This window comes from Equus przewalskii, chromosome 3 (assembly GCF_037783145.1).
Source record: "Equus przewalskii isolate Varuska chromosome 3, EquPr2, whole genome shotgun sequence".
Taxonomy (NCBI): domain Eukaryota; kingdom Metazoa; phylum Chordata; class Mammalia; order Perissodactyla; family Equidae; genus Equus; species Equus przewalskii.
The window spans coordinates 87,866,729-88,068,592 of NC_091833.1; the positions used below are offsets into that span (position 1 = coordinate 87,866,729).

At 38.1% G+C, this 201,864-nt stretch overlaps 2 protein-coding genes across 6 annotated transcripts; one reads left to right on the top strand and one right to left on the bottom strand.

Annotated features, from left to right (window-relative positions):
• The first annotated feature begins 10,090 nt into the window (after positions 1–10,090).
• RFC1 (replication factor C subunit 1) lies at positions 10,091–89,971 on the top strand. 4 transcript variants are annotated; one of them, XM_070615132.1, is made up of 26 exons: positions 10,200–10,339; positions 19,297–19,383; positions 23,619–23,747; positions 29,695–29,770; positions 31,354–31,476; positions 46,412–46,644; positions 47,495–47,572; positions 48,741–48,818; positions 49,984–50,071; positions 51,217–51,479; positions 53,862–53,969; positions 64,832–65,011; positions 66,157–66,261; positions 69,946–70,345; positions 71,973–72,085; positions 73,450–73,564; positions 75,124–75,215; positions 75,408–75,545; positions 75,686–75,781; positions 75,904–76,002; positions 77,647–77,801; positions 77,928–78,045; positions 79,938–80,083; positions 82,952–83,165; positions 84,570–84,761; positions 88,591–89,971. In XM_070615132.1, exons 6-26 carry the CDS (start codon positions 46,501–46,503, stop codon positions 88,672–88,674), a joined length of 3,006 nt encoding a protein of 1,001 aa, XP_070471233.1. In that variant the 5' UTR covers positions 10,200–10,339; positions 19,297–19,383; positions 23,619–23,747; positions 29,695–29,770; positions 31,354–31,476; positions 46,412–46,500; the 3' UTR covers positions 88,675–89,971. The 4 variants fall into 4 exon arrangements, with proteins under 4 accessions (XP_070471230.1, XP_070471231.1, XP_070471233.1 ...); XM_070615133.1 differs by having other exon boundaries at positions 71,976–72,085; XM_070615129.1 differs by lacking the exon at positions 19,297–19,383 and having other exon boundaries at positions 10,091–10,339.
• A 1,539-nt stretch (positions 89,972–91,510) lies between these two features.
• WDR19 (WD repeat domain 19) lies at positions 91,511–183,745 on the bottom strand. 2 transcript variants are annotated; one of them, XM_008520684.2, is made up of 37 exons: positions 183,489–183,745; positions 180,718–180,809; positions 180,344–180,409; positions 177,551–177,676; positions 173,393–173,508; positions 169,714–169,829; positions 165,576–165,656; positions 164,301–164,413; positions 163,850–164,023; positions 155,681–155,751; positions 155,045–155,217; positions 154,842–154,956; positions 153,870–153,976; positions 153,011–153,133; positions 142,543–142,692; positions 138,245–138,392; positions 137,913–138,117; positions 135,497–135,656; positions 135,180–135,290; positions 133,001–133,110; positions 129,522–129,579; positions 127,250–127,390; positions 127,087–127,169; positions 126,526–126,609; positions 124,879–125,025; positions 124,431–124,555; positions 122,368–122,480; positions 120,530–120,598; positions 113,277–113,354; positions 111,852–111,948; positions 109,963–110,087; positions 107,177–107,258; positions 105,254–105,404; positions 103,403–103,526; positions 102,547–102,623; positions 102,092–102,216; positions 91,511–91,839 (listed from the first exon to the last, which is right to left on the bottom strand). In XM_008520684.2, the coding sequence occupies exons 1-36, from the start codon at positions 183,492–183,494 to the stop codon at positions 102,105–102,107; spliced, it is 4,029 nt and encodes a 1,342-aa protein (XP_008518906.1). In that variant the 5' UTR covers positions 183,495–183,745; the 3' UTR covers positions 91,511–91,839; positions 102,092–102,104. The 2 variants fall into 2 exon arrangements, with proteins under 2 accessions (XP_008518906.1, XP_070471229.1); XM_070615128.1 differs by lacking the exon at positions 169,714–169,829 and having other exon boundaries at positions 183,489–183,530.
• Between the last annotated feature and the right edge of the window lie 18,119 nt (positions 183,746–201,864).

Here is a 201,864-nt window from a genome sequence, read left to right on the forward strand (position 1 = left end):
TGCAAATATTTTCTTACAACAATTTGTCTTTTAACTCTTTTTAAAAATAGTTTTATTGAGATATAATTCCAATACCATACAATTCACCCACTAAAAGTATACAATTCAATGTTTTTTAGTATATTCAGAGTTGTGCAACCATCACCACAATCAATTTTGGAACATTATTTAACTCTGGTTTTTGTTTTTTTGGCTTTTTTTTTTGCTTGAGGAATATTGTCCCTGAGCTAACATGTGTGCCAATCTTCCTCTATTTTGTATGTGGGACGCCACTACAGCATAGCTTAAAGCAATGGTGTGTAGGTCCACACCCAAGATCCCAACCTGTGAACCCATGGCTGCTGACGCAGAGCACATGAACTTTACCACTGTGCCACCGGGCCAGCCCCTTTAACTCTGTCTTAATGTATTTACGTGTGCAAAAGGTTTTCATTTTTGTGCAAACAAATTTATTATTCATTTCCTTTAGTGTTTCTGGACTAGGAAAGCAGTCCCCATTCTAAAATTATAAAGATATCCTCTTATATTTTCTTTTTAGTACTTCTACAGTTTTGTTTTTCATCTGTGTTCTTTTTAAAATTAATTTTTGTTTTTATTAAAGTATTTATTACCCCAGTCCCTTTTCCACTTCCAGCTCTTTAGCTGTTCTAGAATTTGTACATCTCCGCATTTATTCTTTGCATAGTATTCAGGTACTACTACCTTTCAATTCATTAATGTTAGACTATCTATTGATTTTCTATTATCAGAGATAAAGACTTAGGTCTCTTATATCACCATTTCCTGTTGGTAAAAAAAATTACTTTTTTTGTTAAATTGATATTTAGGGTTTGCATTATTTTTAAATAAATGTTATTCATTGCTGAATATTGTTGTGAACTGTGATTGTGTTCTGTCTCTTTGTTTTTCTTGTAGTTTAATAATGGCCTTGTTTCTTCATTTGCTTAGTTGTCTTTTATCTATTGCTAAGTCTTCTCACAACTGCCAGTAGCTCTCAGTACAATTTTCTACAAGATCAACCTCCTCTGTTATCAGTTTCAAACTTTTTTCTTGGAGTCAAGACTCTTGGAGACCTTTGTTCCCCTCTCTAGTGATGCCCTGGGCCTGCTCCTTTCTGTCTATTTGTCATTTTGGGACTTCTCTTTGTTGACATCTTCAGAATTCCTTTACTTTCTTCTGATTTGGATTCCATAATATGAATCTCATTCTTTCACTTTTTTGGTTTACTCCCTCCTTGTCATGGAGTGTATCCCCCAGTAGCTTTGTCCAGTGGCATAGTGAGGACAGCCCTTGCCATGCCCGTCTCCTGAGTGACACTGCTGCTGTCTGGACCACTTGCCCTCTATGCCTGGTGGACAGCTGCCACATGGGGTTTCCCCTCCCTTTTTTCCTGTGCTAGATCGCCTGTTTTCTGTATCCCATTGACTTCCTCTTCTTTGTTTACTCCTTCATTTTGGTGAAGCACATTTTCCAGTAGTTTCCCAAAAAAAGTTACAGGGGGAATACATGTTTTGGGGGAGGGGGAATGACATGTCTTTTTTCCCCACATATTTGTTTGGTTGTTTGGCTGGGTTTGGAGTTCCAGCTTGGGGATCACTTCCATATAAACATTTGAAGGGAGACAGGTGATGCTTCCTGTGGTGGTAGAGGCTGATGGACTACCCCTGGCATCACGAGTGTTTGCAGCAGCCAGCTCCATGTTCCCCGGACTGTCTCCAAATTCATAAGTGTGGGGGCTGTGGCAGTGGCAGTGGTAGTTACAGCAGCAACAGCAGTGGCAGTTTCCAAGTGTGACCTTAAAGCCAAAAGTCTAGTGATGGTGTCTGGCTTCATTTCTTCAGCCCCTCCCCCTTCCAACATATTAAGTACCAAATTCCCTGTAGAAAAACAAAAAAGCAAACAAAAAATCTTTTCTGAATGAAATACCCAGAGTGACTTTTGTTTCCTACACTGAAGGCCAACAGATACAATGTTCCCCTTTGTGATTATGTCTATATACATTATACTGTATATACACAGCTGTTCTATATTCTGAATTGGTAATTATTTGGAATCTAACTCTAGTTTTTTGTCATTTCTGCTGACTCTCATTCATGGTGCTGGTGCTTGGTCATTTTTGATTGTGAGTAGAGATGTTGCAGTGGTGAAGGGGTGATCCATACAGTTATTAGAGGGGAGAGCACTCCAGGTAGATAGTGGGGAGTGGGGGAAAAGTCCTTGAAGCAGAAGAATATTTTGCACTTTTAAGAAATAATGAAGAGGTTGGCGTGGCTGGAGTGGATGATTGAGAGTAGTAGGCAGTGAAGTACCAAGAGGTAATGGAAACAGATGGTGCAGAGGCATAGGCAGGAATTTGTCTTATACTCTTATTGAGAAGAGGAGCACTGGAGAGTTTTCAGCAGACAGTCACATGATCTAACTTATATTTGAAAAGAATCACTCTGGATGCTGTGTTCAGAGTGTACTGTAAGGGAAACAAAAGCAGAATTAGTGTGATCAGTCAAGAGATGAGAACCAGGGTAGAGATGGTGGTACCTCGGAACTGCATGGTAGTGGTAGACATAGTGAGATTTGTTGGATTCTGGTTATATTTTGAAGGTAGAGCCAAAAGAATTTGCTGATGGCTTGGATATGAGTGTGTGTGTGTGTGTGAGAGAGAAAGAAAGTCAAGGATTACCTCAAAATTTTTGGCCTGAGCAAAGGTACAGATTGCAGTGCTATCACTAGAGATGCAGATTTGTGAGAGAAGATCAGGAGTTTAGTTTGGGACACATTAACTTTGATGGTATTGGACAGTCAAGTGGAGATGTGAAGTTGGAAAACGGATATACAAGTCTGAAGTTGATAGGAAAAGTCAGCAGTAGATAGAAATTTGGAAGTGTCAGTATTCAGATAGTATATAAAACTATGAGATTGGATGAAATCACTAGACAATGAGTATAGAAATGAGCCCTAGGACAGTCAAGTATTAAGAGGACAGAAAAATCAGCAGCAATGAACACAACTGTCTCAGGGGTTGAAGAAGGAAGAAAACTAGTAGACTACAGATGTCCTAGAAACCAAGTGAAGAAAGCATTCCATCAAGAAATACTTCTCGTGGAGAAATGTTTTATTGAAATCATAGAGATTTAAGTTCCAGGTTATTGATAATTTATTAATTATACCTTCAAGGTATTTTTTAGCAAAGATCCTTCTTAAAAATTTCATTAAACTGGGGCCGGCCTGGTTGCACAGTGGTTTAGTTCACACGTTCCGCTTTGGCGGCCTGGGGTTCACCGGTTGAGATCCCAGGTGTGGACATGGCACCGCTTGTCAAGCCATGCTGTGGCAGGTGTCCCATATATAAAGTAGAGGAAGATGGACATGGATGTTAGCTCAGGGCCAGGCTTCCTTAGCAAAAAGAGGAGGATTGGCGGCAGATGTTAGCTCAGGCCTAATCTTCATCAAAAAAAAAAAAAAAAAAAAATTCATTAAACTTCACAGCCATGTTATACATTATTTAGATATAAATACAAGTTTTCTGACTTCTTTGCTCATCACTATTTCTTTCATCCCAAGCCTGACATCTCAAACTTAACATGTCCAAAAAACAAATTCTTGTTTCCTGTCTCCGGTCCTATTTGTTCAATAGCACAACCATCCACCTTGTGGTCATCTTTTTTTTTAAACTTAAAAAAAAGCTATAAAAAAGTTGCAAAAACAGCACAGAGAGCTCACACATATCCTCCACTCAGTTTTGCTTTACGTTAACTTACATAATCATCTACAGTGATCAAAACCAGGATATTATGCCATGCTACTATTTACTAAAGCAGGAATCTTATTCAAATTTTACCCATTTTCCTCCTAATGTCCTTTTTCTGTTGAGGATCTCACACTGCATTTAGTTACTGTGTATTTTTAGCCCTCTCCAATCTGTGACAGTTCCTCCACTTTTCCTTGTCTTTCATGACTTTGTTGATGAATTCTGGTTAGTTATTTCCTAGAATGTCTCTCAATTTTGGCTTGTCTGATGTTTTTTCATGATCAGATTTAGATTATGCACGCATGGTAGAACAAGGGAAAAGAGGTGAAATTCAACTATAGTAGTGAGTTTCAACATATAGTAATGTTAAGTTTTGCAAATCACACTCTGACCCTAAAACAAACATTTTCTAAAAAATGTCTAGGGAATCTCAAGTATTAGTGATATGCTGTATTTACTTTACCAATTACAGTGCTTACCACCATCACAGAGCCAATGATGATATTTATATAAAGGCATCAAACTAGGTATGGTATTTTAAAATGTACAGTCCAAAGCACTTGACCTTATTTGTCTTAAAGCAAGGTTAACACTTGCTATACAACTGGCAGTCTAAATTGATATGTTTAATAGCATTGCTTGTATCCTTTTTGTGGCAATGAACCAAATTTTATCTGAGTCAGATTTTTGGTGTATATTTTGTGGTAGATGTTAATTTATTGCAATTCCTTTTTTCACGTGTATTTTCTATTCTGACTTGTGTTCATTCATAAGATTTTTTTTTACCTCTAATAGACACGACTCTGTCTATCACTGATTATATTCAATTATATTTAAACTGATTGTCAAGAAAGATGACCTGTGAGATTTCTATGCAAGTTTGAAAAATTTTTTATTGCAAATACTGTTGAAATATGAATGAGGATTTTAGGTATATCTTATAGAAGCTCAGATTCTCAAGAGTTTTAAAGGCCTATAATATCTGGGTGTGTGGTCATTCTTACTACAACAGCAGTTCTCAAATAAACTGATGGTAGTTTCCTTTACTTGCTATGCATCACATTATTTCTATGAAACAACAACAACAATAATTCTGGAATAACTTTGATTTGTAGGACTTGGAGAATGAAAGATTATCCTAATCATAAAATCTACTATCACTACAAAATACACATTCCTGCTGCTCTGTTTATAAACACTCTTAAAATTGCCAATGAATATTTTAGGGAATTAATCCACAATTTGAGATGCATTATTATATAATCAGACGTGTATGTCCACAGTAAAGTTATATACTTTTTGTTAAATTTACTATTTTAAATGTAAATGTTTCTTCTAACCCAAGTGAAGAAACTGATTTACTTGGGAGAAACTTTTTATTATTTGTAGGATATAACAATCATCAAGCAAGTTTATATAAATTTAGATTACTCAAGCATAATCATATTAAGAAGGTTAACTGGATATCATTCCAGAATTAAGATAAATGACATAGGTAGTAGAATATGAGCACTTTAATGGTGACAGATTATGACTTAATGATCATGTTCATAAATGGATTATAAGGTCAACATCACTGGTCTGAATCTGCAGTCATCAGGAACATAGAAAAGCACAAGCTGCCTAATGGACTGTTTTCTATAAGGAAAATGTTCCAATAAACCCTGACAAAGCAGGACATGCTAATATTTATCCAGAGGGCAGAAAGTCACATTTGTTGTTGACAGTGAAAATTCGATTGATTTCTGTTGATTTATAAAAGTCTATGTGAAAGACAATATAACTATTGTGCTCCCGAGTGACTCTAAGTAGAGAGTTATTCCTGTCACACAGATAAGTTAATTAAGGCCGAAGCATTAACACAGAGAATTTATATTGACCTTAGCAGTTGTTTTCCATTTACACACGGTAGTAGTTAGATCATAAAGGATGACCAAAATTCAAATCATGCACCTTCTAACTAATATGCAGGTTTTAGTCATTTCAGGAGGGCAATGATTTAATTCTTTGTGTATGTTAAGAAAAGAGAGCCAATTATTATACACATAATCCAACTATTAATAAAGATCTTAATGTCAATATGCTAACTTTTGGGGAAAAGAGTTCTTCATGGAATGTAAACAATTTTTCCACCAGTGATATACAGATCCCTAAGTGGGGGAGGGAAAGCGATCACTCACTTAGAACAAATTGGCTTTGTTGACAAAGTTTTACCTGAAGCTCTTTCTTTTAAGGAGTAAGACAAGGCCAGTGAGCATCAAGTGATCTGATCCAATATATAACATATCCCTTAAAAACGTATCTTCTCTGGGGGCTGGCCCCGTGGCCGAGTGGTTAAGTTCGCACTCTCCGCTGCAGGCGGCCTAGTGTTTCGTTGGATCGAATCCTGGGCGCGGACGTGGCACTGCTCATCAAACCACCTCAGCATCCTACATGCCACAACTAGAAGGACCCACAACGAAGAATATACAACTATGTACCGGAGGTCTTTGGGGAGAAAAAGGAAAAAAGTAAAATCTTAAAAAAAAGAAAAATGTGTCTTCTCTGTGTTAGGTCTCAAATCATTATTAAAAGAAAACAATTTTTAAAAAATATTTAGATTTTTTAATAGTTGCCCTAAATTCTGGAAACCAAGTGCTTATGCAATTGCTGTATTATCCGTTATCAATGTCATTTACAAATGAATTATTAGTCTTACTGATTCATCACATGGTTTGAGAAATACTTATACTAAGAAAACTGAATTAGGGACGGTCCCCGTGGCCAAGTGGTGAAGTTCACGCGCTCTGCTTTGGCGGCCCAGTTCGGATCCTGGGCGTAGACATTGCACCGCTCATCAGGCCATGCTGAGGCAGCGTCCCACATAGCATAACTAGAGGCACTCACAACTAGAGTATACAACTATGTACTGGGGAGCTTTGGGGAGGAGGAGGAGGAGAAGAAGGAGAAGAAGGAGAAGGAAAAGGCCAATTTATGACTAAGGAGAGCGTGAGGAAAAATTTTGATGAAAATACTTTTAAGAAAACACGCAAAGATCTTTGTTAGCTAATGTCTTATATCACCAATAAATGACTTTTCTGTGCGTCTCTTAAAAAGTACTTAAAAATCAGCACAACTAGAAGGACCTACAACTAGAATATACAACTATGTCGTGGGGGACTTTGGGGAGAAGAGAAAAAAATTTAAAAATCAGCAGCCCTAGTTTGTTGTATTCTTTGTGTATCTTCAACTTCCTGGAGATGCAGTATTACAATCTTTCAGTTAATACTAAGACACGGAAGTAGTTATGACCTATTATCATTCTATTCTCATTGTCAAAGAAAGGCCACATAGAGATAGAAGATGCACACAGGCTGGGCTTTTGCCTGGAACAAATTGACACTAGACATTATTATAGAATAGTCCCCAATATGGGTTAAAATCCCGATGCAGTGCTATGTAGAAACAAACTTAATAAGAGACTCCGCTGCTCCCCTACAGACAAGTTAAAAAAAATCATATTTGGTAATCCTTTTAGCTCTCTTAAGATTTCCCTGCCATGGAAAACAAAATGAGTATCATATTTTGCCATAAAACACATAGTAACCTTCTTTTTCCTTTATGGTCATAAAATACAAAGTGTAAGAGTGATGGGATCACAGCAGTCTTTTGGTTCAAAATCTTATAAAGCCTTCCCATTACACTTAGAATAAAATTAACCCTTCTTGCTAGGGCCTAAGGCTCTATATGATCTCTCCCCTCACCTCTGCCCAAACTTATCTCTTATCACTTCCATTGTTAACTCTGCACCAGTCATGAAACTGGCTTTCTTGCTATTCCTGAATATGTTTAACGCATAATCATATCAGGGCCTTTATACTGCCTGCCCCCTTCTCCACATTCGTGTCTCAGCTCAATGTCCCCTTCTTAGAGGTCTTTTTGATGACTTATTTAAAATACGTCCACACCCTCCTGCCCAGTTATCCTCTATCTCAATATGCTGCTTTATTTTCTTTATAGCACTTACCCTTACCTGAAAGTACAGAATTTATTTTTGTCTGCTTATTCATTTTTCTCTTTTCCTCAAATGCATAAACTTCAGGGAAGCTGGAACTGTCTGTCTTATTTACTATTTATTATTTACTATTTACTTATTTACTAGCATGCACATAAAAAAGTTCTGACACACAGTAGAGCTCAATAAATAAATGTTTGTTGAATTATGCATCAATAAAAATCACCACAGTGGAGAAAATAAGTATGAATATTCTGTTCATGTTTATTTTTGTTTACACTTTGGGTTCTTTACAATATTTCTGTTCTGGTTATCTATTACTTTATAACAAACTACCCCAAAACTGAGTACTTTAAAAGAACAATCATTTTATTATGCTCACACTACTGTGGGTCACAGAATTTAGGCAAGCCTTGACTAGGTGATTTTTCTGCTTTATGTAGTGTTGACTGGGGTCACTAGTGGAATTCCACCAGCAGCTGGTATAGTGGGTCCAAGATGGCTTCACTTACAAGCCCGGTACCCGGTGGAGATGGCTGTGAGCCTAGGCTCAGCTGGCCCCTTCTCTCGCTTTCCATGGTGGCTCAGGGCTCCAAATGAGCAAGGTAGGAGCTGCTAGTCTTCTTAAAGCTTATGTCTGGAACTGTCATAGCATCATTTCCACCAAATTCTTTGGTCAGATCAGTCACAGGCCAGCCCAGGCTTGGGGAGGAGTATGAAAGCATATGCAGCCATTTTGAATGTGGTACATTTCTGAGACAGAATATTTCTAAATAAATGTTCCTAAGGAAAACAATCCAACAAATTCAGTTCAGTATCTTTCTGGAAGTTACAGTTTTCTGACCTAAGTCTCACCTAAATTCAAGGAAGTCTTCAAAATGCTAAAAAACAAAACAAACAAAAACTCCCACAAAACTTAAAAGTAATATAACGCAAAACTTTTAATCTACATCTTATTTACTTATCTACAACACAACGAACGTTGTAAATTGGGTTAGGTTCTCTGAAATTGTAGGCAAAAATTTATATGATGTGTCTACTTATGTACATTTTTTGGGGGAGTAGGTTCATAGTTTTTATTGATTTCTCAAAGGATCTAATGACCGCCCCCCCAACCCCCCCTCCTCCCCAAGCCAGTTATCTCCAAAAGCAAAATTATGGCGTAGGTAAGCTCATTTTTGGAACAATCTCCCTTGATAGGACCTAGCCTTGTATAATAATAATAACAGCTGACTTAAAAAAAGATTGTTACTTGCTTGTGTGCAGGAACAGTTCCATAACAACCCTATGAAGTGGTACTATTATCTTTATTTTACAGACAAGGAAACTGAGGCATAGTAATTTGCCCATGGTCACACAATTAGCACGTGGTGGGGCTAGGACCTCTAGCATACTGGCTTCAGAGGGACCCATGCAAAGGGACCCTGTTAATGTGTAGTAGTTCACTCCTTTGTAAATTGGGGATAATAATAGTAGCCAGCGTCATTGTGGATATTAGATGAGCCAAACTAGAATAGTTCATAGCAGCATGCCTGGGACGTACTACAGTGGGGGTTTAATAAATACAAGCTCTCCATGCTTAGCCTCTGTTGTATTCCGGAAGGCTTTGTCGGTGTGATAAAATGCAACCGTACAGGGGGTGGGTGGGTAAGGATTTGAAAGTCTAGGGCCAAAGCTGGAGATTCTGTTGCCTCCACTAAACTCCTTAGTGTCTCATGTTTTCTTTTAAAATTGTATGCAAATTTTGTATTCTATTCCACAATTCAGTAGCTTATCTATGAATATAAAACTTGTTGACTCCAAAGCTTTTGGGATCACTGTTTTTCCATGGAGATACACCTTGTTTATACTTTGGCTTCACACACAGCTGCTCTCTGAGAGACTTAGCAGCGCCTGTTTGAGAATTTGAGGCCTAGATTCCTAGCCCGTTTGGGTCTCATAGTTTTCATTTATAAAATGGAGTGGGTGGTGAGGACTAGATGATTTTACCCAAGTCTTTTTTGCTCTGGACTTATACAACATAAAATTGTTCTTTAGCCTGGCGGTTTTCAAACTGTGGGTCTCCACTTAATAGTAAGCGAAAAAACCAATTCGGTGGGTCAAACATTAAACACAAAAAAATCAGTGTAAATATTGTTTGGTCAAACCCTTGTTTCAGAACAGGTACGTAACTTAGTATGTGAAACCTACATCTGAAATATCTCTCTTACTGCGGCGTCACTAGAAACATTTGAAAGCTACTGGAGGGGAGTGCACCTTCCAGAACTGTAACCGGGAGGAACTTGGTTTGCCCGCTTTCCCAGGGAATCAATCTCGGAACCTTCACTCGAGCGCCCCCGCCAAAAGCCGAAGGGGCAAGTCTGCGCGCGGGGCGCCGACCCGCCGGCCTCCAAGCGGCACCTGGGCCCACGTCGCACCTCCCGCCTCCCGCCCAGGCCGAAGGGAAGCTGCGCGCCTCCTGACGTCATCAGCGAGCGCCGCGCCTCCACCTCTCTCCACTTCGCTGTAGAAGTTGTTGGCGCGAATGGATCCCGAGTCTCGGTAACGGATTCCCCAGCCCACGGCGTGCCCGCCCGCGCTTCAATCCGTGGGCTGCGATGGTGAGCCCCGGAGGGAGGCTGTGGGGCTTGGGAGAGTTGCAGGCTGGGTGTGGACCGGCCACTCCTGGCAGGGAGGGTGGGGGAAGACGGCGGTGCGGGGCTCCGGCGGGGAGCGAAGGCGCAGGAGGGGCCACCAACCCAGCACGGGGCGCTTTGCTTGGACGCTGCAGCTCTCGGCGGCAGCCAGCGCGCAGGACTTTGGGTGCTGCGCGGCAGCTTCACTTTTTTCAACTCTTGGGGGAAGGGAGGGAGGAAGGAAGGGAGTAATGAAGGTGATTTAGAGGCTCGGCGGTTTAGTTGTTTTCCTGTTCAGCTGTGCTCGACCCTCGGTTTGAGTCTTGCTTAGAGCGTTGGTTTCAAGCTTTGGGTCATGAGGGAGAAGAGTAACAAACTTTCCTTTCTTATGAAAAAGTTGTCTCAGGCCTTCAACTTTGGCCATTAATAGCCTCGCGAAACGCTTATCACATAGCCGTTTGAGACCGAGGGCATGGGGAGGATGTTTTATTTTGTTCAGATGAGTTTATAGAAGTTGAAGGGATAGCAGAGTTTACCAGGAAAAAAACTCCTCAGCCCCTCAGAGGGTAGAAACAAACGTAATACATTTGACAGCTGTCATCCTTCATCACCTGATGTTAGAAGTGATCTTAAAAACCACCTCCGTGTGTAGTTCTGTATAAAGCATTTAAATTGAGAATGAAATAATTATGCAGCCGTCAAAACAGACATTCAAGCTGGTAGGGCAGTAGATACAGGTATGTGTTGGAAGTATTTTAATTTAAAGGACAATTTATGATGTTCCTTTAAGCTAGGATCTACTTAATAATCAGACATAGTTTTTTTCGGTCATTCTTTACCTTATTTGTCACAATGCCAGCATTCTGGGGGGAAATTTTTATGCCTAATTGGGAAACCTTGCAGCCCTTTGTATTTCTTCTCAACAAAGGATAAAATAATAATAGCCACATTGTACTAAGTACCTTCTTCAGGTCAATATGTGAGCTGTTTGTTTTACATAGCTTTTCTCATTTAAACCTCACAGCAATCCAGTTTTACCGATGATAAAGGAGGCTTTTAGAGTTTAAACAGTTTGTCATACAACTAATAGTTGAACTATAATTAGAACCTAGATTTTTTGACCACTGCAGTATACCATCTCCCTAAAATGATCATAATTCCATTTTGGACTTCAGGCACTATAGTATTGTGGAATGCTGATGAGATTTGGAGTCTTGAAGGTGAGAGTGAGATGTTTTATTCAGTCTTGCTCTACCACTTAATAGTTATGTGGTTTTGGGCAAGTAAACAGCTTAACTTTAACCTCTTTAAGCCTCCATTTCCTTACCTGTAATGGGGGGGAAATATAGCTGCCGTTAAGTGATTGTCTTGAGGATTAAACAGAATAATATATGTAAAGCTTCTATCCTGGTGCCTGGCAGCTGTAGTCATTATACAACTTCATGACTACCAATGATCTAATTTTCTCAGGGAGGACTCTGGAATGTTACATAGAATTTAAGGAGCATCAGAATGGCCTCTGATGTTGTCAGTTTTGGTGAACAAAAGCTTGAATAGTCAACTTTTGATCATTCAGGTACTTTAAGTTTTGGTTCTCTTCTTTGTTCTGTGCACAGTGCAGATGAAAAATCAGGCCTTTAGAAAGGAAATAGGAGTCAAATGGGTCAGTTCTGCTATTTGTTAAAGTTTCTATAAAGTAGATAAGAATTTTGGATTATATTGCTATTTGATTTAGCCTTGTCTCTAGTACAGAAAGTAGCAAAACCCTAGACTAAAATTCTGTTTAACATATGTTTATTGAACATGTGTGCACAAGTTATATTGTAGTACAGTAGTTCTTAACTTTTGTTTGGGTTACACTTCCCTTTAATAATGTGAATGGTATGCAAATTTTCTGCCCACAGAAATACATATGGGCACATATACACCATTTTAGGTGATGCACATATCTTCTGAAGCCCTTTCATAGATACAAGGTTAACACCTCTTGCCCTAGGAACTGCATTTGTTTTTCTCAAATATTTTCCAATTAAAGTTATCAATAAAGGAATAAGTTACTATATCCACAAAATGGAATACTGTACAGCCATTAAAAAAGAAAAAAAACTTTATGCCCTGGTATGAAACGTTTTCCAGGATAATTCAGTAAGAAAAGAAGGTGCAGGACAATATGTAAATATGCTATCAGTTTGTATAGAAAAAGAGAGAAAAGAATATATATACATATTTGCTTGAAGATGTTTAAAAGCTCTCTGGAAGGATACATAGGAACTAACTGATAACATTTGTTGCCTCCAAAGATGAGAAATGTGTATCTGAGAGGCAGCGTGGGAGGGAGACTTTTTACCTTTTTGAATTTTGAACCATGTGAATATAATGTCTATTGAAGGAATTGCAATGAAATTAAAAATAAAAAGACCAAAAAGAAGCCATGTAAACAATTTGGATTGCTATGAGGATTTAATTATTTATCAAAATGTGAATAACCTGAGAGATGCCATTTTTAAGAAGTCAGCATGTGTAATTCATTGACTGGGATAATTACTGAAAATATGCCTAAGGTTGAATTAAATCACATGAGACTTAAGGGATAGTCGTTTTGAAAAGTTGTCAAGTAAGGCTAAATACATTAGAGCTGCTTCATTGCCTCATACTAGGAGATACCTTTCACATTGCAATCTACTCTGTGAGTGCTCCCCCTGGAGCAGTGCTATACCCTGATATGATGTAGCTTTTGCCGTACATACCAGTACTTGGCCTATAAGGCCCCTACATGCCTCTCTGATCTCATCTCTCTGTCTTTTGAGTGTATTAAGCTAGTTTGGTCTCAGCTTTTGTTCTTGCTCTTTCCTCTCCTTGGAATGCTGTTCCCTCTCCTTGGAATGCTGTTCCTCCAGATGCTTGCTTGTCTGCCTTGTTCTCATCATTCAGGTCTCAGTTATCACTTCCTGAGAACTTTTGGTGTCATATCTAAGAAAACATTGCCTAATCCAAGGTCACAAAGATTTATGCTAATGCCTTTTTCTAAGAGTTTTATAGTTTTAGCTCTTACATTTAGGACTTCAACCCATTTTGAATTAGTTTTTGAATGTGGTGTGAAGCAGAGGTCCAAGTTTATTCTTTTGCATGTGGATATTCAGTTGTCTGTGCACCATTTGCAGACTGTTCTTTTCCCATTGAGTTATCTTGGCTCCTTTTTCAGAAATCAATTAACCATAAGTCTGAGAGGTTTGTTCTGGGCTCTAAATTCTATTCCATTGATCTGTATGTCTATCCTAATGCTAGTAACACGTTGTCTTTTTTACTGTAGCTTTGTGGTAAATTTTGAAATTGGATGGTGTGAGTCTTCCAACTTTGTTCTTCTTTTTCAGGATTGTTTTGTCCATTTTGGGTTCCTTGAATTTCCATATGAATTTTAGAATCAGCAAAGGAGCCAGCTGGGATTTTGATAAGGATTGTGTTGAATTTGTACATCAATTTGGGGAGTATTGTCATCTTAATAATATAAGGTCTTCTGATCCCTGAACATGGGTTATCTTTCCATTTGTTTAGGTCTTCTTTGATTTCTTTAAACAGTGTTTTATAGTTTTCAGAGTATGGGTTTTACACTTTTTTTAAGTTTATTTCTAAGTATTTTGTTCTTTTTGATGATACTGTAAATGGAATTGTTTTCCTTTTCTTTTTCTTTTCTTGTGAGGAAGATTGGCCCTGAGCTAATATCTGTTGCGAATCTTCCTCTTTTTGCTTGAGGAAGATTATTGCTGAGCTAACATCTGTGCTAGTCTTCTCTCTTTTATGTGGGATGCCGCCACAGTGTGGCTTGACGGGTGGTGCTAGGTCTGCACCTGGGATCTGAACCTGCGAACCCCAGGCTGCTGAAGTGGAGTGCACAAATGTAACCACTACACCACCGGGCTGGCCCCTGGAATTGTTTTCTTAGTTTCACTTTTGGATTGTTCATTGCAAGAGTATAGAAATACAACTGATTTTTGTATATTGATCTTTTATCCTGCAACCTTGCTGATCTCATTTATTAGTTCTAATAGTTTTTTAGTGGATTTCTTAGGATTTTCTCTCTATAAAATAATTTCATCTGCAAGTAGAGATAGTTTCACTTCTTCCTGTCCAATCTAGGTGCCTTTTATTTCATTTTTTTGCCTAATTGCTTTTGCTAGAACCTCCACAATGTTGAATAGAAGTAGTGAGAGTGGATCTCTCTTTTTGTTGATCTTAGAGGACAGCATTCCAACAACTTACTTTTTGCCTTTGAAGTATAAGGCCTTAATATAATTTTAAATACTTTAAAATTGTTTCATAGTTTGTCACTACTGTGTTGCTACCAGTTACATCATTGTATATTTTAGTCAGATATATAATTGTGCATTTTTGTGGTTTTCAAGATAAAAGATTTTTACATTTGGGTAGATTTTGTGAAGTATATTGATGATAATCAGTTTCTGCTTGTGGATTTGGTGGATTGCTTAAAAATATTCGGAAATATTTATATTTCTTTGTTGCTTTCAAAGTAGAGAAGTAAAGCCAAGATAATAATATTTTGGCAGCTACTCTACAGAGCACTTCAGTACTTATTTTGAATAAAATCCTGTACTCTTCAAAGACATGTGAACACAGTGATATAATTTGCTTTCTCATTGCACTTTTGACAGGCAAATATAACTTGTTTGTTGGTTGAGCCCATCAGCAGTGGAAAAAAGTAATTAGAACTGTTTGGTTATACTTCAAAGTAAATAAACAACAGCTTTTGTACTTTGACCTTTTAAAGCTAAAGGTCATTATGATAGCTTACTTCTGTGCAGGTTTATTGCAAAAAATTTTTTTCGTCTCTAGCTCTACTAATGGATTTATAACTAATCAAATTGGGAACTTTGGGTATGGATAAAGGACTCTAAAAAATGCATGATTTTTTTGAGTACTTTGCAAAGTCTGGTACTTTGTTTTGGCTTATGTATATTAAAATTGCATTCGGGCTGCCTGATAGCAATGTTTCTCTCTAATAGTGTTGTAGAATTGTTAGTTATACCTTAGTGTAGGGAAATGCAAGAAGTCTTTTTTTGTTTACATTTAAGAGTGTCTTAAATTTCAAAACTTTTACTAGAAGAGTGTCTTGTTGGCATTCTCAATTTTCTCATCTGTGAATTGAAGTTAAAAACTGCATAGGGATGTTATGTGGATTAAATGAGTTAATATTTTTAAGTGCTTAAATCATTGGCTGGCACACAGTAAGTCCTATTTAAAGGTTTGTTAAATAAGTAAATAAAGCCTTTAATCAGGGCACTGGCAACAGAAATAAAGGGAAGAGGACCGCAGTATTTGGGAGATAGGTCAAGTGGGATATTTAGGTGGAGGGTCAGAGTGAGGAGGAGAAACAGTGCCCATTTTTCTGTTTTGGGTGAATGGTGGTGCTATGCATTGAAGTGGGAAATAAAGGGAGAGAAGCAAGTCCCAGAAGAATATGAGCTTAGTTTTGGACATTATGGGTTGGAGGCAACTTTGGGGCATTTGGACAGAGACATATCTGGCAGACTATTGGCTACATGGATATGGCGCTCAGAGGAGGTCTAGAGTGGAGACGCGATTTAGGAGGTATCAGTGTGTATATAGGTGGTACTGAGGTTGAGATGGGTGTGAGTTAGCTTGTGCGGTGTGAATATGTGGATCAGAAGTTTGTGACTTAGGGTTCTTGGAGAGCCATTAATATAGACTTTAGGAAAAAAAAAACCCTAAAATTGTACACAAAGTTTGGTGTGTCTGTGTGTGGAGGGTTTTTTGACACCAGTCAGTTCTCTAGTTCTCTGACACCAACTGGGTGTCCTACAGTTCAATTCAGTTCTGACACTAACTTTTCGGAGTTAGTGCAGATTCCACAAGTTAAGGGGCTCAGTTCCACAAGACTGCTTCAGACTTCATTGCAAGTCCTGGGCCACCTTTACTCACTGGTTCTAAATCAAGGCTTCCCATGATGCCCTCCTGAGGTTCAATAATATGCTAGAATGGCTCACAGAACTTAGGAAAACACCTTACTTTTTTTTTTTTTTAATTTACTGGTTTATTATAAGGATGCAATTCAGGAACAGCCAAATAGAAGGAAGAGCTCCATAGGCAAGATATAGAAGTGTTTGTGCAGAGCGTCCGTGCCATCTTTGGCTGCACCACCCTCCCAGCAGCTTGATGTCTTCACCAACCCAGAAGCTCTCCAAACAGCAAACATTGCTCTTTCAAGAGTTTTATAAGCCCATCTTCAGCTCCGCTTCCCTCCCTGTGGGTCCAGGGGTCAGGCTCAGAGGTCCTACCCTCTGATCACGTGTTTGGCCTTTCTGGTGACTGGCCCCCATCATAAGGCTCCACTCGAAGTTACGTCATTAGCATAAACTCTGATGTGATCTAAAGAGGCTGATTATGAGCAAAAGACTCTCTTATCACTCAGGAAATTCTGAGGAATTTAGGAGCTCTGTGCCAGAAACCAGGGCTAAAGACTAAATTATATTTTTGTATTATACTATAGTGTGTTTTTGCGTATTTCTGTGGAGAATATTCATAGCTTTTGTCAGATCCATAAAAGCACAAGAAATGAGTGTTATGGTTAGTGAAGAGACCACCCACCTTGTTTCCTTCGCACACATTTTGGCACATTTATTCGATAAGAAACCTATTATTGATAGGTTTTTTTACACTAGCGCATAAGCTCTGCAAGGATAGGGGCTACAAGGATAGGGAACTGCTGTATAGTGCCTGGCACATGGTACATTTTCTATATGTATTTGATGAATGAATAACTACAAGTAAACTTTGTATTTCCAATAAAAGAGAAATCAACTCGAATGTAAAACTTACTGGTATGAAAACATCTTCTGTAGCCCTTTCTGCATAATTTTATATCTAAGCTACTGAACACTTAATGACAATGAATGATGTAGCTTAGAGAAATACACAGTATTTATTATATGGTAGGTCTATTTTCCATTTGACCTTAGTTCAGTATTCATTCAAGGAGTTTAAATTTGATTTTTTTAGATCAGAAAGCAGTTGTAAAAAGTTGACTTCTGGATGAATAAAGACCATTAAGTACGTTAGCCCTGGTGAAAATGTCAAAATGTTGAACTAAACCATTAGATCAGGCATAAAGAATTTCACATGCTTCCATTATCCCAATTATGCAGGAATGAAGGAGAACTTATTTTTTTAAACCTGAAGTAGATAATTATTTCCATTTTCTGTTTAATTTTGCCAGTGTTTGTATTTTTGGATCAGGTACCTGAAAACTTTCTGTGATACAATATTTCTCTGAGAGAGTAGCCTAAGGCTCATACAATATGAATATTATGACTTCAGAATCTTACATATCTTTTTTTTTTTTTTTGAGGAAGATTAGCCCTGAGCTAACTACTGCCATTCCTCCTCTTTTTGCTGAGGAAGACTGGCCCTGAGCTAACATCCGTGCCCATCTTCCTCTACTTTATACGTGGGACACCTACCACAGCATAGCTTTTGCCAAGCAGTGCCATGTCTGCACCCGGTATCCAAACCGGCAAACCCCAGGCGCCTGAGAAGCGGAACGTGTGAACTTAACTGCTGTTCCACTGGGCCAGCCCCACATATCTTCTTAAAGATTGGCAGCTGAGCTAACATCTGTTGTCTGTCGTCTTTTTTTTTTTTTTCTTCTTCTTCTCCCCAAATGCCCCCAGTACATAGTTGTATATTCTAGTTGTAGGTCCCTCTGGTTGTGCTATGTGGGACACCGCCTCAGCATGGCTTGATGAGTGGTGCCATGTCTGCACCTGGGATCCGAACCGGCAAAACCCTGGGCCACTGAAGCAGAGTATGTGAACTTAACTACTTGGCCACAGGGCTGGCCCCAGAATCTTACACATCTTCATAGACACAACTAAGAATGGAAATGGGTCCTTTCACTGTCTTGGGAGCAGCCTCTCAGGTAGACTGAATAGATTCCAGGGCGAGCAGAGGAAGCAGTTTCTGTTCCTCATAATTCCCATAATCATCTATTCTCCATTTCTGTTCTGCCAGTGTGCTTTATTTTGTCTGTTCTTTATTTCCTGTGCTCTCCTTTATTTTCTAAAGACAGAAACACCAAGAGCAGAAAGTAGAATTAAGGCTCCATAAGAACAGAGATTTTTGCCTGTTATATTTATCCCAATCACAAGAATAATTTTTGGCCCATAGAAGGCTCTCAGTAAATACTTGTTGAATGAATATATGAATAATTGATTGCTGGTATCTTCTTCAGAGAAGTTCTTGAGGCCTGTGCTAGAGTTTGCTGTATTATTAACATCAATTATATGTAGAGATATTTCTGATTTCTAAAAAAAAATGTAATTTGTTTGGCTAAAAACAAATTTGAAGCAGAGGAAGTGTCCTACTAAAAGTGAAAGTATTTTTTTTTAGCCACAATATTGTACCATATTAAAAGAGTATCATATTACAAGGGTCAATTGTAGAAGATCAACTTTAACAATTTACCTCAGAAATAATATACCATAAGTGTTAATACATACTTAAAATTTCTTAAAACAAAAAGAAACAGGTGAAGTCATAGCAAAAAATTAATCTCAATTAAAAGCATTATTTATTTGTTTATTTTTTTGAGGAAGATTAGCCCTGAGCTAACATCAGCTGTCAATCTTCCTCTTTTTGCTGAGGAAGACTGGCTCTGAGCTCACATCCATGCCCATCTTCCTCTACTTTATACGTGGGTCGCCTGCCACAGCATGGCATGCCAAGCAGTGCCGTGTCTGCACCCAGGATCTGAACCAGTGAACCCTGGGCCGCCGAAGCGGAACGTGCAAACTTAACCACTGCACCACCGGCCTGGCCCCAATTAAAATTATTTTAATACTCAATCTTTAAAAACAAATCAACTGTCAATTTCATTTTATGTAATCAAGAACCTCTCTTTCTGAGTGCAGGTGTGAAGGTCAGTGACCTTAGGAATAACCACTCATGTGTTCAACCAATACTATCTGAGGTGCTAGCCCTCTGCTTGAGATACACTGGTGAGTAAGATAGACAAGCCTGCTGGATGGACCTTACAGCAGTGTATTCAAACTCTGATTTCTGTGACTAACAAAAGTATGTCCTACTAATCGTTTTAGGACCCACTTCAGTTATGGCTCCTTTTGGGAAGCCGTGCCTGAGGCTTTCTGTGTTAAGTGCTCCTGGTGCTTTTATCGTTTTCTGTTTACCTCTGTCCTAGCACTCTTCTGCATTTAATTTGTGATATACTAATGTGTCTCCCAGGTAGCTTCACGAGGGGATTATCTGGTTTGTGTCCTAACTCCCTGGCACAATGCCTGCCTATAAACAGACAAGGGTCAGATGTATCAGGAATAATGAGAAGGGAAAGGCCACATTGCTGATTGTGGGGTATGGCTACTTGTGCATAGATCCTTAGAATTACAGGAAAATTATAAAGGGGCAGTCACTGTGAAGTGGGAAACTATGAAAGAGATTTGGAGTCAGAGGACCAAGTTCCATTCTGGAGATTTTTGGTGTGCTACCTGTCGTCCCTGCAGGAATCCTTTGAGGCAGGTGGCATCATGAGGAAATTAAGGGGCAGAGAAGTTAAGTAATTATCCCAAGTGTTCGGTAGTAAGTGGCAAAACTGACAAAAAGCCTGTGTTTGTCTGACTTAATTCAACTTATTCGTCTGCAAAATGGTGATGTATCATTCTTGTCTGTTTACTTCATAGAATTATCAAAAGAGATAAATCTGTGTCCAGTAGTTGTAAGGAAAAGCCTCAAAAATTTACTTGTTGTTGTTAGCTGTCTGTGCTAAAATTTTTCACTTTTGTGTGATTTTTGCCAAAGTCTTTTGCCTTATTTGAGCTGACCTGTTTGTTCATTTAATGACTGTTGAAGAAAGTAAGAAGAGTTAATTACTACTCTCTTTTAGCTCCCCCAAATAAAAATATCTATTTCTTTTAGAAATGGAATTACTGGGGCAAAGGGTATGCACGTGTAAAATTTTGATAGGTATTGCCGGATTATCCCCTGGAAAGATTATACCCATTTTTGCTTTTTTTGGTGTGTGTGTGAAGAAGATTGTTGCTGAGCTAACATCTGTTGCCAGTCTTCCTCTTTTTGCTTGAGGAAGATTGTTGCTCAGCTAACGTCTGTGCCATTCTTCCTCTACTTTATGTGGGATGCCGCCACAGCATGGCTTGATGAACAGTGCTAGGTCTGTGCCCAGGATCCGAACCTGTGAACCCCGAGACACTGAAGCAGTGTGTGTGAACTTAACCACTATGCCACTGGGCCGACCCCCTGTTTTTCTATTAGCAATGCAGAGTCTGAGCATCTGTTTCTCATCTTTGACAAATCTGTTTATTATTTGTCAAGTTGAGCATCTTTTATGTTTGTTCTTGTTTGCATTTCTTTTATATTTTTCTTACTAGTAGCTTTTATTCATTTTTCTGTTAGCTTATCTTTTATTGATTTGTAGGAACCGTTTTATATATAACGTAGATATTTTCAAGTTAGTTGCTTGTATTTTAACTTTGTTTATGGCATCTTTTGTTTTATTTTTATGTAGTCAAATCTTTCTTTATGGATAGTTTCTAGTCTTGATGTTCTGCTTAGAAGGCCTGTATTTTGCCAAGATTATAAAAGTAAATGTAAAATTGAGCTCCTTTTTCTACTCATATTCTGCAAGAATTATTCCATGCAGATAAGAGTGGTATTTAGATCCATTATTTGGGAATATAACTAGCCAATAAACTTGTTCTTCTTCATTTTGTGAAATCATTGAAGACCTGGAATACTAGACAGAATATTAATTGAAGAGTAAGGTGAAGTCGCACTATAAATTAAGGCCAAATTGGTGACCTTTGCATCTAGAGATTTATACACAAGATGGTCCTAAAAAGGTATGAGTAGAATGTCTTTCATTCTCTTGGAAATTCTTTTCCAGAACTTTAGAATTTTAGTGTATATTGAGTTATGTCAGGATGCTGTAATTTTATTTAACTCTTCTACTGCCATCAGAGTATAAGGGCATGGGGCATCAGCATAAGTGCAGGAGAGTAGCGTAGAATAAAGGGAAAGGAAAAGAAAGGGAATGTGAAAAGAAAGAATTACTTAGGAAAGAGAGTGTGACAATGCTGAGGAGTGGCAGTGTGGTACAGACAAAAACCAGAGAGCTGAACGTTACCAACAGTGCCATTTCCTGAATTATGTTTTGTTTTCTTTCTCTTTGTGGTTTTAAGCATTTATGGGCCTAAAACAGATTGAAAACCATCATTGTTTTTAACCTGATTATTAATCTTCAGTTTTGGTATTTCCATGGTGCATGTGGGTTGGGGTGTGTGTGTGTGTGTGTGTGTATGTATGCGTATGCATGTTTAAACAATCACCACTATTAGAATGAAGAATCACTTGGTAATTTTAAGAGTGAAACTCCAATGTGAAACTTTCATTTCCTCCAGAAGCAATAAAGTAAGTAGTTGTCAGCCTCAAACTCAATTCGTTGCAAGTTATACGGGAGACTGTGGCTTTCTCTATCATCCGTCTTTTCCTTAGTGCCTGACACAAATCTCCCGGTTTCATACTGAGGTATCCATTCCATAAACAGTATTTTTTAGAGTTAGATTTTATTAGGATGTACTTGTGATTTTTCTGTATTATGAAATTTACAAAAGAACGTATAAAACCAGGGAAGTCTTTAATCTTTTTGAAAAATTTAGCATGCCTGTATACCTCATTTTTCTGCTTTGTTTATTGGCTTAGTCGCAAAGCTAAAATATGCTTGTGTGTTTAGTCTAACACAGTTGTTTCAAACTTTCAACATTTTAAGAGTATGGCAATTACTGCCAAGATCTAGGAAATAATTGTTAACTTTCTTATACTTTACGAAATACTTTTATAGGCATTTTCCTCACAACAATAAAGAGAAAGAGGTTGGAACAGGTAAGAAGGGTTGAAAACTCACTCAGGATTATAACCATCAAGGATGGGAAGAGGGAAATTGGTACAGCTGGTTCTTTAAACCCAGTTCTTTGGAATTTAGATTGTAAGTTCTCATTATTCTGTATTCCTTATACTCCTGCCTGTGAGCAGAGATAACTGTAAATGGAGATGTTTCAGTGATATGAAGGGATAATAGTTCATAAACGGGGTGAAGGGAGGCTTTTTACTGAGCCAAAGTAGTGATAGATGCATAATTAATCCTTATAAAGTGTAGGTGCTATTAGTCCCTCTTTACTGATGAGAAAACAGATGTAGATAAATTAAAGTAAGTTGCCCAAGGCCACACAGATAGAAAGCACCAGAGCAGAGATTCAAACCAATGCTTTCTAATTCTAAGGTCTGTTTCCTGTTCTCTATACCACAGTTTCTTCAAAGCTAAAATTGGATAGGGTAGGGAAGAATATGTATGATAAGGATAAGAAAAGTGAGTGATTTTAGTTGTAAATTACATCATAGATGTTTCAGCTTGGTTAATTTGAATTCTGCAGTTTAACATGGTGGAGGGGGTGTAGAGTAAGTAAGAAGAATATTGTAATAAGCATCAGATTTTTTTCTTCAGGGCGCTGGCCTGGTGGCATAGTGGTTAAGTTTGCGTGCTCTTCTTTAGCAGCCTGGGGTTCGCAGGTTTGGATCCCTGGCACAGACCTCGCACTGCTCATCAGGCCATGCTGTGGCGGCATCCCACATAAAATAGAGAAAGAGTGGCACAGATGTTAGCTCAGGGCCAATTTTCCTCAAAAATTTTTTTTTCAGAATTTGGAAAAATCATATAAAGGAAAATAATGTCAGGGTTCTTAATTATTAAGGTTTTAAATGATCAGCATTGTGAGAGTTATTCTTCTCTCAAACTGGAGTATAAATCCTATGGGCAAGAATTGTATTCTTCAACTCTTTGTCTTCTCCCCTCCTGTGCCTGGGGTAATGGGATGAGTGCGTGTATGCATGACCAATAGATACCTTTTACTTGCACCCCTGTGTAATTGTGCTGTTGTTAACAAAGATTTCAGTTTCTTATGTTTCCCTGTTTTTGGCCAGATTCTGAGAATTAATATTACTTTTCATTAGGCAAATTATTTTTAGCTCAGGTACTTTTATCAGTTAACTTTTGCATATAAAAGGAATGCTGCTGCATATGGAACTATGTTACTAAGAAGAAGTTACTCGGCATAACCCAGTGTGTGTATGTACAGCTGTCCCTTTTTACAATTGAAATAGAATTTTGTGTAGTTAATGTTTATGTATGAATCCTCTTTTATGTTTTTAGGATATTCGGAAATTCTTTGGGGTTATACCAAGTGGAAAGAAACTTGCAAGTGAAACAGTAAAGAAGAATGAGAAAACAAAGTCTGCTGAAGAAACTTTAAAAGCAAAGAAAGGAATAAAGGAAATCAAGGTCAGTTTTCCAAATACAATTTAGAATTGTATGAAAGGTTAAATAAACTCTGTTCCTAGACTTGATAGGACTTGAGGGAGCCTTGAGTAAATATAGATTTCAACTCATTTAACAGAGGAAGAAGAACAGTAATAAGGTTTTACTTATTTCTAATTAATATATGTTACTGCATTCATAGCTTGGTGCTTTCCTGAAGTAGAGATGGAGCACTTTTTAGTTGTTAAAACTTTGTGTTTTGGGGCTGGCCCCATGGCCAAGTAGTTAAGTTTGTGTGCTCTGCTTCGGCAGCCCAGGGTTTCACAGGTTCAGATCCTGGGCTCGGACCTAGCACTGCTCATCAAACCATGCTGAAGTGGTGTCCCACATGCCACAACTGGAAGAACCCACAACTAAAAATATATATAACCATCTACTGGGGGGCTTTGGGGAGAAGAAGGAAAAATAAAATCTTTAAAGTAAACAAACAAACAAAGAAAACTTTGTGTTTTAAGACCAAAGTTTGCTCATAGAGTCATGAGCCCCTATTCCTGGTAAATGCTATTGGACTTCAGGTGAGGGAGGCCTTTGGAGGAAAGCTTTATTTTTTTCCCTGTCCTCCTTGGGTCTCAGAGAAGTTAAGATATAATGTCACTATGGAAAGCATGCAATGGCTACAATGTGCATCAGAGTTAATATAGTTCCACTTCATGTAAAATGTAAGAATTTTGCAATTCTACGGGTCTCTTTAACCACCGCTCCATCCTTTATCTCCTAGTTGTCATATGTATTATATCTGCATATGTTAATACTCCACATTCAGTGTAATAATTTTTGCTTTAAACAGATGTTTTTTAAAGAATTTAAGAGGGGAAAATGCTTTTTTATATTTATCCACTTATTTGCCATTTCTGGTGCTTTTCATTTCTTATTAAAGATCTCAATTTCCATCTAATATTTTCTTTAAACCTAAAGAATTTTCTTTAGCATTTCTTGTGTAGATCTTTTGGCAATGAATTCTGTCAGTTTTTGTTTATCTAAAAATGTCTTTATTTTGCTTTCATTCTTGAAGGATATTTTGCTGGGTATGGAATTTTGGATCGACAGTTCTTTGTTTCAGCACTTTAAGATGTTGTACTGTCTTTTGGCTTCCATTTTTTCTAGTGAGATGTTAGCAGTGATTCATACGTAGTGTTTTCTCTGGTATGTAATCTTTTTCTCCTGCTGCTTTAAAGATTTTTCTCTTTATCTTTTGTTTTCCACTTTAACTGTGATGTGCTTGGGTGTAGTTTTCTTTTGTTTATCCTGTTTAGGTTTTCTGAGCTTCTTGAATCTGTAAGTTTGTATCTTGCATCAAATTTGAGAACTTTTTGCCGTTGTTTCTTCACATATTTTTTTTGCCTCATTTTCTCTCTCTTTTCTTCTTCTGGGATTCCAATTGTATACATATTAGAATTTTGATATTGTCTCACAGATCATTGGGGCTTATTTGTATCCTTTTTTTCTCTGTACTTAAGATTAGATAATTTCTTTATTACTGTCTTCAAATTCATTACTCTTGTGTCATCTCCAGTTTGCTATTAAGCCTGTGCTGTGAATATTTTATTTTAAATACGGTATTTGTCAATTCTAGAATTTCCATTTGGTTCCTTTTCATAGTTTTTATTTCTCTCCTTTATGTTCTTGAATGTAGTTACAATAGATGCTTTAAAATTCTTGTCTGTTAATTCTAAGATCTCTGTTTTATCAGGATTGGTCTTTATCAGGTGCCTTTTCTCTTGAATCTATGGCTCAGGTATTACTCAGCTTGGGCTACCATAACAAAATACCATAGACTTGGTGGCTTAAACAATAGAAATTTATGTTCTTACAGTTCTAGAGGCTAGAAGTCTGTGATCAAGGTTCCAGGTGATTCAGTTTCTGGTGAGAGCTCTCTTTCTGGTTTACAGCTGGCTACCTTCTTGTTGTGTCCTCACATACCCTTTCCTTGGTGTGAACGCATGGGGAGGGAGGTTGAAAGTGAGCAAGATAGCGAGCAAGTGAGTGTGCACATGTGTGTGTGCAAATGAGCTCTCTGGTGTCTCTTCTTATAAGGACACTAATTTTTATCAGATAAAGGCCCCATCTTTATGATCTCATTTAACCTTAATTACAGTCGTGCATCAGTAATGATGGGATAAGTTCTGAGAAATGCATTGTTAGGTGATTTCTTTGTTGTACGAACATCATAGAGTGTGCTTAGACAAACTTAGATGGTATAGTCTACTGCGCATCTAGGCTATATGGTACTAATATTCTGTGACTGCCATCATATATATCTGTCTGTCATATATGTAGTACATCTCCGACTAGAACGTCATTGTGCAACACATGACAGTACTTTCTTAGAGACTCTATCTCCAAATACAGCCACACTGGGGGTTAGAGATTCAACATATGAATTTTGGGAGGACAGAAACATTCAGTCCATAACATTCTGCCAATGACCCCCAAAATGCATGTCCTTCTCACATTCAAAATATGTCTACTCCATCCTAACAGCCCCCACAAGTTTTAACTCATTGCAACTCTAAAGTCTGAAGTCCAACGTCTCATCTGAATATTGTCGAAATCAGATATCTGTGAGACTTAGATATGATTCTTTCTGAGGGAAAATTCCTCTCCATCTGTGAACCTGTGAAACCAGACAAGTTATGTGTTTTCAAAATCCAATGGTAAGAAAGGCGTAGAATAGACATTCCCATTTCAAAAGGGAGAAATCAGAAGGAAGAAAAGTGTGATGGGTCCCAGGCAAGTCCAAAATCTAGCAAGGCAAATTCCATTAGATCTTAAACCTTGAGAATAATCCTCTTGGGCTCAATGCCCTGCCTTCTGGACCCACTGGGACAGTGGTGTCACCCCCACAGCTCTGCAGGGTGGTCCCGCCTTCAAAGCTTCTGGGCAGAGCCTGTCTGATCTGTTGAGACAAGAAATAAGGTAGCCCTGATCTCTGAATCACCTTCAGGGTCACTCTTCCCTTTTCTTGGAGAATAGTGCAGGTTTACAGTCGAGTAGCTTTGTTGTCCTGTCTTGTAGAATCAAGAAGCCTGACAGCTTTCCTTCATTTTGTTCCCTTCATTTAAAACCAGCCATATGTTTCTGCTTCTATAGTCCAGCTACACTCTTGGTGTTCTCTTCAGAACACACTTTCTCACTCTTGCACTGTGGACAGGCTGAGAATTTTCCAAGTCTTTAAGTTCTGGTTCCTTTTTGCTTAATAGTTCAGTTCATCTTGCTCCTCTTATATTTTACTGCAGTCAGGAGGACCCAGACCGTACCTTCCAACATTTCACTTAGAAATCTCCTCAGCTATTTCGTTGTTCCAATGTTCTGTCTGTTCACAAATACAATTTATATGTTTCACTGGAGCACAATTCAGCCAAGTTCTTTGCCATTTTATAACAAGAATCACCTTTCCTGCAGTTTCTGATAACCTCATTTCTGTCTGAGATCATACCAGAATGGTTTGTCATGTTTATATGTCTGCCAACATTCACTTTATCATGATATATGTATTCTCTTAGACAGTAGAGACTTTCTCTATAGTTCTCATCTTTTCTCCCTGAGACCTTGCCAGAACTGCCTGTAACATCCATATTTTCAGCAAAGTCCCTTCATAGTAGTCTAGGCTTATTCTGGCATGCAGCTCAAACTCCTCCAGCCTCTACCATTACCCAGTTCTAAAGCCACTTCCATATTTTAGGTATTTGTTATAGCAGCACTCCACTTCTCAGTAATAAAATCTGTATTAGTCAGGGTTCTTCAGAGAAACAGAACCAATAGGAGATATATGTATATATATGTGTGTGTGTATATAAAATTTATTTATTACAAAGAATTGATTTGCTTGATGATGGAGGCTGGCAAGTCCCAAGACCTACAGTTGGCGAGCTGAAGACCCAGGATAGCTGGTGGTGTAGTTCAAGTGTGAGTCCAAGGGCCTGTGAGTGAGGAGAGCTGATGGTGTGGTTCCCAGTCCGAAGGCTAGCAGGCTTGAGACCCAGGAAGAGCTGATGTTTCCGTTCAGGTCTGAAGGCAGGAAAAACTGGTGTCTCAGCTTGAAGGCAGTCAGGAAGGAAAAATTCCTTCTTGTTTGGGAGAGGGTCAACCTTTGTTCTCTTCAGGCCTTCAACTAATGGGATGAGACCCACTCATGTTAGGGAGGGCAATCTGCTTTACTCATGCTGTCAATTTAAATGTTAAACACATCCTAAAACACCCTCATAGAAACACTCAAAATAATGTCTGACAAAATATCTGGGCACTTTGTGGCCCAGTCAAATTGACACATAAAATTAACCATCACAGGTTACATTTCCTATTTCTTTTTTTTGTTGTTGTTGAGGATGATTCACCCTGAGCTAACATCTGTTGCCAATCTTCCTCTTTTTGCTTGAGGAAGATTCGCCCTGAGCTGACATCTGTGCCAGTCTTCCCCTATTTTGTATGTGAGATGCCATCACAGCATGGCTGCTGACAAGTGGTGTAGGTCCACGCATGGGAACTGAACCTGGGCTGGTGAAGTGGAGTGCACCAAACTTAACCACTAGGCCTTGGGGCCAGCCCCACATTTCCTATTTCTTTGTATGTCTGGTTATTTTGGATTTACCTTAGACAGTGTGAATGATACAGTGTAGGTACTTTGGATTTTGTTATATTCTTCCAAAAAGTGTTAATTCATTTGGTTTAGCAGGCAGTTAACTTGGCTGAACTCAAACTCCAAATTCTTATTTCCCCTGTGATGGGCAGCAGCTAAAATCTTTGTTCAATTCTTTTTTTTTTTTAATTTATTTATTTTATTTTTAATTAATTTTTCTTTTGAGGAAGATTAGCTGTGAGGTAACATCTGCTGCCAATCCTCCTCTTTTTGCTGAGGAAGACTGGCCCTGAGCTAACATCCATGCCCATCTTCCTTGACTTTACATGTGGGATGCCTACCACAGCATGGCCTTCTGAGCGGTGCCATGTCCGCACCTGGGATCCGAACTGGCGACCCCAGGCCGCTGAAGTGGAATGTGTGCACTTAACTGCTGCACCGTCGGGCTGGCCCCTGTTCAATTCTTTTAACCTTAGCTGGACACTTGCTGTATCATGCATACCTATTTCGGGAGACAGCCCCCTTCTGTGGCTCTCTCACTTCTGGGCTACCTTCTGCTCTTATTTTTAAGTTATTGTATTTGCTTCTGGCTCTGTCCTCTAGTCCACTGGTGTATTTGAATTATTATAATGGTTCATTTGTCTCATTTTGTTGCAAGCTAGTTGATTGTTCTTATATTTTTGACGTTTTATTATAATGGATAGAAACATTCCTACCTTATAATTGATTACATTGGTTTTTTTTCTGTCTTCTTTCTTGATGCTTTTTGGGAAAATTTGAATATGTTCGAAATGTGATGTATAACTAAAAAATAAAAATAATACCTTTTGCCTTGGTTTTATTTAGTTTTCCAACAGGCATTGGGTTGTGGTGGGCCCACAACCCCTTAGCTTTATTTCTGTCTCTGTCATTTTCAGGAAGCACTTGCTGTGTACTATCTGATATTCTTTTACTCTTTGTTATATATAGGTTAGTGTTGAAAGTGGAGCTGAATACTACAGCTTTTTCTATAATTCTTTCTTTCACATCTGGTGCAGTTATCATCTGGCCTGTTCTGTAGCCTATTCAGGGCATTATTGACATTTGGGGCTGCATAATTCTGTGTTGTGTAGGACTGTCCTGTGCATTGTAGGATGTTTAGCAGCATCCTTAGTCTACCCCTTCGATGCTAGTAACCCTCCTCCCCCAAGCCCCCCAGTTACGACAGGCAAAAATGTCTCCTGGGGGAGCGGAATATCTCCTAGTTGAGAATCACTGAGCCCAAGTCTAATGAAGAAAAAATGGCTAAGTTATATAGGCTTCTTTGTGTTCTAATTATACTGTGATATTTTATAGGTAAATAGTTCTTGTGAAGAAGATGACTTTAAACAGAAGCAACCAAACAAGAAAAAGAGGATCATCTATGATTCAGGTAATATTTCTTGTGAGGAGCTTTAAAGTTTAAAAATTATTTTATATCCCTTAAAACAGCATTTTCCAAACTAGTGTTCTCTCTATGGTGGTAGCGGGTGCTATGAGTAGAGGGCCCTATGCCCAAATAAAGTTGAAAATAATTTTATCCTACTGCAGAATTTATCTAAATATGTCAATATATTAAAGATTTGTTCAGAGAGGGATAAAGTATATAGCATGTCTCAAACTTACTTTGAAAATATTACATTTATTTTTAAAAATATTCGTGTTACCTTCTCTTCCAGCTGAGGTCCTTGGAAACTGAACTTGAAAAAATAATGCCTTAGAAACAGATCTGAAATTTAATTTTCGTGCTTTTGATCTGGTCCTTTTTTGTTGCACTTAAAATAGAACAAACGCAATTTGAAAACTTTTCTTTGCATATACTTTTAAGATAGGGAATATAAATTTTTGTGCATGCCTTTTTTGATATGTTAAAATAATGGTAGAACTCAGGAAGTATTAGGTTTTGCTTTTGTGGAGAAGATCCATGTGGTGTGAATTCTTAAAATTAAGAATGTAACCTAAGAAAGCATTTATAGATTGTCAGGATTTTGACAATGATAGTAAAAGTTCTGCCTCATTTCTAAAAGTACTTGAGTGTTTATTGTGAGTCTTTTACTGCTGTATACTGTTAAGAATTTGAAAGAGGTACATATCCCCATTTCCCAGGAATTTCCATCTTTTTGGAAACTGGAAGTTTCATTGTTTGATACAATTTAGAACGGTATGAGAGAGGATTTGTAAAAGCATGGTGAAGAGGAACGGCACTAAAGTTTATGAAACACCTATTTTGTACCCAGCACTATGCTAGGTACTTACACTTTGTCCTGACTTACGTTTAAGGGCTCTGGGCGATTAGGCGGTGGTAGACAAAATAATGGCCCCCAAAGATGTCTATGGCCTAATTCTTGGAATCTATGAATATGTTAGTTTACATGGCAAAGGGAAATTACAGTTGTAGGTGGCATTAAAATTGCCAATCAGATGACCTTAGAATAGAGAGATTATCTTGGATTATCCGGGTGGGTCCAATGTAGTCACAAGGACGAGGGTGACAGAAGAAGAGAGAGAGATCGACTATGCAAGAAGGCCAGAGAGATGGCAGCATGAGAAGGACTTTGCCTAATGTTGCTCATTTTGAAGATGGAGGAAGGGGGATGTGAGCCAAGGGATGCTGGCAGACACGGAAACTGGAAGAGGCAAGAAATGGATTCTTCCCTAGAGTATCCAGAAAGGAACACAGTCCTGCTAAGACCTTGATCTTAGCCCAATGAGACCCATATCGGATTTCTATCTTCCAGAACTGTAAGATGATAAATTTGTCTTGTTTTAAGCTACTGAGTTTGTGGTGATTTGTTATAGCAGCCATACAAAACTAATGCAAAGACTTAACACTGGGTAGAAGTAACCTGTGAGAGTCACATGAGAGTGTGTCTCGGAAAGGGCCTTGAGGAACCGGTTAACAATAACCGCTTTAGAAACACACTGTATTATAATACTTCTTTTCAAAGTTTTGTTTTATTTTCTTCTCATGTACAGATTCAGAATCAGAGGAGACAGTGCAGGTAAAAAATGCCAAAAAGCAACCAGAAAAATTGCCATTGTCTTCTAAACCTGGTAAAATTCTGCGGCAGGATCCTATTACATACATTTCAGAAACAGGTAAGGGCATTGAATATGTTTAATGTTTTAGATAGAAGCAGCGTGTGTCATGTTCTTATGCTTTTCATGGGTGTCTAAATGTACCTCCTTCACTTTGAATTGAATTTCTATTGCCTTTTTTTTCCTTCTTCTCCCCAAAGCTCCCCCAGTACGTAGTTGTATGTTCTAGTTGTAGGTCCTTCTGGTTGTGCCGTGTGGAACACTACCTCAGCATGGTCTGATGAGAGGTGCCATGTCGGCAAAACCCCGGGCCGCTGAGGCAGAGTGCGCGAACTTAACCACTTGGCCACGGGGCTGGCCCCTCTATTGCCCTTTTCACTTTGTTGAATTATGTTTATCAGGGGAAGGCTGCATCTTTGGCATTTTCTGTGGGTTAAGGGCCAATTCCCCTGTAATATTTTTAAGTGCTCTATATTGAATCATATAAGTTGAAGCTCTATCTTGAATCATGTATTAAAATATTATTGTATTGTTTTAAAACTTTTATGTAAGTTTTTTATTTTGCATGCTGAAGTCATAATAATCTAGGTTTATAATGATTATTTATATTTGTGATTTATAATCTAGCACAGATGTGACCTGAATTCCTTATATTCTCTGGTGACTAAAGATTTTAGCATTGGCTTTTTTTAAAAAAAGATTGTTTTTGTACTTAAATTTATTTCTGTTTGATCTGTTTTGAGTGGTGGAAAAGCAAAGACATTTATAAATTATTGTGCACTAATCTTAAGATTTCATAGCATAAATATTTGTTTCATGGGTAGTGTTCTTTTATAGTGAGGAGCCCTGAATTACGTTGTCATCTTAGGAAAAAGCTCACAGGGATTTGTTGTAAAGGCCTTGTGATTATAGCATTGTTAACTCCTAGAAGAGACCATACTAGCAATAAAAGGTCAGCTATATTAATCTTCAAACTTACAGAGCCTGTTGAATCGGTTCCTATATGGAAATACTTGAAGGAGCCATGAGGGCATCTGATACCTCATTAATTTGTCGATATTGAAGAAAATCTCTGAAACCATTATTTTTGCACTCTGCTACTTGAATTGCTAGTAAAGTGAATACATCTGGTTTGAAGAGATAAGGTAAAAGCCACATAATTATTTTGGCACAGTATGTTGCTAACATTCAACAAACATTTATTGAGTGTCTTTTATGTCCCAAATACTAGGTACTGGGGATACAAAAGATGACTAAAGACTCCAAGTATTGTAGGAGTTGCCTGAGGCTGCAGTATGCAGCAGTCAGGAAGAGGGCTTGATGGAGAGGGTAAGACTTGATCTGGCCATTGAAGGGTGAGCAGGTGACGGGGGAAGAACACATCAGGTGAAGGGGATGGAACTTTTTAAGGCACAGCACCCAGTACAAGACTTGATATGTTCGCAGGACGCTGGAAAGATTGCTTGCCCACGTGATGAGGAGTAGCGGTAGGTAGATGAAGCCAGATTAGGGAAGATGTTGCAAGCTAGGCAGATGAATTTAGACTTAACATAGCAGGTGAAAGAGAACCATTAAAGTTTTTGAAAAGAGTTGTGTTATGCTGAAAATAGTATTTGAGGGTGATTGCTAGATTACTAGGTGGGATAGAGAGTGGAGAAACTATAATTGGGAGGTCGAGGCATTTATAGTAATCTAGGAGTGAAGTAATGAGAGTCTTAAAAAATTAGCAGTATTAAGGGACTGATCTATAAACCTTTTTTCAGATGAGTTACAGATTGGGTTTTTGGATTACCTATGAGCTTCACTGAGCCGTGCTATCTATGGGTACTATAATGAGGATAATTGGACAGTTGTTGTTATTAGCATGCTTAAGATTCTTCTTTTTTTTTTTAAATAACAGCTTTATTGAGTTGAAATTCACATATCATACAATTCACCTTTAAAGTTTTAATGTTATTGGAACTTGCAGATGAAAGCCAAGATTTTTGGATATATGAGTAAAAGTAAAACTTTGCTTATATGTGTGAGCTATTATTTGAGAGTATGAACATGGTACTCATGGTAGATAAATTGGTCAGTAAGTAGGGAATGAAACAGGAAAGATACTCCGTGTGTTGTAGAAGGAACCTCAGACTGGAAGATCAAAAGCTCTGCCTGGAGGGTGCATCCTATCTTCCCTTCTAACAGCTGTGCTAAAGCTAAAGCTCAGTGAGTCTGTCCCCCTTTCTATGAAGCAGAAACACTAATTGCATAGGCTTCTTGGGAAAACTTAATGGGATGCTGCATGTGAAAGGGCCAGACCCAGTGCCTGACACAGTTAATAGGAAGTGGTCAAAAGGAAAAAAGAAAAAGAAAAACAAGAAGCCCACAGGTGAGCTTTGTGGATTCTCTGGGACGTTTATTTGATGAAGTTGTTCAAATGATCAAGGGCAAAATGTAAGCGCTGTGAACATGTTATCTGTAAAATTTTTGGTAAACTGAGACATTTCTTCACTATGGCAGGTGGTGGGTAGATTCTTTAACCTTATTGTTCTGTTGCTAAATATGTGCTCAGGCACATTGTACAAATGAACTCTTCCATTAAGAGGCCCCCTTCTTAGATCTGGCCACCTTTGTGAAGGTTTGAATATGTGGGAGGAATACTAAAAACAGTATGGTGATAGGTTTATTGTGTAACTGAAGGTGGTGTGATCAAACTGTCCAGTGACACCCTGAAAATGTCAAAGTTAGTGTGCAGACGGCCATGGCCTTCAACTGTGGATCAAGGCTATCGTTATCTTGTGATTTTAGGTACACAGAAGGGTCAGACATTTTAAGCTCTGATCACAGATTTTCTTTAACACGGGATTGTTTATTTCAGACCAGGTATTTCCAAATGTTATTTTCTGAAGAGATGTCCAGCATTTAATCTGAAATTTTTATGAGCATTAGGCAGTGTTTATGTCATTCTGCTGGTGGTATGTACATGTGAAAGCGAGTATTATTCCTTGTTTTAGCTTAAAATGGGTACAATGTACCCATCTAGTGTGATGTTCAGTATTACATAGGATTTTGTTTTTTCTTAGAATTGAGATAGAAGAAAGAAGCTAGCTGTTTTCTTGCCTGTTTTATCTTCTCATACTTTTTTATTCCTTGAAATGATAGGTGTATGGGATGAAGATAAGCCCTTTTTCTTCTTTTAATAAATGAGAATGAAACTGTTAAGTCCACAATATAATTAGCATAATAAAATCAGAAATAATAATGAGTTTCAAAAAAAGTGCCACTTCTTGAGATTAATACATTAACTGGAAAATTCTTGATGACAAAATAGGTCTTTTATTATTCTTTACTTTTTTTAAGCTAAAACTACGGTTTTTCAGTACTGGGTCATGAATAAATATTCACATTGTAAATATAAATATTCATCAGTATAAGGTTAAATAAAATATTTGTCGTAGTAATAGTTTAAAAATAAAAATTCTAACCTAAAATTGTATTGTTTAGTTGGAGATTGGAGCTTCTTGTGGAAAAGGATTATGTGACATGATTCAGTTTTGAAAACCTCTTAATTTCAAAAGAAATGATTTTTGCCTCATTATTCTGTATTTTATCTTTTCTTTTATAAACCAGCCTTTGTGTTTTGGGTCTTTTTCTTGCAGTGTAGCATGTGTGGTGGTTAAGAGCGTGGGCTCTTGAGTCAGACTGCCTGGCTTGAATCCTTGTTTACCTCCGCTGGGTCTTAGTCTCCTCATTCGGAGAATGGGGATATTGCCAGTACCTACATCAGAGGCCTTTGTGGTGGTCCAATGAGATAATACTTGAAAAGTTCTTAAAATAGGGTCTGGCATGTGGTAAACGCTCAATACGTATTAACTGTCATTCTTATGTTTTGACTTTCTGTGTACCTACATCTGCCTTTAAAGGCTGTGCTAAAGAAGTTTTGCTTTTGTTTAAGTACTTAGGGTGTTCTCTTGATTATGTAACTGTGCTTTAAAAATTTAGAAATTGCATTTGACCCACTTATGTTATGGATGTTATATGTGCTGTCCAGTATGGGAACGACTAGTGACATGTGGCTGTTGAGCGCTTGAAATGTGATTAGCCCAAATTGAGAGTGTTGTTAGTGTGAAAAACGGATTGCAAAGACTTAGTACAAAAAAAAGTAAATTATGAATAATTTTTTGGTATTGATTACATGTTGACATGATGTATTTAAATATATTGGATTACAAATATATATTGTTAAAATTAATTTCACCTGTTTCTTTTTACTTTTTTTAAATGTGGCTGTGAGTAAATTTAAAATTGTAAATGTGGCTCACATTTTATTACTATTGCACAGTGCTTTATAAACAATGAGAAATATATTTAGGAAATAACCTTAGTTTAGAAATTAACGTACTTCGAGTGCTTTTGTTTTTATCATCATACAATTCTTTAGGCTGTATTATTATATTGCTCTTTTAGGCTTACTGTTTAGTTTCTTGACATATTTTTCATCAACACTTTGATTAAATCTGTTTTCTATTTATTGATTTTTAAAATAGTTTACATTAATCTTTTAAATTACAGGAAAAGGAAAAAATTGCTTATAAATATCTTTATAGCTAACCATCGACTCTAGTAAAATGTTCTCGTAAGTTGTTAAAAACCCAAATACTTCTTGTACTGGTAAATATATTTACTTTTAGCTGTTTAATGAAATGAGAGACCTTGAGTTTTGTTTGGCAAAGATGACCTTTTATTATGCAGTTTCATCAGTGACTGGTGTTTGGTCGAAAATGGTGGAGGTTTTCCCTGCCTTGAGAATTGTTTATGACTGGTAATTTTAATTGAGCATGTGATTCCAGAGGCAGTTAGTGCTTTTGAAGTTATAATTATTTGGGGGATGTTAAATGGGAAAAAATTGGGAATGTGATGTTTTCCAGGTTACCATGTAATATCAGTGACCTATGACTTGGGAAAATAGTAGCAGAAAATATTACTGAGGATGTGTGTGTGTAACATTCTCTTTGCTAGTTTTTAGAGACATGGTTTTGTATACCAAATAGGAATAGATGCCGTATAGGGTAGAGAGCTTTTCTTACATGTTTTCAGGGAAACCTAGAGTGATAGAGACAGAAAATTTCCTTGAAGTGAGATATGTTAAGAACTGCATATTATATTTCTTTCATTATACTTGTTCAAAAATTAATATTGATTTGTACACTAAGACTCTGTAAAAGAAACTAAGTTTAGCATTTTTGAGGATGAGTGAAGTATTTAGATTAATATTGTTTTAAATTACCTAAGTAAGGGCTGGCCTGGTGGCGTAGTGATTAAGTTTGTGCCCTCTGCTTTGGCAGCCCGGGGTTCACTGGTTCCGATCCTGGGTGCAGACTTACACACTGCTCATGAAGCCCTACTGTGGTGGTGTCCCACATACAAAATAGAGGAAGATTGGCACAGATGTTAGCTCAGGGCCAATCTTCCTCACTAGAAACAAAAAAACTTACCTAAGTAACACATTAATACATTCCCACTGAAAAAGAATTAAACAATTCAGATAAAAATGTTCTGTTTTCTCATCCATCCTTTTGCCTTACATAACTATATAAATAAAAAATAGGGGCCAGCCCCATGGCTGAGTGGTTAAGTTCGTGCACTCTTCTTTGGCGGCCCAAGGGTTTCGCTGGTTTGGATCCTGAGTGCAGACATGCTACCACTCATGAGGGTACGCTGAGGCGGTGTCCCACATATCACAACCCAAAGGACCTACAACTAGAATATGCAACTATGTGCTGGGGGGCTTTGGGGAGATGAAAAAGAAGGGAAAAGAAAGAAGCTTGGCAACAGCTGTTAGCTCAGGTGCCAATCTTTAAAAAAAACCCCGCATATATGTATGTGTGTATATATATGTATTTATGTGAGTGGCACTTTACTGTAAAATTTCTGCAGCTTGCTTTTTCATAACTTAATGTCTTCGACTCCCTCCTCCCATGCTTCCTTCCTTCCTTGCTTCCTTTCTCTCCTTGCCGCCCTCCTTTCCTCCTTCCTCTCCTTAATTCCCTCCTTCCCCACTCCCTCAGCCACTGGCTCTTTCTTTCTTTAAATACAGAAAGAGCTCTATCTTATTTTTTTAAAACTTCTGCATAGAATTTATTAGTATGTATTTGATTTTTCTCCTCTTATTTTAGATATTAGATTATTGGTATGAACATATGTGTTTATGCTTCATTGCAGTATAATTATCAATAAATGGGTAATTCACAATGAAGACTATGATGACTTAAAAGAGAATAGTATTTCTTGAGGTTTTGTGGCATTTTAAGAATGTAGTTTATTTGCATATATTATGAAGAGTAGAGTGGGGGTTTCACTTTCTACTTATAGGCACAGTGCTTCTATGAGTGCCCTGCCCCTGCATTTTCCTTTTCCTTTTGTCTCTTATTAATCTTGTGGATCAAAGCACCACTAATACTTTTTTGTTTTTAACACGTGCTACCATTAACTCAGCTTTCTCTTTTCCAGTTCTTAGATCTAGAAAAGGAACTTTATACTTATCCGTATTAAATTTCTTCCTGAGATAAAACTCTTAAGTTTTTATTTTGTTAGATTCCAGGCTTTTGTATCCTGATTCTGTCATCTATTTCTTTTTATTTTAAATATGAGTACTTTTGGGGCCAGCCTCATGGCCGAGTGGTTAAGTTCATGCGCTCCGCTTGGGCCGCCCAGGGTTTCGCCCGTTGGGATCCTGGGTGCGGACATGTCACTGCTCATCAGGCCATGCTGAGATGGTGTCCTACATGCCACAACTAGAAGGAGCCACAACTAAAAATACACAACTATGTACCTGGGGGCTTTGGAGAGAAAAAGGAAAAATAAAATCTTTAAAAAAAAATTGAATATGAATACTTTTATTTGACAATATTAAATCCTCACTAATTTATTTATTCAACAAACGTGTAGGTATACAACAGTGTACTGGGAAATCCATGAAGTAGATAAAGCTTAGTCCTGTCTTCAAGGGCCCAAAGTCTATAGAGGAGATAAGCCTTTTATATAAAAATTACAAGGAAAAAATGAACAAACAGTGATAAAACTATCTTCCCAGGATATTCAGGCTTGGGAGAAGTAACTTTTATTTTGGAGGCTCAGGAAACATTTCCTGGAGGAGAGAGAAGTTTGAGGTGAACGTGAAGGGTTTTGGTAGGATTTAACGTGGAGATTGAGGTACTGCGTCTACTAGAAAGAGAATAAGGTGGAAGTTTGGGTATCACTGTTGCTATATCATGCATTATTCATTACCTTCTAACTTATAGAACGAGAAAACCTACTTAAAAGTTTCAATTTATAAACTTTCACAGATTTACACCAGATTAATACCACTTGGTATTGTATTGTAGCTTGTATTTTCTTAATTACGGTATCTTCTGCATAGGAATCTCTTATTTTAGCTGAAACCTCTGTGTTCAGAGAATTCTACCATAATGATATTAAAATAAATTTTATCTTGTATACTATTATAAATTTTTTTCAAAACACTTTTTACTGACTTTATGGAATGGAATAGTATTATTTATTATATGACATATTTCATATCTCTCTAATTTGATCTTCAAAACCACCTAATATTAGGGCTGACTTACTTGAAGAAAACTTATTCTCAAAGAAGCAATTTTCAATCTAAGATTGCACAAAGTTTCGCTGTGGAAGAATCCAGTAGTTATTTGGATGTCCCTCATCTACTTATTTTTTCATACTATCTGATCTCGTATCTTCTACAGATATGATCAACCTGTCTTTGTATTTCTTTCTGAATCATTAGTAAACTTCTTCAGTATTAAGGGAAAAATAAAAAAACCTTTTTCAGGGCTGGCCCGGTGGCGCAGCAGTTAAGTGCATGTGTGTTCTGCTTTGGCGGGGTTCACTGGTTCGGATCCCGGGTGTGGACATGGCACCACTTGGCACGCCATGCTGTGGTAGGCGTCCCACATATAAAGTAGAGGAAGATGGGCATGGATGTTAGCTCAGGGCCACTCTTCCGTAGCAAAAAGAGGAGGATTGGCAGGAGTTAGCTCAGGGCTAATCTTCCCAAAAAAAACCTTTTTCAAAATTACATGATCCATTATCAGCATCAGAATTATTGTTCAGTGTCTTATAAATAGCTGTTCAATTACTTATGAATCTTAGTACCCACTGTTACTTTTCTTGTATTTCTCCATCTTGCCATAAATCAGTGCTTCTCAATCAAGGGTAATTTTGCCTCCCAGAGGACCTTTAGCAGTATCTGGAGACATTTTTGGTTATCACAACAGGTGGGTGCTGTGGCATCTAGTTGGTAGAGGCGAGAGATGCTACTAAATATCCTAAAATACATGGGAGAGCTTGCCACAACAAAGAATTATTTGGCTCAAGATGTCAATAATACAGAGATTAGAAACTCTGCTATAGCCTATCAGGAGAGAAGAGCCTGTCAGATGTCCAGACAACCCTTGTTACTAGTATTCATCTCATCTACTCGTCTAGTAACTCACAGAGTAAATGAGGGCTTAGGCCAGCATAGTTTATTCTCAGAGAATTTCTGTCTGCTTCTGTTGAATATTCTCCTTTTGACCTGCGTTTGATCTTATTGCACAGAATTGTCACCAAACCTTTCCCCTTGTGTAGTTGTGTGGTTGGGGATCTGCCTTTCTCTTTTTGACAATTAGGACTCCGTTTCTCCTCTTTAATCTTTAGGGACTTCTCTCATTTTGTGTGATGAATCCAGGGTCACTGATACAGCTCTAGCAATTTTATCCACAAATTGACATTGGCTAAAACATCTTTATAGGAGCTAGATGCATTCTTATAATCTTTCTTGCCTAGTTCTTCAGTCTTCTTTCCATAGTGCATATTATGAGAGCTGAAAAAAATTAAGTGGCGTATGGAGAGGGATAATTGAAAAGGACACAGTGAGTAGTGAAGCACTAGAGTATCTGGAATGATGATTTTTGGTTCTGAAGCACCTTCGAAAAGACTGTTGTTTGTTCTAGTGACATATTTCACTGTCAAGTACTTGTGAAACTATGAGACACGGGATTGTATTCCAGAATGCCAAGGAAGGAGGATTATGTTATAAAAATGTGATTAAGTACTAATAAAATAACATACAGGTGATTTATACTTGGCTGTAGTACAGAGATGAGCATTGTTACCTCTTCTCACGTGTGAGGAAGTGGAATCTGAATGGAAGTGAGGAATTGCATTGCTGAATCACTCCCTTAACTCTTCTGGCCAGTCAAGTTTTCTTCTGTTGCCTCTTTCATGCCTTAGAATTGTAAGAAGCTCTGGGTAAGGTACCTGTGGCCAATTGTCCAAGCTTCCCCCACCCCCTACCTTCTGTTTTCTTTTTCTGTGAGATCCAGGAAGGAGGACATTAAGTAGTAAAATGTTCCACTTTCTCCTCTGGTGTTATGTTTTTTTCAGTAATTGAAACCAGCTGTGACTTTCCATGGACTGTTATTCCTGTTCTCTGTGGGGACTCTGCACCTATGTGGTGGGTAATATCATGGCACAAGCCAGTATTTTTTTCTCTTATTTATCATTACTCACCTACCTTGCTTGACCTCACAAATTATAAAATAGTTTTATTTTTAAAATATAACTGACTCCATTTGTTTCTACAAGGATTTATTGGTAATGAATCATGAGATCTCTAGTTTCTTGATTAAAGATGAGCAGTCTCAGAAGTTTTATTTCATGTACTGAAGTATAGAATGTTTGATTCACCACATAAATGGTGTAAAGATGGTGTGTTTAGTTTTTCTTCCATCCGCTTAATTACCAAATATTTTTTGAAGACTTGGCATATGTGTGAACCTTTGTCTACTTCCAAACAAAAAATGACAATTTCAGTTTTTGACTCAAGGAGGTATTGAAAAGGAACTTTTCAGAAAAGGACTCTAAACACTCAGACTCCCTTTGTAGTTTTTGACTTGTTGCTGCTAAATAAATTGTTTTTAATCTCTGTAACCAGATAGCTCTAGCATGGTCTCGGTTAATTTGGTTTCCGTGTGTTCCAGACAGAAGGAATGAAAATCAGAATCCCGGACTCTCAGCAGTATGAACTCCAGAGTTAGATTTTTTTCCCTTCTTGGCTTGTAAATAGATTTTTATGTGGACCCACACGCTATTTTTTTTCTCTTTCATTTCTCATCCTTCTACATTCTAACTCAGAGTGGCAAAGCAATTTTCTCTTCCAGGCAATTCCTCTGCTGTATGTTCAATAATGCTAGTTTACTTGATGATTGTTAGCACATTTGAGGTTATGTTGTATATAAATAAAAATAAATGGTGTTTTTATAAGGAGACAGATATCCTTGAGGGAAATTCTGAGTGTTCAGTTGCCCATGATTTTCAACTAGGTCTCAGAAATTTGACTTAGATCTATTTATCATTATTTTATTATAAGTTTCTGGGGAGAAGATAACACAGTTTGCCTTTGGCTTCTGACAAGGCAGGAACAAATTTAGGCTCATTAGAAAACAAGAACAAATGTTAAAAAAGAAAAACAACTGTAATTTTGTTTGGAATGTTTCATGTCTGCACACTGGGATAGTGAAATATTTATTTTATGTGAGGATAGTCACAACAACACCTGTTAAAGGACTATCTTTTGCAAGCAGCTAGTTTCGTTGTTCTAATCCTTGGCCCCTTTTGCCTTCTTTCTCCATAAATTATTGGTATAGCCTTTGCAATATTAAGGGCTAAAGATACTTTAAGACAACTGGTTCAGAAGTCATAGTATAGAGACATTAGAACAGCTGCTTTCTTCAGGTTTTCTGATTTTAACAAGGCAAGATGACAGAATGTTTTCAGATATGCCTGTGACTTTATATATAGAACACTATATTTTTCTATATTCACCTCAATGAAAGCCTCTATATTTATAAGATAAATCTCTATGCTTAGGATCATGAATTTACTTTTTTGGTCTTAGTTTTTCCTATAACTGTAAGGAGTATGGGGAAGTGCACAAATCATTGGGCACTAAATAAGTGTCAAATCAAGCAAGCCAGTCTTTTTTCTCTTTTCATAACTGTATTTCACTAAAATTGCTCCTACTTTCCAAAGAGCCTGGAGAGCTGTTTATTTTGTGGTTAGCAGAGGAAAAGGGGCCTTGTATGCAGTTTTACTTAGTACGATGAAAACTTGAAATTTCATGAAGAACATTTCCATATTTTTTCCTTGAAAATCCATATGTAACACGAATGACAAACATTAATGTACAACTGAAATTTCACAAGATTGTAACCTATCATTAACTCAATAAAAAAACCATATGTAATTACATTTTTACTCAGAAATTATGAAAATGTTTATAAAATTATGTCTGTGTTTAGGTATAGTACCTTTTTTGGATCTATAGCTTGAAGACGTTGTTAGGTTTAAATTCATGTATTCTAAACCAAAAATTCAGAGAAGGGCTCTATTACCCTCCACTATTATAAAGACATCTCAGTAGAGAAGGCTCATTTCAGAAGCTCCCCTTTTAGGTTAACATTATGTTAAGGCTAACCTGAAAGAACAAAGTGACGCATTTTTGTATTTTTGCCAGCTTAATTTTACTCTTTTCATGATTTTTTTGAACTTTGAAATTTGGGCTTCATTTTTAATGACTACATGAATCCATTATATGGCTAGATCACAACTTATATAGTCCTTTCCTGGTTTTGATTATTTCTGTTGCTTACATGTTTCATTTTCCTAATAGTGTGATGAATATATTTGTGTATAAATATTTATCAACACCTCTGATTATCTCCAAGAACTACTATGCTAATGGTTATGAACTTCTTTAAGGTTCTGGATATATGTTGCCAAATTACTTTCTAGAAAAGTCATGCTGGTTTACATTTTCTTAATTAGTGTTTGTTTAGTACAGACTCATCACGTTCTAACCAGTATTGAGTATACTAGTTAAAAAATCTATATGATTATCCAGAGTCTCAAAATTATAGAGGGGAAAATCTTAAGAGTTTGTCCAACATTTTGCTTTTTCTCCCCAAAGCCCCCCAGTACATAGTTGTGTATTCTTCGTTGTGGGTTCTTCTAGTTGTGGCATGTGGGACGCTGCCTCAGCGTGGTCTGATGAGCAGTGCCATGTCCTCGCCCAGGATTCGAACTAATGAAACACTGGGCCGCCTGCAGCGGAGCGCGCGAACTTAACCACTCGGCCACGGGGCCAGCCCCGAGTTTGTCCAACATTTTGCAGAGGAGGACAATGAAGCCCAAATAGTTGATTAAAATAAAAATAGTAAGTCGAAGTCAGGTTAGAATTTTAGTTTTCTGAACTTCCATTTCAGTGTTGTTTTCATGAGAGAATATTACTTTATTATTTATTGAATGTCTTTTATAGCATGGCTAGGTGCTATACTGGGCACTTTGCCTTTTAAAAAGTCTCATCTTCCCAATAACTCAAATGATGAGTGGCTTGAAATCGTTTTGCCTATAATAGGAAAGATAACTGAAGGAAGAAATGAGGGCAGTTCTTCAAACGCTGAATGTTGAAAAAGGATAGACTAAGGAAGATAGGTAGAATTCACAGGGAAGTGTTTTGGCTTAAAATAAGGAAGAACTTTCCTAAATAGGAAAGTAGTGCTATTCACTAAAGAAAGGGGAGATCAAGTTGAATTACATTGCTTAATTTTGAAAGTATTTAAGCCTAGTCTGTGTTTTTGTCAGGAATGTGGAAAATGGGGTCCAGGTATTGAGTGAGAAATAGGACTAGTTGACTAAAGATAATGCATTATAAAGAATGTGGTAGAGTACCTGGCATATAGCTTAATGCTCAATAATAACTATTATTAACAGTAACTAGATTCTGTGAAGTCTCTGAAGCTAGTGACAGAATAAGCAGAGATGCTCATAAACAATGAAAGAAGTAAGCAAAGAAAAGTGGGGAGGAGGGAGAAACTAAAGCCAAGCCTTTTCTCTCTCAGAAAGTCAAGAGGTCAGAGAGTTCCTAGGAGATACTCACTTTGTAATATACAGATGAGAAAGATAGGGTGAGAAAAATAATCCCCATCCAGAGATTAAAATTGTTAACATTTTATTGATTCTTTTCAGATCTTTGAATATGAATTTAAAAGTATATCTATAAATATGTAGATATAGATATATCATTAAATAGCCTGTTATATCACCAGCTTTTATCACTTAATAAACATACGAACATCTTTATGTCAGTAAATATGGATATACATTATAATTTTCTGTTCCTGCATAGAATTCTGTTACATGCTTGAACATATTAATAGTTTATTTTCCCATTTTATAAAGAATATTCCTTTTGTCTGTCTCTGGTGCCACTGTCATAGTTGAGGCTGTCTTTTTTTTACCTAAACTTTATTAGTCCATTAGTTTTTGCTTCATGTTTTCTTGCCGTCCTGCATTCTGTTCTCCATACTTTTGAATGAACGAATGCTGTGATAAGCATTTTTGTACATAAATCTTTGTGTACTTATTTGTTTATTTGTTTATTTGTGTGGGCATTCTCAGAGATGTCTACTATACTCTTGCTTTAAATGGTGGATTACTTTTTGCATTTAGTGAGCAGAAACCTGTAAGAGTTATGCTTTCTAAATTTTATAGTTTCATTTTAATATAAATGTAATAATTAGAAAGTAAGACTAAATCCTTTTGGTTTTTACATATCTTAGGGACTTTCGTGTTTGAGAGGGCAACCACCTAGGAATAGCACAGTGCCTGGCGCGTAAGGCCCATAGCAAATGCTTGAAGTTGAATGAGGGAGTACTTGAGAGGAAGTAAGACCCACTCATATGTGGCCTTGCGCACCAGACTCATAATGTGAACTGTCCCACCCCCATAGTGACCTGACCTTCACAGTTGCCTTTTAGATTTTTCTTGTTATTGGACTTCTTTTGTTTTTAGGGCAAAGCAAAAAGCTTTTTGTCTTGTGAATCACTGAACCAAACAAAAAGATTTATTGAGGCCCTTTTGAGGTCTCTAATTATTTAAGCCTTGTCTTGAATGCTTAGAAAGACTTTTAAAACCAGATATTTTATGGAAACTTTTTAGAAAGCTAAAATGTAATAAAACAAAGTGCTTAAAGTCTTAAATGAGTGGTTAGATATTGCTAGATAGTCCACCTTCAATATTTGGCTAGACTCTGACAACTTCTTACCACCTCTGCAAATAGCACCCTAGTCTAAGGCTTCAGCATTTCTTCTGGAACTATAATCAATTCCTAAATGGTCTCTTCCTGCATTTGCTTTTACCCCTTGACAGTGTGTTCTTCAAAGGACATGACTTAAGTTGTATCACTCACTACTCTGCTTAAAATTCTCCAGTAGATTCCCAATCTAAGATAAAACCTAAAATTCTTTCCATGATTTAGGAAGTCCTACAGGATTTGGCCCCTACTTCTCTTACCTTACCCCCTTCATTGTGCTCCAAGCACACTTACTTTAAGGCTTTGCTCTTGTAGTTTTCATTTCCTGAACATTCTTGCCTGACGTATCTGAATTTCAGGGGTCTGTTCAGATGTTGCTTATTGAGGAGGCTTTCCCTGACTACCCTGTCTAAAAGAGCACCTTTCATCACTTTTTAATTCTTTTCATCCTAGTTTACCTTTTCTCCATGGCTTTTATAACTTGACAGTCTATATTTGTTTATTTCTATATCTGTTTTCCCTTCTAGACTCCAAACTCCATGAGGTCAGGGATTTTATCTTTTTTGTTCACTCTTGTATCCTCTGCCTGGCACATAATAGGTGATCAGTAAATATTTGTTGAATACATGAGTAAATAAATATGTTTGTATACTCTGGGTGGTAATTGGGGAAAGTAGTGTATTACAGACCTGGCACTGGTAAATATGAGGATGATTGTTGAATTGAGGAGATAGGAAGAGAAAAATTGCTAGACTCCCATAGCTCTTGTATACTTTTTATAAAGCTGGTGGAAGTGATTGCTTTGTATAATTAGAATTGATGTTTTATCAAACAATGTTTCATTATATTTCATTTAAGATGAAGACGATGACTTTGTATGTAAGAAGGCAGCCTCTAAGTCAAAAGAGAATGGAGGATCTACAAATAGTTACCTTGGAGCATCAAACATGAAAAAGAGTGAAGAGAACACTAAGACCAAGAATAAGCCTTTATCACCAATAAAACTTACCCCTACATCAGTGCTTGATTATTTTGGAACTGGGAGTGTCCAAAGATCAAATAAGAAGATGGTGTCAAGCAAAAGAAAAGAGGTGAGTGTTCTGTACGCAAACAAGAATGCTCAGGATTTGTACCTATTCACTGTTATTAATGAGATGAGAAATTTGGATGTTATAAATAGGTCAACATATTTTATTGTTTAAAGTAATTTTCCTATGATTATGAATAAAATTGTCATTTTAGAGGATGAGGAAGTTAGAATATTAGACATGTAATTTTTTTATATTTGAAGGTGGGAAAAGATCATTTAAATCATAGAATAAATTGTAATTCTTAGAATTTAAATACTCAGAATGCAAACTCACTTCACTGTTGACCTCAGCCAGACAAAATTGGATGATAAATTTGTTCCCAAATGAGATCATAAATACATAACTTTTAAATAGAGCCTACCTATGCTATACTTTTTACCTTCTCTATTTGGCTGATGTTGGATTCATCTTTTCCTGGACATTTAGGAAATAGAAATACAGATAAATTATAGTGAAAGTAGTCTCTTGAGTTAAAGCCTGCCAAATGGTGTTTGTTGATTTCATTCGTGCCTCCATAGGACACTGTGATCATTCTCACATACTGCTTTGCCAATGTTCTGGATTACTTCTGAAGCCAAGACATTCGTCTGCAGATTTTTTTGGGTACTTCTTTTGAACATTTCAGTAGAATTAAGTGAGAACCATCTGCCTATAGAATATTTGCTCATTAGGAAATTGGATGTGGTCAGTAACTATGAACATGATTTTCTGGCTGGCGTGCATTGATACTGTTTCATAATTGATACACATCTCTCTCATTGGTGTATTTAATCAGCTACAGTCAAGAAAAAGCATCTTGTTTTTAACTTAAGGTTTATGCTGATCTTGCTTGTTTTTCTTTGAAATCTAGCCTTCTCAAAATACAGATGATTCCAGATTAAATGATGAAGCCATCGCCAAGCAATTGCAACTTGATGAAGATGCAGAGGTATTGGCATTTTGTTTAGATATCATTAACAACTTGATGTTGTGACTTGCTATTTAGTCTACCCAGGCCAACAATCAAGATTGTTCTGGTCTCATTTTGGATTGAGCCTCGTTGTGAGAGTTATGTGTAAAATAAGTTAAAATCTAATATATGAAAATCTGAGTTTTTATATAAAAGATAAATGAGAGCAGGGAATCATTATTTATATAAATATTTATCATTAGATTTCTTTCTTTCTTTTTTGAGGAAGATTAGCCCTGAGCTAACTACTGCCAGTCCTCCTCTTTTTGCTGAGGAACACTGGCCCTGAGCTAACATCTGTGCCCATCTTCCTCTACTTTATATGTGGGATGCCTACCACAGCATGGCATGCCAGGTGGTGCCATATCTGCACCTGGGATCCAAACTGGCGAACCCCGGGCCGCTGAGAAGCAGAACTGTGAACTTAACTGCTGCGTCACTGGGCCAACCCTCATTAGATTTTTTTGAGTGGAAGCCTCCTTTAGTATAGTTAAAATAATTTCATTTGGTCATACCTCTTTTCTTTTCACTATGTGCAGTCTCATCCACTCCTGTGGCTTTAAATTCTATGTATATGCTGATGATCCCTAAATCTATCTCCAGTTCACTGGGCTCTCTTGAGTAGTAACCCTGTTATGTTCATTCAACATGTATTTATTGAGCACTTACTGAGTGCATGGCACAGTTCTATGTGTTAAGGATACTGCAGTTAAAAAAAAAAAGAAAATGTCAGGTCGTTATAAGTGCTATGAAGAAAAGTAAAGGAATAGGTAGTTTTGGCGTGATCAGTGGGGTTATGAGTGTTGTATTTTAAGCAGAGGGGTTAGAAAGGGCCCTCTGAGGAAGTAACATTGGGGCACAAAAGGAAATGATAATGGGGCTGGCTACCTGGAGGAAGATTTCCTCTAGACAGAGAAAAGCAAGTGCAAGCATCCTGAGGTAAAAGTGTTTGAATTTGGTGAGTTTGGAGAAATGGCCAGTAGCAATCTTGTGATACTTAACTATTAATATTAAGTTAAAAAAGGTCATAGTTACTTTCTGGAAAATGTTTTTCCAGTTTCTTCTAAGTATCATGAATCAAACATTTAAAAACGTTAATTTACAAAAAGAAAAAAAAGCAAGTCTGACTGTGTTGACACTTTTACAGCTGGAGAGACAACTGCATGAAGATGAAGAGTTTGCCAGAACGTTAGCCATGTTGGATGAAGAACCTAAGACCAAAAAGGTGGCATTTGAGTGGGCTGTTTGCATTCTAAATATACAGTACAGATCAGTGTTCCCTTTCATACCTGTGTATTCTAGGCTCTGGAGATGCAACCATGAGTAACTCTTCTAGAAAGAAGCTAAATTATTTTAATTTAGAAAAGTGTGTTTGGGGAGGCTCACTGAGAAACTTAGTCTTCCCAAAGGAAGGTTGATAGAGCCAAAGCCAACTGGAACCCATCTTCCCAAAACGACAGATTGCAGCTTTTACTTACTCTCTGTCACAAAGAGGTTCTTAGGTAGTTGTTCAGTTAATAATGCTTATACAGATTCCTATGGAACCTAAAGTTTAATAACTTTAATATTAATTTCTCTCTTTTTGGGAAGCACAATTTTGCTATTTCTAATTAGCTAACATTAAGATCTGTATTAGGACAGTCTCAAATAATAATGAGTATATTTTGGGGAATCTTTAAAAGCATCAAGTTTTTTTTAAGTACTTGCATCTCCAAAAAATTAGACTTATTTTCATTGAATCACATTCTGTTAATATTGTCAGTTACAATATCTGACTATTTTAAAAGATTTTACAGCAGGCAGGTGTAAGGCAATGGGGGATGGTGGGGACTTTGTCATTTGAAAAGCCTTACTCCATTTAAAGGCATTCAAATTATAATTATTTAAAAAAAATACTGTGTCATGCACCCCAATTTGTAACCTCTTTGTAAAATGGAGTTTTGAGGGAACGGTGGAGAGAATGGGTATTTTTTTTCTCTTTTGAGAAAGTGCTCTTTTATTTTTCTTTTGAGCTTTACATTGTTTTTAATTTAGTCTTTTGGGTTTAGATTTTAGTTTTTAACCTCATAATTGAGATGAAAGGAGCAGAAATAAGGTTTCCATTTCCAGATTCACAAGTTGGGAAGAACTGGGGAAATTTTTTGTAGATATATTTTTTATGCTCTTTCATCTGTTTTCTCATCTGTAAAATTAAAAGTAATAAAACATGCTTCATTTGCTCCACAAATTTTGTGGATGAATGAGTGAAAATTTGTTGTATTGTTCTGTTACTTTGGAAGGTGGCCCATAATATTAAAATAAATTAAAACTTTGATTAGAATTAACAATATACTTTGTGGTAATAGTTTTCCTATTATTTGTCACACTTGACACTTTTGAAATTTTCTTAGGCTCGAAAGGACCCAGAAGAGAGAGAAACATTTTCATCTGTCCAAGCCACTTTAAGTAAAACAGAAAAACATAAATATCCTCATAAAGGTAATACTAACAGGAAAAAGTAAGCAGGAACATTTACCTTCGTAGAGGAAAATTTGTGGTGACCTTGTTTAAACATTCTATTCAGTAATTGCCTTGTATTGTTAGGTAGACATTATTTCAAAGGAGTATTGAAGCATGTTCGACTTAGATACTTTGAAGGCCATTTGGATATTAGCTGGTGTAGAACTCCTGTCTGCTCTATGATTGTTGTGAGAATGGTATCACAGCTCTTGGCTTCATGTTAATTTCCAAGTATAGTGCAAAGTGTGGACATCAGTATACGAAGACAAACAGCTAGATGTTTTAAGCTCATAGAATTGACTCATAGTTGTCCAGGTCATCTGAAACTTTCCTGCTGATTGTGTATAGGTTTTTATTATTATTATTATTTTGGTGAGGAAGATTGTCCCTGAGCTAATGTCTGTTGCTACTCTTCCTCTTTTTTGCTTGAGGAAGATTGTCCCTGAGCTAACATCCGTGCCAATCTTCCTCTGTTTTGTATGTGGGATGCCACTACAGCATGGCTTGATGAGCAGTGTGTAGGTCATGCCTGGGATCTGAGCCTATGAATCCTGGCCCACTGAAGCAGAGTGTGCGAACTTAACTATTACATGACCGGGCTGGCCCAGGTTTTATTTTTTAGTGGTCCTGATACCTAACCATCTGCTGGTATTGATAGTCTTAATCCTATAAGTAAATCTGTTCATTTAATACTTTTTAGTCTCAAAAATCTCAGGATTTGGGGCATTCAGACCATATTACAAATAAAGAATTTTTATGTAACATATTCTAGTCAGGAAGTTTTCTCTGTGTAAATTTCAGACCATTGAAGTTTATCTGTGGGATAAATGCCATATCCATAAATGTAGTTTACCATATTATTTCAATTAATGACTAATTTATATTTAACAAGACAGATCCTTTAATTTGAACTGGTTGTACAAAGAAGTAATATACAAATGTTTAATTTTTAAAAATAAATACACTGTATAAAGAACCAAAATCTTAATGTAAATGTTATGAAATCACCATATGATGTTGTGTGCTACTAAGATCACTCAGTTGAAAGATGAAAAAATAATCTTGATATTGGGTATCATTTCCCCAAAACAACAGTCATAATCTTTTCTTTTTTTTCCTTTCAGAGGAAAGAAAGAATTGCAGTCCTAAGAAGCAAACTAAATGTGAAAGTTCAAAAAAATCTCAGCAACATTCCAAGTCGTCAGGTCCCAAAATAGGAGAACCTTCTCCAAAAGCCAGTTCCAAGCTGGCACTTTTGAAAAAAAAACAAGAGAGTTCTTATAAAGAAACAGAGCCTGTGCCCTCAAAAAGCAAAGAAAATGCCATTGAATTGAAAGGAGAAACAAAAACTCCTAAGAAAACCAAAAGTTCACCAGCTAAAAAAGAGGTAGAAATTTTCTAAAAATATGCCATCCTGGCGCTGTGTGTTGATTGTTTTCAAGTTTTATTTCTAACTTTCTAAGTTATTGTAATACTTTTAAGATACTGTCTTATTTAGATGCTGTTGCAGAATTTAGATTATTAATGTAGCCAAATTAGCTAATATTGAGTATTGTGTATCAGATATTGTGCTAATACATATGATATCTCATGTAATCTTTACGACAACCCTGTGAGATATTTTCTTTTATTATTCAACTTTTAAAGATGAGGAAACAAGCTAAAAGAGTGTAAGTAACTTTTATAAGATCATCAAGCCTAGTAAGTGGCAGAGCCAGGTTTGAACTCAGGTCCTCTGAGGCCAGAAAAAGCAGGATAACATGCTGGCTCTGAACATGGACTCTGGAGTCAGTTTCAGATCATAGTCCTGCCACTGAGCAGATGTGTGACCTTGATCTGGTTACTTCCTCTATCTGCTTGGGTTTCTCATTTGTAAAATAGGATAATAATAGGGCGTAATAATATGTAAAACCACTCAGAACAATGCGTGGTACATAATAAGTGCTATATAAGTTTTTGCTATTATTAAAATTATTGTTATTTATATATGCCCAGAATGTACTCCTTTTTCCTCTTGTATAATAACGTTGAGATGCTGAAATAATTTTGAAAGGATGAAATAGTGAAATAATGCAGAATGGTTTTCAAAAGTTTTGTTTTCATGTATGTTTGATAAGTGAAAGGTTTCTTAGACTCTTCAATTTGGAACCACCTTAGATTTATAAGGAGAAACCACTATTCCTTCAAGCCTCTTAGGCACTTAGAATTAAAAGCAGAATATTGTCTATTTTAACTACTCATCACCATTATTTTTTAGTGCAGAGCAGTGAAATGGTGATGATTTCAAGATGCTTTTGTTTGTGGTTAGTGTTCATAAATACGCTTAAGGGAACAATTAACTTTTTGGTCTTAGATTTTTCTTCACTAAATACGTATCTAGTGGACGAATGTTTTTCTTCAGGCACACTAAATATGTTCAGTAATCAGAGGCTTGTCTCTTTTTATTAGAAGAGAAGATATTTTTAAATGATGCTGTTACTCTTCATTGTATTTGTTAAAGTTGGAATCGAAATGTCTTAGAAAACTTTTAAGCAGTTTTGGGAATATCAACGTCTATTTAATAAATTCAATCCATCTTGGTCAGATAATTTTGACATCATAAATGTGTGTGCTTCAAAGTTATTTTATGAGGTGTTTATAATTGAGAATTATTTTTTTCATAGAATTAATGTTATAAATGAATAATTTTCCCATTTTCATATGCATTGGACCCTCCTGTGAAACTTGTTAAATTATGGTTGTGGGTGTGGTCTGGGTAGGTGTATTTTAATAAGATCCTCAGATAATAAGAATGCACACCAGTGTTTAAGAACCATTGTTAAAGAGTAGAGCTAAGGTCTAGGACCAGCCAGTAATGGCGTATATAACTCATAACTAAAGTAGCTCACCTATTTTGTTGATTAAATCATTTATTTGTGTAGAAGTGATATTTCGTCTACTCTCAAAGGAATTTGAGGTGGCTTACAAGTTAAAAATAATGTAAAATAGGAAATAGAAAAAACAACAGAGACCCTCTTGTAGTGGTTCTTAAATCAGAATTATCTAGGATTTTTTTTGCCAAATATACATGCCCTAGCCGTACCGTGTATCTCTGAATCAGAAACTTGGAGTAGGTTTGGGAATATATAGTTTGAAAAATTTCCCTGGGATTTTCTGAGATATACCCATAGTAAGATCCCTGAGAGAAATAGAGAGATTAAACGTAGAAGGGATAGTGGTGGAATATAGAATGTGTCTGCTTTTTGGAGTAAAGCTTGCTCCTTGTTTGAGCCAGCTGTTAATACGGAGCCATAATTCTCAGACTGTAGTGCTCATATCCCCAGGTGCATAGGGCCATTGAGGTTGTTTTAGGGGTATGCAAGGCCATAGGATAAACATAGAATATCATCTTGTGGATCAGTTTACTTGGGGAAAAACTTATTCTATTAAAATACACATGTATATATTGTGGAATAGAATTTAAAATTCACATGAATTTTTGAAATAAAATACACTCTTTTTGTTTCTTTGCTTGGGGCTGGCTACTTGGCTTATGTACCTAATATGCCCTGAGGCATGTGCCTTTAGAGAGAATGGAAAGGTTTGAGAAGGGCGGTTGCAGGGGTGCTTATAAGCCAGTGTGTATAAATTGGGGTGTACTTGTGTAGCTAAAAATGTTAATTTCAGGACCAAACACAGAAGTGACTTAATGTTCATTTATCAATATATATTTTTAGTTTTACATGAATTTTGCATGATTTTGTTCAATTTCCTTTCCCTCTTCCCAAAGTCTATAAGTCCTGAAGATTCTGAAAAGAGACGCACTAATTATCAAGCTTATCGAAGTTACTTAAATCGAGAGGGTCCCAAAGCTCTGGGCTCCAAAGAAATACCAAAGGTAAGAGTTTTGGGGGGGCATGCCACTCTGTTAGAGCCTCTGGCCTGTGGGTCCATGTATGTATTCACTGTGTTTACAGCAGCAGAGAATTAGTAATTAAAAATTAACAGGAAAGCCTCAGTCACCATCTTTATGAATTAGGAATGTTTATTCGTATTATGAATCACATCTTGATACTTAGAAAAATTTTTCTGTAAGTAACAAGTAGCCCTAGTAGGGCTGGGCTTTGAGGAATACAGCAGTCACAAGGCTAATGCTCTTTGCCTTCATGGTACTTATGATCTAACTCAGGAAGAGACTTTAAATAAGTTATTGTTTAATTATAATTTTGATATGTGCCATAAGGAGAAATCCAAGCTGTTCTTAGAGAGGGTAATAGAGGAACCTCGGCCTGGGTGGGGTGTATAGAATAAGTGACATTTAAGTGGAGACTTGAAGAATGAAAGGGATTTACCAGGTGTGAAGGAATTGTGATAGCATGGTGATCTGGGCAGAGGGACCAGAATGTGTGATGTCCCTGAGGGGCAAAGGATCTTGCATGATATGTTTGAGGAACTAAAAGTAAAACAGTGTAGTTAGAGAATAGTGACCGAGGGATGGGAGTGACTGAAGAGGTAAATAGGGCCACGTCTTGCAGGGCCTAATGTTTAGGACTTTTGTCTAAGAGAAGGAGTCATAAGTGGGGGAATAATATGACCAGATTTGCATTTCGAAAAGAGCACCCTGGCTGCTGAGCATGTAGAGTACGAAGGAGGGGGTAGGAATAGATATGGGGAGATCAATTAGGAGAAGTGGTGAGAAATAATAGAGACTTGTCCAAGGTAGTAGCAGTGAAAGTGCTGAAAAGCCAGTTAGTTTCAATGGAAAAGGTAAAATCTTTAGGACTGAGTGATAATTGGAAGTGGGAAGTGAGAAAGAATGAGCATCAGGTATAATTTTCTGGCTATTGGCCTGAGCAGCTGGGTAGATGCTGATGCTACTGGAGGCAGAGTAGGTTTGTGGAGATGATGAGTTCATGTTGGCCATACTGTGCTTTAGATGTATGTGAGGATCCAGTGGAGATGTAGAGTAGACCAGTAGATATGCAGGACTGGAGCTCAGAACAGAAGTCAAGATGGGATGTAAAAACTTGGGCATTATTGGCATGTAGATAATGTTTGAAGGCTTGATATTGTTGACAAACTAGTACAGAATGAGAAGTAAAAAGGGCCTTGGGTCTAGCTGTTTTATGAAGTAGAGGAGGATGAAATCCAAAAGGAGACTGAGAAGAAGCTGCCACAAATGTAGAAGAGAAGTCTGATAAGGGTGATGTCAGAGAAGCAAAGGGAAGAGAGATTTTGTAAAAAATGGTTGAGTAAGGGGCCAGCCTGGTGGTGCAGGGGTTAAGTTCACATGTTCCGATTGGGTGACCTGGGGTTCGCTGGTTCGGATCCCAGGTGCAGACATGGCACCACTTGGCAGCCATGCTGTGGTAGGTGTCCTACATATAAAGTGGAGGAAGATGGGTACAGATGTTACCAAGGTTGAGAAAAAGGAGACTGAAAATTGTCCATTGCATTTAGTTACGTGAATGGTCCTTAGTCACCTTAGCAGGAGCAGTTTGAATAGAATGGTGGAGGCAGAGCCTGATGGAAATGGGTTAAAGAGTGAGTGAGAGGAGATAAAATGGAGGCAGGATAAGTAGATAATATTTTTGATAGGTTTCTTTGTGAAGGGGAAAGGAGAGGGAAGACTTCTAGCTACAAATGGAGGGTGGGATTTAGGGGAAAAGTGTATTTTTAAGGTAAGAGATACTTAGGGCATACTTTTTGCTGATGGGGTGGTCTACCAGAAAGGGAGAGATTGAGGATATATCAGAAAGCGAAGGAAATCAAATGTAGTATATGATTTCTGAGAAGGCAGAAGGGGAGGGAATTCAGACCACAAATGGAGATTAGTCCCCTAATAAAGGAGGAGGGGATGAGCCTAAGGGGCTAGTGGGTTGTATAGGAGGCTAGAGGAAGACACCAGTCTTGCCTCCTGTACATGGTGTGTGAAAGACTAAACAAGCCTCTGCTTGGGAGGACTTTAGGCAAAGTGGTGTCCTTAGAGGATAGCCAGGTTTCAGTGAAGGGAAGGCTGAGGAGGTAACACTGGAGAAGAGGTTGAGAATATTGGGTAGTTGGCTGGTCCTGCAGTAAGAGTTCTAGAGTGGAAGAGTTTGGTAGGGAGGCTAGAAGTGCTGGGATTGGATAAGTAAAAAGATTCTCAGAGCCACAGTGGGTCATAGTTCAGGAGATGATAGGTGATGGGGTATGGGATAGAGGCTTGCATGTAGAGTTTTTCTGGGTTATTTTGAATTTCTTGAGAAGAATTTAAATACCTTAGTGTTTACGAGATTGTTTCAATACTAGAATCTTAGAGCTTGAAGGGACCTTCAGATCTTGGTAGTCAAACCTTTTCTCTCCAAGCAGATTCATAGCTATATGTGTTTTTTTTCTGAGAAAGATTCTTCAGTTTGACGGTGCAGGTTTGAACTTGTGTTGGGGCAGTCTTTGAATTTTATTTAGCTGCTTCTTTTCAAGCCTGTTTTAAGTCTGTGTTGGTCTCAATTCTCCATGCAGAGAGTAATAAGTAACTTGGAATGGTTTATGTAATTTTCATTTTGCTTAGTTGTATCATTTTATTGAACCATTACAAAAATTAAAAAAGTCCTAATCAACAACTACAGCAAAGTTGCAGGGTACAAAATCAATTTAAAAAAATCCGTTGCATTCCTATGCACTAACAATGAACTAGCAGAAAGAGAAATCAAGAATACAATCTCATTCACAATCACAACAAAAAGAATAAAATATCTAGGAATAAACTTAACCAAAGAGGTGAAAGACCTGTACGCTGAAAACAATAAGACATTATTGAAAGAAAGTGAAGGAGACATAAAGAAATGGAAAGATATTCCATGTTCATGGGTCAGAAGACTAAACATAGTTAAAATGTCCATTCTACCTAAAGCAATCTGCAGATTGAATGCAATCCCAATCAAAATCCCTATGACATTCTTCACAGAAATAGGACAAAAGAATCCAAAAATTTATATGGAACAACAAAAGATCCCGAATAGCCAAAGCAATCCTGAGAAAAAAGAACAAAGCTGGAGGCATCACAATCCCTGACTTCAAAACATGCTGCAAAGCTATAATAATCAAAACAGCATGGTACTCGCACAAAAACAGACAAACAGATCAATGGATCAGAATTGAAAGCCCAGAAATAAAACCACACATCGATGGACAGTTAATCTTTGGCAAAGGAGCCAGGAACATACAATGGAGAAAGGAAAGTCTCTTCAATAAATGTGTTGGGAAAACTGGACAGCTACATGCAAAAGAATGAAAGTAGACCATTATCTTGCACCATACACAAAAATTAACTCTAAATGGATTAAAGATTTGAAGGTAAGACCTGAAACCATAAACTCCTAGAAGAAAATATAGGCAGTACACTCTTTGACATTGGTCTTAGCCACATCTTTTTGAATACCATGTCTACTCGGGCAAGGGAAACAAGAGAAAAAGTTAACAAGTGGGACTACGTGAGACTAAAAAGCTTCTGCAAAGCAAAGGAAACCATGAACAAAATGGAATGACAACTCACCAACTGGGAGAAAATATTTGCAAATCATTTATCAGACAAGGAGTTGATCTCCAAAATATATAAAGAACTCATCCAACTCAACAAAAAAAACCTCCCAAACAACTCAGTCAAAAAAAGGACAGAGGAAGGGAGAAGGGGTGGAGCAAAATGGTGGGGTGAGCTCACCCGGGATTCTCTCCCCTCCAAAATACAACAAAGGATTGGGAAAACTGAATTTCAGAGAATAAATCTAATTCCAACACATTAGAGACCTACAATACCAAGAAGGTGGAGAACATAGACCTTGCTGACGGCCTCGGAGGAGCTGGAACGGGTAGGAGAGAATGTCATACCCTCCCCTAGAGTCTGTGATCCCTGCTGTGCGGGTCTGGGAAGGAGCAGGGGAGGGGCTGCGCGACTGGGGGATCATCCAGGACTCCTGCTGCTGGTTCACTGGAAACCTGCTGACGGGGGAAAGCTTCTGTGTGCGGGGACTCCATAAACCCAGGGCCTTGGGAGACCAGAGAACAGAACTGATCTGAATCCAGATAGGTGCTCTAGAATAGCAGCCCCTCCCTCATGGAAAAGCACACTGGGTGCCGCCATCTTGCCCGAAGGCGGAGAGCTCAGAACACGTGGCTCTCGACCCCAATCTAGTGGCGACAGGCTGTAACTGCAACTGAATTCTACCACCATGCGAAAAAACCGCTTCTCTACCATCCAGCAATTTATAAAAGCCCCAGACCAGAAGGAAAACAATAAAAACATAGAATTAAGTCCTGAGGACTTGGAATTAGGTAAACTAAGTGATAATGAGTTCAGAGCAGCTATATCAAAAAACTCAATGAGGTAGAGAGAAAGATAGAGAAACAAGCCAATGAGTTCTGGAGTTACTTCAGAAAAGAGATTGAAATTATAAAGAAGAATCAAACAATTACTAGAGATGAGAAACACAATGGACCAGATAAAACAGAATACGGATCCCTGAATGCCCGTGTAGACACCATAGAAGAGCAAATTAACATAACTGAAGATAGACAGGCTGAATGGCTCCAGACAGGGGAAGAAAGAGAACTAAGAATTAAAAAAAACGAGGAAAATCTCCGAGAGATAGTGGATTCAACGAGGAGTAAGAACTTAAGTATCATAGGAATTCCGGAGAACGTGGAAAAGGAAAATGGAGCAGAAAGTGTACTTAATGAAATTATAGAAGAGAACGTCCCAAATCTAGGGATTAACGGAGAAATGTGTGTAGAGGAAGCTTTCAGATCTCCTAGATTTGTCACTGTAAAAAGACCTACTGCAAGGCACATAGTAGTACAAATGGCAAGAAGGAAAGACAAAGAAAGAATACTCAGGGAAGTAAGAAAAAAGAAGAGAATAACCTACAAAGGAGCTCCTATCAGACTTTCAGCGGATTTCTCTACAGAAACCTTACAAGCTAGGAGAGAATGGAGTGACATATTCAAAGCTTTAAAAGATAAGAATCTTCAGCCAAGAATACTCTTTCCAGCAAGAATTTCCTTCAGATATGAGGGAGAAATTAAATCTTTTCCAGACAAACAAAAGTTAAGGGAATTTGTAACTAAAAGCCCTCCACTACAAGAAATCCTCAAGAAGGCTCTCATACCTGAAAAAAGAAAAAAGGGAGAAAGGGGTCACAAACCACAGACTAGGGAGACCAATGGATGGAACCAGAACAGGATAGCAAATATTCAACTATAGCTTTAGGGTAAAGGTAAGGAAACAACCAAAGCAAGGACGATCTTATCACTCTAACTACAAATTCATAACACGAGTTGGAATAAGAAATGAAAATAATTACTTAGGAGGGGAAGAGCAAAGGGTCTAAATCAGTATAGGCCCAGTAAGTAAGAGACCACCAGAGAATAGACTATATTATACACAAGATTCTAAATACAAACTTCACGGTAGATACTAAACTAAAAAACAGAACAGAGTCACGAAACATAAATAAGGAAAAATCTAAGAAACCCAGCATAAGAAATTGCAGTATTAAATGGGTAGGCTAAAGCACACAGGAAAAGAAATGCAGGAAAACAAGATAATGAGCGACAGATTGACAGCATTAAGTCCATATGCATCAATAATCACTCTCAATGTAAACGGATTGAACTCTCCAATAAAAAGACACAGAGTGGCAAAATGGATTAAAGAACAAGATCCAACAATTTGTTGCCTCCAGGAAACACACCTCAGCCCCAAGGACAAACACAGGCTCACAGTGAAGGGGTGGAGGACAATACTTCAAGCCAATAGCAAGCAAAAAAAGGCAGGTGTTGCAATTCTTATATCAAAGTGGATTTCAAAATAAGACAGGTAAAGAGAGACACAGAGGGACAATATATAATGATGAAAAGGACACTTCATCAGGAAGATATAAAGCTTATAAGTATCTATGCACCCAACACAGTAGCACCAAGATTCATAAAGCAACTATTAACGGACCTAAAGGAAGATGTTAAAAACAACACAATAATAGTAGGGGACCTCAACACCCTACTCACATCAATTGACAGATCATCCAGACAGAAAATCAACAAGGAAATAGTGGAGCTAAATGAAAAACTAAAACAATTGGACTTAATAGACATACATAGATCACTTCACCCTAAAACAGCTGAATACACATTCTTCTCAAGTGCACATGGAACATTCTCAAGGATAGACCATATGTTGGGAAACAAGGCAAGCCTCTACAAATTTAAAAAAATTGCAATAATAACAAGCATCTTCTCCGATCATGATGCTATAGGGCTAGAAATTAATTACAAGAAAAAAACTGAGAAAGGCACAAAGATGTGGAGACTAAACAACACACTACTGAACAAGCAATGGATCATTGAAGAAATTAAAGAAGAAATCAAAAAATACCTGGAAACAAATGAAAATGATAACATGCCATACCAACTCATATGGGATACAGCAAAAGCTGTATTAAGAGGAAAATTCATCACAATACAGGCACATCTTAACAAACAAGAAAAATCCCAAATAAGCAATCTTAAACTACACCTAACTGAACTAGAGAAAAAAGAACAAATAAAGCTCAAAGTCAGCAGAAGGAGAGAAATAATAAAAATCAGAGCAGAAATAAATACTATTGAAACGAAAAAGGCAGTAGAAAGGATCAATGAAACAAAGAGCTGGTTTTTTGAGAAGATAAATAAAATTGACAAACCCCTAGCCAGACTTACAAAGAAAAAAAGGGAGAAAGCTCAAATATACAAAATCAGAAATGAGCGAGGAGGAATAACAACAGACTCTGCAGAAATACAACGGCTTGTAAGAGAATACTACGAAAAACTGTATGCTAACAGAATGGATAACCTAGAGGAAATGGATGAATTCTTGGACTCCTACAATCTCCCAAAGCTCACTCAAGAAGAGGCAGACAATTTGAAGAGACCAATCACAAGGAAAGAGATTGAAGCAGCAATCAAAAACATCCCAAAGATTAAAACCCCAGGACCAGATGGCTTTCCTGGGGAATTCTACCAAACTTTCAGAGAGGATTTAGTACCTATCCTTTTCAAGCTGTTCCAAAAAATTAGGGAAGATGGAACACTTCGTAACACATTCTATGAGGCCAACATCACGCTGATACCAAAGCCTGACAAGGACATCACGAAAAAAAAGAGCTGCAGGCCAATATCACTGATGAACATAGATGCAAAAATTCTGAACAAAATTTTGGCAACCAGAATTCAGCAATTCATCAAAAGGATCATACATCATGATCAGGTGGGATTCATACCAGGGACACAGGGATGGTTCAACATCCGCAAATCAATCAACGTGATACACCACATCAACAAACTGAGGAATAAAAACCACATGATCATCTCAATAGATGCAGAGAAGGCATTTGACAAGATCCAACAGCCATTTATGATAAAAACTCTGAACAAAATGGGCATAGAAGGAAACTACCTCAACATAGTAAAGGCCATATATGACAAACCCATAGCCGCCAACATACTCATTGGGCAAAAACTGAACACCATCCCCCTGAAAACAGGAACGAGACAAGGATACCCTCTATCACCACTCTTATTTAATATAGTACTGGAGGTCCTGGCCAGAGCAATCAGGCAAGAAAAAGGAATAAAAGGAATCCAAATAGGGAGGGAAGAAGTGAAACTCTCGCTGTTTGCAGACGACATGATCTTATATATAGAAAACCCCAAAGAATCCATTGGAAAACTCTTAGAAGTAATCAACAACTACAGCAAAGTTGCAGGGTACAAAATCAATTTGCATAAATCAGTAGCATTTGTAAACTCTAATAACAAACTAACAGAAAAAGAACTCAAGAACACAATACCATTCACAATCGCAACAAAAAGAATGAAATACCTTGGGGTAAATTTAACTAAGGAAGTGAAGGACCTATATAATGAAAATTACAAGGCCTTTCTGAGAGAATTGGATGACGACATAAGGAGATGGAAGGACATTCCATGTACATGGATTGGAAGAATAAACATAGTTAAAATGTCCGTTCTACCTAAAGCAATCTACAGATTCAACGCCATCCCAATCAGAATCCCAATAACATTCCTTACAGAATTAGAACAAAGAATCCTAAAATTCATATGGGGCAACAAAAGACCCCGAATTTCTAAAACAATCCTGAGAAAAAAGAACAAAATGGGAGACATCACAATCCCTGACTTCAAAACATACTACAATGCTACAGTAATCAAAACAGCATGGTCCTGGTACAAAAACAGGTGCACAGATCAATGGAACAGAATTGAAAGCCCAGAAATAAAACCACACATCTACGGACAGCTAATCTTCGACAAAGGGGCTGAGGGCATACAATGGAGAAAAGAAAGTCTTTTCAACAAATGGTGCTGGGAAAACTGGAAAGCCACATGTAAAAGAATGAAAATTGACCATTCTTTTTCACCATTCACCAAAATGAACTCAAAATGGATCAAAGACCTAAAGCTGAGACCTGAAACCATAAGGCTTCTAGAAGAAAATATAGGCAGTACACTCTTTGACATCAGTATTAAAAGGATCTTTTCGGACACCATGTCTTCTCAGACAAGGGAAACAATAGAAAGAATAAACAAATGGGACTTCATCAGATTAAAGACCTTCTTCAAGGCAAAGGAAAACAGGATTGAAACAAAAAAACAGCGCACTAACTGGGAAAAAAATATTTGCAAGTCATATATCTGACAAAGGCTTAATATCCATATATATAAAGAACTCACACAACTCAACAACAAAAAATCAACCCGATCAAAAAATGGGCAGGAGACATGAACAGACATTTCTTCACAGAAGATATACGGATGGCCAATAGGCACATGAAAAGATGCTCATCATCGCTGATCATCAGGGAAATGCAAATCAAAACTACACTAAGATATCACCTTACACCCATTAGAGTGACAAAAATAACTAAAACTGATAGTAACAAACGTTGGAGAGGTTGTGGAGAAAAAGGAACCCTCATACACTGCTGGTGGGAATGCAAATGGGTGCAGCCACTATGGAAAACAGTATGGAGATTCCTCAAAAAATTAAAAATAGAACTACCATTCGATCCAGCCATCCCACTACTGGGTATCTATCCAAAGAGCTTGAAGTCAGCAATTCCAAAAGTCCTGTGTACCCCAATGTTCATTGCAGCATTATTTACAATAGCCAAGACATGGAAGCAACCTACGTGCCCATCAACAGATGATTGGATAAAGAAGATGTGGTACATATATACAATGGAATACTACTCAGCTGCAAAAGAGAACAAAATCATTCCATTTGCAATAACGTGGATGGACCTTGAGGGAATTATGTTAAATGAAATAAGCCAGATAGAGAAGGATAATCTGTGTATGACTCCACTCATATGAGGAATTTCAAAATGTGGACTAAGAGAACAGTTTAGTGGCTACCAGGGGAAAGGTGGGGTGGGGGGTGGGCACAAAGGGTGAAGTGGTGCACCTACAACACGAATGACAAACATTAATGTACAACTGAAATTTCACAAGATTGTAACCTATCATTAACTCAATAAAAAAAAAAAATGGGCAGAGGATATGAACAGACATTTTTCCAAGGAAGATATACAGATGGCCAACAGACACATGAAACAATGCTCAACATCACTGATTATTAGGGAAATGCAAATCAAAACTGTAATGAGATATCACCTTACATGGGTGAGAATGGCTATAATTACCAAGACAAAAAACAAATGTTGGAGAGGATGTGGGGAAAAGGGAACCCCCATACACTGCTGGTGGGAATGCAAACTGGTGCAGCCATTGTGGAAAACAGTATGGATATTTCTCAAAAAATTAAAAATAGAAATACCATACGATCCAGCTATCCTACTACTGGGTATTTATCCAAAGAACTTGAAATCAATGATCCAAAGAGATTTATACACCTGTATGTTCATTGCAGCATTATTCACAATAGCCAAGATGTGGAAGCAACCCAAGTGCCCATCTATAGATGAATGGATAAAGAAGATGTGGTATATATATACAATGGAATACTACTCAGCCATAAAAGAGACAAAATCATCCCATTTGTAACAACATGGATGGACCTTGAGGGTATGATGTTAAGTGAAATAAGCCAGACAGAGAAAGACATATTCTGCGTGATCTCACTCAAATATGGAAGATGACAAATACATGGATAAAGAGAGCAGATTAGTGGTTACCAAAGGGGAAGGGGGTTGAGGGGGTGGGCAAAAGGGGTAAAGGGGTACATGTGTATGATGATGGATAAAAATTAGACTACTAGGGGTGAGCATGATGAAGTGTAGTCAGGAGTTGATAAACAATTATATAGGCCTGAAATATCACAATGTTATAAACGATCATAATCCCAATGAAATTAATAATAGCAAGGAATTCTGCAGGTAGATTTCATCTGGTTGTTTTGTACAAGTTAACTAGTAGTTTCAACGAGTATAGTGTGAATGGATAACTTTAATATGCTTTGCTAACTGTTGGATGTATATTTTTCATTGCTGGTTTCTATAAGTTTATTAAACATTAGCCTATATAAGAATTTCTCAGGATTTAACTTCAGGTTCTGCTTATTTGCTGTGAATTTTCTGCAAATTCTTCATGCTCAGATTATTTATGATGTCAAATGAGAAAAATCATCTTCCTGCAGTTTTGATGCCAAATATTTCTTTGGAAAGCTACCATGTAATTTCATCTCTGCTTGAACATGTTCATTTTTAGGGAGCTGAAAATTGCTTGGAAGGCCTTATATTTGTAATCACAGGAGTGCTGGAGTCCATTGAACGAGATGAGGCCAAGTCTCTAATTGAGCGTTATGGGGGAAAAGTAACAGGAAATGTTAGCAAGAAAACAAACTACCTTGTCATGGGTCGTGATAGTGGACAGTCCAAGAGTGATAAGGTGGGTATTGCTTTGTTCTCAACACAGTGAAATAGCCTCCTTGCTTTGGCAGGCTCTTGATGTGACCATTTGTAGTAATACCCTTTACACAGAGTTAAGTGAAGAAAAAAATGGAGAAGTCATTTCTTCCCTACATTATTCCTATTCCACAGAAGTGTTGTTGGCTTTGACGCCAGGATTTTGGTTTTTGCGTTGAAGGCACAGTTCCTGTTTACTTGATTTTCTTAGTGTAGTATCCTGATTTGAATCTTTTTTTGAAGATAGAAGCAAATGCAGTTTTCTTTTTCTTCTAGTTCTAAGTACTCCTACATATGCCACTGTAGACTCCATCTTAAGTTTTTTTTATTGGAAACTCTTTTTATTGGAAGGTCTGTCAGGTAGGATTGTGTTTAGCTCCAAGTAACAGAATACCTGCCTAACTGTGGTTTTGACAAATAGCTATTTTTCCTTACTTAGCAAGAATTCCAGAGGTAGGCAGTTGCTGGGGATGCTCACTAAGGTAGCTAGGCTAGTTCCCTCCTCCACCTCTGTCATCCTTATTGTGTTAGCTTTAGTCTTCACGCATGTTGCCTTGTGTTGCAAGGTAGCCGCAGCTGTAGGCATTCAAGGCAGGAAAAAGGGAGCAGTGGCAAGATGTCATACTAGGTGTGACTGCCCTTAGAAGAGTTCTCCCGGAAACACCTCTTGTAGAATTCCACTTAAGTCCCAGTAGCCACAGCTGTCATATGGCCATTCAGAGCTATAAGGGAGGTTGGGGAGGATGAGGACTTTTCTCATTGCTTTAGGCCAATCATAATCTACCACTTGGAGATGGACACATTGGAGTTTTGTTAGCAGGGCAGGAGGTGGGGGGGAAATGTCTGCCAGATGAGTCAATCCTGGGAGATGGCGTGAAGAGTTGGACTTAGGCCCTAGTGGCTTTGCGCTTTCTAGGGTAGTGGGAAACCCACCATCCTTAGGAGTTGTATCTGTCATTTTCTTTCTTTTTAATGCTACTTTCTTATGAATATGGTTTTAAAAATAATCTAATGTTATCTAATTTACAAATATGGTTTTTCACCTTCTAACAGGTCCTAGAATCATATATATTTTTACAGAAAGTAATAGTTAGGATGCGGTTTTAATGATTTGCATTGTAATAATAGGCAGCAGCCTTGGGGACAAAAATTATTGATGAAGATGGCCTATTGAATCTCATTCGAACTATGCCAGGCAAGAAGTCCAAGTATGAGATAGCACTTGAAGCCGAGGTTTGTATAAAATGAACTTGATTTTTAAAATTTATTTATTTATTTTAAAATTTTTAAGTTTTTTATTGAGTTAATGATAGGTTACAATCTTGTGAAATTTGAGTTGTACATTATTGTCTGTCAGTTGTGTTGTAGGTGCACCACTTCACCCTTTGTGCCCACCCCCCACCCCACCTTTCCCCTGGTAGCCACTAATCTGTTCTCTTTGTCTACATTTTGAAATTCCTCATATGAGTGGAGTCATACAGAGATTGTCCTTCTCTATCTGGCTTATTTCACTTAACATAATTCCCTCAAGGTCCATCCATGTTGTTACAAATGGAATGATTTTGTTCTTTTTTATGGCTGAGAAGTATTACATTGTGTATATATACCACATCTTCTTTATCCAGTCATCTGTTGATGGGCGCTTAGGTTGCTTCCATGTCTTGGCTATTGTAAATAATGCTGCAGTGAACATTGGGGTACACAGGACTTTTGGAATTGCTGACTTCAAGCTCTTTGGATAGATACCCAGTAGTGGGATGGCTGGATCGAATGGTAGTTCTATTTTTAATTTTTTGAGGAATCTCCATACTGTTTTCCATAGTGGCTGCACCCGTTTGCATTCCCACCAGCAGTGTATGAGGGTTCCTTTTTCTCCACAACCTCTCCAACGTTTGTTACTATCAGTTTTAGTTATTTTTGTCATTCTAATGGGTGTAAGGTGATATCTTAGTGTAGTTTTGATTTGCATTTCCCTGATGATCAGCGATGATGAGCATCTTTTCATGTGCCTATTGGCCATCCGTATATCTTCTGTGAAGAAATGTCTGTTCATGTCTCCTGCCCATTTTTTGATCGGGTTGATTTTTTGTTGTTGAGTTGTGTGAGTTCTTTATATATATGGATATTAAGCCTTTGTCAGATATATGACTTGCAAATATTTTTTTCCCAGTTAGTGTGCTGTTTTTTTGTTTCAATCCTGTTTTCCTTTGCCTTGAAGAAGGTCTTTAATCTGATGAAGTCCCATTTGTTTATTCTTTCTATTGTTTCCCTTGTCTGAGAAGACATGGTGTCCGAAAAGATCCTTTTAATACTGATGTCAAAGAGTGTACTGCCTATATTTTCTTCTAGAAGCCTTATGGTTTCAGGTCTCAGCTTTAGGTCTTTGATCCATTTTGAGTTCATTTTGGTGAATGGTGAAAAAGAATGGTCAATTTTCATTCTTTTACATGTGGCTTTCCAGTTTTCCCAGCACCATTTGTTGAAAAGACTTTCTTTTCTCCATTGTATGCCCTCAGCCCCTTTGTCGAAGATTAGCTGTCCGTAGATGTGTGGTTTTATTTCTGGGCTTTCAATTCTGTTCCATTGATCTGTGCACCTGTTTTTGTACCAGGACCATGCTGTTTTGATTACTGTAGCATTGTAGTATGTTTTGAAGTCAGGAATTGTGATGCCTGCAGCTGTGTTCTTCTTTCTCAGGATTGCTTTAGCAATTCAGGGGTCTTTTGTTGCCCCATATGAATTTTAGTGAACTTGATTTTTTTAAGCTGCTCTATAACCATTTTCCTGTTTCAGAGAGACATTTCTTGGATGAGTCCAGGCCTGTTGGTTAAAAGATTAACTTCCCCTTCTACCGCAAATGAACTTCTTTATTTTCTTTTGAGCAGGTAGACTCTGCTTCAGAATGTCTTCTCTGGTGTATTTTCTCACCTTTCTCAAGGGAATATGGGGAGCGAGAACAGTATTGCGCTTACCACATATACTTATTAAACTTTCTTTGTTTTTCATATTCTTATAATGACTTTGTGCAAAGGTTATTGTTTAAGAATTCTTTAAAGGGTATGTTGTAGGTATTAGCATGATAGATTCACTTTCAATTAGAACTGTGTTAGGACTTGTTTAGTTGTAGCAGAAACCTAGCCCATTTTAGTTGTAGCGAAACAGGAAAAATGTTGGCTCACATACTGAACGATGGGCAGGGTGGGTCTGGTGTTGGAACCACTGGATTGGACCTTTCAGTTTCTGTCTCTCTGCTTCTCCTAGCCTCCTTCGTTCCCACTATGTACAGATCTTTTCCATGTGCAGGACACAGGGGTGCCAGCAGCCCAAGTTTAATGTCCCCAGCTCTGTCACCGAAGTGATGAGGTGGTCTTCCTATTTATTCCAGAATAATTGAAAAGCCTCTGGGAATGATTTGGATTGGCCCGTCACCCAGTGTCCCCTAATGTAACAACTTATCCAACCATAATACAGTTATCAAAACCAGGAAATTAACATTGATACCATTTTGTTAATTAAACTGCATGTGTTATTCAGACTTCACATTTTCCTCCTGTTGTCTTTTTTCTGTTCTAGGATCTCACATTAGCATCCTGCATTTAGTTGTTGTGCCTTAGTCTCCTCCAATCTATGACGATTCCTCAGTCTTTTCTTGTCTTTTTATGACCTTGACACTTTTGATGAGTACTGGTCAGTTTTGTAGAATGTCTCTCAATTTGGGTTTGTTTGATGTTTTCTTATGATTAGATCGAGGCTATGCATTTTTGGCAAGAATACCACAGAAATGATAGTATGTTCTTAGTGCTTCATAGCAGATGTACATGATGTTGATATGTCTTTTTGTTGGTGATGTTAACCTTGATTACTTGGTTAAGACAAGTCTGCTGGGTTTCCCCACTAATAAAGTGATTATTTTTCCCTTTATAATTGATAAATATCTTGGGGAGATGCTTTAAGAGTATGCTAATTTCTTGTTTCTCCTCAAACATTCACCCACGACTTTTAGCATCCACTCACTGGTAAAGAGGCACTAATATATATATATTTTTAATTGAGATATTAGTCATACACCACAAAATTCACCCTTTTCAAGTGTATAAGTCTGTGGTTTCTAGTATATTCACAAGATCTTGCAACCATCACCACTATCTAATTCCAGAACATTTTCACCACCCCCTAAAGAAAGCCTGTACCCATTAGCAGTCACTCCTCATACCCACACCCTGTCAGCCACTAGTCTACTTTCTGTGTCTATGGATTTGCCTATTCTGAGCATTTCATTTAAAGGAATCATGCAATATGTGGCCTTTTGTGTCTGGGTTCTTTCACTTAGCATAGTGTTTCAAGGTTCACCTGCATTGAAGCATGTATCAGTACTGCACTCCTATTCACTGCTGATGTATATTCCTCCATGTGGATATACCACATTTTGTTTATTCATTCATCAGTTGATGGACATTTGGGTTGTTTCCATTTTTTGGCTATAATAAAATAGATAATATATATGTGTATATATATGCAATATAATGCTGCTATGAATATTTTTGTACAAGTTTTTGTGGAGGCATTAACTTCTATAACTAGTTAGAAAACTGAAACAAAAATCTCTTAAGCCTTCACCCCTTATTTCAAACTGAGATCGAATTACTTATTATTTTTAAAAAACTAATATGCTCTCACTTTTAAAAATTGCATTTGGGTGCTTTTCAGTGTGTTTGTTGCTAATGTTTATAAAGTTAATTTTTATGAAGTTTGGAAGGTGATGATTTCCGTGAACAGCAGGGTCCATGGTGGAAAGATAAACCCAGGTTAGGTAGCTCTCTTGGGAATCTCAGATTGTCCTTTAGAGTACATTTAGCAGTATAGAAATTCTGTATATCTCATCAGGTTTCTTTTTTCCTCACTTTTCGAACTTTTAAGATGAAGAAAGACAAGTCCAAATTGGAGAGAACACCGCAAAAAAATGGCCAAGGAAAAAGAAAAATTAGTCCAACTAAGAAGGAATCAGAATCCAAAAAGAGCAAACTGACTCCCAAAAGGGACAGCTCTGTGAAGTCAATAAAAAAGGAGACAAGTGTGTTTCGGAGAGGCCTGGACTTCAAGGAGCAGGTGGCCGAGGAGACAAATGGTGACAGCCAGGCTAGAAATTTGGCTGGTGACAGCAGTGAAAACAAGGTGGAAAATTTGCTCTGGGTGGATAAATATAAGCCAGTCTCGCTCAAGACCATAATTGGACAGCAAGGTGACCAGAGCTGTGCCAACAAACTCCTCCGCTGGCTCCAAAACTGGCACAAGAGTCCATCAGAAGAGAAGAAACACGGTGATTTTCTAGCTGCTTTTATTTTTGTGTCTGTCACCCTGTTCAGTTGCGCCTCTGTGAGGAAGAATAATACTTGGTTCAGTCATCTCTCAGCAAGCATTTATTGAGAGCCTGCTCTGAGCCTAGGTGCTGTACTAGACCCCAGAGGTACTGTTGTCGACAAAACACAGTCCCTTTCAATTTGGTCACAGTCAGTGGGGGAGACATATGAACTAGTATTTAAAATGTATTGTGCTAAGTACTCTTATAGGGGTTAGTATAGGGTGCTACGGGGATGGAGGTGTGTGGTCAGAGATGTGTGCTCCCATCCCCGGAGGAAAGGATATCTCAGTTAAGACTTGGAAACTAAGTAGGAGTTACCTGGGTGAAGTGGGGAAGTGAGAATACATGAACCAAGGTCTGAGGACATGCGAGAGCAAGACTGCTTGAGAGTGCCAGAGAGCCTCGGGGGAAAGGTGCAAGTGGAAAGCTGAGGCCGCTTACAGGGTAGGCAGCCTAAAAGTCCCAGGAGCGTGTTTGCTTTTGGTAGGCCTGATGGCCCTGAGCTTCTCTAGTTTCTATGCTTGTTCACCATGTATTTGTAATGGAAAATGAACAGTCACAATTATGTTTTATGTCCAAAGTTTTGTTTAAAGTTTTGATCACAAATGTTAGTGTTGTTTTCTTGAGCTTCAACTGCAGCCCTGGGGAATATTGTGTAAGAAATAAGAAGGCAAAATTTCGTGAGCATCACAGTGAATTCCCAAAGTGATGAGTGGGTTATTAATATCTAGGTTTGCTAGACATTGGCTGACAGTGCCAATTTATTTTATTTATAGCAGATAATTGTAATGATACAGGGTTAAATTTAAGTTGACTCCTTTTCTCTTTCCAAAACCACGTAAAATCTACCTTAAAAGAGGGGATAAGTGCTTTTTGTACCTGGAGAAGACTTTTTAAGGCTTCAGGTGAGGTATAGTTCCTGTTCCCATGTCTGCAGTGGGTTTAATCATCTCTCAGTCATAGTGTACGCCCCAATCACCCTGCGTGTGCCAGGCATCATGTGATGAGGGGAGGGAGAATGCTCTAGAGTTGAGCTGTGCGAGATAGTTGCACACATAACATCTTCCATCATTCTTTCTTTGTGAGATCATGTAACTGATTATGCTTGTTAACATTTATTGAGGCATGCCAGACTCTCCTACACATTCTTCCTTCTAGCACTTTCCTCCTCACAGTAGCCCAACTGGGCACATTACTGTTGCTACCCTCATTTTACAAAGGAGGAAACCAGAGGGGTTAAGTCACTTCTGAAGTTCTCCCAGCTGGTGAGTGGTGGAGTTAGGACAGCTGGAGTTAGGATCAGAGCCTAGGTAGTCTGCTCCATGGCCTGTGCTTTTGTAGGAAAGTAGATTCATAAACTTGTTGTTTCAAATCAGTTTTAAAGTTGATGAGTTTTAGTTTTTTATTTTGGAGGGAGGTGAGATAGAATTTTACTCATTGCTCTGGAAACTATACTTTGTAGAAAACATTCTGCAAATTTAGAACTAAACTGGAGGACTGCTCTCAATGCTAAGTTTATGCACAATTATTCCTGAATTTCTATTAGGTGATATAGGTTAACACTCTGTAACTTCTTTTTTCCTAGCAGCCAAGTTTGGTAAATTTGCTGGCAAAGATGATGGCTCTAGTTTTAAAGCAGCTTTGCTCTCAGGTCCTCCAGGTGTTGGCAAAACAACCACAGCCTCTCTGGTTTGTCAGGTGGGTGTTCTGTTATAGTGCAGTTGGAAAGGTAACCTGGGAGTGGACATGTGTAGGAGATATACACGTGTGTGTGCATGTATATGGTATGTATATTTTAACCTGTTGTATATATACTTTTCTGCAGTCAGACCTTTAGAATTTGCTTTGGTTTTTGGGATATTTGTCATTTTCATCCTTCTTTACATATTGGTATTATAATTGTAGGTAATATTTACCCGTCTACTAGGCAATGTGCTAAGCCCTTGGGTGCATTATTTTATAGATAATATAAATGTGTCTTATATACCCTTATAGATACAAATATCTTATATACCCTTGTAAGAATTCTGTGTACTGAATATATGTTCTGTTACCATCCTCGTGTGAGAAAGGAAGCTGGCTTAGAGAGGAGGGTGGTGGCACAGGATGAACCCACATAGTCCAGCCCTTCACCACTGTGGGATCCTGCCTTTGCTTGTGTTATCTCTACAGCTGCCGTCTCTCTAGACAGTGAGAGGACAAGGCAATAGAGCCAACCAGAGTTTGTGTATATCAGAATGATACGAAATGATACGTGAAATGGTATCAGAATGAGAAAATGAGGGATTTTAAACTTAGATTAAATTTATTGCTGGATTTCCGAACCCTCTGTCCCGTAAACTGGTGGTTTCCCTTGGTCTTTGTTATATGAACCGTAGCATACATTTTTAGCAGGTTTAAGAACTATATATTTTCTACTCTATTTATAAACATTAAAAAACCCCAAAGAAATATTTTTTCCTAGTCCCTGCAATTGTGAACATGACTCTTTTCTTCCTTTATTATCATTACTTTTTTTGGGAATTGAGTGATCGATATAATGATCAATTTTGGGAAGTGAATCAAAATAAGTTGATTTTTCACAATTTGAGAAGAAGATTGTATGTTGGGATAGTTTGACAAGGAATGATTCAACTTTATAATTTATCTTGAAGAGTCAAGGATTACTTTTTAGTATCTTATAGATTAATTCTATCTCTGATATTAAAATCTTGGGATGGTTATATTCTTTTTAGGACTTTAAGAAGCAAACTTTCTTTTTGAACAACAAACCTCAGAATTACTTATTCAAGTATATTCTTTCAGATTGGTCTTAATCAGCTGAGGTCTTAAGACCAAACTTGTGTGTGTTGTATTTAGGTGCATCATATTTTAGAAATCTCTAAATATTGTGAGGCATATTATAGTTAATCTCATTGTCTGTTAGTATCATACTTTATCTTTTTACCCATGGTTTCTTATGTGATTTTTCTACCTTGTTTCTTCCTTAATTGCTCTGTTTTTTTGGGGGAGAAGTTAATAATTTGCATTGCGATGGTAATGGTTTCCAATATTTTGATTAGGAATTGGGATATAGCTACGTGGAACTGAATGCAAGTGACACTCGGAGTAAGAACAGTTTGAAGGAGATTGTTGCTGAATCACTGAATAACACCAGCATCAAAGGCTTTTATTCAAGTATGTGGGGGTTTGAACTGCTTTCTTTGGTTACATAAGAAAAACAAGTTCATGTCAGTGTTCAGTAACCACTCTGTTCCTGAGCACTGCTGTGTGCCAGGCACCCTGCTGAATCCTGGGGCTGATGAGGTAATAAGAAAAGCCCCTGATGTAACTCATAGGACAGTAGTTACCTCTTTTTTAGGTCTTAGAGGTTTCTGAGAATGTGATAAAAATGTTTATGTTCACATATTTACACGTTTTGCATAGGATTTTAGAGTATTCACAGGTGAATCCTGTGAAGAGGGAAAGAAAATAAATAAGTGTAATACAATGTGATGAAGGAGGTGATAGAAGCCTGTAGATAAAAAAGTGATTCTGTTTGGGGTACTGGGGAACACTGCCAGAAAAGGGTGACATTTGTTTGAAGGCCTTGAAGAATGAGAAAGAATCATTTGTGGGTAGAAGAGTTATTTCAGGCAAAGATAGTAAAGGAGGAGAAAAGATACTGTGAAAGAGCTGCTGTGTTTCAGGTTGTAGCTAGTGGTCTGGCATGGCCAGTTTATGGGGAAAATAAGAGCCCAAGTTACAGACTAAATAGTGCATATTTAGAACCTGTGATACATTGCATGGTCACCTGAATTCTGGGTACTTTCAGCAGTAGAAAATAATTGTTAAAAAGAATTTGCTCGGGAAACGTCACTTTTATATGTGGCTGGTGGGAGTGTAAATTGGTGCTACTCTGGAGAGCAATCTGGCAGTATTTCTCCAAGTTAAATTACACATACCCTTTAACCCAGAAATTCCAGTTGCTGGAATTTAGCAGTTGTTATATTTGTGCATATGCAAAATGACATATATATAAGGATATTCATTTAGTATCATTTATAATAGCAAGAGATTGGAAGCATCTTCATATTTTATCAATAGATAATGTTAATTATATGTGTAGAATGGAATATTAAATAGCCTTAAAAAATGAGGTGTTCTGGGCTGGCCCCGTGGCCGAGCGGTTGGGTTCGCGCGCTCCGCTGCAGGCGGCCCAGTGTTTCGTTGGTTCGAATCCTGGGCGCGGACATGACACTGCTCATCAAGCCACGCTGAGGCAGCGTCCCGCATGCCACAACTAGAAGGACCCACAACAAAGAATATACAACTATGTACCAGGAGGCTTTGGGGAGAAAAAGGAAAAAATAAAATCTTAAAAAAAAAAAAAAAAAAAAAATGAGGTGTTCTGTGTCTGCAGATAAGAAACAAATCACCAAATATATTAAATGATAAAACCAAGGTGTATATTTTTATGCACGTTTTTAATATGTATGGAATATCTTTTAAAGGATATAAATGAGATTGTTCACATTGTTTGCCTCTGGAGAAGAAAACTGGGTACCCTAGGGGCAGAGGTGGGAGGGAGAGTTCCTCTTCACTGCATACTCTTGTGCCTTTTAAATTTTGTACCATGGACCTATATTAGGTTTGAAATGTGTTACAAATTTTTTTATAAAAAATTGTTCAAATAAGTGTGTGAACAATTGTTATTTTGTTTTTATCCCATCCTGTTGCTTCTCAACATGGATCAGGTGGATTAGCTCATTCAGGAAGCATGAAGCATGCTCTCCTCATGGATGAAGTAGACGGCATGGCAGGGAATGAAGACAGAGGAGGAATTCAGGTAAGGAAAGCGGTTTTACTGTTGAGTTTTAGGTTTTTTAAAAAAAAATATTTAAAGGCCTAATTATCATGCTGTGATATTTATAACAATTAAGGCATGTTGCTAAGGAAGTTTTTAAAACCTAAAATATATACGTTGTGTGGTATTTTGTTGTTTTTAAAAATATTTTTCTGTTGCAAATTTGCGTTTCAGGAATTAATTGGCCTTATAAAACATACAAAAATTCCCATCATTTGTATGTGCAATGATAGAAATCATCCCAAGATCCGTTCTTTGATTCATTATTGTTTTGATCTTCGTTTTCAAAGACCTCGCGTTGAACAGATTAAGGTATGATGATTGGAATTTTTTCTCCCTCATGCTATCCTATTTTTGGGTCCGTTTTTAAAAGTACATGATAAATATTTAAAAAATATCTGATTATATGAATTAAAAAAAAATCACTGAAGATTCTCCTTTGTCAATTTTAGGGTGCTATGATGTCTATTGCATTTAAAGAGGGTTTAAAGATCCCCCCTCCAGCTATGAATGAAATAATTTTGGGAGCCAATCAAGATATCAGACAGGTAAATTAAATATATATTACATATATTTGATCATTCTTTTGAATTAATGCCTTGAACCTTTTGGGAAGGGGGAGTGGCAGTATTTTCCCATCTTGAGAGTGTCTTATTTGTAATTCTTTTAGGTTTTACACAATCTGAGTATGTGGTGTGCACGAAGTAAGGCACTAACCTATGACCAGGCCAAGGCTGATTCTCATAGAGCCAAAAAGGATATCAAACTGGTAAAATAAGTTTACATTTCTTAATTACTTTCTCAAGTCAAAGCACTTCTTATTCTGTTGGTATTAACTTAATAGGAATAGTTATTATAGTTCCTTGACGCACCTCCAGAACCTACAAATATTTATAGTAAGAGATATAGATAGCTGTTAAAAGAGTTTCTAGGGGCCAGCCCTGTGGCCGAGTGGTTAAGTTCACGCGCTCCGCTGCAGGCGGCCCAGTGTTTCGTTGGTTTGAATCCTGGGCGCGGACATGGCACTGCTCATCAAGCCACGCTGAGATGGCGTCCCACATGCCACAACTAGAAGGACCCACAACTAAGAACATACAACTATGTACGGGGGCCTTTGGGGAGAAAAAGGAAAAAAATAAAAAAATCTTTAAAAAAAAGAAAAGAGTTTCTAGTTCAAATGAGTTTTTCCTCAAGGACCGTCAATATGTATTGTAAATTTTGAGAGAGGCAAGTTTTAAATTATACTCATGCTTCAATAGTTATAAAATGGCCTTTCCAGAGTTCCTTATGTATGGATTTCATGTTTTGAATGGTTTCGGAACTGTTCACATTATTCTGTTACAAATAGTTCATAGTTTAATGACCTCTCTGAAACTGGAGGTCTGTATCAATTATCTTTCTGTTCTATTTCACCTAATCACTAGTCAGAGTTTATTACTACAGTTAAAGCAATGATTAAAAAGTGTTTCCCCCACCCCTCCCTCTTTTTTTTTTTTAATTAATAAACTTTAGAGCAGTTTTAGGTCCACAGCAAAATTGAGCAGACGGTACAGAGATTTCTCATATCTCTTGATCTCATATCTCAGATCTCTCACATCTCTTGTCCCCAAACTCCTACAACCACCCCCACTATCAACATCCCCCACCACAGTGGTACATTTGTTACAATTGATGAACCTACATTGACACATGATTATTACCCAAAGTCCGTAATTTACATTAGAGTTTGCTTTTGGTGTTTGTGCATTCTGTGGGTTTTGACAAATGTTTCATGGCACCTATCCCTCACTGTAGTATCACACAGAGTACTTTCACTGCCCTAAAATACCTCTGTGCTTCACCTGTTCATCCGTTCCTTCTCCCAACCTTGGCACCCTTTACTCTTCTTACTGTTTCCGTAGTTTCACCTTTTTCAGAATGTAATATAGTTGGAATCATACAGTATGTGGCCTTTTCAGATTGGCTTCCTTCACTTAATGATATGCGTTCAAGGTTTCTCCATATCTTTCCATGGCTTGATAGCTTATACTGCTTTAGTGCTGAATAATATTCCAGTGTCTGGATGTACCACAGTTTATCCATTCGCATATTGAAGGACGTCTTGATTGCTTCCAAGTTTTGGCAGTTAATGAATAAAACTGCCTTAATATCCATATGTAGGTTTTTGTGTGTATAAGTTTTCAGTTCATTTGGGTAAATAGCAAGGAGCAAAACTGCTGAATTACTGGTATGGTAAGAGTATATTTAGTTTTGTAAGAAACTACCAATCTGTTTTTCAAAGTGACAGTACCATTTTGTGTTCCTACCAGCAATGAATGAGAGTTCCTCTTGCTCCACATCTTTGCCAGCATTTGATGATGTCAGTGTTTTGGATATTGGCCATTCTACTAGGTCTGTCCCTCTTTCTTTTAAGGGCCCATTTGATGTTGCCCGGAAAGTGTTTGCAGCTGGAGAGGAGACTGCTCATATGTCACTTATGGACAAATCAGATCTCTTTTTTCATGATTATTCAATAGCACCCCTCTTTGTCCAGGAGAACTACATACACGTGAAGCCTGTAGCTGCAGGGTGAGTGTTCAGAGCTAGTGAGGGGTTAGAATTAGTACCCTCCCAGCACTGTGAAGGCCAAATATCTGGGAGGGAGGGATGTGGGGTGTGGACAGTGGTGTAATCCAGACTGGTTTATCCCTGCAGGGGTGACATGAAAAAGCACTTGATGCTTTTAAGCAGAGCGGCAGATAGCATATGTGATGGTGACTTGGTGGACCGTCAGATTCGGAGTAAGCAAAACTGGAGTCTTCTGCCCACACAGGTAAGCCCAGGGCTCTCCTTAAAGAGCAGACTCTGCTTTAGTTAAAGAGAGCAAAATAGCTTTTAGCTTCTGTAATTATCTGAAATACTAGATAAACATTATGGCTCTTATGGCAAAAATACAGTCTGTTATACATGAAAACACTCTGTGGTCACTATTGTCTATTTCTAAATCTAGCCTTATTTTTCAGTGTTTCAGAATGTTTTTATATAAATGGACATATGGAAATAGGAATGTTAGCTTTTGGTCATGAGTAAGATGTGAGTCAAAAATGTCATTTGCTCTGTTTTTTTGTTCTTTGAAGAAGATTAGCCCTGAGCTAACATCCACTGCCAATTGTCCTTTTTTTGCTGAGGGAGACTGGCCCTGAGCTAACATCCGTGCCCATCTCCCTCTATTTTATATGTGGGATGCCTGCCACAGCATGGCTTGATAAGTGGTGTGTAAGTCGGTGCCTGGGATCTGAACCAGGGAACCCCAGGCCACAGAAGTGGAGTGCATGAACTTAACCACTACACCACTGGGCTGGCCCTTCATTTGCTCTGTTTTACCTTAAGAATCCATTTCTTCTTTATTATGCTTGGCTCTCCCAGAAGGTAACTAAGTAGCTCCTCCTTGAAGAAATGCAGCCAGGGCAGGTCAGCAGCCACTTTTTCGAGTGAATTCTGATTTTCTTCTTTCTTGCTAAAGAGGCAGCTTTATACTGGGTACTTTCTTTAGGTTGATGTCTTTTGCTCAAAACAGAGTTTTTCAAACTTTCATAATTGAGTGTTATCTGTTCTTGAATTTTGTATATTTATACAGTATTAATGGATTGAGTAATAAGCAAGGGACTTCTGGAAGGCCTACTCTTCTCTTAATTCTATACACATATAGTCTGACAACAAAAAACAAAGACTCATTCTGAATATAAAGATCCTGTCTCTTATGTTTTAAAAGTAGTTTTTTTAACCTAATAATTGTACCTTTGAGAATTTATCCTAAAGAAAAAACTTACTAATGTACAAAAATATTCCCTAAAACTTTAGTTCTGATAGCAAAAAATTGGAGAAAATCTGCATGTCCAGCAATAGGAGAATGATTAATTACAGTATATCCTCTTGATGGAACATTATGCAGTCTTTAAAATTATTTATAAAGATTATCTAATATGAAAAAATGCTTATGAGAGAATATTATTAGAATAAAGCAAGATACAAAATTTGTGTATAATTCCAACCTTTAAAAAAGTAAAAACCCTGGATATAGAAGATATTCAAGGATACCTTTTTCTTTTTTTATTTTTGCTGAGGAAGATTTGCCCTGAGCTAATGTCTGCTGCCAATCTTCCTCTTTTCGTATGTGAGCTGCCACTACAGCATGACCACTAACAGACGAGTAGTGTAGGTCTATGCCTGGGAACCAAACCTGGGCCTCTGAAGCAGAGAGCACTGAACTTAACCACTAGGCCACTGGGGTTGGCCTACAAGGATACGTTTTTAAAAAACTTTTCTTAAGTGCTAGTTTATTTGATTCTCTAATTAATTAGATTTTCCATGCTTTGATCCACCTCTGCTGTCGATAGCTTATGTTAAAGATAATCATATTCCTCTTAAAGTCTTTTCTGTGCCATTGGCATCGTGAAGTAACTGGTATGTTGAGATCAGTTGGTTGAGGAGGCTGAGCTGGCAAGATCATCTCCAAGGGCCATAACATGTTTTGGACCATGGTGTTTCCTTCAATTAGTTTTTTTCTCTAGGAGAAGTTTCCCCTACCAACAGATCAGAGACAGAGGGAAAGGGCCTGACTCCCTGGGATTAGGTACCGGGGTCAGTGTTCATTTTCCAGAGAACAGCTGCTAAGGAAGCAACTTTCTACCAAAATTAAACTGTGGACTGCAATTGATTTTTCAGGCCATTTATGCCAGTGTTCTTCCTGGAGAGTTAATGAGGGGGTACCTGACCCAGTTTCCCACCTTCCCAAGCTGGTTGGGGAAGCACTCATCTACGGGCAAACACGATCGTATTGTTCAGGACCTAGCACTGCACATGAGTCTCAGGTAAGCTCCAAAGATAGTACACCATGTCTAGATTTTATCAGTATGTCTAGCCTTTGTCCAATTAGGATAGCATGAATCAAAAGATTGGTCTTTTAGTTTTGACTTTATTGCTAACTAGATAAATGATCCTGGATGAGTTCCTTATATTTTGTGGGCCTGAGTTTTATTATCTGTAATCAGTATGACACTTGTTTTATCACTTAAGAGGATACTTTGGAGAATAAAGCCAGATATTAGATGTACCACAACTTTAAGATAAATTTTAAAACCATATAAATCTGAGGTAGTGATGTTATTTATTGTTATTGTGACTATGGTTGTTACTAGTAGGCATACATAATGTCTCGGCTTCTGAATAATTTAACAGGAAAAAGGGAACTACTTAAGTAAACGAACTAGTTTTTACCTGTTCTAGTGGTGAACTGACCTAGTCATTGGGGATAGGGGTATAGTTTAGCATGTAACAGGAGGTGGACATTCAGATGATTGAAAACAATGTGCTTGAAGAACTTTAAGGAAGTTAAAAAATTCTTGTTATTTGGTACAGTTTTGTTTAGAAACTTAGAAAATGTACGTGCACACAAATATTAAATGAACTTCAAGGATTCATTTTTAACCATGAAAAACAAGTTGAGCAATCTTATTTCCTTTTCTGGTCCCTGGAGAGAGTGTTAATATTGATCCACTCTTAATTAACTTTTGGTTAAAGCTGAACTGAGACAGTTCCTTTCTTCTGTTCCTGTAAAATTCTACTTCCTACTATGTGCCCTCTTCCTAGCCTATGGCTTGGGGTTTTTTTTTTGCCACCCTTGATTTAGTTTTCTATTGCTGCTGTAACAAATTACCAAAACTTAGTGGCTGAAAACAACACAAATTTATTCTCATCTTGAGATGGGAAGATTATCTTGAATTATGTGGGTGGGCCCACTGTAATTACAAGGGTCTTTACAAAAAAAAAAAAAAGATGGGAGGAGGTAGCAGTGTCAGTCAGAGAGAGATTTGAAGATGCTACAGTGCTGGCTTTGCAGATGGAAAGAGGGACCGTGAGCCAAGGGATGCAGGTGGTCTCCAGAATCTGCGAAGGCCTGCCTTTCCCCTCTCTTCTCATTGCTCAAGCTGAGGGCCTGCCTCTCAGCTCTTTTCCTACTCCCTGCCCCCCGCTTCTTAAAGGTGACGCATCACTGTGGCCTAGGTCTGTCCCTCTTTGATGTTCCCACTATATTCATGTAGAGTTTGAGCCCTGGACTTTCATATTTGTGGCTGTCCTTTTGTTTGTCTATCCCCTTCTCCCATTAGACTAAACATACTGGTGACAGGAACTGAGGCTTCCTCATCTAGCAGATAAAATTGCTCAATAAATGTTTATTGAATCATATACAGGACATTATCAAGGACATCTATAGTGAGTTTCACAGTTTTTAAAATAAATTAAGACCCTCCTACTTTTAACCCTGATTAAGTCACCAAACTTCTGTAGGTGTAGGTTTCTCTTTATCTTTAAAAATGGAAATGTGATTTTATTATTAGTTCTTAATATTTTGAGGGTCATAGATGCCTTTGAGAATCTGAAAGCTCTTCGATCTTTATTCCTCCCCAAATGAACTAATGCACAAATAATATAATCTTAGAGGAAGTGCAGACTTCTGAGGTGAAGAACCCTTGATTTAGGTACATTAGATGATACCTTTAGACTTTTCTAGATTTAATGTTCTGTGATTCTACTAGAGGGTGATAGTTACATAGCAAAATACAAGAGAATAATTTTGGAAAAGGTTTCATGATTTTCTTGGTCACTGTGCTTACAGGCTCGTACTTGTCTTCAAGTACTAGTGTGCTTGATTATGGAAGACTGGATCTAGAGGAAGTAGGTGAATTTAAAATAGAGTTTTTTGAACTCTTAGCCTAGGTAATAAAACAGTTATGCGGCAAGGTTCTAGATTTCTGATCAGGAGAAGAACTATGTGGCTTCTTGTGATGCAGACATTCAGTTACCTGAAGGCAGGAGCAGAACCCATAGGTAATTTTCAAAGGAACTTTTCGTTTCTTTTCTGATATTAATGTGGGTTCTGAAACCAAGAGCTTTTGAGGTCTCTTGTTTATATACACATATGTAATTGCCTGGTTTGAAGATGGAGGCAGCCGGGTTGGAAAGACTTAGAGTGGTGGCATTGGAAATAGTTTTGTTCAGCTATTTTAGGAGAGAAAGAAAAAGTCATTTCATGATAACATTCTAGTTCTCAGGAGTTCAGAGACTGTTTCCCTAAGCCTTCTCGTCAGTATGGACCACCTTTTGCTTCTGTAGGAACATTCTCTGCAGTTTTCTTAGATTTGGGGAAAACCCTGCTCTAGAACTAAAGGTTTCAGAGTAACAGTATTAGGAAATGTGAGGGAAGCATTCGTATATAATTTTGTATGTTATAATCAGAGACCAAAATGTATTACAGACTCTGATGTAGGAAGTGGCATTGGCACTTGAGGTAGGAAGTCTCATTGCCTTTTACTGATGCTTTTAATATTTGGAACTTGGAATGAGTAATCTTTGGCTGTAATAAGTATGAGCACATAAAAACACTGTTGTTGCCTGGGCCTTCGGAGTAGGATGCAAGTAGAATCTACATTTATGTTTTTCATTTACTTATCTGGGTAAGTAGAAAATTCCCTTTGAGCACATTGGTATGTGTCTATTACCCTGGTAGTGTAGCACTGGGCTTTCCCTGCACCAGCTGTTAAGGAGTGGGCATTCCACTGAGCATTATTAAAAGTGGATTGAACTCCATCTGATTAACTCAGTGTTGATATGCGCACTATGGCTTGAGTTGTGGTAGTTTGCCATTGACTACAGGTGTATCTCTTTTGTTTTGGTTTAAGAACTTACTCCAGCAAAAGGACTGTAAACATGGAATATCTGTCACATATAAGGGATGCACTTGTACAGCCCTTGACCTCACAAGGGGTAGAAGGAGTACAGGATGTTGTTGCTCTTATGGACACATATTATTTGATGAAAGAAGACTTTGAGAATATCATGGAAATTAGCAGCTGGGGAGGCAAACCTAGTCCCTTCTCCAAGCTGGATCCCAAGGTAAATTGTGTAATCCATTTGGTTCTCCACCACTTTGTGATTACCAGGTTTGTACTAGGAGTACTTTAGAGATGTTTTAGTTGCTTTCAAAAGGTTTAATTATTTTTCTTAGATGCTTTTTGCTTCTTATGGCCTGTGTTTTCCAAAGATACTGTTTGTGTACAATATTAAGAATAGACTTCTGGATTTGACTTTATAATTTGTATTTTAATCTTTGGTTTATGCTGAGTGGAAAGGCAAGATGTGAAATCTGAGGAACAAATATAAATATATTCTTTATAAGGGTGGGTGAATGAACCTGGGGAAGTAAAAGTGAGGTGGTGGTATGCATTAGGAAAGGAAGGAAGTGTTCACTGGCTGAGAATTTTTATACTTTTCTCTTTTTTAGGCTGCCTAATCTGTGGATTCAGTATTTATTCCAGTTGGACAATCTTCTACATAATAATGTATCCCCCTACTTTCTTTATTTAATGAGCACAAAAAAAAATAAAGTGAGGGGCTGGCCCGGTGGTGCAGTGGTTAAGTTTGCACATTCCGCTTCTTGGTGGCCTGGGGTTCGCCAGTTCGGATCCCGGGTGCGGACATGGCACTGCTTGGCAAAAGCCATGCTGTGGTAGGCGTCTCACATATAAAGTAGAGGAAGATGGGCACAGATGTTAGCTCAGGGCCAGTCTTCCTCAGCAAAAAGAGGAGGATTGGCAGTAGTTAGCTCAGGCTAATCTTCCTTAAAAAAAAAAAAAAAAAAGAAATGACATAATGTGAATGTGTGATATCTGATACCTCACTCTTGTGCCTATGTATTGATGCCATTTTAGAAGTCATTCTCTGTGGTCTGCCTTCTCTAGAATTTTGACCTGACTTAATGGTTATGGGTAAATTCTGACAGACATCCATTGTTAGAATTCAGGGACTAATTCTACAGTTATGTTTAGAAGCTTGAGGTTAAAGCTTTTCAAGTTACTTAGTATTTTGAAGTAACCACTATTATTGTGGTAAAGGTGATTTATGTATTTTGTGGTAACTAAAGGCCAACTTTAACTTGTACTTTATTGTGAGCCTCTTTTGATTTATTGATTCACTAACTTTGCTTATCACCTTATGTAACTGCGGAGAACACTGAGTAGGTAGAAACGATGACTTAAAGTGACTTTTTTTGTCCGCCTAAGGTTCCCAAAATATTGATTCTTATATTTTTGAGTCATGGGCTCTATTAAGAATGTCATGAAAAATATGCAACTTGTCCAAGAAAAATGCATATATGTACACTTACATGTATATGTGTAAAGATTTTGGAAACAATTTCACGGGGCTCCTAGGGTCTCTCAAAGCCTTTATACTCACAGAGTTTAAAAGGATTATTTGGCACTTAGATTTTAAAAAATTCCTTCTATTCCTTTCCTATAGGTGAAAGCAGCCTTTACAAGAGCTTACAATAAGGAAGTCCACCTTACTCCGTATTCACTTCAGGCAGTAAAGACGTCCAGACAGAGCACAGGCCCAGCACTGGATTCTGAGTATAACGAAGAATTAAATGAAGATGACTCTCAATCTGATGAGAAAGATCAAGACTCTATGGAAACTGATGCTATGATCAAGGTACTCTTTTAAGCTGTAGACAGGAGAAGCTAAGATACTCCCTCAAAATAGTTTTATCTTTTCTTGTATATAACTTGCCATCTGAAATTACTCAGGCCTGTTTGCAAATAGCAGAGTAAGCTAAAAATATTTTTGAGTTTCTTTGTACTTCACAGTTGAGGGTGGAGAAGGTATAGATTTCATTTTTATAAAGAGTCAGCTTCCTATAATAGTGGAAGAGCCAAATAGCAAGAAAATAGGCCATCATATTGATGGTCACATGCTCTATTAGAAAAAGTACTATTTTTATTTATTTGGCCATTGGTGTGTGCTTTACCCACAGACACACATTTTAATAGCATAATCAAGAAAAGCATTTTTTTATTGAGGTAACATTGGTTTATAACATTATATAAATTTCAGGTGTACATCATTATATTTTGATTTCTGTGTAGACTACATCATGTTCACCACCCAAAGACTAATTATCATCTGTCTCTGTACACATATGCCCTATCATCCCTTTTGCCTTCCTCCCTTCCCACTTCCCCTCTGGTAACCACCAGTTTAATCTCTGTCTCTTTGTGTTTGTTTGTTGTTGTTGTTTTTATCTTCTGCTTATGAGTGAAATCATACGGTATTTGAGTTTCTCCTTTTACTTATTTTGCTTAGCATAATATCCTCAAGGTTGATCCATGTTGTTACAAATGGCAAGATTTCATCTTTTTTTATAGCTGAGTAGTGTATATACCACATAGCTGAGTGTATATATACCACAACTTTATGCATTCATCCATTGATGGGCACTTAGGTTATTTCCAAGTCTTGACTGTTGTGAATAATGCCGCAGTGAACATAGGGGTGTGTATATCTTTGTGCATTCTTGTTTTCATGGTCTTTGGATAAATACCCAGCAGTGGAATAGCTGGATCATATGGTAGTTCCATTCTTAATTTTTTGAGGAATCTCCATACTGTTTTCCATAGTGGCTGCACCAGTTTGCATTCCCACCAGCAGTATATGAAGAGTTCTCTTTTCTCTGCATCCTCTCCACACTTGTTATTTCTTGTCCTCTTAATTATAGTTATTCTGATGAGTATGAGGTGATCTCATTGTACTTTTTATTTGCATTTCCCTAATAATTAGTGATGTTAAATATCTTTTCATGTGCCTCTTGGCCATCTGTATATCTTCTTTGGAAAAATGTTCAGATTCTTTGCCCATTTTTCAATTGGGTAGTTTCTTTGTTGTTGAGATGTATGAGTTCTGTATATATTTTTGATATTAACCCCTTAGCAGATATATGGTTTGTAAATATATTCTCCCAATTGTTAGGTTTTCTTTTCTTCTTGTTGATGGTTTCCTTTGCTGTGCAGAAGCTTTTTAGTTTGATGTACTCCCATTTGTTTATTTTTCCTTTGTTTCCCTTGCCCGGTGAGACATGGTATTTGAAAAGATGCTGCTAAGATGACCAATGTCTTAGAGCATACTGCCTATGTTTTCTTCTAGAAGTTTTGTTTTCATGTCTTATATTCAAGTCTTTAATCAATTTTGAGTTAATTTTTGTATATGGTTTAAGATAATGGTCTATTTTTATTCTTTTGCATCTGGCTGTCCAGTTTTCCCAGCACCATTTATTGAAGAGACTCCTTTCTCCATTGTATGTTCTTGGCTTCCTTGTCGAAAATTACCTGTTCATAGATGTGAGAGTTTATTTCTGGGCTCTTGATTCTGTTCCATTGATCTGTATGGCTGTTTTTGTGCCAGTACCATGCTGTCTTGATTAATACAGCTTTGTAGCATATTTTGAATCAGGAAGTGTGATACCTCCAGCTTTGTTCTTTTTTCTCAGGATTCCATTGGCTATTGGGATCTTTTGTTGTTCCATATAAATTTTAGGATTCTTTGTTCTATTTCATGAAAAATGTTGTTGGGATTTTAATAGGGATTGCATCGAATCTACTGATTGCTTTAGGAAATATGGACACTTTTTATAACTATGTTAATCTTCCAGTCCATGAGCATGGAATATCTTCCCATTTCTTTGTGTGTTCTTTGATTTCTTTCAACTGTGTTTTACAGTTTTCAGTTTACCAGTCTTTCACCTCTTTGGTTAAGTTTATTCCTAGGTATTTTATTCTTTTTGTTGCAATTATAAATGAGATTGTATTCTTAATTTCTCTTTGTGCTACTTTGTTGTTAGTGTATAGAAATGCAACTGATTTCTGTATGTTGATTTTGTATTCCGCAACTTTACTGTATTCATTTATTATTTCTAATAGATTTTTGGTGGATTCTTTAGGGTTTTCCGTATATAAAATCCCGTCATCTGCAAATATTGACAGTTTTACTTCTTCCTTTCCAATTTGGATCCCTTTTATTTCTTTTTCTTACCTGATTGCTCTGGCTAGGGCTTCTAATACTATGTTAAATAAGAATGGCAAAAGTGTGCATCCTTGTCTGGTTCCTGTTCTTAAAGGGATAGCTTTCAGTTTTTCACTGTTATGTATGATATTAGCTGTGGGTTTGTGAAATATGACTTTTATTATGTTGAGGTACTTTCCTCCTATATTCATATTATTCACAGTTTTTATTATAAATGAATGCTGTATCTTGTCGAATGCTTTCTCTGCATCTATTGACACGATAATTTTTATTCTTTTTGTTGATATGGTATATCACATTGATTGATTGGCAGATGTTGAACCATCCCTGCATCCCTGGAATAAATCCCACTTGATCATGGTGTATGATGTTTTTAATATATCGTTGTATTCAATTTACTAGTATTTTGTTGAGGATTTTTTACATCTTTGTTCATCAGTGGTATTGGCTTGTAATTTTCGTCTTGTAGTGTCTTTGTCTGGTTTTGGTATCAGAGTAATACTGGCCTCATAAAATGAGTTTGAAATTGTTCCCTCCTCTTCTATTTTTTGGCAGAGTTTAAGAAGGATTGGTATTAATTCTTTAAACGTTTGATAGGATTCACCAGTGAAGCCATCTTGCCCTGGACTTTTGTTTTTTTCAGAAGTTTTTTATTACTATTTTGATCTCTTTACTGGTGATTGGTCTATTCAAAGTCTCTATCTCTTGATTCCGTTTTCGAAGGTTGTATGAGAAAAGGATTTTCAATGAAGCCATTTCTCCTTTTTGTTGTTTGTGTTTTGCTATAGGCATTGAACTGTCTGTAGAAGTTTTTCAGAGCAAAAACATCCTTATCCTTTGCTAGGAAGGGTTAAAATCATTTATGATATCAGCCCACTGTTTACCATTGGCCCAGGCAAAGACTCTAGTCTGTGTCCTCTTCTGTCGTCTGTTGTTAGTGTGTGTGTGTATCATTCTTGCCCCTCGTTTCTGTTTTGTATGTGCAGGGGTAGGAATAGTGGCCTTCTCCAGTGTAGCGCTCTCTACTCTTGTGTAGATGTAAGAGGTTGTCTCCCTCTCTCCCCTTCTCAAACTGAGTGTGTTTAAATCTCTAATCTGAAATTGAAAGAGAAGGAAATTCTTACAAACCCTATTTGTAGATTATCTGTTGCTTATTTTGTTTTTCTTAACTATACCTATGTTCTAAATCCAAGAAACTGCATACATGGGGAACATATCTTAGTTCTAGATTCTGAATAGCTTCTCAGTTTTTAGTGTTGTCTTTTAAAGGCTACAGCTAGCCCAGTTGTTGCTTGAAAGTAAGCTCATCAGGGGTGGCAGTAGTTCAGGATCCAGATGTTTGCAGCCTTTCTTATTTATTAAATAATAGTAAGTTGCAGGTGAAGATTTATTGTAGAGATGAACTTATTTCATTTACTCATAGACACAGCTATTAACTATCTTGTACATCTTTCCTTCCCAACAGAAAAAGCCAAAATCTTCAAATCCTTCAAAATCAGAAAGAGATAAGGAGTCCAGAAAAGGAAAAGGAAAAAGTTCAAAGAAATGAAACTGTTTTCCGCTACTGACAGCCACTTTTTACTCACTATGCTGACCAGTCTAGCTGGTCTAGAGAATGCCTTGTTTTTTCCAAAGGAACCATGTTTTAGCATAATGGGATACCCTAGTGGTCCCATTATAAACAAACGGTGGTACACTAGAAGGATGTAACCAGTAGGCTAATGTACACCTCTTATAGAGGTTGATAGGACTGCTTGGGTCCTCCACTGTCCCCTGTCAATCTAATTAGATTGTGCTTCAGAATGACTGTATAATCAGAACTAGAAACTACATGTGCGCTTTGGAGTCAGATTTGAGTTAACAGTTATAGGCCTTGGAACGGTGGTACTAAGGTGACTTTTGTAGGCTTAAGAATTTATCCTAATGGCATTTATAGGACCAATGCCGATTTTTTAAAAAAAGTAGTTACTATTATGTGGTGAAATTTTGTAAATAAATCATAATACAAAACAATCACCACCTAGAACTGGGTATTCTTTGTATATTGTCAAATATCTTGCAAAATATAAATTAGGAATAAAAATGTTCCACATGATATATGTACAAATTCTTCTTAAGATTGTCATCTTGTACAGTAAAATATGTTGGTATATTACTTTCCTTATTAATTTGCAAATGATTGGATAGAAAAGCTAACAATATTCCTTACTAACTAGTTGTGTGAAACATAACTTTGGCAGTTGAAGAGCCAGAACTCTGATTCGCACTTCATTACCTCTGCGAGTGCCGACCACATCTCTGCTGTGAACAGAATTTCAAGGAGAGGCTACTTTGTTATTACTAGAGGGTATGGGTGGCTGCAAAAGGTTTGCCAGACGTTCTTATCCTTCCAGAGTCTCAACTCATCAGGTTCAAACCAATCAGGCCTAGGTTAGGTCAGACTCTTTCTTAGTCTCTCTCTGGCTTGGGACAAAATGAAACCTGGCTTTTGTTGACTTTGTTTCTGGGAGGTCCCGTTCCGTCCTGTGATGGATTCCACAGACCCTACTGGGACTTTAGATTATTCCTGTAACTGTACTTGTGGAGTGGCCCTGAGGCTGTGTCTAGCTATTTTTTTATCTTGGTAGTAAATGCTCAGAGGTATGTGCTACTTCTGTGAGATATGTGCTAAAAGGAATGTAAAATCAGGATACTATTCCCTGCCTCTAAGGAACTGATAGTTTTGTTTGGGAGGTGAGACACAAAGTTCTTGAGACATTTAAAGTGTATTTACCAATGTGAAAAATGTCTTCATGGAGATCGTTCATTATGGGAATAAAACATTGCGCTAAGCCTTTGCCTACTGAGCCATGCCCCTCTTTTCTTAAAGCCCAGCTTGAAACTTTGCTTCAGTGAAGAGTCCCTTGCTTGAGGACCGCCTCACCTAGCCAGTGGGGTGAGCATGGCTTTCTGATGTATAGTCTTCCATTTCTGTTGCCTTTGGATATGCAAGTTGTGTCTGCCTGCTTGCTCTGTACCTTCCAGGAAAGGCACTGTAATCTCCTTGCGGCCAGAACAAGGAATAATGTCCTTTACTTGTTCATTATGACTTTGTTTTTATTTATAAATCCTCTAAACACATGATTAGCGTAATCTGTGTATAAGATAAAAGACTTTTAGAGTTAGAGATTGTAAAATGCTTTTTAAAATATAAGGATGACAAGATGGGTCTGATTCCTCTTTGAAGCCCTCATGAGGTGTACGGCTGAGGTTAATGGTAGATAGGAGTTGGTAGTTCCATTGCAGTTTGGATGTGAATCTAAATGGTCTGTGTTGGGATTGAATGTTTTTAATGGAGTGACTAATAAATCCTTATTGGAGCCACTAGATGCCACACATCATCTTTGCAGCATAAAACTGCATGCTTGCTTTTTTTGAGATCCATGGCCATTTTGTAATCTATGACAAACTACTTTATTCCTTCATCTTGTTAAGTTTGGCAGTCCATTATTTGTAGTGCCATTATTTGGCTCATAAGTTAATAACAATGGACGAGAAGTATCTTCCTAAACAAGTTCTGGTGTAATTATGCTCATGAATGAATATCTAAGGCCCTTAACTCCCAAAATATAATGTGCTTACCCTCACAGATCCCAAGTGCCTATGGCTCTTATTCCTTAACTTACAGCATCCCTCTAGTGATAATGGAAAAACAAAGGGACTACAGGTGGGTTGTATCACTTAGTAAGGCCAAGGTCTCAGGCCTCTTCTCTAGCCAGTCTTTGGGAGGGAAGAATAGATCATAAAGCTGGAGGTATCATGTTTGTGGAGTCTATAACATTACTGGCATTCTGGGTTCTACCGTAGGTACTTCTGTAATGCCCAGGATGCTGGTGGCTGTACTGTAAAATTATATCATCTGATACATTCAAAGTTAGGCTGTACAACTCATTTCTGTCAGATGCTCAAACTTTGGTGACATTGGCCTTGGGTGGCAAGGACGTATATAGTGAGGTAGGAAAAATAGGGTGTGTGTGAGATGCACCCTGGTGTGTGTGATATGAGGGAACGAAGCCTCCAACCGCCTCGGGGAAGTTCTGAATAATGTACATCTTCAGGGGAAGTCAAATGATTTAATTTTGTGACAGGAATTCCATAGTTGCAGTTTAACGACTCAGGAGATATAAGCATATAGTTTCACTCATTCTTTTAAATATTCGATTTTACTGATTTTTGATGTTTTTATTCTAGGACTCATTCTGCTTAAATAGCCTTGATGTGTATAAACTTCTTATTTCAAACTTAACACTGTTAACATCTGTGCTGCCCAAACTTCATAATGTGCTTCAAAGGTACCGTCCTTTCTCTCTTTTTCTGTCTCCAAATCCAGGAAAACATTACAAATATGTAGTCAACCATTTTATTTTAAAGGAGATAATTCAAAATATAAAAGTTATCAAAAAGCTGAATATTTACAATTATGTCATATGTTACTATTAACAGTACAGAGCATATAAGATGTAAGACTTTGAAGAGGAAATATACAAAGTATAATAAACAGCAATGTTATATGTCACATGTCACCATTTTGCCACTCTACAGAAGTTGAAAATGGTGACCTGGAGAGGTCACCTTTGTTTTTTTTTCTGTATCCAGGAAAGACCATCTTTAAATCCACCAGGGGTAGAAACACAGCCTCCTGTGGAAAAATGCTGTCTTTTCAGGAACGTCATACCTAGAAAGAACAAAAATCCCCATGTGCCTTTAGAAAGGTTTCAAGTAACGACTGGCATATAGTAATAAAACCAAGCATACTAAAGAATTTTTTGCTCATCTCTAGATGTGGAGCAGGATCACTACATTCAAGTTAGAAATCTTTAGTCTGTAGTGAGTACTGAGTTTCAGTCTTGGCCTTGCAACTGACTAAAATTGTGCGGGCAAGCTGTTGAACCTGTATTATAAAGTGAGGATGATAATAGTCATCTTACTGGGAAGAATGAGAAAATACAAGGTAAGTGCTCAGCAATCTGTAGAGAAAAAATTTTCCTGAAACTAAGAGTTCTTGTCTAAAAGGAGTTAGTGAGCCAAAGCTTCAACCAATATTCATTATATAATAAGATACTTATAGTGACTTTTTCAGCAGGTGGTACATAATCACAGCTCACTGAGGTATATCTGCAGGTAGCTATGATGCCATGGTCTAAGGCTCTACTTTGACGCAGGGATAGTGTTTGGGGAGAGTCTATGTAGGATTAATAAAAACACAGGCAAGGTTCTACTTTTGGAAATGGCACAGTTGTAAGTTAATCCTCCAACAAATAATATCATATTTTGTCCTGAGTTTCTATCTAACTGTTCAAAGGCATTTGGGAGCAGGCAGAAATTGGAGAAGTGTCAACTCTTGAAAGAAGAGAACTCCACTGGGTAACATTTTTATCTGGCTTTTCACCTGAGGGCAAGTCCATGGGGCACAGGATGACTAGAATTATGACAGTGAAGTCATAGTCTTACCAGCTTGAGGAGTCAGAGAATAGAGTTTATGGCTGCCAGAGCTACTGAAATATGAGGGAGAATATCCTCGAAAGGGGATTGCCTCAAAATCTACATATAAACTCCATGCAAGTCCTTCAACATTGCAGGCTTGGAGGAGACTCTTTTATGATGGACTTGAAGAAGCACAGTTCCATGTAGTAGGGAGCACCATTTGCCAGGAAGCTGAGGTGAGGGCTGCCTCTAGGACCTTAGGGCTTCAGTCCTCTGACCATAAAAAGTAGAATTCCAGCAACAATCAGAGAGGCTGGGTGAAGACTTTGAGCCTCAAATGAGATTGCACCTCCAACCAACTGCAGCCTTGTGAGACTCTGAACAGAAGACCCAACTAAGTGATGCCTATACTGCTGACCCACAGAAACTGTGAGATCGTTCTGGTTCAAGCTGGCAACGTAGGAAGCTCCTGAACTACTCCTCTCATGGATATAGTGAATCGACAGCTACCTACAGAACAATTCCCCCTGAAAAATCCAGAGACTAGCTGAGTGACTCCTACATATCAGGTGAGTGAGAAAAAACCCACATCAAAATGGGTAGAATAGGCTGAGATATAGTCTTGTCATGAACCCCATTCCCAGCATGGCAACACACCACTGGGAGGGAACTCACAACTCCAAGCTTCTTGAGGAATGAAGGGTTTGGGCCTCACATCTGGTGTCCTGACTTTTAAGATTTCCACCTGAGAGATGGGCTCCCAAAACATCTAGCTTTGAAAGCCAACGGACCTTGTAACCACAAGACCTACAAGGATATAGTGAATTAAGAAATAGTTCTAAATGGGATCATATAGACCCACTGTGGCTAATATCCCAGGGCCCTGCACACACAGGGCAGACTGAAATGCACCTAGTCTGTCCATGAAAGGCCTATTTGCTTATCTTAAAGTTACAAGCTTTGGCCTGAGGGGCCGATTTCTAATTTAACACACATCTAAGGGCCAACTGCAGTACTTTCTAGACACTGGAGACTAGCAGATGCCACCTTTATACTCTTCCTCTGCCTCAACCAAGATCTCTGGTATCTCCCAGAAAGGGGCTTGTGCAGAAGTTAGGCGCTTTGATTTTTGCAGCTGCCCCCCAGAGGACACCCCTTAACTGCCTGATTCTGGTGGTCAGTGGGGCTTGCTTTCCTAGGTCCCCCTGGATTGTAACAGAGAAACAGTTCTTAACCAGCCATCCCTCCAGGGCTCAACACAGAGGCAGCAGACAGAAACGCCCAGTCTTCCCATGAAAGAGTCCTTTTCACTTATCTTAATAGCTGTGGCCTAAGGGTCCAGGTTCCAATCAGCCTGCATCTAGGTGCTGACTGAGATCCTCCCATTTGGGACCCTGACAGATCTTGGCATACCCTCAAATACTGGGAGCCACTAAGAACAAAGAAGGCTGCTCAGACATAGGTTTGAGAGACAACCAAGAGCTAGGGCTGGGTTGAATGATAAGGCTCACTTACTACATGAGACCACTCCAAGACTGGGAAAGATGGCTGTTTTATCTAATGCATAGAAACCAACACAGAGTCAAGGAAAATGAAGAGACAGAGGAATATGTTCCAAATGAAAGAACAAGATAAAAACTTCAGAAAAAGACCTTGATGAAATGGAGATAAGTGATTTACCCAATAAAGAGTTCAAAGTAATGGTCATAAACTAGGTAGGAGAACAATGCATGAACAAAGTGAGAATTTCAACAAAGAGACACAAAATATAAGAAAGTACTCAACAGAAATCATAAAGTTGAAGAATACAATGGCTGAACTGAAAAAACACAATAGAGGGGTTCAATAGCAGATTAGATGAAGCAGAAGAAAGGATCAATAAACTTGAAGACAGGGCAGTGGAACCCATCCAATCAGAGCTGCAAAAATAAAAAATGACCAATATTTGCATTATAGGGGTCCCGAAGGAGAAGAGAGAGAGGGGCAGAAAACTAATTTGAAGAAATAATGGCTGAAAACTTCCCTAACTGGGTGAAAGAAACAGACATCCAGATCCAGGACGCCTAGAGAGTTCCAAATACGAAGAATCCAAAGATACCCACACCAAGGCACATTATAATTAAGTTGCCAAAAGTTAAAGACAAGGAGAGAATCTTAAAAGCAGTGAAAGAAAAACAACTTGTTACATACAAAGGAACCCTCAAGACTATCAGCAGATTTTTCAGCAAAAACTTTGCAGGCCAGAAGAGTGACATGATATACTCAGAAAAGTGCTGAAAGAGAAAAACTGCAAAGCTGTCCTTTAGAATTGAAGGAGAGAGAAAGTGTATTCTAGACAAGGAAGGCTAAAGGAGTTCATCACCACCAAACTGGCCTTACAAGATTTAAGGGGGGGCTGGCCCGGTGGCACAGCGGTTAAGTTTGCACATTCCGCTTCGGTGGCCCAGGGTTCACTGGTTCAGATCCCAGGTGTGGACATGGCACCACTTGGCAAGCCATGCTGTGGTAGGCGTCCCATATATAAAGTAGAGGAAGATGGGCATGGATGTTAGCTCAGGGCCAGTCTTCCTCAGCAAAAAGAGGAGGATTGGCAGCAGATGTTAGCTGAGGGCTAATCTTCTGCCAAAAAAAAAAAAAAAAATGTTAAAGGGACTTCTTTAAGCTGAAACCAAAGGGCATAAATTAATAACATATGAGAGTCTAATCTCAATGGGAAAGGCAAATATGTGGTTAAATTGAGAATAATGTAATGTCATAATGGTGGTGGGTTAATCACTTATAAATCTAGTATGAAAGTTAAAAGACAAAAGTAAAAACTATACAATAATTTATTAATGAATATATAAGATAAAAAGATGTAAACTGTAACATCAAAAACATAAAACATGGGAGGGGGAGACTAAAACCATAGAGCTTTAGAATATGTTGGAACTTAAGTTCTTCTCAACTTAAAATAGACTTATAAGATGTTTTATGTAAGCCTCATGGTATCCACAAAGCAAAAACCTATAGTAGATAACAGAAAACATCAACAAAGACTATAATGAGAGACAAAGGTCATTATATAATGATAAAAGGGTCAGTCCACAAGAGGATAAAACATTTATAAATATGCACCCATCATAGGATCACCTAAATATGTAAAGCAAATATTAACAGACCTAAAAGGAGAAACAGCAATACCATAATGGTAGGGGACTTCAGTAACCCACTTTGATCAATGGATAGATTATCCAGACAGAAAAATAAGGAAACATTGGACTTAAATGACATGTTAGACCAGATGGACTTAACAGACGTTTATAGAACATTCTATCCAAAAGTGGCAGAATACTGATTCTTCTCAAGTGCCCATGGAACATTCTCCAGGATAGATCATAGGTTAGGCCACAAAACAAGCCTTAATAAATTTAAGAAGACTGAAATCATATGAGGCATCTTTTTCTGACCACAATGGTATGAAACTAGAAGGCAATTATAAGAAGAAAACTGGAAGATTCACAAATATGTGGAAATTCAACAACATGCTACTGAACAACCAATGGGTCAAAGAGGAGATCAAAAGACAAATTAAAAAATACCTTGAGACAAATAAAATGAAAATACAATGTACCAAAACTTTATGAGATGCAGCAAAAGCAGTTCCAAGAGGGAAGCTCATGGTGATAAGCACCTACATTAAGAAACAAGAAAGATCTCAAAGAACTAGAAAAAGAAGAAAGACCTAACCCAAAGTTAGCATAAGGAAAGAAAGAAAAAAAGATCAGAGCAGAAGTCGATGAAAGAGACTACAAAGACAATAGATAAGATCAATGAAACCGAGAGCTGGTTTTTTCAAAAGATAAAACAAAATAGACAAACCTTTAGCTAGTTTCACCAAGAAAAAGAGAAGACTCCAAATCAGAAATGAAAAAGAGATGTTACAACTGGTACCACAGAAATACAAAGGATCATAAGAGACTACTATGAACTATACACCAACAGGTTGGACAACCTAGAACAAATGGATAAATTCCTAGAAACATACAACCTACCAAGACTGAATCATGAAGAAATAAAAAATCTGAACAGACCAATTACTAGTAAAGAGACTGAATCAGTAATCAAAAACCTCCTGACAAAAGTCCAGGACTAGATGGCTTCACTGGTGAATTCTACCATTTAAAGAAGAATGCCAGTCCTTCTCAAACTCTTCCAAAAAAACAAGATTAGAGAACACTTCCAAACTCATTTTACGAGGCCAGCATTACTCTGATACCAAAACTAGACAAGGACACTATAAGAAAGAAAATTAGAAAATTATAAGCCAATATCCCTGATGAATATGCATGCAAATATCCTCAACAAAATATTAGCATGCCTAATTCAACAATACATTATAATACATATAAATACATAAATACATACACCAAGCTCAAGTGGGATTTATTCCAGGGATGCAGGGATAGTTCACCCTCCACAAATGAATGTGATATATGACACTCACAAAATGAAGGATAAAATTCATATGATCATCTCAATAGATAACAGAAAAAGCATTTAACAAAATTCAACATCCATTCATGATAAAAACTTTCACCAAAGTAGGTGTAAAGGGAATGTACTTCAATGTAATAAAGGCCACATATGGCAAGCTCACAGCTATCATACTCAATGGTGAAAAGCTGAAAGCTTTTTCTCTAAGATCAGGAAGAAGACAAGAATGCCCTCTCTTTCACTTTTATTCAACGTTGTACTGGAAGTTCTAGCCAGAGCATTTAGGCAAGAAAAAGAAAGAAAAGGCATCCAATTTGGAAAGGAAGAAGTAAAACTCACTATTTGCAGATGACATGACGTTATATATAGAAAACCCTAAAGACTATCAAGAAACTGGTAGAACTAATAAGCAAATTTAGTAAAGCTCCAGGATACAAAATGAATATACAAAAATCTGTTGCGTTTCTATACACTAATAACAAACTATCAGAGAAATTAAGAAAACAGTCCCATTTACAATTGCATCAAAAAGAATAAAATACTTTGGAGTAAATTTAACCAAAGAGGTCAAATACCTGTATATTGAAAACTACAAGACATTAAGGAAAGAACTGAAGACAACAACAATAAATGGAAAGATATTTTGTGCCCGTGGACTAGAAGAATCAATATTGTTAAAGTGTCCATACTATCTAAAGCAATCCACAGATTCAGTGCAGTGCCTATCAAAATTCCAAAGGCATTTTTCACAGAAATGGAATAATCCTAAAGTCTGTATAGAACCACAGAAAACACTAAATAGCCAAAGCAATCTTGAGAAAGGAAAAAAAAAAGCTGGAGGCATCATACTCCCTGTTTTCAAACTATACCATAAAGCTATAGTAATTAAAACAGTATGGTATTTGCATAAAAACATGACACATAGATCAATCGAATAGAAGAGAACCTAGAAATAAACCCACACATGTATGGTCAATTAACTTATGACAAAGGAACCAAGAATATACAATGGGGAAAGGACAGTCACTGCAATAAATAGTGTTAGGAAAACTCGACAGCCACATGCACAAGAATGAAACTGGACCACTATCTTACAGCATACACAAAAATTAACTCAAAATGGATTAAAGACTTGAATGTAAGACCTGAAACCATGAAACTCCTAGAAGAAAACATGGGGGTAAGCTGCTTGACATAGGTCTTGGCAATGAATTTTTGTATCTCACACCAAAAGCAAAAGCAATAAATGCAAAAATAAACAAGTGGAACTACATCAAACTAAGAAGCTTCTGCACAGCAAAGGAAACCATCAACAAAACCAAAAGTCAGCCTACTGAATGAGAGGAAATATTCGCAAATCATGTAGCTGATAATAGGCTAATATCCAAAATACATAAAGAACTCATATAACTCAATAGCAAAAAAACAATCCAATTAAAAAGTAGGCAGAAGATCTGAATACACGTTTTTCCAAAGAAGACATACAGATGGCCAACAGGTAAATGAAAAGATGCTCAACATCATCACTCATTGGGGAAATGCAAATCAAAACCACAATGAGATATCACCTCACATGTTAGAATGCCTATCATCAAAAAGACAAGAAATAAGTGTTGGTGAGGATGTGGAGAAAATTGTGCATTGTTGTTGGGAATGTAAACTGGTACAACCACTATGGGAAACAGTATGGAGGCTCCTCAAAAAATTGAAAATAGAACTACCATATGATCCAGCAATCCCACTTCTGGGTATTTATCTGAGGGAAATGAAATCACTATCTTGAAAAGATAGCCACACCCCCATGTTCACTGCAGTATTATTTATAATTGCCAAGACTAGGAAACAAGCTAAGTGTCCACTGACACTGGATAAAGAATATGTGGCACACATATATATACATACACACATATAGATATATGTGCACAATAGAATATTATTCAGCCATAAAAAAGGTGGAAATCCTATCATTTGTGACAAAGTGGATGGACCTTGAGGGCATTATCCTAAGTGAAATAAGTCAAAGACAAATACTGTATTATCTCACTTATATGTGAAATCTAAAAAAAACCTTGAACTCATAGATTCAGAGAAGTTTGGTGGTTGCTAGAGGCTTGGAGCGAGGAGGGGGCAGAATGGGTGAAGGTAGTCAAAAGGTACAAACTTGCAGTTATAAATAAGTACTGGAGATGTAATATACAGCATGGGGACTGTAGTTAACAATACTATATTGCATATTTGAAAGTTGCTAAGATAGTAGATCTTAAAAGTTTTTATTAAAAATATTTGTAACTGTGGTGATGGATGTTAACTAAACTTATTGTGGTAATCATTTCACGATATATACATACATCACAAATCATCATGTTGTACATGTAAAACTAATACAATGTTATACATCAATTAAATCTCAATAAAAAATTGTGAGAAATGTGTATTGTTTTAAGATGCTAAATTTGTGATAGTTACACAGCATCAGAAAAATATACACATCACAATCATAATTTCAGTAAGCTTTTAAAATAGAATTTGACAAGCTGACTCTAAAATTTCATAGATGGACAGGGTTAATATTAGCCAAAATAATCTTGGAGAAAATGACAGAGTTGGAGGAGCCACAATACGTGACTTTAAGATATACGATAAAGTCACAGTTATCAAGACAGTGTGGTATTCAAATAGGGGCCAAACACATGAATGGAAGAGAAGAGAGGGTCCAGAAATAGACCCATACTTAAAACTCAATTGATTTTCAACAAACGCACCCAAACAGTTCAATGGAGAAAGGAACAACTTTTCAACAAATGGTGTTGAAAGACTGGATATCCACTTGAGGGGAAGAAAAAATCTCAACCCCTGCCTCACACTGTAAATAAAAATAATTTCGAGATGGATCACAGACCTAGAGTTTCTAGAAGAAAACATAGGAGAGTATGTTCCTGACTTGTGAGTAGGCAATAGTTTTTTAGACAGGACACAGAAAGTCATAAGTATAAAATAAAAAAATTGATAAATTTTTGATAAATTCATCAGAATCAAATTCTGCTCATCAAAAGACACCATTAAGAAAAAGAATCGGGGGGCTGGCCCCGTGGCCGAGTGGTTAAGTTTGCGCGCTCCGCTGCAGGCGGCCCAGTGTTTCGTTGGTTCGAATCCTGGGCGCGGACATGGCACTGCTCATCAAACCACGCTGAGGCAGCGTCCCACGTGCCACAACTAGAAGGACCCACAACGAAGAATATACAACTATGTACCTGGGGGCTTTGGGGAGAAAAAGGAAAAAAAAGAAAAAAAAAAAAAAAAAAAAAAAGAAAAAGAATCGGGAAGCCACAAAGTGCAAAATATATCTGACAAAAACTTGTATCTAGAATATATATATAAAGAACTTTTACAAATCAATAATAAAAAGCCAACAGCCCCGGAAGAAGAGGGGAAAGAAGAGTCTTTTCAACAAATGGTGCTGGGACATCTAGATAGCGACATGCAAAAGAAGGAAGTTAGGGCCCCACCTCATGTGATACACAAAAATTAAATGGATCAAAGACATAACTATAAGAGCAACAACTATAAAACTCTTAGAAACATAGGAATAAATTTTTGTGACCTTGGATTAGACAATGGTTTCTTAGATATGACACCAAAAGCACAAGCAACCAAGGAGAAAAATAAATAATTTGGACTTCATCAAAATAAAAACTTTTGTACAGCAAAGGATACTATTGAGAAAGCAAAAAAATACTACAGAATAGGAGAAGGTATTTGCAAATCATATATCTGATAAAGGAGTTGTATCTAGAATATATAAAGAATTCTGATAACTCGACAATAAAAAGATAAATTACCCAGTTAAAAAATGGGCAAAGGACTTCAACAGACAGTTCTCTAAAGAAGATATACAGCAAATGGCCAACAAGCACATGAAAAGATGCTCTACATCATTAGTCATTAGGGAAATGCAAATGCAAACCACAACGAGATACCAGTTCACACCTACTAGGAGGACTGTAGCCAAAAAGGCAGACACTGACAACTGTTGGTGAGGATGTGGGGAAGCTGGAACCCTCGAATGGAATGTAAGTTAGTGCAGGTGCCGTGGAAAGCAGTTTGGAGTGTCCAAGGACCAGCAAAAAGGCCAGTGGTGCTGCAGCATTAGTGAGCAGAGGCGGCCGCTGGGGCCAGCTCATATAGAGTCTTGCAGGCTCACTGTTTTGGTAAGTGCAATAAAAAGCCCCAGGAGGGTTTTGGAAGGGAACCAGATACACTGGAGGCAGACTAAGGGAACTTTCCCACAGACTGGGTGATGGGGTGACAATAAGGTGAATCACAAATAATGTCTAGGTTTCCATTCTGACCAACTGGTTGGATGGAGCTGTTAGAGAGGCAAGACAGAGCAGGTGGTGTGGGAAAACCTAGAGCTCCATTTTAACCAGGTTAAGTTAAGATGTGTCAAGAACTAATCTCACTTCTTCCTTTTGCTAAAGAATCTCCTGAGTTTTGGCAGAGATTTTGGCTTGCCAACTAGATAATACATTTCCCTGCCCCCCCTTTGCAGCATTTGTGGCCATATGAGTAACTTCTTGCCAATGGAACCAGAGTGGAAGGTGTATGTGCAGCTTCCATGCCACAAAAATGAGAATTGGAAACGAAAAGAAATGGGGATCTTTCAAATCTCTGGAAGCCAAAATTTTTTAGAGTGTATCCTCCTGAATTATAGAACTTAACTCCATTGTTATTAGCTGGCTCTACTTTTAACAGACTGATTAAAAAGAAGCCCATGTGAATTGATAAAATATGTTCTAGTTGGAAGCCATGATGCTGCTTGGCCAAATAATCTGTCACTACAGAGAATGTACAACCTGCATTTTAGCACTTTTTAAAAAAATACATCAAAGCTTTGTTGTTAGATTTGTTCAAATCTGACAAGTTACATGATGCAGAAGAAGGAGGCAGTGTGAGTACAAACGGTAAAGCTGTGTGTACTGTGTGGCCTCTCGTGCCCTGGGAAGGTGAGTGGGCAGTCTGGCACTTACCTGCTCGTGCCACTCACTGCTCCACCTCTGTTCGCAGGTACTGGGTACAGTCTGAGATTTTCTTCAGCTGAGCCAAGTTTAATCGTTCTGAGCACATAGGACATGTGCTTTCAGTGTTCAGCATGCTGTTTGGGGAGGGAAAGACAGAGTAGATTAAATATATAATATTCCTTTACCTTTGGGTTGTTCTAATGTGAAAAGCAATATTCCTGTCTACACCTCTTAATACATGTTCGTCATGCAGTGTAAGAATTAGGAATATTCAGTCTCATGCAAGATCCCCTTTCAGGATACTGTTCTCAAAGGTCACAGAAGGTTCTTCCAAGAAGACAGTTTGGTCTTTAGAGATGTTTAGGAACACGAACAGAAAGGCGATTTCAGAATAAAAGAGTGGCTGAATAAAAGGTCTATTTTTGGACAAATCTGTGTGACCTAGTGAAGCGACGCACACTTACATCTTAAATTCTGAGTACAGAGCAGGGAAGTCGCAGTGTGGACACACTGTCCAATCATCCTTCAACATATGTCGACCCTAGAAACAGTACATTTAAAGAGTAAAATTCATCTTTATTTTAAGAACTCCCACCATTATTCAATTATTATCATTGGATTACAGTTAGAAGCCAGACCTCTAACTTAGGAAATTATTGATAGTTCACATAGGTGGGCAAAACTGACGAGCAAGAGAGGGCATCCAAAAGACTAAAGCCAGATTTTCCTTTTCCGATTCATGCATAAAAGAATAGCCTTCAATTTTGTGAAATCGTTATGTACCTAAACTTATTTTCCTTTAAAATAAAGCTTAAATTTGTCTAGTGATTAACAAATAATATATTTTAAAGTTTCTTAATAATAAGTCTTAACATTAAAATTCTCAATAAAACCTGGCACTTATTAAGTGCTACAGCATGCCAGGTATTTATTGTACTAAGGCTTCATACATGTTCTCTCAACCTGAAGTTTATCTCAATAGACAGGGGTTGTTACGGGTGGACCTAGCAAGGTAAAGCAAATTGCACCAGGTTATACAGCCAGTAAGTGACAGAAAAAGGATTTAAGCCCAGGACCGTCTGATCCCCAAGCGTGCGCTATTCTGCCCCACAGCATCTTCTCGGTATCCACTTAGATTATTATATGCTTTGAATATAACTTTCAACATTGTTGACCCTGAAATCATATGCTAAATGTTGCAGGAAATTTAAGAGATAAAACTATTTCAGAAGTGAAGAAAATGTTGACACACATCAAGTATTCAAATGGGTTATATTTATATATACGCAAAGAAATGAAAATTATTATAAGGAAACTTACTGTTGCAATGCAATATGGGATGTTATTTTTACATTCAGGACAGAGGAGTTCACACTCTGGGAGAAGAAACTCGCAGAATGGACACGGGGTTGTGGCCTCTTCTGTCTCGGATGTATCGGGTCTCCTGTGAGGAAGAATCACGTCATTTAAAAACGCTTTCCTTTCCCTGTAAGATGGATAGCAGAGAGCAGGCGTATTTGGAAAACCAGGGACGTGTAACACACCTACTTCTTCACAGTCAGACTCCGAGACTAGAAATCCCTGCAAGCTCACCATCAGCCCGACTCCAGCTCAGGAAGGGGGAAGAGGAATCAGGATTGACCAGTGTAGCATTACATGGGCCACACCGGGGAGCTGGAGTTCACAGCACAGTAAATGGCAGCAAACGGGTGGGTCTTGCTGTCTCCTCTCTTCCTCTGCCATCGGAGTGGTGAACTTGCTGTTTCTCCTCTGTCTCTCCCCTTTGTGCACTGAAGTGGTAAAGGCTATCAGCGCCATCCAGTAGAACTTTTTGTGACTGGCAGTGTCCTGACTGTGTTCTCCAATACAGTAGCCATGAGCCACAGGAAGCTCTTGAGCACGTGAAATATGGATAGTGTGAGGAACTAAATTTTAAGTTTTGTTCAACTTTAATTAAATAGCCACAGGTGGCTAGCAGATACCGTATTAGACACAGCTCTAGAACACTCCTGTGTGGGAGACAGATCACAGCATCTCTTCTAAGCTAGCACCTAGGCCAGCGTGGCACTAAGTGTCAGGGTAAATGTGCTCTGGCCCTTTCTCCGCACCTCACCCTCCATGCTGGCAGGTATGTTGGGTCAGCCTGATTTGGTCTGAAGCTACTTAAGCTTATCAGCTTAAAAAAAAGGGATCTTCCATGTCGCCCTGGCCAGCTTAGAGTTCTCTGCCAGGAGCCCAGCTGACAACATGGTGGTATTTGCTTCCATTTGCCATTACTGGTGCAGGCATCTCCCTCGGCTGAGGTCTGGGTCGAGATTCAGGCACACCTGGGTCCCTTGGTCATAATGAGTCCCGCAGGTACCCCAAATGCCATCACTACTGTGAATAAGTGGTAGTATAGCATTACTGCATGATTGCAATTACTGTTTCCTTTTGTAAACATTAGTGCTACTTTTTCCTAGTTCTCCTTTAGAAAAGTAGGCTGCTTAACTGCTTTCTGAAGGGAGCACCTGCCTTACATGCCTTTGGAACTACACAGGGTTTGGAAATGAACTGTATTCTAGCAATCGGCTGTGTAATTATTATTATTACACTGAGAAATATTCACTTTTTGTCCCTCTGTGGCAGATGTTGCTTCCTATCTAATAGCCATTTTTTTCTTTCTTCCTTGCCAAAAGAACTTTGTTTTTACTCAGCAGTATGCTTGGCAGCTAGAGTGTGGCAGAGTACTGGCCAGTGAGATGTAAATGGAAGTCCTGGGGATGGTGTCCTTCCTAAATAAAAAGGCAAAGACCTTTTTGTCTTTTAATTTCCTTACTTCTTCCTGCCTTGCACGAGGACGTGATGTCTGGAGTTGTGGCAGACAACCACAACTGTGCAACCATGAGGAGGAAACTCCCATGCTCTGGATGGCTGAGCTGGACGACAGATGGATCTGTCCTTGGTGGCATCAGGACCCAGCGGCACCAGCCTTGGACCATGATGCCTTGTATATGAGTCAAGTTATTCCTGAATCGTTCAAGCCATTGTTGGGTTTTCTACTGTTGGTAGCTGAATACAATCCCAATTGCTACCCCCTATCCATTTTCTTAGTGAATCTGCACATTAGCAGCCACATTTTGAAAAATACATTTGCGAAACGTGATAGTAGAAATAGCTGTCACTGCCTACCTCACCATTGCCTCAATCTTCTTTTTGTATTTGGCGTCTACTTTGTTGCGGTACTCGGGCCTCATCAGCATAGCTGCAAAGCTGAAAGCAGAGTTCTTCAGGCCTGCTCTGTGACACTCGATCACAGTGGACGTCAGGATTGGCACAATGTCTGCAATACAAACGGGAGAGCAGAAGGCACATCGCCTCTACCGGCGTGAATCTGTCCCTGTTTAGCAGGAAAACAGGATCACACCTCTTTACATTTCTCTAACAACCAGATAAGAGCTGTTTAATGAGGAAGGGGCACAGCAGGGCAGTCAAGCTAACTACTCATCAAAGTGTCTTTCCCCTGATGATGCTGTGCTTCGCCTTGTGACACCAGGACCTGCACTCCCTTTTGCATGGATCCCTCCACACCTCTGAGATACATGTTTGCATTTGACAGGACTGCTGATGAATGAGTAAGGGAGATTAATAACTTTATGCACTAACCTCTCTGCATGCATCTAATTATTTCTTCTGGACAGAAACCCAGAAGTTGAATTACTGGTTCAAAGAACATGACCTTTAAAAAAATTCTCAGCATAAATTGCCAAATTGCTTTCTAGAAAGGTCATACCAATGGCCATTCCCACCAGCAGTTGTGAGAGTGTCTTGCACCCTTTGCCAGCACGATATACAATTATTTGAAAGTCTTTTTCATGTAACAGAAAGGAATACATTTAGAGAACAGGGGTTGGTGAATTATGACCCATGGGCTAAATCTGGCCTTCTGAATGTTTTTGTATGGCCCATGAGCTAAGAATAGTTTTTACATTTTTAAATGGTTGGAAAAAACCAAACGAAGAATAGTATTTTATGACATGTGAAAATTATATGAGGTTCACATTTCAGTGTCCAAAAAAATAAAGTTCTGTTGGAGCACAGCCATGCTTATTCATTTATGTCCTGTTTATGCCAAAATGGCAGAGTTGAATAGTTGGAACAGAGACCATATGGCCCCAAAGACCAAAACATTTGACATCTGGCCCTTTACAGAAAAAATCTGCTGACTCCTGTCAGAGAATGTGACAAAATCTATTCACTGAATAATGTTATAACAACATGTAGAATACTGGAACCTTTATCAGAGGAAATGGCCTATAGTGGTTGAGAATAGAGTCAGACTTTTATTAGCTGTCGATGTGATCTTGGGCAAGTGTTACTTCTCTTCTTTTGCTCCTATTTGCTTATCTGTAAAATAGGGAAAATAATAATGGTAACCAAGTGTGCAGTCTTGAGACTGTTATCCTTAGAAAGACTTGCTTGAAAGGTTGGTCCTTGGCTGGCATTTGGCATTTTGGGAGATTTCTCACTATTTCCAGAACTGATGAGAGTGGCTCTCTGTGCCTAACTCTGTACAAACAATGTGGTTTACGCTGAACATCTGCTTTCTGGGAGTGTGGAAATTTGGTACATGCCAAGCAGGGGGTGCCTATGTGTCCAGCCCCCAGTACAACCCCTGGCACTGAGTCTCTCACAAGCTTCCCCCGGTAGATATCATTTTACGGGTGTTGTCCCACAGCTCACTGCTGGAGGGGTTAAGTGGTGTGACTCCACTTCGAGGGGACTCTTGGGAGCTTAACGTCTGGTCGCCTCCAGACTTTGCCTCATGTGCCTTTTCCCTTTGCCGGTCTTGCTTTGTATCTTTTTGCTGTGACAAATATTAGCCTTGAGCACTGCCGTATGTTGAGTTGTGTGAGTCCTCCTAGTGAATTATCAAACCTGGGGGTGGTCTTGGGGACCCCCGTTATACCACCTCATGGGGTTGGTGTAAGGATTAATGTGTTAATAAATGTAGAGAGCTTAGAACAGTGGCCGATCAAGTTATTGAGTACAGATTTGATAATGCTGTACTCGGGCAGAAATGTGGATTATAAGCTCTTCTCAGACAGTACTTACGTGATGGAAATTTGCTAATGTTGTTTGCCACCCGAATAAGCATACGTGCCCCTTTCATATGATCTCCATTTTTAACATGAATCTGAAATAAATGACATATTTTACTCTTCTTAGAGACGTTGATTAACTCTAATTCATGCTTTATTCCCCCAAATAAACTTGATTGTGACCCTGAACAGGATTGTCACAAGATCCTTGCAGCCTTACTTGGCTAATGCCGCTTGGGATTTCTCTTTATTTCTCCTCTGTCAGCAGCTGCTGCCTGGCACTTGGTCTCACTGGCCTCACCCCGACTCTACATCCTGCTTTTTACTTTGCCCTAAACCACTTGACATGAGTTCAAATCCCTGGTCCATCTCTTACTGGCCATTATTGGGGACTAATAATACCAACCTTGCTAAGTTGTTGTGAGACCTGAAGGGTGAGTCAGGCAGAAAGGGAGAGGATTCCTTGCTCAGGAAGAGGGCACTTGCCTGTGGTGAGGCAAAGGGGTGGCGATGGCTGGTGGGGCCTGAGATTGGGCAAGTACAAGGTGGGTGTGACACAAGGAGGGGGTGCACTTAGGATGAGATGAGGTGGCAGAGTCTGCATGGTCAGGCCATGTCCGCACCGCAGTCACCCAGGTAACAGGAGGTGGCCCACACGGCGGGGCAGTGGGGATGGAGAGAGGCAGGCAAACTAGGAGTGAGAACTGATATTTGGTGACTCCCAGGCGTCAGGTCTGAGCATGATGGATGATGGTATAATTTACTGAGCACTGCGACATAATTAGTAAAAATTAACTGAATCTAAAGAAGGGGAAGGGAAGGCCTGGCTGCTTGTCCTCCCTCACCCTCCGCTGACTCCCAGGGCCTCAGACTGCCCAGCTCAGCCATCCGCACCCAAAGGTCCCAAGCTGTCCTTCAGCTAAAGTCCCTGTCCCAGCTCTGGGGAGGAAGCATCTATCAAAGCCGAGCCTCCATTTCCCCTGAAACATGGATGACTCTAGTCTTTTGGGTCCAAGATACCTGTGACATTTTTACATCGATTTGTTCTTACTTGATAGGGTCTGATAGTTTCCCTTCTGATATCACAAGCAGATAAAAATTTTAGAAAATCTTGAAAATGTTTGGTGCTCACATAAGAGATGGGAGCAGAGGGGAAAAGTCACAAAGGTGCTGGCTCTTCAGCGGGAGGGGAGGAGGACGTCTGGTCCAGTGGAAGTAAGGGGCTGGAGGAAAAGAAAAAGACTCGAGAAGCATCCCCATGGCTTATTGGGGTAGAAAGCCCTGGTCCCGGAGGGCCTCTCACAGGACTCCTTACTTCTGCTCCTCATCTTCCACCAACTTGTTTCTACCCCCCCCCGCACTCCTAAAGGCCCCACTTTGCTGGATTCCTTGCCTTCAGCACATTGGCACCACCACTCACGTCTGAGGCTGAGACAGACCCCCCTCCCCCTTTCTGTTCCTTTCTGTCTGACAGGAGTCCTCGCGCTGCTCTGAAGGGAAATGTACTCCTGGAGCTTGCAAGTGGGAATTCTAAACTTTCCCTTACAATCAGTGTTCCCGACCTGTGCAGCCGAAGGTGGCAGCCACTGGCCACATTTGGCCGTTTAAATTTAAAAATTAAAATTATATAAAATAAAAAACTTAATCAGTTGCATTGGCTGTATTTCAAGTGCTCCATAGCCAGGCTAGTGGCTGCCATACTGGGAAGCACAGATACCGAACACTTCTGTCACTGCAGAGACTTCTACTGGACACAGTGTTACCATAGACGTAATTAGGCTCTAAATCACTCATAACGTGACTACTTTATTTTAGGTACTTTCAAAGTTACATAAGCTCTTGTGGACTGGCCTGAAAACCAATCTATTACCGTTAATATGAGAAGACAGATTTTGATACAAATGAAAATTTAGAAAAATACATAAGTTGGAGACTGCCTGTATCTTACAAAGATATGAGGGTATACTTAAATATACATAAGCATTTATCCATCATATAATGTTTATATAAATTGTACATACAAGTATTTGAGATTTGTATGCTCTGTTTTGTTTTTTATTGAAAATTACTGGTAAAAAAGCAGAATCGACAACTGGACATAAATATAATCTTAATGTGGTAAAAAAGTAATAAAAGGGTGCACACATGTATTTATAGAAGTAGAGAGGACACAACACAGTGTTAACAAGTGTTATATCGGGGTGATGCACGTAAAGGGGGAATTACCTTTTTCATTGTACTTTTTGATATTCTTTAAATATTCTCAGTGAATATGTATTATTTTTATATTCAGAAGAAAACTAAATACTATTAAAAATGGTAGAATTGTATAAAATCCACTATCTTAGAATTAATAAACTAGTAAGCTCTGGTTAAATAAAAATGTTTTAAGTAAATATTTTTTGTGTGTGACCAGGTAATACATTTATATGCTTCAAAATCAAAATAACATAAAATGTATACATGGAGAACCCTGCTCGCCCACTTAGTCCCTCCCACCCTGATCGGGGTTTGGCGCTGTGCCCCCTCTGCCTCACACCTTGTTCCCTTTAGGAAACTACTTTTGCTAGTTTTTGGAGTCTGTTTCTAATCTTGCAATGAATATATATTCATTCTAATTTTTGCCTTTTTGTACACAAAAGGCAGCATATTGTATAATTGTTTTGTATCTTGCTTTTTTCACTTAACAATATAGAGATCTAGGAAATCGCTCTAATCCAGTGGAGAGGGGACCAGAGAGATCCCTATGGGTGTAAGCACACCTGGCAGGTATGTCCCAAGTCACTCCAAGAGCCTCACCTTCACTAGTATATAACTGTGCAGAATCATGAGGTTGGTGGCCATCTCAGCGGGAATTTTGATCTTCTGGGATTTAAGTTCTGCATACATACTGAAGAGAACGTCGTGTGCATTCCGATAGTTTCCTTGAAAAAAGGTGGTAAAATGACATTATTGCAAAAGATGAATGCTAGGGACTTTCTATGGCCCTCATTTTATTTTATTTTTATTATTTATTTTTGGTGAGGAAGATTGGCCCTGAGCTAACATCTGTTGCCAATCTTCCTCTTTTTGCTTGAGGAAGATTGTTGCTGAGCTAAAATCTATGCTACTCTTCCTCTATTTTGTATGTGGGATGCCGCCACAGCGTGGCTTGATGAGTGGTGTGTAGGTCCACGCCCGGGATCTGAACCTGTGAACCCCAGGCCGCTGAAGCAAAGCACACAAACTTAACCACTATGCCACCAGGCTGGCCCAAGCCCTCATTTTACGAATGGCTTTTGTTAATCATGTTATTAGCAATATCTTAATAATTTCTTACAAAAAGTAACTTAGTAGTTTTTCCTATTGTAATTGATGATACTAACATCCAGCCAGTCCCTCAGGAAGAAAATGGGGGCATCCTAGATGTCTCACTCTTCGTTGGGGCATCCACTTGGCCCCAAAGTTCAATGGGTCATCGAGTTCTGAGTCTGCCTTCTTAAGTGTCTCAAATTTAGCCCTTCTCCCTGAGGCCCACTGCCAGTGCTTGTCATCATCTCTCTCTGTGGTAATGTATAATCAGAATTCCTTCTGAGCTTCATCTGCCTGCATTCTGAGGCCCCAACCCTCAAGGCCTACAGCATAACCCTCCCAAGGCCTAGGGATCAAGTGCAAATTCCTGAGCGAGGACTTCAGTTCTTCAGGATCTGCCTGCCTACCTTTCCAACCTTATCTTTGCCCTTCCCCTCCTGCGCAGTCATGGTCAATGCCTCAGTGTCCCTGGCTCCTCCTTACATGCTGTTACTCTTCCCCGAACACCCCTTGCTCCCTCATCTCCTGCTGTCTCATCCTTTAAGAAATTAAGCTTTGAAACCCTTTGAAGCTTTCAGGTCTTCTCTCATCTCCATCCTCCAACTTCCCCCACCCCAACCCTCAGGATGAGGTGGATCCCCTTTCCTGGTGCCCTTTTAATGTATTTCTCTTTCTTTTCTGGCACTTATCACCATGAATTTACTTTCTGTCTCTCCCATCGAATCATGAATCCTTGAGGATGGAACTGTGGCTCAGTTCTCTGAATCCTGAGCTCCTAGCAGTTATCTGACTGACACAGGTAAACATAGACTGAATAAAGAATGACTTCTTTAATTCCATGTTTTCCAAAATTGTGTTCCATATTTATGAACATTAAAAGAATCAGCTTGCAAAAATTAGTGAACATATCAGACTAATGCTATGACTTATTCAATAAATATTTACTAAGCATATAAGTGAACAGAACCAATCTGGAGATTCTATAAATAGCTCCTGCATACTATAAAGAACTAGGTCAATAATAACACCACATCGTCTTTCATCGTCTAGTATCTTTTATATTGTTAAGGCCAAATACATGGGATGGAAAGAAAGTGTTGTGAGAGTGCAGGAGGGGGCTGTGGGCTGGAGAGGCAGAGATGTCATCCTAGAGACAGAAACTGTGAGGCCGGGAAGGAGCAGAGGAAATAGCTCCTAACAAGAGAAGGCCTGAGAGGAGTTAATCTATATCCCCTGTGGGGGTGAATTATTTTACTTCTCTGAAACCTAGAAACGGTCATCCCTGGTCTTCTGGGTTCAAAGCCAGCCTAGAATTAGAAAGCCATGGGCAGAGAAGGGTTTGGGAGCTTGATTCTACTACTTGTTTGGGGAGAAAAACATGAATGTTAGGGACCTACCTGCAGACTGCTCTTCTCTGGCAATTATAATGGCAGTCCGGGCGGCTTCTCGGTACCGCTTCAGGGCCATGTACAAGCGGAACAGGTACTTGGCATCCTGACATACAAATCGTTAGAGAAACATCACTTTCTTCATTAGCTTAGGGGAGAAACACCTAAAATTTTGCATTTCAGTTAGAATCACACTTACTTTCCAGTAAGTGAGGATTGACAGTGTTTTAAAAAACCCAATGAATAAAGAATTTATCAAGTATTTAGTCAGAGTTTAATATGTGCCAGGTAATATTCTAAGTACTTGAGAAATATTAACTCACTTAAATCCTCATACCCTCCCTGTGAGGAAGGCACGATTATACACTAATTTCATTGATGAGAAACTGAAACACACCAGGAACTCTCCAGAGCCAGGATTTGAACCACAGCGATCAGGTTTCAGAGTCTATTCCTAACTCCACTCCATCGAGTTCTCTCAGATGTGCTTGAAACGGAAATGCATTCTTATACAGAGACCCAACTTTGCAAAATTTCAACAGTTTTTACAGTTACATAAATTTCTCGGGCCTATAAAATTTTCTTTGGCCTTTGACCATTTCTCATTCCTATTCTCTTTAAATCTAGACAGTTTCCCACACTGTTGATGTGATGCTGGTTTCTTGATTATTAGACTAAGTGGACATAGGCGAGGCAGTTTGGAGCAGTCTAAGGGCCAGTGCCCTTTGGCAGGTTAACTTGGCCTTCCTGGGACTCGGGGTCTTTATCTCGGGGATCAGGATCACTACGATCCTCTCCAGCTATGACAGTCTAGTGCCTTTTCTCCAAATCAGTTACTTGAGTTCCTTCACAAGCAGATTCCCTTAAACACCCAAGCACTCGGGAAGAAAAAGCTCTGGGGGCGTTCTCAAAGGAGTCTGTCCTCATTAGGACTGAGAGAAGACCAACTTCTGCACAAACTTCAAGAAAGTCACATATTTTGAAGATACATTCTTAATGATTTATTTCTACTTTATATTTATAGTGAGTTACTTTTATGTTAAATGTGGTTTCTATTAATTCCCATAATTTTTGAAATATGAACCAGGTACACTGATTTTTCGGGATTAATGCTCACTCATAGTTCTAATAATCACTTTTCATAGTTCCTGGAATAAATAAAACTCTATAACATTTGAGAAAAATTGCGGGTGGTGAGGTGTGTTATCTAGAGAGGTGTGGCTATTTCACAGGTGGCAGTACCGATTTCAAAGGGTGAATGTACACAATATCCTCTGAAATTCAGGGTCTGTCCAGATGACCCAAGACCACCTTCAGAGAAAAAATTTTATAAATCTATGATGCAAAAGCCATAATAGGTAAAAACACAGCAGAATAAAGTCAAATCATAACTCTGATACTTAAGAATGCAAGTGAGGAACGCATTGTGAGCACCTTAGGCATGCCATCGTTCTCCCCCATCAGGTGGCCTATCAGCTGATTGGTCAGCAGCTCATCTTTGGCCTGACCGACCTGTTAGGAAGAGACAGAAACAGTAAATTCAGCCTCTTAAACCCACAACGAGGAGGGAAAAGGACAAATAAGTCTTCTGTTAAGGAAATGGAATTTAAAAATCTATTAAAATACCTGTAGTCAAGTGCCGGGAACATGAAAACTCAGGGTCTTGCTTCATTCATGTGTAGAGTCTCCATTAATAAAAATCCATCTTTAGAAGCTATAGCTTTCATAAGTTGCTATATCAAAATACTGTATATTTTTTACACGCAGAGAGAATATACTGCTTGGACATTTCAATAAAAACTTGCTTAAGGTAAGTGACTAGAACACCTAGAGAATAACTTCGGGCACAGGAATTGGGCCTATACAACAGTATGCTGCTGAGGACCTCTTCTCCAGCCACTCCTTAAGGAAATGCACGTGCACGTGGCTACATATAATCTGAAGTAGAAAGAGCATGGCCATAGGAGCCCAGAAGAGGGCAGGCAGCTGGAAATGTGAGTGGGTTCTGGAGAGGGCCTTGGCTTGAGGAGCTAGATTTGAAAGTCCATCTCCATAAACATCAGAGTTAAATTACTGACGTGTTGGGTGGCATTGATCAGGAAAATGTAAGTACCAAATTGGAGGATGGAAATTTTTAGTTTTAGTTAGTAGGAATAATTACTGATATGATTAGGAGGCTTAAGAGCCTTGTGTCTATAAAAAAAAGGTGAGCCAGGAACACAACTGGAACTCAACCAAAAGGAACAAACACTGAACAGCGTGGCACTGTCCTCTTGTCATATTAATGATCTAGTGAGAAAAGCCCCTGGAAAATGGAGGAAACTGTCCTTAGGGACAGAGCAACACATCGCCCAGCTTGCTACACCTTGGGGGAAAGTGTAAGGAGAAGTTTGGAAGTTTTCTGTGCAGTAAAGAAGGATGAGATCAGCACACTTAAGCATAAAAGAGATTGTGGTGAGAACCGTGGGGTGGAGACGCTCTTCAGGCTGCAGAATTTCTACACACTTCACTGCCCGTGGTAGGCATCAGTGCAAGAAAGCTAAGCTTTTACAAATCTCTTGCCTCTGCTCCTGCCACCACTATAAGGAAAAGAAATGGCAGAGTTCATCATCTTGATGGCTTCTATGGATAGCTGTGGGTGAATAAGCCAATATGGAGAAATGGTTAAAGCAAGGGCTCTGGGGTCAGCCTGCCCGAGGCCAAAAAGATCACCTGTGTGGTCTTGAGCAGGTTACGCTTGGGACCTCAATGAGGATAAAGATAATACCTAACTCACAGAATTATTGTAAGGGTGAAATAAGTCAATATACATACAGGGCTTGGACCGGAGCTAGGCAGACGATGTTGCCAGATACAGAAAATAAAAATACAGGGCTCCCAGTTAAATTGGCATTTCAGAGAGCTGAGCACTCCCAAAGGGTTGGGATAGACGAGCAGGGCAGCCAGTAGGGAAGAGATGTGGCCACTCAGAATTGAGGTTAAAAGAAGGGTGGAGACAGAATGCTGAGGAACACTTACAATTAAGGGTAGAGGAGCCAGTGAAGAAGGCCGAGAAGGGACTCACTGAGAAGCAGCTGGAGAACCAGAAGCAGCAGTGTTCTGAGGGAGTAAAAATTTCAAGAGAGATGTAGGAAAATAGTGTAAGATGCTGCCGTAAAATGCAGGAGGGTGAAGGCTGAGAAGAGACTTGGGTATTTAGCAAGCAAGAGAGATCAGTGGGGACCTTTTAGAGGTTTACGGAGTAGTGAAGGCCAAAGCTGACTGCAAAGAGATAAGGAAGGCCCCCAAGACAGCTAACGGATACTGTGCAGCCGCACCTATCCTGTCCGTATCGTGGGTTCACGCAGGTAATGATTCCCAACTAGGGGGCTATTACTACCTCCCTCCCCTCAACACACACACCAAGAAGGTATTTCAGAATCTGGATGTGTAGAGGAGGGGGTTGGGGATGGGTGAAGTATGAACATTTTTAAGATGTTCTCAAATAACTAAGGCAGATGCCTTCTGGTTGGGAATAAGCAGGTGAAAATGCGCAGGTCATGAGAAAATGTAAGTTACAAGTAAGGTGATTTTTTTTTCAGGGGAAGGAGTCTCACGGTAGAAAAGAAAGAAAGGAATGGAGGATTGGGAAGGAAACTTATGTCACCTATATGGTGCTTTCACTGAGCTGGGGGGTCAATGTGTTCAGATCAACAAACATTTACTGAGTGTCCACAATGTGCCGAACACTTGATAAAGAGATGAATCCCTGACCTTGAGGCACTATTAATCTGGAGGGCATTAGCTGTAATGGTAAGTGAGGTTCAAAGCACTTGCAGGGTTCTAAGGAGGGTGAAATTTCATCCAGAGGACAGTTCAGGAAAAGCTTCACAGGAAGTGGCATGTGAAGTGGGTCTTGTGTGTTGGGTAGGAGTGTGAGAGGCAGATAGAAGTGTGAAAGGCAGAGGTGGAGGGAGGATGTTCGAGGGGTAGGTCATGGCAAGAGCGAAGGAACAAAGCAAGGGGAGCTCTGACCTATTCAGGTGACAGTGGCCAGTTTAGCTGTGGCACAGGGCATGACCTAAAGAAGTCTAACTGGCAGTTTGGTTGGAAAGAAGACTTAGGTTAGTCCTAACTCTATTACTTTCTACTTGGGTGCCTTTTGGTTAGTCCTTTCACCTTCTGGGACCTCAGTTTCCTCATTAGTGAAATGGAGGTTAGACTGGATCACCTCCAGGGATGTCTAAGATTCTGTGATCCAGGAAGGATAGCTTGGGAAGAAATTGTGAGGCAATGGCGAGTCACCAAAGGTTTTGCAGCTAGAGAATAAAATGATTCAAAACTAGACTTGAGAAAGAGTGTCAGGTAGTGAGGTTCAGAAGGAACTTGTCTGAGGGAAGTAATCCCAGTAATGGATAACAAATACAAATATGTGGGTTTTATATGACCTTAATAAAATTTAACAAAATATATAGAACTGGAGGTAGATACTGTGGAATTAAAGATAAAAGGAGAGAAATTTGATATCTGCACAGGGACTTCTACTATAGTTTTGTCTGATTTGATGGATTCCTTCAACTCTTCTGAGAAATGCTCCTACCTCCACTTCAACCGTGGGGTTCTAGTGGGACTTCCATGTCTTAGAGGAGCCCCTCGCCATGACCATAAGCGTCGTCTAGGGGTGGGAATTTGACCCAATTTGCCCAGGCACGACAGTTCACCCTTGTGGCCACCAGTAGACTGATCCTGGAATGGACACCTGAACCAACCAAATCAGAGCCCTTCTGGAATTAGGAATTTGGGACTAGAGTCTCGTCCCTCTTTGGTAGGAAAGAGGGGAGAAGCACTCTTGGGAGCTGCTGGCAGTCTTGATTCCAGCTTCCTGGAGGAAGTAGGCCTTAGAAAATGCTGTGCAGATGTAGAGAAAAGCAGAAAATAAGAGGCTATTTTTATAATAGCATTTTGTGAATGGCCAGAGAATAATTTCCACTCTTTAATAATTCCCTGCAGCTTCAAATTCAGGTAATTTTAGAAAACGAATACTAATATTTATGTCACAATAAAAATGTCAGCATTCTTACTGAAAAGGCTTAGGAATAGTGATCAACTCTGTAGCAGTGACTATTCCTAGCAACCAGATTGTGGTCTCTAAATAACACTTCTTACTAAGAGGAACTGGAACTCCTTAAAGAAATGGCTGATTCCAGGACTGGGGCAAGAAATGGAATCTATAATATCTTGTTGTACCTCAGAGCAAGGAAGATATCAAAGATTAATAGGATTGTGTCAAAAGGAAGTAATAGTCAATATAAAAGGACAATTTGGGAATCAAAAATAATATCAACTGCAATAGATTGAAATACATCAAATATGCTAAAAATCTATGAGGTCTAATGATATTAAAAACAAAAGCACCTCATTGATCACTTTTGGAGAATGTCAGGGAGCCAACTCATTATTCTGAAAACTAGTAAATAAAAGGGGAATAAAATCAAGTATTTATCCTGCTTTTCCTACCCTACTTTCCTTTTGTTCAGGGTAACCAAATAGCTGATGTGGAATTCAAAAGTAATGACAAAAATTAGTCTGTCACCATTTTGCAATTGCTAATAAAATAATGGATCTGGGTAATAAACATTAATGGCTGCTGAAATCATTAGGTGAAAGGTTGATGGGAAACCTCATAATGGATGGATCAGGCTGACTACACTCACACCCAATAATCAATCTTAACATCATAAAAAGAGAGATAATAAAAAATTATGGGCTGTTATGAACTGAATGTTTATGTCCCCCTGAAATTCATATGTCGAAGCCCCAACCCCCAATGTGATGGTATTTGGAGATGGGGCCTTTGGGAGGTGATTAGGGTTAGATCAGCTCATGAGGTTGGGGCCCGCCTGGTAGGATTAGCCATTTTATAAGAGGAGGAAGTGAGAGAGATCTCTCCCTCTCTCTTCGTCTGCAAGCACTGAGGAAAGGCCATGTGAGAACACAGTGAAAAGGTGGTTATCTGCAAGCCAAGAAGAGCGCCCTCACCAGGAATCAAATTGGCTGGCCCCTAGATCTTAGATTTATCAGCCTCCAGAACTGTCAGAAGTAAATGTCTGTTGTTTAAGCCACCCAGTCTGTAGTATTTGCTATGGCAGCCTGAGCTGACTAAGACATACTGATATGATGAGATAGGAAGTACACGGCCTCATCTATGAGTTTTTCCAAAAATATCAAATCTATGTCTAATCAAGTATCTAGATTTAATTACTAGCTAGTGGGAAATACAGGAGGTAGAGAAACAAGTTAAATTATACCACAAGGATGCAATCAGCTAAATCTATATGCCAGAAATTCCTCAGGACAAATAACTTGGTTTCTTAACAAATAAATAGCAAGGGGGTAAGATAATAGGAGGGAGGGGTGGGGAGAGAGGGGAATAGGGTAGGGGAGGTGGGGTAAAAGGGAGAAGAGAAGAGGAGATGGAGGGAGGGAGAGCGATGGAGATTAAAAGAGACTTAAGGCACATAAACTAAATCCAGTGCCAGGAGCTTCTTTGGATATGATGTGAACTAACCAGCTGTGAAAAAGCATTTATGAAACAGTTGGGGAAATTTGAAGCCTAACTAGATCTTTGACAATATCAAGAAATTATTGTTGGAGAAACTGGAACCCCAAAATACATTGCTGTTGGGAATGTAAAATGGTATAGATGCTTTGGGAAACCGTTGGGCAGGTCCTCAAAATGTTATAGAGTTAACATATGGCTTAGCAAGTCTACTCCTAGGTGCATACCCAAGAGAAATGAAAACACATCCACACAAAAATTTGTGCCCAATTGTCAACAGCAGCATTATTCATGATAGCCCTAAAGTGGAAACAACCCAAATGTGTATCAACTGATGAATGGATAAATACAATGTATATAGTCATACATAGGAATATTATTCAGCCATAAAAAGGAATAAAGTACTGATACTTGCTACAACACAGATGAACCTTGAAGATACTATGCTAAATGAAAGAAGCCAGACACAGAAAGTCACATGTTGTAAAGTTCCATTTAAATGAAATGTCTAGAATAGGCAAATCTATACAGACAGAAAGTAGATTATACTATATAATACATATAATATAGTAATTGAGACAGTGTGGTATTGGTACAGGATAGACTAGTCAATGAAAGAGAATAAAGAACCCAAAACCAGACTCACATCTATGACAAATGCTCCATAGTAATTCAGTGGGGGAAAGGATAGTTTTTTGATAAATGGTGCTGGACTGACTGGATATCCATGTGGAAAAGAAAGGTCCTTGACTCCTACCTCACACCACACACAAAAGTTAATTCAAGATGGGCAAAGACCTCAATAAGAGAGCTAAAACAATCAAATCTCTGGAAGCACATAAGACAAATATCTCATGACCATGAGATAGGCAAAGATTTCTTAAATAGGACTAAAAAGCACTAACCATAAAAGAAAAGATGCATAAGTTGGACTTTATTAAAACAAGAATTCCTATCATCAAGACACCACTAGAGAATAAAAACACAAGCCACAGCTCGAGAGACTTTCATAATATATAATAAAGTCCTTCCAATCAGTAAGAATAAGATGAGATGATACAATTAAAAATTAGAAAAAAGATTTGAATAGCACTTCACAAAAGAGGATATTCAAATGGCCAATAAACATATGAAAAGGTGCTCAATATCACTAGTCTTTAGAAAAATGAAATAAAATCATAATGAGATACCACTACACTTCTATAAGAATAGTTACAATGAAATAGACTGAGAAGTATTGGTAAAGATGAGGAGCAACTAAATTCTCTTGCATTGCTGGTAGAGAGCAAATTGGTACAAGTACTTTGAAAAAAATGTTTGGTAGTACCTACTATTGCTAAAAATGTGTATATCCTGACCCAATAATTCTACTCTTGGATATATACCCAATAAAACTGAGTGCTTATGTCCACCAAAAGATATATGAACAGCTTTATTCATAACATGCCCAAACTGGAAATAACCTAAATGTCCATTAACAGAATAATGGGTAAATAAATTGTGGTATGCTCATAGTGGAGTACTACACAGCAATGAATAAGAATGAACTATGGCTACGTGCAGTGACACAGATGCATTTGCAGACTTAATGCTGACTGAAAGAAAGTGGACACAAAAGAGTATATATGTATAATTCCACTAATATGAAATTCATAAACAGGTAAAACCAATCCATAAGGATGGAAGTCAGAACTGTGGCTACCCTTGGTGAGGGGCACTGACTGGGAAGCAACACGAGTGGGCTTCTGGGGAGCTGGAAATGCTCTCTATCTTGATCTGGGTGGGGGTTACACAGGTGTACATATATGAAAAAATTAACTGAGTTGTATACTTAGGATTTGTGCACTCTACTGTATACAAGTTACAACTAAAAGAAAATCCAAACGTTCGTATCTTTTAGAGAGAGATTTTGTGTCCACAAATGAAATGACACGATGTCTGTGATTTGTTTTAAAATAATACAGGGAAAGAGGGTGGGGGTATGAGCAAAATAAGACTGGCCATGTGTTGACAGCTGTTGGAGTTAGATGATGGGTGCAAGGGAGTTTGTTACACGGTTTAGTCTACTTTTGTGTATGTTTGGAAATGTCTCCAAAAAGTATTTAAAACTATTGACAATATCAAAAGTTTCCTTACAGAGTTGACTTACAGTTTCAATTGCCATTTCTATTGCTGCATTATCTTCTGAGCTTGGACATTTCAGGAAGTGTTTAAGTGCCTGAAATGAGAATTGTATAGCAATTAAAAATTTCCAGACTTCTTTCACATTGGGAAAAACAAAGCGTTCACACACACAAAGCAATTATAGTTTGTGTAAGTATCTTCATCTCAACCAAGGGCTTGTACAGTGCTGGGTCTTAAAATATATACTTAAAAGACTGAGAGCAATTTAAAAAAATGGAAGGATCCAGTTGACCCTCTGAAGAACCTACTTCTGATTTCTGATGAAATAAAAATGAAAAATGTACCCTCTTTCAGTAGGAAGATTTAATTATTTTCATTCATTTATTCATTCAACAAATATTTACTGACAACCTGCTACCATGTATATAAGACTATGCTGGACACTATGGAGAATACCAGGAAGGAAATGATATAGCCCCTCCTTTTGTATTATGTACAATCTAATTGGGGAGATCTGTGTGATGTGATGATAGAAGGAAACAATTATTTTAAGTCGTAATTGTCTAACTCCTAAATACCATACCACCACATCTATGAAGAAATTTAAGGCTATAAAAGTTTAAAAGACAAATACGCCGGGGCTGGCCTGGTAGCATAGTGGCTGGGTTCACGTGCTCTGCTTTGGCAGCCTGGGGTTTGTGGGTTTGGATCCTGGGCATGCACCTTCGCACCACTCATCAAGCTATGCTGTGGCAGCATCCCACATACAAAACAGAGGAAGATGGGCATGGATGTTGGCTCAGGGCCAATCTTCCTCAGCAAAAAGAGGAAGACTGGCAATGGATGTTAGCTCAGGGCCAATCTTCCTCACAAAAAAAAATAAAGAGAAAGAAAAAGAAAAAAAAAAGACAGACAAATAAGCAGTATAGCCAGTTGGTTCTATAGGTGCTCTGAGGAAGAAAAGATGGTTAAAATGGGGATGATCCTGAAGGTGTCACAGAAGAAAAAGGCCTGGAAGATGAACAGGTCTGCGGTAGGTGACAAAGAGGGCAGAGAAGAATCTAGATGAAGAACAAGGATGGGAAAAGGCTAGTGGGAATGTAGGATTCTTCAGGGGATGCCAGATTGGGAAGGTCAGGCTGCTTGGTCAAATTGTGGAAATTCTCTTGAGCTAAGGAGTTTGGACTTAGTATTTAAGAGGCCATAAACAGCAAATTGGTGACCTGAAGGCTGAATTCACACACAGACATGTTTCTTTGGCCAGTGAGGTATAAACAAATATCTGGGCCCATATTTTAAAGTAGGGAGGCTCAGGCTTCTATTTCTCATGAAAAAATTAAATGATCTTGCATTACTGGGCCCAAACTCCTGAATGGCAACAAGTTTCCAGAGGTGAGCAGCAGCTGTGCCCTTCAAACAGAACAGGTGCCATGCAGCATCACCATCCTGTCACACCATGAGTGCACAGCATCACCCACAGCTTCATTTATTTCTGTCCTTTGTGAGAAACATAACCCGTGCTTTTGGGGCTCTTTAGCAATGAAAGCGACTACCATTTGGGGAACAAAATGGAGGATGAGTTATAGGGAGAGAAACTAAAAACAGGGAAAATAGGAAAATACTGCAAAAATCTAAAGTGAGGTCACCCTGGTTTGGATTAAGTTGACGGAAGTTAGAATGAAAAGAGAGAGACGTGAGAGAGATTATGGAGGAAGAATGTGACTGGGTGTGGCAGAGAGGGGAAGATTTTAAAATTGACTTTGAGATTTCACACGTGGGTGTCTGGGAACACAAGATACTTAAAAATAAGTCTTATACTCGTTCCTGCGGAGTCCACTGCATGTTTTCTGGGCAAATACTAACTCGTGAATATTGGCCACACAGCAAGAAGAATTTTCCAGCTTGAAAATGTCTTTTTTCTCCTTCAAAATATAAGGCAATGCTTTGGTAGTCTTCATTAGTAGTGTCTTCAGAACCTACAACAGAAGCTCATTGAGTAATACATCTGAGTAAAACTTATTTTACGTTAGCAATAAAAGGTAAACAAGATCTTAAAAACGGCTGATCTAAAAGTAGGTGATTAAAAACTTTCAACAGCAAATAGCAATGTTATTATCCGTGCCTGTTTTCATCACAAAACACACTCATCACAATTACCCCACAAATCAACTCTGCTCCGTCTTCTCTTCACTCTACACAAGACTCAGGAGAGGAATTATGAGGCTTTGTGAGAATCTAGGGTACGGTTTGACATCACCCTTAGTGACCTTTACCATTCTTTAAGAGTCTCAATCGCGTTTCCTAAAACAACAGGAACAACTAGGACTATAATCTCAACCACCAATTGCCTGGAGTTGCAGAACAAGCAGAAGCCAAGTTCCCCGTAATACGCATGAACCCGCCCCCCTTCCTCAGCGACACCTGCTTTAAACAACAGTCTGTCTGCCTTTGTCAGACAAGTAAGGAAGATGACAGTCAAGTGGACAACAGATGTTCTATTTTTCCTTTATCACTGCTTTTCTTTTGGTTTGAGGCTTAAACATATTAAGCACAGAGGAAGAAGGAGCTCAAAGCTGCTGGCGTGCCACTCGCTGTTTACATTTACCCACAGGAGCTGGAGGCTCAGGACGCTACCCAAGCGACATCCGCCCTGTGCCTCCAGCCCAAGGCAGATGGGAGTTTATAAGAGCAGCGGGTACAGAAAGGTGGAGAGAAGTGTGTGTGTTGTTCTGGGGGTGGGTGGGGGTGAGTATGTACATGATATAGGATAAGCCACATCCGTACGAAATTCGAAAAACTGAAGTGTGTTAGTGCAATGGTGATTTGTAACATTAGGACAGAAGTGTCATCTGTCAAGTTAAACATGAATAATTCTAATGTTGCTTTTATCGGTACTTCTTTTTTTTAACTATTTATTTTCAGTAATTATCTGAATGACTTCCTAAGATATTAGAAGATGCTTTTACCTATTTGTTCCCTGACAGACTGAAACAAAAGTTTTCTCATGACTCCTATCATCAATTCTTATGGGCATTTTGTGAATTTTAAAAAACAAAATCACACAAAAGGACAAGTATTTTATGATTCCACTTATATGAGGTACCACGAATAGTCAAATGCATAGAGACAGAAAGTAGAACAGCGGTTACCAGGGGTTGAAGGGAACAGGGAGTCACTGTTGAATGGATACAGAGTTTGAGTCTAGGATGACGAAAAAGGTCTGGAGATGGATGGTGGGGATGGTTGCACAGTGTGAATGTACTTAATGCAACCAAGCTGTACACTTAAAAATGGTTAAAGTGGTAAATTTAAGTTATCTATGTTTTACCACATACACACACAAACAAAGCAAAACACCACCACAAGTAATGGCCCATAAAATGAAAATCTGAAAGTTCTTTCAGTAGTTTCTAAGAGTAATTGCAAACATGGGAGGAAAACCTATAAGCAGGTGTTCTCAGGTTATAAACTTCTCTTTTGGACTTTCGAATCTTTAAAGACCACGTCTTGCGTATATCACTCTTCTTCAAAGTAATCATATATTCTTAATTTGTAACTCAATTTAAAAAATTTATGAAAATATTCACTTTCTCAAATATCATTCTGCATGTCCTGTCACCTTCGTTTTGGAAGATTGCTTTCCCACTGGTTGATCAATAGCAGGATGTGGGAAATCTGGTATCTCTTGGAATTCACCCAGAAAACCTTAATTTCTGAAAACGGTCTTATAATTCCATCTTACCTTTAAGGCGATAGCAGGGATCCTGGAATCTGACAGGTAACATATGGATACGTGTGTGTCTATGTCTAAATGGTGTGTGCACGTGTGCTTGAGGGTACATCAATCTGACCATTAGATCATAAGAGTCAAAGTGTTTCTATGATAAAAATCTTAAAGAGAAATTAGGGAAAATAATGATATTTACCGATAATGTCTGCATATATTTCCATTTTGTTGTGTTGCTGAGCCAGTGTGAAAGCTTCATTGTTACATTTGGACATAACGAGAAACTGGATGGCAGACCCATAGTCACCTAACTGTAGAAAAAACCTAAAACGAAGTACTTTCATTAGCTTGACTCATTAAATTAAGTTTGTTATTTACAAAATAAAATCTTTTTAAACCATGAGAAATTATTTCAAAATAAAAGTGTATTAGTTAAACTGCAGTTCTATAGTATATGCTTATATCTGACAAACATACTCTCATATGCTGACCACAACAAACAGTATTTGAATTTAAACATTTGGACCTAATAAAAAAGGTAGGAAAAAATAAATATTCCATTTGAATTTATTTATTTGATAAGAGGAAGTGGGCTCTTCTTTTAACGCTAGTTTTTGGAGTCCAAAAATATTAATGCATTATGTTACCTGGCCACCATTTTGGCCCCATCCAGAGACTGGGTCTGTCTGACAACACTGACGGCCTTTTCAGGATTGTTGAGATGGTCCAGATAGATGCGGATTACACTGTTCCACTGTTTTGCATTCTCATACGCCAGAACAGCTTCTTTGTATCTATAAGAAATACTCAGTTCGGACAAACTTTCTTAACACTGTCACAATTGGGGGAAAAATGTCAAGAAATGTTTGAGACACTTTTCTCTTTTATTGATGGTGGTTGCTTATTTTTCTTGAACTTCTTTGTTTTTCATCAGAAAGAATACCAGGAAGCATCTCACTAAAATGTTCTTCTTAGGGGTTTATAAACAAACAGTAAAATACCAATATTGAATTGTAAATACCAGTATTGAACACTAAAATACCAATATTGAATTCACCAAATGTGAAAATGAACACATTTCAATATCTATATAATTTTTTTACATTTTACTTGTTTTTTTTTGACTGGGAAGATTATAAGAGTAATATAGGCTTATTTTAGAAAACAGAAAATATGGAATTTTTCACAATTAGAGCTGTAGTTTAACAGTGATATATAAAATCTTTGTGTGTCGACCTCTAGATGGAGCTCAAGACTTCTCTTCAGTCTCCATTAACTCTCCAGCTCTTTCCATTTCAACAAGACATTCAGTGTATAAATATCTATTTCCTAAGGTTACTTTTCTGAAAGTAGAGGGTATTAACCTTTAAAAATCTCTTAATACATATTGCCAAATAGCTTCATAAAGGCTTTAGAAATTTACCCCCCCATTAGTCATGTATAACAAATGCATGTTTGCGTGTGTGTGAGGAAGACTGGCCCTGAGCTAACATCTGTGCCCATCTTCCTCTATTTTATGAATTGGACGCCTGCTGCCACATGACTTGATGAGCAGTGTGTAGGTCTGCACCTGGGATCTGAACCTGTGAACCCCAGGCCGCCAAAGCGGAGTGCAAGAACTTAACCACGACATCATTGGGCCACCAACAAGTGCATTTTGACAGTATGATCATTAGTTTAAAATAAATCCCAATATGATAGGTTAAAATGATATACTGTTGCTTTAATTTACTATTACTGAAGTAGAACTCTTTCGTGTTCGCATGAAATACAATTGCAGAATTGTATTTCCTCCTCTGGGACTCCTCCTTGTCTTTGGCCTATTCCGTCCTAGCACCTTTGAGTTTCTTGTACGAAGTTGCAGGAGATCTTTGTTTATTTAGGATGGTAACTGTCCACAGCTGTATTTTAATACTGTTTTGTGACTTAAATGGTGCAGCCATAGGTGTGGAATCCACATCTCTTCACTTTTCTTTCCCTCTGCATCACTAAGTTATCCTCCTTCATAAAATGACTATCCCTTAACTTCATTTTCACGTCATCTTATATCAAAATTCCAACTTCTAGTATTTAACCCTCAAATAAAAGGAAATAGTAGTCTATATATGAACATATAAAGGATCGACTGAGGCATATGAAGTATGAGGAAAATTCAATAGTCTGCCATGTCAGGCCAGGTGAGGGGTAAAGACGATTTTTGTCTTTCTCAACTTTGCCTTTCTTAGAGGGTTGCAAATACTAACAGTTAGTTTATAAAACATTAAATTTGTGTAAATTTGAGAAAGCGTGCAAACCTTCCGTCTGCTTCTTTAGCTTTGGCATACTGCAAGTGAATCTTTGGAGAAGAAACATGAGGCAGAAGCTCACCAACTTTGGCCCTAGAAAGGTAGGTTTAGGAGAGTATCAGCACCATAGTCACTCCCAAAGGAGCTTCCTACAATCAAATGTTAGTCTTTAGGATTCAAAAAACAGTTAGCATGATCTTTCTAAAATCTTGGCTCCTACAGGTAAAAGATTTAACAGGTTTTTCTCTCGACCCTCCACCACCAGCCCACCCACTGTGGGAAAATGAAGGTTAGTTCATTAACAATTTGGGGCAACAGGGCTTTTTTTTCCCCTAGTAATTTATCTGATCCGGATTTCCCCATACCAAACCAAGTGAATGTGGTGTTCTCTGGAAAAAGAACTACAAATACGAACTCATATAAGAAAAGAAAAAGGAGATGGAAGGAAGGCCCAGATAGGCAGAACAGGACGTACAGACAGGCAGGAGGAGCAGCAAGGAAAAAGGTGGGGAGACCATCGGACCCATTCACTTTCACACTTGCTCAGAACAAATTCCAGCAAATTCTTACCAGTTCTTACAGCGGATGTAAACAGATGCTGCTTTGTCATAGTAGAGACCTTTTTCATACAGTTGGGCTGCTTCTGAAAATTGCTAAAACAATATGAGATTATTAAAGTACTCAATTTTTTATGCCTAAGATCACATGAATGTTTGCACACGGAAAAGCTCACCTTCATATTCTCCAGGATGGCTCCACAGTCTCTCTTAAGGACCCTGCTGGGATGCTTGAGGGCTTGGTTAACCCCTCGGCGTATGTCTCCCATTCTTATGGACATCTGGGCCACTCCAGCCAGACACACTTCATCATGCTCCTGTAAGGATAAGGCCGATAACTAACAATCAGACCCAAACTTAAAATGATGTATTTCAGCCAAACAATTAATTTAAATTTAAAACGAGCCCAAAGGTTATGGTCTACTTTCATTAATCTTTTCAGGCAAATCTAAAGATTTTGAAGTAACATTGAGTCTTTTTTTAAAAATCATCTGTTACAAAGTTATATTTTTTTTCTTCAGATGTCTAGATATTTTATGCTTATGATCAAATTTTTACTATCCCTTGTCATAATGCCTTGCATATCTTTGTATGTCTTCTTGGTATAAAATTTTATGTAAGAAGTAATATAGTGGATATATAACATAAACGCTATGAATAAAATTAAGAGGAAAAAACTGTTTATCAAATTGAAGATTTCTCTACTAGGCATAATTAAACATTAAAAACTTTATTAATTTGTTTAAAATTGTTTAATTCATTAAAGATAGCTAAAGAACTTTTCAAGTAACCAATCTGCACTAGTAAAATGTAATATCAAATTACATTTTATGTAAAGGAGCACATCTAGTAGAACATTCTGTGATGACGGAAATGTTCTATATCTGCACTGTCCAACATGGTGGCTAATAGCCACAAGTGGCTACTGAAACATGGCTAGCATGACAGAGGAACTAAATTTTAAATGTTATTTAATTTTAAATCATTTAAATAGCCACATGTGGCTAGTAGTTACTGTATTTGCGAACACCGATAAAGCATGAACTAAAACAGACATAGCCAAAGAAAATGTCAAAACCCAAGAGATAAATGAGCAAAGGACATGATTAGACAACTCATAAAAATATAGACACAACTTGCCCACAAATAAATAAAATGTACTCAACTTCCCCAATAATCAAACACACATAAAATGTCTTTTTTTTTGCTAATCAAATTGGTAGAGATAAAACGATTGATAACATTCAGTGTTATGAGAATGTGGGGGAGATGGACACTTTCATATACAACTGATAGCTGTACGAATCACTACAATTTTTTTGGACAGCAATATACAAATTTTAAAGCACACATTTTATGACCTAGAAATCCTACCTGTAAGAATATATCCCTCATAAATACCCTCGTAGGTAGTTAAAGATACACCTACTAGGTAGACTTTTCATCGCAGTGTTTTTGATTGTAAAAAAAACCCAAAGCAAACTATAATTCAATAAGGGAGTGGATGAAAAAACTATGGTACATCCAAACAGTGGAATATTAGACGCTCTTAAAAGATTAAAACAGATTCGTATGTATTGACTTGGAAAGACCATGAAGAAAGAAAAATGCTGCTTTTCACAGAATTGATTCTCAGGTGATCTTTGCTGAATGAATGAAAAAGAATGATTTCATATTTAGAAAAATCCACATTACATACATAGTTGTATGCTTAGAAGAGACTCTAGATGGAAATACATGAAATCATTAATAGTGGTTACCATTAAGGGGTGTGGATATAGAAGAGAATGTTGGAATCTCACTTTTCATGTTAACATACTTTGGTGATTTTTTAAATTCACTATAATGAAATGGTATTATTTTTGTAATAGAAATGTTAAATATAAAACAGAAAATAAAAAGATTTTCAACCTTTGCAAGACATCACCTAACTCTAAAACATCAATTTTATTGCAAAATTTAGCTTCTTGAGCTAAAATTCTGGGGTGGGAGAATGTGCTGGAATAGTGGGTAAAGTGCACGCTTTCCAGGTTCATCATAAAAGACGCAGCGTGAGAGACGAAATGGTAGGTGAACTTCTATGGACTGGGAATTCACTTTTAAAGTGGTTATTGAAACTTCTTAAAAGAGTAAAAGGGAAAGCTTTATGAAAATCTTAGTTAGCCTGTAAGTAGAAAGGGAAAAATCTTACAGCCTTAATAAGCAGCTCATATTTAGGATGCAAAAGAAAACGTATCTTTTTTAGACTGATAAAAATATTGTCATCTTTAGTTTTTAAGAGTTTAAAATATTTTAAAATGATGTAACTATATCCTTGCAAAGTTGTTGAAAAACTGAAAAAATGCTCACATGCTAGATGTTGAATAAATACAGTGCAAATAAGACAATTTAAGTGGAAATAACACACCCAAAGATAAAAATGCATCTCTTATCTTTATTCAAGGTTACCTTATTATCACCTGTTATTCCTTTCTCATAATGAGCCAATGCATTTACATAATCACCCCTGAAAGAAAAATCAGAGTGAATTTTAATACATATTTAAGCATCTTATTTACGTATACAGTCACATGTTGCTTAATGACGAGGATACGTTCTGAGAAATGCATTGTTAGGCGATTTTGTAGTTGTGCAAATATCATAGAGTGCACTTCCGCAAACCTAGATGGTACAGTCCACTACACACCTAGGCTCTATGGTACTAATCTTAGGGGACCACTGTCGTATATTTGGTCTGTCATTGACTGAAATGTCGTTATGCAGCTCACGACTGTATAAGATTTAAAACATAACCTTTGTCACTGAGTTGCCTGGGCTCACAAAAGATGTGATATACAACATATATGCAAGCATTTTTTTCAAGTGCAGTCTATTATTATTTTGCTACTTCAAAAATAATTATTAAGGTGAATTATACTAGACTGTAAGGTAATAACTTTGCTGTATGCTAGGCATTTTGGGGAGCTACATTAAATTTCATGGGCCACTTTTGGTCATCTCCTTTGGGGCACTAAATGACAATATGTGACCATAAAAAACAACGAATTTTCCAAAGACCCAATATTTATAAATAGAATATGAATTCAGAGAATCTGGGTAGAAATGGAGGAACACGCTGAGGATTACAGTATTGGGGATCCTGGTTCTCACTCTGATAAAAAGCATTATACACAATATAAATAGCAATACTCCCTATTCCCATGACTGATGCCAGCATGGATCTGCAGATCCACAGGACATATGTATTATCTCAATTTGTTTTTGTTATTTGAGACAGAATGGATCAATGATTTGCATAAGACCCACTTGGAGATCCATCTTCCCCTGAGAAACCATCTCCTCCAGAATAAATTAATTGGCTCTGAAAATGGCATTATTTGAGATCCATTTGAGCTCCACCTTATCTGTTCAGGCAAGTCTTTCAACTAGGCCTCACTCGGTTTCCTCATCTCTTGGTGTACAAGGAATCTTTTGGAAGAAAAGCTGTTCCGCTGATTGAGAACCTTGTTTTGGACAGCCCAGCGCTCCACAGGCAGCAATGTTTCTAAGTGGAAATTTCTAATATTTGGACGCAATGACATCAACACAGCTAGGAGTATCTCCTGACTACAGGAATGAAAGTCCCTCCTTCAGGAGCCTGAGGTTTTCCTATGGCAAGCCCAATTAGGAGATGCTAAGTTAAGATTTTGGAACTCTCACTTTATTTTTATGTTATTTTAGCTTACTCACTTTATTATTATTTTATTTTGGAACTCCCATATGAATCTAGCTCATTAGGCTAATCCCAGACTAGAGAGCTAAATCCCTCCCACAGTTGATAGACTGGTCCTGCTTTGACCCAATCAAGGTCTTGGATGCATAATGAAACCAACTGTTGGAACTGAGCACAGACCTAGGGCCTTAGCAGTCAAAATCAGCAGCTGGTGGCTACTCAGATATTTGATGATGATGAGATATACCTAGTTAATTACTGCTATCACAAGGGAAACCCTCCTGATTGTTGGGGGCCAGGGTATGTGTCTAGATCAGGGTCCAGGGGTCAGCATACAAATAGCAGTGAAAGTTTTGGGAATTGGTGGCTTCTTGGTCAAGTGTTGAGCAGAAGGGTTAAAAAATATCAACAAGAAAGCATAGGCTGTCCGTTGGCCTCAGCTCATCTGACTATAATGAGACAGTTTGAGAGTCTACTACAAAAGCTTCAATTCCTTTGAAAGAAGAAAAAATCAATGTCTTTTGGATGGTCCAAGGGTTACTGGGGTGTTTGTGCTCTGACAGGATATGGGGGGTCATCTCCCGATGTAGTGACCCTTTTCTCTTTAGCACAGAAGTTCTGTATTCTAAGACTCTGTCACCTCCAGGATAGAGATGGAGGCCCAGGGCACTGGGCCTTGTCCCTTGTGTTATGCCCTAAGATTCCAATTTGTCCTTTTTAATGTATGGATTTACTTTGTAAGGGGCAGAAAGGTGACAAATGTAAATCAAGGTTGATTAAGAAGAAATAAAATATCCAAAAAGTTTTCATTTGCAAAATGGAAAATTTAAAATAAGGTATCCTGGTTAGAAATAAAAAGTACTTTAAAAATATATATATATTTTTAAAGATTGGCACCTGAGCTAACATCTGTTGCCAATCTTGTTTCTTCTTCTTCTTCTTCTTCTCCCCAAAGCCCCCCCATACATAGTTGTATATTCTAGTTGTAAGTCCTTCTAGTGTGCTATGTGGGACGCCCCCCTCAGCATGGCCTGATGAGCAGTGCCACGTCCGCACTCAGGATCCGAACCAGTGAAACCCTGGGCTGAAGCGGAGTGCACAAACTTAACCACTCGGCTATGGGCCAGCCCCAAAGAATACTTTTTGATAGAATAATTTCTCCAACTATTATCTGTGTGTCATATTCTTAATGAATCCAAAGTCTGTATGAAAATAAAGAACTATATAAAAATGTTTTTGTAAAAAATCAAATGTTAAAACCATATTTTCTTTGTTCAAAGAATAATATTTTTCTACATGTCACTATTTTTGAAATTGGAATGTATCTTACAATGAACCTGAAAGGTAATTGTCCGGTTGTGATGTGGTGTCATTGTACATACACGTGTGAACTTATATTTGCAAATAAATTATTCCTTTGTTGTCTCTGCAGGTATTTGCACTAGTAGCATTAACCATGGCTGAGTGTGAGCTTAAAGCTGGATCCTGAATGCCTCTAAAATTACACTTTATGCAGCATTGAAATAAAAATGTATAGTCTGTTGATTAAGACTTCTGAAAATTAAGACTGTCAAGCAATTAGGAGCATTAGAAAATTCTAAATCTCTCAGAATAGATTACGGCATTTCCAAAGGTAGGAAAGATTTGTGAAGCCTATTTACGCATCATGAAGGATCATTACTCAAGCACTGAATATCTGCCCGTGAAAAGCTTCTGGCTTGATTTTCAACATTAACTGTTGAATTTTTATCCATATGCAATTCAATTAACAAAAAAGAAAAACTACAAATTTAAGCAAATGGAAGTTATAGACTAAAACTTGGTATTTTTCACTATACCTGGAAATTACACTTCAAATCCTCAAAATGTTCAAGGGGGTCAAGATCATGAGCAAAGGTTATGAAAAGGGGTATGTCACCCTGATGCTATGCATAAGTGTTGCTGGCCAAATGTGATTCAAAACAATATTCAGACTCTAAATGTAGAAAAGGCTTGGACCCAAACTTAGATTTTGATGCTGAAAATGAAAGTGGGTAAATGCATGGATAAGACATTATTAGTTAGAAAAAATATTTTTTGGATGTACAATTAATACGGCTTTTTCCCTCTTCAGCAATTATTAAGTCAGTGGAGAGCCTTATAATAAATGGCAGCTTAGAATTGAAGATATTCAGTAATTAGATACCGATTAAAACATACAAAGAGGAGGACTCACGTGAATTCAAGCTGAATAGCATATTCTTTTGATATAAATGGTATTTGGTCTGGGGCTAAACGCTTGGCCAGTTGTAGAGCACTGTCCCAGTGCTGTAAATCCCTTCTCATCTATCAGGAAGAGAAAGGTCTTAATTTCAAATGAACAAATTATTTTGTACAGTCACTATATAGCGCTAGTTTTAATAAGAGTGATTACAAAAACTTTTTGTTTAAAAAACGGAATTGATCTTTGCAAAGATAATACATTTCTATGGCATACATTCTCAGTGGGGGCGACAGAGCCCCAAGGAGGTGAAAATTTTTTTTGCTCTTGGGGAGCAAAAACCTCTGAGTTATTACAGTGGTCTGTGGCTCTCTAAAACTCAATCCTATCCAACAAAAACTTTATCTTTAGTATTTAATTTTTCTCAATAGGGAAAAATTGAATTAAAGTTCAATTAATTAAATTAAAACTAATTTTTCTTCTTAGAGGGCAGATTACAAAAGTTGAGAAATACTTTACTATAGGAATTGATATTATTTTCTGAGAAAATCTGAAGCTATGTCACAACATGCATAATAGCACACATAAATCAAAGTGAATGAGTCTTTCTCCCTGGCTCCCGAGGTCTTCTATCTGTGTCTGGTGCACAATTTCAAATATAAACTAATTATTAAAGAGTTTTTAGAGATCACTCCTCACTTTATTCACACTTTGTAAAGAATTAATAATAGCTAACATTTTTCAAGGGCTGTTTTCTGCCAGGCACTGTTCTAGGGCACGAGCTTTTTTACTTTTCACAACTAGGCCTTTTGCAATCAACTGTTCTTGCGCCCATTTTAGAGATTCAGAGACTGAGGTAAAGAGAGGCTAGTTTTGCACATGAACTCACACTGTTAGTATGTGGCAGAGTCGGGCAGTAGGGCTTCGCCTCTGATCTCTTTATCTAGCTAACTCATCGGCCTTCAAAGTGAGGCTAAGGAACGACAGGGAGCAATCACCCGTCTCCACTGTGAAGCCATCACCTCAAATCCTTTACAAATCTAGTCTCACGTGACAAGTGTCCACAGCAAAAGGCAGAAGAGCTAAGATGACGTCTTTGCCCTCACTCATCACAGCATATTCCTACGTTAGTGCATACCAATCCAAGTTCTGAAAGCTTCTCAGGGTGTCCTCAATGACCTTAAATAACACTGTAAAATTATTTCAATTTCCTCTTAAAGAAATTAATTTAGTTCACTTAAAACTTAAAATTAAAATTTGCTATAAAATAGTTTGAACAAGGGAAGTTGTGATATTAATCGCAAATATGTTTTCAAAACCAACTCCTCTACGTAGTTGTGGAAATGCTGGTTCGAGGTGGAAAAATGGTAATGACAACAGCTACCCCTTTTGTGTCTTTACAACTGCTAGGTCACTGTTCCAAAAAATCTAATCTCAGTTTTAAATCTTTACAACAACCCTGTGGGCTAAGTAGTTATCCCAACTTTAAAGAAACGGGATCTTGGGCACGTAAAGATAAGATAACTTGTCCAAGTTTACACAGAGCTGGGATTTGAACCCAGACATGCCCGACTCGAAAGTCCGTGTTCTTAATCACTACTCCGGGCAGCCACATCTCTCTCCTTCCTTGCGTTGAACTGGGTCCTTCACTCTGTGCTAGTCCTTTCCCTGCAGTGCTCACCTCTGGGGAGCTAGTGATGGTACACTAGTCCTTAGCCCACCTCTTAATACACAAGAGAAGTTCATACAATAGATAGAGGATAAATGCACCTCAGTTTTCCCATTTAGAAAATAGAGAAAATAATAGTACTATCTCACAGAATTGTTGTGAGGGTTAAACTGACTAAAATATGCTAAGTGCTTAGCAAAGTGCCTGGCACCTGTGAGCACTCAATAAACGGTGGCTGTGTTTATTTGGATATGTTTTTGGAAGTTACATAGTCTATTCTCTACGGACACATTTAGACTTTAAATTATTTTATAATATTACAGTATCATGCCTTTTATGGCTCCACAGAACGTAGAATGAAAATGTTTTGAAGTTAATGAGTACTCAGGGGTTCTTAAAGCTGCAGTCTAAATTTTAGGAGGGGGAAGGCATGTGGTGTCTGGTACCAAGAAATTTTAACTTTAAATACAAAAGGTGAGAGCCTCCTTTACACATTCCTCTGCCCCTGCTTATTTGCTACCATACCTCCAGGGCAGCAACAGGACAGCTGGATGCAAGGTACAGGTCCTGAGCCAGGTTGAAATCATTCGTAAACATGGCAAGGTGTCCTGCCAAAAGACTGTAGTCCTCTATTCCCTACAAATAGAAGCAGTGTTAATGAGAAGAAATACATAGGTTTACTTTTTTTTCTTTTAAAAAAAAAATACTTCGCTTAGTAGGAAGTGGTAATTGTTTTATCAATTAACGTGTTTATGAGATAGCTAAGAGTAACTGCATAAATGTAAAACCTTTGAATAAATAAGATTTAAATCCTAAACTGGTAGGTCTTGTAAAATGCTTACCTTTATTTGTTCCAAGGACATCACTATGCCAACATTTCCGATCGTCCGGTAAACACGAATTGCAAACTCCACTTCCATGTGGTGCAGACAAGCTCTGGCCAACTCGTTCCAGGCAGCGTGATCCTGCAGAATCCTGCACATTTCCCAAGCATCGGAGAACCTAGGATTTGAGTACATAAAGCTTAATCAGGGCACTCTACTTGTTCCCTATTAGGTAATTTTCAGATTACATATAATTTAGTGTTACGGCCTAGATAAATTTTGCAAAACGTTTCTTAATCTGTGATCATCATTTCCAAATTATGAAAAACTACAGAAACTTTTCTTCCTTTTTTGGAGATGTTTTTCCTTGAATTTCTTTTATTAATCTGAATCTACTCTGTGTAACCACCCTCTCTCATTAACGACTAATTCTATTTATTTATTTACTTTTTGGTTTACTTCACACATACATGAAAATTATTTTTGTTCTCACATAAGTCTAATAAAATTACTACTCTATTTCTATAAATTTGTAAGTTTAAAACCGGGGTCAGTAAACTGTGGCCTACAGGCTAAATCCATTCAGCTGCCTGTTTTTGAAAATAAGTTCGAATGAAACACGGCCATTCATCAGCCCATTTGTACCAATTCTCGGGTGCTCTTGCGCCACAACAGCTGACTTGAGTAGTTGTGACAGAGATCCTATGGTTCTTAAAGCCTGAAATACTTACCATTCGGCTCATAACAGCAAAAGTTTGCTGACTTCTGATTTAAAACATGACCGTAAGTACCAATTAAGCTTTTTGTGGAATTCCTACATTAATGAATATATTACGTCTATCCATCTATTCACCTATGCATTTTTCCATCCAACACATTTACTGAGTACCTATTATGTGCCAGGAACTGTGCTTGGAACCAAGACACAAAGATCAAACAAAGTCACTGTCCTTTAGGTGGTCACAATTGGGAAAGGTGGAAGAGACAGAAGTAAGCAGATGACTATAACACAGTATGACAGAGACAATGCAGCGCTTACAATATGCGAGTCTTTGTGCTAAGTACTATGCATAAATTCTCTCACTGGATTACCCTAACAACTGTATCCACCACGTATTACTATTTCTTCTTAAAGATGAGGAGAGTGAGGCTTAGAGGTCTTCAAAGACTAGCCCAAGTCACACGGTGGAAAGTGGTAAAGTGCTCTAAACCACTGAGTATACTGCATCCTGACTCTGAGATGACATATCAGAGAGGTCCCCAACCTAGACTGCCAGTGGTCGGTCAGGCGAAGGCTTCCTGGGGCAGGAGAGGGCTCCGATGAATGGTGAAGAGGGAGGAGTTAACTACGTACAGAGATAGGGGAAGTTCATTCCCGGAAGAGAAAGCAGCATGTGCCAAGGCAAAGAAGCATGAAAAACATCTAATTCCAGCAGCCAGTGGCACAGAGGGAGTGGAGAAGTGGGCACAGTCAAGGCTGGTATCAAATCATCAAGTGCCTAGTATGTCACGCTGAGGTCTCTGAGGAGCAGGGATTTCTTCCTAAGGGTGATGGGAGGTCAGTGAAAGATCTTCAGCAGGGGAATGAGAGGATAAGACCCATTTTCAAGTGTGTGAAGAGATTAGAGTGTCATGAGGCTGTCAGCAGAGAGAGGAGCCAGGAAGTGGTTGCATTATATATTATTCCAAGTGAGGGCCTGAGTTAAGATGCGGGGATACAGGAGGAGAAAAGGATCAGGGGTGTGTGTGTGTAGGTGTAAGTGTGTGTTGGGGGATGTTCATGTGTGATTAGGACAGGGGGAGTAGAGAGGGCTGGGGAAAATGATGAGCTGTTTTAAACTGGGCAAGCTTGAGGAGCTCATGGATTCCCAAATACAGATGACTGGTAGGCAGTGGTAAACACAGGTTTAAGTTGAAGACGCACATCTGGAGTCAGTCTTGTATGGATGGTACCAAAGTCATGTACGTAGAGGAGATTCACCCAAGAAGAATAATTAGAGTGAGAAGAAGGGAGCTCAGGGGACCCTGAGAAACAGCAACGTTTAAGAGAGTCAGAAGAATTAGACCACACAGGAATTCCCATTGGCCCTAAAAGGGAAGAGGAAAAAGCAAGGCAAAATCAAATTTTATTACGATGAAATTAAGATACTGTTGAAATAATTAGGTTTCCTAGAATTTCAAGGTAATTGCGCTATTCGCGTGATTAGAAACCTTTTTGTTCTGAAGGGCTTTTCTTGGAATAAAGCACCAAGAGTATAACAGTACTTCCTTTAGAATTGGTACACATCCTCATATCCATTATCTTATCAGAGCCTCACAATAATCCCGTGAAGTAAACAAGGTAAATACTATTATCTCCATCGGTTTTAATAGGATTTGACCTTAAAATCACAAAAGCAAATGAGAAGCTCCAGAGAACTGTTTTAAACCCTACCTTTTTAGCATTAAAGTCTGTGTCAGCATTTGTCTCAGTTCGTTAGGCCCCACATCTTTTAAACTGTTGAGGAAGCTGTGCGTGCTAAGGTAGATGTTGTTTATTTTTCCACTCTGTGTCTGGCAGGTCAACTCTCCATTATATAACAGCAAAGGTTTATGAGAGAAGGGAACTTTGGTGCCACCAGCCAAAATGACCTTGGATCCTATATTATAAAACAGACATATTAATGCTGAAAAGCTAATACTCACCACAAGCATCAGAAAGGAATGTTTTAATTTCACTGCAATGGAAATTTATTTATCAATGAATGTACAAAAAGGTGTAAGTACCTTGTATAGTGTCCTTGTGAAAGACATAAGTGTACACCTTATCATCATCGTAAGCAATAAATACACCTTTATCCATTGGCCAGTTTTCCCAAAGAACACCTTTAATGGTTGGTGAGAAATCTGGAATCTCATAGGTAGCATCATTAACCTACAAAACAGGATTTACAGAATTGCCTTGAGTCTGTACAGAAATCATCACCACGTGTCTTGGTAGCAGCCTGTTTGCAGCCTTAGCTGGCATAGCTTACAACCCACATTCGACCCGATGACACTCCAACCGTAAGAGAAAGGAAAGTTTCTTTTCCCATTCCTATACTAGGGCTAGCTTGAAAAAAAAAACTGTTGTTATATGTCAAACCAAGGGTTTTACCTAAAATTTGGTAAATTTGCAGGAAAAACTATAAGTGTGGACACAAAGGTTCAGGTTAAGAAAAAAAAGCTGACGCTGCTCAAGACGATGGAAATTTAAAACTATGAATACACTTGTGTTTAGAAAATTTTCAGTAACACTGGTTTAGAAATATTCCAACTAGAGAAGAAACAGAAATTAATTCATACATGATTTAAAATTTAGCTAAATTCTGCTGGGTATGTTTTATTTAAAAACCAATGTATTCCAACAAACATAAAATGTACTGTTACTATAATATGACCTTTAGGAAATAATCAATCCATATATTCCATAACTCAGGCAGACAGGATTCTATACATCCTGAATGTGGAGCTGAGAACTACCTGCCTCCTCCCTATCTTTCTCTCAAAATGAGAATGAAATATAAAACTCCTGCAAATCAGAATAACTAATGCTATAGAGCTGTGCTGGCCAATACAGTGGCTATTTAATACCCACGAGTGGCTACTGAGCACTGAAATGTGTCTTGTCTGAATTGAGATGTGTGTAAGTGTAAACCACACATTGGATCTCAAGGCGTTAGTATCAAAAAAAGAGTGTAAAACATCTCATTAATAATTTTTTATATTATTGATTACATATTGAAATGATCATATTGAGTTAAATTAATTATTAAAATCAATTTCACCTGTTTGTTTTCACCTTTTTAAAAAAATGTAGCTGGTAAAAAATTTTAAATTATATATGCGATTCAAATTATATTTCTACTGGATAGTGTTGCTTACCAGGTATTGTACTGATTACTTACACATGTAACCTCATTCAATTCTAACCTCACACTCGACAAGACAGGTACTGTTATTATGCTCATTTGCAGATGAAGAAACTGAGGCACCGAGAAATTTGCCCAAAGTCACACAGTTAACAAGGTGAAGACCCAGGACTTGAACCCAGGAAGCCTGGTTCCACAGTCTAGGCTTCTAACCACTGTGCGATCCTGACGCTCAGTTTGTAAAGATGAGCCCACCAGTGCCAGTTGACTGGTGGTAAAATTTTTTTAAAAAGGTAACCATTTGTTGAGTGCTTATTATGTGGCAAACACTGTACTAAAAGCTTTATGTGCATCATCCTATTTACAAAGTAGGCACTAGAACTGTATTCAGTTTATAGATGGGAACCTGGGAATCCCATCCAAGTGAGAGCTCTGGAGGAAGGCCCCTGGGCTCAGACCACTGATACCATTTGCTGGCTGTGTGACCCTGGACAAGTTACTAATCTTTTCTGTGCCTTAATTTATTCATCTGTAAAATGGCAATAAGACAAGTATTTATTTCTGGGGCAGCCATGAGAATTAAAAGAGATCCCTGATATATGTAAAGAGTACTCAGCACAGAAGTATTAGTTATTATTATGCCTCATCTTATATCCAGGTCTGTCTGTCTTTAAAGTCCATGCACTTAACTACTACACTCTACTGCCTCTCTCAAGGGCAACATGTTTGCGAACTTTCTATAATATAATACAAGTCATCCTTTATGGGCATATAAGGAGTGATGGGGTACAAGGTTAGGGCCCACATAAGAAAAAAGGGATCTTTCCCTATACAACATGAGTCACTTCCCTACCATCCACACAGTGAGGAAAAGCAGGTTGAATAAATATACATATGAAGGGAAACTGCAAGTAAATAGAAGAGTTTTAAAGAGGAATAGTTGTAGTTTAATAGTTAGATATTTTCATACAGGTACATCACAGGAGCAATGTTTCTCTCACACTTTTTGATGCCGAGTGGGAAATGGAGCTGCAATAGCAGCATGCAGACAAGGTGGGGGCTCAAATCAAATAAAATGCACAGCCCACTGGCCAAGAGTCCAAGGGCCTTAGCGCAGCCTTCCCCCGTGTGTGAGGCCGCAGGGAAGGCCCCACACCACAAGCCCTCTTTTCCTTTCCTGGCCAAGCTGGCCTTACTCTAGAAAGACTGGGTATTATTTAACAGAGGAATTTATTCCTATGGCACCACACTCCCCTCAGATATCCCGCCCAAACTCCTAAAATTCTAACCTACGAATGAGATCTTAATTTGGATAAAAGCTAAGACCCTTCCGCACGTTGGGTTGGGGACAGCCTGTGCTCTCATAGAGTCATTCTTCTGTGTGGTTTTTCTTCTTAAAACTTAACTGAGCTGTAGGTTAGAGTTGGAAAAGGCTGTGGAGATGAGCAGCAACAAGTGAGTTAATGGCAGAACTTGAGAGGTTTAGGGTGGTAAAGAGGTAAAGAGGGCAGGGCTTTAACTAACAGCAGCTAAACAGCTACCGTGAACCTGATCACGCGTATGGAAAAATCAACTCACTGAAACCTCACCCCAACCCCATGAGGGAGCTCATACTAGCCTCTCTTGCAGAAATTACTAAGGAAAGGAAAACTGTAAAAAGAGAAGGAAAAGTGCATCACATTTTTTAGGGCAGGTCCTTTTCTGTGTGTGTGTGTGAGGAAGATTGGCCCTGAGCTAACGTCTGTTGCCAATCTTCCTCTTGTTTGCTTGGGGAAGACTGTCACTGAGCTAACATCTGTGCCAATCTTCCTCTGTTTCATGAGGGAGCTGCCACAGAGTGGCTTGGTGAGCGGTGCTGGGTCCATGCCTGGGATCCGGGCCTGCAAACCCCAGGCCGCTGAAGTGGAGAGTGCAAACTTAGCCACTATGCCACTGGGCTGGCCAGTAGGGCAGGTCTCTGCCCTTTCCCTAGCACTCAGACCCCAGGTCTGACTTGAACTGCTGTCAGACACCTGATTTACCCTCCGAACCTCTTGTGTGCCCTGTCTAAGCAGCAGTTTCCACTGGCGGTGAACCTGCACAGGGCAAGCAAGGCAGCTCTGCTTACACCCCGTTACAGAAAGGAGATCTGTACACACCGAATTTCTTTATTAAGTAGAGGGAACTCAAGGTTATCTTTACATTTACGTCATTTTTCTTATTCTGTTTTGTGATTGGGAGAGGAATGGGTTGAGAATAAATAATAAGAATAAGAATAAATAATAGAGGCACTCTTGTGGAAGCCTTTTATATCTGTCAAAGAAAGAAAGATAATAAAAAATGATAGGGAGAGAAAGAAAGGAAGGGAAGACAGGAAGAAAGAGAGAGGGAGAGAAACAGAAGGAAGGAAGTCTTAGTATCTAGCAAAGTGTGTGGTGAGGGGAAAGCTGTCTTCATTGAATGGCGTCTTCACTAAGGCAAAGCTCAGACACCTGGGGAGCAGTTAAAGGGTCCAAGAGCAGCTGTAGGCTATGTGGACTGTGACCAAGAACGCAGCAAATCATTAACCAGATATCAAAAATAAATGAAAAACCCAAGTACATCAAATGATGTAAAAACACCACAATTCCTCTTTCTAAATCTATTTTCAAAAAAGCCAAGGATGTTTAAAAATAATAGTAACTGATTCTAAAAATGGGTCCATCTGTTTTTAATCATCTAATACAAAAATACCTTTTCTTTGCGTCCAGCATCTTTAAGGAAAGAGGAAAATCAACTGAGGTGGGCAGATATGACAGGGTGGCAGGGACCATACCTGTGGGCAGATATGACAGGGTGTAGTCCCTTCCCTCTGAAGCTTTTTGCTCATCTGGAGAGAAAGTCATGTACATGACGATACACCATGATACTGCGCAGTAAATAATATTAAAAGTGGTACAGAATACAATAACTGTTTTTTCCATGAAAAAAATCTCTCTGGAAAATCTATTCTGCAACCATAAAAAGTTGCAGAATAACAGAAAAAGTTTTCTTGATGTAAACAGTCATGCAAATGTCTTACAAACATGATAACAAAGTACTATAATCCTCGGCGATGTTTAAGAGGATTTTATATATGAAACATATTTTAAAAGCAGTTTTCTTCATATGGTGCATTCTTTAAAAACAAGCATTTAAAAACTTTTCTAGACTTACTGGACAGTAGACAAATCCATCGCTTTTTTCATCAATGAAAACTAATCTGGTCCCATTTGGGTCAGGAAAAATCTTTTTCACACTGACAGGATGTCGATAATCATTGACAAATTGCCAGTCTTCAATGTAGAAATACTGAATGACACCAGTCTAGAAAAAAATCCAGTCATGGAAATATAAAAGGTTGTCAAGAAAATGTTGACTTTCAGCATTTATGTTAAACATACTTCTAATCTGAAGAGAAAAAATGTCATATTTTTGATGAAGGAAGACTCTGAGAATACTTACTATAGGCGCAAGGTACAGACCCAAGAAAATAAGTGAAATGAGAATGTACATGTGATTCAACAGTCTATGGATTCTAAAATTCTCAGATATTAAAGTTTAATTGATTTTCAGACTTTCCACTTACAGAAAATACCCTTATTATTTAAGAATAACTTTTGAATCACGTTATTTTAAACATTTTTGCTATTAATAAATTATAAAATTAAGTTTAAAATAAAAACAAAAAACTACCTGATACAATCAATTGTAGTTCTATATATTAGCAATGAACATATAGACACCAAAATTTTCAAATTTAACAAAACATGCGCAGGACTTGTATGCTGAAAACTACAAAATCATAGAAGACAAAGAAGATTTATATAATTGGAGAGGTAGTCTGTGTTCATGGATTGGCATCACAGTAAACATGTTAATTCTGTCCAACTGATATAGAGGTTTAATATTACGCCAATAAAAATCTCAACAAAATTTTTTGTAGATATAGGCAAGATTATTCTAAAATTTATATGAAATAACAAAGGAACTAGAATAGCTAAAAACAATTTTGAAAAAAGAGAATAAAGTGGGAAAATTGTCTATTCAATTTCAATTTTTTTTTACAGCTACAGTAATCAAGACTGTGTAGTATTGGTGGAGAGACAGACACACAGATCATTGGAATAGAACAGAAAAGCCAGAAATAGACCCACACAGATATGCCTAACTGATAAGGATGCCTACAGTTTCATTTTTGAATAGCCTATTGAGATATCACTCACATACCATATAATTTACCCACTTAAAATCTACAACTCCATGGTTTTTAGTATATTCACAGAGTTGTATAACTCTTGACCACAATCAATTCTAAAACATTTTATCACCTCAAAAAGAAGCCTCATTTAGTTGTCATTTCTCATTTTCCCCAACCCCCTAGTCTGTCTCTATAGATTTGACTACTCTGGACATTTCATAGAAATGGAATCATATAATATGTGATCTTTTGTGACTGCTTTCTTTTATTTAACAAAATGTTTTCAAGTTTTATCTATGTTGTAGTATGTATCAGGATATTATTCCTTTTTGTTGCTAAATAATATTCCATTATATAGACATACCATATGCTATTTATCCATTCATCAGTTGATGGACATTTGGGTTGTTTCTACCTTTTCTATTACTATGTTGCTATGAACACTCATGTATAAGGTTTTGTGTGCACATGTATTTTCATTTCTCTTGGGTATACCTAGGAGTAGAATTTCTGGGTCATTTGGTAACTCCCTGTCTAACCTGGTGAAGAAATGCCAGACTGTTTTCCCAAGCAGCTGCACCATTTTACATTCCTACCAGCAGTGCATAAGGGTTCTGATTTCTCTAAATCCTCACCAACTGACTTTTTGGTTATAGCCCTCACAGTGGATGTGAACTGGCATCTTCACATTTACTCCTGGGCATTTATTACAGAAAAATGAAAACTTAGGTTCAAGCAAAAACCTGTATATGAATGTTCATAGAAGCTTCATTTGTAATAGTCAAAAACTGGAAAAAATTCAGATGTCCTTTAATGGATGAATGCTTAAACAAACTGGTATATCCATACCACGGAATACTACTCATCAGTAAAAAGGGACAACCTATTGATATACACAACAACTCGGATAAATCTCCAGAGAATTATGCTGAGTGAAAAAAGCCAATCCCAATAGGTTATATACTGTATGATTCCATTTATATAACATTATCAAAGTGACAAAACTACAGACATGGAGAATAAATAGATTATTTGTTACCTGGGATTAAGGATGGGTGGGGGCAGGAGGGAAGTGGGTGTGGATATAAAACAGCAACATGAAGGATCCTTGCAGTGATACAACTGTTCTGTATCTTGACTATCAATGTCAATATCCTGGTTGTGAGCATCAGGGGAAACTAGGAAAAGGGAATACAGGATCGCCCTGTATTGTTTCTTACAACTGCATGTGAGTCTACAATGATCTCAAGATAAAAAGTTTAATTAAAATAAAAACACATGATAACATCTTCGACTTCTGTTTAAGCCAAGATGGAGCAACAGACTGGATTTAACCTTCCCACCCCAAACAACCAAAAATAACAGACAAAAAACATGAAAAAACAGTTTTCAAGATATTGGGATAAGGCAACAGAAGACAGTGGTCTCTGAGAGATGGTAAACAAATGAGGTAAGTCCTATTGAGGTAAGTCCTATGATTGCTCCCCTTTTTCCCTTGAGAGAGTTTTCAAGCCATGGCAAAGGGAGAGGAACACAGGCGGAGTGTGACTCCCTGAGTTGAGTAGCTTGAGCTGACAGCCTGGGGAGAACATGGTGGCTAGACTTTGCAGGGAGGACTATCAGAGAGGAGAAAGCTGCACAGAGAGAGAGCCCTGGAGACTGCAGAGGGTCCCTGTTGAGTCTTTGATGGAGAACTGATCACTGCACATATATGAGAAAACTGGCGAGGCCAGAATCTGCTGGAAAGAATCATCCAAAAGGATTAGTGGGAACAGTGACGGCACTCACACAGGACTGCGAACAGGCACTGTTCCCAACAGCCAGATTGCAAAACTCGTCATTCACAGGGCACCAGGCAGAGTACTCAGGAAGGTCTTGCTTCAGAAGTGGGAAATAACTAGCTGTAGACTGAGCAGTGTTTCACATCTGCCTAGGAAGTCAGAAAAGCTAGATTCAAAAGGGTCAAACCGTTTCCGAGTAAATTAGCTGCATCCCAGAACAAAGCTCAAGAATATTTTTAGGAATACAAAAATATCCAGCAGCCCAAAAGGTAAAATTACCAGGTACACAAAGAAGTAGGAAAACATGACCCATAATGAGGAGAATAATTAATCAATCAAACATGACCCAGAACTGACCCAGATATCAGAACAGCAGACAAGATCATTACAAATTATTAAGACTGTATTTCATATGTTTAAAAAGTTAAGTGGAGACATGGAAGAAACAAAAACAGACTCGAATAGATCTTCTGCAGGTGAAAACTATGTCTGAAATGGAAAATACATTAGACGAGATTAATGGCAGATTAGGCATTACAGACAAAAAGACTAGTGACCTTGAAATAAAGCAGTAGAAATTACCCAAAATGAAAGAGAAAAACGAATTCAAAAAAATTTAAAGAGCATCAACTGTGGGATAACTTAAAGTGGCATAATACACATGTAATTGGAGTTTTTAAAGTGGGGAGTGAGAAGAGGGAAAAAAAATTTTTGAAGTAATAACGGCTGTAAATGTTTCAAATTTGATTAAAACTAAAAACCTCTGGATTCAAGAAGCTCAACGACCCCAAGCACAAGAAACATGAAAAAAACTACATCAGGACACATCACAATCAACTTGCTCAAAACCAGTGATAAAGATAAAATCTTAAAAGCAGATGGAGGAAAAAGATAGATTTACACACAGGGGAAGAAAGATAAGGATGACAGATTTCTCACTGGAAATAACACAAGTAAGAAGACAGTGCAGCAACATCTTTAAAAGAAAACATGAAAGAAAGAAAGAAAAAAACTTTCAACCCAGAATTCTAAATCTAGCAAAAATATCTTTCAAAGATGAAGATGAAATAGAGACGTTTTCAGACACAAAAGCTACATAAAGAGTTCATCACCAGCAGAAGAGCACTACAAATGATGATACGGGAAGACCTTTAGCAGAAGAAAAACGATACCAGCTGGAACTACAGATCTACGTAACAGGATGAAGAACACCAAAAATGGTAACTACACAGATAAATATATATTTTTTATATTTAAATCTCTTTAAAAGATAACTGTTTAAACAAAACTAATGCCAAGGTATTGTGGGGTTTATAATGTCTGTAAAAGTAACATGCATGACAACAATAGCACTAAGTCTAGGAAGGGAGAAATGGACAAACACTATTCTAATAAATGTACATATACTACTTACTATACCTTAAGTGGTATAATATCACTTGAAGGTAGCTGGTGATAAGTTAAAGACGCATACTACAAAACCTAAAACAACCACTAAAACAACAAACAGTGGTAGCTAATAAGATGTAACAAATGAGATAAAATCAAATAATAAAAAATACACAATCCAGGGGCTGGCTCCACAGCCAAGCTGTTAAAGTTCTGAACCCTCTGCTTTGGTGGCCTGAATTCGCGGGTTCAGATCCTAGGCGTGGACCTGCTCCACTCGTCAGCCATGCTGTGGAAGCATCCCATATGTGAAGTAGAGGAGGATTGGCATGGATGTTAGCTCAAGGCTAATCTTCCTCAAGCAAAAAAAAGAGGAAGATTGGCAATGGATGTTAGCTCAGGGTCAATCTTTCTCACCAAAAAAAAAAAAAAAAATCCAACAGAAGGCAAAAGAAGAGGCAAAAGGCAACAAAGAACAGATGAGACAAATAGAAAACAAATAGCAAGATGACAGACTCAACCTAAGCATACAGATAATCTCATTAATTCAAAATCTACACATCCCCAATTAAAAGGCAGAGAGATTTTCAGATTGTGATATCCAATTATATGCTGCTTCTAAGAAAAACATTTTACATATAAAGGCACAAATAGGTTAAAAATAAAAGAATGAAAAAAGATATACCAGGATAACATTCTAGAACACAGTAATGGCTGTATTAATATCAGACAAAATAGATTTCAGAGCAAAGACTATTACCAGGGATAAAGGATGAAGGGGCTACCTTATCAAGAGAACATAATAATCCTAAATGGTTATGCACCTAATAACAGAGCTTCAATATACATAAAGCAAAACACTGATAGAACCGCAAAGACAAACAAACTCATATTTGTAATCTGAGTTTTCAATACTCTTTCCTAAATAATTGATAGAACAAGTATATATAGTTAGAAAGAATATAGAAGTCTTGAACATTGCCAACCAACTTGATCTAATTGACATTCTGGAAGAGTATACACATTCTTTCCAAGTACAAAAGAACACTTACCAAGACAGATCATATTCCGTACCATAAAATAAGTCTCACAAACTTAAAAGGACTTAAGTCATACAAAGTCTGTTCACTAACCACAACAGAATTAAATCAGAAATCAGTAATAGAAAGATCTCTGCAAAGATCTCGATTGTTTGAAACTAAACGGCAGACTTCTAAAAAACCAATGGGTCAAAGAAGAAATTAAAAGAAATTAAAAGTATTTTGAACTGAATAAAAATGAAAACACACCATATCAGAATTTGTGGGATGCTGCTAAGGTAATGCTTGGGGAAAGCTTCCAGCAGCAAAGGAGTACATTAGAAAAGAAGAATGGTTTCAACCCAAGGAACTCAGCTTCCATCTTAAGAAACTAGAAAAAGAACAACAACTAAAGCCAAAATAACCAGGAGAAAGGAAATGAAGATCAGAGCAGAAATCAATAAAATAAAAAGCAGAAAAACAACAGAGAAAAATCAATGAAGCAAAAAGCTGGTTCTTTGAAAAGACCAACAAAACTGACAAACCTCTATGCAGACTAATCAGGAAAAAAGACAAGACACAAATTAGAAAAATCAGAAATGAGATAGGTGACTACCAGAGATTCTACAAATATTAAAAGGATAATAAGGAATATTATGAATAATTTTATGCCTATACATTTGATAACTTAGAGGAATAGACAAATTCCTTGAAAGATACAAACTACCAAAGCTCGCTCATGAAGAAAACAGACAACCTGAATAGCCTGATATCTATTAAAGCAATTGAATTTGTAGTTTAAAGTCTTCCCACAAAGAAAACTCCAGCCCAGATGGCTTTGTAGGACAGCTCTCCATGGGACCCTGGCGACCTTGCAATCTCCACGTAGGCCACAGAGGCAAGGCTCAACTATACTCTGACCCATGTCTTGGCAGAATGCTCTGTTATCTTCCCAGGAACATGGTGAGATAGGCAGTCTTGTGAAAAACTGTCACAAAGTCATTTCTCCACAGATGCCTCTCCAGTTTGGTAGCATCCTAACAAAGCCCCTACAAAGTCTGTTTTTTTTTTTTTTGCTGCTGGAAGCTTTCCCCAAGTGCTACCTTAGCAGCATCCCACAAATTCTGATATGGTGTGTTTTCATTTTTATTCAGTTCAAAATACTTTTAATTTCTTCTTTGACCCATTGGTTTTTTAGAAGTCTGCCGTTTAGTTTCAAACAATCGAGATCTTTGCAGAGATCTTTCTATTACTGATTTCTGATTTAATTCTGTTGTGGTTAGTGAACAGACTTTGTAGGGGCTAGGGATGTGGGGAGCTGATATCATGCTGACCTTGCCTTTGCTGTCTACATCCTTTTGTGTTTGTTTTCTCTTTACTGGCTGAATTGCAGCAAGCCAACCTAGCAGGTACCATGGAACTGCTCCTTAGGAATTGCTTGACCACTTGATAGGCTTCACTGGTGAAGTCTACCAAATATTTAAGGAAAAAAATAATACTAATTCTAGTCAACTCTTCCAGAAAATTGAAGGTGACAAACTCATTCTATGAGGCCAGCACTACCCTGATACTAAAACCAGACAAAGGCATTATGTGGAAACAGCAGAACAATATCCCTCATGAACACAGATGTAAAGATTCTAATCAAAATTTTAGCAAATGAATTCAATAATGTATAAAAAGGAGAATATATAATGATCAAGTGGGAGTTATTCCATGAATGCTGGGTTGGTTTAACACTGGAAAATTAATCAATATAATTCACAGATTATAAACAAACTAAAGAAGAAAACCCATGTGGTCATTTCAATACATGGAGAAAAAGCATTTGATAAAATCCAACATCCATAAAAACTCTCAGCAAACTAGGAATAGAAGGGACTTCTTCCTAGTCCCTTCTTCAACCTGATAACAGGCATCTGTAAAAGATGTACAGCTAACGTCATACTTAATGGTCAAGAACAAGATGAAGACACCCACTCTCAACACTCCTATTCAACAATGTATTGGAATGAAAGGCATCAGATTGGAAAGGAAGAAGTATAACTATCTTTATTTGTAGACGACATGATCATCTATATAGAAAATCCAATGGAATCTACCAGAAAACCATTAGAACTAATATGTGAGTTTAGCTGGGTTGCTGTATACAAGATTAACATACAAAAATCCATTGCATTTCTGTATGCGAGATATGAATAATCAGAAACAGAAATTAAAAAGCAATACCATGTACAAAAGTATAAAAATAAGAAATACTTAGGTATAAACCAGACAAAATATGTGAAAAACCTGTACACAGAAAAGTCCAAAACATTGCTAAGAGAAATGAAAGACAACCTAAATAAATGGAGATATATTCTTAGGTGGGAAGACTCAATATTGTTAAGATGGCAATTGATCGTTAAGTTCAACATGATCCCAATAAAAATCCCAGCAGGCTTTTTATAAACATTGACAAGCTTATGGTAAAATTCAAATTGATGCAAACGACTGAGAATAGCCAAAACAACTTGGAAAAAGAGACACAAAGTTGGAGGGCTAACACTATCTGATTTCAAGACCTATTATAAAGCTAATCAAAAGACTGTGGTATCAGTGTAAAGACAAACAAATAGATCAATGGGATGAACAGAGAATCCAGAAAAAGACCTACACATTTACGGACAATTGACTTTTGACAAACGTACAAAGACAATGCACCAGAGGAAGTACAGTCTTTTCAGTAAGTAGTGCTGAACAAGTGGATGTTTATATCGAAAAAAATGAACTTTGATCAACACCTCACAGTATAAACAAAAATTATCTTAAAATGGATCCCAGGGGCTGGCCTGGTGGCCAGCAGTTAAGTGCGCATGTTCTGTTTTGTGGCCTGGGGTTCACCGGTTCGGATCCCGGGTGCGGACATGGCACTGCTTGGCAAGCCATGCTGTGGTAGGCGTCCCACATATAAAGTAGAGGAAGATGGGCACGGATGTTAGCTCAGGGCCAGTCTTCCTCAGCAAAAAGAGGAGGATTGGCGGCAGATGTTAGCTCAGGGCTAATCTGCCTCAAAAAAAAAAAAAAAAAGATCGCAGACCTAAAAGTAAAACATAAAATTATAAAACTTCTAGGAGAAAACATAGGAGAAAAGACATACAGACAGCAAAGAAGCATATGAAAAGATGCTCTACATGATTTGTCCATTAGGAAAATGCAAATTAAAATCACAATGAAAGATCACTACACACTTCTGAGAGTGGCTAAAATTAAAAAGATTGACCATATCAAGTGTCAGTGAGGATGCAGAGGAACCGGAATGTTCACACACCGTTGATGGGAATGTAAAGTGGGACAACCAATTTAGAGAGCAGTTTGTCAATTCCTTAAGTTAAACATACACATGCCATATGATGCAGCCATTCCACTTCTAGGTATTTATGCAAGAGAAAAGAAAGTATATGTCCACACAAAGCCTTGAACACAAATAATTATAGCAGATTTGCAAATAACTAAAACTGCAAATAACCCAAATGTCCATCCATACGTTCACAGATAAGCAAATTATGACATATGCATACTATGGAACACTACTCAGCAAGAAAAAAGAATAAAATATTGACATGCACAACAATATGGACAGATCTCAAAATAATTATACTGAAGCCAGACACAAAGGCATACATACTATATGATTCCATTTATATAAAACTTTAGAAAATACTAATTCATCTATAGCGACAGAAAGCACTGAGTGGGGAGGGACGGGAAGGAGGAATCACAAAGGGGCAAGAGGAAACTTTTGTGGGTGATGGATATGTTCACTGTTTTGACTGAGTTGATGGTGTTTCACAGGTGTATACACGTCAAAACTTATCAAATTGTAAACTTTAAATAGTGTGGTTTATTGTATATCAATTATACTTTAATAAAGCTACTAAAAAATAAAACTCAGCATCTTCAGAATCACTCAAGAATGAGATACACCACAAGAAAAATAAATTTATAACTATGTGTGGTGACCGATGCTAACTAGATTTATTGTGGTGATCATCCTGCAATATATCGAATCATTTTGCAAAAATATTTAATCATGATGCTGTACACTTGGAAACTAACATAACGTTATACGTCAATTATACCTCAATAAAGAAATAAAAAGCATGAGGTAGAGATAAATGCAGCTTTACTGGTAGGCTGCTACACTTTGAATTCTTATTTCAAAACGCTGTGTGGCACAGTGGATTTTCCATTAGGCAATCTTATTCAACTTCCACCTCTGCTACAAATTTGCTAGCTTCTCAGTCTTCACTGTCCTCATCTCTAAAATTTCCCTGCTTATTTTACAGAGCTCATGAGAGAAAACAAGTGAGATTAGGGCTTTATAAACTGTTATGCGTCATATAAATTTATTGTATTTACTAAATTTACTGTATCACTTACCACTTTACCTGATACACGAGACCTACTTTACCATAACAGCACAAAGATTAATTATTTTAGGTTTAATTTAAATTTGAAAGACTCTCTCTTATGGTAATAAGCATGTTTTAAAACATGCTCTTTTTAAAAAAATAATTTCATTGAGAAAATGAAAACTTTGAAACAGTGAGTAATTGTTTTTCTGATGTGGAAAGCAATGCTTTTTCTACCAACTTTACTGGATTCTTTTAGAGAATAAACAAGGTAAGAGGTATGATATGCTTTGAAAACTCTGAAAACATTTTACAAATATAAGATGCTATTACTATATTTTAAATCCATGTGGCTAATATAATACTTAGAGGTATAGGGTTATGATTGTTCAAAAGACCAAGAAAGTAAAATGGGATTGTCAACATTCAATTAATTTTAATATTTATTAAGTGCCTACTAAATATAGGTACTGGAGGTATAAAGTTGAATGAGGTATCTTGGATTCATCATCAAATTAAACCTTAAGGTCTCTATATTAGGAAAATGAAGCTTGGAAGGGTTAAGCAGCAGCTAGCAAGTCAGAGAACTGGTATTTGAGCCCAGATTTTCCAGACTCCAAAGTCTGCCCTTTTCACTATGCCATCAAAATTGCTTATAATCAAAAAAGCACTTGATACTAGCAAATAATATTACCTATGTGCTCTACATAAGTACATGTTTTCATACATTTATATTATATAATTATAAATATTATATTTATGTGACATAATATATAATACATTTATATATAATAAATACATTATATTACAAAGTAAAAATTGGCAATCCCTTATGTTCTGTATTAGAGAAGACATACGTACATCTGTACCATAGATGAGGAAATCCCCAGTTAAGGCGTGACACAGAATACGGCACTTATCATCCACTGCTGGGAAAAGTCGAGTCTCACGTTCTTCTTGAGCGTCCAACATTTCACTTTCTATCTAAAACATCAAGAATAATAATGGCTCATATACTTGGGTAAACCTGGTCTGCAATATCTAGAGGGTAGGAAGGGTCTTTTTCTTTTGTTCAATTAAACGGTCAGACTCGCCAGACTACCAGAGACCAGTTTACTCAAAAGCTATCGGACAGGAAGCACAGCTTGCTAGCGGGGCAGCATTAGACATGGCCCTTCAGCGGGCATAGTCTTCACAGCAGGCTCTGCAGCTGTCTAGTAGCTAATTTCTTTGGCCTGCCAGATGCAAAGAGTCAAGAAACAGATACGGGAGATGCCCTGGTTTAGAAGCCCCATCTTCCAGGTGCTAATATCTTTGAACAACTTAATAGGTATAGTTTTGAGGATTCCTAGCAAGCGACATGCCCAAATATAAGAGCCAATGCATTTTTATAGTTTTTTTTAATAGTCAATCAGATTTTTATAGTTGATTTATAGTTCCTTCTAGATGCAAATTACCAACAGGGTCATCTTTACCTTAAGCAATGTTGTGAGTAGCACAGTTGATACTTTGTCAGGTTTCTGGGGAATAGAGCTTGAAAGTTAACTGAATGTCTCATACACAAGGCAAGAGTTTTGTTAAACTTCATCCATATCCAGCTTTCTAGCTAGTTTGTACAAAGTTGCTTCCTGATAGTTACAGTTCTTGATAATTAGACATTAGGCCGTTTATCGTCATCATTTAACTGAGCAGGCCTCCAGGACATCAAAATTTTACTTACCAAATGTAACTGGACTTTGCCTTCAAAAAGCGCAGCGGCATAGTCGGAATGAAGGCAAACGCTAGCTACTGTCCCCAGATATTCCATATCTTTCAATTTTTTCACGCCTGTAGCAATTTAAAGAAAACAATTAAAATATAACTTTATCTTATATAAAGATTTGCAAATAATTTTTAAACGTATGCCTTTACAAGAACATTCTGAACTTAAAATCTTTATATTAGCCATTCTAAAGAAAATCTTAGTTGTCATATAAATTTGCCCTCAGGAATTCCATAATTGTTCACATGCAACAGAGAAATAGAAAATAAAATCACATGCGAAATAACAAAAAATTAAACCGTAGTGACAATAATGGTTTACTCTTAATAGTGTACTTTACCTGAGGATAACTCTCAGGTTTGCTCTATTCCTGAGGGGTATCTGACCTCCAGTGGGAAAGGGGTGGAGACAGGAGGGAGGGTAAGAAAAAGCAAGGCTCCCTCAGATGCTAATGGTCATTATTCAAAGAATAAAAGGGGGGAGGAAACTAACATTTATTAAGTACCTACCAGTGGAGAAGTGCCTAAGAAAGTCATTATGGAACAGCAGATCGCATGTTTACTTCATTTAATTTTCCTCACAAGTAGAAGCATCCTTGTTTCCCAGATGAGTAGACGAAGGCTCAAGGGGTAAAGACTTAGTCTACATGCAGCTAAGAGAGGCAGAAGGGGAATTTGAATCCAGGGCCTAATTCTGAAGGTCATACTCTGCCACTGTGCTATGCTGTCTTCACTACAAAGGTAAAGAATAAAACCTTCCCCAAAATTAGGACATTTTTTAGAGGATTCACAAAACCATTTAAGCTAAGAAAGAGATGTCTGAAGAAAAAAAGAGTGAAAGACTTGGTCTTAAAGGAAACTTTCAGTGCTTCCCAAGTAATAACAGAGATGCTATGTTAGATAGGAAAACAACAACTGCTTTTAGACTTGCCATTCTCTCCAAGGACATAAAACCAAGCTCGGTTATTCATTCCCACAGCTAGATGATAAAGTCCTACTGCTACAAAGTTGGGTTCCACATCAACGGAAATTGTGATTGGTGGCTCCTATAACACAGAAAAGTAACAGCAGTAAATCAACTGCTAAACCTGATTTGACTTTAGTAATAAAATAAAAATAACACCATTTTCATACTCCTTCAACAGGGTTGGCTACAGTGACTTCAAGGAGAGAGGTGAGACATGCAATCCTTGTGCTGCAGGCATCCCCGAGTATGGGAAGCTTGGTCAGGAAAACATGGAGTGAGCCCCTTTGGGTAGACAAGGCCAGCAACTGGCCATCATCTGTCCAGGACAAGGTGCCCAACCCTGAAATAATTGACAAAATAAAAGATTATTCAAAAACAAATGTACTGTTGCAGGCAAACAAACAAATATTTTCACTTAAGCACCCAGAAGCATAAAAATCTTCAAATGTTTTCTTTAATAGTTTCAATGGTCTTTATTTGGAACTAGGAAATTCACCCAGGATTGGCATATGAACACAAGCACTGATTCATTCAATACTGGCTCAAAGAGAAAATATGTAAGAAGAGAATTGGAAATGGGATAAAAATCACTATAAATGTTTGGATCAAAGTGGACTTATACCCTTCCAGTCAAGGAGCATGACTCAACAGAATTACTAAAATAAGGAGGCCATTTTAGGGCACTCTAGTGAAGGGTGTTAATTTTATTCCTCCTATAATGAAGGCAAATCATACAATAACAAAAACATTCCTCTGTGTAATTGCACTGATAAAATGTCAATCTGCTTCAGAAAAATAAGTACCTTTATTTTCATCATCCAGGTTGATTATAGCATACATGTCTTTTAATTCTGCCAAGTCATGGATTTTAATGCTGAAAAATAAGAAAAATATATTTTAAATATAAGCATTAAGTAAAACTGTTTTAGTTCCCAAAAAATTACAATCTATGGAACAGGTCAGTGTTCTACAAAAAGGGATGTGCAGGATGATCTATTGGGTTAAAACAAAAAGCTATTATAATTTCTATATTTAATTATATCTTAAATTGGGGGGTGGGGGGCGGTGCCCAGCTTAATTCTCTGATCTACAGCTTCAGGAACAAGGAGGCTTAAATTGTCCTGAAGAAAAGTTTGAGTAGGAAAACATTCTCCTGCGCAGTATTAATTACTGTAAGATGAAACGGGTTTCTCTTTGCAATGTGCTCCCCCCACCACTCAGAGTTCTTTCACATAAAAAGAAGTGAGGTGTAATAGAAAGAGCATTCAATTTGGAATCATGAGGCACAGGTTGAAAGTTCTGGAAAATTGGGGCATAATATTACTTCATAGGGTTACTGGAGAGAGTAAGTTGGTTGATGCAAATGAAAGCTGTGTAGCACCATTTTGGGACCTAATAGTTGTGATATCTCTTTCCTCCTTGTCTCTTTTCCTCTCTCTTTCCTTCCTTCCTCCGTCCCCTTCCTCCCAGTGTTTTCCCTTTATATATTTTCCTTCATCGTTTTCCTTTAATTAAACTTTGTCTTTTGACATAATTGTAGACCCACATGCAGTTGTAAGAAATAATATGGACAGATCCTGTGTACCCTTTACCTTTTCCCCCAGAGGTAACATCTTGAGAAACTACAGTATAATATCATAATCAGGATATTGACATTGACACAATCCACGAATCTTATTCAGATGTCCCCAGTTTTACTTGGACTTCTTCTGTGTGTGCACATGCATGTGTATTTAGTTCTATGCAATTTTATCACATGTGAGATTCCTGAGATCCCCAACCACAGTCAGGATACAGAACAGTTTTATCACCGGAAAGATCCCTCGTGTTGCCCTTTTATAAACACACGTACCTCCTTCCTCCCCACCCAGCCCCATCCCTCACCCCTGGCCTCCACTACTTCTCCATTTCTATAATTTTATCATTTCAAGAATATTATATAAATGGAATCATACAGTGTACAACTTTTGGGGATTGGCTTTTTTCCACTCAGCATAATTCTCTGGAGATTCATCCGAGTTGTTGTGTGCATCAATAGTTTGATCCTTTTTATTGCTGAGTAGTATTTCATAGGATGATGTACCAGTTTCTTAACCATTCACCCACTGAAGGACATCTGGATTGTTTCTAATTGTTGACGATTACAAATAAAGCTGCTATAAACATTCATATTCAGGTTTCTCTGTGAACATAAGTTTTCATGTCTCTGGGAAAAGTGGCCAGGACTGCAATTGCTGGGCCATATGGTAACTGCGTGTTCAGTTTAAGAAACTGCCAAATTGTTTTCTAGAGTAGCAGTACCATTTTATATTCCTACCAGGAATGTATGAGTGATCCAGTTTCTCCTGATCCTTGTCAGCATTTGGTGTTGTCACTATTTTTAACTATAGCCATTCTAACAGATTGCAGTAATACCTCATTGTGGTTTGAATTTGCATCTCTCTAATGGCTAATGATGTTGAACACCTTTTCATGTGTTGATCTACCATCTGTATATCTTCTTTGTTGAAATGTATGTCTTTTGCCCATTTTCTAACTGGATTGTTTGGTTTTTTAACTTTTGAGAGAACCCTTTATATATTTTAGATACTAGTCCTCTATTGGATCTGTGGTTTGCAAATATCTTTCCTCACTTTACTGCTTATCTGTCCATTCTCTTAACAGAATCTTTCACAGAGCAAAAGTTTTTAATTTTGATGAAGCCTAATTTACCAATTTTTCCTCATATAGATCATGTTTTTGGTTTCAAATTTAAGAATGCTTTGCCTAACCCTAGATCCAGAAGATTTTCCATTTTTTATGTAAAAATGTTACAATTTTGTATTTTACATTTAACTCCATGATCCACTAATTTTTTTTTAAAGATTTTACTTTTTTCCTTTTTCTCCCCAAAGCCCCCTGGTACATAGTTGTATATTCTTAGTTGTGGGTCCTTCTAGTTGTGGCATGTGGGACGCTGCCTTAGTGTGGTTTGACGAGCAGTGCCATGTCCGTGCCCAGGATTTGAACCAACGAAACACTGGGCCACCTGCAGCGGAACATGCGAACTTAACTACTTAGCCATGGGGCCAGCCCCCACTGAGTTAATTTTTGATTAAGGTGTAAGGTTTAGCTTCAGCTTCATTTCTTTTTTGCTTATGGATGTCCAATTGTTCCAGTACCATTTGTTGAAAAGGCTATTTTAATTCTATTGAATTACTTTTGCATTTTTGTCAAGAGTCAGTTGTACATATTTGTGTGGGTTTATTTCTGGCTTCTTTATTCTGTTCCATTGATCTCTCTGTCTTTCCCTTTGCCAATACCACATGGTCTTGATTCCTGCAGCTATACAGTAAACTTCAATATCAGGTAGAACGATTCTTCTCATTTTATTGCTCTTTTTTAAAGATTGCTTGTAGCTATTTTAGAACATCGTTTTGCATATGCATTTTAGAATAAACTTGTCTATATCTACAAAAAAACATGCTGGGATGCTGATATGAATTTCATTAAAACTATAGATCAGTTTGGAGAGAACTAACATCTTTACCATATTGAATCTTCTAACCTATGAACACAGTATATCTCTCTATTCATTTGGGTCTTCATTGATTTCTCTCAGCAGCACTATGCAATTTTCATTTTCTTTGGAGTGATTAAAAATGGTATTATATTTTTAATTTGGTTTCCACACATTCATTGTTAGTATATAGAAATGTGATTGATTTCTGTGTGTTGATCTTGTATCCTGCAACCTTGCTGAACTCACTTATTTTAGATCTAGGAGTTTTTTTGTTTGTAGATTCCTTGGGATTTTCTACACAGATGATCACATCATCTGCAAATAGACATAGTTTTACTTCTCCCTTTCCAGTCTAGATGTGGTTTATTTCTTTTTCTTGCCTTATTGCAGTGGCTAGAACTTCTACTATTAGGTTGAGTTAGAGTAGGGAGAGTGGATATCCTCGCCTTGTTCCCAATCTTAGGAGTCAGGCATTCAGTCTTTCACCATTAAGCATGATGTTAGCTATAGATTTCTTGTAGATGTTCTTTAACAAGTTGAGGTAATTCCCCTTTATTCCTAATTTGCTGAGATTTTTATCATGAATATAAAATATTTTTTGTGTATCAATTGATGTGATGTGTTTTTTCTTTAGCTGTCGTTATAGTAATTACATTGATTTTTGAATGTTAAACCAGTTTGCATACTTGGAATAAATCCGACTTGGTTATGAGCTATAATTCTTTTTACACATTGCTGGATTCAGTTTGCTAAATTTTATTGAGGATTTTTGTGTCCAAGTTCATGAGAGGTATTGGTCTGTAGTTTGCTTTCTTTTTCTTATATTCTCTTTGATTTTGACATAAGGGCAATATCAGCATTATAAAATAAGTTAAGAAGCATTCCTTCCTCTTATTTTATGAAGAGATTTTGTAAAATAGATGCTAATTATTTTTTAAATGTCTGGTAGAATTCTCCACTGACACTATCTGGACCTGGGATTTATTTTTCAGGAGCTTTACGACTATTAGTCAATTTCTTTAATGGTTACAGGGCTAATTCAGATCATCTATTTCATCTGGGTTGAGTTTTGGTAGTTAACGGTTTTTCAAGACTTGTTCCATATCTTCTAAGTTGTCAAATTTCTGAGTGTAAAGTTGTTAGTAGTATTCCTTTATTATCCTCTTAGTGGCTTCCAGATCTGTAGTGATACTCCTGTTTCATTCTTAACATTGGTGGATTTGTGTCTTCTCTCTTTTATTTTAGTCATTCTAGCTAGAGGTTTGTTAATTTTAGTTTTTCACATGAACAGCTTTTTGTTTGATTTTTTCCTATTTTTAAATTTCCAATTTCATCAATTTCTCCTCTTTATTTTCTTCCTTCTGCTTTGGGTTTATTTTGCTCTTCTCTTCCTAGTTTCCTGAGGTAGGAACTTAGATTATTGATCTGAGACCTTTTCTCTTTCCTATGTAAGCATTTAATATTATAAATTTTCTTCTCAACACTCCTTTTGCTGCTTCATACATTTTGATATGTTGCATTTCAATTTTCATTCAGTTCTATGCATTTTTAAATTTGCTTTGAGATTTATTCTCTGACCCCCTGAATTATTTGGAAGTAGGTTAATTTCCAAGTGATTAGAAAATTTCCTGTCATCTTTGTGTTACTGATTTTGAGTAATTACATTACATCAAGTGTAATGTAATTACATTGAGTGTGATTACATTATGTTTAGAGATTTAAACTTGAAATCATACAAAACGAGTTTAAGGCAGAGTGACCTTAACCTGACACTAGCCCCTCATGCAAGTACATGCCCGAGACAGCCCACAGAGTCACAAGCAAACATAAGTTCCTGACATGACTTCCCCAACAGCCCTAGTGATCAACAGTCTCCCCTGCCTCCCAGCGCCTTCCCCATATGTGCCCCTTAGATAAGACCCCCATGGAGCTTAACAAACCCTGCTTTTTTGATTTGAATTGACTCCAACCTTAGCTCAGGAACCCTAAAGTAGACCATCCATGAATCCTATTAAAGGCATGTGCCCCAAGTCCTGTCTCTTTCTGTCTGCACTCTGCCTTGACCTCCCTGTGAGGCCCCTTGAGGCCTGCCAGGTACTTCCTCCAGACATTTGAATAATAAACTTCTCTATTTCAATTCCTCTTGTGTGTTGTTGAATCACAGCTCACCATCCGGCACCCTGTGCTTCACTTAATAAGTGTTAATTTGACAAATTCAGAACAAAGTCTTTTATCTTCTTGTTGATCTCCTGTCTAGTTGTTCTATACATTATTCAAAGCAGGGTACTGAAGTCTCCAACTATTATTGTTAAATTGTCTATTTTTCCCTTCAATTCTGTCAGTTTTTACGTCTTGTATTTTGGGGCTCTGTTGTAAGGTGCATACTCATTTAGCATTATTTTATCTGAACAATATGCAATACCCCTGTTTATCTCTGGTAATTTTCTTTCCCATTTGTCTGGTATCAATATAGCCACCCCAGGTTCCTTTTGATTAGTGTCTGAATGATCTTTTTCCATCTTTTTACTTTTACCTAGTTATATCACGATATTTGAAGTGAGTTTCTCATAGACAGCATATAATAGGGTCATTTAAAAATTCCATTCTAGGGGCAGGCCCCGTGGCCGAGTGGTTAAGTTTGTGTGCTCTGCTTTGGCAGCCCAGGGCGTCAGTGGTTTGAATACTGGCCGTGGACACGGCACCGCTCATCAGGCCATGCTGAGGCGGCATCCCACATACCACAAGTAAAAGAACCTGCAACTAAAATATACAACTATGGACTGGGGGGATTTGGGGAGAAAAAGCAGGAAAAAAAGAAAGAAGATTGGCAAGAGTTGTCAGCTCAGGTGCCAATCTTTAAAAAGAAAAAAAAATTCCTTTCTAATAGTCTATGTCTAATAACTTTGTCATTTACATTTAACATAGTTATTGATATGTTTTTTATTTGTTTCTACTTGTTCTTTCTGTCTTTTGTTCTGTTTTTCCTTTCTTCTTCTAGATTTGAACATTTTTTAGTATTCCATTTTAATTTATCTATTGTTTTTGTATTATTTCTTCACATAGTTTTAGTGGTTGCTCTAGATTACAATATACATACTTAATTTCTCATAGTCTATTCAGAATCAATATTTTACCACTTCAAGTGGAATGTAGAAATCTTATCACATATAAGAACTTTACCATCTCCCCTTCATGTTGTAGTTGTCTTATGTATTGCATCTTTCATGGATTGAACACACTATCAGACAATACTATAATTTTTGCTTTCAATAGCCATGTATGTTAAAGATCTTAAAAGAAAAAAATAGTCTGTTATATGTACCAAGATATTTGCCATTTCTGTTGCTCTTCCTTCATTCTTGATGCCCCAGATTTCCTCTGTCATCTGTTCTCTTCTATCTGAAGAACTTCCTTCAGCAATTATTTTAGATCAGATCTGCTAGCAATAAATTCTCTTCATTTTTGCATCCGAGAACGTTTATTTCACCTTCATTACTGATCACTATTTTCATTGGATACAAAATTTCAGGTGACACTTCTTTTCCTTCAGCACTTTAGAAATGTTGTAATGCTTCCTTCTGTCCTCTACGGTTTATGGTGAGAAATCCACTGTCATTCAAACTGTTGTTCTCTGGCTACTTTCAAGGTTTTTCCTTTGTCTGGAGTTTTTAGCAGTTTGATTATGATGTGTCTGGGCCTAGATTTCTTTGGATTTATCCTTTTGTGGATTTGTTGAGCTTCTGTAATATATAGGTTTATGTCTTTTGCCAAATGTGAGAAGTTTTCAGCTACTATTTCGGAGACTCTTATGACACAAATGTTAGACCTTTTATTACTGTTTCACAGGTCCCTAAGGCTCTGTTTACTTTTTTCCAATCTTTTTATTCTCTGTGTTCAGACTGGATATTCTATTAATCTATCCTCAAGTTCACTGACCCTTTACGCTGTAACCTCCATTCTGCTATTAAGTACACAGCATTAATTATATCTTTTGGTTCTAAAATTTCCATTTGGTTCTTCTTTGTAGGTTCTATTTCTTTTCTGAGACTATGTCTCCATTTGTTTTGAGAATGCTAGCCCTTACCTCTTGGAGCATTTTTATAATAGTTGCTATCTGCATTATCTTGGCATTGGCATCTTTTGATTGCCTTTTTCTAAGCGAGTTGAAGTTTTCCTGATTCTTCATACATCTACTAATTTGGGCTTACATTCTAGACATTTTGAATATTATGTTAGGAGACTCTGTGTCTTGTTTAAATCCTGAAGAAGGTTAATTTTTCTTTTTTTTAACCAGGCAATCAACTCGGTTGGTTTCAGGCCACAAGTTTCAACTAGCCGTCTGTGGATTATGGTTTAAATGTCAGTTCCATTTTCAAAGCCTTTGCAGTGGTATTCAGATATGTCCCTGCCTGGCCCACTCAGTGGCCAGTATAGTACCCGGGCCATGATCTATCCCTTAGTTCAGTTCTCAAAACCTTTATGAGGAGACATGCATATGCAGCTCAGGGGGATCACAAATATCTTTATAGGATTGCTTTCCAGAGCTCCTCCCTCGCCAGGATCTCCCTGGTATTTTCTGGTTCCCTGCGGCTCCCGTTTTTGGTCTTCTAGCAGGAAAGCTGGAGCTCTGGGTACCCTGTTCTGCCTTGTATTTCCCATAACTGCACCCACACCTGCAGCTAAGCAGTGGGAGGAGAGAGAGAAAAATAAGCAACAGGGGTTTGCCCCACCTTCTTGAGACCACAGCTCCTCTAATTGGAGAGGAGGGTTATCCTCCATCAGAATTTTAGGTGCCTGTGGGTCCTTGCTGCCACTACCATGGTGAGATTGCTTAGGGGCTGAGGTATGAGAGAACAGAGAAATAAAAAGAAAGAAAATTGGGAGATTTCCCCAACTCTCTCTGAGTGTTAGGAGTTCTCTTTCCTGCAACTTGAGCCAGAATTAGAGGGCTCCTCTCAGAGCTCTCTCTGTCTATCCTCTGGTGCCTACTTCTGGATTTCGGGCTGCCTTGAGTCCTGAGAGAGACCAGAAGACAAACAGGAGACTCACTGCTGGTTCGGTGGTACTTCAAATTTTGGTCTTCCTCTCCAATCTGCCTGCTACTATTTGATTCTCAGAGTCCCTAAATAGCTATTCCATGCATCCTTCCCAGGTTTTATAACTGCATTCAGTGAGAGGGAGGGTGGAGAGGGCTTACTCCACGGTACCCGGAACTGCCTATTTTATTCTTAAGATTGATTTTTAAAGCACACTCTATTTTAGGTTTTGTATTCAGTATGCATTTAGTATTTTGGGTTTTGCCCTGAGTATTAAAGGGAGAAGTAAAGGAGTGTTAGAAAGTTTCAATTGCAAGCATGTTCTAAGAGTGCAAGAAAGTATGGTTGATAGATTCACGTTAGCTATCAAAGTCTTGTTGACTGTTGAATACTCCTCATATGAGCTTTCCTGGGAATTTGTGAATATAACTTACCAGTTATCGCCACAGGTAGCAGCTTTGTTAAGGGTCTGTGATACTGCAATACTGGTTAGACTATCTTTATGGTCATGAGCCTGAAATATTTCTTGACCAATCTCTCGAAAATGAGTGGAAATGACCACAAAAATTCCACGTGAGAAACCAATCATGATGTAGCCATCACCATACCTATAGTAACAAAGACAATAATACAGCAAAAAGGGAGATGCACTCTCACTGGCAATACAGTAAATAAGCAAGTACATTGAAACTGAGGAAGTAGAGAATATAATTTATCAAGGGCCTATGTGCCAGATGATATTCTAGGTAGTTTCACGTACTATATCATAGTCTGTAATCCAGAAAATGTTATATATAGAAGTGAAAATGCTACTGGCAAAAATTAAATATAATTAGTAAGGAAAAGCACATGGATATCTTTCTGTAACGAGCCTTCAGTACATACCAGCTATAGCAGACAATGTTGCCGTAGCGCTGCTGAAATTCCAGATCAACCGGGCTATCTGGTTCATTCAGATTAAAAAGAAACAAAGTTTTCTTGCCAACTACCACACTTATCTGCCAGAAAAAATTAAGAGATTGCAAAATGAATTATTCAGTACTGCATGAAAAGACCAATAAGCAAATTCAAACAGCTGAACCTAATTTATGAATACAAATGAGCCAAATTTAGATGTGTTAAATGTTATTAGTCAGATAACAATGTGACTAAAAAAATACATTTTACTAATATCTAGTCTGGGAAGGGCTGGCTTTATGAATATCCAATATACCCTTTGAAGTATACTAAAATAGCTGGGTGGAATACCATTTAAAAATTCCCTATACTTCTCATTAGAGTACTGTGCAATACGGGACCATTAAGTCTGACATAGTTCCATTGAAACTGACTCATATTTGGAGTGTAGACAGTCTTCCATTCTAAGAGGCCATGGTGATTTTGAACTATCTGAGATTACAGGTCTATACCCATGTGGATAATCTAGCTTGGCTTTTTTTAATCATCACTCTTTCCATCACCTGCAGGTCACTGGTCAATGTGGCTAGACTAGTGTCCCTCTGCTACCCAGACAAGACAGAACTTAACCGTAATTTTCAGTGGAGACTGTAATTGTGTTGGGGAGAGGAAAGAGTGTATTATGTATGCGGGCTCTTTAAGGGTGACGGATATAAATGAAAAGAGAAATACTCTGATATACTTCCTTGTTTCTAAGATGCTATCAATTATAAGCCACTATCAATTTAATAATAGCTTTTTAAGAAATGAAGAAACATTACTTCACTAAATGTATTCATGCTGATTGTGAAAATCATCTGGTTTTAGAATGTTAAAATGCGGCAGGGAAAATGCATCTAAGGTAATGAGAAAATAAAAACTACAACTTTCAGAGCTCTAGTTGCCACATCTGATAGAATGAAAATAAAAAATCCTATGGAAATCAGTACTTCTGTTCATAAAGGTTCCCCCACTGTTTTTGCTATCACAAGAATGAGAGGAGCAATACCAACTTGTAACAGGAAGCTATCCTCGTTTGCTGTGATACCAGGTAGCCAACGGCGGTAAAAATAACTTTTAGGCCTGAGAGACTGGGGCCTACAATGGTTTAGTAAGTGATGGACTATAATTTTTTACCACTACAGAGTCTGTGCCATCCTAGAAAAGTATACTCTGCAAAATTATCAGAATAATCTGGGCGTGGATTTGATTTAGAATTCTTACTGTGTTTTCAGCAGCAGAGGTTCGGTCATCAGTCTTCATCATGGAAAACTGCATGTCGCTGGGCTCTGATCTCAGCGGAGTCTGCAGGGGTAAAAATATTATCACTACGAATAAATCCAACACTGCAACTCATTCCGAATGCTAATAAAACAGACAACTTGCTTTCAATTTTGTTATATGTTGGACTAATAACCTGAAAATCTTACTGCCACAAACATCTAGAAATTCTGGATGAAACAGAACATAAATCTTATTAAAATGGATAGGTAAGCTTGAAAGAAGGTAAGGAAAATTTCCAGGGACCGTAAGCAAAGATCAAACTAAAACCCAAAGTGTGTGTAGAAACTGAAGAGGCAGCTATCCAGAGCAGCTAGTAGAGGAGACAATAAGGATTCCATCTGACTTGGGTTGAGCTTTGGGTTAGAAAAAAGCTGAGGGGCCAGCCTGGTGGCATAGTAGTTAAGTTTGCACGTCCTGCTTCAGCAGCCCGGGGTTCGTGGGTTCGGATCCTGGACGCAGACCTATGCATTGCTTATCAAGTCATGCTGTGGTGGCATCCCACATACAAAATAGAGGAAGATTGGCACAGGTGTTAGCTCAGGGCCAATCTTCCTCACACACACACAAAAGGAAAAAAGCTGAAAAAATCATTTTCAAATCAAAGAATTTCCCTTCTATCCTCCTTATGGTCTGAGGTTCAAATTTATACTTTGAATGGTCCAGAAACTCCCTGCAGCGTTTGGCAAAAACAAATCCAAGGCTTCTTCCAAGGCTGCAAAATACGTGCACAGATAAGCCCTGCTGAAGAGGAGCTCACAATCAAATGACCGGCACTCACAAAGAAACAAGGCCAAGAGCAAGAGCCAGCAGATCTAAAAACAACAGAATCATCAGACAGAGAGGTCATCAATACTTTTAAAATGACTAAAGTCATGAAGGGACTCCTAAGTATGAGAAAAGACAATGCTTTTTTTAAAAGTCCAGGCGGATTTTAAAAAGAATTACAAATTCTAAAATAAAAAAATAGAGTCATTAAAATAATAATAAAAAAAAACCTCAATGGGATACACAGAAGATCAGACAAATTTGAAGAAAGAATAAGTGAACTGCTTTGAGGAAATTATCCAAAAGGTTGCACAGAGTGACTCAAAGATAAACTATGAGAGATTAAGAAATCTGAGATGGTCCAACATGTGTTTAACAGACGCTCCAGAAGGACAGACCAGAAAGGGCAAGAGGTAATAGTCAAAGAAATAACGATCAAGAATTTTCCACAATTCATGAACAACAGCAATCTTCAGATTCAGGAAACAAGACAAGTCCTCAGCAGGACAAATAAAAATAAATTCACACAAGTAACACTGGAGTTATCTGCAGAATAGCAGAGTCAAAGCAACTCAGAGAAGGTACCAAATGAAGCAACACTTAAAATGTACGCTTTGCTCACCACATGACAACTTAAGTAGCATGTCTAATTCTGAAGCACACTTCTCAGGGATTAGAAATGGGAAATAGTTATCTTGCATGTAAATAAGGGCTGAACGGTAGTGGCTTCCTGGCATGTTATGCAGAAAAATATTCTAGGGTTATGTCTTGATTCAGTGGAGAAAAGACCACCAGTATCTACTGAGAATGCCTGATATGGGTACAAAAGGGAGGAGCTGTAGCACTTGTACTATATACATCTACCATTCTACCTCTAAAGGGCACCGATATAGAATGACTAAAACTATAATTTCTAGAAACTATTTTTTATAGTAATGCCAGATTAATCTTCCTTAAGAAGCACTGTTATCATGCTATGGTTCTGCTCAACGTGGCTGAGTTACTTACTCGTGCCTAATTTTCAAAGTTTTCCAGATACAGGAACGAACTTCTTCTTCAGCCTTGTTTTCTATAAATTCTCAAAGCCCAAATCTTCAGTCAGGCCATCTTGAAGAAACCATGACTAAGCTGTAACAAGTTTTTCCTCTCATCTTTGTTCTTGCTGCTCTGCCTGGACTGAATGTCAGAGACTGCCAAACGTCTTGCATTTATCCACTAAAATGAGTTTTAGTTGAGCTCATGGTCACCTAGGTAGGCTACCTTTGAGCCTCCCTGGCAGCAGTTAGGTGTGACCACATGACTAGGTGCTAATGATATGAATGGAAATAATAAATGCATCTTCCAGATCAAATCCTTTACAAATTTCTTGCACACCGCTTCTCTTTCTCCCTTCCCTGGAACTGAAATGCAGATGTGGTGCTAGTACGCTAGCTTCACCCACACAGATGAAGGCAAAATCCCCTTGAAAATGGCAGAGCAATTAGATGGAAGGAAGCTGGGACTCTGTACGATCTTGTGACACAGAGATATACAGATGACCAGCCTACCTCTGTTTCACGAGAAAGAGAAAGAGGGAAAAAACCCACCCAAACTACCATATTCTTAGAGCCATTGTAATTTGAGGTCTCTCTGTTACAGTTTAGCCTATACCCTGACTGATTCAGATCAACTTCTCTCTTTTAAACATTCACAATCCAGCTTTCTTTCTTTCTGGTGAGGAAGATTGGCCCTGAGCTAACATCTGTTGACAATTTTCCTCGTTTTTTTCTTTCTCCCTGAAGTCCCAGTACATACTTGTATGTACTACTTGTAGGTCCTTCTAGTTCTTCTATGTGGGACACCACCTCAGCATGGCTTGATGAGTGGTGCTAGGTCTGCGCCCAGGATCTGCACTGGCAAACTCAGGGCCACCAAAGCAGAGTGTGCAAACTTAACCACTATGCCACCAGGCCGGTCCCTACAACCCAACTTTCACTGATCTCCTCAATCTCCCAAAGGCTATAGGACTTGTAAGCTACGCCACAAGACCTGGCAATTAATCCTATCAGGCCACGTGCGTTTTATCATGATTAGTTTTGTCTTCTTGAGAGTAGGGGCCTGTGGTTGGCAGCCTCTAAGATGGTCTGCAATGATCCTTAGGTTCCTGTTTTTTATGCCTTTGTGTAATCCCCATCCCTGCCAACTCCATCCCCTGAGTGAGGGCTGGACCTAATGACTCACTTCTACAGAACTGAATATGGCAAAAATGATTTTGAGATCAGATTATTTATTAAGAGACTGAGGCTCAAGTCTTGATGGCTGTTCTCACTCTCTCACCAGCTGCTATGTTGTCAGGCATTCTATGGAAAGATCCATGTGGCGAGGAAATGAGGCAGGCTTTCAGTCAATAGGCTGAGAGAAACTAAGCCTAACCACCTGTCTGTCAACAACCACGTGAGTGAATCTGGAAACAGACTTTTCCCTAGTCAAGCCTTCAGATGAGACTGCAGCCCTGACTGATAAAATAATTGTAGACCTACAAAAGACCTTGAGGCAGAAGCACCCAGCTAACCACCTGGATTCCTCATCCACAACAACTGTGAAGCAATAAATGTCTGTTGTTTTAAACTGCTAAGTTTTGAGGGTATTTATTATGCAGCAATAGGTAACTAATACAGGGCCATATTTCATATTTCTTCTATAGCATAGCACAGTGCCATATACCTAGCAGGTATTCAAAGAATGTGTTAGTCAATATTGCTCTAGCATATTACGAAATCATAAACCAAGTAGCCCAAAGTAAAATTTTTCCATTGGTGAGATTATATGGCTACTGGTGATGCAAATTCCCTTAAGGAGGGGCCTCTGAAGATCTAATCAATCTTGGGAAATTTGAACAGCAGTAAAATTTAGTCCTAAAATTAAATTCAACTAGGATTAGTTTGGAAGCAATTTAACACATCTGTTAAAGGGATGGGCTTTAGAATCAAGCAGACCTGACCCTGAGTCCAGTTATTATTATTAATACTATGAATATACACATATAAAATAAGCTATTTCCCAAATACACTGACGATAACCACAGAGCTAATAATCCATGCTAATACTACATAATGGGAAATGTACAACGCAGGATATTTGGGTAAAGTATTCATATTAAAGAAAAATGTTCTAATACACACAAAAAAAGTTAACGATATTTAGAATATGACGTTATTATATATATATCTCACTTAGAGATTTTCAAATTTTATAGATTAGTTTGATAGACAAACTTCATTTTGAAGAAAAATTTGAATATACCATTCAGACCAAAGAGATATTACTGTATTACCTGTCTTATCGTGTCACCTTCCTGATTACTAACTGTAATCATTTTATCTTCACCACCTAAAGCAAGAAGATTTTCTGTATTCCAACATCCACATGTGATTCTCTTAGTATGTTTTCCTGAAAAAGAGATGATTTTTGTATAGAAACGTGGATTCCTCAAAAAAAAAAAAAAAACAAACCAAAAATCTGTGATGTCAGTCTGAAAGTTTAGGGAGTATATTATGAAAATTAAACAGATAAGGAATTAAAAATCTCATCAGAGCAGTTAGTGTCTAAGAAACCTTATTTAGAACAGTTTATTACCAGGGTGTAAATCGAGATAACGGTATATAAGGGCAATACTGTTTTCCAACTTTTTATGTAGATATGAGCACAGGCCCTAAGATAAAGATACTCTGCTCCTCAACAAGTTCATTTGTTTACCATGTAACAAGACCTGTAACGATAATGTCTTTAAGAGAAGTAAATCCCAAAGCACTGAAGTTATCTTTACTATATTCAGTTTCATGGTGTGGTAAACTCTTGACATAACCAGATTCAACACACACAGTTTTGACTATTCATGTATTACAAAAGGACATATTATGATTCACGATGATACTGAGATGCAAATATGAAAGTGTCCTAGAGAGACCTGTGTTAAGAATTGAGTCACATCGTCATCAAGTGACATTAGATAACTGCTAAGTATCAGGCTTTTTCACTGAGCCATCCGGCCAGGGCAAAAACTACATTCAGGGCTGGGGGGGCAGGGATCACATGCTTGACACTGTGGGCATTTGTTGAAGGTCCGAGGATAGATAAATCCTTGAGTCCCAAGATTAATTCTACAATGAGAAGCAGAATGGTTAAGTATACAGATTCGGGAGTCAGACTGCCTGGGTTTGAATCTTGGCTCTACCACTTAACTGCAAAATATTGGATAAGTCACTTAACATTTCTATTCCTTAGTCACGTCATTCAGAAGTTAGGGATAAGAGCAGGACCTATCTCACAGGGTTGAGATAAAGTGCGTTAAAGCACTAGAAGAGTGCCAGGCATATAGGAAGTGCTATACGGTAAGTGTTAGCTATTTTAGCTATTATTGAGAAACAGAGACCACACTCATTTTATTCTTTGTCCCCCTTATAGAACCTAATATGGCACCTATGCAGAAAGTAGGTTCTGAAGAAATAGTTGTTACACGAGTACTCTGAGGCAGGAGTGTGTTAGGCTCAGCAAGGAGGACAGTGTGGCTGGAGTGGAGTGAGGAGAGAAGAATATGAGATGAGGTCCGAGAGTTTGCAGGGGCCAGTTCATGCAGGGCTTGGCTGGCCATTGTGAGGACTTTGGCTTTGACTCTGGGTAGGATGGAGAGCCACTGGAGAGTTCTGAGCAGAAGACTCACTCTGGCATTTAGGCTGAGAATATTCTGTAGTGGGGCAAGAGTTGAAGCAGGGAGTCCAGTGAAGAGACTGCAGAAATTCAGGTGGAAGATGTTTGAGGCCCACACCACAGTGGAAGTAGGAGAGGTGGTGAGAACAGACTTGATTCTGGAGATATCTGAAGGTAGATACTACAAGATTTTCTGGCAGATTAGATATAGAGGGTATGAGAAAGAGAAGAGTCAAAGGATGATGTTAAGGTTTGGCCTGAAGATCTAAAAGAATGAAATGTCACCAACAGTGAGAGGAAAAGCTGTGGGTCAAAAAAGTTTTGGAGACATTAAATTTGAAGCATTTACTAGACCCCTCATCAGAGAAGTTGAGTAAGCAGATGGATATATGAGACTAGAGTTTGGAAAAGATAAATATAGGCGTTGTCAGGATACAGATAGTATTTCCAATCAGGAGACCAGAGCATGAAAGTGAAGGGAATATTCAGAGAAGAGAAAGGGATAAAGGAGATTTTGCTGATCACAGATTAAGTGCCTTGGGTGGTCGACTGGATATGGTGTCCAAAGAGATGGGCATTAGTAGGGAAAAAGGAGTAGATGAACACAGGTGGAAAGATGCCGAAGACAAATTTCTTTCTATACCCAAAAAAGGGAGAAGAAAATCTCTCTTCCTCCTTCTGCCTATATACCTCAAGACCCTTTTGCTTCCAGTGCTGAGAGCTCAGGTTAGCCTTAACATCAATAATAACAGTTAACACGTTTAGCGCCTACTTACACTGTTCTCGGCACTTTACATGTATTGACTTATTGAATATGAACTCACAGTTAATATACTATGGTAACTGAAGTTTGAACCATGTTATTGGGAGACTGGCAATATTTAATTAAACTGTAGTAAATAACAATTATTTACATCAGAAACATGCAAAGTGGGAACTGCCTATATCTAGTCTAGTTCAAGAAAATAAATCAGTGTAAGATGAAGCAAGGTAACAGATTTTAGTTACTGTAAAACACTGACAGATCACGCCACCATGTAGCAGCTACGTAAAGTGGAATAGCTTGGTTTTAGGAAAGTAAGTTATTTAAAAGGTAAAAAAAAAGCAGAGCCACAAATCACAACCAACTCCGACAGAGGCAGCTATATATTTAGCTAAGGCACCTAAGATATATAATTAACCTAAATCTTTTCAGGTCCATTTTACACAGTTAATAAATAAGACTGAGAACAAGATCAATATCCATATTAAATACAAAGATCACATATAAAATCCTGTATATATGACAAGTACCTGACACAAAATAATGATGCTTTGACAAATTATTTTCTTATACCTCAAGTGTCAACATTTCTGGGGCCTATAAGTTAACTGGTAGGATACACCTACAGATGAAGGGGGATACAAAAAATCCCTAACTGAAGTTAAATAAACTAATTAATTTATATGGTGAAAGTTGATTTTTGTAACTCAAAATTTTTTAATTTTTCAAACGAATCAACGATATTACTGTTTAGCTGGAGCACCAAAAATATTAATATTAAAGATATACATATATGTGAAAAAAAAGGGAATAATCAAGTGTCCTTAATTGAAAGGCACTTTCTGAAGTATTCTGTGAATACTCTTGTCTCCAGAGTTTAATTCCTTCTTTCTCAGTAAATTATGCTTTTCTGGCCTGGGTGTAGTTAAGCCCACTAGTTTCACCACGTACCAGCATGATGTCACAGTGATTGAAAAGAATCAATACTCTTTCTTCTCGGGTATTGAGAAGGCAGATGCTAAACGACCAGAGGCTGAGGGAATCAAGAGACTGAACCACGAAGATCAAACAAGAACACACACCCTCTAGTTATATACCGCGAAACAAATGTAACTCATAGTCCACGCTCAGACTAAACTGGTGCTTGGAGAGAGTGAGGGGTCAGAACTAGGAATCGGGATACGCTCTGTCCAAGCAGTCACCAGATGTTTTAGTCCATCTGCTAATGTGTCGAAATGCGTATGAGCTATTCCAAGTCCAGATGTAGAATCTGGGTGAGAAAGGGGAAAATACAAGCCATGTTATTAATGTACCGGCGTCCAAAGGCACAGGCTGACCTTAGAGCACCCTATTCTACGCGGCCTGGGTCGTTCTTAGTAGGCAATGAAGAGGGATCTTCCAGTTCAGCTAGACGTGAGGCTTGACCAGGGGAGACGTACTACCACAAAATTTCCCTTGCAGTCTCAGGGAAATCCGAGGCAGTAAAATTCACATTTATATAAAGCATCTCAAATATTTAGCGGCGTTTCCAGCTATAACCTACCAAGGACAGGAATCTTTCGAGATGTCTGACGATTATAAATAAGCAAATTTCCTTTAACAGTTCCAACAGCCAGGAAACTTCCAACTTTTGACCAAAGAAGGAAAGACATTTGGTCCCTGTAACATTAAGATATAAGTTACTAAACAATTCACAATCACAACCTCGAAATAATCCTTTAAAAAAGTACTTCATGAATAATTTTAACATCTCCTGAGAAGCTGAAGTACAAAATTACAAGTTAATGCCTTGGGACAAAGAGTAAGTGCTAAAGACATTTTGGAGATGCAACAAGATGACCTTCAGTCAGTCAGACTTAAAATACAAATGTGTAATGAATATAGACTTCAATTCAGTCATGATGGAACCTCAGATTTCATAAGATGACTTATGATGAGATAGTTATTAATTTATCTACTAATGATAGTTGTAACTCTAAATAAGGTAAAAATCTTAATGGATGATGACATCTCAAGCTTTAAGAAAAGTAGAGTCCAATAACATGATATATTAACTTGGGAAAATCCTATCTTTTCCAGCTCTGTCACTTTTAAGAGTAGCTCTCTCAGAAGGAAAAGCACATTTCCCTACCACCAGTTCTTACGTGCATTCTAGGACGAACAGGTTGAACTTCTATACAACTCCCTACTAAAGGGAATCAGGGCTCCTTGGAGAGCAACTCATTCTGTATATTGAGGAAAGAAATCACAATGGGTCTAGAAAAGTTGTTCTGAAAATGCCATCCCAGGACCAGCAGCGTCACCTGGGAACTTCAGAAATGCCAGTTCTCAGACGCCACCCCAGTCCCACTGAGTGAGAAACGCTGGGGGTGACGCCCAGCTATCTGTGTTTTAATAATTAGTTCTCCAGGGAATTTTGATGCAGCTGAACTTTGAGAACCACTGATACAGTATGCTACTGTTTTCAGAAAGCAACACTGCTTTCAGGAATGTTGAGGACAGCAATAAAAGAACAAAAGAGTAAACTTAAAGGAGCTTCCTCTGGCTAAATTAGGAAAATGTAAGCATTAAAAATTACATATTTAATTAAAATAGGTTGAGTTTGCGAAAGGCCATAAAATGATGATGATACTTGGAACACAAAAATTCACTTAAAGTATATGAAAAGTAGTAATAACAGGTGAATATAATAATACGTTTAGTTAAAAATTAATTGTAATAAGTAAAGAAGCATTAATATACCAGGCTGCTAAGTTTCTCCTGTTAAGTATATCTTTTATGAAAGATAAATATGCATTTTCCTCTATCTGTTTAAGAGGTGTGGCAGCCATGAGAATATGCCTCTCAGATCCAACTATAGAAAGTGTAATTGGCCAAGGCCGCCAACTGCTAGGCATGGGAATCTATCACCTCAAGGTGCTAGGGCCACGCCTTCCCATTGGCTGCTCCCACACCATGACTGAGTGTGGCAGGAATACTATTGAGGCCCATCCTTGGAAAACATAGGACTCCTTTGATGGGTAACTTTGGCTCAAAGTCTCCCCATAGGCCTAGTTGAACTTTCTTAGAACTGGGCTGCAGTCTAAGAAGTTTCTACCCACCCTTTCTTCCTTCTCTCTCTCCTTCACAAGGGTCAGACATGCATTGTGGTCTGATGGCTCTTCTAACCTCTTTTTGCCCCACCATGTTCCCTCACAGGCATTTCCTGTAATAAATCTCATATATTTAATACTGTTGTGGAGTCTGCTTCTCAGAAAAGATGAATAAAAGAATTGTGAGTGAGCTAAATTGTATCAGAGAGAAGAGGAACTGTATGACAAGAACAAGGTCTGATCAGCAATGGTGGTCACACACAATAAAAGCAGTGTAACATTAGTCCATCTAAATAGTTTATCATTACTAACAGTCACACAACAACCACCTAGAAAGAGGGTTAAATAGTGTATTCCAAGAAGCTCAAGAAACCAAATGTCTTCAAAAGAAGAGCCGACTAAACAGATTCCGTCTCTCTTCTCTTGGGAGATAAGGCCTCTAGGAGGCCCTACAAATTACAACAAGGTACGAAGGCATACATGTTTCCAATAATGTTAACTGGTCAGGCCATGTATAATAATCACATGTATTTATGGCCAAGCAAAACTTAAAGAATACATTATTCTAGAGTAATGCACCTGGCTACAAAAAAATGCAACCTATGTGAAAGGTACAGGCTTAAAAACATTTTGCTGACATGACAATTGAAGATCAGTTAGGAAAGCAGCTGAGCAGAATGACTAGGGCTCAGGTCCGAATGGTCTTGGGAGAAGCAACCATGTCCCATGAGTCAACCAAGAATCAACTGGTTGATGAACCAGACGTTGTATTTAGAGTTTTCTCTGGAAAGACTGCTGTATCCCAGGTGCATAACTACTGTGAGCCTAGGTAGAATCAGGGTAAGTACCACTTAATCTTAAGAAGGTATAAAAATACATCTAGGAAAAATGAAGAAATAAATTCAACCCACTGTGTTAACACAAACTAAGATAGTTAAGTGGCATCATAGAACAATTATATGTGAGTGTATTTTATGTACTATTTAAGATGTTTGAAGTGCTCAAAAGAATTCCAATTAAATTTGTAAATAGAATTTAAATTGTTTAAAGGAAATTTAATTGTTTGAAAAAAAGTAAGAAAAATTGATATGCAAAATTTTGTTTTTTAACTACTAGTACAATAGATTGACCATTAAGTAAAAAACAAATAGTAATGAGTATAGCTTCATATAGCTTCATGAAGTCTTTTAGACATTCAATATTAATATCAATACTAAAACACCCTTGATTTTACCTTAATGATAATTACAATAACATCTACCATTCACTCAATTCTTAATTTCATGCTTGGCCATGACATACAATTAAACATCACAACAACTCTGAGATGATGTAAGGAAATGGATCTGTAGGAAGACAGACAGAGGGAGGCAGAGATACATCAGCTCAAAACAACTGGGACTAATTATGCATTTTTCTCTGGATGAGGATGTGGCCTCACTGATGCTGAATTTGGTTCAAAAGCCAGTACTTGATGTTTATAAACATTCTCTTGAATGGAAGCACACAGAGTATATAAAGTCTTTCTGAAAAGTGACATATCTCCAAAGTGTAAAAGGACAGGGCAAGATCGGAAGGTTCTCAGACCTGGCAAGACGTCATGTTGGGCAGACAAGATCACCTGTGGATGCACGCCTCACGCGTCACTTCGAAGGGAAACTGTGCTAAGGTTATGTTTGGTCTTGTTCTGCTTGGCCTCTTTGCTTCCTCTGGGTTCAGTTATCCCTTGGTAAATAAACTGGAAACTTATAGTCTAATCTTATGGTATGTGTGTGATCTCTTCCTGCCCACTTGTGGGTCACATGATGCCATGAGGCATATATTATTATTATACTCACTTCATATAGATGAAAAAATTGAGGTTTAGAGAGAGGTTAAGCAACTTGTCCAAAATCAAAATTGCAAAGTTTTAGTTGTAAATACTGACAAGCTTTTCCTTTCCATATGGTAACATAGTTTCTGTTTTAGCAGAGATCTGTAATTTATTCCGTCTGCTCAGAATTTTTTTTTCACTTGGGAACTGCCCCACCCTTCACCCTACTCTTCACCTGGTGCGATTATCGATTCTATGGCCCTGCCTACCCCACTCAAAGACCTTTTGAGGAACTGAGTGCACACTGGTGATGTGATGGGGGCATGCTCTTTTCTCCATCATAACTTGCTGTAGAGAATGATATAAGCCAATAGCTGCCAGTAGCCATGGAGAGTGTCTGACTCAGAATGAAGTCAATACAGAGAAAGGAAGAGCCGAGATGGAGAAAGACAGTGTCTCGATTGCATTGATAGAATTCCTAGACCCAGTCATGCCTGAAGCCATCTCCAGATTTTTCCATATATGTTTTATCTCATTTTTGGACTTTTTAATCTGTTCCATCAAAAGCAACTTTTTTAGAAGCTATTTACATTTTACAATTATAATGATTTTATTCTAATTAATTGGGGAAAATCAATAGGATTATACATAACAATAAAAAAAGAAATGAACTTCTTTAATAAGAAAATAACTCATCAATGTATCTTTATAATGAAAATAGTAAGCATTGTTAGCATCAAATCTACAAATAATCATATTTCTAAGTGAAGATTTAAAATAAGAAAGTTATCCTTACCTCATGCCGCTGTCTAACTGGCTGGTTTTATTTGTGTTGGCATCCCATAGATAAATGCTACTAGATTTCTCAGCAATCACTGCTAGGATATCTCCATCTTTATCCCAATCCATAGCAACACAGTTACTTTTTAAAAAGAGAGCACAACATCAGTATACTTTTTTGTAAAGTAGGTGAAGAAATTTAAATACTCACCTATTTGTGATTTTTGTCTATAATAAGACGAATCAATCAATTTTAAATAGATTGTAAACTTTCTAAAGTGAGAAACACAACTCACTATTCACTGCTTGGATAACAATAACTTAAATTTTTTGTTGTTGTTGAGGGGATGGAAAAAATTTAAATTCTATTTTAAATGTCATTTTCATATACTATATTCAATATAATTATACCTAATAAGTTAACAGATTTTCTTGGATCCTGTAAAGAACCGAGACTTTTGGTACAACAAACTCATTAAGCACCTCTACAAATGAAGGACATCTGGAATCAAAGGTAATTTGTATGATCAAGTTTTGAAAGGTTTTTTCAAATTTACAGAGAGAAAAAGAAAGTACTGATAAGAAGTGATGTTATATCTAGATAAACTGCATATAAAACACATCAAGGCTGGCTAGAGGTAGGATTGCAAACAATAGGAAAACAATTCTGAACTAGTGAGTGAAAAATGTTATTTTCATTTTATATCTTAGCAGAATAAGAGTGATTTGATTAAGATTATAAAATAGTTATAAATAGAAAATGCTCTATTTAACACTTTTTTTACTGTTTAAAATTATTCCAAAATGTTTATTATAATTTAAAAACCTCCTTGAGGACTAACCTTTTCTTTTCTAACGCTATTTTTCATTTTGAGACTCTTGTTCTTGGTTATTGGCTAAGCCATACTCAGATTTACATTTAAGACAATTGGGAATTACTTTATTTTATTCTTCAAACTGTTAAAATATGCTTTGGGATCTTGATTTTCCTTTCAGAGATTTTGGGAGTAAGGAAGAGGGAAGCTTTCAAGTTGTTGATAAAATTATCTGGCGATTAAAGCCAATACATAACGGCATTTTACTTAGCTGGAGATCGTTTGTCAGTCAAGTTCAACTACGACGAATATAGCAAAAGAGTTCACAAGTAAAACAATAAGGGCATTGTGTACCAAAATAGACATCACAGAGATCATGCAATAAAGCTCATACAATTTACTCAAACAAATTTTTTCCTGTGTCTTATTTTATTTTAGACATAATTATAACTACCTTGACTTCTGTTTCCTAGAATATAGAAACCAGAAACAGGGGCCGGCCCCCGTGACCAAGCCATTAAGTTCTCACGCTCTGTTTCAGCAGCCCAGGGTTTCACCAGTTCGGATCCCAGGCACAGACATGGCACGGCTCATCAGGCCACCCTGAGGCGGCGTCCCACATGCCACAACTAGAAGGACCCACAACTAAAATACACAACTATGTACTGGGGGGCAATGGGGAGAAAAAGAACAAGAAGAAAAAAAACGATTGGCAACAGTTGTCAGCTAGGTGCCAATCTTTAAAAAAAAAAAAAAAAGAAACCAGAAACAATTAAGAGAGCAATGGGAAATGCCAAATGGCATCAGGTGGATGGAGCAGAGCAGAAGGTGGGAAAGGCTGTTAGAGACTGAGAGAAGTAAAACAACCTGATTTGCAAAAATAGTGGCAATAAACTAAAAAAGGCAGACATGAATTTAAAAAGCATGGCAGCATAAGACCATTTAGGTGAAGGACTCTACACATCTTAATAACCACCGAGACTATCAATAAAATAACTAACACAAGTAATGATTACACGGACTCATTAAAAATGCTTAAGTTATGTTTAGTGTAATCTGGAATGATTTCCTGAAAATGGATAAAGTCAAGTCTTTGTTCTTTAAGAAGCTTGTGGGGGCTGGCTCTGTGGCCGAGAGGTGAAGTTCCCATGCTCCGCTTCAGTGGCCTGGGGTTCCCCGGTTCGGATCCTGGGCCTGGACCTAGCACCACTCCTCAAGCCACGCTGGGGTGGCATCCCACACAGAACTAGAAGAACCTACAACTAGGATACATAGCTATGTACTGGGGGGTTTTAGGGAGAAAAAAAAAAGAGAGGAAGATTGGGAAGAGATGTTAGCTCAGGGCCAATCTTCAAAAAAAAAAAAAAAAGAAGTATGTGGAAAGTGTTTTCCAACAATTAGAGAGGAAATACCACAGCAATACAAGCTTATCTTATCTGCCTATACATACACTAAGGCTTGTTTACAATTAAATAAGATTTCTTTCATATGGACTCATTTATAAGCCTACCTTAAACCTTTCCTGTGAATGCATGGGTGTTTATAAATATAAACTCTAATTCATATGCTATATATATATATATATATTTCACTACTTATGATATAAAAAAACAAATCCCTTTGCATATGGAAAAAGCAAAAGAGGAGATACAGGTTATATATAAGATATAAAATTCTATTTGATTATATTTTTAAGACAGTACTTTTTTTATCTTTTAAGAAACAACGCTTGAAAAAGTTTTTTGAGGGGGTCAGCCCTGTGGCCAAGTGGTGAATTTCACGTGCTCTGCTTCAGTGGCTCAGAGTTTCACTGGTTCAGATCCTGGCACAGACATGGCACCGCTTGTCAGGCCACACTGAGGTGGCGTCCCACATGCCACAACTAGAAGGACCCATAACTAAAATATATACAACTGTGTACTGGGAGAATTTGGGGAGAAAAAGCAGAAAAAAAAAAGAAAAAGAAAAAGTTTTTGATTGACCTCTGTACTTACCCAGGTAAGTTAATTTCACTTCTTTTTTGACCATGGCGATCAAAGATTTTCACGATATGATCAGCTCTACAAGCAATCAGAGCACAAAGATATGATTTAAATGTTTCTTCTTATTTATGTATGTATATAGAAAATTTAAGCTGCCACCCAAGTGACTTCAGTGTCCTCTCATGACAGTTTCGTAATTTGTATCTAAAAAGTTATTACCAGGGAAAAAGTTCTATGAACTGTGATGTTAATGGAGATGAAAATATTGTTTTTCCCACCATACAAATATCACACAAGAACTTCTACTGAATAGATGCTGTGGTTATGTGGGCATACAACCATTTGGAGCCAGGATAATTTATTTAAAGCATTCACTGGTTTCTTACCCTGTTACTGCAAGATAGTTTCCTGATGTTTTCTGCCAGATAAACTGTATTGGTGTGCCAAGCCAAGTCTTGTCTAGCAGTGAAAAAACACGCTAAAAAATAAACACAATTTTCAAAACATACAACTAAGAGTTGGTCAGAAAAGATGTCAGAACATGATCATGAAAACAGCAGGATTCAGAATGGCGAAGGCTTATGTTAGAGCTTATTCCAAAGAAGTCAACAATAGAACAAACCAACTAATCAACCACCCAATCAAACAAACAAAAAAACCACAATCTGATTGGAAAAGTTGGTCCTCCACATACAGGAGAACATTTATTATAAAACTTTTTTGCTTTTGAATGGTTTTGAATATTAATTCTATAAAAATGTATAATTTTAGTGTTTTATAGATGTTAAAGATTAAAATAATTTAAACTTGAATTTAGATAATTATTAGTGGCATGGATTTTTGGGGATTACACATAACAAAATCGCCATTTAAAAAAATCTGAACCTTGATAGAAATACAAAATGCATATACTTCCTTTAAAATTATTTTCTTCCTTTACCCATTAGTTATATTTATTTCATCATTGTTTAATTTGGCTATTGGGTGGACAATGTATCAATGGAAAAATCATTCTTTTCACTTAGACAATCTAGCATTGTGGTATCCAATACGGAAGCCACAAACCACATGTGGACTTCAAATTTTCAGTACTTGAAATGCAGGCAGTTCGAATTTAGATGTGCTGTAAATACAAAATACATACCAAATTTCGAAGACTATGAAAGAGAAGGCAAACTATCTCATTGGTAATTTTTTTATATTGATTACATGTTGAAGTGATATTTTGAATTTACTGAATACAATAAAATACATTATTAAAATTAATTTTACCTGTTTATTTAAAAAATTTTCTAAGTGGCTATTAAATATTTTAAATTACACAGACTCACACTATATTTATATCAAACAGCACTGATTTAGACCATCTAGGAACACACAGCTTGAATGAAGAAATTCAGATTTTAATATTAGGTTAAATTACAGATTAAACAGTGCTGCCTACATCTAGGCATATAAAGTTTAGATATTACTACAGGTGGCTTGATGGTCTCAATGGCAAGAGGAAACTCTTCCAATGCTCAAAATTGAACACCAATCAACAGGTATTTCATACATTAAAGAGAAAATGAGGGGCTGGCCCAGTGGCCTGAGTGGTTAAGTTCATGTACTCTGCTTTGGTGGCCCACGGTTTGCTGGTTTGGATCCTGGGCATGGACCCACACACCACTCATCAAGCCATGCTGTGGTGGCATCCTACAAAGAAGAACTAGAAGGACTTACAACTAGGATATACAACTACATACTGGAGCTTTGGGGAGGGAAAAAAAAGGAAGAAACAGATGTTAGCTCAGGACCAATCTCTCCTCACCAAAAAGCATACCTTAAGAAGACTATTAAAAAAAAGAGAGAAAATGAAATCCACCTCTATTGAAAACAGAGGTGTGCTATAATCACAGGTGCATCCAAGTCTTGTGGAGCATGAAGACACCCTTAAAGAAAAAAAAGAATATAAAAGCATCTTAATTTTGCAATTTTGTGACCACATTGCCCTGGAACCCCTTCAGGCAAGTGAAGGATCCTTGAACTTGAATTTCATTAGCTTCATGTAGACCTCCTCTGGCTGTGATCTTACATATTATTTTCCTTCAAAGGAGCTATATAGATAGATGCTCCACCATACAGTGCAGTGGAAAAGGTGCTAGCTTCACAACTAGAAAACCAAGGTTTAAATTTTGCTTTTTACTTATTAGCTGCAGAATTAAAGCAAGTCGCTTAAATTGCCTCAAGCAGAGAATTCTCAACGGTAAACCAGGAATAATGATATCTCCTCACTTCTGATACTTCATAAATTGTGAAGAGCTTTAGCCATGTGAGTTGTGATTACTGGTCAGTCAATTCCAATTTCCACACTAACAGCCATGAGGACGCATTAGGACATATAAAATAAATTTTAAATTGAGCTTTCCATTTTTTTTTTTTTGCTAGATCAGGACAGAGGAGTATTGCTATGGAAAAGCGGAAGGGTGAAAGAGCTGAAGCCTGCGATGGGAGAGTGCGGGGGTTCACGAGAAGCCCAAGCCTAGAAACCGTGCGTGCAGACTCTGATGATGCTCTTGAGCGTTTAAGAACTGCGCGTGCGGGTGCAGATTTCTTCGAAAATAATGTACTTTCGCCACCAGGTGATCTGTAAATTGCACTAGTCACAGGCAATACAATGTGAGATTATTCTTTCGGAGGCTTTTCACTCTTTTTAGGGCGCTGGGCAGTTGCGCGACTTGCCAGGGGTCTAGCTGCTTTAATGAGGCAGCTCCTGACACCCGATCAAGTCAACGTCACTGTGACACTCCGGGAGCATTCACACGACCCGTTCTTTCCGCCGGGCGATATTCGGGGTCTCTACACCCAGTCTGCTCATTTCCGGCCGTGGCGGGGTTCCCTCTTGCAGCACCGCTTCAACTCCGATCGCCGTCCCAGAAATGAGAGGCCTCCCTCTCCGCCTTCTCCTCTTCTCCCATCTTCTTTCCTTTTCCCTCCTTCCTTCAACTTCGCCCCAGCTCTTTCCCTCCCTGGTCACCCTGCTCTCTTCCCCACTCCTCACGCACTCTGGAGGAGTGAGGGGGTTCACAAGGCCCTGTCCGCAACGCCACGCTCGGCGGGCTAACGGAGGGGCCGGTGGTCGCATCTTCCCGCCCCCCAGGGTTTGTAAGTTATTTACCTTCATCTCAAGGCTTCAGCGGCCGCACGATCTAGTAAGTGCGCAGGCGCACCGGGTCTCCTCCTAGAAGGCTACCGCGTTCCCGTCACCCAGGAGACCGCGCGAGCAGCGACCAATCAGCGAGCGTCAGCTGAGGGAGGAGCCCGGGGGTACTCCGCGGAGGAGGGCGGAAGGCGTGGACTGTTGTCACGTGATGCCAGCGGAGCTAGGCCGGGGGATGCTGAGCTTCGCGAGGCCTTGCTGCGCCCCGGCTTCCTGGTTGGGCTCTGATTGGATGAGACCTGGAGACTCGCCCGCGGGAGGCGGGCTCCGTGAGTTCTGAAAGGCGCCTGCGTAAAGCCCCTCCCTCTCTCTCTCTCCCCTCTGGGTTATTAAAAAGCCAAAGCTGTCCGGAGGGGTTGCCAAGTAGTTCAAGAAAAAAAGGCGCTGCATGTTCTGTAGAAGCAGGCGGGAATTGGCTCATGGGACGAATACTCTTGTAAAGTCCACGCAAGACTTTTGCGTGAGCCTATGTGTCATCTCTCTTTTTTATCTTCAGGTTCTGGGCTGGAAGGGATGAGATATGCGAGGTAGTTTTTTTCAAGGCCTTAACATGCCAGCTAAATGGACCAGCTAAAGTGGACAGGCAAAGGAGCTCTAATTTCTTCTCTTTAGACTTTGGACCTGGCAGCTTTTGCCCAAGTATCGTCCCCTGCCATATATTTGTGCTTCATTATTTAGACTATGAAAGTGCATCTTTTGCCCAAGTGTCTGAAAGTTTTGAAACGCCTTTCTCTTTTCAACATTGGGTAGGAATCTGATTGGCTTAGAGAAAATTAAATGATGATTTAAAATAGCTAATGGTGAATGTTTCTGGATTCTTAAGTAGGGTACTGTTCCCTTGCACTGGGGTTTTTCATTAGGAATTTCTTAAATTTTTACTGAAAGATTACTCTGCAACCGTTCAAGGGATACTAGAGTTAAAAACTGGTTTCTGCTGAGAATATATTTTGTACCTTTAGATGTTTAAGTTCAGGTGCAAGACCTGCACACTGAAATTAAAGTGTGAATTAAAAAAAGTATTTTGTCTAATCAAAGTGTAAAATTAAAGAGATGTCTTTAATAGGTGATGGGGTAAAAGAGGAAAAGGTTAGAGATGCAGAAATTTAGGAATTGTCCAGTAATATTTGAAACAGAGTGAATGGTGCTTTTTAGTTTTAGGGGATGTAGGGGAGGCAAAATTTTACCTCCACCCTCTTGGGGTTTTTCCGCTGGGCCTGAGAATTAAGCTAACATAAAACAGATTAACAGGAGAAAAGCATACAAATATATGTATTATGTGACAATGGGAGCCCTCATAAGAAAATGGCCCAAAGAAATAGTGAAATCTCCATGCTTTTATATTAGGTTGAGCAAAGAGAGGCAGTTGTCAAGAAGTAAGGAAACTGTGGGGAGGCTAAAGGATGATAATCATTTTAACAAGATCTGTTTGTGCAGAATTCTCTCAGTTTCAACCTCTTATCCTTGATGATAATGTTACTTTCCTTCTGGCACAGGGAGGACATCTTTCACCTGGGAGTTTTTAATCTCCTTTTTCAGGAAGAAAAGGGGAGATTAGAACGCCCTTTTACACCTGCTGTCTTTTTTTAAAGTGCCTTTATCTCAAAGTAATCCTTATGCCAAGTGCCATATTTTGGGGTGGCATATTCTGCGACCCTTCAGGGCAAGTTTACCTATAGAGAAATGAAATTAGGCTATAAATATGAAAATCAGGAGAGTTTAGAGTCCTGCAAACCAGAAAGAAGCATTTCAAGAGGTTCAAAGTAGCTATTATTTTAAGACTATTGGGTTTGCCTCAGAAGAGGAAGTTAACATAAAGTGATAGAGTAAGGATTGACATGAGAAGTTGAAAGAAGTCAATTTATTGAGAGATATTAGTCAATCAGATTTATTGAGCTTTTTTTGGTGGGAAGTTGTTTTAGTTACAAATTCCATCTCTTGTTACGGGTTTATTCAACTTTTCCATTTCTTTTTGGATCAGTTTTCATAGTTTGTGTCTTTTCAGGAATTTGTCCTTTTCATCTGGGTTATCCAATTTGTTGGCATATGTTGTTCATACTGTTCCTTTATACTCTTTTTTATTTCTGTAAGGTCAATAGTGATGTCTCCTTTTTTAGTCCTGATATTACTAATTTGAGTCTTTTCTCATTTTTCCTGGTGAGTCTGGCTAAATGTTTGTCAATTTTGTCGATCTTAAAAAAAAAAAAGATTTTGGTTACACTGATATTATAGGTTGAATTGTGACCACTCCCAAAAAAGGTATGTTGATGTCCTAACCCACAGTGCTTCTGAATATGGCCTTGTTTGGAAATAGAGTATTTGAAGATACAGTAAATTAAGATGAGGTCATTTGCATGGGCCCTAATCCAATATGAGTTTGTTTTTATAAGAAGAGGGAGATTTGGACACAGACACACAGGGAGAATGCCATGTGGCAATAAAGGCAGAGATTGGAGTGAATAGCTGCATCCAAGGAATGCCAAGGATTGACAGCCACACCAGAGCTAGGAAGAGGCAAGAAAGAATCTCCCCCCACAAGTTTCAGAAGGAGCATGGTCCAATCGAATGCCTAGAAGTCGCACTTCTAGCCTCCAGAACTTCAAGACAATAAATTTCTGTTGTTTCAAGCCACCTGGTTTTAGGTAATTTGTTACAGCAGCCCTAGGAAACTAATGCAGATTTCAGTACCAGGAAAAAGGGTGCTACTATAACAAATACCTGAAGATGTGGGCATGGCTTTGGAATTGGGGGATGGATACAGGCTGGAAGAAATTCTGAGGTTCTAGATAGTAAAAGTCTCAATTGCCTGGAAGACATTATTGATTGGAATGTAGACGTTAAAGGTGTTTCTGGTGAGAGCTCAGAAAGGAGAGCTGTATGTAAATTTTCTGTTGTCTTAGAGAGTACATACATTGTCATAACAGAATGTTGCTAGAAATATTAGTGGGGTTTTTTTTTTTTTTTGAGGAAGATTAGCCCTGTGCTAACATCTGCCGCCAATCCTCCTCTTTTTGCTAAGGAAGACTGGCCCTGAGCTAACATCTGTGCCCATCTTCCTCTACTTTATATGTGGGACGCCTACCACAGCATGGCTTGCCAAGCAGTGCCATGTCCACACCCGGGATCCAAACTGGCAAACCCTGGGCCACCAAAGCGGAACATGGGAACTTAATGTCTACACCACTGGGCCAGCCCAAAATATTAGTGTTAAACATGCTTCTGGTGAGACCTCAGATGGAAATAAGGAACATGTGATTGGACATTGGAAGAAAATCAATCCTTATTATACAGTGGCAGAGAACTTGCCTGAATTGTATTGTGTTGGCTGGAAAGCAGAACTTGTAAGTGATGAACTTGATGTTTAGCTAAGGAGATTTCAACCAAAGCATTGAAGGCACAGCCTGGTTTCTCCTTGCTGCTTATCTTAAAGTGTGAGGGGATGGAGATAAGCTGAGGAGTGAACTGCTAAGCATGAAAGAACCAGCAGCTGGTTATTTGGAAAATTCTTAGGCTGTCCAAATGGCATGCTCTGAAAACAGAGCCAATGGTGTGGTATTTCATTTCCTTGGTTAAATTTATTCCAAGATATTTTATTCTTTTTGTTGCAATTGTGAATGAGATTGTGTTCTTGAGTTCTCTTTCTGTTAGTTCATTATTAGAGCATAGAAATGCTACTGATTTTTGTAAGTTGATTTTGTACCCTGAACTTTGCTGTAATTGTTGATTATTTCTAATAGCTTTCCAATGGATTCTTTAGTACTTTCTATTTGTAAAATCATGTCATCTGCAAACAGCGAGAGTTACACTTCTTCATTGCCTATTTGGATTCCTTTTATTTCTTTTTCTTGCCTAATTGCTCGGCCAAAACTGCAGTACTATGTTGAATAAGAGTGGGGAGAGTGGGCACCTTGTGTAGTTCCTGTTCTCAGAGGGATGGCTTTCAGTTTTTTCCCATTGAGTATGATGTTGGCAGTGGGTTTGTCCTATATGGTCTTTATTATATTGAAGTACTTTCCTTCTATACCCATTTTATTGAGCATTTTTATCATAAATAGATGTTGGATCTTGTCGAATGCTTTCTCTGCATCTATTGAGATGATCATATGGTTTTTGTTCCTGGTTTTGTTAATATGGTGTATCAATCACATTGCTTAATTTGCAGATGTTGAACCATCCCTGTGTCCCTTGTATAAATCCTACTTGATCATGATGTATGATCTTTTTAATGTATTGCCGTATTCCGTTTTCCAATATTTTGTAGAGGATTTTTGTGTCTATGTTCATCAGTGATATTGGCCTGTAATTTTCCTTCTTTGTGTTGTCCTTGCCTGGCTTTGGTATCAGGGTGATGTTGGCCTCCTGGAATGTATTAGTAAGTGTTCCATCTTCCTCAGTTTTCTGGAATAGTTTGAGAAGGATAGGTATTAAATCTTCTTTGAATTTTTGGTAGAATTCTCCAGAGAAGCTATCTGGTTCTTGACTTTTATTTTTGGGGGAGGTTTTGATTCCCTGTGATTGATCTATTCAGGTTCTCTATTTGTTCTTGATTCAGTTTTGGGAGGTTGTATGAGTCTAAGAATTTATCCATTTCTTCTAGATTGTCCACTTTGTTGGCACATAGTTTTTCATAGTATTCTCTTATAATCTTTTGTATTTCTGTGGTATCTTATAATTTCTCCCCTTCCATTTCTAATTTTATTTATTTGAGTCTTCTCTCTCTTTTTCTTAGTTAGCCTGTGTAAGGGTTTGTCAATTTTGTTTATCTTCTCAATGAACTAGCTCTTTGTTTCATCAATCCTTTCTACTGTCTTTTTTGTTTCAATTTTATTTATTTCTGCTCTACTTTTCATTATTTCCCTCCTTCTACAGACTTTGGGCTTTGTTTGTTCTTCTTTTTCTAATTCTGTTAGGTGTAGTTTGAGATTGCATATTTGAGATTTTTCTTCTTTGTTGAGGTGAAGCTGTATTGCAATGAATTTCCCTCTTAGGACTGCTTTTGCTGCATCCCAAATGAGTTGGTATGATGTGTTTTCATTTTCATTTGTCTCAAGATAATATTTGATTTCTCCTTTCATTTCTTCAATGATCCATTGGTCATTTAGTAGTTTGTTGTTTAATTTCCGCATCTTTGCCCCTTTCCCAGCTTTTTCCTTGTAATTCATTTCTAGTTTCATAGCATTATGGCTGGAAAAGATGCTTGATATTATTTCAGTCCTCTTAAATTTTTTGAGGCTTGCTTTGTTTCCCAACGTATGGTCTATCCTTGAAAATGTTCCATGTACACTTAAGAAGAATGTGTAACCTACTGTTTTTGGATGGAGTGTTTTATATATATCTATTAAGTCTATCTGGTCTAGTTTTTCATTTAATTCTACAATTTCCTTGTTGAATTTCTGTCTGGATGATCTATCCATTGGTGTAAGTGGGGTGTTGAGGTCCCTTACTATTATTGTATTGTTGTTAATATATCCTTTTAGGTTTGTTAATAGTTGCTTTATGTACTTTGGTGCTCCTGTGTTGGGTGCATATATAAGTGTTATATCTTCTTGATGGAGGGTCCCTTTTATCATTATATACTGCCCCTCTTTGTCTCTCTTTACCTGTTTTATCTTGAAGTCTACTTTGATATAAGTAATGCGATACCTACTTTCTTTTGTTCACCATTAGCTTGGAGTATCATCTTCCATCCCTACACTCTGAGTCTGTGTTTGTCTTTGGGGCTAAGATGTGTTTCCTGGAGGCAGCACATTGTTGTGTCTTGTTTTTTAATTCATCCTGCCACTCTGTGTCTTTTGATTAGAGAATTTAATCCATTTACATTCAGAGTGATTATTGAAATATGGGGCCTTAATGTTGCCATTTTATCACTTGTTTTCTGGTTCTCCTGCATTTCCTTTGTTTCTTATCCCACGTATTTCAGACTACCAATTCAGTTAGGTAGTTTTCTATGCTGATTTTCTTAGTTTTCTACTTACTTGTAATTTATGTCTCTGTTCTAATTATTTGTTTAGTGGTTGCCATGAGGTTTGTATATAAACTCTCATAGATGAGATAGTCCATTTTCTGATAGCCTCTTAGTTCCTTAGACTAGGCCAGTTCCATCCCTCTCCTCTTCCCCTTCTAAGTTGTTATTGTCACATCTTATTTCATCTTGTGTTGTGAGTTTGTGGTTAAAATGACAAGATTATACTTATTCTTAGTGTTTTCCTTCCCTTTATCTTCAATGTTATAATTAAGCATTTGCTAACCTGCTCTGATAGAGAGCTGCAATCTTCTGATTTTGTCTGTCTACTTAGCTCCTTGCTCAGGGTTTTGTAACCCCTTTCCTTTTTTTTTTTTCAGGTATGAGGGGCTTCCTGAGGATTTCTTGTGTGTCTGCTTGTGTGTGTCTGTGTCTGGGGTGGGCGTGTCTTTAGGCAATGAACTCCCTTAACTTTTGTTTATCTGGGAAAGCTTTTATTTCTCCATCATATTTGAAGGATATTTTCACTGGATAGAGTATTCTTGGCTGAAAGTTTTTGTCTCAGAATTTTGAATATATCATTTGACTCTCTCCTAGCCTGTAAGGTTTCTGCTGAGAAATCTGCTGACAGCCTGATAGGAGTTCCTTTGCAGGTTATTTTCTTCTGCCTTGCTGCCCTTAATATTTTTTCTTTGTCATTGGCTTTTGCCAGCTTTACTACTATGTGCCTTGGAGTTGGTCTTTTTACACTGATAAAGTTTGGAGATCTATTGGCTTCTGTCGCATGGATTTCCAGCTCCCTCCAGAGGTTTGGGAAGTTCTCAGCTATTATTTCTTTGAACAAGCTTTCTGCTTCATTCTCCTTCTCTTCTCCCTCTGGGATACCTATAATCCTTATGTTGCATTTCCTAATTGAGTCGGATATTTCTCAGAGAGCTTCCTCATTTCTTTGTAGTCTCACTTCTCTCTCTTCCTCTATCTGAAGCATTTCTATATTCCTGCCCTCCAGACTGCTAAGTCTGCCCTCCATAATGTCAGCCCTACTGTTCAGGGAGTCCAGATTTTTCTACATCTCCTCCATTGTGTTTTTCATCTCCAACATTTCTGATTGGTTCTTCTTTATAGTTTCAAGCTCTTTTGTGATGTAGCTCCTGAACTCATTCAGTTGTCTATCTGTATTCTCTTTTAACTCATTGAGTTTTTTAATGATAGATATTTTTAATTCTTTGTCATTTAAGTTATAGACTTCTGTGTCTTCAGGATTGATTTCTGCATAATTGTCATTTCCCTTCCATTCTGGAGATTTAAAATATTTTTTCATGCTGCTTTATGGCATGGGTTTGTGTCCCTGCATAGAGATAGAATTTAGTCACAGCATCCACTTGCTGCCACTGGGGGGAAGGGGTAGGAGCTTTGTAATCTGCTCCCACCAGGATTCCTGTCAGCTCTTCCTGTCCAAGCCTGGGCCACTCTTTGGTATTGGAGCAGCTCTGTGGGGTCTCTCACCAACTGTGGGAACAATCACATGGGGGCTCCGGGTTGCTGCCACATGCTCCCACAGGCCCACCTAGACACACTCCCCCCCTTAGGGACTGCAGCAGTGTTATGGGCTTTCAAGGCAGCCAGGAGCTTGTTTGCCTGGACTAGCAGCTCTGCTGCTGTCTGGTCCTAGGTTGTACTAGCCGTTGTGCTTGGTGGGTGGGACCTCCCCACAAGGTCTGAGCCTGTGTCACTCCCTGGGACTGTGGGTGGGATTGTGGGATTGTGGACTCCCCCATTAGTTGAGAGAGTGATCACACAGGGGCTGAGGGCTGCAGTCTCCTGTTTCCACAGTTGTGCTGAGGTGCACGCCTACCCTCTGGGCCACAGTGGTGCTACGAGCACTTTAGCTGGGATAGCAGTTGCTCACAGGTACTAGGCTATCTCAGGGCTAGAGAGTTCTCACCTATCTCCACTTCCTCTCTGGGGATAGTCCATCCACCTTCTGATGTATAGCAGCGTGGGTCTCAGGTATCTTGAAGTTCTCTGTGAGTATCCTCTGTTGATCAATGAATGTCCATTTAGTTGTAGTTCAATGGGGGAGAGACATATTGCTGACATCACTAGAATTTATTTTTATATGTGGTATAAAATGGAGGTCTTCTTTTTTACTAAACTCAGTCCAAACTCTTCTCCTGACATTCACTCAGGGTAGAGCTTGCTATACCACATGTATTTTTATTATGCTCACGAGGGAGTCCTATAGCCAGAGCAACTTACAGTCACTCAATTCAGTCTTAAAAGAAATCTTTCCATTTTATCAAACTACTACTATACTCTTGGCCCACCATTTGAGTGGTGGCATGAATGCAGATATTCTGCATTAGTCTCCTCCTTATCTTGTCTGGTTTTTTCTTTTTTTGGTATTTTTTTTCTTAGAAAGTCTTGGTAACTTGCATAATTCCCTGATTTTCACTGTCTTTACTCATTCTGTTTTCATTAACTAATCTTATATCTTTCTCTTCTCTAAATCATTTCCCTTATGATTAATATTTCCCAATCAACAATCCTTTGTCTACCAAAGGAATTTTTTGCAGGAATGGTAGAACTTATTGATATATTGTGTCCATCATTATCTTTTTTATTGTATTATAAAATTGTGCTATCTTAGCTTTTCATTTTTAATACTTACTTCCACCTCAAGTTTGATGAAAATTACATAATAATATGGTCAATTTAATGTGTTTTCAAGAAATAGGCCGAGAAATTTTTCATGCTTGTGAACATAATAATTCTTCTAACATTGCAATAACCTAGTAACTAAACAAAGCTCATAGATAATGGCCATTGCACATTTAACCTTTAAATTTGAATATTGAGCACCACATCTGGATTTTTCAAACAATTTTATTTTTGTGCATTGCCTCATAATATGTGTTTATATATTTAAATTTTTTTTATTGTAAAATGAGATGATTCTTTTAAGGACTGAGAATTGAACTTGGTTATAAACTCCCAGTTTAAACAGAGGTCACAGCACTTACTAGTTCCTTGACCTTGGGCAAATTACTTCTTTGGAATTTCTGCTCCTAAATCTAAAATGGGAATAACAATACCAACCTCATTTGATTTTAGGGAGAATTAAGTTATTTAAAAGAAAGAGAAAAGAAAGAAAACAGAAAATCCCACTGTCAACATATATTAGTTTTTTAAAAGTGTATTTCCTTCTAGTTTTTGCCCCTATGTATACCTATTTTACTATGTATTTATAATTATGGTGTGGGTGTGTATTTAACACATTTATTTAGGTCAAATAAGTACAACACATTTATTAGGCTGCTCAGTACTGAGCAATAGAAAAGCATGCAACCCTAATAAAAGGGATCTTTAGTTTTTCCATACCAGGTAAGTCAACTCTTTCTTCTTCAACTCCCTTCCACTGCTTTTGAGTCTGAGTCATTTAGCTCATCAGTTCTCTAACTTTAGTGCATGTCTGATGCCTTTAGTGTGTGTTAGAATCACCTGGAGGGCCTGGTGAACCCCGGATTGCTTTGCCCCACCCCCAGAGTCTCTGATTTAGTGGTTGTGGGATGGATCTGGAGCAGGTCTAACATGTTCCCAGGTGATGCTGATTATGCCTATCTGTGGATTGCACTTTGAGGCCGCTGATCTCTAGATAATTGTTTCCTAAATCCCCTTAAGTTTTTGTCATATGTGTTATACTAAAAACAGTCTGTATTCTTTTTTATGTTACATTTACAAAGTAACAAATCTTTTCCTAGGATATGCCTCCTGAAACTCACTTTTCAATTTATTATCTTTAAGCTATGAGAAGCATTTGGTATTATTATTTTATATAAATCAGGGATCCTAATTAATGGTTAGTTTTCTGGATATTTAGAGATAAAAAGATACAGTGGAAGATGTAAAAAAAAAAAGATCCAGTGGAAGATGTACACAAGGTGATTTGAACCCAGTAATAACCACTTAGTAACTCATACTATGTACCTAACTTTCTCAGCTTCACCTTTTTTTTAAATTGAAATATATTTGACATGAAACATTGTGTAAATTTAAGGTGTACAGCTTGTTAATTTGATACCTGTATACATGATTGCCATTGTAGCAATAATTATCACCTTCACTTTTCTTATATATAATGGAGCTTGGAAATTAATAAAAACATTTTTGTGCTGTTCTGGAAATATTTGTATCTTTTGGACATGCTTGTGTCCTTGTATGAATACAAAATCTTTTGTAATATAATATTTGGGAAAAAAGGGAAACCCAGCTTCCCATTCTAAAATTTAAGAACCAGGAACATGATTAACCTGGGAAAGGATCTGGTGTTCGGTTGTTTGAGAGAGACTCGTGAAGAGTTAGTCAAGCCATTACGCAACCTGTGGGGGGAGCTAATTCTAGAGGGAACAGAGCTATTTTTTTAACTTTACAACTTAAAATTGATTGCTTATATAAGTATAAATAAATATCTGTCATAGCAATCTTCAGAAACCTCTAATTTATTTGGAAAAGTATGGCATTATGAAAAAGTAATATTTGTCAGACTCTGCTATAAAAACTGGTAAAGACTGCATGAAGTTTGTTCAAAGGATAGTGAAAAAAATGAATACCATAATTTGTTCTAACTTCAGAAAAATGTTTTTCCAAAGAGAGAGAGAGAGAAAGAGAAGGGAGAGCTCCCAGGGTGAAGAGAGAGGGCAACAGCATGGGATCAGGGGTGGAAAATCATGACATTTAATACTAAGTACAAAGAAGGGAACTAGGAAATTTAGATTTTAAAAATAAACAGATATAAATATAGAGAGTTTTTTATTGCACACTATACTTTCAGTAAATGCTAGAATTGTTTGGTCATCTTATGTTTTTGCCTTCAATTTATTGTTTAGACTTCCAAACTTTAAAATGATGGCCGCTGAGTAAATAATAAATAACTTCCTACCAATATTATATGGAAAGGAAGTCTAATGAGCATAACAATTACCAACCAGGGGAAGATAGTGTGTTCAAAAACAGTATCTGATCAGGGGATCCTAAATTGAACACATTTCTCTTTGGTTTCCTAGCTAACATCAGTAGCCAAAAATATCAATGTCATCTAAAATTATTAATTGCTACTTATGTGATTAATTTTAAGCTTAAAATAAAATTGGATATTCAACATTAAGCAAGTTATTTTTGTCCAGTTCTGTGCTGGATTGGATTCTAGATGCAGACACATGGAAATTAAGAAATTAAAATGAGTTCTGGGTCCATGACAATTTAATGATTCCTGTGTTCCAGGGGAAAAGTTTTGCATTACTTCCCCTGAGTTCATATAGTTCTCAATCCCGGCTGTCATTAGAATTAGTTGGGGGTCACTTGAGGTGGCTCAGGTTCGACTCAGATTTATTGAAACAGAATTTCTAGAGATAGAGCCTGGCTCTATCCTTTCTTTCTTTACTTTTTTTTTTTTTTTTTTTTTAACTCTTTGTGGTGTGCAGCCAGAGTTGAGAACCACTGATTTATTCTAGAGTATGCCAGATGCAAGGAAGCAGATGGAAAGCCCGTTTCGTTTCTGAAGTTGAATAGCCTTTTAGCCTTTTCTCTTAAAAAAAGTGTGCACAGGAATGTAAAACGTCTCTGTTGCTTTGGAAACCAGTTTGATGGTCCCTCAAAAAGTTAAACACAGAATTACCATGTGATCCAGCAATTCCACTCCTAGGTATATACCCGAAAGAATTGAAAACAGGGACTCAAACAAATACTTGTACACGTGTGTTCATAGCAGCACTATTCACACTAGCCAAAAGGGGGAAACAACCCAAATGTCTGGAATGGACAAACAAATTGTGTTATACACATAAATGGAATGTTATTCAGCCACAAAAAGGAATGAAGTGTAGATACATTTTATGCTACAACATGGATAAATATTGAAAATATTCTGAGTGAAGGAAACCTAATATATTATATGATTCTATTTATATGAATAGAATATTTCTATTTATATGAACAAATATATGAAACATCCAGAATAGGTAAATCCACAGAGATAGAATGCCAGATTGGTGATTTCCAGGAGCTGGGGGAAGCAAGAATGGGGAGTAGCTGCTTAATGGCTGTGGGGTTTTCCTTTGGGCTGGTGAAAATGTTTTGGAACTAGACAGAGTGGTGGTTGCACAACGTTATGAATATACTAAATGCTACTGAATTGTTCACTTTAAAATGGTTAACTTTATTTTTATAACTGAATTTTGCCTCAATTAAAAAAATCTATGCACAAACATGAAATCTTTACATTTAATGTGATTTTCTTCATAACACAAAACTAACTTTCCTGAAAATCAGGTTAAAGCTTATTATAAAACAACTATTGAATCTGCTTAATCGTGTGGTCCAGCTCTTTTGTTTGTCTCATAAATAGCTTTAGGTATAAGCTGTGACTTACGCATACTCTGAATATACCTAAGAATATAGCGTGTCAGGAGATTTGAATTTATGTGAAACTAGGTGTTTAGGTCTTCACTGGGGATCATGCAGGGATCAAAGGATATCTTGTCCCAATAATTGGTGTTAGTGATTTCAGAACTTCTGGCCCTGCCCTCTAAGGCTGAACAATTGAACATACTCCTTTCTCTAAAAAGGCAGAGGAACAGCATGCCAAAGGGTGGGGAGGAAATTAAGGAAACAAGAACAGAATAGGAAAAATCAGAGTAGTGATGTTGAGAGATGTGAATATTGTCTTAAGTAGCTGCAGACTTCAAGTTTTTTCTTGAAAACACACCAGAAATGTGAATTTTTCTTAAAAAAAAAAAGAAGATATAAAGACACTCTTACGGTATTTAAAAATACCAAGAGATGGGATATATTTGGAACCTAGGAAAAAGCTGTTATTGTTTGAGGAACAATCTTCAGAAAGAGTGAAAATGGTGGGCAAGTCATGTAACTGTTAAACTGCAACATTCTGGGATAAACACACGGGTCAGATAAACACACTGGGGGAGAAGTGGTCAGAGGCCCAAGACCTGCCCTTATATATCTTCTTGCTGATACCTGTATCCTCAGGAGGCCAGCAGGTATAACACAGACTGAGGTCTTATATCAGGTCTTTTATTTATTTAATTTTTTCTTTTTTTTTGAGGAAGATTAGCCCTGAGCTAACATCTGCCACCAGTCCTCCTCTTTTTTGCTGAGGAAGACTGGCCCTGAGCTAACATCCCTGCCCATCTTCCTCTACTTTATATGTGGGACACCTGCCACAGCATGGCCTGACAAGCAGTGCTTAGGTCCACACCCGGGATCCAAACTGGCAAACCCCAGGCCACTGAAGCAGAGCATGTGAACTTAACTGCTGCACCACCGGGCTGGCCCCACATCAGGTCCTTTAAACTCTAAGGCTAACCCTGAACACAGAACACATTTTCATCTTCCTGGTTAACGTGTAAGTAATATGCTGTTCACAGCAAATGCTGCCATATTGCCATGGCAATACATAGGAAGTGAATTGCCATACACACCTAAAAGCTAGCAATTCCCTCCCCTGCTTCCCTGCTAGTCTTCGTACTTTCAAGAAAAGCATATTAAATGTAAAGATTTAATGGTTGTACATAGGCTTTGAAATAACTTTTTATTTTGAAATAATTATAGATTTATAGGAGGTTTCAAAGAAATGTACAAGGAATTCCCAAGTACCCTTCCCCCAGCCTCCCATAATATTAACATCTTACATAACTATAGTACAATATCAACACCAAGAAATCAACGTTGGTACCATCCATAGAGTTTATTCAGATTTCACCAGTTACAGATGCACTTGTGTGTGTGTGTGTGTGTGTGTGTGTGTGTAGAGCTGTAGCCAATTTTATCATGTGTGTGGCCTTGTGTAACTACCAGCACAATCAAGACACTCAACTGTAACATCACAAGACTATATTGTGATATCCCTTATTAGCCATATTTCTCCCTTCTTCCACCACCTCTAACCTCTGGCAACCACCAGTCTGTTCTTCATCTCTATAATTATGTTATTTCTTGAATGTTAGGCAAATGGAACCACAGAGTATGTATCTTTGGGGACAGGCTTTTTTAACTCAGCATGATTTCCTTTAGGAGGTTCATCTAAATTGTTGCATGCATCCAAAGTTCATTCCTTTTTATTGCTGAGTAGTGTTCCATGGTATGGAATACCACAGTTTTTTTAACCATTCACCAAGTGCAGGGTATTTGAGTAATTTCCACTTTGGGGCTATTATGAATAAAGCTTTTATGAACATTTGTGTACAAGTTCCTGTGTGAAAATAAGTCTTCATTTCTCCATGATAAATACCCAAGAGTGCCACTGCTGGATAGTATAGTAAGTCTATTTTTAGTTTTGAAAGGAACTGCCAAACTATTTTCCAGAGTATACACACACTTTTAAGAGAAGAAAATATTCATTTTCAGAAATACTGAATTTCTCAAATGAAGTCTCCCACATTTCCCCTAAATAAGAGAAATTTGTAAAGGAGGAGAGAAAGGAAATTCTTCTCTTAACACGTAGAGCTTAGATACACTGTATTTTAGATTTCTCTTAAGACTCAGATATTTTATTTTTCTAATTCCTCTGCAATGATTTCGATGTTGCTGAAAGCAACTCATTCTGTGTAATTTGCAATCTCACAGTATGTGAGCATAACAGAAAGGTGGAGATGGTTGTGAGCGGTATGACTCAGGGATGAAAACAATTTTTTGTAGGGTACTTTGGTTAAAAGAATCACGAAAACAATATTTTCAAAGAAAGACTTATGAAAGAAGAAAATGTAATAGTTTCTGTCTGCCCGCTGACTTCTAAATGAGGTATAAATCTCTCACGATTCAGTGGTATTAAAAACTTCCTGTAGTCAAACTGTGGCTGCTGCCAGCCTCAACACCCAACAAAAATAACACAGGAGAGAATGAAAGGATGGAGCGTTTCGTGTAGGTCAGGGATACTGGCATATTTGGAAGGGGCAAGGTAGAAGAGGCTGGGAAACGGAGAAGTCAGCGTAAATTAACCTGTTCCTGGTTCTCTTGATTTTTCTCAAAGTTTAAACCTAAGTTCTGTGCTTTTCACCTTCTCTGTCTCCTTTTTACTTTTCCTCACCCCTGGAAATTGTAACTACCTGAAAAATCAGCTTTTCCCTCCAACTTGGCTCATCACTAGCAAGATATTTTAAGGTAAATATCACCTTAAATTCATGAAAATGTTCATTTCACAGGTTTCAGCATTTCCTTCCCCGCCTCCATTCACTTTCTCTTCTCTCTTATCCATAGGGAAGGGTCTCAATTCCCTTCTAAGAATTTCTTGAAAGGAAGACATAGAAAGCTGAATTTTGTCTGCTTCATTTGCAATATCACAAATATGGAGCATTTTCATAAAAATCTCTCTCATATTGATGGAGTAATATGTGGAGAAGCTGTCATTGGCAATTCTGAGATCAGATGTGCAGTTTACAATATTTATTTGTTGACAATTATTTTCAATTGCACTAATGTTTCCTATGCATCTGAGGAAGGCAAGAAATTTGCTCTGTGGAAAACTGGAAGGAGGAAAGCTAGAACACAGAGAGGATGTTTCAAACCTAAAAATGGGACTAATTTTTTTTCACCATTTTACCAAACTTTGAAACAATCAGAGAGTTATAGAAAAGTAACTTTTTTTCCTGAACTGTTTGAGAGTAAGTTGCCAGCATGATGGCCCTTCACCCCAGAATACTTTGTAATTCCCACAAAGACACTTATCTACAAAACCACAACACGACCATAAAAATCAGGGAGTTAACACTGATACACTACTGTCATCTAACTCGCAGAACCATTCAAGATTTGACAGTTGTTTCTATAACGTCTTTTACAGTGAAAGAATTCACTCCAGGATAATACATTGCTTTTAGTTTGTCACGTTTCTTTAGTCTGAATCTGGTACAGTTACTCAGTCTTTCCTTAAGTCTCATGCCTCAACACAGTTGAAAATTCCAGGCTATTTATTTCATAGAATGACCCTCAATTTTAGTTTGTCTGATATTTTCTCCTGATTAGATTCAGGTTATGCATCTTTCGCAGGAATATCACAGAAGTGATGCTATATTCTTCTCATCACGTCCTATCATGTGGTAAAGATTTTTTGTTACGGAACCTGAAGTGAGTTCGCTCACCCGTTGCGCAGCAAGCCAATCTCTGACACCAGGTGTAGTGGAAGAAAGTAGGAATTTTATTTTTGCACAGCGCTGAGCAAGGAGAGAGGGCAGCTAATGCTGAAATCCCAAACTCCCTGAAAAGCTAAAAGGGAAGGGTTTTTATTTGGGGTTTTAGGTAGGGGAGGGGGAGCATGTGGCCTTGCTGGTTGGAGCTTTCCCACCAGCCTGTCTTTGGCCTTGAGACTGTTTGCAGAGAGGAGGGAGCCTGTGACCTTGCTGGTCAGCAGCTTTCCCACCAGCCAGTATCTCTTTGCGGGTTGGAGAGAGTCCAGGTGCTTGTCCTTGACAGTGTCTGTCTCCATGGAGGATAGTGGATTCTGGAGCCAGGAAGCCAGAGTAAGCAGGGAATGAGTGTTTTGGTTTAACCCCATATATGCTGGGTTTAATGTGGGGAAACTGATATCAGGGTCGGTATCATTTGATTTGTCCCGTTATTGATGATGTTTGCTTTGACTGCCTGACTACAGTGGTGTCTGTCAGCCTTCTCAACTGTAGTTACTCTTTGCCCTTTGTAACAAATGAATATTTGGGGAGATAGGTTAAAACTATGTGACTATCTTGTTACTCGTCAAACTTTCAGCTTACTTATTTATTTTTATCTGTATGGGCTCCTGTTTTATTCAAAAGGTGGTAGTTCATTACTCTTGTTTATTTTTATGCTTAAATTTGGCTCCAGTTTGGCCAGTGGAAGCCCCTTACAGCTGGCTTCTGTGTCCTTTTGTCGTGTCTCCATCATTCTTTGAGTACAACCTTGTTTTCTGGCACAATAAGATGTTCCAGGTTCACCTCGTATTTTTCCTGCCCCAACTCTGGAACCAACCATTTCTCCAAGGATCTTTAATTCCTTTTAATAGAAAATGGTATTTAGAAGCCAAGATCTGGACACGAGGTGTGATCACTGTTATTCCCAGACTCTTTCTGTGGGCAGAGCTAGGGAATATTTGTCTGTCTGTCTGTCTGTCCTATCTGTCTGTCTGTATCTATCTATCTATCTTTAAAACTGTGGGTTTTCACTGATATGTCCAATCCCAGTTCAATACCACAGGGTTCAATACAATTTCTTTCTTTTCTGTATTTATAACTCCCTTTTTCAACAGTGAGAATCTTGTCTTTTCTTATCTTTAATATATTACTAATTTGGTCAATCTCCTTTAACAGTTCTGGGACCAGTTCTGATGTCTGAGGGATTTTCCACACCACCAAGCAATTTTCCGACAACAGTTGGGCGTCCTACAATTCAACTCAATTCTGACACTGTTTTTCCGGAGATACCGTCAGGTCCCACAGATTAAGGGCTCAGTCCCACAAGACAGCCCCTCACCCACCTGCCCCACTTCAGACTCCAGTCGCAAGCCCAGGTATGGCCAGCCTGTGTTTCTGACCCATTGGCTATAGATCGCCGGTTCCAACAACTCCCTCCTTGGCTTTGATTAATTCGCTAAAGTGGCTTATAGAAACATGTTACTTACCAGATCAGCAGTTTATTATAAAAGGATATAACTCAGGAACAGCCAGATGGAAGAGATGCATAAACTTCGATTTGGGGAAAGAGCTCAGGGCTTCCACGCTCTCTCTGAGCCTGCCACTCTCTCCAAATCTCCATGTGTTCACCAACCTGAAAGCTCTCCAAATGCCTGTCCTTTCTGGTTTTCATAAAGGCTTTATTATACAGGGATGATTGATTAAATCATTGACCATTGGTGATTGATTCAATCTCCAGCCCCTCTTCCCTTCCTGGAGGTCAGGCCGGTGGGGCTGAGATTTCCAACCCTCGAATCACATGGACGGCCCCACTGGCAGCCAGCCCCCATCCTCAGGTGCTTTCCAAAAGTCACCTCATTCACATAAAAAAAAGGCATGTTTGTTGCTTTCTCTGCTTAGGAAATTGCAAGGGTTTTAGGAGCTCTTTGACAGAAACAGGGATGAAGACCAAACATATATTTCTTATTATAAATCACATCACAGCCTTGTATGCAAACACTGTCCAATCTGTGCCTCCACTCCTGCGCTGTCCAGATGCCTGCCCGTCGCTGCTGACCTCTGACTCCCCTTTCCAGACTGTCCCCTTGGTGGATACCTTCCTCAGGCTGCTCAGGCTCTGACTTTCTAGTGTTAGGCTGCGCTCTGGTGTGGATATCTCCCTCACTCCACTCAGGCTCTGACAGCCCATGCCGGGCTGCTC

What these genes read in the sequence shown, in the direction of transcription:
- WDR19 (XM_008520684.2), bottom strand. An exon ending in CAGTTAGACAGCGGCATGAG is followed by an intron (nt 173,509 to 177,550) that starts GTAAGGATAACT and finishes TTAATGTTACAG; the next exon opens with GGACCAAATGTCTTTCCTTC. An exon ending in AAGATTGAGGCAATGGTGAG is followed by an intron (nt 103,527 to 105,253) that starts GTAGGCAGTGAC and finishes TCTTCCTCACAG; the next exon opens with GAGACCCGATACATCCGAGA.
- RFC1 (XM_070615129.1), top strand. An exon ending in AAGACAGAGGAGGAATTCAG is followed by an intron (nt 75,216 to 75,407) that starts GTAAGGAAAGCG and finishes TTTGCGTTTCAG; the next exon opens with GAATTAATTGGCCTTATAAA. An exon ending in GCACTGCACATGAGTCTCAG is followed by an intron (nt 80,084 to 82,951) that starts GTAAGCTCCAAA and finishes TTTTGGTTTAAG; the next exon opens with AACTTACTCCAGCAAAAGGA.